Raw genomic sequence first — 284,082 nt, forward strand, 5'->3', positions numbered from 1 at the left:
GCACCACAAGCGAATTTCAATTTGAGATTTTTTAATGTTCTGGAGTTGCACCCCTATGATTCTGAGTGTCTGACGCAACGCAAGAATGACCACAGATGACAGACAAAGACAAAGGACCTGAGCATAGATTATCTACTATATACTAGAGATAGATGTGCGACTCTAGATTTCTTTTTCAAAGTTACGCGTGTGCTCACATCTAGAGGGCACTAAAAGCGCGCTAGGCGTGCGAGAGCGCGAAAATTTAAATGCTATTTAAATGTACTTTACTAGAATATTTTATATTTTTGAACATGTTTTAAAAAAATATCAATAATTCCATTAACGTTTGTTTAAAACATGTTTAAAAATATATATTACAAGACTGACTCTTTAAGATACTAAATTAAAAAAAAAACTATAGAAATAAAAAGGTTTTAAGGTTTTGTAAAATATTTTATTTTCATAAATTCGTAACTAGGTACATAAAATACATACCCAAATTCAAGACCCACGAGATTGTGAAATAGGTAACGCTCAAATCCAAAATTTTTGGTTATTTACTTTTCATAACTTTCATTTTACTACCACAACTGGTGTATTTCAACGATCTTCAAACTGGTGATTGCAAATTTGATAATTCGTAACTATATATTATTTCATTATCAGTCTTGCTTTCTAAATGTTGTCCTACTATATCTTTAGATTGTTTAAATGGTTTCAAAGAGAGGAGTAGCCAGGTTTTGGAAAGCCATGCAAACCTCTGAAAAAGTAATAACATAAAATATGCATTAGTCTATACTTACTTATTGTACTTAATTAGTTGATAGCTGATACCTATAATATAAAAATAACTTAGTCAATAAAGTTCAAAACAAATGTTGTAAGTACACTTTTACAAAACAAAAAATTTACAGAATTAGTAGTTAATAATCCATAGCAATATGATAAATGCATAAGTGTGTCAACCTGTCTGTATGCTAGCTTTTTACAATAAATTTGTGTAACCGTTTATGATGAAAGTTAGTACAGAGATAACTTGCATCCAGGTAAGGACATAGGCTTCTTTTGTCACGGAAAACTCAAACAGTTCCCATGGGATTCCCAAAAACCCTAAATCCACGTAGACAAAGTGGTGGTCATCATCTGTTTGGTACAGAGATAGCTTGCATCAGACGGTTGTAACTTGTAGGCCACATTTATCCCGGAAAATTGACTTCTCACGGGATTTCTAAAATAGTTTTTTCGAGCGGACGAAATCGCAGGAACTATATACCTAGTATCATGATAAAATACCTAATGTGCTAATGGTGCCTTAATGGTGCATAGAGTTTGACTCATTGAAGTAATTTTGAGTTAGATTACGAATAAGCTGATTTTATACTTACCGAATTAGTCACATCCAGACACACATCGAGATCTCATGTGGCATTTTTCTGCACAAATATATTCACAGAAAAATCATTTCACAAAGCAAAAACAAGTCCGTAATCCGTAGCCGTGGTCAATCGTTCAGGCATGAATCGAGTCACTAAATCAATCCTTAGAATATAGTTATCGAGGTGGTGAAAGGAAATACAGACTACAGAGTCCTGTTATTAAAGCAGGGTCAGATAAATTTAACAGAAATATAAATATTTACTACAGCACACGAAAACATGAAAACTTGGTTATAATTTATTAATGTCATTAAAATTACACCAATGTGCCCGCCAGGCGCCATCTATTCTCGACGTCTTTTGTAAACTGTTCTCTATTTGTTTAGCCGTGCTCGCGCTTAGATGGCACCACAAGCGATTTTCAATTTGCGATTTTTTAATGTTCTAGAGTTGCACCCCTATGGACCTGAGTGACCTATTACCACAGACCAATAACACCTGTGACAGACTAGGTATGATTGAAGTGAAGTACCTACCTACGCGATTTCGCGCGCTAAAATAATACCGAATCTTTTAAGGTTCGTACGCACCTGAGCGGCGCGGCGCGGCGCTTCAGTCCGACTGCAGAACGCTTCACCTCAGGCCGCTCGACGGTGCCTACCGCACTACAACTTCAGTACGCGGCAGCTCGCGTCACTTGCGCGTCACTTTTACACCCGTTCGCGTACGAGCAACAACGTCGCAAGATGAGCGACAGTGAAGAGGATTTGATTATTATTTCTTTGTTGTGCAGAAGAAGAACGAATTATCGAAGAGAAAAAACCGGCCAAGTGCGAGTCAGGCTCGCGCAATGAGGGTTCCGTACTACAGTCGTATGATTTCGAGAATTCAAAAACTATGATGCATAAAAATAAATAAAAATCTGTTTTAAAATGTACAGGTGAAGACCTTTCATATGATACCCCACTTGGTATAGTCACTCACTTCGAAAGTTGAAAATACTAATTATTAGTTCATGACCACAATTTAATTTTTTTTGTGTGATCTAACCCTAAATTCACGGTTTTCAGATTTTTCCCCAAATGTCAGCTATAAGATCTACCTACCTGCCAAATTTCATGATTCTAGGTCAACGGGAAGTACCCTGTAGGTTTCTTGACAGACAGACGGACAGACAGACAGACAGACAGACAGACAGACAGACAGACAGACAGACAGACAGACAGACAGACAGACAGACAGACAACAAAGTGATCCTATAAGAGTTCCGTTTTTCCTTTTGAGGTACGGAACCCTAAAAAAGAAGAAGAAATGGATTGCTGACATACCAAAGTCACGATATCAAGAAGGATATCACATTTTGTTTCCTCGCCTTCTTAATGACTCTGTACCATTTCACATTTACTTCAGAATGTCGAAGACAAAATTCTTTATGCTATTGCCTAATAGTTTTTGTGGAAATTACATTAGAAACAATAGGTATACCACACAGGTCGGTAATATAATCCTACAAGAAACCTATGTCCAGCAGTGGACATATCTATCGGTTGATGATGATGATGATGATGATAGTTTTTATGGAAATTATGGAAAAAATATTTATGCATATCCATACTTATATTATTATCAACGCAAAAGTGTATTTGTCTGTCTATCTACTAGCTTTTCACGGCTCAACAGCTTAACCGAATTTGATGAAATTTGGTACAAAGTTGAATTACATCCCGGGGAAGGACAGGCTACTTTTTATCCTGGAAAATGAAAGAATTTCCACAGGATTGTTAAAGGCCCATTTATATGAAGTTTGGACCAGAGGTAGCTTGCATTCCGGGAATTGACAGAGGTAGGCAACTTTTTATCCCGGAAAATCAAAGAGTTCACACGGGATTAAAAATCTAAAAAAAAATGCAACTAGATGATGCCTGCGACTTCGTCCGCGTGGATTTAGATTTTTCTATAGGTGAGCACATTTCCGGGAATTACCTACTAGTACCTATATATCTGAGATAGATTATACCCTGTAGGATAAAAGTAGCCTATGTGTACCTACACATAGGCTAGTTTTATCCCGAAAATCAAAAAGTTTCCACGGGATTTTTAAAAAACCTACATCTACGCGAACGAAGTGGCGGGCATCAGCTAGTCCCTTAGGTTCTGTGGAAATTACATTAAAAAAAGCATTTTCGCAAAATGTCTTTGTTTTATGTGCAATAGAATATATAAAATAGGCAGGTAAACACAGGTACATATTATATCTAAATACCTATATAAAAGAAAAAGGTGACTGACTGACTGATCTATCAACGCACAGCTCAAACTACTTGACGGATCGGGCTGAAATTTGGCATGCTGGCTAGCTAACTAGCTAATATGACGTAGACATCCGCTAAAAAGGGATTTATGAAAATTCAACCCCTAAGGGGGTAAAATAGAGGTTCGAGATTTGTGTAGTCCACGCGGACGACGTCGCGGGCATAAGCTAGTATAATATAAACACAAGTACAACAATAGGTAGGCATATTTCCGAAACTATTAATTCTACCTAGATGAAGTAGGTAGGTATAATATGTACATAATATATTATAGTTATTTAATCAGGATTATTTTTACCATTGATGTTTTCTCATAACGCTCGGAGAGACATTTATACATTTAGACACTGGGAAGGGGGGAAGCCGACATCCTAGGGGTTGGGACCTTTGAGGATATACTTCTAAGAGCATGAGGAACACGTCATGTGTCAAAAATTAAACCTACGTTATTTATTTTGAGGTCTATCTTGCCGATTCTTGTCTGTACTTTAAATACCTAACAAGATGCGCGTGTATCTTATTCGAGCGACGTACGCATACTGAAGCGCCGCGCCGCGCCGCTGGGTATGTCGCACTAGCGTCACTGCACTGCGCGTCGCTTCGGTGCGCTTCAAAATATTCTCTCCAGCCGTGCCGCGCGGCAACGCGCGGTGAAGCGCCGCGCCGCGCCGCTCTAGTGCGATATGCGCCATACAAAATGATAGAAATGATATTTTGAAGCTCTGTGCCGCGACGTGAAGCTCACTGAAGCGCCGCGCCGCGCCGCTCAGGTGCGTACGAACCTTTACTCTTTGCAGAAAGATCCGCAGCCCTACCGCGGTTGTTTGACAGCAACAATGTCACGATCGCAATCATCTCTGATTGGTTAATGCTCGCTCACTATTGGCCACAATGCATTGTTGCTCATTGTTGCAACAAGAATCGCACAAATTCAGCCAATCAGAACAATTGAGATTGTAATAATGATTGATGCAGGGTTTTAGACAATCGCCCCGCTGAACTAAACGTGAACTAAACTAACTGGACTTCACGACTCCGTGTTTGCCAATTAATGTCAAGCCTGAGGCCACGGAGGCCACGCATTGATACTTAGAAGCTTAACTGTTAGATTGTTGTTGTAAAACCGTGTGATACGCTTACGTTAAAGCGATTTATAGTTTGTCATTTTGGTAAAAAGTTAATTAAGTTAACCATGACTTCTAATGAGAGCCAAGCTCGGTCAAACTTGCATCAGCAAGATTTATCTAAACTGGTAAGTCTCGACCTAGCATTACTCAAAAAATATCGAAGCATGGTATTGGTACCTAATTTAGAGGCATAAATAATGTATTAGTTCTATATGCATAATATTCTAAGTGTTCAAAGTATAACCTATAATATTTGTAATGGAACTGTCATCATTCCACAAATCCTAACCATAATCATCGTCAGCCTGTGAAAGTCCACTGTTTCACACCTTTCCTAATGATTGATGTTGGTCCATTGTTCTGGAGGCCATACCACATTTAACAAAAACCTGATAATGTGGCTAATTCCTTTGTACACAATCTCTAAACTAAACTAAAATATCACGTCTAAATCTATTGCTATCCCTTTCATAATGTTGCTTGCGGAAAAGGAAAGCACTAGATTTAGACCTGTTAATTTAGTTTAGTTTAGAGATTGTGTACTAGAGAATCGGCCCCATTGGTAAATAAAAAATTTCTTAACCTTTTTATTTTAGGATGTCACTAAATTATCTGCCCTGTCGCCTGAAGTTATATCCAGACAGGCCACTATTAACATCGGAACCATAGGACATGTAGCTCACGGAAAATCTACAGTAGTCAAAGCAATTTCTGGAGTACAGACTGTTAGATTCAAGAATGAATTGGAAAGGAATATTACTATTAAATTGGGTGAGTGTGTTGTGATAACTTTATAAAATTACTAGATGATGTGTGTGACTTCATCCATGTCGATTTAGGTTATTAATAAATCCCATGGGAACTCTTTGATTTTCTGGGATAAAATGTAGCCTATGTGATTCTGCGGGATCTTCTTCTTCTTCGCTCTGGGCTGGTTTCCGCACTTAAACGTGTTCGTCTGTTGTGCGTGCATGGAGTGAGGTCGGGGAACCTAAATGGCGCTCGCGTTGTTCTGCTACGCCCGTGCACTTCAGGAGTACGTGCGTCGGTGTTTCATCGACCTCCATGCAGGCCCTGCACAGAGGACTGTCGGTAACACCTATAACGAAAAGGTGTTTGTTTAGTGGGCTATGCCCTGTTATGAGTCCCACCACCTAGTGTTAGTTCATGCAACCAGGTTTTATACTCACTGTAGGGTATGGGTACGATAGGTTCTGGCCCTGTCACCTTCAGTGTCGTAGCCTTTCGTGCTAGTGCGTCTGCCGCCTCGTTTCCTTGGTCTTCCGCGAGATGTAAGCTAACTCTGTACCAAATTTCATCACAACTGGTTAAACGGCTGGGCGGTGAAAAGCTACCAGACACACACTTTCGCATTTATAATATTAAGTATGGATTTTTATTAATTCACTTAGTACATAATATAATTAATTTTTTTAAAGTAAAAGAAGCATTTGGTAAATGGTACTCCTCAGTGATGTCACAAATAAACACTGATATATTGTAGGTATACTGTATATGGTTGATTTGTAAATATAATAACATCTACATCAGAAAATTAGCATTAATAACTAATAATAAAAAAAGCTGTTTTATGCCTTTTGTAATATAGAACCTACTATAATACAGAAGGATATAATATGGCATAAAGTGAATTGAAATAAATTCTATTTTTATAAGTTTTTGTGCTTAAATGTATTTCATAGTCGGTAATGGATACCAGTGATTTACAACAACAAATAACAACTATTATTAGCTATCTGTGATTGAGAAGTGATTTTAATTTGACTTTAATAGTTTTTATCTGAATAGGTACCTTTCTTAGAATTTGGATCCTGGTTTCTACAAAAACAAAATCTAACTGTTAAAACTATGTTTTTTTCATTAATTACATAGGAGAAAAACACACATGGAACCCATGCATAAAATTCGTGTTGATCCATGTAATTGGTCTATACTCTATTGTCTTATCCATTTGTTATTATAAATTATGGAACTACCACCAAGATTGTTATATTCAATTTATCAATACTAGAAAACTGGATCAGCTTCTTTGCAATGTACCATGTGGGCTAAATTAGAAAGTGGCATCAATCACTTGATTGATCATGATATATTTATGTAAATATTAAGTAGATAAAATTGAACAAAGTAATAATTTAAAACACATGGTATGTTGCAGAACGCCTGACCGACTCAGTGCTAAGAATGTACCGTCAGAGATCAGACGAAAGAGAAGAAAATACATTTCTTGAAAATATGAAAAGAGCCAAAAAAAGATCTTTGTTTCCTGCCATGGAGGAAACACCTGCAGCCAAAAAACAAAAAAAACAAGGACCAGTAGAGTATATTATAGAAAAAATAATAGATTTTAAGTATGAATCTGGTCAAGAAATGTTTTACATTAAATGGAAAGGCTGGGATGATAGTGCAAATACATGGGAACCAATTGAGAATCTTGATAACTGCCCTGATATACTTAAAGAATTTGCAGAGAATGAAGAGCTCAAACACTATGATAAAATGGAAAAATTGAAGGAGGAGATTTCTTTTGAGGATTTGCTAAGTGAAAAGAATCTTGTTGATAGAATGTATGAGGTTGAAGAAGCAGAACTTACAAAATTAAAAGCAAGCCTTATACTTAAATTGCTAACCATGATTAATTTACCAGAAAATGAGGAGCTTTATGTATCTGATCTGGTTCAGGAGACAAGATATACACTACAACTCTATGTTTCCACTCGCAGACGATGTAGACAAATGATGGCAATCAAAGACTGGGAAGACCATTTGAACCAAGTCGATAAGGCCAAAAGGCTGTCTGTGGAAAACGAAGTTGACCTTACTGGCCCACCAGAAAACTTTATTTACATAAATGAGTCAATACCTGGAGCTGGTGTTACTATTCCAAACGAACCACCTATAGGTTGTGATTGTGTCGCTTGCAACTGTAGAGCTAAATTATGTTGTGGTATGCAAGCAGGTCTGTTTGCCTACACAGTCCAAAAAAGACTCCGTGTAGCCCCAGGAACACCAATATATGAATGTAATAAGGCATGCAAATGTTCCTCAGAATGCAGCAACCGTGTAGTACAAAAAGGAAGGAATGTGAAACTCACCATATTTAGAACACCGAATGGTTGCGGATGGGGTGTCAGAGCTGAACAAAAAATCAAACAGGGCCAATTTGTATGCCAGTATGTGGGTGAAGTAATTACATTCGAAGAGGCGGAAAAACGAGGAAGAGAGTATGATGCCAATGGATTGACATATTTATTTGATCTGGATTTTAATTCTCATGAGAATCCTTATGTGGTAGATGCATGCAATTTGGGAAATGTGTCCCATTTTATAAACCATTCATGTGACCCAAACTTAGGGGTGTGGGCAGTATGGGCTGATTGTCTTGATCCAAACCTACCCATGCTAGCTTTGTTTGCTACAAGGGATATTGAAGCCGGGGAAGAAATATGCTTTGACTATTTGCAAAAGTGTAATGACAATGATGAAGAACTGAAGACTCCTGCTGTACCTAAGGACTGTGCTGAAGATGATAATGCCTGTGTTCCGAGTGATTCCGAAGCAAATACGGCCACATCTTCAGCATCTCCCATTAAGTCTCGCTTTGAAATACAGCAACAGAATATAACATCACTCAAAAACCGCACTGAATGTAAATGTGGAGCGATTAAGTGCAGAAAATTTTTATTTTAATGTTTAATCTAAATAAATAAATAAAATGTTTAATCTAATTGAGACATAATATTGAAAAGAGCAATTTTCTTATTTCTTGTTATGTTGAGAATAATTACATTTACAATTAGTAGTATTAAGACTATCCCAATGCCTGGTGCAAAAAACATTTAAATGGTGCAAATAAAACCAGCACTGACTGTGACACTGTTGCCTTCATAATGTAAACCTGCACTTAATATTTTTATAATTCTGTTACAGAAAAGAAATTTCTTTTCATGTTTGACCAAAACTAAACATTAAATTGTAAATCTCAATTCATAGACATCTTCATTTGAAAGGTACAATATTACAAGAAATTCAATTTTGGAAGAAAATGTAAAATATAAATTAAGGTGGTGATTTAAGTGCCTATTGTTGTTATATGAAATCTACATAATATGCTATATTTAAATAAAAGAAGGTTTTAATTACTAGATTCTCATCTAATAATTAAAACCTTTTATAGTTAGTAGTATAATATTATTTACTTTTTTGATGATACATTTTTTTTATTCAAGTATGACACATTAAGTTTGTAATAAATGTTAGGAGTTTATAAAAAGCATTAATTAGTATTATAATATTCATAGTTTTAAGTTTATCAGGTTAGGTTAGTTTTAGTGTTCTGTACCCTAAAAGGAAAAAAGGAATCCCTTATAAAATCACTTCATTAGCTGTCTGTCTGTCAATCAAAACCTATAGGGTACATGAAATTTGGTAGGTAAAAAATGCAAAACTGAATTTGTGGTTACATCACAAAAAAAATTAAAATGTGTTCATGAACAAAGAATTGATTTGCTTAAATCACATGTTGGGTGTCGTCATTCATTAACTTGCAGTGTTGCACATAAAAGTGTTATATTATCTTGTACGATGGTACGAAACCCTTCGTGTGCGAGTCCGACTCACTGGCTTGACTGGTTTTTATAGGTATTTTTTTATTCATTAGTTTTAAGATATAGTTTTACTATTTTTTCATATGCAGAATATGATAATTATTGTTTTTTTAAGATATAAGTATTATCTACGCTCATATGTTAAACTTATTATGAAATCCAAATATTGTGTCACATATTCACCTACTTTATTCTCATACATACATCTATAATATTAAAAAAAAAAACATTATAACACTGTTTCTTTAGGAAAATATTGCAAAATAATGCTGTAATAGTACATTATGGTACATGTGTGTAATTATAATATTCAACACACTTGTGAAGAAAATAATACTAAAAAATAATTTTCTTCATAATTAGTACTTGTAGACATTTTAAATAACTAACTGTAATTTCAACAGTGAAACCGAGGTGTGAAAAATGTTTCGCAATGGCGAGAAAAATTAAAAGAATGAGGTTTTTTTTTTGCCTTTTCGAGGATAGCGTTTTAACCACGTACAAAATGGGGATTTTTCAAGTTTTCTTTATTACATGAAAAACAAAAGTTATATTTGAGTGTAAGTTTTATTTATTTAACACGTACAAGTTGAATTAATTATCTATTTAAGTAGAAGTTGCATGAAATGAGCAAGCAATAGGTAGGTACATTAATTTATTTGTACTATGGAACACACTCTTTTTTGTAACTTTTTTTAAGAACAAAGCAACTCAACCAATAAAAAAAACTATAACACACTTGTGAATAATAGCAATGAAACAGTCACAGTTTGATTATAGGTGTCATTATGTGCCTAATTGCGGTGAAATTGGATCCACTTTATGAGTAAGTGTGTTGGAAAATATTTTTTCATCTCACTCGCTCGGAAACAATCTTTTTGCGTTGAAATCCGAGTGGAAAGTGGTAATTTTGCTCTCTAGGGCGCAAAGTACGAGTTGAAATTCGAACGTGACGAACTGTCGTCTATGCGTCTACGGTTGCGTACCTACTTACTTTTTTCTTTCAATGAGGAAGTTTCAGGGCGAACGTTCCATAAAATTTTCATAGACGGCGCTGTTTACTGCACCTACTAAAAACGAAAAATAATTTCCGAGCGAAGGTTTAAGCTATAACAATTTGTACGAAAAACATCCTGCAAAACAACAACGTCAATAAAACATACGGAGAGCCAGGCAGCTCTTTAAGCTCTGTCCTCTGAGGTTGTTAACTCAAGACTGGTTGAAAACTGCAGAGACACCCTGGCCCAATACCGAGTGGTTCTACGCTAGGTACCAGAGCATTCTGGAATAGTTGGCAACGAAAATGCTGAGATTCTGGCTAAATCATATAGATATAGGTATTATTTTTCGTTTTTAGTGGGTGCAGTACACAGCGCCATCTATGAAAATTTTATGGAACGTTCGTCCTGAAACTTCCTCATTAAAAATACTACGTGATAATGACACGTTTCGTCATTATTCGTCGCGCTCGAGTCTTTGAATTGCTAGCTACGCTCAGGATTCTATCTTTGCTTTCTATCTCGTGGTTCAACCTTAGAATTCCTTCGCTGGCTCGGAATTCAATACAAACTCTCGGGACAAAATAACATCTTTACACCCTTGCATAACAAATAACTATTATTATAATATGTACCCTCATAATATTCAAATTTCAGATTATGAATTATAAGAGTGAATAAAATAATAATGTCAATGAAATTATGTATTTTATTTATGCTCTAACATGAAAAAAAAATGTTTCAAGTATTGTTTAAAAAAATCAATCAACTAAAATCAAAATTGACAATGCGACGGCGCAGCGCGGTGGCGTGCGCGATGGATTGCTGCATTTCATCGCCATGCAATCAAGATGGATTAGATTTTATAGTGTGAGATCCAGTATTAGAAAATACCCTCATCTGTTATTTAATGATAGAGAATATATGCTGTGAAAAAATGAGTTCATGACTCAAGTTCTATTAAGTATACATTCGTATATCCACGGTATGAACCCACATATTATATAGAAATCAACACATACCTACTTGTAAATTAATCGTCATTTTCTTGAAATCATATGATAATGGCTTGGCACATTTTGGACCAACTCTGTCCAATTGTTGTATCGCCGCCTTGTTTGGTCCCGAGTCCAAAAAAAGTGCGAGTCTGACTCGCGCACAGAGGATTCCGTAGGTACTCGGGTATTTTTTCGACATTATGCACGATAAATCAAAAACTACTATGCATAAAAATACCTAAATAAAAATCTTGGTATAGTTATAATGAAAATACTAATTTATTTGTTCATGAACACATTTTTTTTGTGATGTAACCACAAATTCAAAGTTATCGGATTTTGCCCTTTACTTGTGCTATAAGACCTACCTATATATGTGCCAAATTTTATGATTCTAGGTAAACGGGAAGTACCCTATAGGTTTTGTTGACAAACACGACAGACGGACAGACAGACAACTAAGTGATCCTATAAGGGTTCATTTTACACTAAAAATAACTAATAAGTATTTTGTTCTTTTGCAATCTTATCTGCTAAGGTTACGCGAACGCTAAAATCTACAAATGCGACAACTCGAAATGCCCCCGACCCACTAGTTTCATCTCGGGCGGCTCGTCCAAAGACGACAACTTCCCGTGTCTGCGCCCTGCCTGCACCGGGCGCTTCCAGCTCGTGCGCCACGTCAGCTTCGTGGACTGCCCTGGCCACGACATCCTCATGGCTACCATGCTCAACGGCGCTGCGGTTATGGACGCCGCGTTACTTCTCATTGCTGGTAAGAAATCAAGCGATAATCTATAGTATAGAGTATGGAGTACTGCAACCATTTATGGGATGGGATGGCTCTGCCAGGCACTTGACGCATTAAATCGTCGCGCAAGAAGACCTATTTGGTCAATTCCAGGCTTCAAAGTTGAGAACATCGGCGCTTTTCTTGTCTATCGGTATTCTACTGGATAATGTTTCAAAGGGAGAGCTCAAGAACTTTTTGACCTGGTTTCTTCTTCGCCTTTCTATAACTATCATACCGCACTTAGTACCTACTACAAAGTCGCGAGCATAATTTGTGCTAGTGATATTTCGTTATTCTAAACGTTATTCTAAAGTGCTTATTCATGGAGCATTTCGCAATTATATTCCTCAGGAAACGAGTCGTGCCCTCAGCCACAAACGAGCGAGCACTTGGCCGCAATCGAGATTATGAAACTGAAACACATACTGATCCTGCAGAATAAAATAGACTTGGTGAAAGAAGGCCAAGCCAAGGAGCAACACGAACAGATCACTATGTTCGTCAAAGGCACGGTCGCGGAGGGAGCGCCAATCATACCTATCTCCGCGCAGCTTAAGTATAATATTGAGGTTGGTTTTTATAAAACTAATATTTTTTTCTTAATTTACTTAAAAAAGCCTGACGCGCTATACTTATTTGACGATGCTCACTGCTTTTTTATACGGAGAGCTAATAATGAAATTCTGCTAGACAAGATATTAAAATTTTTGACCTTGTATCCCACAAGGTCAAAAAATTTAATATCTTGCTAGACATAGTAGAAACGTGAAAGCGACGTAGTGTAGTTTTTGGGAGTAGAGCTTTTGGGATACCTTAATTAATGCAATGCTCAATGACTTCAGTAGAGTTTCTCAACAGGTGTTCCTAAAGATGAACACGAGTAAAACGAAAATCATGTCTAATGAGTAGGTAAAGCTCATGTTTCGCCCCACCCAGTAATCGTTGAGAGATCGAAAATGTAGGTACTTACACGAGTACGTACACCTGGGACACACAATCCAGCACATAGTACGATAAACTGGACATTAGACGCCCTCCTCATACAATTTGAAAATATCTCAAGTGACTAACAGTATACAGCAAATTAGTTATAGAAACTAGAAGATGTTATGTAAATAATAGATTACATCAATCAAATCTAAGATGAACCCAATCATACTAAAATTGGTAATTTAAGTTTAAATAAATTAAATTATAATTTTACAAATATTAAGAATGGCAATTTCGCACCGGAAATTGCAGCGTTGGAAGACGTCGCTTTATGTGGACAGACGAAATCAAACGTGTCGCATGGAGACACTGGATTCAGGCGGCCCCTGACCGTGATGTGTGGAAGTCCCTACAAGAGACCAATGTCCAGCAGAAGACGTCTATCGGTTGATGATGTTGGTGAAAACTTTTTGTAGTAAGATTACATGTCTGTGTATTTAACAAGAGCAAAGCGATACGTATTCACGTCTGTTTGTCAGGTTCTGTGCGAGTACATAACGAAGAAGATCCCCGTGCCGATGCGAGACTTCACGTCGCCGCCGCGCATGATCGTGATCCGCTCGTTCGACGTGAACAAGCCGGGCTGCGAGGTGGACGACCTCCGCGGCGGCGTGGCCGGCGGCTCCATCCTGCAGGGCGTGCTCACCGTCGGCATGGAGATCGAAGTGAGGGTTATTGCTTCTCTTGCGTGGGGGGTTTTTTGTTGTAGGAACCCACCTGATGTTTATATTTCAGGGTCCTTGAATATCGTGTATATTTTGATTAAATTTTTTTTAATGATATTTAACTATTTTATAATAATACTAGCCTTCATCGAAAACGTTTTATTAAGACTGTTGTACGATGCCAGGTGCGGCCGGGACTGGTCAGCAAGGACGCCGACGGCAAGCTGACATGTCGGCCGATCTTCTCGCGCATCGTGTCGCTGTTCGCGGAGCAGAACGAGCTGCAGTTCGCGGTGCCGGGCGGGCTCATCGGCGTGGGCACCAAGATCGAGCCCACGCTGTGTCGCGCCGACAGGCTCGTCGGGCAGGTGAGTAGCCACTCTAGCCTGGACGATCCACACCTGCGAGCTGGGCGACTCATGAGCCGACATGATAAATGTATAGTACGAAAGAACGCGCCGCACACCCGCACAGGCCCCGCGCTAACCTGGTGCGGGTGTGCGGGGCGTCCCCCCGCCTCATACCCCAATTGCCAAGGTTGAAGTTGCCGCTCGGTTTGAGCAGCGCCGAACATAAACCGCTCAGCTTGCAGGTGTGTGAGAGCGAGGCGTTCAACTATAGGTGGAGGTGTAGATTCTTCTTTACACATTTTGATGTAATATGATGAATCGCGACCTTTGATTTTGATTACGAATCAAGATCTGCTCACTGCTGGTCGATTGCAAAGAAGTTGAATCAATATTGCTACCTACACTCTCAATTGGCTTTGTTAATTTAAAATAGTAATATGATTGTTTCTGGTAGGTGTTGGGCGCCGTGGGAGCTCTGCCGGGCATCTTCGTGAAGCTGGAGGTGTCGTACTACCTGCTCAAGCGGCTGCTCGGCGTGCGCACGGAGGGCGACAAGAAGGCCGCTAAAGTGCAGAAGCTGACAAGGAACGAGGTAAGCCTCATCATCTTCTTCATCCAAAATGAAAATCCATTCAGTAGTTTCTGCGCGTGAACAGACACAAACTTGATAGAGGGACTTTCTCAAGTAACAATCAATCAATCAACCAATCATTTATTTGCTGTAAATGCAGGTTAACAAAGATGTTACAATTATTCATTTTGTACAACAATTAGTATAGTGTGTTGTTTTATCTTTTTCAGGCTCTGCTGGTAAACATCGGCTCCTTGAGCACGGGCGGCAAAGTGATTGCCACGAAGGCCGATTTGGCCAAGATCGCCCTCACCAGCCCCGTGTGCACCGAGATCGGAGAGAAAGTGGCACTCAGCAGACGAGTAGAAAACCATTGGCGGTACGTTACTTATCAACTGCCTCTTTGGTCTATACCCTATCCGCGGAATGAATTATGGCGCTCTGTCTGTTACGTAATCCCATACAAATGATAGAGCCAAACACAGAGAGAGAGCTATACTAACATCATTCCGCGGTATAATGTAAAGTGCTATGCGGCTATGCCGTTTTTAAAAACTGCAGACACGAGGTGGCATCACTGAGACGTATGTTATGACAGCGGTGTCCAAATATAATCTCTATTGGTCGGTAATCTCTTGCCTAAGTGGCGCCAAATGGTGGTGTAAATTGTATAGAAACCCTTATTATAAGTCCCGCAAATTGCTATTACGCTGGAAACATGTCTTATGAACATCGAAATGACATCATTTTGACGCCAGCCGAAATAAAAATATACCATCAGCTCGAAACTTCAGTCACTAAAATGGCGGCCACGCGCATTAGCAATATGCGGAAGTTATTTAACAGGTCATTAAGACGATCACGCTGGCTATGCAACGTTAACCACGGTCGATGACGGTAAAGGTTGGCCGTCTTTACAGGTTATAGTTTTTGAGGGTTTACGGACGGTCTTTAAGCGGAAGTTGTATGAAATAAAAATGCACCAATGTAAGTGTAACGCTGTGGGGACATGCCGCCACACACTGGTTTTATTTTATAAACGATACCTCGCGACGGCCGCCCGACCATGCACCGCGTAACTAATTTTGTCGTAGGTACTAATGACTATCGCAAAATGTAAAATTCAATCGTACGGTCAGCTTTGCTTTCGGTCGGCCGGCAAGTACATTTTGTATGGAAATAATATATGTGTATTTATTTAGATTTAAGGTTAAGATTAATATAAATATTTATAAGTATTAGCTATAAGTTTTAGTTATAAGTTATAATGATAAATTTTAGTAATAGGTTTTAATTATAACAATAAGTTACTTTAAATTAATTTGGATATTATTATAATATGTAGTTAGTTAGTAGTAGTTAGTAGAATATGTCGCCTACACCACCACCCCCCAGAGACCGTCAAGGGCGATAAAAATTTGTAAACTTGACTTGGCGGCCAGAACGAGTTTGATAGCCTTTAAGGTTGCATTTTCCTGTGGCTGATCATCTTCGTTTGTAGTGGAGTCGCTTTTATCGGTCAGTAAGTAAGCTGGTTTAAGACGGTCTATGGAGACCGTTACCTGCTTGCCATTGAACAACAAAGTGTAAACTTTTTCATTCCGAGATAATATTTTGTACGGCCCTGTGTAGGCAGGTTGTAACGAACCACGTGATGCGTCATCTCGAATGAAGGCATGATCCGTGGTCGCCAGGTCTTTAAAAACAAATATTTTGTTTCTGCCATGGCGTGAAGCTGGCACGGGCCGTAAATTCTCGGCAAAAGAACGTAGGCGGGCCGTAAAATCTGTAATGTCAGTTGTACCATCTACAGAAGGGTGAAAAAATTCTCCCGGCAGCCTCAAAGGTTCGCTATATAATAGCTCGGCCGAAGAAGCTTTCAGATCTTCCTTAAAAGCACTTCTTATTCCAAGAAGTACCCAAGGTAAAGACTCAGTCCACTTGTTGTTTGCATGACAGACAATAGATGCTTTGAGTTGTCTGTGAAAGCGTTCGACCAAGCCATTACAAGAAGGGTGGTATGCTGTTGTCCTTTTATGCTCGAATCCAGCTATCTTTGCCAGATAGCTGAACAGAGCTGACTCGAATTGGCGGCCGCAGTCTGTGACGACAGACTCTGGGCTGCCAAAGCGCGATATCCAACCCGATAGCAATGCCTTTGCCACTGTTTCAGCTGTAATATCCGTTATTGGTATGACTTCCGCCCATCTAGTGAAACGGTCTACTGCTGTCAGACAATAACGGTAACCTTCTGAAGGCGGTAAGGGCCCAACTATGTCTATGTGAATATTTTTGAAACGTGCGCGAGGCAAATTGTATGTGCCTAAAGGCGCGGACACGTGTCGGCTTATTTTTGCACGTTGGCAAGACAGACATGATTGCGGTAGCGTTTCTTTCATAGAACCCAGAAAGCCGGGCATGCTAGTCGGAACTCATACTAATCAATAATATCACACTATAAAAATTAATGAATATTCCATGAAGTTTGAATTCCGCGCGTCTTGGAATTAGTCAGATTTGCCGAAGGTCATTGCGCCCACCGGCAGGCGAACGCAGCGCTCGGCCGGGTCCGGCGTCGCCCGTCGCCGCTAGCCTGCCAGCGAGTTGCGAGTTTCCATCTCGCTCTAATCGAATGAATTTGTTCCTGGGTTTTTTTGTGCTCTTCTAACCTATTAGAAATGTTTGCTGTTTACGCTATATCTAAAAATAGTAGTATAGCGTTTTGTTCCCGTAAAAAAGCCAGGCATGCAAGAATTTGCGCATGCGTGAATTTTGAGAGTGCGCGGCTATTGGTTGATTTCTCCGAGTAAATAATTACTTGTTATTGTTTTGTTTGTTGTTGTTACTTGTATTTTTAGGATACCGTACTTAAAAAGGAATAAGGAACCCTTATGGCATCACTTTGTTGTCTGTCTGTCTGTCCGTCGTGTTTGTCAAGAAAACCTATAGGGGTACTTCCCGTTGACCTAGAATCATGAAATTTGTTAGGTATGTAGGTCTTGTAGCACAAGTAAAGGAATAAATACGAAAACCTTGAAGTTATGGGTACATCACAAAAAAAATGTGCAAAATGTCGAAAAAATACGACTGTATTACGGAACCCTCAGTGCACGAGTCTGACCTCTCAAGCAATCGGTTTTTTTCAAAGCCACCGTGTATGCCATTGCTGACATGTCTGTTCATTCCGTCTAGGAGTAGTATGCCTTCTGTGTGCTTTGTAGAACTCGCCAAGACTACATATTATGTAAAAGAAGACAGAAGGATAGGATGGATGGGTCATGGGCTTACGCTGGGAATGCAGTCAGTTAGTGGTCTCGGCACGCGCCTGCATGATTGTGCCCACAACCTGCAATCTCTCCTAATGCCCGGCCAGACGAAGCGCTCTGCTATTAATTTGGCAGTTGCATTGATGCCTGGGTGGCTAAGGGAGTGTAGGCTTTCAAAGACTTGTCTTCTTAGCTGGTTTGGTATAAATGGCCTGGGAGTCGATGTACTGACGTCGCAGTACACGAATGTCTGACTTCCAGGTAATTTTGTCCTTTGTAAACGCAGAGAAGACTTCTCTTTAAGGTAGTGCGCTAATTCCGGATCTGAAGCTTGACATTCTGCTAGAGACTCAAGACTGACGGGAGCATGAAGTTCATCCACTCGAGATAAGGTGTCGGCTACGACATTGTCCTTGCCAGAAATATGCCTTATGTCGGTGGTGAATTGTGCTATAAAATCGAGGTGTCTATACTGTCTAGGCGAACAGTTGGTTTTCCGTTCGTGAAAAGCAAAACTTATTGGCTTATGATCAGTATAGATCACGAAATGTCGAGCCTCTAGCATGTGTCTAAAATATTTAATCGCTTCATAAATCGCAAGCAATTCCCTATCGTATGGGAAATATTTCTGCTGTGAAGGAATTAGTTTTCTGGAGAAGTAACCTAAAGGTTCCCAATCCTCACCTTTTCTTTGTTGCAGAACTGCTCCGATAGCGACATCCGAGGCGTCTGTCACCAGTGCGAGCTCCGCTTGAAAGTTGGGATGTGCCAGCAATACTGCGTTGGCCAGACTATTTTTACAGTCCTGAAAGGCCTGAAGTGCATCGCCGGTCAGATCGATAGGTTGAGAACCCTTAGCCGCACCAACTAATAAATTATGCAAAGGGGCCTGCGTTTGGGCTGCTTTAGGCAAAAACCGCCTATAAAAATTAAGCATGCCCAAAAACCTGCGTAGTTGACGGATGTCTTTAGGCTGTGGGAAATCCTTGATCACTTGTACTTTTGCATCAAGTGGCTTAGTTCCGTTCTCGGAGATATGATGTCCTAAAAATGTTACCTCCGATACGCCAAAGACACATTTCGATGTATTGATAAGCATACCGAAATCCTGAAACCTACCAAATATCTGGCGAAGATGTTCTTGGTGCTCGACTTCATTTTTACTAAAAATTAAGAAGTCGTCCAGATAGCAGTAGCAGAAATCGAGTCCCCGGGTCATCTCGTCTACGAATCGCTGGAACGTTTGCGCAGCGTTACGGAGACCGAATGTCATAAACGGGAACTCGTACAACCCGAAGGGCGTAGTTATCGCGGTCTTCGGGATGTCTTCGGGGCTGACAGGTATCTGATTATAGGCCTTCACCAGGTCTATTGTACTGAAAATTTTACTACCAGCTATGCTGTGGGCAAAATCGTGGATGTGCCTGATCGGATACCTGTCAGGGATCGTCCTGGCATTCAGCCTCCGGTAATCACCACAAGGGCGCCATCCGTTGTTTTTATTGGGAGCCAAGTGTAGAGGGGATGACCAAGGGCTCCCCGACGGCCTAGCTGTTCCGATCTGCAACATTGTGTGGAACTCTTGCCGTGCGATTTTTAATTTGTCAGGCGCTAGGCGCCTTGGTTGGCAGGAGACAGGAGGTCCAGGGGTCGTGCAAATATGGTGTACAGTGCTGTGTGGTATGATGCGTAACGTACCTGCCGGATGAGTAATTTCCGGAAACTCTTCCAATATCTTATGATACGTTGACTGACCAGTTATTACCTTTACAGACGAAATGCAATTAGGTTGGGCGATTGACGCAGTTGATCTTACATTAGTAGTGCTATCGATTAAACATTGGTTTTGACAGTCTACCACTAACTTATAGAATACAAGAAAGTCAACACCGATAATTGGTCTTGTCACATCAGCGACCAAGAAACGCCACAAAAAATTACGACGGAGTCCGAGATCTAGGTTAAAGTTTACGTATCCGTAAGTCTCTATGGGCGTACCGTTGGCTGCACTTAATTGGTAATTCGCACGTTTAAAAGTACCTATAAGTAAGGACCGAGGGAAGACGCAGACGTCACTTCCTGTGTCTACCAAAAACTGAATCTTCGTTGTCCGGTCCGTGACAAATAGGCGACCCACAGCAGGGGGAGGGCAATCGTCGGTCGCCATTAGCGACTGCCCTTGCTGTTTTCCGTTGCTTTGTAGTCGCAAGGCTGGACACACTTGAATGCCTTGCTGCCAAATTTTGTGTGGTAGTAGCAGACTGGGTATTTCCGATAACTCGACTGTGATCGACCTCGTGAGTGGCTGCGCTGCGATTGGTGATTACGTGACCTACTCGAGCTACGGGATCTATTGCCGAATTTCATAGTCAGTGCTTCGACTTGCTTTCTTAGCTCTGATATTTCCTTTCGTAGGTCATCGTTACTCGCGGGTTGCACCGTAGCTGCAGTAGCATGGACTTGAACGGCTGGGGCTGCTATGTCCATTATGCGGTCCGCTAGTTCAGCTTGCTCCTCCAGTGATGCAGACTTTTGCGCGGCCAAGACTGTCTGGATATTTATAGGTAGTCTACTTATCCAAATTGTATGTAGGTACTCGTCCGGGAACTCGGCGCCAGCAAGGTCTCTTAAATGGCGGAAGAACTGGGATGGTTTTCGGTCCCCGAGTTCTTCGTGGCGAAGTAGTTGTTTCATTTTTGTCGCCCGGGACGCCGACAACCTATTTACCAACTCAGTTTTGAGTTTTTCATATTTATTTGTTGGCGGTGGATTTATCACTACGTCCTTTATTTCCTTGGCGTATTGGTGCTCCAAGTGACCCATAACATAATAAAATCGTGTGGTGTCACTGGTGATGTTTGCGAGCGCAAACTGCCCCTCTAGTTGCGCGAACCAGATTTCGGGCTCATTGGGGTAAAAAGGAGGCACTTTGATTCCTACCTTGAAAACTTCTGTAAGTGGTCCGTCCGTTGAAACGCGCCTTTCGCTCGCACTTTGCTGCCCGCTGGTACCGGCCGGCGCGGCATCGACGCGTTCGCCAAAACCGAACATATTGTTTCCTTTTTGCGTATTCTTCTGATTGTCCTTCAAAGGGCAATTATCCAAGGGTCACCAGTATAGTTTTTGAGGGTTTACGGACGGTCTTTAAGCGGAAGTTGTATGAAATAAAAATGCACCAATGTAAGTGTAACGCTGTGGGGACATGCCGCCACACACTGGTTTTATTTTATAAACGATACCTCGCGACGGCCGCCCGACCATGCACCGCGTAACTAGTTTTGTCGTAGGTACTAATGACTATCGCAAAATGTAAAATTCAATCGTACGGTCAGCTTTGCTTTCGGTCGGCCGGCAAGTACATTTTGTATGGAAATAATATATGTGTATTTATTTAGATTTAAGGTTTAGATTAATATAAATATTTATAAGTATTAGCTATAAGTTTAATGATAAGTTTTAGTTATAAGTTATAATGATAAATTTTAGTAATAGGTTTTAATTATAACAATAAGTTACTTTAAGTTAATTTGGATATTATTATTATATGTAGTTAGTTAGTAGTAGTTAGTAGAATATGTCGCCTACACAGGTGTTTTCATTCGGAATTCTGAAAACACGTTAAAGTGTCCGTCATTGTTATTTTATCATTAAAAGATAATGGGGCCGATTCTCTAGTACACAATCTCTAAACTAAACTAAATTAACAGGTCTAAATCTAGTGCCATCCTTTTCCGCAAGCAACATTATGAAAGGGATAGCAATAGGTTTAGGCGTGACATTTTAGTTTAGTTTAGAGATTGTGTACAATGGAATTAGCCACATTATCCATTAAAAGCGAAAAGTAAAAATCTTGTTCTCTTACTCGAGTTGTATGCGAAAGGATCTGAGAACCCTCTAAATTAGTTTCCCAAGAAAACTCCTGAGGCAGGTAATTCTGTTGTACACGATCTCTAAACTAAACCAATTTGATTTACAGGTCTAAATCTAGTGCTATCCTTTTCCACAGATAGGATAGCAATATAGTGGTTTTTTATACTGGGACAGTGGAAACTGTCTTAGGAACCGTTAGCTCTTTTTCTGAAATCAATTTTGGCATAGTCAAATTTTTTCACAAAAAGAGCTAGGATTCCCTCCCCGATTGCCATCTCAAACTGTCGCGTACTAAAACGTGTCAGTTTAGTATAGAGATTATGTATGATGGAATTAAACACATGTGTTCAGCAAAATTAGCAGCACCATTATCTAATTTTTTTCTTTAAGGTATTTTAAACTCTTTATATTGTTACAGATTAATTGGCTGGGGTCAGATTCAAGGTGGCGAAACTATTGAACCTGGGAAAAATTAAATTATATTATTGTTTATTAACTTTTATATTGTATCTGTCTTATGTATTTAAATAAAAACTATCGTAAAAATAGTAATCCATATTTTATTGTAAACAGATAATTAATGTACTTACATACTCATATTCAATGTTTCTAAAAAGTAAAATTTAACGCGTAAAATTTAACTCCTCACGCGCCATTTTAACTTTTTCTGTCAAATTTCATGTCAAAAGAACGATTTTAGTCCTTATTTTAAAGTTGACCCGTACTTTTGACATGACAGTTGACCACTAGTTAAAATGGCGCGTGAGGAGTCATTTTTTACGGACTATAATATATGTAGGGTCTGTTTGACAATCTCCTGATAAACTTTATCTACTGAATAAAGGCATTAAGACAGTTTCTAGGGTTCCAATGGGACCCTATTACTAAGACTGCTGTCTGTCTGTCTGTCAGCGGGGTGTATCTCGAGAGCCGTAACAGGTCGAGAGTTGAAATTTTCACAGAATGGGTATATAACAACAGATAAGAATTTCATTTGTTCCTTGTACGATCTTACGGAACCCTTCGTGTGTGAGTCCGACTCGCACTTGACCGATTTTTATACTGGGAATCTGTCTAAATGTCAAAGGTAAACGGGCAATTCAGTATGGAAACCATACCCGCGGCGGCAAACACAAGCGAAATTAACAGTATGTATTCAAATACGGCTCTGATCTACACGGATATAAGGTCGCATTATTGTACGTCATGGGAATCACGAAAAAATTTAAATAATTTTTGTACCATAAAAGGAAAACTATTGATTTATACTCTTCTCAATCCATACTAATATTATAAATGCGAAAGTGTGTCGGTCTGTCTGCCTGCCTGCTAGCTTTTCACGGCCCACCCGTTTAACCGATTTTGATGAAATTTGGTATAGAGATAGCTTGCATCCCGGGAAAGGACATAGGCTACTTTTGATCCCGGAAAATTAAAGAGTTCCCACGGGATTTTTAAAAACCTAAATCCACGCGGACGAAGTCGCGGGCATCATCTAGTGTTTAATAATTTTTTCCCACCATTGATTTTGAATCAAATATTTATAATTATACAGCAAGGTTACAATATTATCTTTGATTTAAAACTGTATTGGTTCATGTCTGCCAGGTTGGTTCGGGACAGTTATATGCCTAATTTTTAACCTTTATCTGTCAGATAAAGTTTATCTGGCAGTTGTGAAACCGACTCTAAAACTTTATTTAGATTTTAGACATATCATTTGAGAGGTTGTGTATAACAAAATTACCCACATATTTTGTATGTCATCTTCAGGCATCATCATTGGTTGTGTCTGTTTTCCTTGACTAAACAATTTTTCTTATTTTGAGTAAATAATAATAATAATATTTGATGTTAATGTACAGTTGAGGTTGCTAGGCCATGTATATAAATGTGTTGATGTCCTCGTCGTCGCGCCGCATGTACTTGTGCTCAATGAGCCATTCTAATTGTTCTTTTATCATCTTCTTTGATGGCAGGAACATATTCTTGAGAATTTCAACAAGTTCACTCTGCAATAAAGATGAGCAATGTAAAATTTTACTTAAATCTTCATTCTGAGGAGACCAGTGTTCAGTAGTGAACCGGCGATAGGTTGAAATGAACGAATCTATATCTATATAATATACTAGAAAATAAAATTGAAATGTCTGTCTGTAATTTCGAAGTAACTACCTCATATTAAGCTCATATGGTTATGTGAACTGTACCATAACTGAATCAAACGTTTTTTAAATTTTTGTCTGTCTGTCTGTTTGAACGGGCTGGCTGAACCTATTTTGATAGGACTTTCAGAGACAACTATCGTAAAATGATTGGTTAAAAACTCAATGTTTTTACAAATTTTGCTGACATCTAATAGTGCTAAAAGTGTTATTCAACCAAAATATCACAAATCGGGACAAATATCGACAAAAAAGTGATAAAATCAAGATAATACACAAAGTTAATTTATGGAATAATTTTACTTTCCAAGACGATTCTTTTGGTATGAAAATTAATGCCATCTTCAGGAGAATAGCTAAACTAAATTGCAAGACGCCAGCCTTTGAGTATCGGAACCATAATATCATAGTAATAAACTATCCCGTGAGATGTCACTAGGAGGTATATGAATAAATATTGAAGTTTTACGAAGTATTATTGATAAATAAGTATCTTTGTCATAAAAATTAATATGGCAGGAGACACTGAACAGCTTCTTATGGCTCTAGAAAAAATGGAAGAAAAAATTACTACAAAAATTAATACCTAACAATATTGATCAAAAATTTGAATGTCTGCAGAAAGAACTCCAAGATATAAAACTTAAAAATGAAGACCAGGAGAAGCGAATATCTTTAATAGAGAGAAAACTAAGAGGAAAGAACCTCATATTTTTTGGAGTACCTGAAGGAGAAAAAAATTATGAAGAGCTAGAAACCAAAATAGTGGATATTATTATTAAGAACATGGAAATAGAATGCAGCTATAGAGATATTGAAGCAGTTCAGAAAATTGGGAAGAAAGAAATAGACAAGACAAGGCCAGTTAAGATTACCTTTGTAAGACTAGGAACAAAAATAAAAATTTTAAAACTCAAAAAGTCCCTAGAGAGCTCCAGTATCTACATACAACACGATTACCCACAGAAAGTTTTGGAAATCAGGAAAACCTTAAAAGAGCAAGTAAAAATGGAAAGAGATCAAGGAAATAGAGCAGTCATTAAATATGACAAACTTTTTGTAATTAAAAATAAAGGAAGCTCTAAAACTAGACAGAAAAGACCATTGAACATCACTCCTCCACAGGCAAAAAATACGGCAGAAAATCAAAATGAGCGTACTCCTAACTATGATAATATTATCATAGTTAGGAGTACGCGTATCGTTTTATTCTTTTTATTTATTTGTATATACAAATAAATAAAAAGAATAAAACGATGTCCTATGGAATACGCCAATATATACAAAACAAAAATAAAGATAGCACGACACCAGAAAATCAATAGCAACTAATTCAAATACAAAAGCCGAAAAACACTAGCCGCATAGAAAAACAGAACATTATAAAAATAAAAATAAAAGTAGAGCAAATAAAAATTAAAAAAAAAAATCTCCCCCAGAACGGCTTGTCACCGCGGGGGCAGTAGACAAAAACCCTCCACCAAACAAAAAATTCTATAACGCCACTTTCAATGTTAGATCGTTGGCGACATGGAGTACTCTAGCTAGAGACAGGTGCATAATGCATATGGGGAGGAATGGAGGAGGCTTAAACCGCCACAGGCGGTCCTTACATATAAATAAAATATATACCTCACAAATAAGTAAAAAGCATGTTTATTATGATTTTATTATAAGGAAAATATTATAAATACCTACTACTTATAATGACGGAAATAGGATTAAAAAATTAACTAGATTATAAGCAAAATGTTGTTAGAGTAGTGTCATAGAATTAAGAATTAATGTAAGGAATCTAAATAAAGCTTTTATTATTATTATATTATATTTCAGAGACAAGTAGAGGATTTACCAAGGAGTAACATAAGCTACTTTTTAACAGACTTTCAAAAAAGGGGGAGTTGTGTTTTGCTACTTATGTACACTGAGATTTCTGGACCGATTCAGATAATTTTTTTTAATCGATAGAGAAACATTGTGACATTGTCCCATAAAAAAATTGGATTCCAAGTCCTCAATCCTGATGCTGCACGGGACCTGACTACCAAAACTGATGGAATTTGGAAACTGTTGGTTATAAATTAATTGATATTGAAATTACCTATAAAGTCAAGACTTTACCGTTGAACTTGAGGAGCCAAGTCCTCAATCCTGATTTCACTCTTCAGGTCTTCGACTATAACCATGCAAATATTCAGCATCTATTCATTGCAATGTTATTGAAGGACAAACAAACACTCGCATTTGTAAATGGCATCTTTATCTTTTAAAATCAATAAATAATAATTACCTGTAGCGCAGTGTTTGAGATCCGCTTTCGCATTTTTAAGATTTTAATTATAGCTTCTTGAGTTCTTAGAATTCGCAGCTGAACAATGGAATGATTATCTTCTATTTGTGAGCGTTCAGTACTAAGTTGCAGCCTTCCGATTAAATTAATCTTTCCCCGACGTTGTGGCTTTCCATTTTTAATTAGAGCAAACTCTTGATTGACCCAAAAAGTTGTGTTTTCTGAAAAATCTTTGGGATTTTGCACAATAGGCGCATAACATAACAGCTGACGTTTCAGTTTAGGGAAAGCAACTAGAGACCATAGAGTTCTTCTTAATTCAGGATCAGGCAATTCAGTGGCAAGCCTTAAGTTCTCATATGTTACTTTTTCCATAGGCCTTTGATTCCAAGCGAACAATACGGCCATTTGGAAGGTTGTTACATCCAAATCAAATCTGCCCACTGAATTGGCAAATGTTATGGTCCCATTACTCATATGATGATACCATTGCAATTTTCTGCCCGAGTGTTTCTTCTTGTAAAAGTCTTCTACTTCTGGAATATAGTCTTCTAATTCTAGAGGAAGACTAACAGTGACTCTCTCTGAACCCCGGGCCCATGCACCAGCATTGAGTATTTTAATATTTATAGCATCATGCCTGGTAGTTTCTCCTCTGAATTGAGTATTGAGATCCTCACTGACCTTGATATCTTGAAACATTCTGGCTAACTTGTTGACATAATCAGCAGGCATGCCTACTTCACGCAGCCATTCAACCATGTCTTCCTCTTTCTCCGAATCTGCACTGGAGTCCAATATTAATCTTCTAGTGAGGTGGGCTTTGTGATATCTCATGAAAACATCTTTGTTTTCAATGTATTTTAGCACTAATAGTACATCTCTTAGCCTAGACTCAATTTGCTCACTAGTCAATCTTTTACTCAAAGGGGTTTTACGTAGCAACATATCACAATAGTTAGCGAGTAGTTCAGGACATTTGCTTTCAGGTGCTGTCCCCTTGCTCCCTCGTAGGAGCGCTGAAGAGGGCAATTCCAATTTGAAAACAGTAGTATCATTCACAACACACTTGTATGCCTTATCTCTGGCTGTCAAGAATCTCGGATCATCCAAGAAAGCATCCTTTGCTAAGGAGCTGAATTTCTTAAACAGATCTAGCAGTCGCTCAACATACTTCTCAGAGTCTGACGTTATTATATCAGCAGAAGCCACCATATCTGCCAATCCAGCTGACACAATATGGGCTTCTAAATCTCGTAATATGGGTGTGACACCTTCCGGAACTCTATCAAGAAGACGAAACATCAACTGAAGCTTCTCTGTTTCTCCAGCTTTGATCAGAGGAGCACTCTCCGCTAGCAATGTTGGCTGATGCTCACCTATTAGTACTTTTTCACAACACTGAGTGAGCGCTGCTACGCTTCCACTTCCTGGTTCTAAGTACCGATGCGCCCGAGCTTCCTCCTCCTTAAGGCGTTGATCAGCATATTTCATGTAGGACTGAACACCATTTGTCAGTAAATGCTCACTAGCTTTCAACTTATAAAACTCCTCTGTTGCTTGCATGTAAGCAGCTTCAAAGTTCTCTCGATATATTTGAAGCTTGTCGATAGAATTTGAGCATAAATTAACTGGAAAAAATTTAAATTTAAAATTTCCTCTAATCTTTTAGTTTCGAAACACTTAAACTAAATACAAAAATCTGTTTATTCTTACCATATTACTTTCAATTAGAAACACTTAAACTAAATACAAAAAATCAGTTTATTCTTACCATACGACTCTCTAACGCCTATAACTAACTGGGAGTCAAATGATTCACCATTGCGTTCTGCTTGAACAAGCTTCATCGCAGAATCCTGCAGTCTTTGCTTGATATCCATAAAAATGCTTTGATTCCATGAATCTAACATCAGCTTTCTCACTAAACTTTCTTCTATATTATTGTTGTTATTCTTTTTTTGAGAACTTGAAGCATTGGAACTCGTTACTTTGCTAATATTATTAATGGAACTTTCTAACTGACGGAATGGTGTCGGCAAATAGTTGCACTGAGTGAAAAACCTCCCCCACTCAGCAATGTATGCCTTGAGGAGTGCCTGGTCTTCACGCTGCGCGAGAACTCGAGCCTGGGCCTGTTTGATATACATCATAATGTCCTGCTGTAGAGCCTCTCTAACTTTGTACGGTCCTCTTTCATCCCACAGGCAAACTGAATGCACCGCCCCGAAAAGATCTTGCCATTCGGTTTGAGTTACAGTTTCTTGTTTTAATAACTTTAAGACTATAGGACGCATTGATGGCCATTTATCTTCAAAAGTGACTTGTCCTTTATCCTAAAAGAAGATGAATTTATTTTAAAATTTTAAGTAGCGAAATATTTTTTATTTCTCATCAAATTTACTTAATTACCTTTAACATGATTGCCTATTATAATTACAAATATTCATTAACCGAAAACAAAACACTTTTATCATAATATCAATATTTTACTCAAAGAGTAGGTATTATAATATACAGGGAATAAGGGATTTTACTATTTTACGTATAGATTCTATTTAATATTCAACATTTACATCAAAGAGAATATAATCACTACCTACCATTTCTAAAAGATTACAGAAACCACAGATCACTAGTCTAGATTTTTTTTTTTAATTTTTTTTACGGCCCTGGATAACAGTCCTTTAAGGCCTTTCAAAAATTTACAAATACAAAAATACAAAATTGCTTATAACTAAATAAAAAATACAAAATTGCTTATTATTTTTATTAAATTAGTCTAACGTTTTTACACTTTATTTAGAGTATTGCATATATAATTAAAAATAGACTTAAAATATGACGTTTTACACTACAAGTCCTTTACATGGCGGGGAAAATCAATTTTTTGTTTTTGTTCCATATTTATAGTGTTTAGATCACTGGCTAATATAAGTCTTTGTATGCACTAGTCTTGAGAGTGACAGAAACCAAGCAGAAACCACAAAAAGTAACCCAAGAGTATATAACCACTACGAAAGTAACTTGCAAGTTGCAGTGATTGAATAATTACACTCCGTAGATGGAGTAAAAAATCTAGACAAAGGAACGTTTGCTTTCTCATTCGCATTAAAAAGAGAGCACAGATAAAGTTACTAATTCGATAAACAGAGACGCAGCTAACCTATTTTTGTCCCTTGTCGTGTAACAGATTTTTTTCAAGGAATACAACTTTAGTTGCAAAACAAACTTTGAGAATTCGTGGTATCATTGTATTTCTCATGAGTTATTTACTTGTTTTCACATAAAAAACAAAAGGGACAAAAAATAAGTTACGTGCGTCCCTGTTTATCACATTAGTAAATTTATCTGTGCTCTCTTTTTTCTTGCTTCTCTGTTTTTTCAAGAATACATGCAACTTCCATACAAGAAGTTATTGTATTTCTCATTAGTTATTTACTTGTTTTCACATTTAAAAAGTTTAATACAAATACTGTTGATTGGTTAATAGTTAATACAAATATTGACTACTAAACAATGGTAATAGTCGTGTTAATCATCGTTACGTCGTGCTATCGCTATCTCATACGCGGTTACACAGTACTTTAATCTAGCTGTTTTACTCAATCTACGCTTTGGATGAATCTTTTTTTTCTGGTCGGTGGAAAATTGGAATGATTTTGAGTTTTTGAAACCGTAGACTCACTGAATCAGACTGAATTTACCGCAGTGCATTACAAAACAAATCAAAGTTGCTTGAACTTTTTGCTTTTGAATCACATTATGTTAAATCCTATCCTATGGTAAAATCAAAGTACTCTGTGGGTAAAATCACCAAATCTAATCAGTAATTACCGTGGTAATCACTAATCGATGACATGAAAAGTGGAAGAAGCTAAAGGAAGCTCAGTGCTAAAGTAATAATATATTTTTGCAGTATAAAACATTGTAATTTGTTTTAATTCTTGAAGAGGTTGTTGTCTAGAAAGTAGCCTGCCTGAAATAGAATGGGCACATTTGGGGAAATTGTTGAACCAGTCAGTAGGTCTATCTGGGAAGACTGGGACGACGAATTCATTGGTGATAATTATACAGCGTAAGTAATTACTTATTTATTTTGTCCCAGAAAATATTATTTACCCTAGTCCATAAGATATTATTTTATATTAGAAATTCTTTTACAGATTGCAATGGCAAAATCCCTTGGATCTAGCCAATGGAATTGACACACTCGTTATTCTAGAAGGAAAGTTCATATCAGAATGTGTAAAAATGCATCCTCAAGCCCACTTACAATTAAAAAACTGTGCCACAGAAGTTAACTTGAATTTATTTGAATTGTCATCACTTAAATATGTTTGTACAATAAAGGATTACAATCTGCTTCAGAGCAGTGAGATTGTAGAGCTGCTGAAACCACTTCTATGTAAAAGTAAAGATGTTATAACAATACAGACCAAGCCGCTATTGGAGTATCAAACTGCAAATCAAGCATATTCACCATTGATAATCAGAAAGTTAACTACTTCAACACCTGCACAGAAGCCATTAGATTTTAAGTTTGAAAAACTAGAACAGCCAAATATTGTATCAGGGGTCGCTGCAGGAGGTAATAATCTTAGTTTTTAATTATTACACATTTATTTAAACATCTTTATTGCGAACTACAATAAGTATTACAAAGAATAAAAATATAGGAAAAAACAAAGGGTGACCTTATCACTTCATACTTACCCATACTTAAGACTTGAGATTTAAAAAATATGTAGTAGTAAAAAAGAAGGTAAAGTTTATCACTGCACAGAAAATAACAATGTTCATTAAATACATCATTACAAAAATTAATATTTTCAGCTATTACAATTTCAATTGAGCTGTTCTCATCTTTGTAATGATAGTCTATACCCTGCCACTGACCACAATCTAAAATAAAACCAGAATAAATTGGTATAATTATTATTGAAATTTAAAAATATAAAGTTTCCCTTTTTTTCAAACATTAGCAAATTCTACACCATGAAGTGAGTGAAGTTTCAAAATTAACTTTGTATTTTTAGTGTTCCGTAGTAAACAAAGAACCCTTATAGTTTCGCCATGTCCGTCCGTCCTCGGTTAATCTCAGAGACTATTAGTGCTAGAAATCTGTAATTTGGCATGGGTATAAATATTAATCACGCCGACAAAGTGGTGAAATAAAATTGTGATAAATGTTTTTTTATGGTAGCTCCCCTACATGTAAAGTGGGGATGAATATTTTTTCTTGTCTACCCGTGTGGGGTATCGTTGAAAAGGTCTTTTAAAAGTATTGTGGGTGTGGGAACATCATTTTTCAATTTCTAGATCCGTTTGTAAAATATGATGTTTTAAACTGCAAAATTTTATTACTTAATTGTGGTTATGAACTAAATTAGTATTTAGTTAAGTTAGATAACTATATCAAGTGCTGTATCATAATATGAAAGGGCTTTACTTGTGCATTCTAAAACAGATTTTTATGCATCATAATTTATGAATTATCGTGCAAAATGTCTAAAAAATACGACTGCAGTACGGAACCCTCGGTGCGCGAGTCTGACTCGCACTTGGCCGGTTTTTTCAATAAATGTTTGTATAAAAAAAGTAATTTGTATATTTTATTTGATTTTTTTCGGTGCAGTCACACACCTATTCTCCTATTATGCGGTACGTTTAGGGTAGGGAGAAGGTCACTCCATCGAGAAACTCTTCTCATAAACCTCTTTTGCTGGCTTTAGTGTCCAATATAATAACATTTTTATATTTTTTTTTGTTTCAGTAACATGTCTAAGAGAACATTTGGATTTACCAGCCACTACCATAGTGTGTTATATTGAACACACTGAAGAGTATCAAACAGACGAAATACAAAAAATATTAGAAAAACTTAAAATTATTGAAGGCATTTGTAATACAAAAATCGTCAATAAATCAAGCATACTTAATTCAAATTTGTATATTTGATAAATAAAACAATTTAATTATGTATTTCACTTTATTTATTTATAGTCATAAACAATCTAATTACTTAGTTTAAAAAATAACATTTACAATACACAACATAACACAAAGTTACTTTATTAAAATATTACACAAACTTCATTTAAGAAAACAACATAAAACTTAAGAGTTTTTACAAATAAGCACAGCCTGTTGGATCGCAGAACAGTTCAGTTTGGTTTCTACAGCAAAATAAGTGAAAAATTAAAAAGCTTTCAAAACATTATATCGGTTCTTTATGCTCATCACACATTATTACACAAGTCACAAATAGGTAATGTACAGCGACAGGTTGAGATGGCAGTCGCGGTAAGAGGCGGGGGGACGCCCCGTACACTCGCACCGGGTTAGCGCAGGGGCTGTGCCCTCCCCGATTGCCATCTCGACCTGTCGCCTACTATACATACTAGGTACTTTTATGTATTTTTCCATGTTGTCATAACGGCATCCACATTTCTAACACAAACAATAAAAACTGCATGTGGCTCAGAATGTGCGATCAGAGTAGAACCAATTCTGATCAAACATTAAACTAAGTGAGCCACATGCAGAATTTCACAATATTTAAAAATATATAAAATTACGGATTATATTAGGGCTACCATCTCCTTGCAATCTAAACCAGGACCGACGGGTAAGTCGGCACATTAACATAATTTAAAAACAAACATGGTAAATATGTAGACAACAAATACCTTGAGTACTTAGAGTACATAAGGCATAAGGCTTTTTAAAATATGTAAATAAAATTATAACATGCTAGGTTTTGTACGCGACTTTGTCCGCGGTACATAATATTATGTTATTAGACTATGTCACTACTGGATAAAGTAGCTTAGTAATGGTGAAAGAATTTTTTAAAATCGGTTCAGACTTCAGTACTTTCACAGTTTATCGACTACAAACAAATTTTTCGCCTTTATAATATTATTATTAGTATAGACTATAACTTCAAATGACTATAAACTATTATAGCAAAATATAATACATTAAAGAAGACACCTTATTATGTATGGATAAATTGGAACTTAAAATTAACAACCACATTATTGACTCCGATTCAGAAATTAAGATATTTAAGGACTTTTTCCAAAACATCCCAGTCACTACTACCAGTTCCCTTAACTCGTCGCCAATAGAAGCCTATAATCTCCTCAGGAGCAATGTTTCTGAGTGCAGTGTAGGTACTATTTAAGTTTGAACACGTTACCCCACATGATATTGTTAAAGTATTCAAGTCGATAAACTATCGATGCGGGCGCAATGCTTTTAAAGCATATATTCGATGCGTGGGAGAACTCACAGAATGCCATTGGAATTTTCTGTGATTTGTCTAAAGCGTTCGATTGCGTTGACCACGACTCTCTTAGCTAAATTGAGCTACTATGAAATCAAAAACACTGCGCTCAGCCTCAATGCGTCTTATCTGAGTGATCGTATACAAACCGTATGTCTAAATGACGTGAAGTCATCCGGATCAGCCTCACTAATGGGCGTTCAAAGCTCCATTCTAGGTCCCTTCATGTTCTTGGTATATATAAACGATTTACCATATTTCGTCCGTACTTGTGATATTGTGCTATTTGCAGAACTAGAATAATTAACAATAATAATCTCGATTTTGTATCTTGCTTGCATTTTCGAAAGCACGAGGTCGTAACTTAGGAAGGTCCGTAGCTACTAAGTAAGCCGGTGCTGACACTGAGCCGGTCTAAATCTCTGTCATCTGAATAAGATGAAGCGCTGTAAAGCAAGCATATATGGATAAACTTAAGAGCGTAAAATAGGGTTATGTAGCGTACAAGGAGTTTAAGCCCATTTTTGACCCCTTAAATTTTGTAAATCCCTGCATTTACTTAAAAACTTATTTGTACTACATTGTAGGAAATTTTCTGTTTTATTACCAAGTAAGACAACATTTTGCAATTTATTGATAGTTTGTTTCTTATTGCCTAAAATATCAAAAGACTATTATTCAATTATCGATTTCGTGCAATCTTTGACATTCACTACATCAAAAGTTACCTATTGAATTTACACAAAAAGATATATTTATTAAAGGAGAGGTCCTAAACTACTACAATAGAAGATAAAAGTTTTCTTTTTAGTATTTTTTACATTATAAAAATCCAAACCAAAAAATTATAATTTCACAAAATTACAGACATAGGAAGTGTCATTTTGGTGGATAATTTTTTATCATACGTAAATAAAATTAAGTACTCACAAAAATATAACATATTTGCAATATACAAAGAAGAAGAAAATCTAAAATTAATTATTTTTAGTTTTCAAAAAATAAGCTTGAAACCCACCACAAAACTGCGCGAACATGCAGTAGGAAATTGAACTAGGAAACTAGTACTGGCCGAGGCCTCTCCGAGAACGGACGTATCGCTTTTTTTCTTGGCGACTCTTATTGGATTATTTAGAATATACCTGAAATTGTAGTGCGATTATCACTCCTCAATACTAGGTATTTGTATATATTGTATATAATTATATATATAAATTAAATTGAAGTGTCTGTCTGTAATTTCGAAATAACTACCTCATATCAAGCTCATATGGTTATTTGTACTATACTATAACTGAATCACACGTTTCTAAAATTTTTGTGTCTGTCTGTCTGTTTGAACGGGCTAATTTCGGAACGGCTGAACCTATTTTGACGGGACTTTCACAGACAAGTAGAGGATTAATCAGGGAGTAACATAGGCTACTTTTTTAACCGACTTTCAAAAAAGGAGGAGTTGTGTTTTTCTACCTATGTACGCCGAAATCTCAGAGATTACTGAACCGATTTGCGTAGTTTCTTTTTTAATCGATAGAGAAACTATGCGTCATTAAAAAAAAAAAGCGGGAAATGGTGTGTGTTGAACATGTGGAACCTGATGTATAGTGTTAATATGTTACTTTGAGTAACACACTTATTTATGCCAAACATGTATTAGGTAAGTTTTTGTAAATAAATTGGACTTTGAATAAATCTGCATTTTTCTAAACTCTCTTGCCCTTACACGAGTATAAAAAAATCAATAACGGAAAGTTAAATTTTGTATTATTTCTTGACTCTCTTATTCTTACACAAGTATGTAGAAAATGGTATTAGGTATTGGTTACAATTATAATTTTTATGTACTCGTACTTAATCTATAATGTGTATATGATGTAAAAAAATTAAAACTCTAATAACTAACACCACACTCTCAAAAATATTAAAATAAATAATGCATTTCAAGATTACTTTAGGATCAAAACGGGTTTGTTAAACTACACTGCACTCGGTACATCCAGTCACGTAAACAAACAAAAAACCTCGGGTAAATACCTAAACATGCCAAGCGTGAGAATCTGTTAACGGTCTTAATTGTAACTATTTACCATATTCGCTTATTAATTTTTTTTTGAAAATATAGAGAGAGATTCGGAAACAACTTACTTATTATATTTAGCGTTATAAACTGAATTTTATATACATAATATTATAAAATATAAATACTATTTGATTTGATAAAAATAATCATGAATATCATAATTTACGCCTGAGGATTTACATTTATAGAAAACATCTAATTCCGTATTTCGTCAAGATATTTAATTAAATCTTAAGACTATTTCTTACTTAAATACTTGTACTTTACTAGCGCCATAGATAAATTTTTTTAATTAAAAAACCCTAGTTACTTAAAATAACTTAAATATAACAAGTTGATGCCCGTGACTTCGCGTAGATTTAGGTTTTTAATAATCCCAGGGAACTTTTTGATTTACCGGGATATCGAGTAGAAATGTCATTCTCATGTCTTTAACTAAATCCATGCAAAGTGCGAGTCAAACAAACTTTTGTTGGATTTCTCGTAAGAATGAGCAACGTCTGAATTTGACATCTCTAAAAGATTTTAACTTGAAAAGTTACACTCGGAGTACTTGAGAGACACAATTACTGTCACTAATTTGGAGTGAATCTGTCAAATTGTATGTGTAGTTGTTGGTGATATGACAACCCTATGCTTTGACCGATAACTCCAGTCCAGCGACGGATTTTTCAAAATAGTTATGTATATTTGTCATTAAAAAATGCTTTAGAATACGTAATTTAGACCCTGGGGGCACATAACTTGTTTTAAAATAAAATGAAATAAGATCTTGTAAAATGTGTATGTACATAAATAGCAAATGACTGTTAATAAATTTGTCACTCTGCACTCACTTTTGGTAGTTTTTAACAAATCGCAGCAAAGTTATTTCAATATATTGCAAAACTTGCTCCAGAAAAAGTAACTGCTGTGTAGAGGCATCTTTAGAGCGAAACGAAACATTAAAATTATGCTTAACAGGAAGGAGAAAATATTCAAATATATATTAGCCATATAATTCTTACGTTTACTTACACTTATAACAACTAACTCTATATTATCTATATTGTTTATTATATCTAATAATATACTCAAATGTTAATAAAATATTTTAACATACTTAACAAATAAAATACAAATACATTGCAATGGCAAATGCTTATTATATTTATAGTATAGTGATTGATAAACTACTGACATGAAAATACTTTTATTAAATCTATAGATATAAGTCACGCAAATTGCTATTGCGCTGGAACCATGTCTCATTAACATCGAAATGACGTCATTTTGACGTCAGCCGAAATAAAAATGACGTCACTAAAATGGCGGCCGCGCATTAGCAATTTGCGGGACTTATTACCTCATACAGTCTACAAGGTTTTCCTGCAAAGGTCCCAAAAGTTTAGACGGAAAGTACATTTTCGGTGTAAATAAAGTTCTGTACCTCAAAAGAAAAAAGGGAATCCTTACAGGATCACCTTGTTGTCCGTCTGTCTGTCTAGAGCCTTGTTCTCAAGTACGCGTGGAGGTATCAAGTTGAAATTATTTTGTAATTTTATCACAAACAAATTTACATATTTACAAACTTGCGTATGCGGTTGAAGATAATTCAGCAATAAAATAACTACACGTATCTTTCCAAGGTATGGAACCCTCAGTTCGCGAGTCCGACTTGGTCAGTATTTTTAATATCGTATCTAGAATAGTTAAATAATATCTTTTAAAACAAAGCTGCAAAAACTTTTAATACTTATATTTATTTTAATATTCAATTGATTTTCTTTACTATTGATATAATTTTAAAAACAATCACATCAAAAAGAAGAAAAGAAATTGGTCAATAAACAAAACCATTTAATTAAAAAGAATAGAGAACTTTGACTTCCTAAGTTGTCTAAAAGTATTGATTTTAGTAAAAGATAAAATTTTCTAAGCTGGATATACTATTAAAATCAATAATTGTATGAATTTATAGAGAATAAAAATAAATTAATAAATAATAATTTTTTTTTTGTGTAAAAATATTTATCTGAAAAAAATTGTACAATACTAAATAGGCTACTTGACAATTTTTTTAAGTTGGTCTTAAATGGTTAATATTTGTCCTATTATATCAAAAAAATTAACACTATATTTTTTTGCGCCCTAAAAACCGTAAAACTTTAATTTAAAAAAATATTTTTCTTAGACAGGTGAAAACACTGTCGGCCATGTTTGGCCGATAGATTATCTGTGCTCTGACGTCATGCATTTGTAAACAACAGTATAACCCTGTGGTTATACTGTTGTTTACAAATGCATTTTAACAACAGTATAACCCTGTGGTTATACTGTTGTTTACAAATGCATGACGTCAGAGCACAGATAATCTATCGGCCAAACATGGCCGACAGTGTTTTCACCTGTCTAAGAAAAATATTTTTTTAAATTAAAGTTTTACGGTTTTTAGGGCGCAAAAAAATATAGTGTTAATTTTTTTGATATAATAGGACAAATATTAACCATTTAAGACCAACTTAAAAAAATTGTCAAGTAGCCTATTATACCAGAACGCTAGCAAAAACGAAGACAGATGATAGTACTTATAATTACTGATAAGATACCACAGCAAAAAACGCATTTTTTTAATCCTGGATTTTTAAAAGTTCACAATATGAAACATCAAATAAAACATCTGATCACGCTAGAGGTCAAAGAACGTTAGGCCACTCGGAGTCAATGCTGCGTCGTAGGCGGAGCATTGACCCGAGCTTTGCACGCTATACATTGCGGGTTTGAAAAATACTAAAACTACAAAATGAGGCAAATGGTTATTGGTATTTGATTGGGTTTTGGTAGTATAACAATAACGCTAAGTATTTTCTAGCGTTCTGGTTACACCCTGTATATAGAAAAAATTAATGACATGCACATACTGACTAGTTTAAACTTGATAACTAATTACACAACAATAATATGCTACGCAGAATATTATATTGTAGTGATTGTCTTTAAAATGGTACGTTCTATAATATAATTATGTATTTCATTTTAATTAAAATTTCTCAATTACTTACTGAAAACAACGTTACCAACATCATTATTTACATTTATATAAATGAATTTAGAAGGTGTCAAAGCATGGCTGTTGACATTCGCTTATGGGGTTATACCTAAAATCTAGCACTTATTTCATCAAGTTACTACTAGTAATATTATCGTTTGGCTTACATTTCTTACTAACTTAAATTCTAGCAAGATGCTCTTAATATAAAGACACAAGTTTAATATGCTATTAAAAATAAAAACTAATGATTTCATGAGAATTGTTTTCGCCATTTACATTAGTTGCCTTGTAATATATCTATTTATTACATCTATTTTCGGTCCATATAAAAATATAATTGTCTTTGACAATTAAGCCTTCATATGAAAGACAAGATTTTTTTCTAAATAACTTTGGAGGTACATAAAACAGCCTTTCGTTTATAATATTCGTAAATGATACGGGTTACCTTTATATGTCGGTTAGACCGCCATTATTTTGTCCCGATTTCACATTGTCCAATATTTGATTAACGAACTCTGAAGTTTTGCCAGCTATTTTGACCTCTGAAATAGTTGGAATATTTTATTAAAGAACACATTTTCATAGGTGTGCGAAGTAACAAATTGTTTTCAAATTATATATACAGGGTTGTGTGGGACGCCCTAACAAAAACTGAAACCGGGGATTCAGTACATGACTCTGAGTCCCTCATTGTTGGAATATTTCATCAGGATTTTCATGATTTTGGCGATGTTTTTTTGTTTTTTTTTTTTACTAAAATACGGAATTTTCAATTTTAAAAAAAATTACGATATTTTTAAAACACAAAACAGCAATGTACACTTAAAACATAGTGCGCGATAAGCTGTTTATCAAAGTACACGGCAGGCCATTGCAGCCGGTATTGGCGTTCATTGATCGCAGAGCGTTTTGATCGCATTCATCGCGATGCATTGCGTCCTCAAAAATGACTACATTTCAATTATTACATCAGTTTACCCATGACTTCGAGAAGCTTTTGTGATTTCGTATAGGCATATACTGTACAAGGCTGATATTTAATTAATATTGTTTTTGTCAACATTTCTGTGTAGGTAATTACTTAAGTGATTATTTAATAAATTTCTAATTTCAAACTATATGAATATACTAGGACTATATATATACTAGGACTATATATATACTAGCTTATGCTCGCAACTTTGTCCGCGTGAAAAACTTCACAAATTTCAAACCCCCATTTAACCCACTTGGGGGTAGAATTTCGAAAAATCCTTTCTTAGTAGATACCTATTCTTTGTAAAGAACACACCTTCTAATTTTTATGTCCCTAGGACCAGCTGTTAAGGCTGTGCCTTGATATATAAGTCAGTCAGTTAGGACTTTGAACTTTTTATATCCATACCGGTACGTAGTCGAATTTCCAACGTACGAAGCGATTTGCCTCCACATTTCTGATTCGAACCGTTAAGATTTGGAACACTCTTCCAGCATCAGTTTTCCCCTCCAATTATTATATGGGTACCTTCAAGTCAAGAGTGAATAGGCATCTTCTAGGCAAGCGCGCTCCATCTTAGACTGCATCATCACTTGCCACCAAGTCTGATTGCAGCCAAGCGCTAGTCTATAAATTAAGAAAAAAAATACAGATATATGTACTGTCTGTTACAAAATAAACACGTACCTGTTGCAGTGTTAACTACATCATTGATGTGCGTTGACCAATCAACATTGTTTTCTGGGTTGGTGACTCTGCCGCTAGCAATTTGCTTTAATTGATTGATTCCATTCATCAAACGTCCTAGAAATTTAATAATTTTAATATAGACTATATCAAGTAAAGGCCTTTACCCAAAAACAGGACTACAGATAAAACTAAGAATGGCACATTATTATTATTATATTTGACCAACTCCTACTGTCCCTGCTAATAAGGATACTAAAGGAGCCCTTATAGGAACACTGTCTGTCTGTCTGTTTGTTGTGTCTGTCAAGATAAGGGGGATCAAAGTCAAAACCCATACTTTGATTACAACCCCATTGACTTTGATCCCCCTATGGAATTACCCTATGGCATAGGGTATCTAGATTCTAGGTCTCATTCATTCATTAGACCTAGTTATGAAATTTGGCAGGTAGCAATATATAGCACAAGCAAAGGAAAAAAATCCGAAAACCTGAGTTTGTAGTTACATCACAAAAAAAAATTAGTGTCCAAATAATCACACTAATATTATAAAGGCGAAAGTTTTTATGTGGAGTGCAAAGTGCGAGTCGGTTTTGTACACGAAGGATTCAGTAATCCGTACCATCATACGAGAAATGTAGAAGAAGACGGAAGACCCCCAACTAGGTGGACGGACGACATCAGACGAGTCGCAAGAAGCTGCTGGATTTCGGCAGCGCAAAACCGTGGCGTGTGGAAATCCCTACAAGAGGCCTATATCCAGCAGTGGATGTCTCTCGGTTGTTGATGATGATGATGATACAAGAAATATCACTTTTTTTTAATCGTCGTGGCGGCCATTTTAAATTCTTTATTGTTTCAGCAGCAATAGAAATACGCATTCTGTGAAAATTTCACCTCTCTACCTATTATGGTTCACAAGATATAGCCTGCTGACAGACAAACGGACGGACGGACAGACAGCGGAGGCTAAGTATAAAGTAATAGGGTCTTGTTAGCATTCTTCGAGTACAGAACCCTAAAAACCGACTATAAGAAAGACTTGACTTACTGTGTTCCTCTTGCAAGCCATAGAGTTTCAACTTGTTAGCTTCATGTTGTGCTTTCTTCTTCAACCTGCAAGCTCTTGAGGCAAGTTTATTTTTCTCTTTCCTTGTCTTTGGCCTAACATTGAATGGCAATTCACTGACTGGAGTCATATCATTTATAACTTTACCCAATTTATCTAGTTCTAAACCGATTAGATAAAGTTTTCTAGGGTTTGGCGTAAGGTCATTTCCATCTCCCTTTCGTGCTTTTCCACTGAAAATATAAAATAAAGAGAAAACATTACACTTATGGAATACCTCAGTGTCTGTATGTCTTTCTGTCAAAGAAAAAAAATATTCTACCTTAAGTAGGACTTAGTTGAATGAGTGATAATAATCGAAAACCCCTACATAGTCGAAATTTCACAAACTTTGGTTCACTCGAGCTATATAAGCTCTTAAATGGGAGTTTTAACTGAAATGAATATCTCTTATATTATGCAAAGTAATTTTCTTACAGTTCAGTATTATTTCAAAATATGCAAGAACAACTTGTGCTTGACCATTGGTTATTTAGTTATTAAACCATGTGACTATTATAATATAACATCAGTAAATTATTACTGATATAGGTTTATTTATTATTATAGGTACTCAGGACAGGAATTTACCTGTGTTTAATGCCTTTCACATTACAATTTGGGCTAAAGACTGGGTCTGTTACTGAGTTTAGGACATGTGGGTCCTCAGATTTCTTTTTTAGAATCAGCCTTTGCCCTTTAGGTCCTTTAGCTTGTACATTGTATTGCCAAAAGAATCTCTCCCTTTTTGCATTTTGTCTTGCTTCTTTCCTCTCTGGACAGTCGTCATTGGAATCTGAAATAAGCAACAATGTAATTAAAATTAATTAATTAAACATAGTTAATTAGTCATGTTCATTGTTACATAATATTGTGTAATGATCAACTTCTTTGATATAAGTATATCCACATAACCAGTTTGTAAATAGAAAGATTTTTTACTCTACTAAACTTTTACAATTGCTTTTGAATTGTCAAGTGAATCTGCCCCTGGTTTGAAATGCCCTTCTTACAGAGAAGAACCAGAAAGAAACTCGGCGGTTGCTGTTTTCAAAAATTATATTTACAATATGCAATTTAGTTTTACTTTAGAATGATTGGAATAATTTTTCTTAATGACTGCAATCAGTTTGAGGACTTAGCAAATTAGTTGAAGGTGTGATATTATGTAAAGACTGCTCTTCTTTAGCAGCCGACACTTTCATTTAATATCCTGAATATGGCCACTAAATGTGTCATATGGCATCAAAACGGACTCGTTCGACTTATGAACCGTCGAAATGTATTGTAAATAAATGTAATGTATTCCGAACAACTGCACCAAATTGGTTAATTATTCCGAACAACTGCACCAAATTGGTTAATTCTTTTTTTTTTTTGTAATTCAAAATGTTAGTCAGGACAAGGTTGCATGAACGAAACTTTTTGGAAAATCTACGAAAAAAAACAGTTCCCGCAGACAGGCAGTTGCCCGAAGTCGCGGGCAGCAGCTAGTAGATTAAAATGTTGAGTAATTATATTATTATAGTCTGCAGCAGTTTCATGCATAGGAAGGAAATTTATTTGTTGAATTGAACATTGGATTACTTATATTTTGTAAGCATGTCTTTTGCATGTGTTATGGACAAAATAAAATAAAAATATTTTTATTCCATTCTATCAAATATTTGTTACACACTGTGTTAATGTAGCATAGTTACCATCTGAAGAAAGATCCTCATATCTATCACTGTCTTCATCAGACTCAATGTCCCTGTCGTCTTCATCCTGTGAGAAGTCCCCAGTGCCAGGGCTGAGCAGTCCACCGGACAGAGAAGACACTGAACCAGCTTCGGCCAGCGAGCTGGTGGATAACAAGTGCTTGCGTGGCTCCCTCCGTTGCCATATCTAGTGATCATAGAACAGTTTATGATGATAAGTATGCCAGTAGTAGTACAGATGGACTGTATTTGAACTACAACAACTACAACCAACTGCAAAATTTTAGTGACAGTGATGTGGCTCTAGTTTATAGAAACTGCCAACTAGTCTGTTTTCAATTTTGTAGTTTGGCCAATATATTATATTAGTAAATGCCGTCTGACTGTGTAGAGGACTAGAAGCTAACTTTGATGGATGAACTAGGATGGGTTGTCTTTGTCCCAAATTTCATCAAAATCGGTTAAACAGGTGAGGCTTGAAAAGCTAGCAGCCAGACAAACTTTCGCATTTATAATATTAGCATGGATAACTTTTCTATTTATTTGTATATATCAATTTTTATTGAATAGATAGGCAGTACTTACGAAATAAAAATCCCCCTAATATTAAACATGTATGTATGTTTTGTAACTTTTTAAAACACAAAATGATTTTGCTTGATTATTATTTGAAAGAAGTGTACTGAGTAACTAAAGTCTTACCTGCTCCATTGTCAGATGTGTTGGGGCAGAGGAGGAGAGTTGCGCTTGTTGTGTTTTAACACTGCTGGGAAATGGTGGCAAGACTGAAGACGCAGGCACAGACTGCCCCAAAGCAATTTCACCACTGTACCCATCCATGCGCAGAAGCAGTTCTGGCAATTGGTTGATGGGAGGAGCAAAACTAGAAGATGCAGAGCTGTGTTGGCTGGACGGTGAAAATGCAAGCTGAGCATGTCCATACGGGCTGCTCGGGCTCTCAGTCATCATGTTAGCTGTCTGCAATGTATTCATGGTGCGCCTGGAACCGCTCATAGCACCCCCTATTTGTACATAGTAGCCACTCTCTTCTGGTAATAGTAAGTCATCAAAATTTAAATCGTCCAGTGAGGTATCTGGGTTTGCATTTAGTTCAGCGAGAGTAGGTCCCAATATTAAGTCGGCTTTGTCCACTTGGAATATATCATCATCTTCCATCTTGAAAGGTTCCATTTTTGAAGATTCAGTATCAAAGGAAAGTTTACTGTAGGACACTGTGGGTACACTGTGAAATGAGCCAACTTGAGAGTCTTGTAAGCACAGGTCTATGTCTGAGCTGAAGTCACAGATGTCAGTGCGTCTCTGCGGAATCGGAACGGATGCTGACATCGTCCCTAACTCGAAGGGAGACTCCTGTTTGATTTCTAAACTCGGTTCTAAAAGAAAGTCATGATTGTAAATAGAATCCGACATTGCACGTGTTTACGTGAAGTGACCTTGACGAAGAATCGCCTCGTTGATAGACTGGCGCACGCCGCCTTTTATCGATTTTAATTCACAGTGACCCACGTGTCGACTTACAATGTTTATTTATTTCACAGATTTATACAATACAATATTGGATGCGTGTTTATGTGATTGTTGTATTACGTGCGAGATTCGTCGATTTAATTCTTACATTACATAATACTATCCACAAGAACACCAAATAGAATTTTTAAGCAATTGAATATACAATGACTATTACCTATTCATATTATTAAAATTAGTAAATACCACTAATCATTTCACCCACTTTTACGACTTTTCTTACTGTTCAACGTCTTTGTATTTCCGATAGTCAATAAGAGATAACTCGCAAGAATCTTGTATTGTATTGATAATATTTTAATCACAGTCACAATAACAAAAATCAAAAGCACTCCCACAAGATACAAGTAGACTTGAGAAGTAAACAAAGATTTCACGATTATTATTATTCAGCATATTCAAAGGTCATTAGAAAGAGATAGCTATAGGAAAAAGATCTTATATCAAAGTGAGATAGCGTTATTGCTAAATAGGTTCGTGCCATAGTTCGTGCTAAATTATTCAGAAAGATGTGACTGAGGAAAGGACCCCGGGGAGGGGTGAGGAGTTCAATTTTTTCCTAGAAATAAAACACTTTTTGAAGAACTATGGAAAAACGAAAAATTCTACGATAAATTCGTTAAAGCTGAGCAAATTGCTTTGTTTCATTTTGATGTATATTTAGAAGGATGGGCCTTTCAATCTTGAATAATTAATAGGTAATTATCTATACACACAACCAAGATTTCATAAATTGGGACATGTGCACAGATTATAGGGATACTGGACATGTGTTTCAGCCTTAAATGTTTTATACTGGCAACGTGCTGGTAACCACAGCGGGCAACTTTAGCTCTCGGTTCAGTGATTGACACACCGGAAAAACCGCAAAACTCCACTGCACCCAAGTACGTAGTCTGTGATGAAAAAAAAAAAAAAAACAACAGGTAAAATATAAAATGTCAACATGTACCTATATTATTCAAAGAATTTCTAAGTACTAGTATTATACTCTTTGTCAACAGCAGGCCTAGCATGGGCCGGGAAATTTTCTCCCCGAGGAAAGGATAAAATTTTTATCCCCTCCGATAGTTATTTCCACTCTCCGAGCATGGGCACAGGGTTGGATATAATTATCCCCGGTGATAAGGCGGGGAAAGACTAGTCCCCGGCTAATGTCAAAGTGTTATTATTTTTTATCTGTGCTTTTGATTTTGCGCGTTTTCGTTACTCGTAACTCGTCTGTGGCTGCTTTTTATTTTAAAAGAGCTAGAACCCGGAGCCGTAAAATAGTTTAAAAAACATTCACAGTGTATAATGTATTGTTATTGTGTTTACTTAACCTAACTCCACTTTTAAATTAGGTATCTACTTATCCAAATTAAAAAATAATCGAATAGTTGAAATTCCTAGCTATCACAGTAAGTATCACAAAGACAATTTGTGTTAGTCAGTTAGTCAGTACACAAAATTGAAATGCATAAATAGCGACAAAGAAATGCATAAATTGTTGTTTTATTTGCAGACATGGAAATATGTACTTGAAGAAGGGCACTGGCCACTGACTGACAAGTATGATGAGGCAGCTCGGGATGTAGGACCACCGGGAAATGTCTCAATAGTGCCGTCGGTCACATATATGAGCACATAAGTGTTCAATATTAATTATCACTGTTGGGCATGAATGCTCAACAGGAATTGGACCTGAAGACTCCATAATGGGCCAGCCAGAGAGATGCGTGTATTAATTTAGTTCTATTAAATGTGTGTCTTGTATAACAAAATCAAAATAACTTTAGGTATAGGTACCTATTGGAATAGATAAGTTAGGTACCTATCTACACATCTTATCAACATAAAATATTTTCATTATTGTTTGAGATGATGATAAAACTAACAGTTCTGCACACTGCACTGAGAAGAGTTCATATCACTTAAAATTGGTTAAGCTAGTATGGTTTGAGCTATTAAACTAACCTAATTTCTTTATAACCGTATCAAGCCAATGTTTTTTATCTTATGGCAGGAAATCTTTGAAGTGTCGGTGAGACTGTTCTTTTACCCACTTTGTACACAGTGGGTACTTTATAAAACCAATAGCCCCGAGTTGTTTGCCTATAAATGCCAATAAATGAATAAAAGTAAGTAGAGGATATTATGTACATTTTTGTAATTTGTAAATAATTATGAATATAGGAAGTTATTCTATGGCAGTGTGGTTTGATTGAACATTAAACTTGTTACTTCCTTTTCTTAAGGATAATAGCACTACTTTTAGATCTGTTAAGTTAACATCTGAGATTTGTGTACATCCAAATAAGCATTGTTTTAATTGGTATTCCTAATATTATGCCTAAAAGTTTGTTTGTTACTCAAACACACAGAAAGAGTACTTAAAGCAAAATTTGTAGGGTTCATTTTGAAACTTATTTTTTGTTATAGCAGCAATAGAAATACAAAATTTCAACTTTAACCTGTTACGTTTCAGGAGAGACAGACAGACGGAGAGCTGAGACTGTAATAGGGTCCCATTGGTACCCTACAGAACCCTAGTAGTAGTAGTAGATATAAGGATGGGTTTGCACAAGGTGGTTTTAGGTAATAGGTACTTAAAGAAATATATTTTAATGCAAATATGTATTTATTATTCCATCCCTTTTTCCCTTTTATTGTCGGGCAACAGTTAGCAGTCTGGTTTGATCCATAGATATGTGAGATTTCTTTATTTGTTACATTTTCTAGTCTGTCCTTTGGTTGTTCCATTGGAATTCTGAAATATACAATTTATACATTAATGATTTTCAATAATAATAAATTAAGAGTAAGACGATATACTGAAATGGTCTATAAAGTATAATAGGCTAACATATTTACTCTTACAAAACACTTATGATGAACCATTATAATTTGTAGTGTTATTGTGTTTGTGTATCAATATGTATTTAACTATCATATAGGTGTGTAACTTGTTTCAGTTAATATGTTAGGTATTTTAATTTAAGAATTGTTTTGTTAAATTAGACTCCTGCCTATTTTGTTCAAATAAATGATTTTATTATAATGAGACATGTGTTATTTTATATTTCCAATAATCCATACTACACTAGCGGCACGCTATGATGGCCGGTTTGACACATTACAATAGTGATGTGGAATGTCAATTTATTCTCGAACAAAAAACAATTAAGTTTTGTTTTTGTACCTGATTAAATAGGTTTAATAAAACAAAAATGTATATGTTTATTTAATTTATTTGAACGAACTGAATATTTGAACGAAAATGAATATACATACTTTATATGCACACAAGAAACATATGAATACAAAAGATACCGAAAAAGGTGCCACAAAAGGCCATAATTAATCAGATTCGTCCATACTACTATTTTCACTGTCGTCACTGCTATCATCACATACATTAATAATTATATGTTCGTTTTCTATAATATTATCTATTTTCACATCTCTTTCATAATCTTCCCTTATTAATTTAACAGTTCTATTCACAACCTTTTCCCAGTCTCCTTTAGTCACATGTTCACAAGCTTCTTCTAATAATTTTAGCATTTTTTTTGTGGTAAATGGGGGTTCTGTATTGTGTCTTGCAGCATATCCCTTAATTTGAGCCCACACCAACTCAATCGCATTATACTCACAATGGTAAGGCGGTAACCGTATAACTCTGTGCCCATGTTCTAATGCTATTTCGTCAATGACGTATCGGATCTTGGTTGGTTTGTTTTCTTTTAAAAGACGTACTAATTCCGCTTTTAACATATTCATGTTTGCATCTACGCCATTTTTACGAAGCCATGCGACGATATCAGCTTTCTTTTGGGATTGGGCAGGTGGCTTGTCAATTTGCATCGAGTGGTATGGGGCGTTGTCCATAATTATAATAGATGGTTCAGGGAGGCTACACAACATTGAGGTAAACCATTCAGTAAACTTTTCTCCATTCATGTCTTCATGATAGTCTCCAGTGGTTTTTGACGCAAAAGCCATGAGAGAACCTTCGACAAACCCGTTGATGGTTCCGGCGTGACAAATTATAAGTCGCGATCCTTTTCCTACAGGAACTTTGGAAGTAGATGCTGCTGTGTCATCGTTCCAAGAACGGCCTACAGTATGGTTAGCATTAAGCCATGTTTCATCCAAGAACACAACATTTTGCCAATTTTTGATTTCTTTCACTTGCCGTAAAAAAGTATACCTTGCCATCGCTATATCAAATCTTTCCATCAATATTTTGCGTTTGTTACATTTTTTGTATCGAAATCCAATGGTCTTCAAAATCTTCGTTAAAGAACTTTCCCCACCGAAGAATAATCCAGCTTCCTTCAGTGAATGCACCAACTTTTTTCTTGTTGGATACTCCTTCTGTAAATAGTAGCCGTAAACATGTCTTCGGATAGCATCGGCATCAAAGCTATCGATGCCTACGACTGGTTTTGCTCGTTTTCTCTTTTTTGGTGTGTGAAGTTTATTTTCTTCTGTGCCAGTCTCGCCATATTTTTTTTTAGTTATCCGTCTAACAGTTCGTTGTCCAATATTAAGCGCATCAGCTACGCGTTCAACCACTGACGTTATAGGTAAAATTGGCCCTCCATTTTGAGCTTCACGATCGAAATAGTTACGAAGGCGTATTAGGAACTCACGTGTCTGACTATTTAGAACAGTTCTCTGCGTACGTTCGGTCATATCGACGAAATCCACAACAAAGGGCTTGAACAGAGTCCAAATTAACGAGCAAGGGTCAACAGTAATGCAGTATCAATATTTGAAATCCAAAGCCAGGTCAAAACTATATCACAATCGCATTGCACTGACAGTTTATACTTTTCGAAGCAACGTCAATTCGAAACTGCTTTGTTTTGCATTGAGCATTGACGCGAGTTTGCCGGAGGTAGTAGTTGTGCTAGCCAGCGATCCTATGTGACGATCGTATTAGATTCCATTTTTAAAAATTTATTGATATTTTTTTGCGATTTCAGAGGTTTGTCCACATAGTGAAAATTGTTCATATTCACAAGTACATTCACCCCTTAAATGGTGCAAACTGATTTTTCTACACTTGTATACATTTAAGAAATCAATTTAATAAATAAATTTTGAGTCCTAAACCTAAAACTACATTCGATAAAATTTATGAATCTCTGCACATCACTATCGTCAATAAAGTAATACAATTATTTCCTTCAAAGTCGTTATCAATTAATACGGAACTTCATGAGCGGACAAACGTCAAACCGGCCATCATAGCGTGCCGCTAGTTTAATATTATAAATGCGAAAGTGTGTCTGCCTGTCTGTCTGCTAGCTTTTCACAGCCCAACAGTCTAACCGATTTAGATGAAATTTAGTACCTACAGAGTTAGCTTACATCCCGAGGATGGACACAGGCTACTTTTTATTCTGGAAAATCAAATAGTTCTCACAGGATTTTCAAAACCTAAATCCACACAGATGAAGTCGCGGGCAATAGTCATCCCATGACCTTGACTTGTATCTCACTGGTAACTACCATCTGCCAAGAGTCTTATAGATGTGAGGACGTAGAATAAATAGATAATAGCCGCATGTAGGACCTATTTGTAGGTACCTACCTAAGTAGGTACCTATTCGTTTGCACAAGATGGTTTTAGGTAATAGGTAAGTACTTAGGTACTTACTTTTATGAATCCATCCACCGAATTAATCGGCTTTAGTGCTTCATTAAGCTGCTCGCACAAGTACAGCACATAATATTTGTCCATCCGAAACAAGTGTCGGAACTCAGCGTCGGGAAATTCAAAGGGATTACTTCCATCACTAATTACGTGCTCATGTTATTTTCGTTCTAAATTCTCTATTTCAAAACAATAAAGAAACCGCGAGACATGTTTTTTGATCTTTTAATAATTGAGTTAAAGTTCTATGAGCATTATACCCACCTCAAATCTCGAGGATAAAATTATCCCTCTCAAATGTCAAAAAAGGACAGTTTATCTTCTTTTATTTGGCCCCATGCTATAGACGGTGGATAAATAGTCCCCCGAGTCCCCGTGAAATGACAAACATGGATAAACTTCTCCTCTCCCCTGTTGCCGTGCTCTGAGGGGTGGAGAAGTTAATGTTATCTCCTGTCCGGTGGATAAAATCGGGGGATATAATTTTTATCTTCGGCCCATGCTAGCCGTGCAGGCTCTTAACAGATAGAACGAATGTTGTTTGGTGTAAAAAATCTCTATAATTTTTGTTTGTGCAATTAGAACTAGATGGCGTTTTATCAAAAAATAAATAACGGTGCGACTGGGTGCGACAAGGCTATCTTGGCGCTAATCACAGAGTACATTATATATACTGCAATAGAGATGTCAGCTAATCTTTCGTAGTGGCGCTATCTGTTTTAATTGCAGTAAGTAGGTATTGTATATAATTTATTTTTAAATTTTTCCGGCCTTGGATACTAGTTTTTTAGGTCAACTATATAGCTATACGTACAATACGTGTGCAGGTTTGATTCATATATATTATTTTTATAGGTAGTGACTTCAAAGAATATACGAATCAAAAATTATAATCCCGCTTAGGTACACGTCGCAATATGGCAGAAATTCAGTCTTATTCTTAGTTCGGCCGCATTGTTTATTATTTTATACATTGAAAGAAGTACTTTCAGTACCAAAAGTTGAGCTAATAAAACAAAACCTGTAATTTATTATTTAAAACTAAATTTTATTTTTTTCTTTACACACGATTTTTGTACTGCATCCTCTATATTATTATGTTGAATTTAGCATGAATTTATAAGTGAATATCCCAGCAGTACACTTCTACAAAGGTTGAATGGATGGATCACGAATGCAGTTACACTGCGTAATGGCGTAAACTAAAATGTAGCACAAACATGGATGTCAAGGTTGCTATAGTACCCTTATTATAAATGCGAAAGTGTGTTTGTTTGTTGGTTTGTCCTTCAATCAAGTCGCAACGTGCAACGGATTGACGTGATTTTTGCATGGGTATACTATAGACTATACGTACACTCTATGGGTATAGATATAGACCTGGAGAGTGAAATAGGCTACTTTTTATCCCGGAAAATCAAAGAATTCCCTCAGTATTTTTAAAATCCACGCGGACGAAGTCGCAGGCTTCAGCTAGTAGCATAGGAGTAATAGTGTTCTGTGGCTAGTTCTAGCACCTAGTAAACTTTTTGAAATCGTAGAGATACCAGCCAGACTACAGTGCGACAAGGCTCTCTTGCCAGTTGCCACTTGATTAAAATTGACAGGTGGTCTTATATAAGATGGAGCAGAGTATCAGCAGTGGATTACGAGTACATCAGTGCATTCTCTATTATTAAATACAAGAAACCAATTTTATAAATTAATTACGACTTTTTAATTTCGTGACAACCTAATAACATTAGTCAGTAGTCATAGTAACCAAAAGTCTAAATCTACTCATAAATCTATGACCTCTATGACACTCCCCCTCACGATGACCTTGGGGTCTGAGTGACTCCTATCATCTTGAGAAGCTTTAACAACTTTGGTTGTGGTAATGCCTTTGTAAAAAGGTCTGCCTCCATATTTTCTGTGTCCTTGTAACGGATGGTTACTAATTTCTTTTGAACACAATCCCGTATAAAATGTTCCTTTATACTGATATGTTTCGATCTCTTACCAGTCATTAGATTGTTGGCTAACATCTGTGCAGCCAAATTATCATTGTAGATCGGAACAGTTTGTTGAAAAACTCCAATATCTTCCAATAGATATTTCAAGTGTAAAGCTTCCTTAGTTGCTTCTGTCATCGCCATATATTCGGCTTCTGCTGTTGACAAAGCCACTACTCTTTGTTTCTTTGTTGCATAACTGATTAGGCCACCGCCATACTTAAAAATATAACCAGTATATGAACGACGGTCAACGGTACATGCCGCCCAGTCAGCGTCAGCCATGCCTGTTAATGCCATTCCTGATTTTTTATATTTGATACCTACACTCTTCGTTCCTTTTAAATAACGAATCACCCTTTTAGCAGCTTGCCAATGTGTATTATCAAAACATGTATTGTATTGGCTCAAATAACTAACAGCAAACATTATATCTGGTCTTGTGGCTACAGCGAGGTACATTAGAGATCCAATTAACATTTGGTATGGTATATTCTCCATCTCTGTTTCTCCTTTACCCTTCTCCAATTTCAGACCAGCCTCCATGGGCGTTGACACTGGCTTACATTCAGCCATGTTAAATTTATTTATTAAATTATCAATATAATTCTCCTGTGACAATGTCATTTCTCCCCCTACATGGGTGAATTGTATGCCCAGGCAATGATGGAGTGAACCCATATCTCTTAACTCAAAAACTTTTTGCAGTTTTGTTTTGACTTCTCGTAACAACATTTCTGATTTATATGCTAGTATTAAGTCATCCACATAAATGTTTGCAAATAGCTTTTCTCCTCCTTTTTCTAATATATACAAGCAAGGATCCGCTGAAGAATTCTTAAATCCGATTTCCAACAATTTCTCATGTAACTTTAAGAACCATTGTCTTCCTGCCTGTTTCAAACCATATATGGCTTTGTTTAGTTGACATATCCCATTATTTTTATATCTATCTATATCTAGCAGCATTTCTTTTGCTTTTCTAATCAACTCTTTGTCTTTTCCGTGTGTAACTATATTTTTTAAATATTTATCCAGATTTTTCGGCTTCTTCATATAAATTTGTTCATCTATATCGCCGTTTAAAAATGCAGTGCACACGTCTAGTTGGGATAATTTCATTTTATCTTCAATTGCATGTGCAATAAGTAGTCTAACAGTACTCATTTTCGCAACAGGTGCAAATGTTTCAGTGTAATCAATTCCTTCTTTCTGATTAAACCCACGCGCCACAAGTCGTGCTTTTCGTCTATCTATTTCTCCCATTGCATTGTACTTATATTTTAAAATCATTTTACTATCTATTAAGTTCTTGCTTTCGTTCCTGTGTACAACTTTCCAAGTATTATTTTTAAGATGAGATTCAATCTCGCTTATTATTGCATCTTCCCATTCATCATTGTTCTCATCTATTTCACAGAGGAATGATTGTTCAGCATCCATGTCACAATCTTGATGCCATGCTGGTGCGTTTCTCTGTCTTTTATCAGTAGAACTAGTCGGTTCGACTTCATTATCTGTACACATTTCATGATCTATTTCATCTACTTCTGTAGTTGCATCAACAAATATTTCATTATTATTCAATTCCGGTTCTGATTCATCAATTTCATGTTCTTTCAAACCTTCATTGTTTTGTACATTTTCTTTTTCAGGAAAAAATATAATTTCTATTTCATTTTTATCAACTACATCTTGTTTTCGTTCTTCTTTGTTCTCGTTTTCATAATACATTTTTTCTAGTACTTTGACATCTCTGCTAATCATTACATTGTCTGTTTTTGGGTTGAAAATCCGGTATGCCTTGTGATTTTCCGAATATCCTACAAAAATTCCAGGTGTCGCTCTGGCTTCAAATTTTCCGTTTTTCTTTCCTTTTTTAAGTACAAACGCCTTAGTTCCGAATATGTGAAAATGTCTCACAGACGGAACTCTCTTCACCCATTTTTCAAATGGAGTCGCGTTATCAATACTTGTGCAAGGACTACGGTTTGCCAAGTAGTTAGCTGTATTAATAGCTTCAGCCCAAAAAACTTCATTCATATTAGCGTCTATCAACATACATCTAGCTTTATCAAGCAATGTCCTATTTTTTCTTTCTGCTAAGCCATTCTGTTCTGGCGTGTATGGTGCGGAAAGTCTCCTTTTGATGCCATTATCTTTTAAATATTTGTCAAAATTATTGTTAATGTATTCCGTCCCATTGTCACTTTGTAAACATACTATCTTATTTTTTGTAAATCTTTCAGCCTCATTTTTGAATTCCTTAAATTTTGTTAGAGTTTCATCCTTAGTTTTCATTGTATATACTCTTGTATACCTTGAATAATCATCTGTAAATGTGATGAAGTATTTGGAACCCCCCTTCGATGGCTGTCTCATGGGACCACATACATCAGTATGCACAATTTGTAATCTTTCATTTGTTCGTTGCTCATTTTTAGATACATTAAACGGCAGTTTTGTTGCTTTGCCTTTAGCACAGACTTCACAGTCTTTAACTGTGTCACTTATATTGAATTTTAAGCCTTCCATAATTTTCTTATCAAGTGCTATTCGCATTTGTCCTTCACTAAGATGTGCTAACTTTCTATGCCATTGCTGCATATTACTTGCTTCACAGTAATTAGCTTTCTCTTCTAAGTTTTCTTTAACGTAGTATAAACCGTCTGTGTGCCTCTCTGCTTTTAACAGAATTTTATTATTTCGCATCACAGTAGCATTTTTTTGTTTAAATAAGACTGTTCCACCTTTATCAGTTATCTTTCCAACTGACATTAGGTTTGTGGTCAGCGACGGTACGTACAAGGCTTCAGTTAGTTTTAGATCTGGTATTTTATTAATGTAAAGTTTTGCTGGACCACGTCCTTCGATTTTTGCAAGACAGTTTTCTGATGCTAACCTTAACGTTTTGTTATCAGCTTTATCCATATTAATGAATCTTTCTGATTCATGACTCATATGTGACGTACAGCCGCTGTCAAGACACCACTTCTTCATTTTTTCTTTATTATCATACGTATTTAGGCATGTTTCTTCTGAGCAACATAGATTTGCATTATTTTTATTACCTTGGTCCACTTTTGACCAGCATTCATTAGCTTTATGCCCTTTCTTTTTGCATTTGAAACATTTAACAATATGTTTCTTATTTTTGCCACGTTGTCTACTATATAGCGCCTCTTGTTCAGAGTTTTGTTCACTCGTTCTAGCTATATTTTTTCTTGCTTCAGCTTCTTCTATTATCTTTATTTTCAAGTTGTCTGGATCTGGTAGATCATCCCTAGATTCTATTGCAATTCTAAAATTTTCAAAAGATTGAGGTAAGCTGTACAGCATCATTATGCTAAGTAGATCTTTGTTAATTGGTATGTCCATATCTGCTAGCTTATCGACGATATCCATAAATTTATTCAAGTGATCGACAATATTATCATCATCTTTCATCTTCCTCAATATTAACTCTTTTAATAGACTTGCTTTTCTTGCAGGACCTTTGCTATAATATATGCTTTCAAGCGTATTCCAAACATCTTTGCTTGTTTGACAATTTTTTACTTGCTTTAATTCGCTAGGTGATATTATTAGTAATAGCTCGGCTAAAGCTAATCCTTCTTTTTCTAAATATTTAGTTAACTCATCACCGTCTTGGGATGGTTTTACTATTTTATTGGAAACATATCTCCAAAGGCCAAGTTTCGACAATAGCGCTTTTGCATGGATCCTCCATGTATCGTAATTTTCACGTTTCAATGGCTCTATGTGCACGTGATGACTCATTTTTTCTCTTTTTAATCACGTTTATGGGTCCATAACCTCTTATATAAGATGGAGCAGAGTATCAGCAGTGGATTACGAGTACATCAGTGCATTCTCTATTATTAAATACAAGAAACCAATTTTATAAATTAATTACGACTTTTTAATTTCGTGACAACCTAATAACATTAGTCAGTAGTCATAGTAACCAAAAGTCTAAATCTACTCATAAATCTATGACCTCTATGACAGGTGGGCGCTGTTGGAGAACAAAGGCGAATAGGTAGGTACCTATTTAAACAAGAACAAAGGGGACACTTGATGGCACCGTTAGTTCCGAATTTCGCCACGCGCCAAGATAGCCTTGCCGCACCCAGTCGCACCGTAATTTATTTTTTGATAAACGCCATCTAGTTCTAATTGCACAAACTAAAATTATAGAGATTTTTTACACCAAACAACATTCGTTCTATCTGTTAAGAGCCTGTATATAATGTACTCTGTGTTTGACAACAGCTGACTGAGCGTCAAAAGCTCAGTCACTGTGACAAAAAATAATTATTTAAAAGATTATTTCTATTTTTAATATTATGGGTGACGAAAGTATAAAATCTCGTAAAAAATGTGAATCTAATAAATATGACGTAATAATTATTGGTGGTGGTATAGCTGGACTAGCCGCTGCCAATTTATTTGTGAAAAATGGTATTAAAAACTTCATAATATTAGAAGCTAGAAAACGTATCGGCGGAAGAATTATATCAGTACCGTTGAAAAATCACAATGTGGAATTAGGAGCTAATTATATACATGGCGTCTTAGGTAATCCAATATTCGAATTGGCGACAGCAAATGGACTCGTTAATATAATAAATATACCTAAGCCTCACAAGGTTATCGCAGCTACTGAAGATGGTAAGCAAGTGCCTTTTGGACTGCTACACGAGATACATGAAGCGTACGTCTGTTTCCTCAGGCGTTGCGAAGAATATTTCTTATGTCAATACCTTCCACCTCCTGATATTCATAGTGTTGGTGAACATATTAATCTAGAAGCCGCTATTTATCTAGAAAGATTACCGAATTCGGAGGAAAAAAAACTAAGACGATTGATATTTGATTGTCTACTAAAACGTGAGACATGTATATCTGGCTGTAACAGTATGGATGATATTGATTTATTGGAATTAGGTAGCTACACTGAACTACAGGGTGGTAATATTGTGATACCATCTGGATTCAGTTCTATATTGGAACCTGTTACAAAAAGTATATCACCCGATAACATATTAACAAACCATCCTGTTGCCAAAGTCATATGGGATTCAGAGCAACATGGTAGCTCCAAAAAGTTTGATGAGGTTGGCGAGGAATCTGAAGATTCAGATCAGACTGTGATAGAAGACATTTCAAAAGCATCCCCCGAGAAGGCAGGGGATTCCAGTGAAAGTCCTATAAATACTACTGAAAAAACCAGTAAAAAGTTGGCACACTGTGTGGAAGTTATGTGTGAAAACGGACAACATTTCTATGCCAATCATGTGATATGTACTATTCCCTTGGGTGTTTTAAAAGATAAAGTGGCCACTTTGTTTGAGCCTGCATTGCCACAGTATAAGTTAGAATCGATTGATAGACTTTTATTTAATGCAGTTGATAAAATTTTTTTAGAATATGAAAGACCATTTTTAAATCCTGACATAACTGAAATCATGCTGCTTTGGGATAGTCCTCACGCTCAGGAAGATGTTTCAAAGTCATGGTTTAAAAAGATTTATTCATTTGTTAAGGTAACAGAGACTCTGTTGTTAGGCTGGGTGTCTGGGAAGGAAGCAGAATATATGGAAACATTGTCAATGGATGAAGTTGGCTCCACATGCACTAAGATTTTGCGTAAATTTTTAAATGACCCATTTGTTCCAGAACCACAGACATGTGTGTGGTTAGTAAAATCTTATAATTACTTGTAAAACCTTGACAGTTTTATTTATAGAAATCTCATTGTTTCATAATGGGGCCGATTCTCTAGTACACAATCTCTAAACTAAACTAAATTAACAGGTCTAAATCTAGTGCTTTCCTTTTCCGCAAGCAACATTACGAAAGGGATAGCAATAGATTTAGACGTGATATTTTAGTTTAGTTAGAGATGTGTACAAAGGAATTAGCCACATTGTATTTCAATTATGTAATCAAACAATTTATCACAACAGATCTTTATGGCGTAGGTATTTTTATGGGAGTAATTTTATCATGATTCTTTCAAGAATCGAAAAAAATTGTTAAGTATCTCAATTCTCAGTAAAGTATACTTAAAAAATTTAATCTTTAATAATATGATAATATGCACAATATTGATGATAAAAGATTACTCCTTATTATAAATAGGTAGTTATAACATGGTGTTTTTATAAGACTGATATTATCAATGTTGATAATGGTGCTACCTTATATTAACCTTATACATAACATATTTTAACGTATGTAACGAACATATTTTATTTTAAAACTACCTACCTACATTTGTTCATAATAGTTACACATACCTACCTAGAATATTAGACTAAGTATTAACTACAGAGGAATGTGCAGTGCTCAGACAGGGCTTACGAGCATGAAGAAACCAATATTGTAAGCGTTTTTTCTTTTTGTGTGGAAATAAATAAAATAATAAATAAACTAAATTGACAGGACTACACTCTACAAGCTATCCTTCTCCCCAGGGATATGAAAAGAATAGCACTAACAATAATCAGTTTAGAGATGTATACAACCAAATACACGTACCTACAATCAAATAAGCACCAATGTGTATAATTAATATTATAATGCTATAAATGTGAAAGTTTGGATGTTTGTTGCTCCTTCATGCCACAATAACTGAACTGAACCAATTTGGCTGAAATTTGGAATGGAGATATCAGATAGCTGAATTAACACATAGGCTGGAAAACCACAGAGTTCCCGCAGATTAAAAAAAACCTATATCAATGTGGACAAAGTTGTGGGTAGTAGTGGAAAAAGAACCAGCAGTTGTAAATTCTATTACTTATGTTTGAACAGGTAAATAACAAGTTTTACTTACTTTTCCAGTACCAGTTGGAAAAAGCAGCCGTACACAAGAGGTGCATATACAGCTATTGCTGTTGGAGCCAGTCAAAGTGATATTGAAAGTTTAGCACAACCATTATTTAGAAATGTCCATGACAAAAAGGTAATTAATTTCTTAAGACTAACTACTAGTTAATTAATTTTGTTTTAAAATTTTAGAAAGAAATCTTACATTAAGGTATTTATTACAAATAATCTATTCTATACTAATAAATACAATTGAAGTGTCTGTCTGTAATTTCGAAATGATTATCTCATATGGTTATTTGAACTGTATCATATTTTTTTTAAGAATATTAGCCAAGTTAGTTGCTGACTGACTGACTGCTGTAAAGCTCGTGCTAGGAGTAGGTACGACAATAGTGCAACGGGTGGGATTTGAACAGGCGGCCTTTCAGTTTGAACAGGAGGCTCTAAATTTGAATCAAACGTCTTTAAAATATTTGTCTGTCTGTCTCTTTGTTTGAACGGGCTAAACCTTCGGAACAGCTAAACCTATTTTGACGGGACTTTCACAGACAAGTAGAGGATTAACCCAGAAGTAACATAGGCTACTTTTTTAACTGACTTTCAAAATGAAGGTGTTGTGTTTTTCTACCTATGTACACCGAAATCTCCGAGATTTCTGAATCGAGTTGCGTAATTTTTTATTTTAATATATAAAGAAACTTTGCGAACTGTCTCATAAAAAAATTGGGTTCAAACTCCTCAATTCTGATGCTGCAGGGGACCTGACCACCAAAACTGATGGAATTTAGAAACTGTTGGTTAATTAAATTGATATTGGATTGGAGGTATTACCAAGTAAAGACTTTATCGTTGAATTCGAGGACCCGACTCCTCAACCCTGCTGATGCTGTAAGGAATTGCTAAACTGCTTTTCTTACTAAATCATGGTGACTTAGAAACTGACCTACTAAATCGCTCAGAAAAAGGAACGACTAAACCGACGCGATGCAGCTTTCAAATCCTACTAACATTCCTATTTGCCTTTGAAAACTATGTTTTTTGCCAGCGGGACAGGAGTGGAGAAGGCGGGTAAACAGATGCGAGGGGTGCAACGGATCGATGTGATTTTTTGCATGGCTATAGGAGACATTACCTGGAGAGTGACAAAGGCTACTTTTATCTCGGAAAATCAAAGAGTTCCCACAGGATTTTTAAAAACTTAAAACAGTAAGAACAACTTTAGATTGGACACTTGTTTTGCAAGCACTATACCAATTCTCATGCCTTAGGAAAATATCACTTGGTTTCAGCCTGTGTTGCTCTTTGCGGGAGAGCACACACACAGCAGCTTTTATTCCACTGTACACGGCGCCTATCTGTCCGGTCAAGCAGCTTCCAGGCGCTTGCTGACTCCAGAAGTCGCCACCGAAAATGTATTGGATTGCCCCGGGTCCAGTGATCTAACTAACTGGATCCGAGGAGTACAGCTAGACGGCTAACAGAGAATGAAGTATGTGATTTAGTTATCCAAAATATAAACGCTACCATGACAGGCTTTTGCCGATAAAAAGACATGAATTTGATTAATCGCAAGTGTAGCTTAGTAGTATTATTTTTATGTTGTAATTGTTATTTTATTAAAAAAGAGGCTTATTCATTTCGGGTAGTATTATGGCGTTTTATAATGAACTATACACGATACGATTTGGTTTCGCAAGCAAAGGCAGCACGGCACACTGCTTGCGATCTTCACACGACATGGCAATCGCGCGCTTATAATGTAATAACATACGAAATAGCCAGAAAGTCGTTCGCAAAAATTGCAAGATGTTGTGCTGTGTTGTAGCAAACTATTGTTCGAAAATAATATAGAAAAATTGTAGGCTTTGAATCGTTACCGCATTTAGTCGTATCGTGCGGTGGTCCGTGGATTAACGCCCTTAAAATAGCGTAATGCAATATAATTTACTGCAAGTTAACATAAAACTATTATTAAGGAGAAATTATTCCTACTGATTTTCTTCGAAACTATGATATTCATAATTCATTTATTTATTTAGCAAATATGTATAAAAAACACAAATTACTTTGTTCATAATCATACAATAACTGATAATACCTATAGCTAGCGACAGGTCGAGATGGTAATCAGGGAGGGAATAGTCCCTGCGCTAACCTGGTGCCAGCGAGCGCGGGGTCTCCCCCCGGGCCCCGCCTCATTCCCCGATTGCCATCTCGACCTGTCGCGGACTGTATATTTAGATTTTTCATTGAAAAATATAGATTTATGAATTAATATTGTAATGAAATAGTTAAAGGTCTTTACACATTATACAGACTCGACGCTGACTCCACTTAGACTCGATTCTCAGTATAGTATGGAAATGTGCACTTTATATCGTAGTCTTTAAGGTAGAGTTTTCATCATTGAAATATGTTATTGAAATATACGACGCGTGTTTCACGAGCGGTATGCGTTTCAATTAAATTAAATATTGGAAGTTCCATCGAAAGAAACACAATATCAAGCTCACATTAACTGTGAATCAAGTCTAAGGGTGAGATCTATAGAGCGCACTCTGACTTTGCTTTAGACTTAAGACAGAGTTAAAATGAGACAGAGCTATATCTCTCACATAAATCTGTATCGTTTTAACTCAATCTTAAGTCTGAGCAAAGTCAAAGTGCGCTCTACATATAGATCTCAGCCTAAGTGTTCGAGTCGATGCCGAATCTGTATAGTTAATGTACGAAGACGTTAATTCTTTGTTTGTTTTGATTCACAATTTTTTTGTCTTATCAATGATTTCCATTACAATATCTTATTGTTTAGATACAAATAATTAATTCATGACATTGTTATGTACAAATTGTATATAATAATTATATAAAATTATTTTAAATTAAGATGTGTTACCACATAAAAGTCTTTCACACAAATGCATTTTTTAGATTAGCAGTATTAGACTAGGTTAAGTAAGATTGTCTATTCCAGTATGATTGAGATTCCAGCCTTTATTTTCCATATTTCACGATTCTGTAGGTGCCTTTTGGATCACTGTTGTCCGTCTTACTATGGTTAAACATCTGATATTATGAGGATCTATCGTTTTTTCCCCTCGTTATTTATCGTTCAGTTGATTTCTATTCCGTTACATTCCTGTTTGTCTTCTGTTATAAAATAGAGAGGCAAAAGGAGGGCCACTCAGTACAACCAGTGAAAAAAGCGCTCACGCGCACATATTTGCTCAATGCCTTTAGAGTGGAGTGGAGCCGAGGCGCAGCATATTTTTTGATAACAGCTCAGCTTTTAGTAACTTTAAAATATGGTCTTGAAATTGGAAAAATCAAAACAAAAACAAAGAGACTGGAAGGGTTGCTTTTAAAACGCCGCTGCCGCTGAAATTTCTGCGCTATGTCATGTCAAATTACGACCGTACTAAATCCTAAAAAAATACTCATTATATATCAAATATTGTAATGTGGCCTACCTACCTAAATTCGATCATCATCATCATCAACTTATCGCAGGCTCACGACTGGGAACGAGTCTCCTTTCATGAGAACGGCTTGGCCGTCGTAGTCTACCACGCCGACAAAATGCGGATTGGTAGACTTCATACTCCTTTGAGAACATTACGAAGAACTCAGGCATGCAGGTTTCTTCACGATGTTTTCCTTCACTTATGAAGGAAGGAAGTGATATTGCATTAAAGTATACCTATTCGAAATTCCCAAATCCAATTATATTTTTTAATTATAAAGGTATTGTGTATAATATTAACTGATTAAATAATGCAGGACGGCTGAAGATGGCCTTCCGTACTCCTCTATTTTGGGTGAAAGAGTGATTGATTTATTTTTATATAAACTAGCGACAAAGAACCAATTTTTATTCTCACATTGAAAAAATTAAATTGTCTTACGATACCTTCAGTTTAGTATAGACTGTACAAAATGATTTTTCACACGCCATTTTAACTCAATGGGTCAACTATCGTGTCAAAAGAAGGTACCTACGGTTCACCCTTAAAATAGGACTAAAATCTTGGATGAATCTTGGAATGATTATGATCAATTGGAATCTCTATGACTAAAATCGTACCTAATTTTAACATGAAATTTGACTCATAAAGTTAAAATGGCGCGTGAGAAGTCATTTTTTACGCATTATAAGTACACGCATATGCAAATCAACAGATTTTTATTTCGAATGTATATTTAGGTAGATACCTAGAGAGCTTCCGAGACAGTCAAGCGGCTTGACGTCAATCACGTAGATTTTTGCTTGAGTCAAGAATTTTGACCGTTTACAATGTTTGCTTGATTTGCATTTACGTGCTTGACGCGTGATTGATGCGATTTTATATTTTTACTTGATGCGACGTTTGACAGTGTTCGATGTATGAGAGCAGCGCGCATCAAGCAAAACAAATCTACCTTCAGTCAGTACGATTCAAACTTAAACGCGTCTGCGTGAAGTTGCGAGACGTGCGCTGTTACCCTCCCCGCTACCCCGGACACCCAAAATGTGTGTGGTGCCGGGTGCGCAACGTCGTGCGCAAACTTTAGGGGCGCATTTATGTTTGAATCGTACTGTACGTAGGTACTTACTTCACGTCAAGTCGCTTGACCATGTCGCAAGTCCTTAATGATAATGTTTTATACAACTGTTAAAATGAAGTCGCATTTTTACGCGCACAGTCAAACGAGCCGTAGGCAAAGAATTTTCTTAAGGCCTCACAAGAATTTTGAAATTCGACTCTTTCGTTTCGTTTGTGCGCATTTGTTCAATGTATCTTTACGTAGAAAATTTCATCGTAATGAAGCGATGTAAAAGAATTTACCATGTATAATTTAAATGTTTTCTATTTAAATGTTTAGGGAGTTTTATTAGATAGGTTTACTTGCCTATTTTTGTTTTTCTAGTCAGTGCAATTTGTATCGCTTAATTAAATCAACGAAAAATTTTGTTGGTTTTTTACCTATCTATTTCTAACTTACCTATCTCTACATTAAACTTGCAGAACTGTCTAGTTTTTATACTGCGCCGCCACGCTTCATCAAAATCGGTTAAGAAGAAGCTGCCACAGCTTAAGACACAGTATCTCAGAGCAGAGATGTGTTTAGCAGATCAATCAGATTTTTGTTAAATGACGTGATGATTTTACCGCATCATGTATCAGATGTGATCGGTCTGTTAAACACATCGCCGCCCACTTGAAAAGAGCAACTACCTACTTAGTTTCTTGCTGGAATGGCATTCCGAACCAGTGGTAAATTATTTTGACGATATTGACTTGTAAAAGTTTATTTAATTAAAAATATAGGTAGGTACGTAGGTATTCTATTCATCTCCACTTAGTTGGATACCAGGTCTGAACCATCATTTCACATGGGCGAAGTCATATCAAGACTACTAATATGTAGCGCTTCAAGTGGCCATTTTTAAAGTTAACAGACCCATAAAAAATTGGCATATTGCGTTTTTGGCGTTACCCTACCAGCCACTATCCGCATCATATACACTGCTTTATGTAATTACTAGCTGATGCCCGCGACTTCACCCGCGTGGAATTAGGTTTTTAAAAAATCTCGTGGGAACTCTTTGACTTTGCGGGATAATTTAAATAATTAATAAAAATCATAAAAGTAGCCTATATGCCCCAGGTACATCTATAGGTACCTACCCATGCAAAAAATCACGTCAATCCGTTGCACCGTTGGGACGTGATTGAAGGGCAAATCAATAAAAAAACACAATTTCGCATTTATAATAAGGGTACTGATATCTAATAGATCCGTTTCGTAAAAAAATATGAAGTAGGTAGGTACCTACGTACAATAATTGGTAGCATTAGGTACCCAGGTAAGCAACCAACCAACAAATGTTAACGAGTTATGGGGCAACGACGACTGACGTCATCATTGTGGTATGCAGCCTTGGTAGTTTAAAGGTGTGGTAGGTAATTTGCTAAACTAAAAGTGCATTAGCAATAAGCTTGGGCTCGAGATATACATGTACCTATCTACCTCATCAATGCTATGCGCATTTTCCTATTTGTTTTAAAGTTAAATGAGCTAGGTATCTATAATAATCTACGCCAAGATAATGTATGTTTTACTAGATGATGCTCGCGACTTCGTCCGCGTGGATTTAGGTTTTTAAAAAATCCTGTGGGAACTCTTTGATTTTCCGGGATAAAAAGTAACCTATGTCACAGAATAATTAATAGTACCTATGTCCTTCCCCGGGATATAAACTACCTATTTACCAAATTTCATCAAAATCGGTTAAACCGTTGGGCCATAAAAAGCTAGCAGACAGACAGACACACTTTCGCATTTATAATATTAGTATGGATGTTTATTAGCAATACTCAGCAATTCGTGTACCTACTATATTAGTTGGTAAATGGTAGGTAAGTAGGCTTAGTAGTAGCTCGATGAATTTCGTTTGCAGAAAAGATACGCGTTTCGCTGCTCGGCTGTCGCAATGTACAAGACTTAGTATTCATTTGTCGTATTAAAATCGAGTAAAATATCTAAGTATAATATGTATAGGCTAGTGGGGCAAAATAGTGTGGTAATAAAAGCAAAAACATATTAGCTGTTTAGGTAATTATGTTACCTAATTTATTACATTAAATCCCATGATTATAATTATGAAGATAAAAAAATAACTCGTGTATAAATCTAATAAAAAAATTAATAATATTATATTTTAAACTAGCCCAACTAAAGAAAGTTAAACAAATTGTGACATTGATTTGATCAAATAATATTTCTATGGATTTGGTATTAAATATTAATAAAAAGTTTATAGTTTGTATTGGAATTTTGTGCTTTTAGTATAGGTATTATGTAAAATTACTTTTATTCCAACAAAACACAAAGCTACCAACTTGAAATTCTAAGGACTACTTACTTTTATAACATCATAAGATCTTTAACAGCATTACCCACTATAACATAAAATATAACATTTGGCAAGCCAATTAAATAGGTACCTAATAGTCAGATCTTTCAGTTATAAGTATTCACCTTCACCAGACATACACATTATAAAATGTATATGTCAATTATTATTTATTATGACAGGAATGTTAATTTATTCATTCTATAAAATAAGAATAACAACATTATTATAAAGACTACATGATTATGGACGGTTATTGCCTTATCACAATTAATGAGTTTTAAATCTAATGTTAAATTAAGTTAGTACTAGATGAGTAGAAATATTTTGTAGAACACTACAATAAAATTGTGAGCTATAACTTGTTAGCGCACAACATGTAACTCCACTGTTGAATTTTTTGATGAAACAAGTGGAACCAGTTGTTTTTCCACATCCTGTGACAATTCATGCCACGCACATTTACCTATCAAAGGTACTTCTTCCATTGGTGGTCTAAACACAACGAGTAAAGTTAAACAGCATCCATCTGCGGACGGATCTGCCTCTACGTTGAGCAGTCCCAAGGGCCTGTGTTGGGCGACGTCAGCTCCAAACATTTCCACCATAAATCTTCTCAATGTTGAATGCACACTCTTTGCAGGATTAATTTCACATGTTGGAAAATGTAATGTTGTTTTTTCACTCAGCAGGACATGCAATCTATTTGTACTTCTTTTTTTGATTAAAATGATTAATCTCATCAGATCTTTTACATGTGCTATAGGTGCTGGTAGAATGTTGCTGTGCCATGTTTCTCCTGGTCGGCTTTGCTTGTACTGTTTTGCTTTTTCTATGAGGTGCAAGATATCATTCGATCTCAATGTTATTTCTTGTAAGTTTTGTATCCATTTAGCTTGTAGAGATTCTTTGTCAGCTCTAGCAGGAGTTTTCAGCTCACCACCAGTAACAGCTCCTGTTAAGACAAATCGGAACCAGGTTCCTCCTGCTGTTTCAACAACTAACAAAGTGTCAGGCTTACAGTGCAGACCTGTTTCCTCAAGTACTTCCCTTGTAGCTGCTTCCACTATGGTTTCACCTTTTTCCATTCGCCCTGCTGGAAGATACCACTTACCAGCGCAACTCTCTTTTGCTTCTTGCATCATTAGTAACTCATTTCTTTCGTTTAAAATAACACATGCAACGACATAAGTTACGTTGGCACCGAGTACCGGTTTGAAATTAGATGGCGTCGTAGGAGTTATTCCTTGAGATTCGGTAACAGAGTTTTGATCTGCTATAGTGAAGTCACAGAAGTCATTCTCTTCCCCATCGAGTCCTGAGCCAACCAAAAGTTTTGTAATATTTAAGTCGACTTGGCGCGACATAGTTACCCACTTACAGTTATTTCTTCTAATGGAAATCGTACTCTTACAGAAATTGATATGATTTAACCATGATATGAAAGTAACAATAAGACAATTTATTATTATAACATTTAGATTTTTTATGTTGTTTGTGGAATTAAAACATTTTAATTCACTACCTATGTTGTAATCACTAGAATCACTTATTTTATAGTAAATAGTAATTTAGTAAATAATAAATATGTCAAACCACAGACAAACACTCCATAAACACCATAGAGTAAAGTAATACACTGGAAATAGAGAGCCTTCTCATAAGTTTTTAATGTCACCCAAATTCCTAATGCAAACCTAGCACCATCTATTAGTCGGTCACCTACAACTGTAACTGTATACATACCTATAGGTACCTACATACATATATACCTACTATACCTATAAATAAATAGGTGGTACCTACTACGTGCATTATATAGGTAAACCAAAACCACAATAGACCTTTTACTTTATAGTGTTTTATTGAGTTTCAAAACTATGATTTTACAATAATACTCAATTTATTAGTGACTTGAAAACAACAAAACACTGAAAAGTCAAAGTTCCATGTGGTTTTGGTTTATCTATTCAATGCACGCAGTGTAACAGGACCACCTTTTTATTGGCACCTTAGTTATAGGTTCATTGGAATAACAACACTGATTGTGATTTACTTTTTTATTTTTATTATGTCTCACAGATCACTAAATGTTAATTTCATGAGAAGACGAAGATGAAACCACTCCACACAACGTACTAGTAACGGAATTTACCTTTCGCCAAAACAGAAAACACAAAACACCATGCCGATTCAAAACACAAATGGCCGCCATTTGCAATCTCTGACCAAAGAGTAAAGTAAATCAAGCAATAATTTAGTTCAGGTGACCAACCAATAGATGTCGCTAATAAAAACTACATAGGTGATAATAAGCGACTTTCCGGCCCCAGATAAACACTCAAACACGACTATGGACTTCATAGTCCGAGAGTGTGTAATAAAGTAATAAATGACTTTCACGCGCCATTTTAACTCTATGAGTCAACTGTCATGTCAAAAGTAGGTTAAGTTAAGTAAGTACGATTATGATTACACTAGCGGCACGCTATGATGGCCGGTTTGACACATTACAATAGTGATGTGGAATGTCAATTTATTCTCGAACAAAAAACAATTAAGTTTTGTTTTTGTACCTGATTAAATAGGTTTAATAAAACAAAAATGTATATGTTTATTTAATTTATTTGAACGAACTGAATATTTGAACGAAAATGAATATACATACTTTATATGCACACAAGAAACATATGAATACAAAAGATACCGAAAAAGGTGCCACAAAAGGCCATAATTAATCAGATTCGTCCATACTACTATTTCACTGTCGTCACTGCTATCATCACATACATTAATAATTATATGTTCGTTTTCTATAATATTATCTATTTTCACATCTCTTTCATAATCTTCCCTTATTAATTTAACAGTTCTATTCACAACCTTTTCCCAGTCTCCTTTAGTCACATGTTCACAAGCTTCTTCTAATAATTTTAGCATTTTTTTTGTGGTAAATGGGGGTTCTGTATTGTGTCTTGCAGCATATCCCTTAATTTGAGCCCACACCAACTCAATCGCATTATACTCACAATGGTAAGGCGGTAACCGTATAACTCTGTGCCCATGTTCTAATGCTATTTCGTCAATGACGTATCGGATCTTGGTTGGTTTGTTTTCTTTTAAAAGACGTACTAATTCCGCTTTTAACATATTCATGTTTGCATCTACGCCATTTTTACGAAGCCATGCGACGATATCAGCTTTCTTTTGGGATTGGGCAGGTGGCTTGTCAATTTGCATCGAGTGGTATGGGGCGTTGTCCATAATTATAATAGATGGTTCAGGGAGGCTACACAACATTGAGGTAAACCATTCAGTAAACTTTTCTCCATTCATGTCTTCATGATAGTCTCCAGTGGTTTTTGACGCAAAAGCCATGAGAGAACCTTCGACAAACCCGTTGATGGTTCCGGCGTGACAAATTATAAGTCGCGATCCTTTTCCTACAGGAACTTTGGAAGTAGATGCTGCTGTGTCATCGTTCCAAGAACGGCCTACAGTATGGTTAGCATTAAGCCATGTTTCATCCAAGAACACAACATTTTGCCAATTTTTGATTTCTTTCACTTGCCGTAAAAAAGTATACCTTGCCATCGCTATATCAAATCTTTCCATCAATATTTTGCGTTTGTTACATTTTTTGTATCGAAATCCAATGGTCTTCAAAATCTTCGTTAAAGAACTTTCCCCACCGAAGAATAATCCAGCTTCCTTCAGTGAATGCACCAACTTTTTTCTTGTTGGATACTCCTTCTGTAAATAGTAGCCGTAAACATGTCTTCGGATAGCATCGGCATCAAAGCTATCGATGCCTACGACTGGTTTTGCTCGTTTTCTCTTTTTTGGTGTGTGAAGTTTATTTTCTTCTGTGCCAGTCTCGCCATATTTTTTTTTAGTTATCCGTCTAACAGTTCGTTGTCCAATATTAAGCGCATCAGCTACGCGTTCAACCACTGACGTTATAGGTAAAATTGGCCCTCCATTTTGAGCTTCACGATCGAAATAGTTACGAAGGCGTATTAGGAACTCACGTGTCTGACTATTTAGAACAGTTCTCTGCGTACGTTCGGTCATATCGACGAAATCCACAACAAAGGGCTTGAACAGAGTCCAAATTAACGAGCAAGGGTCAACAGTAATGCAGTATCAATATTTGAAATCCAAAGCCAGGTCAAAACTATATCACAATCGCATTGCACTGACAGTTTATACTTTTCGAAGCAACGTCAATTCGAAACTGCTTTGTTTTGCATTGAGCATTGACGCGAGTTTGCCGGAGGTAGTAGTTGTGCTAGCCAGCGATCCTATGTGACGATCGTATTAGATTCCATTTTTAAAAATTTATTGATATTTTTTTGCGATTTCAGAGGTTTGTCCACATAGTGAAAATTGTTCATATTCACAAGTACATTCACCCCTTAAATGGTGCAAACTGATTTTTCTACACTTGTATACATTTAAGAAATCAATTTAATAAATAAATTTTGAGTCCTAAACCTAAAACTACATTCGATAAAATTTATGAATCTCTGCACATCACTATCGTCAATAAAGTAATACAATTATTTCCTTCAAAGTCGTTATCAATTAATACGGAACTTCATGAGCGGACAAACGTCAAACCGGCCATCATAGCGTGCCGCTAGTTTAAAAACTATGAACTAAAATCGGACTTTTGATATGAAATTAATTGGACACAACTCGGACACAAAAAGTTAAAATGGCGCGTGAGGAGTTAAATTTTACGTGTTACCTATATGCCGCTAAAAACCGCTACCGGCAATTTAGTATAACGCTAACTAGAAGAACCGCTGTTGGCAAAATAATATAATATTATGACCTCGAGTCAGGCGCAAACCAAACAAATCGGCCTGGCCGATTCAGAACACTTCGATAACATAATTATCGATCGATTCGGTAAGTTGTCGTACGATAAGATGTATTTTCTATTCAGAATAACGGTATCGATAGTAAAATTGTCGAAACCGAAACCGAATCGAACATACGTAGATATCGTACGATTACGACTATCAAACGCTATTCACAACAACTTAATCGAATAAAATTATCCGAACGTCCGATAATTTTGGATGATTACCTACTTATCGAAAGCTACAGGGCATCGGATATCCTGTTGTTCACCTACGTACCGCGTTAGATACTGTTATTTCGTAAAAAAATGTTCGGGGCCACAATTTTAAGGAGTCTAAGAAGATGAAATGAAGACTATACAAGTCTTCTGAGACTTTAATAATTAAGCAAAAATAAAAAAATCGGTCAAGTGCTCGTGAGACTCGCACACGAAGGGTTCCGTGGAATGGTACGGAACTTCCGTCCCATCGTACAAGAGTTTTTATTTATTTTTAACTAGATGATACCCGCGACTTCGTACGCGTGGATTTACTCTTTAACTCTTTAATTTTCCGGGATCAAAAGTAGACTATGTCCTTCCCCGGGATGCAAGCTATCCCTATACCAAATTTCATCAAAATCGGTCAAACGCATGGGCCGTGAAAAGCTAGCAGACAGACAAACAGACAGACGGACAGACAGACAGACAGACAGACACACACACTTTCGCATTTATAATATTAGTACCTATGGATTTTCATAGCGACCATTTTGAAATTTTTATTATTTGTTGTGTAGTGGCAATAGAAATACACATCCATGAAAAATTCAACTCTCTACATATTATAGTTCACGAGATACAGACCGCTGACAGATAGACGGACGGACGGACGGACTATGGAGTAATAAAATCCCGTTGGCACCCTTCGGGTACCTACGGAACTCTATAAACCACCCGAAAAAATTTACAATTCAAACTGAAATTGATTGACAGATGTTTGACATCTGTGTGGTATTTACGGGGATAGCTTTAATAAAAGCTTAAACTTTAGTAGTAGGTAAATATATTTCGATTCTTCTTTTGAAATCAATAATTTATTAGGTTATCATTTTAAATAATGACTTTAGTTACCTTCAAGATGATTAAAAGTAATTTATTTATGCTTTACATGAATTTAAAAACAAGTAAAATTTTGGTAAAATAGCATACTTTGTAAATGCTCATGTAATCGCAATGTATTTTATCGATAACGGTACCGTAATCGACATCGAATCGTATCCTTCTATCGAACGTTCTGAATTGCACGACAAAAAAAATTCGATACGAGATCGATACCAAATCGTATCGACACGGTATGTTATCGAAGGGTTCTGAATCGGCCCGCGGGGTTAGCGCTTGACTCGAGTTGATTGAACCGAACTCGTAGGTAGGAACTTGAGTTTGGTTTGAAAAAGTTAGAATCCAGACCCGTAAACCCGGTAAAAAAATTAAACTTGTCCCTTAAAAATAGTTAGAATCCAGAGCCGGAAAACTAATTGGAAAAAACTATCTGAAAAAGGCTAGAATCCGGAGTCGTAAAGTCAGTTGAAAAAAACTTTTTATTAGACAGTTGACATCTCTATGGTAATTATTGTTGCCACAGACAATTTTTTTTGGAAGTGAAGTCAAACAACAAAAATAAATATTTTCGGTTTTTTACTAAAAACTAGTCTTCTGTTATATGATATAACCAAACAGAAATCTGGAAATGTTACCTATTTCTTAGATTAACAAAGTCTATCATGACGTTAAAAAATGAAGATTTGCAAGAGCATACTAAGAGGTTACGATTTAAGAGTTTGACTAACGTCCAACACTGCTCCGGCGATATCATTGATAAAAGTAGTAGAGAAACCCGTAACAAAGGTATTTTGTAAAAATTAATGTTCTCTTTGTTGACCTAAGTATGGTAGTTTAATAAGATTTTATTTTATTCCTTTATAGATGGAGCTAAATCAGCCTCTCTATTTGCATTTCTTCATGTCGAACTTACGCGAGGCTATCTGCTGGAACACGATGAGGAGAGATTTTCAGCAAGAAGGGAGAAAGTTTATTCCTTTTTCAAAATTCCTCAAGAACTTGAAAAGTTTATGGTTTACGGCTTCTTTCAGTGTGCTGATTCAATGCTATTTGTTTATACATTTCTACCATTAAGATTTATTATGGCCTTCTGGTCTTTCTTTGATAGATTATTTAGACAATGTTTTGGGTAAGTTTTAGTTATCTACATTTGGTTATACAATGAATTAAGCAGAGTGCATACCAAAACTATCATGTTGTGTGCATGTCTAACTGAGTGTGTACTGTCGAATATCATAAATAAGAATTAGTGCAGATTAGACATCAGTTTTAATGTTGGGTTTTAAGGTGGCTGTAAGAGTAAATTAAAACAATTCAACTATTTTCTTATATTGCAGGTTCAACGCACGTCCAAAAAAAAGTATACTCAAGCCAGCTGAAACATGTGACGTACTTAAAGGATTTATTTTATTAATATGTAGTATTCTAATGTGCTATATTGACACTAACATGATGTACCATTTAGTGAAGAGTCAGAGTGTGATGAAATTATATATTTTCTATAATATGCTGGAGGTTGGGGACAGATTGTTTTCTGCTTTCGGCCAAGATACAATAGATGCACTGTTCTGGACAGCTACAGAGCCTCGTGACAGAAAGAGGGAACACCTTGGTTTACTTCCACATTTAATATTTGCTATGGTTTATGTCTGTATCCTTTTTACATTGACTATAGTGGCCGGCAAACAACTTGGGCCTGCAGCAGCGTACTGGGAGAAAGGTGGCAAATCCGGGAAGCGAAAGTGGACGTATCAACCAATCGCGTGCACCCGCCATTCGCCAGCCAATCGTGTCACAACTCAAGTTGTTTGCCGGGCACTGTACTAACTTTTACCTGTAACTTTGGACTATCCAACCAATAATTCATTAATGTAGGCAAAGTCACATCAGATTTAAGTTTTCAAACTACTGTCCTGGAATAAAAAGCAACCCTTAGGAGGTCTTTGTCGCGAGGCACTCTGGAGGAATTTTTTATCATGCAAATTGAATTAATTATTGTGGACTCTGCAGTTAAAGCCTATTTTCATATTTATTTATGCTTCTAGGATGTGAGCAATTTTCCTGCAAAATTGTATTGAAATAGAGTATTTAAGAAATAAGTATGTAAGAACTAAGAAGTAACAAGCAGATATAAGTTTTGGCTCTTATAAGCTATATAATATTGTTCTTTTGTGAATTTAATTCCTCTATGTCTTTCTTAATGTGTTGATAATAATAATAATAATTATTTACTTACTTTATATTTTGATAACTCAGTACAGTTCATTTATCTGGAATCCTGACCCCTAAACTAGGAAAACCTGTGTCTTAGGGAATAAAAATCCAATTGAATTGAATTGGGTTATAAAATTTATAAAAGCAAATAATTTTCGTTACATTTCCTTAATGTCATCATCAGTTCTTCACAGCTTATTAATACTGTTCCAAGCTACTACGCTCAATGTAGCTTTTAATTCCAATAATAAAAGTCTTCTTATAATAATGATGTCAAATAATGTGAGTATATAGAATTATGTTAACTACTAGCCTGTGCCTCATGCCTAGTTGTGACTTCATCCCCATGAATTTAGGGTTCTTAAAATCCAGTGGGATCTCTTTAATTTCCTGATATGAAACACATTTTTCTACTAGTCTGTGTGTGGTATGAGTGCGTGTGCGTGCATGCGTGCGTGTGTGCGTGCGTGCGTTCGTGCGTGCGTTCGTGCGTGCGTGCGTGCGTTTGTGCGTGTGTTTGTGCCCCAAATTTCGTCAAAATAGATTAAGGCCAGTTAGGACAATCAACACTCTCACAGCCTTTCATATTTATAACTAGCTGCCCTGGCGAACTTCGTTCCGCCTAACAGTCGATTTAAATTTTTAAAAATTTTCTCTCCGTAAGAACCATCCTCGTACTTCAAGGAATATTATAAAAAAAGAATTAGCGAAATCGGTTCAGCTGTTCTCGAGATTTGCGATGACCAACACATTTTTTTTTTAAATATTTCTTAAATATATTAAAGATTGCAGATATCTTTAATATTTATTAAAGCTATCTGCAATCAGTCATTGGATGGACTTTAATCAGATTTTTATCTCATGGGTGTGAGATATATATTATGTGAGGTATTTTAGTTGTTCAAAAATAAATTTAATAAACTAGACCTGATGATGATTTATTTCAGTTTTTAACATTAATTTCAGTTTGTAGAACTTAAGGGAAGTGTATTCAAAAAATTTGACAAAAACAATCTCTTCCAAGTATCATGCAGTGACGTTAGAGAACGTCTACATCTGTCGGTGCTACTCTTCATAGTGGTACTTCAAACTATGAAAGAGTACATGTGGAAGGAGGAAAGGTTCTGGATCCTGGCACCGGACTGTGTGCTCGTTCTCACGTTTGAGGTTATTATAGACTGGGTGAAGCATGCCTTTATTACAAGGTAAGTAGTAACTATTTTTTTTTTTTTTTTTTTTTAAATTTATAAATAGATCTTTTCAGATTCTATTTAGCGGCGGCTTCTCCCCTGACATAATGTCAGAGACCTTTTTGAATATTTATAGTTTTGTCAAACTTTGTGCGAATTTCGCGACTGTTTGAAGGGAACAGAACAGTTTAATTTGGACCCATGTTAATCGTGGTATTCTATAATACTGGACAACATTGGGTCCTTGTCACCCTGTTCTGTTCCTCTTTATAGCTATTTCTGCTATTTTAGAGCAAAATAGCAGGAATAAGCTTCGACTTGCGTCGCACTCTAGAATGGCGGGGACGGAGTCCCTACACAGTTCCACCCTGATTTGTTGGTGGAGGTCCTCTCGAATTCGGCTGTGCTGTGGACAATCGATGAGCAAATGCAATATTGACTCATCGACCGTTTCGTCACAGACACAGCCAGGACTGTCTTTACACTTAAATCTGTGTAGGTACTCCGAAAACCCGCCATGTCCGCTGAAGATTTGGACCAAAAGGGGTGTGAGCTTAATTTTCTTCAGAGTTTTGTGTGCCTTTTCCACTGAAGGCAGGAAGGTCTTAGTCACGGACGCTGTCACACCCTCCCTGTAACGCTCAGACCATTTCATGACAGTGTCCTCCCTTATGCATCTCTTTATATATGAAATTGGATAACTGTCATAAGCCGGCCTGGTCTTGAGCTTTGTGACAGCCTCCCTGGCCAAGAAGTCAGCCCTTTCATTCCCGGCCACCCCTACATGAGCTCGCACCCAGAAGAGGCTGACCCTCTTATTTTTTGCCCTCAGAAGAGCCAAATTTCTCCTAATGTCAAAAGCCAAGGGGTGGAAGGTTCCAGAGCTCAGTATTTCTAAGGAGGACCTGGAGTCACTGAGGATATTCACCGAGCAGTCCTTGGCTTTTAAAGCCAGTTCTGTTGCTTTAAGGATTGCGTACAGCTCTGCCTGGAACACTGTGCAGTAAGGCTCGAGACGAAACTTCCTACTCAGAGTTTCCTCTCCATCCCTCCAGCACGAGAGAGCTGCACCCACTCCGGCGTCCATTTTACTGCCGTCTGTGAATATCCTCAGACCGGTCATGTCATTGTCTGCGATGGTGGCCTCCTCCTTGTCCTCTAAGCACCGGAACCCCACGACAGCCTCCTCTGCGGGATGCGGGGCGTTCAGGAAACATACTCTCTCTTCGACCTCCCTGCCATGCAGTATGGGCTGTGGTCGGCCCCTTTTGGCCTCGTAAAGCTGAGCCGCCTCTTGTATACGTAAATCAAGTGGTATGAGACCGGCCAGCAGAAGTGCTGCGTTCAGTGACACGGTTCGGTACGATTTACAGATTTTCTGGGCAAAGCCCCGCTGAACCGTGTTTAGCCGCTTTTGTGTCATCAACTTCCGTGTGGCCGGTGCCCATACACTGGACGCGTACATGATAATGGGCTCAATCACGGCCACATAAATAGTTCTGATAGTCTCAGAGTTCAGTCCCCAGTTAATTTTTGCTGCCCTTGCCAATGGCAGTAGTAACTATTAGCCGAAGTTATCATCATCATCATCATCATCATCAACACATTACCGGCCCAGTACTGAGCACAGGTTTCCGAATGAGAAGGGTTTAGGCTATAGTCCGCTATGCTGGCCCAGTAAGGAATGGCAGACTTCACACGCCTTTGAGAACACTTTCAGGCATGCAACAATGTTATGCTTTACAGCACAGTTAAAGCAAGTGATATTTAATTGCTTAAAATACACAACATGAAAAGTTAGAGGTCTGTGGTGTGTACCCGGGATCAAACCCCCGACCTCCCGAAAAGAAAACGGACGTCTTAGCTACGTAGTTGTGTTTATCTTTTTTACTGTACATATCTTTTAAACAATATAGAAGGTTTACATAAGCAGATTTGTGAATTAGGAGAAGGTTGTAAAACTTAGGGTTTTAGCAGGCTTTTAGTGTCGGGAAGTAGTTCATTAGTTGTGGAGCTTTTTAAACTTTTCATTATGCTCCATTATATTATGGTCAGTGACACTAAAGATTCCAAGACTGATTTTCGCCTTTATTTTTCTTACATGCCCTGTACCTTATAACTAACATCTGGTAAAAATAGTTAAAAACCTGAGTTGAAATTTGAATTCTTGGATCTAAATCGGTGATGCCTGTGACTTCGTCCACGTAGATTTAAGTTTTTTGAAAATCTCGTGGGAATACTTTGCTTTTCTGGTTACAAAAAGTAGGGACTATTTCCGTTCCTAAGTTGCAAGCTATCTCTGCAAAATACTCGTCAAAATCAACGGATGGGCCGTGAAAAGGTAGCAGACTGATAAACAGACAGACACACTTTCGCATTTATATAATACTAGCTTATGCCCGCGACTTCGTACGCGTGGACTATTACAAATTTCAAATCCTTAGACATTTTACCCCCTTAGGGCTTGAATTTTCAAAAATCTTTTCTTAGCGGATGTCTACGTTATAAATTATAATAGCTATCTGCATGCCAAATTTCAGCCCAATCCGTCCAGTAGTTTGAGCTGTGCGTTGATAGATCAGTCAGTCAGTCAGTCAGCTTTTCCTTATAAATATCTAGATTAGTAAGTATGCATTTGTTAACAGGTTCAATGAAATACCATACGGCGTGTACAGAGAGTACACAGTGAGCTTGGCGTACGACGTGGCGCAAACTCGGCAGAAGTACGCGTTCAGCGATCACTCGGACCTCGTGGCGCGCCGGATGGGCTTCATACCGCTCCCGCTGGCTGTAGTCATCACGAGGGTGCTGGTTCATGCTGTCAAAGTGGATGGGTAAGTCAATTCATTCTGCCTCATTGACAGAGGTGGATCAAAGGTCGAGAGCGCCATAGGCAAGCACCTCATAGGCGCCCCTCTAGCAGTCATATTGAAAATTTTACTAACTAACTTTGAAATAATGAGGCATAGCTGGTAGTTGCTATTTGCCATAGCAAAATTCTTTTGAATGAGATAAGTAGAGTGAGATGATTTGTTTTATCATAAATCAACAAAATTATAACATTCTTCGCGCGCACCATTTCGTCACCTCGCGCCCCTAGGCGTGTGCCTAGTTTGCCTTAGGGATAATCCGCCTCTGCTCATTGAGCCTCTGGATTCAGGGGGCGTAAGACCGTGGTGTGTGGAAATCCCTACAAGAGACTATGTCCAGCAGTTGACGTCTATCGCTTGATGATGTTGATGATGATAATAAATACTTATTATAGCAGCTGCACTAATAATAATAAAAAAATGTATGGCGACCTTAAACGTGGACAGACTACATTTAACGAGTCACAGGGAGCCGCTGCAACCAGGCGGCGCAAGACCGTGGCGTGTGCAAACTGCAAACCCCTACAACTCAAGAGACCTGCGTCCACGCCCATCTGTGGACATCTATCGGTTGACGATGATGGTGAAAAAATCGCCTATCTTTTAACTTCAACTTGATATTACCTATGAAAGGTATATTATGGAAATAGCTACATTGGCGCCGATTCTGTTGTCTTTCTCTGAACTAAATTTAGAGTATTTACTTTTTAATATTGCTAAAAAAGGACAGAACATGAATTTTACATTTAAAGACACAGAAAGAATTTTAGTGCACGCTACAAATCTAAACAATAGGCTCGCGACTGTGCGCTAAAGTCACGGTATTTAACAGCTAAAAAATTTAAAACTGTCGAACTGTTTCTGTCCTTTTCATATTACATTAGTAAGAAGAGGATGTGAATACTCTAAAATTTGATTGTGCTCGGAATTGTTATGCGAAAAAACTTTTTAAAGTGCTTTTGAATTGTCACTGAATCTAACATTGGTTTAGAAGGTTCGTCCTACCGAGAAGAACCAGCAACACAGTCGGCGGTTGCACTTTTCAAATATTCAGTTTACTGTCCCGTACAGTACGCGGCGGAAAGTAATGTACATCGACCTTTAGAAGGAGATAGCAAATTTGTAGAGCACTGTCTCTGCCGTTGAGATCGCCAAAATGTCATATAGGGCATAAGTGACAGAGACAGCGCTCTACAAAGCCAAAATGTCATTCTAAAGGCCAGTAAGTACATTACTTTCGGCCGCGTACTGTAATCGTTGCAGTGAGCTGCAAGTCAACTCCATGCTCTTTTATCATTTACATAATCATCGACTGTGTAAATTATGGTTTTTTTAGAAGCATCCTTTTAATAAATTGAATTTATGTAATGAGTTTTGTAATTATATTATTTTTGTAGGTTGGTGGCAGTGCTTCTGATACTTATAGCGTATTTATGTCTAATATCAATAAGGGTGCTAGTATCTATCGTGATTCTTGGCAAAGCCTGCGATCTGATCTCGCAACATCAAAATGAAAAATGTGACAGCCACCATGCAACACCCAAAAAGTAATTATAATTTTACAACCTTACTAGATTATGCCAGCGACTGTGGATTTAGGTTGTTTAAAAATCCCGTGGGAACTCTTTAATTTCGGGGATTAAAAGTATCCTATATTCGTCTTCTGAATGCAATCTTTGTGCCAAATATATGCCACCCGTGACTTTATCCACGTGGCTTAAGAATACTGTGGGAACTCTTTGATTTTCCAAGATGAAAAATAGCCTATGCACTTCCCGGGATAAAAGCTACTTCTGTACCAAAATCGGGCGCAAAACGTGTTTTACAAAATTAAAATTGCATTACACACTTATTGCAATTTTTAAATTAATAATTACCTCATTATTTTCAGAGAGCAAAAAGATTGTAAAGATTTATCATCCCCACATAAAATATGCGAAGTTGAACTGATGGAGAAAAAGCCAGCTCAGCTCAAGTTTCTCATCCCGGAAAATGTTGCCATGGTAAGTAAGCATGCCATCAAATAATAACCCTTCCTTTTGGCTCGATCGATTTAACTAAAAAAGTATGTCAAATTACGTCAAATCCTTAGGACGTCAGTCGTCACATCTATGTATTTCATACAAGCTCCCATACTAAGCGAGCGTTTTGACATTCAATAAAAGATGCGTAGGCACCATCCCTATTGCGAACTCGTGTTATAGGTTGTGAGGTATATATCAAACAGTTCTTTTGAAGTGAGCCCCTCCTCCCCCCAAATTGTAATCGGCACAATAGCAAATAAATTGTAAATTACACTTTTAGCTATTCTAAAGTTAGTAATTTAGCACATTGCATGAAATTAAAATATTCTGTCGGTATTTCAGAGTGAACCATTGGTTGATGCATCGGTCGGCGCTGCGGCTATTTTCTCTAATAGCGCCATCGACCTGAACGGCGTCTGCTATCTCAACGACAAGATGAACGCGCAAGTTAAACAGGAGCCCGCCGATTATATCGAACCTGATTCGGTAAGTTGCGGATATCTTCTCAACAGCGCCATCGACCTGATCGGCAACTGCTATCTTAACGACAAAATAAACGCGCAAGTTAAATAGGAGCCCGCCGATTAAATCGAATCTTACTCGGTAAGTTGTGGCTATCTTCCCAACAGCGCTATCGCCTGAACGGCATCTGCTATCTCAACGACAAGATGAACGCGCTAGTCAAACAGGAGCCCGCCGATTATATCGAACCTGATTCGGTAAGTTGCGGCTATCTTCCCAACAGCGCCATCGACCTGATCGGCGTCTGCTATCTTAACGACAAAATGAACGCGCAAGTTAAATAGGAGCCTGCCGATTAAATCTAATCTTACTCGGTAAGTTGTGGCTAACTTCCCAACAGCGCCATCGCCTGAACGGCATCTGCTATCTCAACGACAAAATATGAACGCGCAAGTTAAACAGAAGCCCGCCGATTAAATTGAATCTTACTCGGTAAGTTGCGGCTATCTTCCCAACAGCGTCTGCTATCTCGACGACAAGATGAACGCGCAAGTTATATCGAACCTGACTCAAAAATAAATTCTTTGAGTTTTCTTTTGCCTGTCTGATTGTCTGGTATTAACAAAGAACATTGTCCGATCAGGACGTCAGTCGCAGCGCACCTGATATAAAAGCAGCTGCGTCGGCCACCGAAGAGTCAGTGGAGCGGCCACACTCACCTGACGCGGACGGCCTCAAGCGCCGCGCCGAGTCCGAGCCCAACCTCGCCAAGAATGACGAACAAGAGACCACGTAATGTGTAATAAGGAATGAGATCCCATGAAAGAGAAACGGCGTTGCGAATGTGCCTAGAACTTGAACGGAGAAATTATATTCCAGTGTTAATCGATGATTAAAAAGTCCATAGATAAAAAATAATAATCTCTTATGTGTTAAGGATAAAACTGACAGATAATCTTGAAACTCTAACAGAAACAATAAATAATCAAAATTTACATGCAAATGAATTCATATACAAAATCAATGCTGACACCGTTACAATTTCTCAAAAGATTTTTCTGGGGCAGTTAAGAGACACGTCGTCGTTGTCAACCGATAAACTTACTGCTTGACATATTTCTCTCATAAGAACTTCATTACATGTATCGGTTCGTTGAACTATGTGCCCTGCCATTGCCACTTCAATATCTGAACTCGTTAAGCTATTGTCATGTGCTCTGGTTCTACAGATCTCCTCATTTCTGATTCGATTATTGATCCGTAGAGATAATCCGAGCATTGCTCTCCTCATTGCTCGCAAAGTAACTGAGCTTTCTTAGTTTCTTACGAGGCTCACAGCTCTATTGATCATGTATGAAATTTAATTCACGAATGTAGAATGTGTTTTCTTAATAGTGCTCGACCTGAAGTTTGGCTCAATAGCTCAAGTTTAAACTTTTAAATCTAAAGGTAGGTAAAGCTCTATCCTCTAGGTATCAAAGATCAGCTGGTCGATACCGGAAAAGCTGCATCAATCATTATTACACTCTCAATGTTGGGATTGGCTGAATTTATGGTATTTTTGTTGCAACAATACATTGCAGCCAATAGTGAGAGAGTGTTGGTCAATGAGAGAAATGCGATCGTCACACTGTAGCTGTCAACCTGCCGTGGTAGGGGAGGCGCCACCTATTAAACTATCTAAGGTGGCGTCTAGACTGATAAGTGTAAGAGTTGATATTATAAGTACGACTAATAATTCCATTACCTTGTGTTCTTTGTTTAGGAATTGTTAGAACAAGTGTTGTGTAAACAATGTGGCTAATTCTATTGTTCACAATCTCTAGGCTAAACTAAATTGAAAGACCTAAGTCTATAGCTATCCTTTTCGGCAGGAATCGTTATTATGAAAGGGGTAGCAATTTATTTAGACCTGTCGTTTGAGTTTAGGATTGTGACCAACATTATTAGCCACAGTATTGCTCCTTAACCTAATATTTATAGTGATATCAAATGTTTATTACAGAATATTAAATGTTATTTTCTATGATTATATTATAAATTATTTATTTATACGCTTTCTATTTTTTGTTTTATTAATGACTATATGATGATGCCCGCGACTTCGTCCGCGTGGATTTAGGTTTTAAAAAATCCCATGGGAACTCTTTTATTTTCCGGGATAAAAAGTAAAAGCCTATCTCCTTCCCCGGGATGCAAGCTATCTCTGTACCAAATTTCGTCAAAATTGGCTGAACGGCTGGGCCGTGAAAGGCTAGCAGACAGACAGACAGACACACTTTCGCATTTATAATACTAGTATACATAGTATGGATTAAGTAAATAACGAATGAAACTGGTAAACAATACGATAGGATACTATAAAAAGAAATATTGGCATAAAATTACCTTGTTTCACTTTTGATGATTTTTTAATGTGAAATGTTCCTATGGAAATAAAAATTATTGTGTATTTATGTGTTTTAATTTTCAAAGCTACTTAGTTAAAAGTTCTTCGTATCTTGTCGTTTACGGTGAATATGGAGAAGAGACAATTAAATTTTGTAATACAACCAGCTTAGGATGGAATTTGCCGGGAGGATCCTGCACCAGTAATTGAGTATCCTCAGGATTACTTCTGAATACCTTCAATATTATTAGAATTTACAGCATAACAATATTAAGCAGTAATCCAGCACAGTGAGTACTAAGGTATTATAAAGTAGGATTATGCTATGTGGTTTTTAAACAATTTCATGGTTCTTGCTATGAAGCTCAGATTTTTATGTGCCTTATTATATTTTATTTTACTATTATTACATAGTCGTTATTGCAGAGAATCTGGAAGACCAATAAAATGCTCAATGACCTTAGCAGAGCTTCTCAGCAGGTGGGCCAAAAAATGAACATGAGTAAGACGAAAATCAGTAATTAATTGTTGGGAGCTCTGCACTCGGAATTGTAGACGAGTATTTATACCTCGGACACATGAGTAGTTGTAGGAGTAGTAGGAGTAAGAGGGTAGGTCCAATTTCGAGAAAGAGGTCAGCTGCCGAATCCAACTCGGCTGGGCAGCATTCAGGAAGCTTCGAGGTGTCTTCTTGTCCAAAATTCGTTAGTGCTTGAAGAACAAAGTCTTCGAACAGTGCGTGTTGCCATCACTATGACAGATGGATCCGAGACATGGTCAGCGGGCGATGGAGAGAGATATGCTTGGAGTTTCTCTATGTGATCAAATAAGAAATGAGGAGATCCGTAGGAGAACTAGAGTAACTGACATAGCTCAACTGGTTGCGAAGCTGAAGTGGCAATGGGCAGGGCACATAGTTTGAAAAACCGATAGGAATGGCGTCCTGGCACCGAAAGACGCAGAGTTGGAAGAGCCCCACTAGGACGACATCGGACGAGTCGCAGGGAGCCGCTGGATTCAGGCAGCGAGACCTTGGCGTGTGGAAGTCCCTATAAGAGACCTATGTTCAGCAGTTGTTAGAGCGATTTTTTTTTATTAAATACTGATTTGAGATTTCTTGTACGATGGTACGGAACCCTTCGTGTGCAAGTCTGATTCGCACTTGACCGGTTTTTTTAACTATCTGCCTTGCCCTTTGCCACTTCAGATCTTACTTATCTAAATGATAAAAGAGCGTAGATTTGACCAGCAGCTCGTTCCAGCAACGCACAAGACTGCAAATACTTTTTTATACATGGCATAATCTTGTACCTATATCAAATATTTGAAAAGAGCAACCGCCGAGTTTCTTGCTGGTTCTTCTCGGTAGGAAAGGCATTCCGAACCAGTGGTAGATGCATCCGACTATTCGAAAGTAAGTACTTGTAAAAGTGTATTTGAATAAAAAAGATTTTTATTTTTATTTTATCAGCTTCGCAACTCGTTATGCTATGCCGGTTATTCTGGTTCTCCTACGGATCTCCTCATTTATTAATTTAGTAATCAACTTTTAGTAATTAAGTAATTAATTGATAGAATTATTTTTTTCAACAGCCTGTGTTACCTACTTCACAGCATGGACATCTACCATCATCTACAATCCCATCTGAGATCGTGGACATTTGTTTATCACTCCATCGAGAAAGAAGCTTTTTGAGAAACGGGTATGTATAGTACGCGACAGGTTGAAATGGCAATCGGAGAGGGAACGCGCCGCACACCCGCACAGCCCTCGCCTCATACCCCGATTGGCATCTCAACCTGTCGAGGACTGTAATAATAAACTAATTAACTAATAAACTATACATAGGCTAGCTAAAATAGAAAACCCGTGTGTAATTTTCTAGCTGCCCAAGCAATTTTCATGTACTTATTTTTTGGAGATTGCCCATTTTCTTAGGAGCTTTGGGCCCCCCTTAATATAATTGTTATGTCACCATGGTTTTAATTTTTTTTGTATACAAATAACTACCTTTGTATATTCTGCAAACGATTTCCATTTATTCACCCTGGTTATAAAGAAATCTTATTTTTTATGCTGCTGATATTGAGGTTATATTTAATTAAGTAATACTTCTTCAAAATAAATGGATGTTTACGATTCTGACTTTAATTGTAGATATTTTCAATAATAGAGTGAAAGAAAAGTCGTAGTAAAACTTATAATCGTAAAAAATAACACATTTTTTAAAAATTAATTTAAGTTTTGACACGACGCCACAAAAGAGGGCCCGTTCACGGGCGATCTCCAAAAAATAAGTAAAGGTATGTATCTAGACTATGGAGGTATAAACTATGAAGCGTGATATTGCGAAGTACTTACAACGTCGGCCTCCTATTCAGGGGGTCAGGGGGTCAGGTCAGGCGGGCACGCCCCTCTGACTTTCGAAGTTATGTGCGTTTTAAGAAATTAAATAACACTTCCTTTAGTAATGAAGGAAAACATCGTAAGGAAACGTGCATGTCTGGAGTTTCAGTAATGTTCTCAAAGGCGTGTGAAGTCTGCCAATCCGCAATTGGCCAGCGTGGTGGACTTTGGCTTAAACTCTTCTCATTCTGATACCCGTGCTCAGTAGTGGCTGGCGGTTGGTTGATGATGATGGTGATGATGATAAAGGTATTTGGGAATTCTTCAGAATTGTAGGAAACTATGTTTCTAAAAAAGAACTGGGCAAGTCTGTCGTCGCTATAGTTTAATTTTAACGGATTCGTGTTAAAATACGAGTAGGTAAACACTCCAGTGTGCCAATAGTCACCACTTGTCACACTAAATTTAACACTCTATAAATGTTGCTTATATCGTTGCCAACTACTTACATGATTTTTTCAAGAAATATTCGAAATATAGAGTCGAAATATTCAAGAGTGGAATTTCACGTGTTGGAGATTTGTTTCGTTTAATAGATATCCCGCTGTCAGGTAGTTGTTACTTATATTAATAACTAGCTTATCCCCGCGACTTCGTCCGCGTGTACTAAATACATTTCTAACCCTTATTTTAAGGCTAAGGGGGCTTAGGGGTTGAATTTCAAAAATGCTTCCTTACCGGATGTCTACGTCATAATAGCTATCTGAATGCAAAATTTCTGCCCAATCCGGGTCAGTAGTAAGAGCTGTGCGTTGATAGATCAGTCAGTCAGTCAGCGTTTCCTTTTATATTAAAAAAAACCGGTCAAATGCGAGGAGAGCTCGCACACGTGCCATCGTACAAGATAATATAACACTTTTTAATGTTTTAGTGCCTATTTTAGCGTTTAAACTAGTTTTAGTGCCTAATACTATGAATATACTTATTATAATAGTGTTTGGGCTAGGGTTGTCGAAGTATTTAATAAAATAGCATAAATCAAGTTTTCAACAATTTGTATTTTTCGCACCTTAGGTGAATTTTCATATTAAATAAAAATTTCATTTTTCTCTTATATACACATTAAATTCAAATTTAGTCAGAGTGTATTTACAAAATATATTAAATAGAATTTAGTAAAAATTAGTGAGATTTAACAATACCTAATTAGAGCTTACATCTATTTAAATTTAGAACATCAACAACATCTTTCACGCTGGTGAAACAAAAAAATAGTACACAAAATTCGTACTTATTATTTAAGGTGAACACCATGAAACTCTTAAATACTTTGTACCTAAAACAGTAATTTTATAGGTAAAGGTAAAAGGTATAATAATGAGTTCCGCAACAAAGGTGTTAATATAACAGAGGTATCAACAAATTTTGTCTCACAGACGCGGCACACCATGCTAGATTCGACACAAGACGTGTCCCCTAATGGTTCTGCAAATGCGCGGCCACTGCAATCGCCGCAAATCTCCTTGGACTAGAGGCTTCAAACGTCACAAACCTACACAGTACGCACTACGCATTACTTTATACTACTACGCAGGTTTGTCACGTAAGTGTGGCTGGTCACGCTGGCGGTAGTCATCCCTGTTGTCGACGAAGTGCCACTCATATTACGTAAGAACACTGACTCCTCAGGCCCCAAAAAAAAATTCGACGATTGTTTGAGACTTAATTACGTATTCCTTATATTATTACAAATCGTATATTAATAACATCAACGCGATGCAACATTACATAAATGTATGAATTTAGTCTTCTCCGTTTCAATTGTCACTCGTTTAACTAACATGAATACACTTTATTAAAACCTATCTACGCTAGCCTTGCCTAACTGAGACCACGTCTCTTCTAAACAGTAGTAAAACATTATAAACTTGCACACCACATTCTCATCAGGTATATTGTTTAAAGGAGCGTGCATCTCGTGCGTTCGTTGCATTCGCGATAGACTTCATTTTAGAGCTTTTTATTAAAATTTTCTCTTACTAATGTAGGTTAGGTATGTGCAACGGAAAGCAGACCATTCGTAGAGCTCTGAAAAGCATGTTTCTACGTTAAATAAACGGAAACGAAACTAATTTAGAGATACACTTAAAACATATAAAATAAATTTACAATAATAACACTAGGTAAATCGTTAAATAAAGCTCCGAACTTGCAAGAAGCAACAAGCTACCAGGTATTTTGTAAACCCAAACTTTGATTTGTTTTAATGCAGAGCAATGATTCGCACATGTGTTTTATATCGTGAATAAATTTTTATATATCATCAACAGAGCAACAGTAACATCAGTGGGAAGGGTTACGCACTTTTTCCATATGAAGTAGCCCCCATTCCCCTTAGTGTTCAGTTAGAAATATAGACGCAAGAGTTAGTTATATTATTGTCAGATATCCTAAATTCATAACAATCGTACATTACCCGAAAGGCCCACCCTGTTGCAATTCTATCACTTTTGTTCTGTTTGTTGAAGTGAGTAGTAGATATCCCTTATATTTTCAACTTTAGTTTGTATTTATTTAACCAGCTATCTACGAGTAAGTTAACATTTTATTTATTTAATAAATAACGTTCTATTGAACTATATGAACAACCGTGTTCTTAAATTGAAGGCATTTTTGTTATACTTAGATTATTTTCGTAGATTAACTGACAACTCGTAAATCATTTGTGCTTTCCTACTCATTTCTATTAAGTAAGAGACACTAAAATGATGAGTGACCTGTGACTGCTCAAGCGCTCACCGACCTACCAATATTACAAAAATTAGTTGCACCAAAAGGCGATTGGCAAGTTTCTGGGGGAAATTGGGCCACAATTAAAGTATCAGAGCGGACATACCTACATAGGTATATAAGCCCAATGAAATCGAAAGATTACCTAATAATGCCAAACAAATGATTTGCTTTTACAATTCAGACTTTCTGAATATAAGTATTTAAAGTCTAATGGAACTCGACAATAGTAGGTATTATTTTAAATATTTATTATGAGAATATAAAAGATTCTGAGAAATCAGTGATTTTGATATCAAATTATCATGCACAAATGCTCTTTGTTTGTACAACTGATATAGTTGTTCGTTCTTGCCAAGATTTTGTGGTCCAAACTTGCCAATCTCCTTTAGATAATAATAGTACCTAGCCGTAATTCAAACTTAAGCTGCAATGTACTTATCTACGCGATATTTATAATCTATACAGAAACCTATGAGTATTATAAATAAGGGGCCTTCGCTATAATTGCAAATAATTAATAATGATTAAGAGATCATAATTTAAACCCTACAAGCTATTTTTACTAAATTAGTCTAATTACAAAAATATTAAAATTAGGTGTTTTATTTATACCACTGGGAAACATATGAAGTGAAGTAAGAGATAACGAGTGCGAAAGAGAACAAGGTCGGAGAGCGTTAATGTTAGAAGTGTGAACCGACAGTCAGTCCGTAGAAATAGAGAAGAGATAGACTTGAGCAAATTTTGTTCAATAAACGTTTGAGCAAGAAGATCATGACATCAGCTGTCGAAAGTTAGAGAAATGGGGTCCAGGCTGGTGGATGAGGGCAAACGGTAGTCGACATTCTCACACCCATATCTTCGACTAGAAATATTAAAACAAAATATTTATAATAATTATCACTTAATCAGCAGTCGTGTTACACTTAGTATTAAATAAAATTGCCGTGGCACATCGTAAAGTTAAATGAATGGCACAGTTTCACGTTAGTTTCGTCAAGTATAAAGAACATTAAATACGTCCCTGATAAATATACCTACCTACAAGAAGGTAATCTCATTCGGATAATGTTTGCCACGGTTACGTTTAACACCAATAGAAGGTAAACATTTTAATATTATAAACAATAGGTACCTATCTACGCTCGTTAATCTAAAACTCTACTATAATAGCGGATGGCAAACACTTTCCAAACATACCTAGGTACATTCTCAGCAAATAGGCCTAGTACATATCACTTCATAACGATCACCTCTATGCACACACATGAACTTGACCTTACGGTCGATAACAATCTGAGAAACGTATGAATTCTTACAAGACTATCGTCAGACAAAGATATGTGTCAGCGCCGCGTCGAGAGGCAGGCGCCTCATCTTCCGTCGCGCTGGACGCTTTAGGCCACATCGCTTCGTATTTATATTTGTTCCCAGTCTAGTTCATTCGATTATTCTATCTAATTTAAAATAAATACATCAAGTCAATCGTTTCTATCATAATACTTACAAATATGTATAAAAAGATATATAAATTTCGGTGAATTTACAAATGTAGAGTTAATAAAGCTTCGTTAAAGACAATTTTTTTACAACTATGCGATGAAATTATTTGATAACTTCAACGTGAAAATTATAGAGTTCATTTATCCGCCGGTGCGGAGTTCGCGGGCTCGTCGCCACTGGAATGTGCGGGCGAGGGCGCGGCGGGGGCCGCGGGCTAGAGCGAGTGTGGCTCGTGCGGGTGCGCCGGGCCGCCCCCGCGCTCGCGCTTCAGCCGCTGCTTCAAATGCACCTTCGCGTGCCGCTTCTTCTCGTCCGAGCGCGCGAACTTGCGCCCGCACACGTCGCAGGCGAACGGCTTCTCGCCCGTGTGCGTCCGCACGTGCGTCGTCAGGTGGTCCGACCGACTGAACGATCGCATGCAGATGCGGCACTGGAACGGCTTCTGGCCCGTGTGGATGCGGATGTGCCTGGTCAGCTCGTCCGACCTCGAAAACCTGCGGTCGCAACCCTCCACCGGGCACGCGTACGGTCGCTCGTGGACCGGCGTCTTGCTCGGCCGATTGGGATATTTGCGCGGCTTGACCGCAACCAGGCGAAGGGGCTGCGCGCTCTGCTGGTACACTTGGGACAGGATCTCGTGCCCCTTGCTCGTGGACGGGTTGTACTCGGCGAGCTGCACGGGCCTGTTGTCGCCAGCGGGGCTGGGGTACGGCTCTCGCTTGGGCACGCCCGAGGGGCCGGGGGCCGGCTGCGGCACGGTGTACTCCTGCGTGTCCCACGAGTGCTGCGGCGGCGGCGGCTGCTGCTGCCGGTACTCGCAGTGCTGCGGAGGGCATGCCTGCGGCGGCGGGCAGTACACGGACTGGCACTCGGGCGGCAGCAGCTCGACGCGTTCCTCGTACTCCTGCTGGAAATACTTGTCGACGCTGCCCGGGCCGGGGCCGGACGGCAGCAGCCACTGCAGCGGTGGCGAGGGCGCGCGCTTGCTGCCCAGCGGCGGCCCGTACAGCGACGCGCTTGCGCTGGACGCGTTGCTCGCATCCTCGGCGCGCGCGCCCGGCGACAGGGACGCCTCGTGCTTGTGTCGTCGCGGCGAACATCCTAGCGACAACTCATCGCCTGGCAAAGTACCTGTAACAAACAGATAAAATTTTGTCAGTTATAGCACGGAATACACGAGTACCTTACCTACAGGTTATAGGATCTTTTAGAAGTTATTTATTTAATTTTCTACTAAATAAAACTTATTATAGTGTTAATGACTTTTTTAATGACAAATTTTAAATAATGCATGCATAGAAATAGATATTTGAATTATTAAAAACATTTACATGATGAGTATGAGTACATGATGACATAACAATATTAATGAAATTAGATAATTTAGAAATAATTTTGCACGCCATGCTTGGCAGGATATGTAACTGATTACCTAACTTTTAAGACCCCATGTAAATAATATACATGTACCTACCATATCTGAGCAAAATAAATAAATGATTATGATTATTAGGTAGATGCAATCTACACAGTCAGTAGACCCCAGTTTCTATACCGTGATTAAAAAAAACCGGCCAAATGCGAGGCAGGCTCGCGCACCGAGAGTCGTATTTTTTGTCATTTTGCACGATAAGTAATTCAAAAACTATGATTTATAAAAATAAATTAAAATATGTTTTAGAATGCGAAGGTAAAGCCCTTTCATATGATAACCCACTTGATATAAGTAGTTATCTTACTTCCAAAATTGAAAATACTAATTATTAGTTCATAAAGACAATTTTGTTGTATGTGATTGATGTAACCCTAAATTCACGGTTTTCAGATTTTCCCCTTATGTCTGCTATAAGATCTACCTACCTGCCAAACATGATTCTAGTCAACGGGAAGTAGGTGCCTACCCTGTAGGTTTTCTGACATACCGACAGACAGACAGAAAGACAGGCAGACAACAAAGTCATCCTATAAGGGTTCCGTTTTTCCTTTTGAGGTACGGAACCCTAAAAAAAAACTTCGACAGAAAGGTAAAATGTAGGCCTGTAAAATTTCAAATCACTTAGTATGTCTGAATGTCTATCTATCTATTACATATAAGTAGGTTTCGATTTTAAGTACCTATATTCTATCCTACTTCCAAAAACTACTAAGGTAGATATAGAAATAATATAGGTACATATTGAATCTAAGTAGAGTTTAAGTCCTGTCTTATAATTAGTGTAGTGGTAGTGTTTTGTGTAGGTAGGTAGTCTATTACCCAACCAGTTGATTTTACATTATAATAATTATTGATCAATATAAAAATGCAAGGTAAAAATTAAAATCGTGAACTGAAGTGAAGTAGGAAAAAGTTGAGCAAAAAATCCATAAAATCGTTTTGCTTACTTAGAATCAAATGTTTAGGTACATGACCTAAGTACGAGCTGTAGGTAGGTATCGCGGTACAAAGGAATATTTAATTGTTAGGTAGGTAGATATTATTAATTGGAGTTATCGCATATTTTGCGTGTTTTGTAACAGGCGCGCAGCGGATGTGGTGATAAGCGGCGGAAGTCGATATGCTCGTCTATCAATGCTCTAACTGCTGGACGTTCACCGTGACCAGTCCTAACGTTACCTATATCCTATCATTTTATTATAGACCCTGGAAAAACAAAAGAATATTTAGGTACTAGTTGATGCCCGCGACTTCGTACGCGTGGATTTAGGTTTTTAAAAATCCCGTGGGAACTATTTGATTTTCCGGGATAAAAAGTAGCCTATGTCACTCTCTAGGTCTTAACTTAAACTATACCCGTGCAAAAAATCACGTCAATCTGTTGCTCCGTTGTGACGTGATTGAAGGACAAACCGACAAACCAATAAACCAACAAACAAACACACTTTCGCATTTATAATAGGGGTCGTGATGGTGTATATTGGATTCCTTCTGAAAAATCTTTAACTGGACCACACACAACGTCTGCCTGAGGTTGCCTGGTAGAGATTGCTCTGAGCAATAAGGCCGCCTTTGCATACAATTGTTTATGTCTTGTTTATCTCATATTTTGTGTTCATTTAGGTAAGTATTTCTATCTATCTATCTGGTTCGTACTAAGTAGGTACAACTTCCACTTAATAAGCCGAGAAGTTTAAGAATCCTAACATTAATTTATTCCAAAGGATTTTTTTGTGTTTTTGTAGATTCTACATTTCATTAAAAAAGACTAATTATTATAGGTACGTAAATATTATTTTTGTATTCAACATTTTATTAAAGAGAAAATTTTAATTTTTGTAATCATCATGTTTTATAAAAAAGGAAATTTTTATTTTTTTAGTCAATATGTTTTATGAAAAAGAAAATTTTAATTTTTGTAGTCAACATGTTTTATGAAAAAATTTTTTAAATTGTGAACATTTTTATGAAAAAGGTAGGTAAGTAATTTAAATATTTCTAGTGTCATTTTTTTATCAAGATTAAGGTAAACTTTTGTAACAACATCAACAATTTGAGTCAACATTTATTTCAAAGATATTTTCTCAAGAGTTTATTACCAAGATGATTAAAACTTTTATAATGTCACAAAATGTTACCTACTACCTAAGTACTTACCTTCTTAATAAAAAAGGAAACAGTCTATTTTTTATAGATAATAAAGTAATTTAAAAGAAAGTTTGCTTGCAGAACATTTACTAAGAATAAGTACGTGATTGCTAAGTATTCAATTAAAATTTTAACAATAAAATTTAAACTTTTATCTATAATATTATGTAAAATTATAAACTATTTTTTAAATATTTTGGTAAGAAGGTAGTTATATTTACCGCAGGCAGGACAAGTTGGTAACACAAATAATTGATTTGTGAACTATCACATAAAACACTACGGAGCTATCACTGCTGAAAAGCACACCGAACCGGCGCTAAATGACAATGAAAACTTTTCCATTCAAGATTTCCCCGCACCAGTACCTATCGACCCGTTCCTTTAGCGCGGGTTAGCGAACTTTCCTTTTCACTACGTTCATCATGTTAAACCACTGAGTTTAATTAAACTGCAGCTGAAGAAATGATCGATCAATTTATTATATTCACTCATGTGACTTGGATCCTCGAATAACACTTTATTTATGATAAATATTAGGTATTTGCAACACTACGCAGGGCAGCAGTAAAAGATTGCGTGTTCGCACCGAGTGAAGGAAAATGCAGTGTTTATTTACAACGTTATCGGTCGGAAACCGACGGGGGCGAGTTCCGCCTACGGGTGCCGGTGGCGTGCGTATTCGGCTGCAGTGATACGGCGCGTGATTTGCAAGTCGGGCGCACCTGATATAGGAGGAGGTTCGAGCAGACTCGGGAAGAAGGCCGGCAGATCCGATGTGGTCACGGGTGTGTTGAGGTCTGCGGGTGCGCCGCCGGCGTACGGCGCCGGCGCCGGTTTGAGCGCGCAGTCGAAGCCGAGCGTGCCTACGTCCGCCAGCGAGAGAAGGTGCGGGCCGGTCGGGGGCTCCGTGTCGGTGCCCATCCCGTCCGGCACCACCTGCTCCTCAGCCCACGGGCCGAGCGGTATTACGAACAACGCCAGCGTGAAAACGGCCTCTCACGCGGCCGGTGCGAAAGGGACTGGTGCCGCGCGACCCCGCGCCGCAGTTTTATCAATGGAGCCGCGGTCCCATATTCGGTAGCGGCGCGCGCATCTCCACCAATCGCGCGGCTGTGTGTGCCCCCCCTTGGCTGACGTCACCGCCCGACACCGCCCACCGCCCGCGCCGCCCCCCTCAGCGCCAGCCACCCTCAACCCGCTTTAACTCGCTCGTCGCTTATCGCTACCCGCTCCCGCTTAAACCTCCATTCTAGAGCTAGGTAGGTAGGTACTTTTCGTAACTATTTTTTAAATTGATGATTTTTATTTAGAGTAGGTATAATTTGAAATTCATTTTCTCAAACATGCATGGAAATATTGTCATTATTTTGCGAAAAAAGAACGCGAAGTATCCAATTTTCGGACAAAGAAAATCAAATCCATTGCAGGAGCGTTTTTTGAATTTGGAACATTACAACGCTCCTGCAATGTTGTATGAAACGGCGTGCTGGGGTTATTATAAATACTTACCTACTTACTCTTTGATCGAATCTCTTTGGTCATTATTTTGTCTCTTTTGGCATAGGTACCATAGTCTCTTTGCTTAGTACAAATTGCATGATATTGCGTTTACGTGGCTCTCATAAATGCGTATGCCTGTCGGCACAGATGATATAAAAAAAATTGGCAGCAAAGCTGAAAATTCGTCTTGATTTGATTTGAGACATACCTTAATTAATAAATATACCTAAATTGAATAATAATTAAAATGAGTTCAAACGGTGCAGAGAGTGAAATCGAGAGTGATTGTACTTACTCCACCAGATTTACCTAAGATCAGAAGCCAAATTGGCAATGAAAAACCTGCTTCCAGCGAAGTCTAAAGAAAAATACTTACATGAAAGTAGGTAGGTACCTACCTAATATATGAAAATTTTATGAGTTGGAAAAACGAGAAAAAAGTGAACATTTTCTCCGAAACAGTATTTTTGGCGTATTTTAATGAGATTGCTAAAACTAAAAAGCCATCTACATTATGGGCAATTTATTCCATGCTGAAATGTAAGTAAGTAGGTACGTCTATTTATTTCCCCGCATTCTTTTGAGAAAAGCACTATATACCTACCTATGCCTCGGCGGGAACTGGCAATTGCCTGTCTCGTAGACTTATTTAGTGAAATCCTCGTCTGCGGCTCGGCCTTCAAACTCATGCTCGACCTGCAATTGCTTATTTCCCGGTCTTTGCAAAAATGTATCTACTATTACGTCCTTTTTGAAAAAGATAGCTACTCTAAATTTGCTTTAGAGAAAAACTTCAGAATCAACGCCATTAGCCACATTTACCTATAGGTATAGGTACAAAGTGCAGATAAGTAGCTAGTCAGTTACATTTATCTAAAAAAAATGTATCAAATCTACTTGCGTCTAAAGTTCTAATCCGCTGAATAAAAATACACAAGCCAATGGTAGGTAGGTACCTACTTACTATAATTCTGACTGCACTTCGCTAAATTTCCTAATTTGAAAGTTAGAGAGATGAGTTACCTACTATTCTAAAAACACTTACTTACCTACTTCCTAATAAAAACTAATTAAGCCTAGCTTAAATTAAATTTGAAAAATAAACTATTCAATTTAAATTTGAGAGAGCAAAAGCTATTCTGTTCTACGCACTAAAATAACGTCAAAATTAAGAAACATCAACCTAAAATTCTCAAAAATTAGAGAGGACTTTTTATTTGAGTTTAGATTTTTTCATTTCAAATGAAAAAGTGTCATTTTTAAGGAACATTAGAATGGAAACAGGTAAGTGAGTAGGTATACCTACCTACGTTTTTATTTCCTTGATAAAAATAATGTAGTCACTCTTGTTTGTTGCATGAGTCAATGCAGAATGCATTTCTATACAAATATTAAGTACCTATAAGTATATCACTTCGACTCTTATTGCTGCCAACTAGTTTGCTATTCTCAGAAAACTCTCTGTGACGAAGAAAATCGATCTATCATTCTCTTTGCCCTTGATCTTGGTAGGTTCCTACCTAGGTAGGTTATTGGTTCGTACTAATTAGATTAGGTAGGTATAATATATGCCTATTGGGTAGATATTGTCATTGGTTAAAATATAAAACGTGGCTCATAGATATCTACAATTTAGGCATATTTTATTCAACTTATTAAACCTAAACACGAATAATAGGTAGATAAATAATTTGTAAGTATAGATTGTTACGGCTATACCTACTCACGTATTAAGTCGATGTAAGCCCGACTAGTTTCGAACCTATCCAGCATCTGGGGTCCTTTTACATAAGGACTCAGCTCGCTGTGCGTCGTGATTGAGACTGCGAGCCACAAAATAACCACGCACCTATTTAAACTTAAATTATAAATAATTATGTTTCGCCCGTGGGAAAAAGCAAATGAAAACAGTTTTAATTGTGTTCGGATTCATTTAAATCCTCAGTCTAAACTAATAAGTAAAAAAAAATTTACAAAAAAAATAAAAACCGACTACGTTACACAAACACTAAAAATTGAAAAATAATTTAATTTATTACCGAATATATTATGTATACAAGAGTTAATATAGTTCCATAATGTTGGGATATTTTGATTTTATAGGAAAAATATCAGTAAAAAGAAAAACTTGGACGTCCTGTTTGAGATATATATTTGAAGTAAGTGAATATGTCATCGAATGTAAAAACAAAAAACTCTTAGAGAATAAGAATAAGAACATATTTAAATATAAACAATTTAGTTTACAGCCAGTTCCAACATCCCCCTTTAAACTAAATTGTCTTACAAAAAAAACTTAACATAAAATATTAACACACAGGAACAAGAAAAAAAAAATTTACATGACAAAATAAACTAAGACCTAAACTACCTGATGATTCTTCAAGTTCAATTAATTCATGCCTATGCGACATAAGTGTCCTAACCATATGCCAGAGCTGATACTTGCTCAGACGGTCAGAATGCACCTCGTACGCAATATCTTCACTATTCATTTTAGGTGGAATATTAACAGTACAATCAACTATGTACACTGTACAGTCCACCACAGGGCGAAAGCATGACGAACAGAATCACCTTCATTGATGCAGCGGTCGTATTTCTACTCGTGCGGTCGTATCTCCTTCTGGATACCCATCAACACAAACCACAGGTCGTCATGTAGGAAATAATTCCGCATTTTAAAGTAGGAAAGAATATTTTTTTCTTGTTCACAACCAATCTTGTACGCAACAAATACAGCAATAATGGACAATTAATACCACTTTTCCACTTTTATTTTTCCACCTAGAGCCCTTCGTGCTGATAACGTGTTGGGATATTTAGAATTTATAAGAAAAATATCAGTAAAAAGAAAAACTTGGACGTCCTGTTTGAGATATATATTTGAAGTAAGTGAATATGTCATCGAATGTAAAAACAAAAAACTCTTAGAAAATAAGAATAAGAACATATTTAAATATAAACAATTTAGTTTACAGCCAGTTCCAACACATAATAATACTTTTTGGTGCCGGTGCCAATTAGCTTTAGCTGCGCGAATCGTCTAGACTTCATATTTTTATGGGACTCCACAATGGCACCTCATTGGCACCGACCCCAAAAATATTATTATGGAACTATATTAACTCTTGTATACATAATATATTCGGTAATAAATTAAATTATTTTTCAATTTTTAGTGTTTGTGTAACGAAGTCGGTTTTTATTTTTTTTGTAAAATTTTTTTATTTCACAATTTTTAGTGGCCCCATGGAATTATGCTATGACTGGTTAAAAGTCTACTGTTTACTAAGCTATTACACTGATCGCGAGCAATTTACTCTTATCCGTTGAGGAGTTCCAGTATCTATCTTCGAAGATGTTCATCAGATCTTCACCAAATTGAAATGGGACCAACTTTGAAGTACCTATACCCTTTCAAACAAAAAAATAATTTTCAAAATCGGTCTAGGCGTTTTCGAGTTATCGGGGAACATACATAAAAAAAAAAAAAAAAAGATTCCGACGAATTGAGAACCTCCTCCTTTTTTTTGAAGTCGGTTAAAAAATGTGTACAGTGAACTTTTTAGAGAAATAGGACCCAGTGCATTAAAAAAGACTGCTGGACTTGTAGGAAAAATTCCGAATGGTAAGGAAGTATTTGGAGTGCTTGTTTTAGACATTTAGAGAGCATTGAAGCCACTTATATTACCCGAGACCAACAACAGTTCATCATTAATGTGAGAGACAGTCCGGAAAGTGAAGTTGATGATATTGATTCAGATGTTTCGATGTAAGAGTCATAGATTTTTTTTAAAATACATTTTATCATCATTATTATTTCTTTGTTTTATTTAACTTGTTATTTGAGTTATATGTTTCATTATTAACCTTATTATTATAAGTATTTATCTTCTATGCAGTTATGATATTGCCCATTTAAAAATACCTATACATACTTAGGTAGGTAGGTACATATTTTATTTGACAACCCTATATGCAGGCGTAGAATCTCTTTGTTTGCGGGAAATAATGATAAATTTTTAGCTTTAAGCTAGTAGTTTTAGGTTGAATTTTACTCGCACGCATTAGGACTTATGACCGTTCAAAAGACAAAACACTATTGTTAAAAAGTTTTATTGCATCTAGCTCTTATCCGGCCGGCTTAGCTATGGATACATAGGTCGAAAAACACAACTCTTCCTTTTTTGAAAGTCGGTTAAAAAAGTAGCCTATGTTACTCCCTGGCTAATCCTCTACTTGTCTGTGAAAGTCCCGTCAAAATAGGTTCAGCCGTTCCGAAGATTAGGCCGTTCAAACAGACAGACAGAAAGGAGATCGCCCGCGAATGGGCCCTCTTTTGTGGCGTCGCTCGTGTCAAAACTTAAATAATTTTTATAAAAAATGTGCTAATTACGATTATAATAAGTATGTTTTATTACGACTTTTCTTTCACCCTATCATTGAAAATATCCACAATTACAGTTAGAATTGGAAACATCCATTTATTTTGAAGAAGTATTAATAAAATACCAGCAATATCACCAACATAAAAAATAAGATTTCTTTATAACCAGGGTGAATAAATGGAAATCGTTTGCAGAATATAAAAAGGTAATTATTTGTGTACAAAATAAAATTAAAACCATGGTGACATAACAATTATATTGGGGGGGCCCAAAGCTCCTAAGAAAATGGGCAATCTCCTTTAGAAACGGGTGATTTAGTTATGGTACAGTTCAAATAACCATATGAGTTTAATATGAGGTAGTTTTTTCGAAATTACAGACAGACACTTCAGTTTTATTTATTAGTAGGTACCTACCTAATAATGTAGGAGTCCGTAGTCGGTACCATTGCGTTGTATGTAAACTTTTTGGCTGAGTATGAGACGATGATGCACTCTCAATGGGGTAGGTAGATACGGCAGTTTATTGAACCCTAATCGGTTTGTACGCGGCATCGTACCGGCTTTACCGGCAGAGTGGTAAGTAACTATAGTAGAAACAGCTAAACCATTCCACCAGACCAAATTGTCCGTGCCTGGAATCAAACCCGTGACCTCCCATTGAAAATCACAGAGCTCTATGCGCTTACCACTGCGCCAGGGAATTCTTCTAAAATAACTTGTTATTCAAGGTATTCTTGGTACCTCGTCTTAACTTTACACCAGCTTTTGAAATGTCAGTAGGTGGGCTTCAAACTACCTGTATTTCTTTAAATGGATGTACAATACAAATGTAATGTAGATACCTACAGGTGGGCATGAGCAAGGTAATGATTGTATCCATTACTAATTGGCGGATTGTGACTGCTCACAGTTACTGCATTGCAAATCTACTTGCTTCAAGCGAGTGGGCGGTATCAATACCTATTTACCTAATGCTCCTTCTTTATTGTGGTGATTTTGGTATTAATTTAATTGCGTAGTAGGGTGTTGATCCTAAATCTAACGGTATTTTGTTTTAAATTCGTTTTTAACCCTTGTCCTAACTTTTGGGTGCGTATAGTTCCACGCCGCGCCATCCCATACGATTACAGTTAACTTTGAACGTGGAGAACTGAACTGCAGAATTCCTCTATGATGGTCTATTATAGAAGCTGTGATAGCCTAGTAGGTAAGTAGTTAAGACGTCCACCTCCTAATCGGACGTCAGGGGTCGATCCCGGGCACGCACCTCTAACTTTTCGGAGTTATGTGCATTTTAAATAATTAATTAGGTATCGCTTTAACGGTGAAGGAAAACATTGTTGCATACCTGTAAGTGTTCCATAATGTTCTCAAAGGTGTGTGAGTGTGTTGGTGTAGACTATGACCAAAACCCGTCTCATTCTATGAGGAGACCCGAATCACGATGGTGATGATGGTCTATTATTTTAAATAATAATATAAATTTTTTCATATAAAGTTCTTGTGAGATAGATTATCACAAAAACTGAGTTCAGAGGCTCTATACCTAGTAGTGTCTAGTGGTCTGTGCCTAATCTGTCATTTTATACTTACTTAAAAATGTTCACTTCTTACCATACTAAATGAAAGATTTAACGCACAGTTAACTTTAAGAGGGATCTCTTCGTCATTCGCGCCATACAAAGGTAGTTTGGCTGTCATTTCAATAACCAGTCAAACTCAATGATATTTAGTAGAATACTTTCCAGGAACTATAATGTGTCTACCTATACTTAGTTTTCCCGACTTTCATTTTAAAATATTAAGTTTCAAAGTTAGGTACACAGTTTCAACAATTTAATTAAAAATCTTTAAAGCCGGTGACTTTAAAACTATCTAAGTAAGTACTTAGTTATTTTTACGGAAATTTGGCAAACCACAGACAGATATCTATTAATTTCTAGTAGGTAGGTGTTGCTGCATGCTTTCTATAGCAGGCTATTTACTACACATAGGCTACTTTTATCCCAGAAAATCAAAGAGTTCCCACGGGATCTTTAAAAACCTAAATCCAAACCATTTTTTACCAATTTAATCGACAATAGAGCTGAAACTTGCAAACTTAGGTACTATTCATAGGCGAAAATCGATTGAAAATTTTAAATTCCTAAAGCAGTTTTGAAATTAGGTACGCGCACAGACTCACAAGCTTGGTGGAAGGACTTTGTTTTATTTACAATAGGTACCTACTTGTGTTGTGGATGAACGACGTGGAAGTGTCGTGGTATATGCTTATGTATAGACTGCAGAGCGAGGAGGAGGCGTAAGGACAATGGCCGGGTGGCCGCCGCAGCCGAGACTCGCCGACGCCGGCGGGCCCACATGCAACCGCTAACCCAATTATCGCGTAACGGACACGATAAAGAAAAATAACAAACCCACGATTTCACCGGCGTCTAATTATAGCGCGCTATTTGTGGGTGCGCGGGCGCAGCGGCATAGCGTGGCCGCGATGTCAGGGCTATTCCTGGCCGTCAGCTGACGCTCCCGCGCAGCGCCGCGCTCGTAAACACCACGCAACCGATTGACGTAGAATGCGAACAATCGAGTTTTCAGCAGGTGAATCACGAGATGAAAACGTCCTGCGGGATCGCTCTATAATTAACTTGACTACTTTTGGTTCGGACTTCAGAGGCGGGGTTCTATTTCTGCGCGTTATCCTAATGCCCGTTGTCTATTTTCGTGGCTTGACTGTTTCATCGCATATTTTCGTTTCTTGATCTCTTACAAACTACAGACGTCATAGATTTCTGAGATGGTGTCTAATTAATGTTTTACTGTTGACGCATTGAAGATTATTTTATCCTATACCTAGTTTTCTAGTGCGGTGATAGCCTAGTAGTTAAGACGTCGGCCTCCTATTCGGAGTCGGGGGTTCGAGCCCGGGCACGCACCTCTTACTTTACGGAGCTAGGTACGTTTTAAACAATTAAATATCATTTGCTATAACGGTAAAGGAAAACATCGTGGGTAAACCTGCACGCCTGAGAGTTGTCCATAATGTTCTTAAAGTGTGTGAAGTCTGCCAACCCGCATGGGCCAGCCAGCGTGGCGGACTATGGCCTAAACCCTTCTCCTTTCTAAGTATGGATTAAGTATTATTTAGGGCTGTTGTGGTGTCTTCTCGACAGGCTGAAGTCTGTCAGGACACGGGCCTCGACTCGAGGCCGCTGGACGGATGACGTGAAGAAGGTGGCGGGAAGTGGGTGAACCGTGTTCGATGGCGGGATGGAAAAGCACGGTCCAGCCGTGGAGGCATACAGGCTGATGAGTTTGATTAGATGCTTTGACCGGAATAGCTCTATCGTCGTTTAGGTCGTGTGTACAATAATATGTAACCCGAGGCAATCGTGGGATGTCAACAACAACAAACAGTTTTGTATTGGCTAGCGGCTCCCACGGGCGGTAGTCGGCGCCATTGGTGGGTGTATGGCTAGTGTAATCGGAGTACGAGAGCTCGTGGCTTTGAAAATTTGGTTTACTTGCCACTGTCGCTCGCGCCTTCGGCCGCGTAGATTCGGACTTTTGAAAGAGCTATTTCTGTCGGTTTAGCGATTGAACTGTGAAATGGTAACAGACAGACAGAGTTATAGTACTTATCAGTACCATTTCAGTACCCTTATTATAAATGCGAGAGTGTGTTTGTTTGCTGGTTTGTTGGTTTGTCCGTCAATCATGTCGCAACGGTGCAACGGATTGACGTAATTTTTTGATAGGCACAGATAAATACCTGGAGAGTGACATAGGCTAATTTTTATCCCGGAAAATTAAAGAGTTCTAACGGGATTCTTAAAAAACCTAATTCCACGCGGACGAAGTCGCGGGCATCAGCTAGTTATTAATAATAAACGTAGGGTATTATCTTTATACGTCAGGTAAAGTAAATATGTTAAGGGTGGACTCAAACCAGAGGGTCGTAGGTTCAAATCTCACTTGTTGATCTACTCGTAGGTATAACCACAGCCAAAAAATTGTCTTCACCTATCTTGTGTACCATTGATCTTATACGTTTTGGAAGGAAAATGTGTTTAACATGGCTGCTAGATAACTATTCATAGTAAAGAAAAAAATTAGGTAGGTACAAGTTCAACAAATTGACCTACTCTCCTAAGAGTTAGGAATACTTTTCTTTTCTGCGCTTTTTCCACTCAGTTTTTATTTGAGTGGCTTCACTTCGTAAAGTCTGTTCCTACTAGGTAGGTATCTACTAGGTGTAATTGGAACGCTAGCAAAAACTTAGCGCCACCCAAATACAATCTAATACCAATAACCATTTGCCGTAATCTTGTAGTTTTAGATTTAGTATTTTTCAAACCCGCAATTTAAAGCGTAAGTATACAAGACTCGCGTAGATGCCCCGCCTGCGACGTGGCATTGACCCTGTGGCACCTATCTACGTAACGTTCGTTGACCTCTAGTGGCGGTCTGATGTTTTATTTGCAATACATTGCGAACTTTTAAAAATACTGGATTTTTATTTGTCCGCGTTTTTTGTGGCATCTTATCAGTTAAAATCATCAATAGATAGGGACTATAACCTGTTTTCATTTTTGCTAGCAATCTAATAACACCCTGTAGGCTGCTATGTAGGTATAATAATATACTTAGTATCCAATTACCTACTCGTAAAATTGATTAATTAGGACTATCTAGAAGACATGGAGAACTTGGAAGATAATCTTGTGACGGATGCCGACGTATAGAAAGTCACAACTAAGTATCTTTAGCATGTCTCGTCGTTGTTTTGGCAAGCTCGTACTTTGTAAGTAGGTATTAATAACTATTTGAAATGTAATTCTAGATTTTAATGACGCGTTTATTGATGCTACGAATAATCAGTATATTATCGTTTATTTCAAATGACAATTTTTATTAACCTCTAATCATGGTCTGTCACTGATTGATTTCCATAGTCACCGGAAACAATGCATAAGTCAGCTCTAAAAATCTTGATATTGCAACATATCATTTGTAGGCAATATTATCGAGATCAGAACTTATGTAAGAAAATGATTGAAAATAAACGTTTCTTTTACTACAGTAAACCAAAAGTTTAATTTGGCATAATCCTAAAATATATACCTACTTATATAAATTAAGTAATCTACCTATCTTTAGTAAATTTATACTCTATCTATCTTTAGTATCTACCTACCTATTCTAAAAATATTAGATGAATTAGTAGAATAGAATGCATAATTACCTAGTAGGTAACTAAGGTCTCCTAAGATTGAGGCAGGAATAATGGGAGCTTTCTAATAAGTGCCTAGGTAAACCGAAATTATTACCCTCACATCATACCGAAAAAACGTACCTATACCTATAGGTATACTAATAGAAGACAATATGTGGAAAGTGCTAGTCAAATGGTGACCGATAACACGAACGAAAATAACGTGACGCGCGCGCGACCGTGCGAACTGGCTGATGCGAAATTATATTGGTGCTCATTAAATAAAGTTGGCTTCGCATATGTATCTAATCTAGGTACGTCAGTCGCGCGTCACACCATCATGTCACCTTTACAATTACGCCGCCACTCGAAAAATGTAATTTTACAGAGATTCATCAGCGCTGACGTATGCCTTGTCTATCTCATTTCAGCCATAAATTTTAGCTAATCGATGCTTTAACGTTACCTACGCACGATTCTGTGTCGTGTGACGATATCACTCGCGTTAGTGATTAGAATGTAGGTAATATAAAAAAAGCTTACTCACGTACTTACGTATAAGTAGGTACTTACGTATGTAGCTATAAATATGAATGAAACTGTCTAGAGATATGCGTTGTTAGGTATGAATTTGCTGGTCGGCAAATATAACATAGCTAAAAAACTGGACTAAACGTAGGTACAAAATGTACCTACCTACTTACCTAACAAATCTACACAGAACAATGTAGCGAAAGGGATATTAGGTATCTCCTACCAGGCCATCTCAAATAACGGTTATAGATAAATAAGATGACATAGGTATTATGGATTTATGGATAGACGTGGTTGCTAACTATGGGCCTCGTAAGAAAGCTCGGAGTCACTCAGCGGGCGATGGAGAGAGCTATGCTTGGACTTTGCGTGACCAAATCAGAAATTAGGAGAACCAGAGTACTTAACGTAGGTACAGCTCAACGGGTTGCGAAGTGACAGTTTTATTGTTCGATAAACCGATAGACGTTGGAGCCCCAGTCCCAAGGTGAAGAATGACGACCTCGCATTAGAACCATTAAATTAACCATTGAAAATTGTAAACATAATATAACTAGGTAGGTATATCTACTTATTAATGTGACCTAAATAAAAAAAACAGCTGTTTATCAATATAGTAACGACGTAATGTTTTAAAATTGATGATAAATGTAGCAATAATATTTGTAACTTGGCTGTGCTTAGGCAGAAAGCCTATTTACTGGTGTAGGGTGGTAGAGATCATGACGTCACCCCTCCCTTTCGCGGCAACCCCCTGAAGGTTCGCGTGACGCACGATTCTGTTAACTTTTTCCTGATATTTCAGAAATATACCTTGCGTTCAAGTCAAGGTGATAAGGATTTACGGAAATAATTAAATTAGATATTCACTACTGCTAGATGAGTATGATGAAGTCTTATCTTTTTTAAAATCTAAGTAAGTAAGTACCTAGATTACATTCCTATTTTCTCCGATGTGATAGCCAATGAGTATAGGTAGGGACCTATAGTTAAGGGAAATCACGAGACGTGAGTAATTTGCACAAAGTCGCATTGAAACGAGTTTGCATCAGAACTATTAATATATCTAATACTAGCTGATGCCCGCGACTTTGTCTGCGTGGAATTAGGTTTTTAAAAATCCCGTGGGAACTCTTTGATTTTCCGCGATAAAAAGTAGCCTATGTCACTCTCCGTCTTTATCTATAGGTACCCATGCAAAAAATCACGTCAATCCGTTGCACCGTTGCGACGTGCTTGAACGAGAAACCAACAAACATACACACTTTCGCAGTTATATAGCTAATGTAGGTACTAGTAATAGATAATTATCACGAGAGACTGACAGATTGGTATTTTTGGTTAGTCTTCATTTTGGTTAGTGCAGCCATATCTACTTATGCATTTGATAGGCCTAAACAACGATTCCCATACCCGCCTGTCTTTGACTACTGCATTCCACTCTTTTATGGTCTGCTTCAATAGACCTCCGGTGTTGGTTAGTCGACGTTTTCTTCTACAGACGCTATTTCCTTGTATCCTAACCGAGAGTTGCTGGGATGTTTCCCACAAGTCTTCATTCTTGATTTGTGTATGCCAGAAAAATCCCAATAGCACTTATTAAACCTGAATTATGTGGATTACTTATTGATTAGTTGTTGATGGAAAACCACTACCTACTTATTGTAGATTTAAAGCCCTATGTTCCTATGGGAATGAAAGGACTATGAAATTATTATCATCATAAAACCATAGTACCTACGTTGCAGATAGGTATATTTTCATACCTCTGGTGAGACAAGTTTATAATAATAATAAAAAATTAAGTAGGTAAGTATAGATACTTAACTAGCGATTTTCTTTTCGGAGTAGGTTTTAGAGTGTTGCTTTTTCATACGTCAAAAATTATATGTTATTCGCTTCGCGTAAAGCTTACGTAATCATCGACGCTCGTAGCTTTTATTGCATTGTGAAGCTCATGATAAGGTGCGTTGATAAATAATCATAATAATATGATATAGCGTTATCACTTATCCAGGAATGACGTGAGTATTGTGAAGTGATCACGAAACACCTACTTAGGTAGTACGCAGAAAAGCCGAACCTTGCATCAGTGAGATTAAGTACTTATTTATATAATTGGAGGAGCAACTTCAAACAAACCATGGCCAAAAAGGCCAAGTGCGAGTTGAACTGCACCGAAGGTTCCGTTCCTTGAAAGGATACTTAAGTGTAATTATTTTGTTGCTTAAATTTTCTCCAACTGCAAAATATAAGTTTGCATTGTAATTAGGTAATATTTTTTATGTGATATTATAACTACATGTTCCTATACCGTTAAAGCAAGTGATATTCAACTGCTTAAGGCATGATTTATGCCAACACGTGGCGGGCACGAGCCGTGCTACGCAGGTACGAGGCGCGGACGAGGCACGTATTCAAAACATCACGAACATTTTATATGAAGCAGTTTATGCTTTACCGTGCCGTGTCCGTGCACGGACGCCATTCTATCCCCTATATAATCATCCCTAAAACGCACATAACTCCAAAAACCTATAGGTGCGTGCCCGGGATCGAAGCCCCCGACTCCCCGACTAAGGCATAGAGATATCATTGACAGACAAAAAGCAAGTTCAGTGTCAATTTACTGAATGATGAAACATCGGTCAAGTGCGAGTCGGACTCGCACACGAAGGGTTCCGTACCCTCGTACAAGAAAAATCACTTTAATTTTTTAAATGTTTATGGCGGTAAATTTTACATTTTTTATTATTTGCTGTTAAACCGGCAATAGTAATACATAATAATATCTATTCTGTGAAAATTTCAACTCTCTAGCTATATTCTATATTCACGAGCCTATACTCTACAGCCCACTGCAAGACAGACGGACGCGTGGATGGACGGATGGACGGACGGGTGGATGGACGGACAAAGACTTAGTAATAGGGTCCCGTTGGCATCCTTCCGACGGAACCCTAAAAAGTGCGAGTGGTGTCTCTTGCTTCCAGCATGATGAGGGAATTTTACGTGACATTGAACGATCAAGTACCTAATAGCTAGGCTGGGCAGGTGGTAGGTATATCATTTCACTGGCTTGCGTTTAGTAACCACCTGTTGAACGACCGGCGATGCCCCTGGTGTGGTAACCTCAAACAGGGCCGCGCAGCGATCGATATCAATGACGTGTGGCCCCATTCATAAACGGGGAGGCTCTCCACCCCTTTACCGCTGCCCCCCAGCTCTCATCCCAACTCCGCGGTTCAGAGAATGGGTGGGAAATTCATGAATGGCGAGCTCACCAACAATTTAACTTTTCTATTGCTTTTAAAATGGCACTGATTATTTATTTTTACCATAGCTTAAAGACTTTAAGGCACAGGTAGGTATGTGAATGAAAATATTTTAGCACTTTTTGAATTATTTTGTCAATGTACAATTATTATTGTAATTCACCCTCAAAATTCCTGAATCCCCATGACTGAGGAGTTCAGTACCTTGCAGCACCAGGATTGAGGAGTTGGGACTTGGAGCTAAATGACGTAGTCTATGCTCGATATTTTAAATATTATTTCACCAGGAACAGAATCCCTATGGTTTAATCCCTGTCGCCCGTCTGAACAAATGAAAGTTTGATAAAATCTATATTAAATTGGCTAGGAGATCTTCTAGGGTTAGCAGTCGTAAAAAATAAAGATTTGTACAAGTTACACAAGTAAAAGGGGTTACAAAATGAGCCCCTATCGACATAATAAGGCAGTCACGACGTTGTGTACGCGCGCGCAGCCGTGTGGGCGACGCAATTTGACACGCGCGATACTTGGTTCGCAATCAGTGTAGGTACTAACTACACTTGAATAGAGTTGATATATTTTTTATACTTAATAAATTTTCATGGTCATTTTTGACATTATGCAATAATTTTTCATTTCATTTCAACTTATATAACAAGTAATACTTAATAGTAAAACATTAATTAAATCGACTACTCTGCCATATTGAATTAAAAAAATAAAATTATACCTAGTAGGTACCTACTTAGGTATCACTTGGTATGCATAAGGATTCCAAGAAGCTCGCAGACATGAACCCTGAAAACATTAAGTACACTCCTTTTTTGGGTAAGTAGTAAGTATACCTAGTAGGTACGTGACAGGTCGAGATGCCGTCGCGTCAGGGGGACGATCCGCCTGGGATAACTGGGATAGTATGGGGTAATCCAAAACCATAGAAAATACAGGGGAACTGTCTTAGGAACCCTTAGGTTTTTTTGTGAAAACAATTTTGGCATTATTGGCAGAAATTGCTAATTTTTTTAATGCTGATTGACTCAATCTCAGGTAAGGATAATTTCATTGTATTGAAAGAAACAAAACGGGACAGTAGAAGTTGGTCAAATTTAAGTAAATGTTTTTTCGACGCTTGACCAAAAAATTGACTATGCATGGTTCCTAAGACAGTTCCTCTAGTCTGTATCTCCTATGGTTTTGGATTACCCCATACTGTCCCAGTAAAAACAAATTGTATTATACCTACTACCATTTGCAACAATAATTTATAAACGATAATATTATTTAAGTCGTTTTATTTGATTTATAAGTATTTCCACCAATTTAAAACAAAACATTTACAAAAAGAGTCATCAAAATCACCGAAAACTACTCTTGTTGAAATAGTTTTCGGTGATTTTGAAGTCAATAATAAGATATTATTACAGAATGTTTTAGGCAATTTTACAAATAGATACATATATTCCGTTTAGGTCAACTTATTAGGGCTCTTATTATGTGAAATATATTGTCATATTTTTTTTTGTTCAGATTTATCAATAATATTGAGTTATCTCTTTATTTCTTTATTTTGACTATTGGAAAAACAATAACATTGTAATAAGTCTACGAGTATTCATTACAATATTGTTAATTTAGCTTTATTATTTAAGTAAACACATTAAGGATTTTTTTTTAATAATTTTTCATGCCACTCCACAGTCGGCGCTGTTCCTGCTTCATAGTAATGTAATCAGAGGCGCACGCGTTGCTTATTTACGGGCCACGGCGGATTACGCGACCAATCAAGCCTATTTACAACAAAAAATATCTATAGGTACACGCATACTAAAAGGGATACCAGAAGTGAATTTAATGTCAAGACAGAAAAGCAGGGCATTATAAGCTATTTTTGGATTAGTCACACGCGTATAGAGGCTTATCGAGAGGTTCACTTCTTTATACCAACCTAACTACAATATTGAACCGATTAGGGACCAATAATTACTATTACAACCACTTGATTGGAATAGCGACCTAAACAAAAAAGTATTTACTAGTCGTCGAGTCTCGAGTAAGAGCGAGACTAGCTTAAAATTCATCAACCACCCGTAGGTATTTATACAATCGACTCAAGATAGACGCAACGTGGACGCAACAGATCTTCCGTCAGAGATAATTTATTTCAAGTGCGATACTTAATGCTTTTATTTTGTTTGTTTTATAATTACTTAGTAGGTACGTTTAAGAAGGAATACTAAATTGTCCGTAGGCAACTGAATAACTAAACTATAGGCTTTTATTATATGTCTAGTCTAAATTACTCGGACTGAAAACCTAAAACTAAAACTGGTGAATGGACCGGTACACGATTTTTGCTCATAATCATCATCATGAGCAACCGATCGCCGGCTTACTACAGAGCACGGGTCTCCTCTCAGAGTGAGAAGGGTTTTCGACATAGTCTGCCACGCTGGCCAAGTGCGCATTGGCAGACTTCACACGCCTTTGAGAAGATGGAGAATTCCCAGGCATGCAGGTTTCCTCACGATGTTTTCCTTTATCGTTAAAGAAAGTGTTATTTAATTACTTAAAACCTACATAACTCCGAAAAGTTAGAGGTGCGTGCCCAGGGTTGAACCCCCGACCTCCGATTAGGAGGTGGACGTCCTAATCACTAGGCTATCACAGCTTATTTTTGTTATGACTGCAAAATACATCAACAGCCGCGTTCGACGTCCGTCCGTGGCAGTGGCATTGGCTAGCATTGATTCCGTGTGTGACCGTGGCAGCGACCACCAGGCCACTGCCGATCGATGCTACGTCCTTGAACCTTGACGCCCAGTGCGCACGCGCCCTAACTAAACGGACGTCATCCCGTGGCCATGGCCACGAAAAGCATGCCACATGCCTCCCCACCCCACCCTTTACCCGGCCCTCCTCACTACAATATCTCATTCATACTGCGGCATGAGTCGGTGGCGGAGAGCGTTTTACCATTTACCTCTCAACTTTGCCATTTCACTATCGATTCTGACCTTTAAACGGCAACCTGTGGAGTGTAGGATCTAAGCTGGACCAATTTTATTTTGGATAAATTACCTTGATTGTTTAAATACTCTACCATTTTAGTCTATAGATGGTGGGCCCACAAAATATGCGAAGCCGTGACGAGTCAGCCAGTGGTATAAAAGTGCGAGTCGGACTCTCACATGAAGTGTTCCGTACCATCGTACAAGAAATAAGTAACACTTTTTTACGTTACCAAAAACTCACGATTTTCGGATTTTTTCCCTTACTTGTGCTAACTATAAGATAAGTATATCTAATGTATTGCTAACTGCCAAATTTCATGATTCTGGGTCAACGGGAAGTATCCTATAGATTTTGATTCCATCTCTCTTGACAGACAACGTAGTGATCTTACAATAGGGTTTCTTTTTTTTCTCTGGAGATACGGAACCCTAAAAAGATATATATTTTTTCTTTATTCTGTTACAAGTTAGCGATTGACTGCGATCTCACCTGGTGGTAGGGTAAATAATGACTGATGACGCAGTCTACGATGGATGCGGGCTAACTTGGAAGGGATAGGTATAATATGGCATTATATTAATAAACCTATACGGAACGATAAATTGCTTTATATATTACTATTGACTATTTTATTGTAGAGTTGTTGTCAAGATTGAGCGAAGCGGCTACCTATCATATACACACAAGTACAGATATAGATGCAATCGATACAGGTAGGTATAGCACAAAGATTGTATAACATAAATTTGAATCGCCTTCTTCTTATGTCGTAGTAGGTCGCCATTGAGGTTGCTCACGACCACGCAGGGCCCTGTATGAATGAAGATGCCGTGGGCGTCTGCGTGGCCCGTTCATTCATTAGCTTGGAGGCCATTCCTCATGAATAATAACGTAACGAAATCTGGTACACTAATTATAATACATCTGCTTGAGACAACGCCGTCTTATCTAACAAGTGACATAGGTACCTATTTGTTTTATACTTAACGTTCCAAAACCTTATTCTATCCTAAATACTTACTTATATTAGAATTATCGTAGTAAAATATAACTAGAGAATTGAGTAAAAGTTCTTTACATTTTTGATTTTTGATTTTGCCACATGAAAGTGAAAAGTTGCCATGGCTATGCGTAGGTTAGTATAGAAAGTAATTCGTTTGGCGGGTTTTAGTGACTTAGTATACGGAGCAGTGATGCGTAGGAGTCAAGGTAAGGCCTGCGAGATTTGAGCGACACGGATTAGAGGCATTGTCTCCGCCAACACACTAAGCAATTGCCGTTGCCATCTGCCGCGAAATGTTGATTCTGGAGTCTTGACTCATCTTGATATATTGTTTTTTGTTGACATAACGGTATAAGATAAGTGTACAAAGTTATATATAACGGTTGCATTTAGTTCATTGCAGCTATAAACAATATTATTCTAATATTTGGCGTCTTTGAGTTTGAAATAAGTATTATTTGTAATTTTGTATCAATCGGTTCTGATTTACAACAGTATCGTATGAGATATGGTCGGACTGCTTGTCTGAGCTGTCTCGGTTGATATACAACTTGAATCAAAGTCAAATTATTCAAGTCTTGGAGCACTGCGTGTCAGTAGGTACCTACCTATAACTCAAGTTGCATTCAGCTGGTTCTTTTGACTGTTTTATCTTTCTGTGTTGAATTTCTGAAACGGACACAATCTGTTTCAGAAATAAGATTCCCAAACCTACCTAAGTATTTCTTGTAGCTGTACTGTACAAATAAAGATTTTAGATACACTTAGGGCCTGTTTCACAACCGGTAGATGAACTTTATCTATCGAATTAATTTGACATTTTGACAGATTCCCAAAAAAAAACTATCATAATGTCAAACTTATACGTTAATTTATCCGTCCTGCCTGGTGGTTGTGAAACAGGCCCTTAACCTTACAATAATAGGCTCAGATATAAATAATAGGAAAGTAGGTATTGATGGAGAAAAAAAATTGTTTAGATGTCAAAAATATTATGTAAGTACCTACTTAAGTAAAATGTTTAGGTATTTACCTACTGAAATAAATCGCATTCTTGCAATGCAACAATGAAAATGTAAAACATATATTTTCTTCTTACCTAGTAGGTATATTATGTTTCTTGCTTATATATAAGACAATGGTTAAATAATAAAACCCGTGGGAACTCTTTAATTTAGCGGAATAAAAAGTAGCCCTAGCCCCTATGTCTAAGGGATGCAAGATCTGTACCTACCTACCCGTCAAAATCATCTGATTGAACGGTTAGGTCGTGAAACGGTAACCAACAGACAGACATACAGACTTTCGCATTTATAATATTAAATAAGGACGAGCTGTTCATCTTGAAGATATTTGGTGACCGATATTCTGCGTGAGTCAGTAGTGGCGTCCCATATCGTTGATTATTTATGGGGAGCAGCCGGAGTAGTGCATTTAGTAATTGCGGTCGGGACCTCTCCACACGGCTCGTTTATCTAATTATTGCGCCTGCGCCGGCCGGTGCGATCGTCTGCGCGTACGTCTAACGAATCCTCACTGAATAAATGAGCATATTATTGTAGTTACATACCTACTGTTTAAATTTTGTTGTACATACCTACTGTTTAAACTGAGTTTGTTGTGGGCTCTTCTCAGACCTGGGCGCATTTGGAACCCTCGTAGCTTTAGTTTTAAGTTTGCGTAATAATTATCACCACTATATCTTACAAATCCAACATCTGACCATCAAAAAGAGTAATTTATTACATATTTTGAATAAATCATTTGACTTTGACTTTGACTTTGAATTATGTAGATTCAAGTTTATTACAGTACCTACTTATGGATTTATGGATGGTTGCATTGCGACTCCCCGTCTTAAGCTGCCTGTCCACAGGTGTGGAGCTAGGTAGCGGAGCGGAGCGAGATAGTAATGCGGAGCGGAGTTGCGGACTGTGTTTTTGTTTATTCCATACGCAGAGCCTAGCCCCGCTCCGCTTCCCCGCTCCGCATTAAAATTTATGATTTTTTTAAGTCCTAGTCCGCAAATCCTTGTCTACTGGAGTGGGAGCGGGAGTTTTATGCAATTCAATTGGTTAGTATTTGCACAGCTCCACTCCGCTCCTCTTTTCTCCGCACCAGTGGACAGGCAGCTTTAGAGTTCTATAAGTTCTTCGTTTGGTGAGAGGCTTCAGCCGTGGCTAATTACCACCATACCGCCAAAGCCGTGCCGTCAAAACCGTGCCGCGAAGCGATTTAGCGTTCCGGTACGATGCCGTGTAGAAACCAAAAGGGTTTAAAAAACTGTCATACCCCTTCCAGGTTAGCCCACTTCCATCTGAGACTGCACCATCACTTACCACCAGATGAAATTGCAGTCAAGGGGCTCTGAATAAAAAAAGTTAGGTATGTTTTGTTTGTTATAAATAAAATTGTATCCAGTGATAATTTAAGAAGTAATTATTATTCAGTCCGATTTTGGACGCCTTAAAATTTGAAACATCGTGTAGACTAATTTGTCCAGTAATCATTCACGGGCCTTGTCCACGTTCATCAATTAGAGTATCCGCTTTTTTTCTATTGCGCTGCTTATTACATTAGTCTTCCTCGGTCAATTATGTGGTAGGTTTGCCATAAACAAGATATTTTTTACGGGACCAGTCTTTAAATATTTTATTCTTTCGTTTAGTATCCAAAATTATGCATGTAGGTAAGTAGTGTTTACGGTGAAAATAAAAAGGAGAAGAAATGAATCCGAAGATCAAAAGTGAGGAAAAAAGGTTTTGCAAAAATATGTGAGATTGCAAATCAGTATTGACAAAGCAAAATTGAAAAAGTGGTAGATACATTATGTACTCTAGGTACATGGTCATCATCATTCGTCAACAGATCTACGACGTCTTCCTTCGTCACGACAGACTTCCACACGCCACGGTCTTGCGCCGCCTAAAGTCTGCTGCTCCCTGCGACTCGTTTGATTTCGTTCGTCCATCCACCTAGTAGAGTATCTACCAACGCTGCGCTTTACGGTGCAAGGTCGCCATTCCATCTTGGGATCCCGAATAAAATGTTGTGAATTTGGATCAACATGTTGAGGGTGTCACGTCACTTTAAAGATAAGAAAGTGTATTTTTTAAATTGAGATCCACTGTATATTAACATATTGATGTGGCAAGCACGGGACGAAGCCTCAAATACTCGAATATCTGGGCAACCTTATTGATGAGTCAAAGTCGAGGGCACGCGACCGAGATGACGTTAATTAATTTTAATGCATAATGGACACTTGTGTCTTATATGTACAGTTAGGCACGAATTGGCCAATTAATAAAATCTGTTCAGTTCTGTTTTCAAATTATTGATACCGCGTGTGATAAATGCATGATTAATATTAGCATTCAATACTCCAACTCGGGTGGACTGTCTTCAGCAAACTATTCGACGTCCTAAAGAACAAGAAGATCTCCAGCTATCTCAAGTGGCGTATGTTCGAACAATGTGTGCTGCCAGTCTTGACTTACGATTCGGGAACATAATATAGATATTGACAAATCAAATAACATCCAAACTGCAAGTGGCACAACGAGCAATGGAGCCGATCATGTTGGATAGTGGGTATATCGCTCATTGACGCGTGTGCCGAACACCACAATCCTTATGAGAACGGGCTAACTGATATTATTGTTTTGAAAGTATTTAGGTAGGTCGAAATGGAGATAGGCAAGGTATGTCTGTAGGACGACAATGACCGATGAAACCGTTTGCTACTTGAATGGAGACCATGTATCGGAAAAAGCTTGTTTTCGCATTGACGTTGAACCAACGACATCACCGAGCTTCTGGGAAAAACTTGGAGAAGGCTTACCCAACACTAGGAAAAATGGCGTGCACATGGAGGCTTTATCCAAAAAGCGGCCAAGTGCGTGTCAGACTCGCGCACCGAAAGTTCCGTACTACAGTAGTATTTTTTCGACATTTTGGACGATAAATTAAAAACTATTATGCATAAAAATAAATAAAAATCTGTTTTAGATATCCTGGGAATAATATATAAGAGTTATTTAAGTATTTGGATCACGATCCGGTCAGAGAGAGATGTATCTGGTGTCGCGTGCAACTAATATAGTTTAAAAAAATAGGGCGATTGCATAAAACTTGTAAATGAGTCAAACATTGGCTCATATCCAAGTTTACAACAGATTCTTTTGAAAGTGTCCTCTACTCGAGTGATGTTATTAACTGGGTTGTTTATGAAATCTGTAACAAAAGAGTAGATACAATTTTAGGGTTCCGTACCTCAAAAGGAAAAACGGAACCCTTCTGTCTGTCGGTCTGTCGGTCTGTCAAGAAACTTACAGGGTACTTCCCGTTGACCTACAATCATGAAATTTACCAGATAGGTAGTAGCTGACGTCTGAGGAAAAATCTGAAAACCGTGAATTTGTGGTTACATCACACAAAAAAAAATTAAATTGTGGTCATGAACTAATAATTAGTATTTTCAACTTTCGAAGTGAGATAACTGTATCAAGTGGGGTATCATATGAAAGGTTTTCACCTGTACTTACTTACATTCTAAAACAGATTTTTATTTATTTTTATGCGTCATAGTTTTTGAATTATCGTGTAAAATGTCTAAAAAATACGACTGTTCCGTACTACAGTAGTACGGAACCCTCGTTGCGCGAGTCTGTTTCGCACTTGGCCGGTTTTTAAGACTCTACCTCTCCACTCTACTCCGGTAAAACTCTACTGCTGATACCATCACACCTATAATATACTTTAGAGGATGATGAAGGACGATACCTAACATAATCTACTCTAAGTATACCTACTCCACACATCTATGGTAAAACATTAAGAAGACTCAAACTAAAACTCAAAGCATTTATTAAAAATAGGTACCTGCCATTGTACTTATATCACACTTTTTGATTGTCATTATTATTGTTGAATTGAAATTGAATTGTAAGATAATGATGTAGGTACCTAAAATGATAATAATTAATTACGTAAACCTATTCCTTATCTCACTTCGATTGCTCAAATAAAATCCCATGAAGCTAATGTATTCTACCTTATATATCTTCTCTATATATAAAAATGAATCACTGAATGTGTTGCTGAACGCAAATCTCGAGAACAGCTGTTATAATATTCCTTACGAAGTACGAGGATGGTTCTTACGGAGAGAATTTAAAAAAAAATCCTGAAAAAGAATCGACTGTTAGGCGGTACGAAGTATTTTTATATTTTTACTTTGATCTATATTAGAATAGGTAGATAGAAGCGAAGGGATCGAGTAGGTATTTACCCCGCGTCCGCAATTCCGCCATCGTCTCCTACTTACAAAAGCTTACTATTATATTTAGAAATGTAGTAATTATTCAGTCAAGTCAATTGGAAATATAGAAAAACTTAATAAAGGATGATTGGTTTAAAAGCATCCATAACTAGTAGGTTTAGTTTTTCGTCGTTTGATTTGTACATAATTTTGTTATGGTTATTCATCTATTAAATGGTAACATCTGTCTTAATAAGGTTTTTAATGAAGACGAAAATAGAAGTCATGCATAATAAGCTTGCGGACCGCTTGGCTGATGTCATCGCTAAAGACGGTTATTCAAAGCGACGGAAAAAAATTTAAAGGGGCTTTCTCATAATTTCCATCACAGTAGGTATGCCTACTGGCTGGACGCCTATTACTTCTATCGCCAGAGCAGTTCTTCTTTTTAACAACTAAGTGCCTAATCTTTGGGCTTCCATCGAGACATTCAGGGGGCAGCTCAAGATTCTGAATGGAAGCATTTGGCTTACGTAGAAAAAGTTTTGCTGCTTTCTTAGACGGTTGCTAGATATTCAGGTGAGGCACTCAGTTTTATTATGTTTTGGCTTATCTATATCTATATCTATAGGTACTTCTATACTATACTAATAAATAAAATTGAAGTGTCTGAAATTTCCAAATAACTACCTCAAAATAAGCTCATATGGTTATTTGAACTGTACCATAACTGAATCACGCGTTTTTTAAATTTTTGTCTGACTGACTGTCTGTCTGTCGGTCTGTCTGTCTGTTTGAACGGACTAATCTTCGGAACGGCTGAACCTATTTTGACGGGACTTTCACAGGCAAGTAGGGAATTAATCAGGGAGTAACATAGGCTCCTTTTTTAACCGACTTTTTTTCAAAAAAGGAGGAGTTGTGTTTTTCTACCTATATACAGCGAAATCTCCGAGATTTCTGAACCGATTTGCGTAATTTTTTTTTATCGTTAGAGAAGCTTTGCAACATTGTCCCATAAAAATTTGGATTCCAACTCCTGAATCCTGATGGTGTACGGCACCTGACCACAAAAAATTGATGGGATTTAGAAACTGTCGGTTATAAATTGATATTGGAGGGACCTACCAAGTACCTATCTAAAGACTTTTCGAACTCGAGGACCTTACTCTAAGGATGCTGTTTAGGAATTGCATTTTGAAATCGTGGTCCCACGGAATTTCTAAAGAACCATAAGCATTTAAATGTTTTTACGAAATTTGGTACTGAGATATCCTGCATCTCTGGGACGGGCTACTACAGATAGGCTACTTTTAGTCCTGGAAATCAAAAGTTCTCACGGGTTTTTAAAAACCTAAATCCACGCGGGCGAAGCCGCGGCCATCAGCTAGTTTGCAATATAATTGAGGCATCATCATAGAGTATGTGGGGTAAGGGGGGTTCTAACTTTTTTGATAGATTTGTCGACATCGACAAGTCGCATAGAGTTTGCAGGGGATCCGAATATGGATGGTCCTCCGTCTACCAAACAGTATTGTCTCAAAGTAATGCTGTCAACACGTCATAATCTGCCTGACAAAGCTACATAGCTGTTTTGAAGATTATTCATGTGCGTTAGCAAGGGGTTTCAGCCATATTATTTTTAAATGGACAGACTTACGGGCTGTACCTATCCAGTATCAAGTTTCAAGTAGGTAATGTGATGGTATAGCTAGAAGCCATTTGTCTGATGTCGTCACGTATTCGGGACGCAGGATTCTCGCGCTCAGTGGAATGCCACCGGAGATTATCATCACGCGCGTTGTACTTACGAGTTACGCTGTACGTATTTCCTCATACTGTTGCGCTTTATTATATTTTAAACAACATCACTACTTCCTCTACGTTGAAAATTGACAATCATATCATATCCCTTTGAGAATGTAATAACATATTGGCATGTCAGTCAGGTGCACTTTTTATATTAAGCTCTAACAAGAATGATCTTTGAGAATATTTTCGCTGAATGTACTCGTATACCTGTCTACCTGATGTCAAACGGTATCACTGAGCCAAGATCTTCCGGTCTAAGAGATACTAAGATTGCAAACTGACATGAATACTTTATGCCGTTTTTGGTTTCCAGGAGCTGTTTAGTCGGACGTTACTTGAATTGTATATATGGTGAGTCAGTGATAAACAAGATACGGACATACAAGCTTAAATGCGATGTACCACTGTTCCCTACAAGGCTAATCTTGTTTTAACAAAACACTAATTACGGTTAGTAAAAACAACGTTTTATAGTGCAGTCAATCGTTTTGTTCGGAGTGGACTGAGTCAGCTGTAATCGATAGTGTAATTGCAGAGCATGTACTCGTATCGGGTGAGACAATAACTGGCCGGAGCCAAGCCGCCTTGGCCGTAGATCGTATCTTTTGCAGTTACATGCGTTTAAGTAATTGCGGGAACTGCCATTGTTAGCCGGTCGACGCAAATTGGGCATTAGCGATAATTTATTGACTTTTAAATCAACTCGCATTGTCATTGCGACAATTTGAATATTTAGCGTGTGGGCTCGATAGGCTCTAATGATGGCAATTGTTCCCCATCACTGAGTCCGCCGTGCAGGTGCGCCGCGCCGCGCCGGCCGGGCTTCTTTAGGGAAATCTCGATATTATACCATGGGAAACAGTCATTGTCTAAAGAAATAACATCAATAAATTGATGTATAAAATATGCTTTCTTTACAATCGATGTATTCCATCGCGAGGAATGTGAATGGGCAGAGAATTTGAAGAATTACCACTTTTCGTTTATCATTTTTACTTTTGTGAAAAAGGGTAGGTAAGTACATAACATTCAAAAATTCCAAACTTGCATTTATCAAAGCATTAGAGGCTTAATTATTTGTCAAAGAATAATAGAAAGTCAGTATTAAAGTTACAGGTACACTACCAGCAAAACTTTTCGAAGTCAACTTACCTACAATGTACCTACTACCTACCTCGTTTCTAATAGGTAAGTATCTACGCACTGCTTAGAATGACCTTACGGCTAGGGTTTTGCTTGCTAGTTATACTTAGGTATCAATATCTAATGGTAACTTCAACACCTTCTAGGCTGGCGCGCTCCTCCAGGCTGCAAGTGCATCATCTCCTGCTATTTGGTGTGATTGCACTCAAGCGTAAGTCTATAAACTAAAAGTCCTAACTCACTGACCAGTGACCGATTCATCAAAGCTTTTTAACCTAGAAAGCTGAAATTTTGCACCGAAGTTCCTTCAAAGAATAAGATCATATTTTTTGAAATTCCCTCGGGATAAAATATAAAGAGTACTTAAGTAGTAGTGGGTAGGTACAAGGTGTATAATTATAAAAAAATTAAAACAAGACCCGCCCTCATAAAAACTAATTTTTCTTCGTCGTCCTGACCTTACCCACGCTACGTGGAGAAAAACACGTGCCAAAAAACTAATTTAAAAATTAAATAACAACATTTGAAAATGTTCAAATGTTGTTGTTTACTTTATATAATTTATTTAATAATAATTCATAAAGGTGCCATAGAGGCACCATATTGTTTTTTTTTTTCAAAAAATTGATGGCCACTGTCACTCGGAATGATGTAAGGATTAGAACGATAGTAGGTACAGTCCGTTCACTATAACTTTTCCCCTGACGTTATATTTGGCACCATTGCAAATCACACAATCATAAACCCTAAGCTCTAAGGAATAAAGCAAACAAAGCAATGGTGCCATGACGTCAGGGGAAAAGTTATAGTGAACGGACTGTAGTCGTGTAGAAAGTATGATTTATATGTTGTAAATGTAATTTAGCGAAAAATAGTTGGCATGTCCGGTAAGGAGTGGATAGTCAATTTATAATAGTGACGTGAGACGGCGCGGGCCGTCACAAAGGCACGTGCGTGCCCCCGAGAGCCACCGCGGGCTGTTCAAAGCTGGCGCAGCTATCAGCCATCTGGGAACATCTAGCGAGGTGTAATGGCTTCTCGTGGGCACCTCAGATGAGCCGACGTTCCCAATGTGACGCGTACAGCGTGGGTTGCACCTTTTTTAACACACAGTGCATATACCTACCTAGCTTCCAGAAGCTCACTTGTTTACGTGACTTTTTCATTGTTATATCTTGACGTCACGTTTGGGTGCTTTATTGCGAAACTTTGTTCATACTCATCATCTACCCATTACCCGCCCACTACTGAGAACGGAACTACGTTTCCTCTCAGCATGAATGAGGAAGGCTTCGGCCAAAATTCACTATGCTGGCCAAGTGTGAATGGGCCTTTACATACCTTTGAGAACATTATGGAGAACTCTCATCAGGTGACCCGCCTGCTCGTTTGCTCACTATTTCTATTTAAAAAGAAAGCTAATATTTGGGAGTATTAGTTATATTGCTATCACACTGAACCTGAAGCTGTCAAACAATAGTTAGTAGAAGATAAGCCTACGTTTTGTGAGTTTCTATTGAATGATGATTTGATGAACGACAACGTAATCAAAGCTAATACGAAGGATAAAGTTCGGGGTTTAGTGCCAACATCAACGAAGAAAATACCAGTGAACTTGCTATTTACGTCCGAAATCATATTCATTCTATCTTTTATGCTGGCCAACCTTAGCTGTTCTTCCAGACGAGTGGGCCTCGGGACGAACGTGGACAAAACGAAAGTCATGTTTAATGAGTACGTCATCCCGAGATCCGTCTCCGTCGAAAATGTCAGTATCGAAGTTGTTCAAGAATACAACTAAAGTACCTAGAACAGATAATACAACGTAGTAGGAACAACTTCGACAAGGAAGCTGACAGAACAATACAGCTGGGCAGTATTTGGAAATTGCGTCAAGTCTTCAATTCGTCGATACCCCAAAACCTAAAGACGAAAGTCTTTAGTGAGTGTGTCCTACCTGTGATGACTTATGGCGCTGAGACGTGAACACTGACGGTTGGCCTTGTCCACAAGTTCAAAGTCGCTCAGCGTGCTATGGAGCGAGCTAAGTTGGGTGTGGAAAGTGACTGACATAGCTCAACGAATTAGCCAGCTGAAGTGGCAGTGGGCAGGCCACGTCTGCCGCAGAACCGATGGCCGCTGGGGCAGACGTGTTCTGGAGTGGAGACCGCGTATCGGCAAGCGCAGTGTGGGACGACCTCCAACCCGCTGGACTGACGACCTTAAGAAGGTAGCGGGAAGTGGGTGGATGAGGAAGGCAAAGGATCGTGTGTGGTGGCGCGCTCTAGGGAAGGCCTATGTCCAGCAGTGGACGCAAACAGGCTATACGTCTTAGTGGGTCATCGTAAAGATATAGGTAATCATTTATCCAAGATGGTCATTTTTCTCAGATCTTTTTGAAAAATAATAATGTTGCCAAATAACTTAGATGACAGATTGCAAATAGATTAAATTATTACTAATTTTAGCCGTAAACATCGCAATTTATTGCAATATTTTGAAATTGTTTTTTAAAATTTTAAATTCATACTGCAAAATAGAAGGTATTTTGCCAAAGTTTTTTGAAACGAAATTGTAGACATAAGTGGGTAGTTCATTAACTAAATAATGAATCAAAATAACGTTAGAGCTTAGTTTATTTGTAGTTAAATCATTATTAGTAAATTATTCAGAGGTGGCTAACTAGAGAAAAAACAATTTCACCGCTATTTCGCTAGTCTGCAATGTCCAATCATCACGAAGGAAACTTTATTGGCTCCGCCTCTTGAAAACAGTTTCTATACTAATCAAATCACATTATTGTACAATGCTCATCAAGGGGTGTGTACGTCTCGAATCTCGATATAGAAGAGACGATGTGGGTGTGTTCGTAAAATTATTATAATACTAGCTGACTCGCCCCGGCTTTGATTTGCAAAGCAATTGCACTTTGCAATTGTGCATTGTAAGGTCTACATCTCCTGAGGATGCTCCGGTGTCGGGGCGAAACGTGCGTCGAGTGTGTTTTAGGATTTGTGTGGTGCTGCGTGGTGGTGGTGCGTATTGCTTGCCGAGTGGCTGCTTTTCCTGCATGGTTAGCAGGGCGGGCGGTGCATTTCGCATGCTGCATGTTGCATCATACAGATTCGACCTGTTTCAGCGGATTACAGCAAATTAAGTTTTTGGTTCATTGCATATCATGGACTTCCGCAAAGTAACGCCTGCTTCTATACATCATTCTTAGTAGGGGTTTATAGCAACGCACGTTGACCCAAGTTGGTAAATGGACTCAACCATTTATCGACTGACTTTGGATAGAAACATCCAAACTCCTTTCCAAGGAAGGGAGTTTGGTATCCGCCGGTACCGGTTACTTACCATCATTTACATCTAATATCTAATAATCGTGAAATGAAATATCTGAATAAATTTAGATTTTTTTCCATTTCAAGTTCCGTTCTCTATCTCCGTTAGATCAGCAAATTTTCCCAAAATTTGAATAAAACTAACCTGATAGCCACCTGATAATACAACTTTTCCAATAAAAAAAGAATTGTCTAATTAGATTTCACGGAGTTATGAAAAAATAGACTCCTAAGTATCCCGAAGGAACCATATTGTTTTGGGTTAAAATCTATAAATAAATAAATAAATACACGTTATTAAATTTTTCGTCTGTCTGTCTGTCTGTCTGTTTGAACGGGCTAATCTTCGGAACGGCTGAACCTATTTTGACGGGAGTTTCACAGTCAAGTAGAGGATTAAACAAAGAGGAACAAAGGCTACTTTTCTAACCGACTTTCGAAAAAGAAGGAGTTATGTTTTTCTACCTAGTACACCGAAATCTCCGAGATTTCTGAATCGATTTGAGTGTTTTTTATATAGAAACTTTGCGAAATTGTCCCATAAAAAAATTGGATTCTAACTCTTCAATCCTGATGCTGTACAGAACCTGACCACAAAAATGATGGGATTTAGAAACTCTCGCTTATAAAATATGGATATTTGAGGCAAGTACCTACCAAGAAAAGACTTTTTAACGCAAGGACCTAAAATATGAACTAAAATAAGAACTGTGACTCGATAGTAAAACAGCCGAAAACTAAAACAAAGAGCGCCCCAAACGCTGTCACTGTTTTTTAGGGTTCCGTACCTCAAAAGGAAAAACGGAACCCTTATAGGATCACTTTGTTGTCTATCCGTGAAGAAACCGTGAATTTAGGGTTAGATCACATAAAAAAATTGAATAGGCTAGTTGACACTTTTTTTAAGTAGGTCTTAAATGGTTAATATTTGTCTTATTAGATCAAAAAAATTAACATTATATTTTTTGCGCCCTAAAACCGTAAAAATTTTAATTTCAAAATATATTTTTCTTAGACAGGTGAAAACACTGTCGGCCATGTTTGGCCGATAGATTATCTGTGCTCTGACGTCATGCATTTGTAAACAACAGCATAACCTACCAAAGTTTAATAAACATGACTTCTATACTAGTTTACATGAAAAATATAGTAATTATCGTTATTGTATCATCCGAGAATGTTAAAACGCATCGATAAAGACCACAGGAAAGTTGTGGATTAGAGTGCCCAGTGAAATAAATATACGTAACACGCGAAGACTTGCTTAAAGGGATCCTATATGACTAACGACTGCAACCCAAATTTATTTTTGCAAAGATCACTTTGTTGTAAGTCTTACTTAATAACTTATTCAATTTATAAAGAGAAAACGATAATTTTTTACGTTTACTATGAGTTTTTAGAAATATATAAAAACTAGCTTATGCTCGTGACTTCGCCCGCATGGACTTAATAAATTTCTAACCCCCATTTAACCCACTCAGGGGTGGAATTTCAAAAAATCCTTTCCTAGTCGATACCTTCTCTTTACCACAGAACACACCCACCAAATTTCATGTATCTAGGACCAGCTGATGTTTAGGCTGTGCGTTGATATATAAGTTAGTCAGTCAGGACTTTAAATTTTATATATATGGTTACTACGTTAGTCCACGCGTGACATAGGGATGACATTTCTTTGTTTATATATTGAATGACGTCACATCATGGCTGACAGCGTTTTCTGCGTTTCAAATAAAAATAAAAACTGTATTTTTTTAAATTGAATTTATATATCCATCCTGCGTTTTTAATAATTGTTATTGATATATTTCGTTGTCTTAAGCAAAATACTATAATAAATAATCACTTATTGGACGAAATTAGATATGAGTCAAGTAGCCTATTGTGGTCATGAACTAATAATTTGTATTTTCAATTTTCTAAGTAAGATATCTATATCAAGTGGGGTATCATATGAAAGGTTTTCACCTGTGCATTCTAAAACAGATTTTTATTTATTTTTATGTATTTTTATGTTTTTGAAGTATCCTGCAAAATGTCGAAAAAATACAACTGTAGTAAGGAACCCTCATTGCGCGAGCCTGACTCGCGCTTGGCCGGTTTTTTTTGTATGGAAAAACTGTGGACAAAATCTTACTATAATATCAGACAATATTAATAAATAAAAATAAAATAAAATAAAATATCTTTATTTAACAAAAACAAGTTATTTTGGCGTCGGTTACTAGTGGTCTCCACACTAGGTTAAACCTGTGACGTGGAGACCATATAATATGAGTTCGTAGTGGGTTTTACTGAGGACTAAGTAGTGAAAGTTTGGCGGTTAGAATATTTTATATAATATTACTAATTACAGTTACGAATATACAAACAAATATATAATATGATGATGAATGAAAGGAACAATAAGTAAATAAATAAATATTTATAATATTATAATGTATACATATATATTTATTGCACATTAGGTATTTAGGTAGGTTACAAAGCATAAGTAGTATAGTTTTAAATAACATATTATATTATAGCTTGTTTGCCGAAATTATTACTTGCGTTTAAAGATGTTCCGAGAATTAAGTTCTTCTACAGTAGGTATACCCACTCAGAAATATCTTAGATATCCTATGACGGTGTTTAACTATAACATTAATTATTTTCTTTGAATAGAACTAGAATCAATTTTTGATGGATTGTACAAGATTTAGCCCAATTTGAAATATCTTTCAAATCAAATCAAATCAAATATTCTTTATTGCACATGTGGGTATGTATTAGACAAATGTTACAGTTATTAAAGTTTCACCACAAATAGCCATATTGTGGCATGCAAAAAAATAAAAACTAAAACCAACTTACTGACTTAAATTATAATTGAATTATCTATTATTACTTATCTTTATACAGTTAATAATTATATTTTATACATACCTACTAGATTTAACAATAGAATTTAAAGCTAATAATGACTGCTAATAAAAAAAATGCTACAACTTATTATAAATTTGTGTCTGTTAAATACTCTTTAATGGAATAGTATTTTTTCTGTAGTAAAAATTCTTTTATTTTATATTTAAAAGTTTTAATGTTTAGATTTCGGTCAGCCAATGATGCTGGTAGTTTATTGTACAACTGAGGTGCCATATTAAAGATACTATTACCAAAAAATGCTGTTGTATGCTGCAGAGAACACAGTTTATTCTGTCTACGCTCATTCTCAGAATATCTAAACAATTTAACATTTGTTTTAATGAATACAAGTACTTCATAAATGTATAAACTTGGACATGTACTTAAGTAACTTTTTATGAAAATATGGTTTACACGAATCTGTGGAGCTCAAATGACATATGGCTCTTATATACACTTCTTTTGACTTTTAAAAACCCTTTCTTTGTCAGTCAAGTTTCCCCAAAATATGATACCGTATCGAATATTTGCTGTTACGTATGCATTGAAAGCTATTAACACTGCTGTCTGGTTTACAACTTTAGAGAGCATGTGTAGTGCAAAAGAAAATCTATTTAACTCCATACACAAATTATCAATATGGATTTTCCAATTTAAACCGTCGTCGATATGTAACCCTAAAAATTTTGTGTGTGTTATTTCTGATATTTTTTTACCTAATTAATAATTGATGTCCAATGATATTTTTTTTATTTTATTATCTTTAATTTCAGGAGTTTTTTCCTATTGGAATATGCCACTCCGTAAGGCCTCACATATATTAATTACTTACTTACGTAATGCCTTCTTGTACAACTGTAACAGAGCCCCAGCCTGATCCGACAGAGTTTGTGATAGGGTGCTATTACAGCCGCCAATCTGGCGAAGCATAGGAAATCGAGTAAATGTCTCCCATCTCTCCGCCTCGTTACGAACACATTCCATTAATAAGTGGTGTACGTCCTCCGGTCAATGATATTTTATTACGTCTATTTACAAAAGTAATTATTTTAGATTTGTTCAGATTTATGATTAAACTAGCTTATGCTCGCGACTTCATCAACTTCGAATCGACAAATTTCAAACCCCTATTTCACCCCCTTAGGGGTTGGATTTTCGAAAATCCTTCCTTAGCGGATGCTGACGACATAATAGCCATCTGCATGCCAAATTTGAGCCCGATCCGTCTAGTAATTTGAGCTGTGCGTTGATAGATCAGTCAGTCAGTCACCTTTTTTTTCCTTTTATACATTTAGATTGTTACATGTTAGCCAGTTTATACTATTTTCTATTGGATTATTAATATCATCTTCAAAAGTATTTAACTTTTCACCTACAAATATCACTGTGCTGGCTGTCGTCAGCAAATAAAATCATCTGATGGTTAGTTACCTTGGGGAAATCATTTATATATGTTATGAACAGCAATGGACCCAATATACTTCCCTGCGGTACTCCAGTGGTTACGCTTTTTGACTCCGATATATATGCTGTTTCTGTTTTATTACTGCATACTAATCTTGTTATTTGGTTCATTTGTTGCCTACCCATCAAGTACGAATTAATAAATGATAAACTGTTGCCTCTAATCTCATATACACTCAGGTTTTCAATCAATACTTGATGGTTCTTGTATCCTATGATCTTTGTATCCTAAGTATCGCTTTTTACGTAAACTAGCTGATCTTTTCCGGAAAAGTTGCATCAATCATTATTACAATCCCAATGATTAAAATACTAGCTGATGCCCGCGACTTTGATTTACATTTATCAAAATCCCACGGGATCTCTTTGATTTTCCGCGGTAAAAAGTAGCCTATGTGTTAATCCAGGGTATAATCTATCGCTATTCCAAATTTCATCCAAATTCGTTCAACCGTTTTTGCGTGATTGTATTGTATTGTATTGAGTAACAAACATCCAAACATCCACACTTTTATATTTATAATATTATATTAGGAATTAGGAATATTAGGAATTAGGATTATGATTGACTGAATTTATGGTAATTTTGCTGAAACAATGCATTTTAGCCAATAGCGGAAGAGTGTCTGACAATCAGAAGTGATTGCGGTCGTCACTGTATCTGTCAGTTTGACAGTATGAAGCTGTCAAATCACGACGTTTTCCGTCCCTTTCCAATATAAATTTTCATTATTACAATACTTAACTCAATTTAAATCTGAGAATTGGATGGAATCGTGTTCTTTTACATTGGTCGATGGTGGCGCTTTGCATACAAATCAGAATGGCAATGTATGGTAATAGCGCGCCAACCTGATAGCGTTTTGTCGCACACAGCCGATTAGCTGCGTCCGGTCCAGATAACGATGGACGGAACGCTGACCAAAATTTTATAAACATGTCTAGCGCTGACAAGAAATATTTCTGTTTGTTTAATTTTGACTACGGGTTACCCCTTACCCGTTATGCTGTCTGTGGCGTTCAATTAAAAGTGTGAATGAGTAGGTATGTTACAAGTAACTTGTATTAAATGTTACCTTTTTATTTTTTCGACATATGGACACCTTGTCATGTAATATAATTGGAATACCTTTTTTCTAACCCTTCCTAAGTAGCTCTTCATCTTAAGTGCCAAGAAATTCCTCTACTGCAGCGACTACTTCTTTATCATCTTCAAATAAACTTTCTTGTAATCTTGGAAATTGAAAAAGTAATTTAAAGCAAAGATTAGTGAATTTCTTTCTAGTGAAATTCTCTGTAGTCCCTGTTTCAAAGACATCATCCCGAATTGTAGCCACTTGTGAGGCAGGGTGAACAATACAATTTTTACAAATTTTTTGCCCCTACCGAACCGTAGCTCCATGATACCTATAGGTATTCAACATAATATACCACTACCCCTTTGACAACCCCAGAAAAAGTTCATGATCTTACTGGCTGAAGGAGTCACCTTGAAATTCTTACGAGTTGAAGATCATAAACTGTAGTTTCTTTACGGGGTGGTAATGGTGAAGCCACGCTTCGTGCCAAAAATTATTAGAATCTTGTTGCAACAACTTTAAAGAGAGTCGGAAAATATTCATTCTGATTTATTTTGAGTATCGGTAAGCATTCTAGGCACCCAACTCGCGGTAACTTTTTCATGTCCAGGCGTTCATACAAAATGTCACACTACTTGTAAAAATCTCTATTCCTTCAGCGATAAAATGTGCTATGGCAAGACGGCTAATTTTTCGGTAGGTACTGCTGTTCCTACTATTTCTTAGGTAACTTCTGTAGCAGAGCATCCCGAGCGAGGGTCATCTTTTTTGGTATCTAACAGTCAATCCAGCTTTGCTAGCCAGTATTTATTTACTTTTTTTAGCTTCCAAGAGTTTGTACCCCATTTTAATTTTTTATTGAACGCTTCTAAAATGTTAGATGTTAATGGTCAAACTACTCACTATGACCTCATGGGCCGTACTCGTATGGTGCCATGACAAATTCAATATGGTACACTTATATGACAAGTGGTCCCACTTTTTAATATAGAAAATCTTTAGCTGAAAAAGCTTAGTGTTGTCTATCAGATTTACAGGCTATGAGAATCTCTGCTTAGTACCGAAAAGATTTACCAAGAAAAACATTCTCAATTTTGGACATCGAGACAACGTTACACACTTTACGATACCTAGTATTTAAACGAGCGACGATAAATTAAACAAATCTTGAATAGCATTACAGTAGTATGTTATTACCGCAGCACAAAAAATATCTTAAAAGGTTTTTGAAGCATTTCAAGTATTAAGTAACTCAAATCGGTTATGTATCTAGTTACTAATTATTATACTTGTGTGTATGAAATTCGCCCATTTAGTTTTTTGTTTTTTTTCACGCGCTTTAACATTTAATTCGATCATATGAAATTTGAAAATATTAGGTAGTTTAATTATATCCCAGTTTCAGCAGCTCATTTTACATATTTTTAGTGATTCGTAATGATCGCCAGTTAAGTAAACTTTTTGCAAATATTTAATTATTTTTTTAATTATAATATTTATAATATATTCCATTTTAAATTCTTGACTTCTTTATGGCTGAAATTGATAATAATCAATCTATCTATAATCTGCCGATAGTTAACAGCGCTGTTATTCGTCAAAAAAGACATGTTTGGCAAACATCAACATTGCTTAATAACTTATCGACATTTGTAAGGACATTTTTGACCAACAACAACATTGCTATGCTAGTTATCGACACTTGTAATGTGTCGATAAGTTACTTAGTTTGTCCTTGTAAAATGTCCTTTTCGACGAATAACAACGTTGGTAAGTAATTTATCGGCAGATTATGGATAGATTGATTATGAATTACGCAAGGCAATCGCATCGTAATTCGTAACACAATTCTCTAAATGATGGGGATCACTGCAAGGATGTTTACTGTAGGCAGCGTTGCTACCAGAGTAGCTACATAATATTAGGAGCATATACGTAAGTATGAGGAGAATTTGGGTAAACGAACTGGATAGACGACCCGACTTTTTTCGGTAGCGAAGTTTTTATACGACCCTAAGTTCAAGGTCAGCAAAAGTACTTTGATGTGAAATTCTTACCATGAATGGTTGGTGTAAAATAGAGGGCAAATAAGTCGTCGACGGAGGCGGTGGCGGTGGCGGAGGTGGCCGTGGCACTTTGCGCGGGCGGCTGCGCGTAGGGCTGGTGCTGCGCGAGCGGCGGCGGCGGGCCGGGGTAGTGCAGGCCGCTCGGGCCCGCCTCCACCAGCAGCTGCATGTGCGAGATGTCCACGAACTCGTCGCCCGCACCGTCGCCGCGCCCGCCCAGCTCCTCGTCCTCCGGCCGACGCATCGCGAGCACCGAGAGCATCGCACGAGCGCATCCCCGCACCGCGCGCTACCACCACTGGCACTCGCACACACTCGCCGGCACTCGGCCGCACGCACACCGTCGCGCCGCTGAACGCGCGCCACTTACTAGCTTATTTACTTAAGGTCCTAGGGAAATTGACGTGATCACAGAACATTACTTGTGGGGAACTAGCAGTACGCGGCACGGTAATCACACGGATGGGTCACGAATGTCTACTGATAAATGAACACAGATTTGGCACGCGCAGAGTGTCGTCGCGCCGAGAGCGCCACATCCTCGACTGAGGCGAGCGCGGAGCGGCGAGGGCGTGCAGCACGCCGCCCCCGTGCGATGAGGCGCGGAGCCGCGATCGTGGACCGCCGCGCGCCCTATCAATGGACGCCAGCCACCCGGTCGAGGTCGGTGTTCATTCACGACGGTCGCGTTAATGGTGTTCGAGCCGGGCGTCCTCGTTTGGCTGCCGTCGCCCACGTGCGCGAGAAAATGGCGCGGCGTCGCGACGGCGACTGGAGGCGCGCGAAAACTACGGGGCGCACAAGTGTAGTGACTGCTGGAAGCGTGCGGCGCGCGAGCACGCGTGGGCACGGAGGCTCGCCGCCTGCTCGCGCGTCACCGAGATTCCGTTCCTGCTGCCACTACTTTCTCCGCGCTGAATCACGCTCCGCATTCGGAGCGCTCGCCTCGGCTCCCGGAGACCGTTTTGGTTATGCCACAATTAGCCGCGTGCCACGCGCTCCCGTGACGTTGGCGGCCCGGATGAGATAGCCGAGAAGTTACGTAGATCGGATAAATCATTGCCGTCGACTAAAAATACGGTTCTGGTCATCCTAAAGGCATCGTAAATCTGTGAGACGAACAACGATGAAGATGGCACAGTATCATAATCACTTGCTATTTTGACATCGTACTCATAATGACGGGGCTCAGCAAGTACCTAACACTGTAACGTGTTGTAAACATGTTTATTTCAAACGATGTAGGTATACTTAGTTTGAATACCTACATCGATGTTTTGAAAGCTTCTCATGAGTATGATCATTGTTCAAGTGGCAAAAAGTATAAGATATTTTTAAAGATCTCAACAGTTTTTTAATGAAAATAAGTGAAGATAAAAATCTATGTTTCGAAATAGGTATCTCCTCAAAATAATCAAATATAAAAAAATCGAATAAAAGTTACCAAATTTTCCGACTAAGACAGAAAATAACACCTACACCGGAAGAAGAACCTTTCCGAAGGTCGTGGACTGTTGAGGCGTTGTCATGACAACCATCTGTTGATCCGAGCGAGGCGAAATGTCAAAGATCACCGAGTGGGCGCATCAGGGATTCCGAAGGGCTCGAACCGAACACCTGTAGAGTGTAGATGCGGCTAATGCTCTATTTCTCTAATATTCTCGTAGTGTAAATAGTATATAAAACGCAATCTATGTACTTATGTACTTCATAGTTTAGCATGACTTTAGCTTATAGGTAGTTACTTATAAACTTCTAAGTGGATTTCATAAAAAGTTTGCTGTTTCACAAAAATTGAATTAGATATTTAAGTATATAATAATAATAAGTAACATAGGTGTTTCTTTATTATTTGTTGGTTCGTTTTTTCTATTTTTATTTGGTGTCAATAATTTAGATATTCGACCGAAGTTGATTTATGGTCGAAGCCGAAGCTGATCAATCGGTTTAAAATACTTGGTATGTGGTAACTATGCCTGGTAATCATAGGCACAGCCAAAACTCTCTTTTATGTTATACAATCACATATTTAGTTTAAAAATATAGGTAGGCCCGTATAAGCAGGTCCACCCTAGTAAGGTAGCGATGTATTTTGCAAGTCAAGCCAAGGAATAAATAATAAATATTGATATAGTTAGTATATACCCATTTATTATTTGTGTAACGAAAATAGAAATTACGTAGGGTTGACTTACTTTCGTTTGCAAAGAGGCGTCTCCTGTCAAATCAACTATGGAAATGTATGATGTACTTACTTCTAGAGTCTTCTTGTGGTGCGGGAGCCCGTAGGAAATTTTAAGAAGTTGTAAGTATTTAAGGAGTGGATTTTTGTTTGATATAACTGCTAAATTGTGTAGTCCTTTAGAAAGCAGAGAGTTACTGCGGTGCGTAGGTGTTGTGGTTATTCTGCGTTGCCGATTAGGTATGACCGTCTGTGGGTATGACGAATTCAATCAGCTAAAATGGAAAAATGGTTACATTTGGGTTATCTTTAAAATACGTTGTGGTTGATTTTTGTGGTGATTCTATAGTAAGTAGGTATATAATAATGTTAAATACAGCGACACTGCTTTCGTTTTCCTCGATTTTTAGGGTTCCGTACCTTAAAGGAAAAACGGAACCCTTATAGGATCACTTTGTTGTCTGTCTGTCTGTCGGTCTGTGAAGAAACCTACAGGGTACTTCCCGTTGACCTAGAATCATGAAATTTGGCAGGTAGGTAGGTCTTATAGCAAACATTATAGGAAAAATCTGAAAACCGTGAATTTGTGGTTACATCACACGAAAAAAATTAAATTGTGGTCATAAACTAAAAATTATTATTTTAAATTTTCGAAGTAAGATAACTATATCAAGTGGGGTATCATATGAAAGGGCTCGTGCATTCTAAAACAGTTTTATTTATTTTTATGCATCATAGTTTTGAATTATCGTGCAATATGTTGAAAAAATATGACTGTAGTACGGAACCCTCGTTGTGCGAGCCTGACTCGCACTTGGCCGGTTTTTTCTAAGATAATAAGTAACCCTCATCTCTCTTACTCTACAAACCTAACTGCAAAAGTCTAGTCAAAATCTATTCGGTAATCAAGGACACCAAGGATCTAATCTTTGAAACACGGATGTCTTTGGACCAACAAAGTCAGTCACCCATCCAAATATGTACCAACTTGGGTCAACGTAGCTTAACCAACACAATTAGCAAGTGTGCACTATTGCAACTAGATCACATCATACTCCAAAATCACAGCATATCATAATTTTATTTACTGCTATTTATTTATATCTATAGAATTGATAAAAGCCAAATTCTGCAAAAATTTAAATCCACATAGCGAAAGTCGCAGGCATCATTCTATTTGGTACAGAAATATCTTGCATTCCGGAGATGGATAGGTATCAAAGGCTATTTTTATCGCAAAAAATAAAAGAGTTCCCACGAAATTAAAAAAAAAAAACGCAAATACACGCGGACGAAGTCACGGGCGTCATCTAGTAGATATTATGTAATATTGAAACGTATTTATTTTTATGCAATAAGTATAAAATGTTTCAGTATTTGGCATGATAATCTTGTTACAAGGTTACGAGCGAGGTATACCTAGTTATTATAGGTCCTCATCATGATCAACCCATCGCCGGCCTACAGAGCACAGAATAAACACACAGATTACTCCTTTCAGAATGAGAAGGGTTTTGGCCATAGTCAGCCACGCTAGGTTGTGCAGGTTTCTTCACAATGTTGTCCTTTACCGTAAGCTTAAAACGCACATAGCTCCGAAAAGTTAGAGGTGCATGTCCGGGATTGAATCCCCGACCTCTCGAATAGGAGGCAGACATTAGTTGACAATAATGATTGCAATGTTAACTTTAGTTGATGCATACAATATTTTGCAACGCCGCCGCCCGCCTTGTTATGGGGGGCGGGCGGCGTATACCGTCGGGAACTAAAAACATAATTCATGATTGAATCTTATGGAAAGTTCCTTCCTCACCTTTGCACGTCGTAGATGCGTCGTAACTCGTAAAGGTCTACACCCATACACAGTCGACATCCTGCGTTCTCCTTCAATCAACTCTTTCCTCGTTTTTTTTTAAATTTAATTAATTTATTCATTTTTATGGAAACAACCAGTTACAATTACATGAATAATTAGTAGATACCTATATAAAACACTTAAACCTAAACAGTCTCCAATGAAAAATTAATACTTATTACAAAATTGTGTCTACAACTAAATAGTTAATTGGGTTATAGCACGCGCATGAAAACAAGAAGGTAGGCTACAACTTATAGAACAAAAAAACCGGCCAAGTGCGAGTCAGGCTCGCGCAATGGTGGTTCCGTACTACAGTCGTAGTTTTTCGACATTTTGCACGACAATTCAAAAACTATGATTCATAAAAATAAATAAAAATCTGTTTTAGAATGTACAGGCGAAGACCTTTCATATGATACCCCACTTGATATAGTTATCTCACTTCGAAAGTTGAAAATACTAATTATTAGTTCATGACCACAATTTAATTTCTTTTGTGTGATCTAACCCTAAATTTACGGTTTTCAGATTTTGCCCCAAATGTCAGCTATAAAAGATCTACCTACCTGCCAAATTTCATGATTCTAGGTCAACGGGAAGTATAGGTTCCCTGTAGGTTTCTTGACAGACAGACGGACAGACAGACAACAAATTGATCCTATAAGGGTTCAGTTTTCCTTTTGAGGTACGGAACCCTAAAAAACAAACCAAAAGTTGCTAATTTATATTTATGGAGAGACAGATGAAAAATATCTTTTTCCTGAAATCTTCTATAATATAAAAATGAATCACTAAATGTGTTGCTCATCGCAAATCTCGAGAACAGCTGAACCGATTTCGCTGATTCATTTTTTATAATATTCCTTGAAGTACGAGGATGGTACTTACGGAGAGGAAAATTTTGAAAATTTGAATCGACTGTTAGACGGAACGAAGTTCGCCAGGGCAGCTAGTAAACAAATAAATAAGTAAAAAGCTTGTACTAGGAGTAGGTACGACAACAGTGCAACGGGCAGGGCAGTGCATTTCAAAGATATGTCATTATTTACCATCAGGTGTAATTATTGCAGTCAAGCCCAATCCTATATTTAAAATGTCTCAAAAGAGATTTTTTGTTTTCTAGAATAACGTGTATTAATTGCAAGATTCCTCCAAAACTAATATGGCTGTGTGAATCGTTAGTTTTGGTTACGCAACTGTTTGGATCTATTTAGGGCGTGCGTTTCAGCGTTCTGGTAACAGCTTACTCCACACGTAATGAGCATACGTAAATTGACACTTACACAATACACGCACATGGGTGTCAGTGGCATCATTGTTCGGGGGCGGAGTGACGCACTAGTTTCCACTTTCGTCAGCATTCTGTCACTGATAATGACGTCTGCCTGTTTAATAACTTCCTATTTAGATAATAAGGCCTGATAATAAATATCGTGCACCAATTTAGGGCGTCATCAAAACTGCCCTCTAAGGCGCCATCCGCACGGACGAGATAATCGCGGCGATAGTCTCACTGTGCTACCAAGTTCGATACAACTCTTTTAGACCTATCTCCACAGGGTCATACGTGATACTATCACCGACGATAGTAGGTAGGACTCGTTGCGATTCCCTCGCCCGGCGCCCGTGGATATGGCGCCTTACAAATACTTACTTCAGTTAGTTAACACCAATTGAATTCGGTAGCAGTAGGAAAATATGTCTTATACTTTAATTTAGAATAGCTGATCTACCCGGCTTTGCTTGAGGGAAATTTTACATTTGAGTTTACATAATACTTAATAATATATTTTAGCTTATGGCCATCTGGAAAAATGTACCTTTCAAATGGTGAAAGAATTTTAGAAATCGGATGAGTAGTTTCGGAGATTAGAAGAAAGTATGTATTTGCAAACTTATAAACTTACTAGTGTAGATAATGCCTGCGACTTTATTCGCGTGACATTAGATAAATATCTCGTAATGGAATTTTCCAAAACCCATTGTTAGTGGGCGTAGGTACCCTACGTTAAAGAGAAAACCTACGTTTATGTCTTTCATGTTTCTAGACCCTACGCTTTGACATGTTTGTCGATAGGTCATGTCAGTTATAGTTTTTCGTTTTATTAATAACTAGATGATGCCCGCGACTTCATCTGCGTGGTTTTGGGTTTCAAAAATCTCATGGGAACTCTTTGAATTTCCGGGATAAAAAGTAGCCTATGTCCTTCTCCGGGATGTAAGCTAACTCTGTACCAAATTTCATCAAAATCGGTTAAACTGTTGAGCCGTGAAAAGCTAGCAGACAAAAAGACAGACAGACAGACACACTTTCGCACTTAAAATATTAGATAATACAAGCTTATGATCGCGACGTCGCGTCGTCCGCATGGACTACACTTTTACCCTCTTAGAGGTGCTGAATTTTCAAAAATACTTTAATAGCGGATGTCTACGTCGTAAAAGCTATCTGCATGCCAAATTTCAGCCTGATCCGTCCAATGGTTTGAGCTGTGTGTTGATATATCCTTCAGTCAGTCAGTCAGCCAGACAGTAAGCCAGTCAGTCAGTCAGTCAGCTTTTTCTTTTATATATAGACATGTTATAGCTGACCCGGCCCGTCATTGCTTATGGAATTTTTTAAAATCTCTTCTTAGTAGAGACCATAATATTATGTACCTACATTGTAGAGATAACCTCATGCAAAATCTCAAGTTTCTAGACCCAGCGCTTTGAGGTGTAGGTACGCTGATTTATCTAAAGCCTTGCTATTGGGACGCGTAGTCCGCATACCAGACCAAGATTGTTTTATATTATTACCTATTAATTGTTTTTTATTATTCTACCTTAGGCTATGTTTATTTTTGGAGCACTTTTTTGTTCGTTCTGAGAACTACTACTTAGCTAATAGCTAAAAGCTAAATCATTATCGAAAACATGTAGGTACAGTTTTAGGTACCTAATAGTATAACAATCTACTAAAAAATAAAGTAAAGTAACTGTTATTCAACATTATATTTTAATTAGATAGAAAAATGTCGTGGTAAAATTTGCAATTTGTTATTAAAATTATATAACTTGTACGCATTCAACCAACGCACAGACCTTTCACAGAGAAAAACATGAACCTAGTGGGTTTACCTAAGCTTCTCGGGTTGGATCCTATATGTAGGTATCTAATAGGTCACGTACATCGCTATTTATTAAAAATGAAAAAGAATGTGGTAAGAACGGGGATAATGTAATAACAATGGAGTCTTACGTCATGGGCGCGCCGGGATAAATCCCAAGCGTAATGAGGGGTTTTAGAGTTACCCCCCAGCATAGCGAGGGTGTTGCATCTAGAAAGTAGAATCCTTACTGAAGCGCGGGGTTTACGGGCGCCCAAGACTATACTACTATTATACAATACTACTATGTAATACTACTATACAATTACTATAAAAAAAATATATATATATGTGTGTATGTGCATGTGTGTATGCATATATGTGTGTTTATACATATATGTGTATGTATATGTATTGTCTGTTCTTTGTTTTTCTTTTTTTTAATATTTAGTTAGTATATTATAATATAGTAATATTATTTATTTATAATCTTTTTTTAATGATATAAGTAGGCATGATGTAATGCGCAGACGTACGCATTGAGGGTCAAACCTCTGTGGTTTTTACAATGCGTGCTACCTATTATGTGTAATTTTCTCTTGTATGTTAATAATAAATTAAAAAAAAAAAAAGACTACGACAGTATTACCCTCTAGTTCAATACTCTAATTTTCACACCTCGCAAGACAATACAATCAAAATCTTCGTATGCAATAGGTACAGTAGAAAATAATGTACATCGACCATTGTCTCTGTCGTTGAGACCGACAAAACTTTACATATCCCACGCACTCCTTCGAAGATTGATTCCATTCTAAACTTATTCGCCTGTGAGACAGGACTGGAGCAAGCGGATAGAGAGACGCGAGAGGTGCAATGGATCGACGTGATTTTTTGCGTGGAGTGAGACAGGAGTGGAGGAAGCGGATAGGGAGGCGCGAGGGGTGCAATGGATCGACGTGATTTTTTGCGTGGAGTGAGACAGGAGTGGAGGAAGCGGATAGGGAGGCGCGAGGGGTGCAATGGATCGACGTGATTTTTTGCGTGGAGTGAGACAGGAGTGGAGGAAGCGGATAGGGAGGCGCGAGGGGTGCAATGGATCGACGTGATTTTTTGCGTGGAGTGAGACAGGAGTGGAGGAAGCGGATAGGGAGGCGCGAGGGGTGCAATGGATCGACGTGATTTTTTGCGTGGAGTGAGACAGGAGTGGAGGAAGCGGATAGGGAGGCGCGAGGGGTGCAATGGATCGACGTGATTTTTACATGGATATAGACTGGAGAGAGAGTAGCCTGGACACAGGCTACTTTTATTCCGGAAAATCAAAGAACCTGTGACCCACGGGCTTTCAAAAACCTACATCCACGCGAACGAAGTCGCGGGCATCAGCTAGTAATCAATAATGGTAGGATTTTATTATTCTACTAGCTTATGCCCGCACTTGGTCCGCGTGGACTACACAAATTTCAAACGCCTGTTTTACTCCTTTAGGGATAGTATTTTCTTAGCGGATGTCTGTGTCATAATAGCTATCTGCATGCCAAATACCAAATTTCAGCCCGATTCGTCCAGTAGTTTTAGCTGTGCGTTGATAGACCAGTCAGTCAGTCAGTTAGGCAGCTTATACTTTTATTATAGACTAGCTTATGGCCGCGACTTCGTCCGCGTGGACTACAAAAATTTCAAACCCCTATTTTACCCCCTTACGGGTTTCATTTTCAAAAATACTTTCTTAGCGGATGTCTACGTCATAATAGCTATCTGCATGCCAAATTTCATCAGCCCGATCCGTGTAGCAGTTTGAGCTGTGCGTTGATAGATAAGTCAGTCATAGTCAGTCAGTCACCTTTTCGTTTTATATTTAGATATACATAGATTGGGCTGAAATCTTTTTGAATCAATCATGAACACCTGGCACTTTTATCACAAAGATTAGGATCAGGATAGGAACCAAGGAAACTGTTGTCATTAAATACTGCGGCCTGCGTGCCATTTTCAATTTTCCGCCCGCCCGCATCCATTTGTACTGCATTATGATAAGTTATTATTTAGGTATAATAAGTTTAGCAGTCAATGGTTAAGTTGACATCGAACTAAAAATAACATAGGTAGGTACGTAAAATACAGTCATTTTATTCCGAAATTGGTAGGTACATATCACCTACAGATAGACGTTGAAGAGTGATAGTAGGTAGGTATTATAAAAATATGATAATAATAGTTATTACTTTATTAATTATAATTACTATATAAAAATAGTTCTTTGTTTGGCAACAGAATTCTAAAAATTATAAACAGTTTTTTATTAATATGTTGTCATCGATCGTTTAAAATATTGATCAGACATAGTAAAATGGTTCGAACGGAGATTCTGGTAGCGAGTTAGTAGTTAGGACCGTGCGGGGGCGAATAGGAAGATTGACTTATAAGGCTGCGGACCGCGCCGCTAGCGTCACCGCCCGATTAACTCTACCCAACAACTTTTGTCTTACTTTTGGACAAAAAACATTCGCTCCACACATGAACTTGTATAGGCATAAAACCAGGACCAGCATTGCCTAATTGGATTAACGAAAATCAATTCAGTGACGCAGCTGTAAAGGTCACAACAATATTCTTAAAAGATCTTTCGAATCTTCTAAATAGTTTCCGAGACGGTCAAGCGGATGGAAGTCAAACACGTAGACTTGTTTTGCTTGATCAAGCAAACGGCACTTTTCTCATATCTCGAACACTGTCCGAATGTCGCGTCAAGCAAAAATATTAAATCGCATCGATCACGGTCACAATGCATGACTCAAGCAAAAATCTACGGACGTAAAGCCGCTTGACCGTCTCGGAAGCTCTTTACGAGTTACGCTTACTTGTAAGTATATTTTTTTATTACAAAAACAATAAACACTAAGTAATATTATAAATGCGAGTGTGTTTATGCTACTTTTATCCCATTAAATCAATAAGTTCCTACGGAATTTTGAAAAACCTAAATCCACGCGGATGATGTTGCGGGTATCATCTGGTTTCTAATAAGACAAGCTGTAGTACTTGAGCATACTACATTTGAATATACTACACTAATAATGGCGATGGTATTAAAATAAGTAAGTTAAGAATTAAAACCAGATTTGATTTTCCTTCTGTACCTAAAGAATAATAACCTATGATAAAATTATTAATAAACTATCAAAATAATTAGATAAATGTAGGTAGAGCTACTCATGCAGACTCCAATTAACTTATTATACTTACTAGGAACATTATATTTTGTCCAGAACTAAAATTAAATATTTGATACCTCCTATACTTACATGAATATTTATTTTATTTTTAATAGGAGTTTGATTGACATTGTTAGAGTCGTCATGAGACAATATAATGTGACTATTTAATTTGTGTGTGCGAGTAATTAACAACCAGCCGACAGAATGATTATTCTCTACTAAGTCCGCAAATTCGAACATCAGTTACTATGGCAGTATACACGTGCAGTTCGTACTCTTTCTCATATTAATGGTTCGGGATAGGACAGATATGAATGGCTCAGTTTTGTTGCAATAGTAGGAACAGGTAACATGACTGTGAATAGACATAAACAATTCTCTATGTACTCTTAACAAAACTAAATATTAAAGTCCATTGAAGAAAGACTTACTTAAAATAACTACCTAATAAGTATAGGTACATAAATCAATATAAATATTAAAATAATAATAACATACAATTCTATTAAATAAACTTAAATCTAAATTAAAAGTAAGTAAAAATATTAAAATAAAACATACAAACTTAAATAAACCTTACCAACTTAAAATTAAACGTCGTCAAAAAGTCCGCCCCTGGTTGCCCCTGGGCCAAAGGTGCCCATTAAGCTGGCACTATTGTGCTATTGCCACGCTGAATGGCGATGGACAACCTTTGGACCAGGTAGGCCCCAGAGCGCGGATCGCAACCTCTTTCCCTTAGACGACGCGCGGCCGATGTCACGCACGAAACCCTTCGCTTCCTCACCCCAGCAACCCAACGTCAATACATAAATACATAAATTATATTATATATAATTTTAAGTATTTTGAGCGACTTACGAAGTTTATGTGAGTAAATAAGAATATTTTATTTAAAAATTTGAAGGATGTAACGTGGGTGTAGGTACATAACACTCTACTCAGGACCTAACTTGTACTTATTCTAATAAAAGTATTTAATAATGTATTTACTTATTTCACATGATAATAATTATATTATTTAGCTAATAGAGAGAGAGAGCCAGCGCGTGCCAGACCTTCCTTATTTTATAAAAGCTAAAGTTTTCTCTGTGTATTGTCCCCAACACTGGGAGGAACGTTTGTTTGGATGTTTGTTTGCATCATGGTGGCTTTGGGAGATAGATAATCTTACGTCAAAGTATAAAGTCTAATTTTTTTATATTTTTTTCGGAGTAGCGTTAGAAATCACGTCATGCATTGCCAGACACTTGGTGTCGTTGGAACCTCCGCCAGACACCCTTAAACGTTAATAATTTATTAAACTTTAAATGTGTCTGGCAGGGGGTTGCCACCATATCTACTAAATATCTGGCAATGCATGACGTAATTTCTAATACTATTCTGAAGAAACTTACTACTTTATACTTTGACGTAAGGCTATTTACACCTTTATTACCAGTTTTCTCCCAAAGCTACTATGATCCAAACGTTCCTCCTAATTTTGGAAACAAAGTGACTGAAGATACCCGTATCTTAAAGGTAGCGTAGGTATTTTTTGGAAAAATGACAGAAAACGTAATTTATTATGTTGGAAGCTTGACAGTGCCAGCGGGTGTTGCTTCGATGATCAAAACTTTGTAGTTTTAAAAATTACTGATCTAGTTTGCGACACTCTGTATTTAAAAGAACCATCGCATCGCTCCAAATTTTAGCATTTATCAAATACCTCCAAATTTCCTATAAGCTCTTTGACCAAAAGAAAATACACAAATCTCTTTTATAGACACAGGTAAACAAAACAGTAATAGACAATCTGCATTCACTGCCGTTTGTAAAAGCAATTTGGTGTCATGCAAGGCAACAGGAAATGTTGCAATTGCTCGCGAGGCTGGGGTTCGATTCTTGGCTGAGATAATGTGTTCACTGTCGATGAATCGCGCTCCGTATTAGAACGTGCGTATTGAATACAAATAGGGACGCGTGCGGCTTGCAGAAACAACTATAGGCACGTGCTTACAACACACTGTATGTAAAACTTTCTGATACTGCAATATGGATGTTTAATTCAAAACTTGAAGCAAAATTTTTGATTTCTTCTAATAAGAGTAGGTTTATTATTATAGAATGCGATGATAAGTAATCCAACATAATTCACACTCCGGATTCCTGAATCCTGATGCGACTGGGGTGCTGCCCTCCTAAACAGTGGAATGTAAAAGGATCTCATCATCAACCAATAGACGTCCACTGCTGGACATAGGTCTCTTGTAGGGACTTCCACACGCCACGGTCTTGCGCCGCCTGGATCCAGCGGCTCCCAGCGACTCGTCTGATGTCGTCCGTCTACCTAGTGGGGGGTCTTCCAACGCTGCGTCTTCCGGTGCGAGGTCGCCATTCCAGCACCTTGGGACCCCAACGTCTATCGGTTATACGAACTATGTGCCCTGCCCATTGCCACTTCAGCTTCTTAACCCGTTGAGCTATGTCGGTTACTCTAGTTCTCCTACGGATCTCCTCATTCATGATTTGATCACGTAGAGAAACTCCAAGCATAGCTCTCTCCATCGCCCGCTGAGTGACTCTTTCAGCTTTCTTATGAGGCCCATCTAAGGATCTGCTAAATATAAATTGAAATAGTGGGTAAGTACCTTATCATTGAACTTCTGGTTTTAATTCATGGTCCTATTAATATCCTTGTAAACCGTAATGATAGAGGATCTACCTATTAATTATATTATTCGTTCATGCGAATCATCTATTAAATAGATGATTCGCATGAACGAAGTCACGGGACCAGATCCACATGGATTTAGGATTTTTAAAAATCCCTTGTAAATTCTGATTTTCTGGGATAAAAAGTAGCCTATGTCCGCCCTCGGGAATCTCTCTACCAAACTTCGTCAAGGTCGGTTAAATGGATGGGCCGTGAAGCAGACAGACCTTAGATTAATAGTAATTCATCTGAGCAGACATACATACTTTCACATAAATAATATTAGTATGGACAATAGCTAATTCCCGGCATGCATTGCAATGTGTATGACCGACTTGCGCACTATTCCAGCAAGTCCCAAAAGTGAAAAAATAAACGTTGATACAAAGTTTCATCACAATCGGATAAATGGTATAGAATTCACTCTGAGATTGATTTTAAAAATCGACTGAATCGCTACAATTAAACTTGATTGCTACTAGTAATAAAGAACACCTATAACAAGCGCGTTATTACTAGCTTCCTAATAAAAACCATGGCTTGAGTAATAAATAAAAGAGAGAAGCATTCAGATAGTCGCTACCGCGGCTCGAGCTGGCCATGACGTTGATTTATTGCCTTAAATTGTGGATTTTTCATCATCAATGATCTCTCACCGTTTTGGCGTCGATAAGTGCCATTTAACACTTGATATAGTGTCGGTAATTTGTGTCTGGGTTCCGCTTTTCTTTTTTCAATTAGCTCCAAACTGGTGCGTGATGTAAGAAAGGTAATCGGTTAAGAATCGATTTATTTTATACGAAAACCTTCAAATATATTTTCTGTACAGTACTTACACTTTAAATTAATGGGCAAGTGGTTTTTGGTGAATTAATAGATACGTGGATTAAGGATCAAGATTTTTAAGGATCCTGCAGAAATTACTAGGTTTATTATTATTAATTTCGGATGTAAAACGTACGTCGGGTATGTGTCTCACGAGCAGAATCTGACTGCCTGTCTTTTGCAGGTATGTTTTGAGGAACTTGCTGAATTATTCTGTAAAATATACTGACGAATGGCTTTTTGTTGAAGCGTAAAGAAGTAACAAACAAGCAACAGACCCATTTCGGACTCTGATATTACGAGGTAATTAGTACGGATTCTCATAATCTGAAGTCATAATCATATAGGCAGAGATAAAAATAATACATATCATTTCCTCGACGCATTTTGAAATTTTGTTCAGAGATTTATGCATGATATTTTCGTATCATAAGATTTATTCGGTTCCATGGTGCGTGGGTCAAGGGCTAAGAGGTGTAAGGGCGCGTAAAGAGCACAGCCTCAGGCCAAATTAAAATTGCGGCGCTCTGTCTCTAGGTAGAGATGAGGTAGAGTTATTTATTCATAGAGGGAGTTACAACATTTATACCAACGTAGATACAATGTACACTTTATAAAAGTCAATGATTCTATTTTAAAAGTTAAAGGAAGTGAGGTGGGCAATGCCTAATGGTCGTAGTTAAAAAAGGTTCTAACAACACCTTGGTATGTAAAAAGCCCATTACGATCTCTAAAAGATTTTGGGATGCCACTTTTTAATGTGAGCCTTGCAAACTTCTAGGATTCGGATCATTGGTTCGGTACAAGGAAAACAAGTTGCGTTTCATGGATGTACTTTATAAATAATAATCAGCCAGTCTGATTGCAGCTAAGCGCTAGTTTATAAATTAAAAAAAAATCTATGTTGCGTTTTTATCAATCACGTAAATTAGCGCTGTATCTGATCTTACTGCTTATCTTTCTATCTTACCTATAGTGTTAATTCTTTCCGATAGTCTAAGACACAGTCTATGTCTGTCTTCCATTTTCGTCTGAGGAGTTGATAAACAAAGTCTGAGTTAGACTAAAACCTAATAAATAGTACCTACCTATATTAATAAATCATCCTGAGTTTATGGTTGATGATAATAATTAATACGTGATATTACGCAACTATTAGGTACAACGATGTTATAACAGTAAAATAGATAGAAATATGTAAATTTATTTTTTAAAAGTTCCTGGATAATATTCAAATCATTAGTTGGAGGAGCCTTTTTTGAACTTACGTATGAAGTTACCTCCTTCAATTATTTGATATCTCCGAGGTTTTTTACACATTACTTAGTTACCTTTTTAGCTAGCGATAAGTAATATCGCTAACTAAACCATTAGATAAGTATCTACTTAATTATATTTTTAAAACCGTGATTTTTTCTACCAGTTACTGACTACAATCTAATTTACTATTCGGTCAAAGTGTTGTAGATACCCACCTATAAGTTTAAGTTTATGCATAGCTCACTGCATGTATGCACATTATCACAAGTAATAAAATACACGAGGTGATCATGATATCAAAAAGAAACTCAGCATGATTATATTGCTATGGTTACTTAAATGTAAACGATATCTTAAGTTGTTTTCTAATGTGTCGCCTCGCACTGGGCGATAGCACTAATATACATTCTAATCATCATAATAAGCAACGCCTGTTCTGACCTCTCTTTGGTTTTGGTATCGATTTCCAATTTTAATAATGGAGAATTTCCTTATATAATTTATTCAATTTTTATCCAGAGATTTTAATGAAATTTTTATTTCATTATGAATTCACTTCGTCGAATAAGAAACGATTGGTCTATTTGATCTTTAACCATAAACGCACATTACTTTTTAATGTAGAGAAAAAGAAGGTTAGGTATATATATGTGACGTGTGAGTTGCATGCATATTGTAAAAGTGTACCTAATAAATGAATCTTACTTATCTGTTATATACAATATCTAGGTAGATGTAAGTACAATAAAATTATACTTGTTATACACAGATGTAAGTCTCTCTAAAGGTTTATTATATTCAAAAGAATATTTGATGTTCTCTGAAACTTTATGCATTACGTATACGTCGTTCCTTATTACAAAGATTATATTTGTTATTATTATACATTATAGTTATGCACCATGAATAGTGAAAACGAACTAAGTAGAGGAGAGCGTTGGACGAGGCGCGATGACGCTCGTTCTTTATAGCCCGCGATGCTGTCCGCGCAGCTTGACTTTGTTTTTACGACACCATAACCTCAGCTATTTATGGAGTGTATTTAGCATAGGTCCGCATCACAATTCCTTCCGAGGGGCGCAATACTTGTAGCAGTCGGAGGCGCGCGCCCGCGATCATTGTGTAGGGCGCGCGCGCCGCGTGGGACGCACCTACTGGTTATCGAACACGGTATCAATAAATTGCACTTGCGTCCGTTGTGTTGTGCAAATAAAAGAATCAGAGTACTACGTGTTATCGACGAAAGGTCTAAATAAATTCGAATATATACTTATTTGTTGTCCTCTTTCGTCGATATCATCATCAACCCTGAATCGGGCACGGAGAATAAACTTTGTTTTGATTTATTTCAATATCGTTATTGCGATTCAATTGGACGAAGGTTGAAGTTCGTTTAAAATAATATCAGCACGTGAGTCGATCGTTTAGCGAGGAACCTTTAAAATTCATCGCACAATGTTTGCCTGTCGTTCTTTATTTTCATTATCGAGTAACAATCGAGTATCGAGGCTTAACGAGCAATTACGATTTGTCTGTACGTGAGGTTGTCTGCGATGCAGACCGGGTATCAATTAAATCACGTGGAATCGAAACCTTTGCTGTGTTATGACTTATGAATATCCACATGCATCGGGTCTATAGTCACGCCCTCTCGCGGACTCGTCGAAGATAAAAGATGTCCAGGTGGCGGATTCAATAGCACCCATTAGAAGCCATTATGTGCCAATAAATAATGTGAGAGACGCTCGTAGTATCGGTCCCTAGAGTGTGTCGTAATTCAACTTAATGTAATAGGTCCCTGTAATAGAACAATTTCTATATCTACCTACATTGTAGAATCGCTGATGCGAGCTATTCAAGCTTGTAATAAAACCACTCGTACATATTTACAAATTGTAACGTTATGCACAATAATATTTAACGGGTAGGTAGGTATGTAATGATATATAATAGATTAAACTTAGTTTTATATCACAGATTGTGCAGACAATAATGATATGTAAATCATTCATGTGCAATACGATAAATGCGAAAGTTTGTCTGTCTGTCTATCTGCAGGCTTTTCACAGCTCATCCGTTAAACCGATTTTGGCTACAGATAAAGTCTGAATTTCAAAGAAGAACATAGGCTGCTTTTTTATCCCAGAAAATCAAACAGTAAAATCAAAAGGAATTTTTAAGTGGGCGCTTCATTTAGCCTTCTATAGGTACGATTATCAACCTATCATGTTTTTAAACATTCGTTTTTACAAAGTGCTTATTTCGATCAGAAATCGGTGAAGTCGATATAAAACCTCGTTTTCATTGAGATAATCGAGGTAAGGACAAGGCATTTCACCGTGTGAGGATTAGATTATTATATCGTGATTGCGTTGTTAATATTATGTTTCTTGTGCCGGCCGGGTCCCACGGACCGGTGTCGGTTTCCATTAATGTGACCATTACCGCGGCTGGTGCATAAATTGCCCCAGGCTGACCACCGCGAGGACTCAAACCTTCAGACGTTAAGAAAACTGTTTATCATTGCACCTGCAAATCTAAATATATAAAACGAAAAGATGACTGACTGACTGACTGACTGACTGATCTATCAACGCACAGCTCAAACTACTAGACGGATCGGGCTGAAATTTGGCATGCAGATAGCTATTATGACGTAGGCATCCGCTAAGAAAGGATTTTTGGAAATTCAACTCCTAAGGGGGTGAAATAGGGGTTTGAAATTTATGCAGTCCACGCGGACGAAGTCGCGAGCAAGCTAGTCTATATACAAAAGTTGATTGACTGACTGTTAAGTATATCAAAGCGCAGCTCAAACTACTGGACCGGGCATACAATAGCTATTATGACGTAGATATCCGCTATGAAATGATTTTTGAAAATTCAACCCCTGAGGCAGTAAAATAGGGGTTTGAAATTGGTGTAGTCCATGCAGACGAAGTCGCGAGCATATGATAATATATTGTATACGAAAATATCACTGTTTTGTCTAAGCATGAGGTATAGCTATATGCCTATATACTTCAGTTTTCCGTAGTTTACTTAAAAGGTGAGAGGTGCACTATACGCGTTCCATACGACCTTGTTACCGCGAGCAGACAGTGAAATCATGATACATAAGAAAAACCGGCCAAGTGCGAGTCAGGCTCGTGCAATGAGGGTTCCGTACCTACTACAGTCGTATTTTTTCGACATTTTGCACGATAATTAAAAAACTATGATGCATAAAAATAAATAAAAATCTGTTTTGAGAATGTACAGGTGAAGACCTTTCATATGATACCCCACTTGATATAGTCACTCACTTCGAAAGTTGAAAATACTAATTATTAGTTCATGACCACAATTTAATTTTTTTTGTGTGATCTAACCCTAAATTCACGGTTTTCAGAATTTTCCCCAAATGTCAGCTATAAGATCTACCTACCGGCCAAATTTGATGATTCTAGGTCAACGGGAAGTACCCTGTAGGTTTCTTGACAGACAGACGGACAGACAGACAGACAGATAGACAGACAACAAAGTGAACTTAACTCCAGAAGGGAGAAGGCCTAAAGCGCCGGGCAAATCGCGTCGCTTATCTTTGCGTTTATACGAGAAGAATAACTGCAATTTGTTAATTAATCTTTTAAACAACTAACGAGAACTGAAGATGTTCGATAAAAAGGCAACAATAATACAATACAATACAATATTATATTCGTTTCGGATAAATGGCGGGAGAAAAATGCGAAAGAAGCTCGAATAAAGCCGCTTGGTTTTGCCGATCGTATGAACCGAACGTCCGTCTGTCTGTCTGTCTGTCCGTCCGTCCGTCTGTCTGTGCGTCCGCCCGTCTGTCTGTCAATAAATCTATAGGATATTTTGCGTTGATCTAGAATCACGAAATTTGGTAGGTAGGTACTAGGTAGGTATTATAGCACACTTAAGGTGAAAAATCTGAAAACCGTGAATTTTTGGTTACGTCACGAAAAAAATTAAAATGTGTTCATGTAAAAGTAATTAGTATTTTCAACTTTCAAAGTAAGATTACTATACTAAGTGGGATATCATATGAAAGGGCTTTACCTGTACATTCTAAAACAGATTTTTATTTATTTTTATGCATTATAGTTTGTGATTTATAGTGCAAAATATTGAAAAAATACGATTTCAGTACAGAATCTTCGGTGCGCGAGTCTGACTCGCACTTGACCGGTTTTTTCTTCAAGGTAAGTAATATCTATGAAAATCGCTACCCGAGTGTGTTTTCATTTAGCAAGCTTTACCTTACACTTTAAAACAATATACCTACCTAAGTATCTACCGACTTACTAAAATCTTCAGGTATGCAAGCAATGAAAAGATTTCAATTAACGACGAATGGGACAACGAATTCAATCTTGTGTCAACAAAAGTGCAATCATATAATAAATAATTGCCCTACGTAAGCACCCACGTTGTCTTGTCAAGTAGTACCTCCAAATATTATAAGAAAAGTTGAGCTTAATATCTTCTAATTAATTTGTTTCTTTGGCATTCAGTCTGATTTTTAGTAGCCCCTAAACTTTCCATACAATGTGGGATTTTGTGGAAAAGTTTGCCTTTTTAAGTCGTCTTTTCACACAGGTGCACAACAAATGGACCATTTTTGCGAGCTTCAGGGCTTTTCATCCTACTTAGTAGATACACATTTATTTTTGTTCTTTTTGAGCTCGAACTCCTCAGAAAATTGCTGCGTAGTTTGGCGAGATTTATCAGGTAATTGAATTTGTTTGTAAATTTTTAATAAATCAATATTTTAAAAAAAAGTTCAAAACTAAAATCCGACTACGATCCTCTTAATCAACGCTGAAATATAGAATATATATATTATATATGAATGTAACATCCGTCAGATCAATAATTTTGTTCGTATAAAATGTAGCCTTTGTCACCAACCATAACAATTAATCAATTGACACCTCATTTATCAAAATCGGCCCAGTAGTTAAGCCGCTATACCTAGTGGAACATACATAAAAACCTAAATACATACATACATACATAGACTGCCAAAATCATAACCCTACCTTTTGGCTTTGCCGTAGTCGGGTAAAAAAGGTAAACTGCGGATAGGTCGTAACGTGCCTGCAATGATGCAGGAATGTGAAGTTACGCCAGTCACACACTTGTTACGATACGAGAGACAGTATATACCTATATATTTTCGGTGCTTTTCCACGAAGGTTTCCACTGATATGATAGTCAATAATCTGAGATTTTATTCTCAAAGTGTACTATCACATAAACCGCAGAGCCGGTGCGTATAAATTATGGAGTGCACTCGGAGATATTGTGTTTCACGTCCGGAGTTTAGACATGGGCCGAGGATATCTGCGTGAAAAGGGCGAAATATTGCAGAAATTTCAAACTCGACAGGACAGCATTCGATTCGTCGTGGTGTAGGATTTCATTGGGCTATATCGCGTCCACTTCGAGAGCGATACAAGGCTCATGAGCCTTTACAGTCATGCTTCGCTAGACCAGACGTTTATTGATAGTACTTATTTTATTAATTTAACACATAATATAAAACCAGCCATACCTTGCCTTTTGATGTAGACAAGTATCTATAAAATATGTAAGACCATGAATGAATAAAATATACCTATTAGGGCATTAAGGATACTTAATTAGCCTGCTGGGCCTGGAAGCCTACTACAGTAGGTTCGCGACAGAAAATAATGAACATCGACCTTTAGAAAGAGATAGCGGTTTTGTAGAGCGTTGTCTCTGTCGTTGAGACCGACAAAACGTCACATAGGTATGACTGACAGAGACAACGCTCTACAAAGCCGAAATCTTTCTAAAGATCTAAGATATCTAAAGGTCGATGTACATTATTTTCTGCCTCGTACTCTACTGTAGTTTGACAGCTACAGAGGGACACCTCTGGCAGACACTTTTTCACTATTGGCTGAAGTCAATTGTTGCCGGAAGAATACTAAAAATTCCCAACAAGTAAGATTAAAACAATGATTGATGCAGCTTCTTCGTAATCGACTTGCACGTGTAATTTACGGTATTTCATCATAATCAAGGGTTTGGTTAGTAGTCATAGTCTGCCACACTGGCCAAGTGCGGATTGGCAGACTTCACACACCTTTAAGAAAATTATGGAGAAGCTCTCAGGCATGCAGGTTTTCTCACGATGTTTTCCTTCGCCGTTAAAGCAAGTTATATTTAATGGCTTAGAACGCACATAACTCCGAAAAGTTAGAGGTGCGCGCCCGGGATCGAACCCCAGACGATTAGGAAACGGACGTCCGAAGCATATCACAGCTAGTTATTTACCGTCTTCCAAAAAGAGGAGGTTCTAAAATCATTGCGTTTTTTTAATGGTGGTCTTTAAGGTAATAAACAAGCCTATGATAAAGTAATGGTGGAAGCGCATATTTTGTAGCTCATATTATAGGCACCATAACTTAGTAGGTATCGGAAGGAGATGTTATCCACTATATTGTTAATCCGGTAATTTGAATTTATTGCGCCGTGAATAAATGGTGCGCCCGCTATCAGGAAACGTATCGAGGCAGCACCCGTGTACTTAGTTTGTGCTTGCCTTCAGACCATCCCAGTAGACCGCTACCTTCTGACGTACCAATGCTCGCAACTAACGGATCGCCGCTTCTCTATGATGGTACGGCTGCGCTATCGGGAGCAAAATGATTCGTGATATCGCAAATTGTGTGGCCGGTGGCAATCGTATCGTTCCACACATTCGCGCTAACTTCAATGGTTGCGGTTCAATGTTTTCCGAAATATACTTACTTGTCTTATATACCACAGGGAGGACTATACCTACGTTGGCTGTAACAGGATGTCGCGTCTGTCGACCGCCTGATTTGCTAACTTATTAAAAACGATTCCCGATAGTGGAATTCATCATGATCATCAATCATGATAAAGTATACCTTCTCAAATTCTGGAGTTTATGCCGATAAGTGTCTACTTTCATACACAGATTTGTAGGTCCATAACTAAAAATAAACATTGAAAGAAATAGAATCAGGACCAAATATGGAGCTTATTTATCTGTACGTGGTATAAAAATAGCCTATAGCCTCCGCAGGCTGTCCTAATTAATTAAGAATTAATTTAGCCCATTTCTAAAACCATTTCTAAGTTTAGATAGACTAAGAAAAACATGCTCATTTTATTTAAACAATGGCCGCTTCTTGCCTAATCAAACACACCATTTACAAGTCTGAGTACTAGTCTGGGAAGTAGCTAATCTCGCGTATTCCTTGTTGGAGATGTGATTGTTTCTCCTTAACGGGCGAGCCGCTCTAATCGGAACATCCTCGGAGCCGGCCGTGTTTGAGCATCGGCGTTAATTAGACTCCTATTGCATTCTACTGGATTAAAGACATGAGCAGTGAGGTCAGATCGCGCCGTTCCCGGACAAAACCCAGGAAGACTCCTATTATCTACATTTAAAAGTTCCTAAAGCAGGTCGTGATGGTATAGCTAGTGGAAAGAGCCAAAGGTTTAAAAAAATATATGAACAAGCTTACTTACTAAATATCACTTACTTTAACGATGAAGGGAAACATCGTTGCGCAAGAGCGCTTTGGTCTTAATAGGAGGAAAAGAGGAGACCCGTGCTCTGTAGTGAGCCAGCGATGGGTTGATCATGATGATGATGATAACATTGCACTACCTTTTTTTGGGCAGTTCCGGGCGGGTGTAGCGCTGCAGTGGTGCGTTTTTATTTATATGGATTTACAAAGAAGCGCGACTGTAGCGCTGCTTTGTATTAAATCCATGCCGTGTCATGCCGCCTCCGCGCAGCACTTTGCAGCTAATTTGAAAACGTTCTTAGTGATGAAAACTTACAACTTTAGAAAAACAGTCCGTTAGTTTATCCGTCACTCGAATAACCTCACTGCAGTTGGGAGTTGCAAAGGTTTTTAGATAAATACATGAGTTATAAAAGCCTTTGGTCAAAGAAAATATCGTTTGCGAACTTGTCTGGTATTTAATGCAGGCAATCTAGAATTTTTGAGGCCTTTGTCAGCAGCGGGATGACAATACTAAAACCTTCCCAGAGATGCAACGGTACAATGTTTCGTTCGGTCCGCGACCCGTTGAAGTGTGGACCAGCAATCAGGAATCATTATTTACGGACAGCTATTATCACCTCGTGGCTTTTCTGGTTTATTATCGGCATTGCTCGTTATGTTGTCCTGCGACGGATAAATTATGCCATTAAGTTAGCAGATTGACAAAGTTATTTATGACGTTAAGTGCGAGCTTGAGTGGTGGCTGGTGACCACGTGAGCGCATGTTAAGTTGAACATTACTTAAAAAGAAACTAAATTTCTTAAAACAGGATAACATCCTTTCCATGTGAATGATGATTCGAGCAGTAAAGTTTGATTGGAAAGAAAAACTGATCAGGGTTCTGAATTAGGTAACTCAACCGAGATCGGTGTCTCAAATTTGGATTACCATAATATAAAATCAAATTAAAGAATATTAAACAGTAACTTGATTAATTGCGACACTGGGCTGTTCGTAGTGGATTATCGCCACTTAAAAATACAACCTCGGAGTACTTACCGTTTATTTTTTAAAACGCCGCGTTCCGTACTACAAAATGTTGACACCGCCGCACGCGCACAGTTCCATCTGATAAATAGGTACATGTAAATAATTATTAAATATTATCGAATGTCAGATATGGTCGTTTAGGTGGCCGTTTCGTTATCTGTGTTATTTGTTGTTAACAGTTCCGCGGGGCGCTAGACATGTTATCGTCTTGAGTTATGGCAACAAGAGGTGCGACAGCTCAGGGTTGCCAACCTGGCAACCGTTGAGAACATCCAAGCTACATTACACCAAGCGCTGCAATTAGGGCGTCGGTTGAGATAAATCTTTACGCACAGAAATAGTTTGGATAGTACAGGTATGGTTTGGAAAGCACAGATAATATAGTTAAAGTTCAGATTTACATGCTTGATCTTTCTCCGGGCGTGTCGGATTGCCGTACTATTATACTATGAAAGAAAGAGAAGTGCACCTGTGATTGTGCTAATACTTTTGCACTTTAATATCTCCCGCGCAGATGCTTAATATTTGAGGAGATAAACTTCCGTGGTTGATATTCGGTCAAGAGGACATTATTATTAACGAAGTCGGTGATCTTGCCAGCCCTGGTACATTGTGTCTGGTTTCAGCGCTGTCACTAGATAAGGCAGCTGCTGACTGCACATCACGCACGTAATGCCTCCCGATATCATCTAAAAATCTTTCGGGTGCCCTCTCTTAATGGGAGCGAAGAAAAAAATTTGAATTCAAGAATATCAAGTTATAATATTTTGTGAATGATATTCATCTTCTGTAAGATTTAAATATTTATAAAATTTAAGTATATCCTACACTGGTTAGCTGTTTATACACAACATTGTATGAAACAACATTTGCTTGCTCGCAGATACTACATAGGTATACAGTTGACGAACTTCTAAATGACAAGGTTGCATGGAAACGGTTGGCTTTGCATCCAGCAGCCCACAAGGTAGTGTAATAGTTACATAGCTTATGTATTGCATTTTCGATTAGGTACATATTGTAATATTAAAAAAGGGCAACTACCTACTGAGTTTCTTGCCGGCTCTTCTCAGTAGAATCTCTATTCCGAACCGGCGGTGGTAGAGTCTTGACTTATTATAAGTGGCACCATTATGTCCTATATGAAATAAATTAATTTCTTTTCATTTCATTTCAGTTACCATTATATAATGGTACTTTATGGTAGCGGAGAAAAATCATTTGTACCTTTTTCCCGTGCCTTCGTTTGCGTAATTTACAGCCTACCAGCACTTGGACATCGTAATAAAAAAAATATTTCTGAATCGGTTCCGTAGATTACCTATTCCCTACATTATTAACACTACAATATTACCTTTCTTTATGGATTTTAAATTTAAAATATTTCAATACTTTGTTTATACTGGCACTAGATGATACTCGCGATTTGGTTCGCTAGGATGTGGACCTTCAAAATGCTGCGGGTATTCTTTCCGGGATAAAAAGTAGCCTATATTGTGTTAAGTTAGCTCCGCTCACCGCTGAGATAAGGGAAATAAAATCTGCTGATATTATCATCACTATTCCTTTAGAGCCTCAATAGCTCAACCGGTAAACGAGTGGACTGAAAACTGAAAGGTCGCCGGTTCAAACCCCGCCCGTTGCACTATTGTCGTACCTACTCCTAGCACAAGCCTGACGCTTAGTTGGAGAGGAAAGGGGAATATTAGTCATTTACCATGGTTAATATTCTTTAAAAAAAAAAACATCTAATAGTTTGTCATTTTAATAATATAGGCGGATACTTGTAGAGATTATAGGTACCTAAATATTACATAGTACATACGTATAGCGTTAACTTGGTGGTCTACTCTTGGTCCGATCGAAAGACCATCAATAAATTCGATTCAATTTCAGTTTAGGTAAACTAACGGAATAATAATTAAGTCGATGCCTTTAACAGTTCGTATTAAGTTTATTACCCAGTTTAAAATACAACTTGAATGCAATAAAATAAATCATTTTACCTTCAAGATAAGCTTTCCTTCATTGTGCTGTTGAAATTGAAAATGGATAAGGAATTGTTACAATCGAAATAGTTAAGATACAGCCTAGTTAATTTAAGCTGAAATTGTAAGATTTATACTGAAATCCATCCAATACTGTTATTGTATTGGGAAATAGACTCGCTATTTCTAGAGCAGTACGGATTCTTATTCTTCTCACCTACTTAGTAAGTGTACCGTACCTACCTATTACATGAAATATATTTATTTAAACAACTTTATTGTTAACAAAATTACAAAGAGTAAGAATACAGGATACATTAAAAAAATTACCTATTTACCGAATTTTAAAATAATTACAAAGTATAAAATACAAAGAGCCAAATGAAATTATTAATATAAGTTTTACTAATAAGTAGAGTCTGTCAAGGAATTTTTTACATAGGTGCCTATTCTGTACTTCGTGGTGCCTAGCTATTATATATACTTAGGTATACAAGGGTCCCTTTTGAATGCATCCGCGGGGAAGAGCAGTATTCAGGCCGGTGCACCCCGGTAACATGGCTAATAATTTCTCTTCGGGGATATTGTTGGCCATGGCTAATGATCTGGCAGGGGGGGGGAGGTATCTCCACGTATCCCTCTGAGTAGCAGAGGGCACAGTGGACGAGGCGAAGGGCGGGCGTGACGCGGGCGACGTGCGCGGGATCGCGGTATCGGTGGGTATACTTTCTTGTAGGTGTTAAATAATTCATAAGACACATTTTGTAATGTATAAATTATTTGTCGGCAGTATAAGTCTAGAAATGTTCCGACGACAAAGTACAAACAACTCTGTGTTGTTGCAGTAGATAGCGAACGGGGACGGCGCGGCGGCAGGACATCGCACCGAAACAATTATTTTTAGCAGACTGGTTTAGCATCCAGAGTCCAGGGTAACGTGAATTATGACGCCAGATATAACGGCTCAACGTTGATACGGGCATACGAAATGGCAACGGTAATTCGGATACCTACCACTAACAGAGTTATGAAGACGAATAATAATAAATTACCAGCAGTGGTATTCCTGACAAATTTTTCGATTGTGGTATTCGAAATCGAAACTTGGAACAATTTAAAAATACCGAATATATAATATCTATTATATGAAATGATTTTAATTTTTGTAGTTCACAATTTATTCTTCCGCGAACGATCCACCCCAACTTCGCCTGGTTTGAACTTTTTTTATTTTCCAAAATTTTCTTTCATACAACTTTTTTCCTACTGACATTTCTTACGAACACGACAAAAAAACCGCCAAATAGGTCGATCGAGCCGCCTCCCGTCCTAAAGAGGTGGCCGGAGGCTTTATAGATATTTATAGTTAGCGACAACTACCTATTTTCTCCAAAAAAAATAATACTTATCTCATGGGTCCATTTGAAACCAGGAATAAAACCTTAGGGACCATATTTATGAGAATTTAGATACTATGCCCACCACTTGGTCCGCGTCGATTTACGTTTTTAAAAATCCCGTAGGAACTTTTTGATTATTCGGGATGAAAAGTAGCCCATGCCTGTTTCCGGGATACAGGCTCTCGGTACCAAATTTCATAATAAATCGGTTAAACGGATGAGCCTTTAAGCCTTTAATTGATTAAACAGATGGGCCGTGCAAAGCGGACGACAGACAGACATACCCAACTTTCACATTTATAATATTAGATTACTTAGTATGGATTATTTAGCAATCATGAAGTTGGATCTCGGACTATGCTGAAGGATATAAGTGGACAACAAACGCTTGCGATTTGCGTGTTCTCGATCAATGGCTCATTCTTGTTTGACAAGCCGCGGGCGCAATTGCCATCTGACCCGCACTTTCATACTGATTGCGTTGATGGTTATTCTTGCAATGTGTCCATTCTGAAACAACGATATTAATAAAGCAATATGCAAAATGTAAAAGTAAAAATTTTAATTCCATAACGCGAACTCCTAAAATATTTACCTACTATTATTACTTGAAGATGTCCGCGACTTTATGGTTTTATAGAAATTCCATGTAACTCTTTGATTTTTCGGGATAAAATATAGCCTATGTGTAAATTCAGGGTATAACCTGTGTCGATTCCAAATTTCTGGAAAATCGACAAGCTGTAATTGTAACTTTAGTTCATTCACGTGAAACTCGGTTACTTATAGTTATTTCTGCAGTAACTTTTGAATTTTCCAGGATAAAATTAGCCTTTCCATTTATTCAGGGTATAAGCTATTTAAGTACATTTCTTTCAGTCATTGTGGTACGAAGGGGTAACAAACATCCTAACATTCAAACTTTCACATTTATAATAGGTATTAGTGAGACTGACGACTATGAATCTTTAGACAAATTCTAGGTACTTAAAGAGTAAATTAGTTTAACGTGGAATTTACATAATAATTAATTAATAACAAATGAAAAGAAATCGTTTTAACCTGCTGTCTTGATAAAATGATACCGAAGGTAAAATAATGACGGTATATAAATTTGAATAGAACGCAATACTAAACTTGTTCTGTTTGATTTGTAATAGCGGGCAATATTCTTACCGGGGTGTTATTAGCCACTTGCTGCCTGCGGCTTTACTCGATAGGAGTCTGTTTTCTTTTACTCGTAAAACAGAAAACACTGTTGCATTGGTCGTCTACCGTAGCGAAAACACTTGCAAAATACGAGTTGGTGAATTAGCTTTAGATAAGTATCGGTGCAAAGTGGAGCACGTTATACCGGAAAGCTATCAGTCATCTAGTTGTAGTGATAGGTGCAGCTGATAGCTAGCGAGCGTTGTTTCAACTCAGAGTGTACGGCGGGACAGCGGCGTCGCCTGACCGGCTGTCATCCGTACAAAGTTATCACTTCTATAACGTCTCCGATATGGCACTTTTAGTGCAGCAACAAATGAAGCGGTTGCATTAAAACTTGTCCGGTGCATATCTAAGCGTAATTAATAGCGGGAGATAAGTCGCGGAGAGCCTCGCGATACCTCCGTAAGGTCGGACGTAATCGAGGCTGTCGGGAGCGCCGCCACCGGCGACCGGCCCCCGCTATATTAATAACAGTCAGCCGATATCGGTGGCCGAACCAAATGGGAAATTAAAAGGCTTTCAGAGGATCCGTTCATTAGACTGATTTGTGGTGCGCAGCTTAGCGGCGCCGCGCAAGAATCTATTAAGTGAGCATTGTAATCGTCTTTGCCGGACGTAAGAATCATTTATGCCTTCATTTATCGAATTTGATGTTGTTAATTTGACAGTATATACCTACTAGCAGGAAGGTGCGGTATGGTTGTTGATGTTTAATCTCTTGAACGACTGCTTAGAAAGGAATGATACCTATTAAACGAGCTTTTAGTTAAGAACACGTTTGTCTCCGTGTCATTTTGTCATTGTACACTATTAGGACATAAACTGGTGTTACGGTTTTGTCGTTGTCTAACAAGCATTACAATATTGTAAGCTTGTATGACAAGATTACGGAATGTATGAACGCTACAGCCAAGTCGGTACGGTATCAGAATTGAATTAAGATATTGTAAATAATGCTAGCGGTCTACACAAAGACAAGTGTTTGGAACAAGTTTGTAGATTACAATTAGATTTATGTCACAACATTTACACGCCTATACCTAGTTAAAAAACTAGTGTTTCAATTTACATACTATTAATGAGACATGTAAGATATATTTTGGATCGAGTAATGAGATTATGCGACTCATTTGATATCGTCTGTCCATCTATTGTGAGTCTTCCAACGCTGCGCCTTCCAGATGCGAGCTCGCCATTGCAGCACTTTGTGACCCAAACGTCTATCAGTTTCCATTGCCACTTCAGCTAAATAACCCGCTGAGCTATGTCGGTTACTCTGGTTCTCCTGTGGATGCTGTTATTTCTGAATAGATCACGTAGAGAAACTCCAAGCATAGCTCTCTCTATCGCCCGCTGAGTGACTCTGAGCTTTCTTATGAGGATTCAGGCTGGCGCCGTGACGCGTGTAAATTCCTACAAGAGACTTATATTATTTTGTATAAGAACTAGCTTATGCTCGCGATTTCGTCCACATTGACTACAAAAATTTCAAACCCCTATTTCACCACCTTAGGGGTTGAATTTCGAAAATCCTTTCTTAGCGGATGCCTACGTCATAATAGCTATCTGCATGCCAAATTTCAGCCCGATCCGTTCAGTAGTTTGAGCTGTGCGTTGATAGATCAGTCAGTCAGTCAGTCACCTTTTCCTTTTATATATTTAGATTTAGATTAAGATTCGTTTTAGCTTTTGTTGACCACCAGTTAGGGTACCTACATAGAGATCAGAGATCATTCCAGTTTTTACGTCCTGCACACGAGGAACAGAGCTGGAGGCCTGTGATATTTCCTTTGATTCAGCAGAAATAATTTTGATATGATCATTTTTTATTTAGCAAATAAAAAATGCGTTGTGATACATTATTTCCGTCATGTAAACCCCGACGTCCGGCGTGGCAGATACCGTTGTGTCTCTCGGGGCGGTTCTAAAGCACGTAATCGCGCAATTTGTGCCGTTATTGTTCTAAAGTAGCGTCGGCCGTATATCAGGCGGCAGACGGGGGCAATTGATACAAACGAGCGCGTGTCACGTCTAAATATAATATTAGGAATCACGGCGCGAGCCAGGATATATTAATTTAGAGTCCTGTTCCATGATGTAGCGTATTGTTGAGGTATGCGCCGGTTAAAGCGTGTCCGAGTCGGATAGCCAAGCTAAACAACATATTGCTTGGCGGTCTATCTGTTCCTAACATTATAAAGAGGAGAAACTTTGTTGGTTTGTAATAATGTAGTCCTGAAACTACGGATCCAATTTTAACAATCCTTTCTTTAATATCTTTTACACCTTATTTATCAGCCTAGGTCACAAAACCCTAAAAAATGCAAATAGATTCGAAGATAATAATCTAACGTACCTACTATAATACTGGTACAAGATGAGCTGTTTACGATCTTTGACACATTCTTCTGTAAAATTATAATTTTGCAGATAACTTATCTACCTTAGCACCTACTATACCTAGGAGCCACAATCGGTATATCAGTCAGTCTGTTTCACTTTTTATGCACAGAAAAAGAGATAGGTGCCTACCTATGTAACTCAATTTTAATATGATGTAAAAGATTTTACAAATGAATTATATATATACTTATAATTTATTATGTAGATATTCCATGTTTCAATATTAAGTACTTCTTCAAATTCAAAACGTTGTACATAATTTAAAGTTCTGATAATGTTCAATTAAAAAAAACAAAAAAGATTTATTTTCCTCTCTTTCGACAAAATTGATTATTATTTAATACATCTAAAACAAATATTCGTAAATCACTTTTAAATATCTTCATCAACAGTAACGTCTGCGGTGGATATCATATCTTACGTCAGTTAAATTTTATAGCTTGCGGTGGGCTCCTGCTCTTTAGAAATGAGATTAAATGATTTACGAATGAGGTCAGAGAGGCAGCGAGGTCGGCCAACTCTGCATCAATCGCCACGCGCGTGGCACACGACGACACTTGCCTGCCGCCTGCGCGCGCGCACTCCACCGGCAACAGAGAAATCATTTCCTCTTTCACAACTTCACAAGACGTGTTCTATGCCGTTTCATTTAAAAATCCATACTAATTCTTAATTAATAAGTGTGTCTGTCTGACTGATTATTACGTTTCAAAGCTCATTAATTTAACCGATTTTGCCAAAATTTGGTAAATAAGTAGGTATGCATATAACCTAAATCCTGGAAACTAATATAGGCTAGACTTTTCATCCCGGAAAATCAAATAGTTCCCACGGGGTTTTTGAAGAATTTTAATCCACGCGAACGAAGTCGCGGATATCATCTATAGTAACATAAACATATAGGTAGTTAATGTATAACAATTTGTCGTATTTTTTTTCGAAATAAACCAGTCTTTCATTAATTAATATATACCCACATCTCACAGGCACTCAGTTTTAATATACGAGAATTTTAAGCTAAAAATTCTAAGAGCAAAATGAATATTTATGAATATAGGTACCTACCTACCTAAGTACCTAGTTCTACTAAAACAACTTTTTCGAGCTACTGGGCAAAATATCATCTCTTCAGTTTTCCCTGTTTGTTTTATTACAAGTTGCCGGGGTCTGTCATCATTCTTATTACATGTACAGGTTTTTTTGAAATAATACATTCCATTGTAGTTTGGTTGGTCAGCTTGGTATTGTTCATAGCACACATAACTTCATTACGAGCTCAATTGAATAAACTGTGATAGGAACGTCGAGGCGCTCTGCAAGTTGATTGCTCAAATTTCCTCTTCAACTATCACAAAGATATGGTGAATTTCTAATTGGATAAACGTGTCGTTTCCTATTTAAAGGCGACGGCGGGTGTAACGTTTCCATTTAAACGTGACCTCTAATGGGTTCTCGGAGTCCCCTTGTGACCTCGGGAGATGTTGAGTTGAGCGGGGAAGGAGAGCTCAAGTTACGCAGGTGGTGGGGTATACGCGGCACGCGCGCCGTCATCCAGAGTAATGGTCCATCGGGGCCCGACGCTTCTCGCATACCGACTCAATGACGGCCTAATGAAATAGCTTAGTTCAGTAGTTCCTGGGTGATATCACCTTTTTGTATTAGGTATATCCTACTTAATTTCATAAAAATATTGTCTACGGTGACAGCCTATTGGTTGATACATTCGGGGCATCTGGGGTTCGATCCCAGGCATATCATCCAATCCGCACTTAGCCTGCCTTTTCCTTCTTAGAGGAGACCTGTTCTCAGTAGTGAAGCGGCGATGGGTTGATCATGATGATAATAATGATGATTGTCTATGGACAATGTTATCAAAAATCGGAGATAACTGCCGTTATGTCATTTCGACATGACGCGGATGTCTTGATTTTTGTTTGTTTTATTTTAAATTTTACGTCGTCTTAGAAATGTGTAGTGAGATGGCGTGCCATAAATCACGCGCGATGGTCGAGCGATAGTGCTCCCGTGCATGCGCGCGCGCCGCGCACCGCCTCGCTCCGCGCTCGGAAGCCCCGTGCCCATACGCACACGCACAACACATTACACACACTTTTCCTTGAACTGAAGTTTTATTCCTCTTCAACGTTATTAATCACACAGGCTTAGCTCGAGCGGCTCTATCATTAAACTCAAAATTGACTAAATCTGACATTTGATTAAGAGAATATTCAGCGTCATTGGCTTTCCTTATTGTGTATTTTTGTAATAAATACGTTCAAATTACATATCTTGAATCCAAATCATAAAAAAGAGTGGCTTCTCCTATTAACTAATCGAATGAATGATCTTGTATGTAATGGTTCGGGAGCCTATATTCGATTATAAACAGAATATTTAATTTGACATGCTTCTTAGAGCGGAGTCGTGAGTGGTCGTGAGGCAAAATCAATTTTTTGATTATGGAATTTAATTTAACTCTGATTATTTTGTTGGTGTAGTTTCGGTCAAAGAAATTCGTATCTTTAAAAACTATCCCATTTTTGATTCTGAGCCACGACATACTTTTTTTATACAGCCGCCTTCTCTTTCCCTAAATTTTGCCGATCATGATAGTCTTTTTTTATTCAGAGTCAAGAGATTGCAGTCAAGTTAGCCCTAGACTGCAATCTCACTTGGTGGTAAGTGATCATGATGCAGTCTAAGATTAAAGCGGGCTAACTTGGAAGGGGTATGGCAATTTTTATTAAACCCACACCCCTTCGGTTTCTACATGGCATCGTACCGGAACGCTTAATCACTTGGCGGCACGGTTTCGCCAGATGGGTGGTAAATAGCCACGGCCGAAGCCGACCAGACCAGAAATTTAAAAATTATAAAAATTCCATACCCCTGCCGGGAATCGAACTCGGGACCTCTCACTAATAAGACAACAGCGCTTACCACTGCGCCAGGGAGGTCGTCGTAGTCTGAAGCGCGGTCATGTCTGACTACATGTCTCAAATAACGCAGATAGCTGACCTTTCTGAATTTGATGGTCATAATTAGGTCTCTTTTTTAACGGTGTGTCTTCGTCTTAGTTTTTAAATCCAACTAAAAAAATACTATTTACTTACCTACTAAATATTATTTACTATATCTAAAGTGTCGATCACCTGTGCTTTTGGGCGATCGTTATGTATGTCGTCTTCTTGGTCGTCTTTAAATAACTTTGGCTGATGGACCTACCATTAGTGTCACACACAAAATAGAGCTATGAATATTATGATGCATAACAAACACAAGTGCCAAAAAAATAAGCAATTAGGTAAGTTTCATAATACCTACCATTACCAATAAGTACTTGCAAAATAATCCCGAAATTGTATTTTTAGTTACATACCTAATAACGAAACATGAAAGCCCACCGAACTCGAAGATTGAACGGAACATAATATTTACGTTTTTGCTAAACCAAGTAAATAAATAAATAAACATTAAGATTTTTCCCGAAAAAGAAGATTTATTTTACCGGTAATTATGTAAGTGTTATGAAAGATCCTACTAAAGAACTTCCTGTACACAATACCATATTAAATATGCCATTGGTGCCTAACTAAACGGTACAAGGACTGACGTTACTATAGGTTATCATGACTCTCCATCATCACTATTGTAGTATCGGTCTTATTATTTTTAATACTTGTTTGATTGATATTATTCAAATTGAGATTTGACTATCAGTTTTTAGACAAAGCGATCGCCATCTGATCTGGCCTCTACTACCAATTAAAGATGTACCTATCAGTTCCATATGATCACAACGCCTTTGTCCAGAGCTTCAGTTAACAAAATTGATAGCCAGCACCGAACTTGATTATGAGATGTTACTTGTAGAACAGGAACTACCTGAATTAGTGTAAGCTCTACGAAAACGTTCAAACTTTCATGTTACTAAGTTTCTCTGACACAAAGACCTCCCTAACGCAGTGGTGAGTGCTGTGGTCTTTTAAGTAGAAGATCCCGGGTTCGATTTCCGACAGAGTCATTTTGGGTATTTATAATTACTCAATTGTCTCTAGTCTGGTCTGGTGGGAGGCTACGGCCATTAGTTAACACCCTACCAGCAAAGCCACCGCCAAGTGATTTAGCATCCCAACACGATAGGGTATAGACGGGATATGGGTTTAATAAAGTGCCTTACCCCTTCCAATCTTCCAATTTAGCCAGCTTTCATCTTAGACTGCATCATCAAGAGAGATGGCAGTGAAAGGCTAACTTGTAACAGACTAAAAAAATAGAAAAAACGGAACTGCAAGATTGTAAGGTAACTTGTCTACGCTCGTGGTTAAGTCAATTCAGGACACAAAATTAATGGATTATAAATCTGACAAGTGGTCAAGAACTTCTTGTCTTATAATTATAACTACGTAGGGAGATGTGACCAAGTGAATTTGTATCCCAAAGCGTAAAAATGTGTAGTGCATAGGATGAAGACGAAAAGCGCTTCACACGAACTACAAGCAGTTGGAATATAAATTGGGATACAAGATGAAAATCTGTGCGCTACGATACTAAAAGGGTGAATAGGGACCTAAAAATTCTCGACCTTGAGCACACTCACCGAAATAAGCACCTAGTCAACCGCAAAAACCTGTAATAATTAAAAAATAACTGTGATCTCTGATACCAAAAGGTATATATATCTACAAATACGATGTTCTGTTATCTCAGATAGATATATGAGGTAATATATTACTAGCTGTACTTTCGGCTTATCACTGATATCTTCTGTGGCGTCCAAATCGACACCATCCACTAATTAAAAAACAAATTAAATACTTTGTGTCCCAGGCTATTAATTTTTACGATCACAGGTAAGGATTACTTATCACGTATCCTACCATATCATTCACTATTCCAGTTAAAAGATAAGACACAAAACTTGAAGAACTATCTACATAAATAAATATAACGTCGGCAATTAGTAAATCTAAAAGTTACTTAATACATTAATGACCTCTTATTAAAATATTCTGTCTACTTAGTCCAAGATTGGTTTTATCACAGAATGACCGATTAATTTTAAGCCGTAGCGGGTTTCTTAGACATGGATGAGTGACAAGAATTCTCGCGGCAATAAGGTCGTGTGAGTCCATACTAATATTATAAATGCGAAAGTGTGTCTGTATGTCTGCCTGTCTGCTAGCATTTCACGGCCCATCCGTTTAACCAATTTTGACGAAGATTGGTACAGTGCTAGCTTGCATCCCGGGAAAGGACATAGGCTACTAAGAGTTCCCACGAGATTTCTAAAAAAAGTGTAAATACACTAAACTGTAAATACACTAAAGTGTAAACAAAATGATGCCCGCAACTTCACCCATGTGGTGAAGTTTCGGGCATCATTTTGTTGGTAAAGAGATAGCTTCCATCCTGGAGACAGCCAGACATAAACGACTTTTTATCCCGGAAAAATCAAAGAATTCCAACGGGATTTTTAAAAACCTAAATCCACGTGGATGAAGTCGCGGGCATCATCTAGTTTATAATATTATATATCACCTATTTCAAAGATCATAAAAAAATTAGATTAACCTAATAAGTTCAGAATAGTTTTGTTTTGAACTCATTTTGGTAAAGTCTACCAGGCTGTTTGTGTAATTATTTATTAAAATTTTAAACCACTAGTCGATGATGTAGAGGCACGAAAGCGAATTTATATTTCACGATACTAATATGATACGCAAACAAATTAATTTCAGCCCGCAATGGAGATGAAATGTTGTCTCGAGTCGTACGCACAGGGCGAGCGAGCGCGTGGCAAATAGTTGGGACCACCGGCGCGGTGCAGTGCTTTACTTACAACGATTTATTGTTATAAAAATAATGTATCATCGGCCGACGGCGGCCGACACCGCACAATGGCCGTAACAAGCCCGTTCGTGTGCTGCATTAACGGATTGAGAACATACAGCCATGCTGTAGCCTGTTGGACTGCTATGCTTTTATTCGCGGAACATAAAATCAAAGTCGATTGAGACAGTTTGGCTGGATTTTTAAATGATCAGATACATATTTGTATTGTACTTGACAAATTTAAAAACTTGGAAGAAGAATGTAAAGAACAGAAATAAGTCAATGCCGAATTGATACCTATCCGTGATAGTACCTAGTAGGTACCTACCTTAATATCAGATTGTATATGTTCGTCTTATATTTTGTAATAAGATGCGTAAAAGTTGTGAATTAACGAGGTTGTAATATCATCACGTAAATTATATAAAAATAAAAGTTCAGACTCACTGCCTGACTCATCAACGCCCCGCCTAAACCCAACCCAACTTAGAATGCTGAAATTTCGCACAAAGGTTCCCTTTATAATGTAGGATAGTGAATATAGAGGACTTATAACGAGTCGCAGGCAATCGCTAGTCTACACTAATATTATAAAGAGGAAAACTTTGTTTGTTTGTTTGTTTGTTTGTTTGTTTGTTTGTTTGTTTGTTTGTTTGGTTGTACTGAATAGGCTCAAAAACTACTGGACCGATTTTAAAAATTCTTTCACCATTCGAAAGCTACATTATCCACGAGTAACATAGGCTATATTTTATTTTGGAAAAAAATAGGGTTCCGTAAGATATTTGGGTTTTTCGGACACAAGGTGTAAAAAATCAACCAGAAAAGTTACTTATTTTGCGTACGCTGCCTAAACTATAAAAGATAGAACCATAAAATGTTCTAATTAATTGTAGATCTTATAAATATCTTCAAAAAAGTCCGCGACACACTATACCCATCTATGTCGAGTGAGGCACAGCAACCATTTTTTTATTTAAAAATCTTGAATTTTTTTTGGACTACATTTAAACGCGTTTATTTTACTCATGCTATTAATCCTTATCAAAATAAATGATTTCATCACTAAGAACAGTTTATGGAGATAATATTTGGTCTTTGAATGATTAAAATTGGACGTTTGGTTTTGAAGTTATGGCGAAATTAAAATATTACGATTTCTGCTGCACGGCCCGTTGCGAAGTGGGCGTCACCAAGGCGGGGGTGCGCGTGCGGGAGGGGAGTTTAGATCTATGAGTAAGGTACCCGCGCGGCTCCCGTAAATGACGCGGTTCGAAAATTCCACCCGAGCGAAGCCGGGGCGGGTCATCTACACTAATCTACACTAATATTATAAAGAGGAAAACTTTGTTTGTTTGTTTGTTTGTTTGTTTGTTTGTTTGTTTGTTTGTTTGTACTGAATAGGCTCAAAAACTACTGGACCGATTTTAAAAATTCTTTCACCATTCGAAAGCTACATTATCCACGAGTAACATAGGCTATATTTTATTTTGGAAAAAAAATAGGGTTCCGTAAGATATTTGGGTTTTTCGGACACAAGGTGTAAAAAATCAACCAGAAAAGTTACTTATTTTGCGTACGCTGCCTAAACTATAAAAGATAGAACCATAAAATGTTCTAATTAATTGTAGATCTTATAAATATCTACAAAAAAGTCCGCGACACACTATACCCATCTATGTCGAGTGAGGCACAGCAACCATTTTTTTATTTAAAAATCTTGAATTTTTTTTGGACTACATTTAAACGCGTTTATTTTACTCATGCTATTAATCCTTATCAAAATAAATGATTTCATCACTAAGAACAGTTTATGGAGATAATATTTGGTCTTTGAATGATTAAAATTGGACGTTTGGTTTTGAAGTTATGGCGAAATTAAAATATTACGATTTCTGCTGCACGGCCCGTTGTATTATATAAAGAGGTAATGTCGTTAAGTTTGTTTGTAGGGGGTAATCTTTAGAACTACTGAACCGATTTTAAAAATTCTTTCACCAGTAGAAAGCTACATTATTCCTGAGTGACATAGGCTATACGGGATCTTTAAAAACCTAAATCTACGCGGGCGAAGCCGCGGGGATCATATTATATAAAGAGGTAATGTCGTTAAGTTTGTTTGTAGGGGGTAATCTTTAGAACTACTGAACCGATTTTAAAAATTCTTTCACCAGTAGAAAGCTACATTATTCCTGAGTGACATAGGCTATACGGGATCTTTAAAAACCTAAATCTACGCGGGCGAAGCCGCGGGGATCAGCTAGTATTCGAATAAAGCTGTCTGTTCACTTGAGATGCATAAAAAAGTAGCATAGCGTGAAATACGACGCCGGGTTTAAAAAGGCAATATATTATTTGAACTTAATAAAATTGATTGATGTTCTAACTCAGCAGTTTTTGATCTAAATGTAAGCTCAGTAGCATTAGATGATCAAGATGCCAGACATGTAGTTTAACCTTTTTTATTCGAATTTCTGGTCAATGAGCAAACAGGTTCCCTGACTGTATGCGATAAGGATACATGTGTAGAGAAACCGCCAAGCGCCTCATAAGTTATCCAAAACTACGTAGCGCATCTTTGTTGCATTATGACTGAAGAATGTTTTTCGTGAACGAACAACAAAAAAGCTTAGAGTCGTCACCGGACGGTGGTGACAATGGATGGAAAGAGACTATACTTGAAGTATCTCGTTGTGATCAACTCAGAAATGAGGACATCCGAAGTCTTCTTCAGGGTTACCATCACAGCTTTACGACTCGCGAAGTTGTAGTTGGCAGTTGCCACATGCCTACCTGGTATACCTAATCCAAGGCGGTTGGAAATCCCCAATAGGCAGACGGATGATCTCAAGCGAGTTGCTAAGACACGCTGGACACAAGCGCCATAACACTGTGTTCTCCAAAAACCATGCGGTAACCAAACCTATATATCTAGCTGCGGACGTCTTATCTACCTCAGGTGACAATTTATTACGTTTGTGGAAACGTTAAAGATTCTAAATACCTACATTTAGCACGCGCAATGCAGCATGAACTACTACTACATAATATTTCCGGGACTAACCTTTATAGGCATTTTATTGCATTTAAAAAGTTGCATTTTAATTATGTATGTTAAGATATATTCGTATTTTATGAGCCTTTACATATTCATATTTCCATGCTGATTTATATGCTGTTAAATTGCTCATAATCTCGGACTCGCTTTGAGAATTGCCAATCTGATACGAAACTGCAATTAAATTCTATTAACAGTTCCCCGGCAACATGTAATTAAGCGACAACGTAGGCCTGAAATATCTCTTATTCTTATTTGAAGGGGCAGAACCGGAGTGAAGTTATGAAGTTTTGTTGCAATAATTATACAGCGCAAACCATTCAGGTTGGTTTGCTGCCGCTTTCCTATCAGATAGCGTGGCGACACTATTAAAAGAATAGGTACCTATAGCTCGCAAGCATTTTTTGCATAAGAACGATGGAATACGGAAGCTCTAGAAGTTGTGGGGGTTAATGATATTGATACAATTGATAAACTGATTTCGATAGCCGATTTATTGATATTGATAATTACTATGATATGATAATGATATTGATAATGAGTGCGGTTCGCGTGGCGGCCCGTGGTGCACTGGTCTGCATAAAGTGCTGACGCCGCGCCGCACAGGTCAATGTTCGGTACACGCAGTGTCCCGAACAGAAGTAGCTTCAGCTCCTAATGTTATTTTTTAAAATATACTTACCAAGTAGGTAAATGTGTGTTTCTGATTTCGAAATAAGGCATTTTGTAATTTAGGGTTCATATCTTGGTCACTCGGCACCAAAACTCAAATATACATTTCTTTTTGTGACAAACTTTTATGTTGGACTTATTTTTGAAACGCCTATATCTACTTATTTCCACTGAACTTTCACAAGGCCACTAAAGTTATACATGTGTCACACCCGGTTTTACTCACTTAACTTACGCCACTAAAGTTATTGCGGAAAAACAAAGGGTTACTACGGGATTTCAAAAAACCCTGAACCTGATTTAGTCATGCGGACAGAAATTATTTTTTATTTCAAAAACTTATCTTGTGGCTAGATGTTTATTCTGAAATGAGGCTATGCACCTAGTTAATTATGTTACATAATATTTCACAGAGGTACCTATAGGATGCGTAGAAGACAAAATGAGATCTTTACCAAGAATTAATCTGTACTAAAAGAACCCAAAATATAAATCTATCTACCGGTTTCTTAACATATTAACCGCAAGTAATCTTGATTGCATGTGCCCGTCTTGCTGTTTATTACACGTTTCTTACGAGACATCTAGATTATGTACATGCTACATGTGAAGAAACTGAGACTCTGAGGCTACAGTAATTACACAACTTGTCAAAGGTAGATTGATAAGTGATATTATACGAGAGACCGGTTACAAATTAATTCATGTTAAAAATAAAGGATGAGGTTTCAAGTTTGTGTAAAGGTAACCGGTATGACGAATGGTGTTCAAACCGTGATGTCAGTCGACCAGTGTCGGCTAGCGTCAGCGGTCCAGGGCGATAAGGCGGCGGTTAATCAAGCTACCGCGGCGATTTGATTGTAAATGATAAATAGAAGTTTACAGAGTTGGTACACGATACATTTTGCTGTACATGATGATGTAGTGTTTATGCTTTGCTATGCAAAACTAGACGGATATAAAAATTTGATGATGCTACGAAATGTGTCTACCTACTGCGTTGTTGATAGTTGAATTGTAGTTACGAATTTCTTTACTGATAACAATAAGTAGGTACTAACTATTAGGTGGAATTTGTTGATAGTCTGTGCCCGGCCTAGCACCCTCTGACATTCTCCAAGAGTCGATGGTTTGGGTAGACTCTATACACTCTCTGGTAACGTTTAGAAGATGGATAGTTCTTTTGTACTCACTTGTAAGTTAATTTAATGAGCAAACAGTACATCAAACATTAACAGTAGGTACGGTACCCATATCAAAGTGATTTTACATTTAATAGTAGGTTACTTACAATAATACCTATCGTATTATCGTGCATGCGCGTTTGGGCATAAGTATTACGTAGCCATAGACCGGTCACGGCACAGCCTGGCGTAGTGGTAGCGTCTTGCCTATTACCAAGTCAATCAGAAGAATCATATTATATCAGCAGGAAGAAGAAGAGTGAGCATTCACTTCTTCGTCGTGAGGTACATAGTATAGGTACCTATCTAGTTCAAATCAATCAATCAATCAATCAGCCTGTTTGCGTCCACTGCTGGACATAGGCCTTCCCTAGAGCGCGCCACCACACACGATCCTCTGCCTTCCTCATCCACCCACTTCCACCTTATTAAGGTCGTCAGTCCAGCGCGGCGGGTTGGAGGTCGTCCCACACTGCGCTTGCCGATACGCGGTCTCCACTCCAGAACACGTCTGCCCCAGCGGCCATCGGTTCTGCGGTAGACGTGGCCTGCCCACTGCCACTTCAGTTGGCTCTTCGTTGAGCTATGTCAGTCACTTTGGTTCTCCGACGGTGCGGATTTTGTCCCTCAGAGAGACACCCAACATAGCTCGCTCCATAGCACGCTGCAGCGAAGCAGCGACTTTGAACTTGTGGACAAGGCCAACTGTCAGTGTCTACGTCTCAGCGCCATACGTCATCTAGCTCAAATGCATCAAAATAATATGATGGTTAAGTAAGATCTTCTTCTTCTTTAGGGCTGTGCACTTGTGCAGGCCTTTGAATTCCCCGTATAACTTCGACCGTCTCCGATCCATTGTGATCGCCACCAATTAACGTTCCGTGCCAATACTTGTGGCCGCCAGTTAGGTACAGCAGCCATTGATTTATTAGTTAATAAATCAATGACAGCAGCACTATCCTAACTAGAATGAGAATAGCTTCCTCAGGGTGTACGATGTGTTTCCTTAGGTGGATGCTACGTTTATACATTAGAGATCTCTTAGATCGAGAGGCTGCAGATAGCTGTGCACTGGAGCTTAAGGTTGTACATGTGTCTATCTAGTCCACTCTCTAAATGACTCTTTAAAAGTTGAATTGTTAGGTAAGATCAAGTCAAGATTGATAAGATGAAGAATAAAAACAACTCGTACTCTAAAGTCTAAATTATTTACTTACCTCAAGTACCTGTAGGTACTATAGTAGGTACAAAGTACTCATTATTACAGCACGCGGTGAAATTGTTTTATTATTGAACCGCGATCGTGCCGGCTCCATTGATGTCGCTAATTAATTGGGAACACTACCGACTATGTCGGTATAACACACTGATTTATAGTGGATGAAATGTTTCTGGATCTATGAGGGGCTCTTGTCATTAATTTTGTTAATTATTGCCCGCTGACGTTCGAACTAGTGTTGCGCTGTACGTTACAAAAGCAGCAAATGAGAAATAGTTGAACGACATCTATCTTGTATTCGTAATACGTTGAAGTTACAATAATACGTTTGGGTCACGGGCTATTGAAAATTAAATGAATTCAATTTGCACGCTTGTCTTTTGTAGCTAAATGTTAATAAATAATAATAATAATAAATAATCTTTATTTCACAGACATCAAGGCCCACAATATTATGTTAGTAACCATCTTAATCTATGTTAGTAACTATATTATAATATAATGTATGTTAGTAAGAAACTTATTCTATGTTAGTTAATATAATTAATATACTTATTAACTAATGCAGACATCCAGTGCGCCTTGAGAGCGCTGTCCTGTCTGTCTGCTATCACCTTCAGGATAATGTTAGGACTTCTCTCCAACCTACTTTTAATTGAGGCGATCCTTTTCCGTATGATTGCGAAGAAGCCGTCTACACAGTTATCCGCAAACATACCGGACGCGCTACAGTACCGAGGCAGTCCCAACATTATTCTGAAGATGTTATTATACTGGACTCGGAGGGCGTTTATAGATTTTTGGGTATAGTCAACCCACAGACTGCACGTGTAGAAGCTCTGACAAAAGGACTTGAACAAAGTGACCTTAACTTCTTTTGTGCAACGAGCAAATCTGCGAGCTATCATATTCCCTCTAACCGCCAACGCCCTCCGTTCCCTATCAATGTCACAATTATCTTTCATGTCTGCTGTAACCACATGACCCAGGTATGTGAACTTGGGCACCCTAACCAACTCTGCACCGTACAGTCTCACTGGAGGTACATAGCTGGGAGAAATGCTACCCGCCGCAAAGACCATGAGCATGCTTTTTTTTACATTATATTTAAGTCCATGCTTTTCAGCATAGTCTTCGCACACCCGCAGCAAATCTCTCAGCGCGCAGACCGATGGGCTCAGCAGCACCATATCATCCGCGTAACTGATGTTATTAATCATCTGATTATCAATCGAACATCCCGCATGCATGCTGCTGAGCCCCTCGATCAGCTCATTCACGTACAGGCTGAAAAGCTTCGGTGAGCTCCTCCCACCTTGCCTGACTCCGCATTCCAGCCTATACGTGTCCGAGTATACCCCCGCCCACCTTACCTGGTTATCCTGCCTTGCATACCAGTGCCTAAAGATGCTGATGAGTTCCTGAGGCATGCCAGTGCGTCTGAGCTTGTCCCAGAGTATCGGGTAAGAAACCAGATCAAACGCTTTTGAGAGATCCAAGAAGCAGGCGTACACTGGTGTTTTCCTGCTCGTATAATACTTGACGGTCTCCTTTAGGGTCAACACGGCACTCTCCGTGGAAAGCCCTGCCCTGAACCCAAACTGTGCATCATGTAGGTCTAGGTATTGATCCAGTTTTCTATCCAGAAGTCCGTCAAGTACCTTGGCTGTTATGGTAGCTAATGAAATCGGCCTATAGTTTTTGATATCTGTAACGTCCCCCGTTCTGTCCTTCACAACTGGCACCACCACAACTTACTTAATGTAAAACAAGATTAGAATATTAAGTCCTGTAAATTAACGTTTCCAATTATTCCAATTATAACGTTTCAAAGTAGGATCATTAAGGATTTTTGAAATAAGATTATAACATAATATTAAAAGCTTTCACTTGATGACAATCATGCGTGATGGAAAGCAATGATCAAATGTATAATGTACCTATAGGTTGGAGTAGCAGAGACTGACTAGGGTATCTAAGCCTGCAGTGCGAATTTTTTCCGCGCGGTTTTTCACGTAGAATCTAGAAATTGTATGGAGTAATATACACGCGGACGGCTTCATACAATTTCCATGTCACAGAATTCGGCGGAAAAAATCACGCACTGAAATTGCTCAGTACGGGCTTACCCTTAGAAAATGCCTTTTCACCCTTGCCATGGAATTACAAGTAGCAGGAAACACGGACCTTGAAAGAGCATTTCATACTGAAACTTTGAACAAAATACGCTTCGAGCGAATTGATTGGATGTCAGCCACAAAAGAATATCAACTCGCGCGGTTTCTGGGTACTCTGGTAGATCATTGAAGAAGGAACAAAGTTGTAAAGGTGGCTAGTGTAGGTAAGTACTCAGGAACTTCTTAACTACTTTACAAAGCTCTATATATGGATAAAGATCCAATAGAAAAGGTCGGTCGACGGAATCTAACAAACTAAAATCGAACGAATTATTTATTAGTTGTGTTCGGTTTTTCCGCCTTACATAAATAGTTTTCTCAATAAAAGGTTTTTATAGGCTACTATGAAATATGAGCTTCGATAAAGCACACGGGCGTCGGGCGTCCGTATGCACGGTGCAGCCTATATTACAATACAATACAGTTATGTAATGATCGTGTGTATGGAGTATAATGGAATTTAAATAAAAAATGTTTTCTTTATATCAGTGGTGCATTGTTGCGGGACAGTAACGGTGGCCACACGCGCGCCACTGCCACTTCACGGCGTCCACTATAGACCGCTCTTTATACTTCACGACTCACGACCTATAATTTTTATACCTATGGTACGCGACAGGTTGAGATGACAATCGGGGAGGAAACGCTCCGCACATAGGTACCTACGTACAGCTTCGAGCTAACCCGGTGCGGGCGAGCGCGGGTCGCGGGTGACAGACGAGTGTATGGGGCGTTTCCCCGCCTCATACCCCGATCGCCATCTCGACCTGTCGCAAACTATAGGTATATTTTTAAACTAGCTGATTCCCACAATTTAGGTTTTTGAAATCCCGTAGGAACTTTTTGTTGAACTGATTTACCAGGATAAAAAGTAGCCTATGTCACTGTCCAGACTGTATGTATTGTCTTTAACTATATCCATGCAAAAAATCAAACCAATTCCTTACTCCGTTGCGGTGTGATTGAAAGACAATAAACCAATAAACCAACAAACAAATACACTTTCGCATTTGTATAATAAGTATATTTCTATTTTGCTATACCAGATTATTGTAATTTAAATAACCTGTGATAATTACATAAAACCATTTCCAAGGAAGTCATTGTGATTTGTGACGTAAAGGAGTAGGTAACAAATATTCAAACTTTCACATTTATAATGTTATTAGGATTGTAGGGCTAGGGCCTAAACAAACTGAACATAATAAGGATATTATACCTAAGTCTAAAATAGTAATACTCAGTAGGATATTCATTCATTCTAGTAAATCCAAAACGTAAGCTGTAAAGCGGCTTCGATACGATAGGATATAAGTACATATAACGTATACTAGATCATTGTTTGCTCTTAAATTTGTTTTCATTTGATAAGAGTTCCAGCTTGCTTCTACTAAAACGTATGAATTGTATCGTATCATTTTGTTTTGTGCATCGCCCGCCTCAACTTTGTTAAAAGATTTGATTGTTTTATTTGAAAAAACATTTATCATTTATTATATCGAGTCATAAGTGCATTGTGTTAAACCTGAAACAAACACAACGAGGGGCGGCAGAGTCGCGCTACGGTAACTGCACGGGATATCATCACAGTGTACAATATAGAAATATTTTTAAGTATTTAAATATTTTTTTACAATTGGGTATTTGACTCCAATTTTTTTATTACTTTATTATAAACTAGGATAAAAATAATGACGGAAACTGAAAAACTAATTAAATCAATCCAACAACAAAAAAGTTATAAGCATTTAAACATTTCTGATTAGACAGAGATAGCGATATAGCATTTTGACGTCACACCTTACTAATGCCATAGTAGCTTCGTGCGGTTTCATACAAATTGTCGTTTTGCGAGAAAGGGATAGAAGACCCTCCCACTCCAAAATTGAAATACCTGTAACTTTGTAAATCTTTGTTGGATTTTAATATTTTTTTCAGCGTGCGTCATTATTTTTATCCTAGTTTATACTAAAGTAATAATATTTATCAAATTCAAAAGTAGGAAAATACCCAATTAGGTACCTACTTTTGAATCGTCAAATGCATCTACCACTGCCATTGGTTCGGAATGCCGAGAAGACAACATACGACAAGAAACAACGAGGCTAGTAGAGTAGAAGCGCAGCTTCCGATTTCATACACTTCCTTGTATTTATAAATATTATAGACATATACTAGTAAGCTGGATAAGGTGTGGGATAGAAAATGACGGCTATTTATTGTGTCGATTCATAGCGCCCCATCGAGAGTACCGGGAATTAAAATTGATACTTTGTGTCAAAAGGTCTTAGGATAGTTGCCGTGGTGATAAATGTTATATCACTAACATTTCGTTCCGAGTACGCCTAGTTGACGCTTACTGTTGCAATCAGCGTCAAAATGGCGATAATAAAGTTGCTTAAAGCACAGGTCGACAATAGCAAGTCCAGCGTACTTGTTGTTGTACAGCGTAGAAGTCAGTGCTTTGTATTAGAACTTGTAGGAGAAGGATTTGTTCAATCCTTCGCCGTCGCGCCGCACTGCCGTTACGCGGTCTGTTTGTTTCGGCCTCATAGTCAAAGATTGCCGTGCCCATAGGTGATCTAGGTCAATAGCTGACTAAAATGGAAACACCATTATCTCGAGCACGCCATAGGACAATGACGTAAGTCCGGAGCACAGAGCACTAGTAAACCATTGACGACCATCATTACGTTCTTTGTTCGATAGTTGTTATCAATAACGGTTATTTTAATGATGCATAGACATGTCCTTAGTAAAGATATATTGCAAACACAATTTGCCATTTTTCATCTCAGTGTCGATTAAATTGTGTCTATTTTTAATATTATTTATAACCACAGCTCCAATAATATAATTTTAATATAGGTAGATTATTCAAAACATTTTGCTTTTTAAAACTGTGTGATTAAAATATATCAGTTGAAACATGAAATATTAGATGACGCGTCCGACTTCATCTGCGTAGATTTAGGTGGGAACTCTTTGATTTTCCGGGGCAAAAAGTAGGCAGCCTATGTCCGTTCCCGGAATGCAAGTTATCTTTGTACCTTTTGTCAAAATGTGTTAGATGTAGGTAGGTACGGTATGATTCGGGCGTGAAAAGCATGCAGACAGATGAATAGACATACTTTCGCTATCATCATCATCATCATCATCATCATCAAAGCTCTAACGGTTTCAAGCGACACCTTTCCAACTTTAAACTTCCAAAACCCCGTGCCTCTCTTTTTATTTTATCAATCTAGGTACTGATTTGATTGAACGAATTCACCTGATCGGAAACCAATTAAGTAAAGTTTTTCTTTTATTTTTGCTGTGTACATGAAAAATAATACATATTATTTCCATATTTATTTACACTAAATAAATTAAAATAATAAGCTTGTAACGAATGAATAACCTTAACAGCCATACTCAGAGTAGCTTAATCGTTACTTAAGTTTAGTTAAAACGAGACAGAGCTATATCTCTCACATAAATCTGTCTCGTTTTAACTTAATCTTTAATAGCCTCAATAGCTCAACCGGTAAAGGAGTGGACTGAAAACCGAAAGGTCGACGGTTCAAACCCCGTCCGTTGCACTATTGTCGTACCTACTCCTAGCACAAGCCTGACGCTTAGTTGGAGAGGAATATTAGTTATTATTATGGTTGGAATATTAGTCATTTAACATGGCTAATTTTCTTTAAAAAAAAAAAAAAACTTAAGTAACCATTAGCGACTCTGAGTACCGCGGTAAGAGCTCTAGAGACAAGACGGGGAACGCGCCGGTCAAGCGCGGTGTTCCATACTAAAGCAATATTGCCGCGCGCACTCACGACCCGCCATTACCCAATAAAATTAATTTTACTTAATAATCGATTATCGATTATTGGATGCAGTCGTATGGTTTCGGCGCCCGTGATGGATCGGCGGTGCGGACCCCCCGCGCTGCTCGCCGCACGCTTCGTTCGCGAACACGATCTGTCGGCGGCGTAGCGCTCACTGACCACAGTAGGCTTCTAATATATCTTTAATTACACTGCTAGATAGACAATGTAGAATCTATATCGTTACAACTGTTTTTTTACGGGACGGATAGATTAATAGCTTAAAAGTTAGGTAGGTACAATCACGAGTAACTTTTATACACGTCTTATAATTTAAAAAAATATTACAAAAAATTATAGGCAATATCACTCGGGATGATGTTAACGATCGCACACATCCAAATCAGTTTAGGCATTTAGAAGTTCTGGTGGAATAAAGAAACGAACATAACACTGCTTTTTTGAGTAGGTAGTCGAATAAAAATATAGCTAGCTGTTGCTTGCGAAATCAACTATCCACAAAAAGCCACGTTTTTCAACATTATTTTACATGATAAAATATCTCTTTACTTTCCGATTCAGTGGATGAGCCGTAAAAAAGTAACAGAGACAGACGCATTTTCTGATTTTCTTAGTATGGATATTGTACTGAAATTGATGGTGGTTTAACAAAGGTCTCTCCGTCACTTACTCCACATAATCGTAGTTTGATTCTCATTTGAATATAAAGCAACCAAAGTTTATGAAATTTTACAGACACATTCTAGAAACTAATAATATCTGTCTATAGTTTTCTATATTTCTCTAAAGATATGTAGTTTTAGCTGCTACACTACATGTTACATACATATTGTATTTACCGATTTAAGTTTTAGATCAGATAACTGCTGTTGTTATAAGTTGGGGATTGAATTATTTGGGTTCTATGTAATAATCTAAAGCAATAACTTAAAGTAGCTATTTACCTAAAACCTGTACATTCGCAATCCGTCAGTTTGGTAATAAGCTGCATGCGTAGGTGCTTTAGTAGTAAGAAGTATTTTACACAGTACACTGTATATCATTAAGACGCTAGTAGTTGTCATATTAAAATATATAGCAACTTAATAAAGTGCTCTAATTTAAGACGTTTACGACTTTCTGAAATGGCGGTTCATCCTCATAAAGCAGGTATTTATGACGACAGTTTGCCAGACAGGCTACATACATCAAAGGCAATAAATGATTACCATACACAACTAGCTAGCTTGTAGACAACATGCATACAATATGAGTTCCAGCAAGCATTGGAGCCTGGTAGCGTTGTTTGACGATGCATCGGCTGATCGGGCGGTAATAGCCAGCCTTGTAGCCCATCTATAACGAATTTCTTATTCATCGATATTAATATGAGTACATGACAACCGTCCGCTGCGTACAAATGAGTGGAGCCGTTCACAACGGATTATATTTATGTGAACATCTCCTGATCCGCAATTAGCGTTGCCACTACCTATAGCAAGACACGCGTACAAAGCTCATAATATGATTAATTATCCGTAATTTATAAACATAGAAATATACAATATAGTCTTTAATCTTAATCTAGGGTGTCGTTTAGGCTGAAGCGGTGCTAGCCTGGTGGCACAGTTTTACGGTAGCCTCCTATCCGGTATCAAGGGTTCGTTTCTGGGCACGCAACTTTAACTTTTCGGAGGTATGTGCGTTTTAAACAATTAAATTATCACTTGTTTTAACGGCGAAGGAAAAAATTGTAAGGAAACCGGCATGCTTGAGAGTTCTCCATAAGGTTCTCAAAGGTGTCTGAACTCTGAAGTCTGCTAATCCGCACTTGGTCAGTATGGTGGACTATAGCCCAACTCTTCTTATTCTGACAGGACACCCGTCCTCGGTAGTCAGCCGGCGATGGGTTGATAATGTTGATGAGGGTATCTTTTAACCAGCAATAATGTCATTAGCCTACATTAGTATTATTTTAGTAAAAACAGCGTTAACTCTGTGTAAAGTTTTAATTTTTATCTCAGTTAGGTATTTGGGTCCCAAGAAAGCTCCTGGATATGATTTAATTACGAGAGAAATTTTATTAAACCTTCCAAGGAAAGCCATAGTTAAGCTCACCACAATAATAAACGCTGCATTTAGGCTCAGGTACGTGCCTAATGTGTGGAAAGTGGCCGAGGTCATTATGATAGCTAAGCCAGGAAAACCACCTCATGAAGCAACATCATATAGGCCTATCTCTTTGTTGCCTATTATGTCAAAACTATTTGAAAAGCTCCTACTGAAGAGGATGAAACCAATATTAGAAAACAAAAACCTGATACCAGATCATCAGTTTGGATTCAGAGAGAAACATTCAACTATTGATCAAGTACATAGAATTGTTAACACCATAGAAAAAACAATTGAAGAAAAGAAAGTTTGTTCCACGGTATTTCTTGATATTGAAAAGGCTTTTGATAAAGTTTGGCATGAAGGTCTTATTCATAAAATTAGAAACGAGCTACCCAAATCATTCGCAGATATCCTGGAATCATACATAACAGATAGAGCATTTAGAGTAAGACAAGAAGATGCCTACTCTGAGCTTAAATGTATAAAAGCTGGAGTTCCGCAAGGGAGTGTTTTAGGGCCGGTCCTGTACCTATTATATACCTGCGATATTCCAGACCTTGAAAACAATACGATTGCCACTTTTGCTGATGATACTGCCATTATGGCCGTAGGAGGCACACATGAAGAGGCAGTGGGTAACGTACAAATAGCGCTAAATAAATGGACTAAAAAGTGGAGAATAAAGCTAAATGAATCAAAGTCAGTTCATATAGATTTCACAAATAAAACAAAAAAGTATCACGCTGTCTTCATAAACGACCAAAAAATCTCCTACGTGGATACAGCTAAATACCTTGGTATGACACTTGATGTGAAGTTGCGCTGGAAAGCTCATGTCAAGAAAAAAAGGAAAGAACTTGATATAAAGTATAAACAGATGTATTGGCTACTTGGTAGATATTCCTCGCTGTCAATACACAACAAGATTCTTTTGTACAGACAAGTCCTGATGCCCATTTGGACTTATGGCATACAGCTGTGGGGCTGTACCAAAAAAAGTAACATCCAAATCATCCAACGGTTCCAAAACAAAGTACTCAGGAATATTGTAAATGCACCCTGGTACATCAGAAATGATGATATTCATAGGGACCTTCAAATTGAATACGTCCATAAAGTTATCACCAAATCTGCCAAAGCCCACGACTATAGGCTTCACCACCACGTTAACGTTGAAGCAATCCAGCTGCTTGACGTAACGGAGACAGTGAGACGACTAAAAAGGACCAAACCTTTTGAGTTAGTGTATAGTGATTAGTGATAGTGTACATAGTGTAAGTGCTGAAAGAACACGTGAACAAAGTGTCATATCTCAAATCAAGAAAGACTAAGATGCGTCAGTGGACAATTTCTTAGTATATAAGATAATTTATAAGTTTAGGTTAAAATAAAATTACTTATTAGTCATACATTAGGCTAGATCGTAATATAATTGAGTAGCTAATTGGCACTCAACAATAAGGAAAAAAAAAAAAAAAAAAAAAGTTAGGTATTTCTAGTCATTTCGGACGCTAAAACATACATTTGAATTTTGATTAATTATGTGCAATAACAATAAAAACTTCATTAATAACCATTAGTAGAACGCAGGGCGTTGTCTGTTAGGGCGAACATGATTGTCCGCAGGTTTGCTCGTTGTTCTGTAGCCGTCAAAATCACTCTTTTCAGAGCATATTGCACCTCCTTCTACACGAGCAGCCTGTGGATCGATTACACGCAAAAGCAGTACAATGCCCTGCGTGTACAATATAATAATGCATTCAGGATGCTGATGGGGCTGCCCAGATTCTGCAGCGCGTCAGGGATGTTCGCCGAGGCGCATGTAGACTGTTTTTATACTACTATGCGAAAGCGGTGCACATCCCTGTTGCGTAGAGTCCGGTCCAGCCCCAATGGCCTCCTGAAGGTATTTTCTGACAGGATCGACTGCCAGTACTTGAATCACTGTTGTATGATTCACGTGCTGGCAAATCGATCCTGTCCTAATTTAAATAGTTATAGATTTTTTACTAACAAATAGGTTTAAGTTTCGTGTAATTACTAACACTAATATGATCCTCGTTGGTCGAAATAAAAACATTTTATTTTTTATTTTTTTATTTTTATTAGTAGGAGGTATATACATATTAATTTTGTGTGTTTACTGATTTTATTTTTATGATCGATTGATAAACTTTTTTTTTAAATGAATCTCTTTGTTGCTGACCATCAAATATTGCGTACGCTTGGGTATTATGTACATTGCGCTTAATTGAGTAGGCTTGTAAATTAATAATTTAATGACTTTGACCTCTCGTTTGATCTCATAATGCACACGGGAAGACGTATCGACCTCATTAAGAAGACGACACGGTTTCTTAATGGACAGTGGACTGTTTACATTTTCGTTCTGTTTCGTCTTGTTGCCTCACTTTATCGCGATCACCTCTTAATCTATTTATTGTAACTGATTTTAATTTTGATACATAACTTAGCCACACACTGCGTTTTATTTTTACGGCTTTAGTAACAGAACAAGGGGATATACTAGGTGATAAAATGTTAACCATTATCAAAAGTGCTACGTTACCTATATGCCTCATACCTGAAGAGAGCTTCTTTTGGCGGTAATAACTGCAAAGTGCTCTTTTTAAATCTTTTTTAACTTATACTTCTTTAAATCCATGAGAACAATTTGATTGTGACATTTATTTTTAATAATAAAGCTTATTTAACACTACGGGATACAAAATATATTATAGTCCGGTCAATTTTGGTGTTCCTAGCATTCATACCAATTTTTACTCTAAAAATGTGTACGAATGTTGGGAACGGCAATATTGACCGGACTATAATATAATTTATACCCCGTAGTCTGAAAAAAGCTTAATACCTTGTCAGTTGTCAAAAGAGGGGCGGCTCTTCCAACATTAATGGTCAAAACTTATCTATTTTAGTTTTATTGGCACTGGAAAATTTTGATTATTTATACTAGATTTCGTTCTTCCCAATATAGTATTTTTCTGGGAAATATTATGAATATTCTATTTTATAATCATTTAAAAAGGTGGCTCTTGTCATAACTATTATATACTTACCTAATCATACTGTTAATTAATTTTCTTGGCACTTTTAATTTATTTAGTTACCTATAAACTCCGAGGGATTAAGTTTCACGATGTGGCTATAATACTCTTCACTATTCGTAAGCTAGTAAGGAACCCAATTTAGGGTCACTTTCACCAGTTCATGACTATCTGACTATTTAAAACGTGGTTAAATATTCTTTTAATGACCACCCTAAATGTATTTTATTAGACACGAGAAGCTGAGAGTTCGGGATCGGCTTCGCCTCTAAATGGTACAGATTAAAAATTGTACACATTACGTTCTCTTTTATAGCCTTTTAAATTTTTTGTTTTACATTTAAATTAATTGAGCGCAAACAAGACCCAGTTTATGAGGTAAAAATACAAGCCTCATCACATATTCAATTGTGACTACTAATAGACTACGAGACAGGTAGGTTCAGCATTCGAAGCGTTTAAAGTGCATTAACGATGAAAGCCGTTTTTCATCAGTTTTATTGCCATGATTGCTCGTAAACTACCCAAGGCTACGTTTTAATTATTAGAACAAGTGAAGTATTAAATGTCCCTCCGTTATTAGAAGCTATTGCTAAATCCCTTTTATTTATTTCGCTGTTTACGCGTGACATTTTATTGTTTCTGGGCCGAGCTGCGTACATTACGGTTAATAGCCCGGTGCGATATCGCCGTTTTGAAATATCGTTAATCCAATCGAGCCGGATAAGTAATTCCTCGCCTGCAGCGAGCTACATACATTTAGAGTCTTTTCGAAGCGGTTAATAGCATCCCTAATGCGCTTATTAGATCGGCCGTCTCATTTTATTTACAAAAAATAAAATAATTACACAGTAATATTCAGAGTTAATGGTCTTCGTGATATATTTATTGCTTTAATATGCGCGCATGTACGAGAGCGCGGACGACATTATATATTAATACGAACATATTTTTTTCGATAAATATTCATGAGCGATAGAGGCATTGCGATACATTACAAGGGCCATAAGTCAACGAAACGTAGCTCGGCCGGCGCGCTGCGGCGCTGGCGCCTCAGTCGGTCGTCGCCCGTGCTGTGCTTGCTCGCTCTACATCATTCACGGTACCACGTATGCTTCGCTGCGTCTCGTCTAGCGGCATGTCGACACAGTGCGACTTCATATTTTTATGACGTTTTTATTCGTTTACACTGTCCACACATAGTTTAACTGTTGGAGACATTAAAATAAAAAAATATACATTGTTTTAGTTGTGTATACGTTTTTAATGTGATTACGACTCTCGGGTACTTAAAATATGTTTTTATTACTTTAAACGATGTATTGATACCTTCCTACGTTTGTCCCTTATATTATAGGAAAAGGCTTACAAAGAAATCGAATGAGGTTTTAATACAACCCACGTCAATATGAAGCTCGTTCGTGGCACGAGCGGCACGCGCCCTCCACCCACTTACACTTTTGTAGTAAAAGTGATTTAGTACTATTTAACAGAATTAGATTTTTTCCTTATCCAAGAAACATTTATGCACTATCCTTATGTGCATCTTTTGGTTAATTTTTCAATAAAATCTTTTCTTTCTAGTAAAAACTAAGCGTAATTTACTCGTGGTGTTTTTCTTTCTTCAGCCGCGAAAGCGTCCGCCTCCTATTCGGGAGTTTGGGGGTTTGATCAGCTAGCTACTGAGCACGGGTTTCCTCTCATACTGAGAAGGGTCTGACACGCTGGCCCAATGCGGATTGCCAGATTTCACACACCTTTGAAAACATGAAGAACTTTCAGGCATGCAGGTTTCCTCACGATGTTGTCGTTCATCGTTAAATCAAGTGATATTTAATTGTTTTTAAAAACTCACATGAGTAACTCCGAAAAGTAAGAGGTGCGTGCTTGGGATCGAACCCCTGATCTCTCGAAAAGAAGGCGGACGCTATCACCGCTTTTTCAAAAACACACAAAACTCTGAAAAGTTAGAGGTGCGTGATCAAACCACTAGGCTATCATAAATAATAATGGCGTAGCAAAGCACAATCATAGAAGCTACGAGAGTATCATCAGTGGCTATCATCCCACACGCGCATTCGTTCCGGCTGTCGGCTGTACGGTGCTCCTCTACATTCGCTACCGTGTCAAGCCTTACATTCAAGCCTTTGCCGACGTCCAATTTATTAAAACCTACATAGTAGTATACCTATCACCCTATAGTACGCGACAGGTGCCAATGGGATCCCATTACCCACTAAGCTTCCGCTGTTCGTCGAGTTTCATTTTATGAATATACCTAATACAAATTTTGGGCTTTAGATTGTAACAGTAACTGCGGTATTTGATTACATATAATACGCAATTAACCTTCTTTATGACGCTACTTCTCAAATTTTATTACATTTTGATAATATCGGTAATAAAGTGAAAATTATCCCTAACCATAATATTTAGAGCATGCGATGTCAACCTTTATTATGCGATGAAATCTATTCTGCTTAATTTTATTACATAGACATAACATAAACTATCTATTTTGTGGGTAGGTAATATGAAGCCTTTTTATATTCAGTTCGATTTTCAAATAATATTTCCGTGCTACCTAATGAGGAGGTTTCCAGGCAATGTCCGAGAAAATTTTCATAGATGGCGCTGAATACTACCACCACTAAAGATGAAAAATAATATCTAAATCTATTATGATCTACGCAAATGTTTATGGGCTGCGGAAATCTCTAGTCTCAACATGAGGTGACTCGTTTGCTCGCTATTTTTGTATTAAAAAACCGGCCAAGTGCGTGTCAGGCTCGCACAACGAGGGTTCCGTATATAAACAACTTAACCTCCAATCCGGGTTTATTAGTCTTGGGATGACCCTAATATGAATCAAACGCAGTTCCGATGTCCACAGTCTTATATTCAGGTACACTTGTAACATCCACTTAGTTTATATCTAGCTTAATTAATCACCTAGTACTTATATCTCGCTTAATTACTTTTATCTCGTCCATCTTTTTCTCTCACTGCGTCCGTCCGACGCCGCTACCACTGTCACACCTCCACTCACGGGTGACAGATGGCAGGTTTTCTGTGTTGCCTACAGTCGTCCATCCTGCTCCAGATATGTCCTCATATCTGACCACTCGGCCTTCCAACCGAGGGTAATGCCCTCATACCCATAACTCAATAGGAGCAACATAGAATACCTTAACAGTCCTATATTATAATTAATATGATTAGTATAATAATTCCTCTAACAGATCAAAGCTAACATTGTTAGATTTAACAAGTGCACAAAACAAGTGCCAATGAGACCTACAAAATACTGGTATCAATAATCATTATGTACATTGCAATCAACATCTTTAAGTCTAATTCTTATAAATACACAACAAATCACACTGAGATAAGTAAATAGTAAATACTATAAGTCATTCTGATTTAAGCTTGATATTAAGAAAATTGTATGATCTAGTTATTGTTAGTGATATACGTATACAACCCATTCACAATAGTATAATCAAATATTGAAATCAACACAATTTATGTTAATACTTAATACAAGGAAATTATAGTGAAATCAATAATTTTATTTTTAAATATTATTATGAACTACATATTCTTCAAGTTTGTATTTGTATTTAGTAATACGTGAATAAATATTTGCATGGCAAATGTGGCAATACTAATTATGAGAATTATAAAACATCTTTGGTAATTTGCATTTAAAGCGAATAAAATATAATCAACCTTAAACAAAACAACAACGAGGAAAGAAAAGAAGGATAGTGAATTATCACCAACTTGAATTCTGAGTGCTAAGTACTCTATGATTTTAAACAATGTCACTATCAGTTTTCAATTAAAGTAAGTTTGTTTGCCCTTTCCTTCTTACCACTGTAATGACATGAATTCTAATCCTACATAATGCTCTAATGCAACACAAATTACAATATTTTCACTAGTATATACATTTTAAGAGATATGGTAAGAGTTGTTGGATCCCATTGACCATTACTAACACTTTATACAAAATTAATCACAAAGTTTTACAATATACTAATGAACCTAACTACTTCTGTAGACTTCATAATTTCTTTAAACTTAAAAATAAATTAAAAGAATATCTTATAATCCAATGTTCTCATACAATTGATGAATATTTGATATGAGTTGACCTTGATTATAATGTCTTTGTAGTGTTTCATGCATTACCAATTTGACTATCGTGAATTGACATTTAATTATTCTCAAGTGGTACCTACTGATTGACACCGTTGAAAAAAAAAATAAAAAATATATATATATATATTACAATATAAGTATGTAACGTAAAACAAATAATAAGAAAACAATATGCCAATCTTTAATTGCATATATGTAGTATTATACTAAGCAATATCGGTAAGTATATGAATAATGATTGTAAAATAATTTTGCAGACCAGAAAGGCAGAGATGTCGGCACAGATATTATGTGACCATATTTTGTACTCTACTTGAATAACAATAAAAGATAATTACCTATCAAATTGAGTTATTGAATATTGAACCTATGTCTACGAAGTCAAGATAAATAATATGGTTAAATGTAGTTGTTATTATTAATAAGTACTAAGATCGAAACAAACCACAATGTATTCTAAGGAGACCCCAATAATCATATTATTCCAGAAATTTAAAGAAACATGAATCCACTAATTGATAATGATACACACAGTACAGATCACTATGAGATCTACAATGTGTAAAATGTAATTCTATATTTTCAAATAACTGAGACGACTGCCTCTGACTGTATCTCGATTGTAGCACAACAAATACTATTATTAATATAACAAAATAAGTCACAATGATGTTAGCCAAGGTATTATTGTATTATTATAAACTCGTTACCTGTGATGCCCCATATCATCCTTGCACTAGGGGCAGATGCATGCATAACTGTGTCTACCATAAGCCCCGTAAGTGCGATAGAGAGCGCAACAGACGGCGTTTTGTTGCCCCATTTTATTGTCTCGCAAGCAACGAGTCCTTCATGGCACTATAGACTTAATTGATGTAACATACAATAAAATCTGATTTCTGGAAACTTCCATTCTTGTACATTCTTGAGCGCGTAAGGACGAACGATGCCAGAGACCCTCGTCCTCTTATGATAATATGGTTAACTTGAACACGGTGATTGAGGACAAACAGCACCAAACGCTGCACCAACCCAGCGTCATGCTGAGCCGTGAATTGCCGCATCGGTCACCGTTGCTTGTCTCGTGTCAGTGTGTAACAAATGAATGACAAAGATGTAGGAAATTATTTCGTGATACATTGGTGTACTTATACGCTTTAATAACATATCAGCGATCCATACATTAATACCTAGCGAGTGAAGTAAGCAAGCCTTCGTGCGCGAACTGCTTATATAGTCTATTGGAATAGATGTTACTTGAAATAGTATTTAAGAATTTGCTCTTTACTGTGCTGTTTCCACCAAACATCAACGTAATACAATGAGTGACTGCGAAGATGTACATTAACATGAACCGATATTTAGCATTTACAATCAGCATGTCATTTTAGATCTACTTTAAAGGGTCTATACAACTTCTAGCTACTACGTACCGAATTCAGCAAGACATAATTAATATATCATTACGGAATACGTCAATTATAAGAACTTTAATTTGAATTTAAGTAACCCTTGAACATTAGTGAGTATCTGCTAGAACAGGTAAAGTGATTTCCAACCATGATATCTACTTCTGTACCTCTATTCTGTAGATAAATCTATTATTATTAATAAAAAGGATACACCCTTTCCACTTGCCGACCCCGAATTAGTCTGCTTGTTTTCCATCAAATTAACTAGACTCCCTCTTGTCACCATCGCGACCCGATCAGTTGCTGAAGTTCATACTGAAGATCACCGTCCACTCGCATCGGGATTATCGAATCAGGTTTTACCAGACTATTATTGTTCGTCATTTTTCAGACGCTTCGTCAGCCGTTTTCCAATTCGTTTGTTGGTTCTTACTAGGACCAGCTTTTGTCACCGGAATACGATCCATTGTTTACGTCAGTATTGCCACCTTCCATTTGTCATTCTTGATTCCTTATTCTTAGGTCTATATTATAGTCAATGCTGCCCTCCTTTGGCACGATTGCTACAAAATCAAAAATTTCCACTTGCTGTATGTCACAATTGGGACATGAATTAAATTTTCCAATAACAATATGTCTCATTTGGAACATATAAAATAGACAACCTTTGACACAATTGGGACAAGTTATATTACATAAACTATTCTCAGTAATTACCGCTTATCACACCAGGAATAAGTCCATACATAAGTCGGTATTCTTTTCTCCCATTTGCCACTTGGTTCATCATAAAATATTCTCAGGAATCACCGCTTATCACACGAGGAATAAGTCCATACATAAGTCGGTATTCGTTTTTCCTATTTGCTTGTTGGCTTATCATAAACTATTCTCAAGAATCACCGCTTATCTCACCAGGAATAAGTCCATACATAAGTCGGTATTCTTTTCTCTCATTTGCCGGTTGGTTCATCATAAAATATTCTCAGGAATCACCGCTTATCACACCAGGAATAAATCCATACATAAGTCGGTATTCTTTTCAACTATTCTCAGGAATCACCGCTTATCGCACCAGGAATAAGTCCATACATAAGTCGGTATTCGTTTCCCTTATTTGCTTGTTAGGTTATCATAAAATACTCTCAAGAATCGCCGCTTATCACACCAGGAATAAGTCCATACATAAGTCGGTATTCTTTTCAGATATTCTCAGGAATCACCGCTTATCGCACCAGGAGTAAGTCCATACATAAGTCGGTATTCGTTTCTAATATTCTCAGGGATCACCGCTTATCGCACCAGGACTAAGTCCATACATAAGTCGGTATCCTTTTCTCTTATTCACTGGTTGTCAGTTCGTTTAGAGTCTAAAAATAATAATCACATTCATAACAATGACACGTTATATCATAACAATATTAAACACCATTTTTTTTTTTTATTAGCTTCCCCAAGACAGCCACCAGAAGCGATTATTTGTGTACAGTCAATAGAATGAATATTATAGTGTCAACGTTTATGGCAAACCCGCTAAGTGTTTGCTCCCTTAATATCTCATTTGATTAATCTTCTTCTTAATTTGCTTTATGGCTTTCAGTAATTTGATTAATGATTTGAAAGACTAGTTATCGAGACTATTGAACTCAACACTCAAATCGATATTCTCAACTATTTGTGGAGTATCTACAGTAGTAAACATCTTTAGTTCACCGTGGGCTCTACCGCGGTTGTTTGACAGCTACAATGTCACGATCGCAATCATCTCTGATTGGTTAATGCCCGCCCACTACTGGCCACAATGCATTGCTGCAACAAGAATCGCACAAATTCAGCCAATCAGAACAATAATGATTGATGCAGGTTTTAGACAATCGCCCTACGTGTAATGTCTGCAGGTGATAATAATTGTGCAACTCGTTTGAAATTTTAATATAATTTAAGGGCACACACACAAGAGACAAATCCGTCTTTTGTTTATAATAATTATATTAATAATTTATTTATTTAGTAAAAATATGCATCTCATAAGCTCCTTTTTCCAAAGTCAAATGGCTAGTCAAAATTTGGGCAGTAAAGGTAGGGAATCCGTTTCTCCACTATTTATCCGATGGGGCTTGCAAGGTTAAGATTTACACTTCTCTGTATACTGACAATTTCATTTCTTATTTCAGATCTAAACCTAAGTCAGAGATCGAATTATTCGTGCATTATTTATACCCGAGAAACAACGATATGATAAAATTATGTGTTAGTAGGCTATATAAAGAAATACAACAATCCAGACCCTGTTATACATAACATTGCCACAGTCATTGCCGCTTCATTTAATAACACCTTCGTAACTCTCTTTTGTTATTAGAGACACATGTTTTAAAGTTTCCTTTACTCGTACATAAAAATTGAACTTCGTAACTTAGTATTTCTTTCTAATTTCTATTATTACAGCAGATAGTATCATCTATTAAGTTGGTAAGCCAATCCAATAATAACAACAGTAAATATGATGTACTTGGTAGTTAACCTGTTGTTCAGTGTGTGTTTTTCCGAGGTAGTAAGTACCTAAAGGCTTTGATTTATGAAAGCAGATTGTACAACAAGGGCACCAAACAAGCCACTTGAGCCGAGTTATAAACACTGATTTTCACTTCGATTGCGAGGAAATGTAACAATATAATATTACTATAAGTACATATCTATAGATTGACCGAAAAGAGTAGGGATTAAATGAGGGTGCTGTAATGAGTTTGTAGGTAGGTATAGGTCGCAACCTCAATACAAGTGCAAAAGTTCACTGGCACCATAGAAATTACATAAATTCTTTCTCATCCATATGTCATTCAGAGAGACTGTTGTTTACCTCTAAATACCTTGTGTATAACAGCATGAAACGCACTTTAGTCCTCTTATAGCCTGCGTAAAATAGAACCTTACGAGCATGAGAAGTGGAAACGTGTTTTTATTTTATTATTATTTTTATTTTCCAAATTCTAAAAATCACGAATGCATGTCATCTATTAGTATAAGAGGATGTCAGCTACTAGTGACTTTATATGAATGTGATAGCTCACATAATTTTACCTTTTTTAATTATAAAACTCTAAGAACATTTGAAAGAACCACTGTTATGCTGATAAATAAATATTTTAATTCAAGTCCATTTATTTATTTTCATCTGATCTGATCAGTTAAATTCACTTTAGGTTAATATAATAATGATTCAATTCATTTTCCTTTCATAACCTCACCTCTCCTTAAATGGTGGTTGCAGCAAATGTAATTTATAATTTCCACAAGGGTGAGCAAACGGAACAAAAGTACATACTAGCACTTAATATAAATTTTATTGGTATAAGAATCAAATAAAATTCCAACATCCACATGGCTACTTTCGTGAGCATGAGTGTTGTATGTCTTTCTGTTTCTGGTATGTACATAGTTAGATTAATTCAAACCTGATATTTCATACCCTATACTTACTAGGTATTCAAAGTAATCTAATAACTCTAATTTGGTCGAATAAGTAAACCTACAGATTCAAAATAGGTTCAATGTTACCTACTTTATCTAGTGGACCAATTAATTATTTATTAGCTGATCCACCCCAGGTCTAATTTTCCAAAATCTTTTCTTTATGTCCAGTAGTAGCTTAGTAGAGAACTCAAATCATATTTGATTATGCAGGGCCTGCGGGTTGATCTATGTCTGTCAGTACATAATACAGACTATTCAGTCGGTAGATAGGTATTCAATGGGTGCATCTGGCAATCGACTCTATTAGTCTCCCTATCACTGTCTATCATTCTCACAACCATACCATGCCTACCATAGACCCAAATCCAAAAATCTTACATTAAATGGTAGGTAATGAAAACACATGCACCTGACACATATTTCAGGCATTCTATCCTTAAATTGTACTAAAATATTACTATGTGTATAGTTAAGTATGTAATTATTTAATTAAAGAAGAATAACTACTCATATTGAGACTATTCAATTCAAAGTTTTAAGACTTTATTTTAGTTACTAGGTAAACTAGATTTGCCTCAATTAACCATAGTAGTATTCAGATGTTTCTTACCTTCTTATTACTGTATTACATAACAATACCTTGAGGTTACAGCCTCCATCATAATGAGGCAGGCCGGGATGGCTTTTTTTTCTTTTGTATCATTACAACAGGCCTCACACCAAGAGTTACTGTGTTCTTATCCGATCCATGCAGGTACATGACTGCTTCCAATCACAACTTGAAGGTTATGTGCACTTCTCCACCACAGATGCAGGCCAAAACCACTTGTTCATCTCACATTCGTCGACCTCATCGTCAAGTCGGGGTCACAGGGTCGTGGACATCATCAGAAAAGTTGTCAAAACATGAAAAAAATGGTAACAGTTGAATAATCTCGGAAATATTTCATTTAAGTGACACCAGTATCAAGTACATACCTACTTGATTATATCAGACCCCTGTATATAACCCAAATTTTGCACTAAAACCATTGATTGACCCATTGATGTAGATATGACCGTTGTTATTGTAAGATTATTATTTCTATTTTTAACTAAAGCACATGTACATATTTCTTTTTTTAAAATGATTGTTGAATGATTTAAATTAAGACTTGAATAAAATTATATTGTTAACATTACTTCCTAGATAGATAAAGTTAAGTAGATATTCATTCTAAATTTTCACATTTTATTATGCTATGATAATGTACTATAGGTAATAATTTACACACTCAGTTATTGGTTGAATGTGTTAGATCAAAACAGATTTAAGACCAAATTGTACCACATTCTAGCAAATAAACTCTATTTTTTATATTTCTACACTAGCTCATGTATCAAGTACTTACCTACATAATAATCTAATTGTTTTCTTGATTCTACTTTAATATAGGTAGGTGCCTATTTGGTTTAAAGTATTTCATATCACTTATTACCTTATTTCGATTTTAAAATACAAGGTGTTAGTACTACTCTACTATAACTTCATAGATCAAATCTTGGGCTAGGTATGTCCCTACATAATAATCCATTAAAGCGGTCAGAACAAAACTATAATCCCTTACTTTGAACTCTCAAATAAGTCATAATGCTGATATCTACTTACTATTAATAATTATAGCCTTCACTTACTCTGTTCTAAAAGTATCAATTGGTAATATTGTAACTTATCAAATACCTACTTAGGTATTTTGATGCAGTAATCTAACATTAGGCACTCTTAATATTCACCCATGCTTTAATGAACATCCACTGTAAGAAGGTAAGCACACAGATTCACCGTTTCAATACAACCTATGGATGCATTGGACCCATCGACCTACGTACTTCTGCTTGTTCCAGACAGTGCAAGGTGCTTTCCTCAAACCAATCTCTTGAGTAGTTGCGTTGGAGACAAGTCCTCCAACTCGATACAGGTCTACTCAAGTACTCCCAAAGTAATAGTGTAGCACCATTGTAGTTTGTATATATTTCATATTCACTTTGTTATTCGTTCAGGTAGGTTTCTTCATATAATTTCCGATATAAGTACCTAATAAATATGTTGCTATGCGTCTTGTACAGGCACTTTTAACATCTTCCAGGATAGACCCGCATTTTTGGGCATGAATCACATCCAATCTTCTGATATAAACAACTTAACCTCCAATCCGGGTTTATTAGTCTTGGGATGACCCTAATATGAATCAAACGCAGTTCCGATGTCCACAGTCTTATATTCAGGTACACTTGTAACATCCACTTAGTTTATATCTAGCTTAATTAATCACCTAGTACTTATATCTCGCTTAATTACTTTTATCTCGTCCATCTTTTTCTCTCACTGCGTCCGTCCGACGCCGCTACCACTGTCACACCTCCACTCACGGGTGACAGATGGCAGGTTTTCTGTGTTGCCTACACGTACAACAGTCGTATTTTTTCGACATTTTGCACGATAATTCAAAAACTATGATGCATAAAAATAAATAAAAATCTGTTTTAGAATGTGCAGGTGAAGACCTTTCATATGGTATCCCACTTGATATAGACACTCACTTCGAAAGTTGAAAATACTAATTATTAATTTATGACCACAATTTTTTTTTTGTGTAATGTAACCACAAATTCACGGTCTTCAGATTTTTCCTCTAATGCCAGCTATAAGACCTACCTACCTGCCAAATTTCATAATTCTAGGTCAACGGGAAGTACCCTGTAGGTTTTTTGACAGACAGACGGACAGACAGACAGACAGACAGACAGACAAACAGACAGATAGACAGACAGACAACAAAGTGATCCTATAAGGGTTACGTTTTTCCTTTTGAGGTACGGAACCCTAAAAATGTTAATTAATATCTTTAGTAAGATAAATAACGAGCTATATACTACTTGGTGTCACACTATTATTTTATCTCGCTGTACTTTTGTAACCGAATATTCTGTCCGGGAATTAATAAGATGCATTACTATCAAACGAACGCTTGACCCGTCCGACGTGCTCCGAACTCATGAATATTTAATATTTACAAATTATTAATCCAACACTTTATCCCGCTTGGATCCATTGAGCTATAGATGATGTAGAGATGTCATTCAAAGTATAACCAATGTTCAAAGGAATTCAAAGGATGTTCCAACTTATCATACAAGCTAAGATAAAGCGCAAACGAAGCCCAGGTCAAGACGAATATCCAAATTAGTTAGTTGTTCAACATGAGCTCAAGGGCACTGTTTAGGGCGCGGCGTGGTGAAGTCCAATTATTAATCTAAGCTTCAGGGTTGCCGACCTCTGATAGGAGATGGCACTAGGGAAAAGACGCAGACCACATGCATTAGCATCAAAAAAGCGCCCCCAGTTAATTATACAAGTATATCTATGTATGTAATGGATCTCTAAATACCTACTCGTATTTTGAACCAAACATAACATAATATGTTCTTGTTATATCTTTTTACACCTGATACTATAACTGTGACGCCATTAATACAGATCATCAAAACTCATATTTTACTGAATGACGAAAAGAACATCCACTTCCTCCTGTGTGGTTCACCAGTCAGGTTGGCTGTTTTGCTGGACATCAGCGCCTCTAGTAAATGACATCTCTGCTCTGTACTATAGGACGCATTCCAACGTGGTGTGAGCTATCGGACCATCGAAGTGTGATTCGGATATTTTTTGATATCACCGTCATAGCTTTTGAAGGCTTTATGAAGATTAGGAAATAGAGTGCTCTCTCCGAATTATTTTCACTGTACTACGTTTTAACTTTTAACGTTTATTAGTTTTTTAAAAATCTTTGTTAGCAGTAAAGTTACATTATAAATAATATTATGTATGAAACTGGATATCGTAAAATTAGAGAAAACATCTATAAAATTATATAAATAATTGCATTTTTAACTTTTTGGATCATACTTGGCCTTGTATGATGAAACAGATGATTTTATTTGGTAGTATTTTTGAAATAAGTATTAAGTTTATAAAATAGTGACTCATTTTAGATATTCCGGTAATTCTTGTGATTGCAACATCCAATTAAATTATCTATATCGAGCTTTTGTAGAGCGATATAGCTGATATACTTATTATATTTGTGAAATATAAACTTGAGTCTATCCTACGGTAGAAGCGGGTTTTCTTATACATTCTTATATCTACTTGATCAAATTAGAATTTTAATACGGAAATGCGGCTTGGGGAGATAAACCGAAATTACAATTTACTTACATATATTGACTCGGCGTGTAACTTACTCGCATAGTCAGAAAATAGGTAGGAACTACTTAATTTCGAAAAAAAAACCTGCGAAAATATAAAAAAAATATGGAAACCATAACAGTGGTCTTTTTTTGATTTTCAAATTCGTTGTAGGTAGTATCTATCTAACATTACTATTTCATAAAATTACTAAATTAAAACTATTATAGTTATATAATAAAGTAATGTTTACTTTAGTTTTTACATCTATCGGTAGCGGTACTCTGAGCTTTAGTAACATTAGCATGTCGATGACGCGACTCGAAGTTTTTATCCATTGCATCCGAAAATTGCTCAACCCGCCTAAAGAAGTTTTCACTTCAAAAACTGTAACGTAATCATTGAGCACATAATCTAAAGACCCTCATTACCATATTGACGCCGAGAATATTTCTATAATGAACTCAGTCACGCGTACATAAAATTTAAATATATAAGCAGCTACTGTATTAAAATATTGATAACACATATTTTGAGACGTCTTTAATTGCTACTAATAATTCAATCCTATGCATTTCAGATAAGTTAAGTCGTTCGGACGGCTCAGGCAGAGGCACTTTAAAAGGGTATGACTTAATTGCCCCATCTTATAGAGGCAAATAAATCCGACGCGGAATGTTTACGACTGCCGGTGTCAGCGCGTGCGCCACTTATTAATTATGCTCAAATGGCAATTATCCAAACCTAACACGATTTTTACAACCATACGGAACTTATTAAAGGTAGGTATACATTTATCAGGACAGTTAAACTATTTTTTTGTCAACATTAGGTAGGTTTACCGTTCAGTGCGACACAACTTAGGTACAACTTGTAATTCAGCTGGAACATCAATGTTACTTGCGGCGCAGAATAATATAATAGTACTACTTGCGGCTTTAGCAGGGTATGACTTGATTGCCCCATCTTATAGAATATAGAGGCAAATAAATCCGATGCGGAATGTTTACGACTACCGGTGTCAGCGCGTGCGCCACTTCTTAATTATGCCCAACTGGCAATTATCCAAAGCTAACATGATTTTTACAATCATACGAAACTCATTAAGAGGTATACACTTATAAGAACAGTTAAAGTTGTTTATTTTATCAACATTAGGATCAGTACGACACAACTTGTAACTTTATCCGGAAGATAGATGTTAGTAGTACCTACCTAAGTTATAGGTATGAGTTAGTAATTGATGTACTATAATTGATGTAAGTAGGTACAAGCTGATTTTGTATCCACTGATCTTGCGAAAATAAGCGATAAGTTATTGCTTATTTTCACGCCTTTCAGGCTTCACTGACGCTATTCACGCAGAGTGATTTGCAATGGATTTGCACGTAAATGAATTATGACATAATTTAATAATTCTACAATTTATAGCGCCTGCGTCAAGGTAATTTTTGATACTAATCATCAGCATCTAATTGACAGAACTAAGCATCTGTTTGGAATTGATAGTTTTTTTATTCTATTATTCTGTCTTATTGTGCCTAATTACTAACAAAAAGATAATAAGCCTATAATAAAATATTTAACTAAGTAACCTAAGTGATATGATACTTATAAGGGACGAACATAATTGTTACCTACATATTATCGGCTACAGCTGGCCAGTCAAAATAGGTAATTTCCAATGAAAAAGATTGATTGCAGAGTTTGTATACGTACAACATCCGACACCATAAATACTTTTTATTTACAGACCCGGATAGCACCAAAAAAGGTCCTGTGTTTCTCTGACTACTTAGTTTGGCATTATTTCCTTATTGATAAAGCGGGTTATAATATTAAAAATAGTTAATTGCTCATTGGTTCTTAACAAATGTATATGGCTATCCAAGTTGGCTTTAAACTTGGAATAATTTATGTAAAAAATTGATATGTAAACCGACTATATAAAAATTGTGTGACAGCAAGTTGTCCATATTAGGACATGGTTTGATGCTTAATAAGGACATCAATAGGCTAACATAACAGTCTGCAACGTATGACGTATTATGTTTAAACACGTCTTTGTGTCGCGAGAGACGTAAAATAGTCTGATCGGACACCGAGCGGTCCTTTTGATTCTCTGAAGAAGCGTACGCGAAGCCTATATCTCCGACTTGACGGCCCGATTGTTCCATCGACTTAACATATCAATTATGTCGAACACAAAGACAGATAAGAAGTTGAGCGACGTGAATAAAATAATTAACTGATTGGTGTTTGTATAATTCATCAAGCGATCGGACGTAGCGAGCGCCCGGCCACTTAGTGCCATGTTATCAGATAGCTTACTGTTGAACCTTACAATGAAGCTGTAAATGCACTTCGCCACTCCGCGTTGTTTAGAACGTTTTATCTGCTTACATTCAGATCATTATAGCCCTTTGAGATAGCGTCGGTGAGCGGCAGACGGTAGCGGTTCCCTTTAGTGTCGATGTCTTTTGTCAAACGGCTTGAGATGAACACTTCTAAGTTCTACTAAATGATATCGATTGTATATTGTACTAACTCGGTTTTATTAAGATGACGTGATGTTTAACAGCTATTTAATAAAAAACAAAATAGAATATTATCGAGATAGAACAGCAAAGTTTTTAATGTTCTACATGTTTTATAGAGTAGTTATTACGAGTAAATCGGCAAAGACAACATTTATTATCTGTACATTCTAAAACAGATTTTTATTTATTTTTATGCATAATAGTTTTTGATGTATCGTGCAAAATGTCGAAAATATAGGACTGTAGTACGGAACTCTCAGTGCGCAAGTCGGACTCGCACTTGGCCGGTTTTTAGTCTATGACATTTACGGTATGCCTATGACTTCAGCGTCCCTGCGGCGCTGCCGCAGTACTAGCGCCATCATTTATGTCCACTGACGGAAATTAAAGAGAGAGGAATAAAAATGTCCCGGCTAATGACGGGCATGGACCTCTTGCGGTGAATATGTAATAATTCGCCTCGGGGACACGATGAAAATGGCTTGTTCTGCTATGCGCCATTAGTGAACATGGTGTTTTACTGGGTAGGACTTGAGGCCGCGATTACATCTGTAAGTTTTACTCTTAAAAGTAGCTTGTAAATTTGTAAGTTTAACTCACGTAAGTAGCTTACAATGATTAACTTATGACAAATTTACTAATGTAACACAGACTCCCACTGTAAACATTTATAAGAACATTTACATAAAAAAAAATCTTCTAAAATAATTACGTAAGTAGAACTTACAGGTATAACGCAAACTGGCCATCCTCACATAAACTTTTAAAGTTTGTAGAGGATGGCGGTCTATGTAGTTTATTGTATGTATTTTAATATTCTGTGAACAATAAAACAAAACAAGAAAGGTGTAATCGCGGCTTAACTCGCAACTTTGGCTGCGTAGAGCTAATTTACTTCATGTCTGCGTAAGTAAAGTAGGTAACTTGCGTACCTTTCTTTGTCCTTGCTGGTGTCTGATGGAACTGCATTATTTATTAGGCAGTAGTGTTCAATCATAAATTACCAACTGATCCGCCTCGGCTTTGCTCGGCCTGTGGCATTTCTGAAAAAACTTTTATTAGATGTTAGAAAAACCTAAAACTCCAAGAATCGTGGTTTAACGTCTGTTTATCCTTTCTACATAAAATCAAATCAAAATAGTTTTAAGTATAGGTAGGAATACCTACTGCACTCTTTTTGAATGTCAATAGTTTTTTACAAGTTAATAGAAATGAGGTGTCAGGTGATAGATAGGTACCTACCTACGTCACCTTAATTTTAATATTTAACAATTTTAGGATCCAACCATACCTCTACTTACTTTATTTTTCAATAAATAAAATCGATCGCTTGGTCCTACTCTTTCAGATCGTAAAAGAACAAATCTTAAATTGATGGTCCGCCTAAATAATTTTAATTATATGTTATTGATAAATTCTATCTCCCGGAGCGCTCCGATATGTCGATAACACCGCGCAATTAGGCGGTGACCTTTGACTTCGTGATTTATTGTGAGAACTGTGAAATTGACATCAGCTTTAGAAATTTGTTGTGTAAACTAAACTATATAAAAAAAACCGGCGAAGTTAGGTTCGCGCAACGAGGGTTCCGTACTACAGTCGTATTTTTCGACATTTTGCACGATAATTCAAAACTATAAAAATAAATAAAAATCTGTTTCAGAATATACAAGTAAAGATCTTTCATATGATACCCCACTTGATATAGTTATCTTACTTCGAAAATTTGAAATAATTATTAATTTACGATCATAATTTAATTTTTTTATGTGATGTAACCACAAACTCACGAAACCCTAACAATAATATCTTTACCATCGCTGTAGAAAATTTTAAAAAGAAAAGAAGTGCAACCATCAAGTTACTTGCTGGTTTTTCTCCAGGAAAGAAGGCCATAAAAGTTTAATTTAAAAAAAAATTTGCCTAATTCTATTTTAATAATAGGCACTGTGAACTTTTTTAAATTTTAATAAACCTAGCACACGAAGAATTTGGCACAAGATTATGTACTTATTTTCTATTTTTCTTTCATTTACATGGCGGCCATTTTAATTTTTTTATTACATGTTGTTATAGCGGCAATTGAAATACACACTCTGTTTTCAATTTTCAAAACTCAAATTTCTATTCTGCCTATTACGGTTCACGAGATACTACATTTACATAATCGAGCTCCGTTGGCACTCTTCGGGTAGGGAACCCTAAAAAACATTAGGTATGCAGTAACAAGTGTGGGAACGTGATAATAACACGCATACATAACACGTAATAACTGCATTGAATAAAATTATTGGGCAAAATAAAGCCAACCTGGTTAAGATCCAATGAAGACGGTATAACCACAGACTCATGAATATCCCCGACTTGGTCGCCGCTGTCGCACAATAATCATGATTCGCCCAGCACGACTTTATAAGTTACCGAGCGAAAGAGTGAAAGAAAATTGTGTCCCAGAATAGAGTCGTAAAACTGAGTTTCATTACTGTCTACTTGATGAATGAGTAATATATGTTTGGGAACAAAATACCGTTTCATTACGAGTAGGTTTAGAGGGAAAAGAATTTCGTCATTTTCATAATATTATACCTATAAGAACCTACCTATTTGTTCAAAATGTCAGTAAATTCAAAAATCAACGTTGCTGTATTTAAAAAAAAACAAGCAAAGGAGCAGGCGGATTAGATATAGATACAGAGCTAAAACATACAAAACGCAACGGCGCGGCGGTAGTGCGCTTATGGTCCGACAACGTGCCAAACGCTGTGGCGTTGTATTAGCTAGTGCACAATTATAGCTTCTACGCTACGTCTGTACAGTAGACCATTAAAAAACTTCGCTTACAGACTACTCGTAGATTTATACAAGAGGATGTACCGCTGCGCGTCGTGTCCGGGACCATAGACCATAACTCGCACGTCGGGTGGCCGTATCAGGACCGATGAAAAGCGTTTTGTCGCCACCATGAATATTTAAGAGTCTGTTTCCGAACACGCCCCGTCCCGGACGAGTTTGTCTGACACTTAACCCGAAATCGAACGACATATTATTCACTACTCATTTTACAATGACTGGACATTTTTCAATATACTTTGAAAGAGGGTTACACAATTCATCGTGTATATTTAGGTTTACTTTAAGTGCTTAGTAACAGGCACTTCTATAAAGATTTTGATAACATCAAAAATTTTTTTTTTTTTTTTTAATAATAAAATAATAATTGTATGTAGGTACTTATACCTACAACTTACTATTGAGAGCACAAGCTCAAAAAACTCTAAAGTTCAATAAATTGCTTACGTAAAAGTGCTCAAACATACAATTTTATTGGCTTTTGAATTGGATGTGCACTTTTCGATTCTAAATAATAATATGTATTTATTTTATTCTTGAAGGCAAGCTAAGTAGGCCTTTAAACTTTTCGAATAATTTCTATAGTTTTTCGCAATTTTCTTAAAAATAAAGCCGCGAAAGATATTTTCACGATACGGTAGGTAAGTACTTCCCTACTTGGTTTAATTAAGAAAACGGTAGTGAGTAAATAATTATGTACCTACACAGTCCGTAAGTACTATAATATTATTGTAAATGCGAAAGCGTGTCTATCTGTAACTTTTCTCGGCTCATCCGCTTAACTTTTTACATTACGATTTTGACAAAATTTGGTATAGAGAGGTAGCTTGCATAACGAAGACGGATATAGACCACTTTTTATCCCGAAAGAGTTCCCATGGGAAGGCGCGGGCACCATCTAGTCTTTACATACTTAGTATACAAGTAAAATAAAGTCGCTTCCCGCTGTCTGTATGTATGTATGTATGAACGCGTAGATCTTTTAAACTACGCAACGGATTTTAATGCGGTTTTCACCAATAGATAGAGTGATTTAAGAGGAAGGTTTATAGGTATAGTTTAAGTCTATAAAATTAGAGATCTCTAGGAAAATTTAAATCTCACTGACACCACATTAGTATCTACAATGCACCCATGCGAAGCCGGGGCGGGTCGCTAGTTAATAATAAAATGACTCACTTGAACGTACCATAATTTGCAATGTAAACTGAATTATTTTTGTAAATACATACCTACCAACTTTATATGCAATACATTGACAAACCGATAGTAATTGGATGAGAAGATTGTGAAGAGCGCAATCGAAGCGTATGAACTTTTGTTAAGTGACTTGTTGTTATTTGATTTAAGAGGCCTTCTTTTTGTGATACGAAATCGAGATTATCATAAGCCTCTGTGAATTAGGACAGTCTAGTGAAGACGGTAGATTATAGAGATGGGTATTATTACTACTCTTAAATCATGTTCAATTCGTAAAATAATTATTTTTCTTCAGTTATTTCCATGGAAAGTTTTCGCACTTACCTATAATCGTTTGCTATAGGAATTATGATCAGCTTTGGGGGTTCCCAGGTGGATTTTCATGGAAAGTGAATTTTCATACATAAGAGTGCAAGTGCCAAAATTCTGTTTCCGGAAAACATAGCAAACGATTGTTTGGTACATTAATTTAAATAGGGGTTTTTCGATTTCTAACACGCGGCGATGCGAGTGTTCTCACACGCATGCCCTTTAGTGTCTTAGTTCTGGTTGAAATTTAAACAATAAAGAGGGATTAATTCAGTGTAATGGTTTTCATATTTTTTTGAGATTTTGCTTCCTGATTTTTACAAGCTACTTAGCAAGTGTTAAATAATATGAAAAAGGTTTTCACGTTCACGTGATTTTTCACGTGCTACTTGTAAAAAGGTCCACCTCTAGTAGGTTATATTATATTGTGATATATCGAGTGGCTTAAAATGTCAGGGCCCACCTTTGATCCGATATGAAAGTTCATCACACTGTTCATTACTGGATGTAATAACGATGCGGATGACTACATCATTCTTATAGACTGGTTTCCATTATGATACGATATGAATATTAATATTGAACCGATTTCGAAAATACGACCAACTTAACTAGTTGGATAGAGCAGGTTCAATGTCTCCAATAAGGGTTAACTGATCTGGTTAAAAATAGTATATTGCATACCTTCGGAATTTGAAATTAGAGTTGGAGTTTAGATTTCAAGTCAAAAAATGTGAAACGTGACATCAGAGTTACGTAACTCTGTTGTCACGTTTTTTAATTTGGAAACCTACTATAAAGGAGTCAGATTGGTTTAGTTTGAAAATTCAAAGTAATAAATATAAGTAGCTCAGAGTACAATGAATTAAAAGCTTAATTTGCTATAATCTGCTGAAACAACGCTACGTTTCAGCGGATTATAGCAAATTAAGCTTTTAGTTCATTGTATATCATAGACTTCCGCAAAACAACGCCTGCTTTTATACAACATTTAGCTCAGAGTAAGCAAAAAGCTGTGGTAGCCTAGTGGTTAGGACGTCCGCCTTCCAATCAGAGGTCGGGAGTTCGATCCCGGGCACGCACCTCTAACTTTTCGGAATTATGTGCGTTTTTAAGTAATTAAAATATCACTATCTTTAACGGTGAAGGAAAACATTGTGAGGAAACCTGCATGCCTGAGAGTTCTCCATAATGTTCTCAAAGGTGTGTGAAGTCTGCCAATCCGCACTTGGACAGCGTGGTAGAATGGCCAAAACCCTTCTCACTCTGGGAGGAGACCCGTGCTCTGTAGTGAGCCGGCCATGGGTTGATCATGATGATAATGAAGCAATATTTACTCTGAGCTAAGTATAGATAGTATTTTTTATACCTATGAATACCATTTCAGGGCAGTTACGCACTCATCCGATCTGAGTCCTTGAAAACACGTTCTGAAGTAGTCCTAGAACTATTTGTGTCATAGAACATTGTAGCTTATGACATAATATAACGTTTTTTATATCCGTATTTTCACGGATTCAGATCGGATGAGTGCGTGATCGTAAGGTTAAATGAAATGGTGTAAATTCAAACGAAATAATGACAATAATAGTGGAGGTAAACAGTGAACTGAATGTATCATAGTAATAGCCTAGTGGTAAAGACGTCAGCTTCCTATTCGGAAATTCCTGGGTTCGATCCTCTTCGACTCTAATGTGTACTTTAGGTAAGCTACTAAAGAAAAACTCTTGGGGGAATCTGTACCTATGCCAGAGAGTTCTCCATAAAGTTCTCAAAACTGTGTGAAGTCTGTCAACCCATACTTGGCCAGCGCAGTCAAACCATTCCCATTCTGAGAATAGATCCGTCCTCAGTAGTGAGCCGACTATGGGTTGGTGATGAGGATGCTTGTAGCATCTGAGTGCGACGGTAAAGCTTATCTATAGGTACAAAGCATTTGTTAGTTAAGTGTCCAACCGAAACGTTATTTGTCAGGAATTCATTTTAAGTGTTTGTGTATGGATAAAGGTATTAGTATTTAGTACCGAAGTATACCTAATCATAGAAATATTATGAGTTATAATTTACTAGCTGATGCCCGCGACTTCAACGTCAACGTTTCAACTGTTTGGTTTGAAAATCATTGTTTATACTACAAAAAAAGTCAAAAGTATGTTTTTTAGACTTCTCAAAAGTAACAATCACTTTTGCAAACTACTCGACGTCTGTCTGTCTGATTGGCTTTGGTCTTGTAGGATGTAGAGCCTAATCGTAAGTTCGTAACCGTTTAGTAAGGTGTTATATGAACAAGACAGATAGAGATTTTTAATTCGTTATAACTACGACATTCCAGGCCATATCGTGGTATAGAAAAGCTCATCTTAAATTTACGTTGAAACAAAAATAGATGTCAATGAAAAATAATAAAAAGCAGCTTTAAAATTCTAGTGATAAGTATATTATTTACAACGCGTAGATGTCCAATCAAAACGTAATTTGTCATGTTTATGTTCATTATTCTGTACTTTTATATCACGAAATCGTAAAAAGTTTACAAAACATTGATAAACTACAATAAAATGAAGTGCTGCCCCTGTGCGTTATCGAGAAGCTTACGAAGCATTTGCTAGATGAGTGCCCAATCAAAACGTTATTTGTCATATATCCGAGTCATTGTATGGCCCTTCTTCACGTTGGCCCTTGCGTTGGTATCAGTGGCCCTTACATTGGTGACACTGGTGTATAGTCACTGGTTTATGTCGGCTGTGGTAAGTATGAGATCCAGTTTCCGTCTTGTCGGCTGTCGGGTCCGGATCTCTCAATGTGTGGTCCACAAACTCTTAGGTCAAATAGACACTTGAACCATTATCTAAATAAAAATAGAAAGATTTTTTATATAAATAAGTTTTTACAAAGTACGTAAGCTGTGATAGCCTAGTGGTTAGGACGTCCGCCTTCTAATCGGAGGTCAGGGGTTCGATCCCAGGCACGCACCTCTAACATTTCGGAGTTATGAGCGTTTTAAGTAATTAAATATCACTTGCTTTAACGGTGAAGGAAAACATCGCGAGGAAACCTGCATGCCTGAAAGTTATCCACAATGTTCTCAAAGGTGTGTGAAGTCTACCAATCCACACATAGCCAGCGTGGTAGACTATGGCTAAACCCTTTTCACTCTGAGACTGAGAGGAGACCAGTGCTTTGCAATGAGCCGGCGATGGGTTGATCACGATGATGAAGTTTTTACAAGTGCTTTAGAGGCGTCAAGTGAATCTATCTCTGGTTCGGAATGAATTTTCTACTGAGAACAACCAGCAAGAGACTTGGTGATTGAATAATATACCTATGGGCCAAACGTGTAGTGGCCTTATAAAGTGTTTGTTGGCGTAGCGTGCACGCAGGGAATTAAAGCCGCATCGGCTTCTGAATGTCGATTTAATTGCTTGATAAGTCGCGCTGCGCAACTCTATTGAAAGATAATAGTTCAAGATGTTATGGAGCTTATTGTGGTTTCATACTGCCTCTCACGATATTTACTTCCTCGAATTTAATAAGCTGTGTGTTAGGTAGACGGTGATTACAAATACCAGTTCATCAGTTCCTGGATGGAAGATCTTATTTTCTAAAAGTTTGGGATAATAGCTTGTTTTCTATTTTATACCTACAATACTAACTAGATGATGCCTGCGACTTCGTCCGCGTGGATTTAGGGTTTTAAAAATCCCGTGGGAACTGTTTAATTTTCAGGGATAAAAAGTAGCTTATGGGTTTCCCCTAGATGTAAACTAACTCAATACGAAATTTCATCAAAATCGGCTGAACGGCTGGGCCGTTAAAGCTAGCAGACCGACAGACTGACACACTTTCGCATTTATAATAAGTATTAGTATGGAAGTATGGATTTAAAACAGTCGGCTGACTCACATGCAACGCATGTTAGACCTAGAGGATTTTTCTATGCGTGTAAGTTTGCTTTGGAGGATTGTAAGTATTTTGAGAAATTCGATCGGTATCGTCCCAAAATCTAAATCCACACGGCCAAAGTCGCGAGAATCAGCTTGTTTATTCAATTGACTGATGATAATGATTTAGTACTCGACAGGTTGAGATGGCAATCGGGGTATGCCATCTCATGAGGCGGGGGGGGGGGGGGGGGGGGGGACGCCCTGCATGCGCCCCGCACACCCCCGCGCTATCCCGCACCGGGTTAGCGAAGCGGCTGTGTCGTGTTCTTCTCTATAATCATCATATTGAGTAACTCTCCTGGAAATGTAAAAAAATTAAAGGGGTAGAAAAATATTCACTTATTGATTTTATTACATTCGAGAATCCACCCTAAATAAAAAAGGCTGTTATTCGTTTTTCAAACGATATAGTATGAGGTCGCAAATCATTTTCGCGATTATCTTAACACACTGGACGCAATATGAACCAATAAGCAATAATCCGTGGTAGTGATAAATTTATATGGTTACTGAATGGCTGAGTGGGCGCCTAAATACTATGGATGCTCATAAACAAAGCTGATCGCACATATTTTATGCGTAACGAACGCAGGCAACGAATTTGTTCAAATCCTTGTGAATTTTTTGTTAATTCATGGACTAGCGATTGGCTGCAATCAGACCTTCTGGCATACGTAATGATGCAGCCTATAAGATGGAGCGCGCTCACTCAGAAGATGCATATTCACTTTATTGCCTTGAAGGTACCCATATTAAAATTAGAGGAAAACTGATGCTGGAAGGGCGTTTTATATTCTAGCGGTTCGAATTAAAAACAAAGAGACAAATCGCTTCGTACGTGTCCGTGGGATTTCGACTAGGTACGTACAGGTGCACGGGTGTACCTTGCCTTGGCGATGCCTTGCGGTACGATAGTAGAAAGATGAAGGAGGAACCAGGTCAAAAAGTTTTGGGCACACTCTCCGAAATTATATCCTGTAGAATATCATTTTTCAACACAGTACGCGTCGTCACTATCACGTTGAATCAATGAAATGCACTCCTAAGAATTTGACTACCACTAAATCCTCTAGGTTAGGCGTCATATTATAGTGCAGCTGGTTGAGTTTCCTAAGAATTTTCAAGTGAAAAACTGAAAAATAATAACATAACTCCTACCCTACTACTACTCCTTATTGCAGCTAAGAAAAAAGTCTTTAAGAAGTTGGTTAAGATGATACTTTTATAAAATAGATTAATCGTAATAGACATAAACTGACATAAATAATATAAACTCTTACCTCAAAAACATTTCTACTGGAAAATAATACAGTAACATTTCATGGTAAGAACTGTCTCTGCAAATGAAAAAAAATTGAATTATGATTTTTTTACTTAATTTCTGATATGGGCAAAAAAAATTATGCGGCACGGCGGGTTAGTGTATAATGTGCGATCATTATAAAGCAACGGGTATGGTAATGTCAGGACTCAGGAGCTTACCGTAGTTTTATTTCCGCGGGCTGACAAGAGTATGAGCTGGAGGAAAGCTGCAAAGCTGGTGTTGCGATATTAGCCTTGCTTGCGATTTATGCGCATTGTTATTCGACTTGCAATCAGATGGTAAGCATTGTGCTTTTTGCTGGTGGATTTTATAAGGCGTCCATACACTGTACAAGTAAGTATAGTACCTACTGTTATTAGCCGACTTCAAAAACTTTACGTTAACGTAAAGAAAGCTAGAGGTTAACTCTCCTATTGTGGTAGTAAATGCCCCCACCAGTGGCGTAGCTAGGTAACTAGGGGCCCTGGGGCAAATCAAAGAATGGGGGCCCCTTTATTGACGTAACGGACATCAATGCGTGGTATTAAAATCAAATAAAATTGAACCACTATAATGTGCCAGTACTAAAAAGTCAATTGACATTAACTTACTTACACCTGATATAGCATTAATTTATAACCGTTCTCAAAAAAAAAATCTTGACTCGAACTCACAATAAAACGCACATCGATGAATAATAAAACGCACATATCGCTGTCCGTCAAATTGAAAACACTGCCAACCCACATAAAGAATTTAGGGGAATTCCCTAGGTATAATTTTCGAATAAAGTCGGGCTACAACCTGTCACATTTATTTTGAAAATAGGAGCAATTTTCAAAAATTAGTTCGATTGAAATCTTCTGGAAAGGATTCGAGGGCCCCTTGAGCTTGAGGGCCCCGGGGCACTGCCCCGCCTAGCCCCTGGGTAGCTACGCCACTGGCCCCCACAGCTATTTTGATGACAGTGGCTAGGTAAAGAGCTGTTTGCGGTTCACTTGGAACGTTTTCTGTTGCCATAACAACAATCAGTTTCATTAAGGAAAGCTTTTACAATGTACGTCCGCGTATTATCAAATACTTACTTACAGTAACATACTGACGTGTTTAAATGAAGATTTTAAAGATAAATACTAAAGATGAAGAATATTTAAAAAATATGTCTGAACTCAATTTCCATACATACCTTCATTACCTATTATAGGCACACATTTTTTATTTAACTTTTCTTTCTAAATAAAGTTGTCGTGTTGAACTTTCATTAAAAGTTGGACCATAATTATTAGTTGACAAAAATTTATTGAAGATCATATTATTATACTTAAGGCGCATAAAATCAATAATAAATTATTCGGTGTCGCATCATAAATAATTAATCTTTCTTCTCTCTTAAATTTGTTTCATCAACGAAATTAAATCATTAACACTATAGTTCAAGTTTCATATATAGTATAGTAGGTAATCCTACTTCTATGGATATGCTTTGAATAGTCCAGGCATATCAATATAAGTAGGTAGTAAGTAACTTTGCTATTTAGGTATTCTAACTTAACCATAGGATTTGGAATCACAATATTATCTACGATAACATTTTTGTTTTATTTCAAGCCGCCGCGCCGGGGCAGAGCCGAGAAGGTGTGAGAGATTATAAGCTTTCAATGCTTCTCTTCTGAGAACATACCCGTGCTCAGTAGCGGGCTGGCGATGAGTTGATCATGATGAAACTTGCATGTGTAGCCCCGGTTTGTAAATGATAGTTTTCAGTCGACAGTGGGATGATGTGACTACCCGACTGTGGCGAAGCCAAAAGGAGGGTTATGTATTTGACCTGTGTTTATATATGTATGTATGTATGGCCGTTCCTATCTGCGCTTGTAACTACTGACTGGCTCAACCGATTTACGAGTAGATAAATGACACGTCATTCTTCGCAAATTAATTAAAGATTTTTTTGCGGGCGATTACGTGCACATGGATATAGGTTTTTAGAATGCCTTAGAATTTATTTATTGTACGGAATTAAAGTCTGTATAGAATTTTACCATTTCATTAGAAATGAGACGGCTTAAAAATCATAAAATTCATAACGTATGAATCGTTTCAGCAAATTCAGCTTAACAAAAGACTACCTAGACTACTAAGACAAAACAGACAAGATTGTATAGAATAATGTTCTTAGCTCCAAGTCAATAATAATAGATTTTAAACTAACTTATTCGTTTTATAAGGCACTTAACAGACGCCATTGCGTTTGTATTTAGACAAATTAGTGGTGAATTCCAACAGGCGTTGAGTAGTTTATGCGACGGAATGGAAGCAAATTTCGTCACGGATCTACAGATATTTCAACGGGTAGTAAATCGCGCGGACGCGGTGGAGCGATCGGATAAATCACACGAGTGGGCGGCGCGGGCTCCCGGCTCGCTCCGTGTAGCCGCTACCGTTTACCGACCACTGATCATCTGATACTTAATTTAATGCTCCCAGCGAACAAGCCGTGATTTTACGCGACTTGTAATTTGAAAAATTGATTCAAATCTGCATAAAAACATCTTATGCGACAGTCGGATGTACTGTTACAATATCTCTTAGCAATGCATTATTCCCTTATATGTAGAGGGAGAGCCAGCGACCGCCAGACCTTGGTTATTTTTAAAAACTGTAGAATAGAATAGAATAGAATGTTTTTATTATTCATGTAAACTTTTTACAAGTACTTATGAATAGTCAGGTAGTTTGAATTTACCACTGGTTCGGAATGCCGTTCCTACCGAGAAGAAGCAGCAAGAAACTCGGCGGTTGCTCTTTTTAATTTAGTAGTCTGTAAGTTTAGATGTCTGCGTATTGTCCCCAACACTAGTTGGAACGATCAGTGACTATGAAGTTCGGATCATGGTGGCTTTGGGAGCAGGTAACAAACGTGTAAAAAATCTTACGTCAAAGTATGAAGTGTAATTATTTTATTTTCTTCGGAATAGTATTAAAAATAACGGCATGCATTGCCAGACACTTAGTATGGTGGCAACCCCCCCGCCAGACACCAGCTTAAGGGTGTAATTCTTTTGCAATAGACTTTCAGGTTCATTTTATATCCGCTACCGTTTACCGACCACTGATCGTCTGATACTTAATTTAATGCTCCCAGCGAACAAGCCCTAAGGTAAAGGAGATTTTACGCGACTTGTAATCTGAAAATTGATTTAAATCTGCATAAAAAATATTATGGGACAGCTGGACAGACTGGTGCGGTTCAAGTGTTACTTGCCCGCGGGGATGAAGACGGCTATTTTTGAGTCATTATAAATTATTATCGAAATATGGCTCATAACGGTTGTAAAATTTACAGTAAGTAGGTATCATCATCATCATGATCAACCCATCGCCGGCTCACTACAGAGCACGGGTCTCCTCTCAGAGTGAGAAGGGTTTTGGCCATAGTCTACCACGCTGGCCATGTGCGGATTGGTATTGGTAGACTTCGCACACCTTTGGGAACATTATATGGAGAACTCTCAAGCATGCAGGTTTCCTCACGATGTTTTCCTTCACCGTTAAAGCAAGTGGTATTATTTTAATTACTTAAAACGCACATAACTCCGAAAAGTTAGAGGTGCGTGCCCGGGATCGAACCTCCGACCTTCGATTAGAAGGCGGATGTCCTAACCGCTAGGCTATCACCGCTTCAGTAGGTATAAAGTGCATAATTTACTTATAAATGATTTTTCTTACGTGTGACTATTTCACGATATAAGTCCCGCAAATTGCTATTGCGCTGGAACCATGTCTCACTAACATCGAAATGACGTCATTTTGATGTCAGCCGAAATAATAATATACGAGTACCATCAAGCTCGAAACAGTCTAGTGCTGACGTCACTAAAATGATGGCCACGCGCATTAGCAATTTGCGAGACTTGTACTCATTACGTACGGTTTATTCGCTCTTTAGTCTTTACCCAGGCACAGAGTTTGAAGGACTTAAGTAAAATTGTGTGCTCACTCTTGGCAACACATGACCTTAGGTATAAAAGGGGAGGATCAAGTTCGTTGTTCCAAGTTTGGACGGTTATGTTGGATACTATCCAACTTATTTAATTAATTTGTAATAACTGATCTCTATAAAATTATCAAAAATACCTTTTACTAATATTAAAGTATGATTTTATTTTAGAAGTTCATGACCTAGAGGGTATAGGTCTGTAAAGTACCTAGTACCTACCATAGTATCTACTACCATTTTTTTGCTCTAAAAGAAGGGGTGAAGAACACAAATAACAAATAGGCAGTGGTTTTGACCGAGATCAATTTTCAATTATTTATGATGGGGCTTGAGATAAAAAGGTATTTAAATAGGTCCAGTCAGTGTATAGGTAAGGTAGCATTAAAATATTATTATGGCTCGTAAAAGTATCTTTTCTTCTACTGAAAGTGCTAAATCTTTCTTATTAAGTCATCCATAAACATAATATTATAACAGCAGTATGACTGATTAACTTATTTTCTCACCCATAATTTTCCGTTCATAAAGTCAAAATTATATGGCAATGGCATTATGAACCTACTATTTTGTATGATTAAAGTAATGGCAAGTAGATAACTTTTATGAGTTTTTAATTGGTAGATAACTTTTATGAGGTGCATTATTTTAGTCAATGCTTTTGTTAGCATCATATTTACTACTGGAACAATTATTATGATATCTTAAAATCTGTTGCCCGCAACTTCTTCCGCGTGGATTTAGATCTTAGAAATCTATGTGGCTAATTTTTTTCCCTTTATAAGAAACATATTATCTAAACCGATTTCTTTTATTTAATTACGCTTATGCAGTTATTTCAAAAATAGTAACTATTCATACATTCAGTAAATATGGCCATATCTATGGGCATATTAACCTACCCCATTAGAAATATGGCCATTTTTCGAATAAAAAAAAAGTAATGAATATCTGTAACTATTTAATGTTTTTCAATATTAAGAAAGTTTAATAGGTACTCTATGAAATAAATACCCTGACTCGCCCGCTATAGTCTTAAAAAACATGAAAAATATATAGGAACACATAACCTTAAGATGGCCATATTCGACCCAGGTACGTCATTTACACCGTGAAGGTATAGAAACTCCATGAAAATACTGAAGTACATCTGATATAGGAAAAATATTGCTTTCTAGTATAGACACTTTATAATAAGTGTTGGTATGATTTTCACAGTTCGACACCTGTTAAGGGATTTGGAAAATTCATGATGAGGGACTATAATTTGGTTTTACGCTTCACGCGTTGATATCTACGATCATAGTTCTTATCTCATTTTTTACATTAATGTGACATTCCATAATGTTTTGCTCCTACAGCGGGATGATTCGCTAACTCAGTGTTCAGCACTGAATGATAGCCACCGAGGTAATTTGACATTTGCTGCTTCATTGAGTTAGGTACATATTAAAATATTTTACTTGTACATATCCTTCAAGGGATTAAAATACTTATATGTCAAATTAGCTCGGTGGCTAGTGAGTTAGCGAATCACTCCGCATGCGCGTACCCTTCAAACACGCACGTCTGAAGTGTCACACTGCACCGTAGTGGTATGTAACAGAAACGTTGAAAAATTCATTTGCAATAGACTATAGGTTCACGTAATGATGTATTATACATATTAAGGCTATCTCGGCGTAGCGTGCGCAGTGTTGGCGCGGTCGGGTGCTCGTTCTCTATAAATCAGAGGCGCCGGCGCACGCCGCTGCTCGATTAATCGCACACAAGCCGCACACAAATCAAAATGTAAATGGATATACTATGTTAAGTGCGCTCTGCCTAGTAATAATGATGTTAGCATTAGGCATATTAATTGGCTGGATAGCCACTATCTCTGGTTGCCGGCCGACCGTGCACGCCACACGGTCTCCTGAAGCTATATCCTATCTCTCATCGTTAGAGCGAGGATCGCATTTACGCACGTATCGCCCGTATTTATTCAATAATGGTTCCTTTAAAATCTCATATCCTACCGCAAATAATTTTATCGTGCATCATCAAGAGATGTAACCCTAGGGTTAACCCTAGGTTATTGCTCCGAAGTGTTCGGTACCCATACAAACTTAGTTTGGTTATTAACCAATCAAACTTAATGAAATTATGTAAAAAATTATGGACAGATTTCCGTAAAAATGAGCAGCCTCAAAATTACTTGGGCTAAAAGGTTTATGTAGGTATATTATGTAAATCTTTGAGCTCGTGTAACTTTAACCACATATTTTTACAGATATCTGGAATACCACAAACATAGACTGATATTTGTTTCAAGAACATAATATCTAAGTAGTTACATCATTTAGAATAGAACAGAATAGAAATATATTTATTGGTTGATCCAACACACGTTAAACACAAACATTTACAAATAAAATCATTCCTTAAAAGCTAATCCAACAAACAGTGTCTACAATGTGTCGTGCCAACGAAAAGGATTTTTTGATTGCCAATTCATTGAGTTAATATTTAAATAAGAATCAAACTACGTTAGTTTGGAGTGCACTACGAATAAAATCCTCTTAATGATACGAAGTAAGACAGGTTCGAATTCAACATCCCGAGCTAATGTCTCGCCAATATCAAAAGCGCCGCTTCCTAAATACAGAAACTTCCTTTGAACAGAATAAAAGCGTTGTTGCCGCGGAATCATTAAGGATCAAAAGCATATTGAAATGAAAAACCAGACCGCTAATGAAGGCAAAATCAAATGGACATTGATTTCAGCCGATACAATGTTTATATGCATTTTAGTGTTGTGGCCGACATCGACAGCGGCGCGCGGCGGGTGCGTCCGTCGGATTCGGCATACCTATTTAAATACGCAGCAATAACGAACGAAGCTGTTACTTTTTGTCATAAGTTCATAACCCATTAGAGCGGCACGTCGCGTGTGACCTATCGTGGATCGTCGCGCGCGTTTTTCAAAATCAAAATCAAAAATCAAATTATTTATTCAAAATACTTAGGTAAAATTTACACTTTTTGATAGTCAGTTGTTGGATTTGTATCACATAGTGGTGATAATTAATTATGTAAACTTAAAACTAAAGCTACGAGGGTTTCAAACGCGCCCAGGCGCGTTCTGAAACGAACCCACTACAAACTCAGCCGGGTATTCTTTTTATTATCACCACTTCACAAAACCACTTAAACTTATTAGAACATTATCGCGGCAAGGTCGCGTCGTCGCGCGCGAGTTTATCACTTCAAACTGGCGCAAGCCTTATTACAGCATGTTGAATGCACCTTTTGCAGGACATTCTAAGTATACAGGATGTACCCAGTATCTAAGAACTAGTGCACTGATCTTTTCGACCTCCATTTTGGGACTGACTGTTTTTTTCCCCGCATCCTGTCGCGCCTTGTAAAAAACGCACGCGACCTGCAGCACGCGAAGCGTCGCGCTAGTGGATTGGCACTTAATTGAATTATTGGCCTACTCGAACTATTGACACACATCGATAATTCCACTCAACTTTTGGGCACATATTCTGTGTTTTGGGTTTTACGAGAAAATATTTTTGGCAAACCTAATGAAACTACACGTTGGCCCAACTGCACTCGGCAAACGCTCTCGGCGAATGCACCTACTACACTACAGACCTTCAGAGCTACTTGCTATATGATGTTTTCCACGTGCGACTTGACGGCTTTTATGGGTTGGTTATACAAACATTTAAATTGGCCGGCAATTGCCATACATATTTCGTTAATGTGTACTAGAGTCATAACGTTTAAAGTTAATATTATAAAGAGTAGATAATATGAATTACAATTATCGAAAATGATAGTAACCGATGGAGGTCCATGAGCTGATTTATGGGAAAAACTTAAATATAATTACACATCTAGCTATTTATTTGATCATAATGAAAGGGATTATGACCAGATACGTAATTGACGTAATTACTTTTTAGAGCAGATAATTTATATCAGTTATTCATTAAAACAAAATGTATAGAGAACATGGTTACCAATTCAATCTATTAAGTATGCTCATGTCGGCAATTTTGTAAGATCGTTGGCAAGATGCCGTGATTTGTTGCCAAGCTATTGATTATATTATTTTGTAAAACTTATTTGCATGTAACATATATTTACCGGCTCTCGTCTTATCATTAGTTTTTTAGCAGCCAAGCTTTTGATTTTTAGCTGCTCGAAGACCATTGATTTTGAGAAGTTGCTGTAGACAAGCTTGAGAGATGTGTGGCATAGTTGTGACAACGCTTATCAATCGATTGCGATTTTTAAGCAACATTGACCTAAGTCGGCCTCTGGATGAGACTTTGGATGTCTTTCCTCCGTGGCTTGGAGAGCACTTTAAGCCGTCGGTCCCGGTTATTTACGTCTATAAGTACTTCATATTTTCTTTAGACTCCGCAATGGCACCTCATTGGCACCGACCCCAAAAAATATTGTTATAGAACTATATTAACTCTTGTACACATCAATTATACCTATTCAGTAATAAATTAAATTATTTTAAAATTTTAGTGTAAAAACACGGCTAGGTATTGAAATCGGTTTTTTTTTTTGGAAAAAAAATATTTCACAATTTTTAGTGGCCCCCATGTATTAAAATATACTATGCCTGGGTAAAACTCTCAACTGTTTAGTACTAAGCTATTACACTGATCGGTAGCAATTAACTCTTATCCGTTGAGGAATTCCATTATCTATCTTTGAAGATGTTCATCAGATCTTCACCAAATTTACATGGAATCAACTTGGAAGTACGTATACCCTTTCAAACAAAAAAAAAATTCAAAATCGGTCCAGAACCTCCATTTTTTTTAAAGTCGGTTAAAAACTATAGTGCGTGACAGGTCGAGATGGCTAACTCCGTGCGAGATAGCGCGGGTGACGTGTGGGTGTGCGGGGTGTCCCCCCGCTTCATACCCTTATTGTCATCTCGACCTGTCGCGTACTATAGACGCTCAGGTGATAGTATCCAATGTGTACTCAGCCTTAGCGTATATTTTTTTACGCGTACCAATCAGAGCACTCAGTCAATAATGTTGTTCACAAATATTTCTCTTGTCACCTGTGCCTGGAGTTAATGAAGTGGTTGACCTCGGAACTTTTATATTCGTTCAATATTTATGACAACAAAAGAAAGCTTTAAAGGCAATAGGCACGAGTTGTTGAGTGAGATCGCAGTAGGTTGACAAACATCAATACATTTAATCTAGGACAATCACAAAATAAAATGCAGAGACCAACATAGGGCAAATTTAAATAAAGTAAGTTCTGCATTCACAGAAATAAATATTTTTATTCAAATTTTTAAAAATGTAAAAAGCTTAAAAACCGGACAAGTGCGAGTTGAATTTTGCGTTGTTATAGATTTTCTTGTAATTTAAATAAGTATTAAAAAAGAATTTATTAGTATAGTACGCGACAGGTTTAATTTAAAAAATCAGACAAGTGCGAGTCAGACTCGCGCACCGAGGGTTCTGTACTCGGGTATTTTTTCGACATTTTGCACGATGAAACAAAAACTATTGTGCATAAATAAATAAATATATGTTTTAGAATATACAAGTAAAGCCCTTTCATATAATACTCTACTTAGTAATATCTTACTTTGAACAAATAAAATACTAATTTTATTTGTTAAGTTTATGTCTTCATTTAGTTTGTTCAAGTAAGGCATGGTTAACTTTTCAAAAATATATAAATCAGTACGTTTAACATTTATCGCAGGCACATCACTTATTGTGTTTGTGTAATCGAATTTGGTTTTTTAAATTTTTGAATATTTTTACTTCTAAAAACTATAATATTCTTTAACTGCTTTAACTGTTTTGATGTGGAGCTAACCTCTAAACGTAGCACTGAATTAAGTGTGATTATATTGCATTAATCTAATTACTATTATAAGGTAGGTACTTACTAAAATCCACTAGTATAAAAATCCTGGAAAATTCGGAAGTCTGGCCATCTTAACGTAAAGACAAGGTACACCAGGCGCGAGCGCCGTCACCAACCAGCGGGTTTCGATAGTCAACGATTAAACTAATCACAGTGATAACTCAACAATCGTGTGTACGCATCGTATAATTTCAGCGATTTTTATGATGACCATGGGTGGTTTAATGTAACCATCGAGTTTGATGTCTTCATTTAACTTAAAGCAATGCTTGCTGAGTAGATGCTATCGCTGCACATAATTAGCTGCCACTTAGTTTCGTAATGAAAATATTATACGTGACAATTCATGTATGGTAATAAAATTTGGATAATTTAATTTAATATGGTGTTTATTGAGGATGGAAAACGTTTACAAATTATAGTATAAACACCGTTCTGTATTTTGAATATTATTACACAGATGATGCCCGCGACTTCGTCGGCGTGGATTTAGACTTTGCGTTTTTAAAAATCCTGTAGAAACTTCTTGATTTTCTTGGATAAAACGTATCCTATACCGTCTCCAGGGTGGAAGCTATTTCTGTATCAAATAGATACTGCCCGCAACTTTATCTACGTAGATTAAAGGTAAAGAACCTTTAATCTAGAAGAAGAAGAATTCTGTGAAATCTATTTCATTTTCATGATAAAAAAATACCAATGTCCATCCCCGGGATACAAGCTAACCCCGTACCAAATTTCGTAAAAATCGGACAGACACACTTTGCATTTATAATATCAGTATTGATTCATAACATTCAAACGAAATCGTAGGTTTAGTTTACAGAATTACGAATAATGACATTGATAAATAGTAGATAATAGAGAATATTAATTATTGGTGTTTATTTATATTTTGTTTAACTACTGGAAACTTGAATTTAGTCTAATAACACAAATATATTCCACAATTAAGAAGATTAATAAGATAAAGATATTAATAAGATGTATAAAATTTTTAATTCTCTAGGTAGGGCCCAAAACGAAACTAGGTCCTTTCCTATTTCTATTGCAGTATAAAAAGGGTCACAGAGTTAACGCACAAATTTCCATCAGTTAGATTTCTTGGGAGATATTTAGGGTGTAATTGCCCAGGAAACTTGGGTCGGCGTCAATACAAGACTTTATAGATAGGACCGTACATTTCCGCCGCTAAATGGCCAGACGCATTTAATTGATCACTTAATTATTTTGCCATCCCCTCACATTTCAATTAAAACGTTCTATTATATAAATGGACAATTAAGAAATAGTCGTCTAATTGATCGTATACATGTTTTCAAACACAAAACGTAATTTTCTTTATTCAAATGAGCCCTAAAGTGGTCTCGGTTGTGCTATTATTATTTTCTCGTGTGCTTTATTGGAATTTCGTGTTCATTAAACGGCGGTGTGTTGATAGCTTATTTGAATAAACTTTAAAGGGATTTCGTATTTGACCAATGGCAGCCATACTTTACGGTTGATTTATATCTGAGCGTTAGGAGGGACATGAAGGCTTGATGCTATCGGTAGATTTTGTCGCCAGGAAATGATCGCGAGCGAGGCTGCGCGTGGTTTTATTGTTGTTTGTTGAGAGTTGAGACCCAAGCAGCGCCTGCGCGTCCGTGTTCTATCGCCATGCGCCGTGCGATGCGCGCAACCACACGAGGTAAGCTTCGAAACGCGATATTTTAGCGACAGCGTACATGATTAATTTATGGCTTCGAAACAATATTCCTGAACGGAGCCGACTTAGATCCGATTTAATGTGCAGATAAAATGATTTATAGGATAGCCATTTCATATGTATAAGGCAATATGACGAATATTGGGTATTGCACTGCATTTACACTTTATAGATATTTTTCTTTGATATCATAGATTTGCAAGAAAATACCTAAAGTACGATCTTGTATCGAAGTGTGTTGGATCGAAGAGTTTAGAAGAAATTGTTTCCAAAATTGACTTGCAGTCCATAAGCCTTACATGCATCCTCCGCTGGACATACTTAGGCCTTTTCAAGAGCGCGACACCAAACATGTTCTGTGCTTTCCTCGACCACTCGCTTTATGCCAAGTTTTTCAGGTCATATCGGTCCGATGATGGTTGAAAGTCATCCTACAGTGTGCTTACCGGTAGGTAGGTACTTATAGGCGGTCTCCACGCTAGAACACATCGGTCCCTTCAGCCGTCGGTTCTGCAGCAGTCATGATCTGTCTACTGCCACTCCAGCTTGGTAATAGTTTGAGTTATGTCGGTCAGTTTTGTTCTTCTATGAATTTCCTATTTTACAAATCTGTTGGTAGATGGGAACATAGCGAAACTTTATTACCCAGGAAACGGCTAGAAAATATATAAATTAGACACTTTATCTTCAATCCACTTATAACAAATATTATTAAAGAAGATAAGCTAATACTACCTAATTATAATATTTTGTTAGGCATACACTATTACGCAATGTTTATTAACATAATTGGTTCTTCGTTTTAAATTATCATAAAGTTCTGTGTTTATAAGCATCTTTGTATAAGCATTGGTGTTCTCTTTACAAGCCCTTTGCTTCACATTTTAATTGCAATAAAGTAGCCAATAGACGTATCTGGCTCCCCTCTGTGATCAATGTTTTATAAGTAGTCTACTAAAGACCTAAAAATAAAAAAATATCTTCCATGCACGTACTTACTCACTTGCTTATGTTTTTCAATATTTTTTCATTCATAATCTTTTCTTCATTTTTACTTTGTTAATCGTAATAGATTTTGTACGGGTTCACAAAGAAATTTATAACATAAAGTTTAAAGAAAAATAATATTGAAAAAATACATTGAAAATTAAAAAGGTGGCCGTCAAGCTACGATATACCTATGTCAAAATACGGCCTTTCATTGTCACATTACGGCCGCTAAGTAAGTAGCGGCACCGCTCTTATAGGAAACCGTAGCACCCTTAGCTTCAGTGGCAATAACAATATATCCACACAAACACTTTAGTTGTATTCCCCGCTACAATTAATCAGTGTGATAGAAACTGCACAGCTGCTATTTTATGTGTGAAGTATTTTTCTTCTTTTTCGTCAAAAATAAGATGATAGTACCTACCCAGATCTGCTAGAACTAAATAAGAATATTATGCATACTTTCCAACACACCTGTCTCTCCTCTTACCAAAGGTTGCCTGGTGAGATTGCTTAAGCACTAAGGCCGCCTTTGCATACAATTGTTTTTAGTTTTTAGTATCCTTGTGTTTTTCAATGAAGACTTTCTATCTGCATAATATTTTTAACTGTCCCATTAATTTTTGTTTATTTTGTAATTTTCCCAGTAATTAAGTGCAGTCTCCTCTGTTCTATGTAAATGAGCCAACTCTCGATCATTAGTCTCAACACGTTTAGTAACGTTACTTTTCGTTAATTAATCCAGAGCTCTAAATACAGGATGTGTTCGAGTTAATTATTCACACTAAATTAACGTGTCAATATAAACGCTTAGAATTTAATATCAATAAATTACAGACGCTTAATGAGATTTATTACTTACCTACTACCAGTTTTTAACATTATCTATGTGGCGCTAAGGCTCCAGATTTCGTTTCAGTTTGTTGTGTTAAAAATGATTTTTTATTTAATAACTAGATGAGTAGGTAGATGATGCCCACTAGTTCATTCGTTTGGATTTAGATTTTTTAAAATCCGGTGGGAACACTTTGATTTAGTCTATGCCCGTTTTCAGGATGCAAGTTATCTCTGTACCAAGTAGACGGTGCCCGCAAATTTTTCCACGAGGTTTTTCATAAATCCCGTGGGAACTCTTTGATTTTCCCGGATAAAAAGTCACCATTGTCCTTTCCCGAAATGCAAATTAACCTTTCATCGGTCAAACGGATGGGCCGTGAAAAGCTAGCACACTTGTGTAACCAGTGGCGTGCACAGGGTTTGAAGTCAGGGTAGGCATTAGTTAGGTAGGAACCTGTTTACTGGCAGGTCATCATGAAAAATATGCATTGAGCTTGGATACAACTGGGGTAAGCAGTGCATTTATACCTCTATGACCTGCACGCCACTGTGTGTAACTACGTACTTATAATATTAGTATGGTTGCATTAAAAATTGCTGTTTTGCTTTCAACGAATATATTTAAAGTGACAGACGCGTTTATAAATAATAAATAAGAATTTGTATACGAGAAGTAATAGCGCTATTGGTTATTACTTATTATCCAAATAAAAACCAAACTACGTTTGTATGGAAAGCGTTGGGGAGCGCGCTAGGGTTACTTCTCTTAACTACCTATGTAATCTGTAAAGGTAGTTGGCGTTTGGCGTTCACATAATTTGATTACAGAGACAAAGTCGAAGTACTCGTCTAGTGATCGAACGATCCTTTTGAATGAACGCGGCACGCACCCTAAGTCATCGTTATCAATAAAAAGTTTCAATTCAATTTATCTTATCGCACGGTAGTATCGTGAGTAGTTTTCACAATGAACGACGTGCCGATATCTTCCAATTTCTAATCTGAAAGATCCACCTAGTTAATTAAACCGTACACAGAGAGATATAGGCCTTATAAGTACTTGTACAAAGACGATTGTCGAGTAATAGCTACTAGAGTTTTATTTTTAATTTAATAACTTAATACGGCGATAGGTATAGGAAGTCATTGATGCGCGCGTTATCAGCCGGCGATAAGTGTGTCTCCGTCCATGTGCGCCCATTCAAAGTACTTCATTAAAATCTTATCGTGGCTAGATAAATCACCCAACGACTGCGATCGATTATTCAGATAATTAATACTTAGTGGTTTTTCAAATATGTCGAACTCTCGATTTCTTACACATCTACTTCAATACATTAATTGTAATGAACAATTTAATGAATGAAGCGTCACCGACCTGCTTATGTTGATACTAGATTTTTTCAAAGTTCCTGCCTTTGAAATCCATTTGAAGTAGGTATTGCAAGTATTTTTTTAGCAATTTTAAAATACGTTGAGTTATTTTCTAACCACACTATTCTAGAAAGAAAGAAATAAGCGAATGACCCTTTCTGAAAAAAGGTCTCAGCTCAGCATTGCTGTATGTACCTACCCTTGCACAAGAACTTCAGCGCTGTTTTCAGCTGTGACCTTCAGGTGGCGCCACGAAGTTCCACGAATACAGCTACGTCTTCAACTAATTCAAGAATTCAGCTTTTCCTTATCCCGGGGATTGACATAGGTTACTTTTAGTCCCAGAAAACCAGGGTTCATATAGGATTTTTTTGGTAGTTTGCATCCAGGAAACGTATATAGGCTACTTTTTATCCCGGAAAATCCAAGAGTTCCCACGGGAATTCTAAGTAACCCGAAACCACGCGGGTGAAATCGTGGGCATCGTCTAGTCTAGGACACTAAAAGATTTAAGCACAAATATAACGCGTCCAAACTAAGAAAGGTAAATAGTGTCCGCCATATTGAGACGTCCTAGCTAGACATATTTTCATTCAACATATTTTTCCATGATTTTTCCGTTGAAGTTCTACAAAATTCATTGGAAAGATATTAAGAATACATTGAATCAAAATATATTTCTAGCTGGGGTGTCACAATATGGCAGACACGATTTCCCTCTCGTAGTTTAAACGCATTACAGTTGAAGTGAAACTCAACCGCTGCAGAGTTGGCAAGGAGCGTGTTGCTGGTCGCGTGCAGCGGCCGGCCACTACGGCTCCCAAGATCTCCATCAGTCCCGGAATAAATGCTATCCAACGATGGTATCGCCGGCGCCCGCGCCACCCCATTAATCTACATCAGCACGCGCTCGCTACCAGATTAATGAACCAGATAAACTTTAAATACGACTACAGATGTCCACTTCTCTAACTGCATCCGAACTTCATACGCGTTTCCGACAATAATTGATGAATTAAACGGATTCGACGCATTATGAATGTTAATGATAATGGTCGATCCACATCTCGATATCCACTCGATAATTGGAATGAATGGTCCGTGTGTTTCGAATGAAATTGATCGAGTCGTTGAATCAGGCAGGTTGTTGATATCCTTACCTTGATTTTTTATGTAGCTGCGCTGATACTAACTGAACCTACATAATATAAAAGGAGAAAAGACATCTAATAATATATAATCGAACTTACAGTTCTAATAGCTGGGTCTAAAAACTTGAGATTTTGCAAGCAAGTTATCGCTACAGCATATACTTACCTCCAAGGAATAATCTTGAGAAAGACCGACTAGATCTTTAATAAATAAATTAATTTAAAATCAATGCGGATGAAGTCGCGGCAAAGCCAAGTCCTAACATAATCTGTATAATTTGATCACCATGAACACTTTAAAATAAATGGGTGGATACTTAAAAATAAATTTTGGTCAATTAGCTGCCCCGCTCGACTTTGATCAGGTGGAATTCTAGGAAATCTTTTCTTTGAGTAAAATCATCGTTATAAAGAAAACTTGCAAAGAAAATTTCAAGTTTCTTGATCCCGCGGTTTGAGTTGTACCTAACGTTAATGTGTCAGTCACTCAATTTCTTTTTACAAGATTCTTCTATTTAATAGTTTCCCCATTGCTGAGGGTCGTGACTCCATTCCATTAATCACATAATGGTATAGGCATTCTCTTGGGATAATAATAATGTGGTGGATTCTCAGATCCTCTCGCATACAACTCGACTAAGGGAATGACATATCAACTCTTAGGTTTTGCAGTTATTATCAGATGTTAGTGATAATATCGGGGACATGGTACAGGGCAACGAAAAGACTGAATTCGGAACTCCAAAGAGCCATCCAGTTACTTAACAATAGCAAACGATCGATTAGGTCACACGTCCCTCCTTTTCCTCGCTTAATCTTTGAAAACTTGATATCAATAGTAAGTTTTCTCCAGGACTTCACCTTATTTAGTAGTTTAACATTTTGCGTTTTTAAAAAATCAATGTTCTAAAGTTTTATTACTTCTTTCTTGTCTTCATTATGGCTCCGAATCACTCGCCTCGAGCGATAGGTCACGGTGACTTATGTCGCTACATGCCTCTACATTAGTGTACATTTGTTTTCAACTTTCTAAATTAAAGATCTGATTTGTGGACGAAAATTATTCCCTTCCATTTGGATTCCGTTTACGTGATATCAAAGAGCGTGATACTATCTTGAAACATGCGTGCGTACAATGTAATCATAAATTATAAGTGCGCAGCTATGTTTATTATGTATTTTGAAATCAGATTAAAATGATGGCTTCTTGGTAACTAAACTAGATTATCATCGTCATACTTACCTCTTTCATATTAGACTTTATCATCACTTAGTTACTAATAATCTAACTACTGTTTTTTTGAATTTGGTTGCGGTTATCGATACCGAACCTAAGTATGTTTGTTTAAGTAAGTTTGTTTGATTTGCGAAATGAATTTCAGCAACAAGTACAAATACGCGGCAGAAAATAATGTACATCGACCTTTAGAAGGAGATAGCAGATTTGTAGAGCGTTGTCTCTGTCGTTGAGACCAACGAAACGTCATATAGGTATGAGTGACAGAGACAACGCTCTACAAAGCCGAAATGTCATTCTAAAAGCCGATGTACATTACTTTCGGTCGCGTACTGTATCTAGGTGTAAGTATTGACTATTACAATAAGGTTCCTAGAGTGATTGTTGTCTATGCCTAGTCTTGTAACTATCTTCAAATGATGTATAATTTAGTTGTTATAGTGAGAAGCTTCAGTTGGTCTAACTAGACTGTGCTCTAAAAACCTTAATTGTTTCAATTGAAAAAACGTCGTAACTCGGTTTAAAGTAATCATTCAATGATTCCGCAGATGTTTGTTTTATTTACTTCAATAATAAAATTAATACGTAAATCTGAGTTTTAGAAATCCCAATCTTCATTGTCATAATCATTATCAAACGACAGAGGTCTCCACTATGGCCATATTTTACATATTATACATACTTACACCTTTTTCAGGGTTCCGTACCTCGAAAGGAAAAGGAACCCTTATCGGTTCACTTTGTTGTCTGTCTGTCTGTCCGTCGTGTCTGTCAAGAAAAAACTTATAGGGTACTTTCCGTTGACCTAGACTCATGAAATTTGGTAGGTAGGTAGGTCTAATAGCACAAGTAAAGGAACGTTAGCGGCATTGCTTTGCCTAGGGTTGAATTTAAAAAAAGAAGTGTGAGCAGATGTAATAAATCCGAAAACCGTGAATTTGTGGTTACATCACAAAAAAAATTAAAATGTGATCATGAACAAATATTTAGTATTTTCAATTTTCAAAATGAGATAATTATACTAAGTGGGATATCATATAAAAGGGCGTTACCTGTACATTCTGAAACAGGTTTTTATTTATTTTTATGCATGGTAGTTTTTGATTTATCGTGCAAAATGTCGAAAAAATACGTCTGTAGTACGGAATGCTCGGTCGCAAGTCTGACTCGCACTTGGCTGGTTTTTTTTCCTATTCAGGTGCCTACTAACTAAATACTAAATAGTAGTTGTAGTTTATCAGCCAGCTCTTTATATATTTGTATTCGTTCTTCTTGAAATTCTTCACTCACCTTCTATTATTTTACGTATATTTTATTATATTTTATAACTTAAGTATACAAAGTAAAGTTTTCCCAAGATAGATAAATAATTTACGTAGCAAAAGTTCTTTCTTCAAGGTAAATGCTACTGATCACTATGTGTCTGATAACTAGATGATAATGATGACTAGTAGATGAAGCGTGGAGCGTTCTCCCGCGTGGATATTGATTTTTAAAAAAACTCGATGGAACTCTTTGTTTGTCTCCAAGATACAAGCTATCTCTGCACCCCAAATAGATGATGCCAGCGAATTCAAGTGGATTTAGGTTTTACTTTTTAACTATAGCTACTTTCCGGGATAAAAATTACCTACTTACCTCTTTACCTTGTTAAAAACAAAAACACATAGACTATAAAAAGCTAGCAGACAAACAGACACAATTGCGCATAATATTGGTGAGATATTAATATAGAATGTGTCCTTAAATATGAGTTTGCTTATATTCTGTTTGATTCGCAACGATAGAAATCATACTGTCATACGGCAGTTTCTTAATAAGGATAATAAAATCGATCGATAAGAATCGTCGTGTGAGTAATTACGGCAGTGTCACACTGCAGGCAGTTAATCTTTGAGATCGCTATCTATCGATGATCGCGTGTAGCCTCCTCGCCCTCCGCGCATTGCACGCTGCGCTCGCGCATTCAAAACTTGACGGCTAAAGTTGACCATTCGTATTGTTGCAGTCACTTACAGAAACTCCGAAAACAATGTCGTCATATCTTACACTAATACCGATGCGTAATGGTCTTTCGTTGTAAGTTTCATTTGATAATTTTTCAAATATGATTAATGTAAAACAGTGACATCTTCGCGTTAATAACTTATTACTGTCAGTCCGAACAATCGACTGCGCAAACTGCAGATGGAATTCTTTAAAAATCTTTTAAAAATGAAAACCACGTTTTCATATCAGCGTGCTATATTTAACACATTACTAAACACAAACGTCGGCGATCTTTACGGACGAAGTAAACCAATACAGCGTTTAAGTAGCTTTTAAATTCCTCAAAGTGAAACAAAATGTCGCAAAATAGTGTCTTCCCTGGCTATTTCTGGCCCTATATTTACTTTTCAAGCACATTTGAAGATAAAAGTGTCATAATATTCTGTATACTATAAGCTGGTTTTCTTATGACCCGGGCGTCATAAACTTGAGCGCGCTTTCTACTTCGTTATTTTAGTTAACAAATATGAAACTAAGTGCTTTGGGTTAAGGTCTCAAATTAGGAACGATGAATCATCAAGAGGAACATAAGTATCGAGAGCACATTGCAGTCGTCATTCGATAATGTCTCTAGTTAGTTCGCAATAAATATGAGAGTCCGGCTGAGAACCACGTCCGATGATGTTCGCTCGGTGAAGGTATGGCCTATCTAATTTTATTACCAATATATTGTCATTAAGTCGATACTGATCTTGTTATACGCACAATGAGAGGTACACGGGCTCACGCCACAGCTCACCGTCTGATACAATTTATATTCAAATGACATTCGCTTAGGGCTCTTTCGCTTTCGCTAGGGAAATTTCTCACTCGTCGGATTTCCACATAATCTTGAGTTAATGGTGTCAAGTGTAAGCGACTTGTCACCATCCGACTTCTTGAACCAACTCTTTCGGATCTTTGTTATCGTATGCAAATCCCTATTTATAGATATGCGTTTCAATAATATATATTTATATGTCACATAGTGAATAATATAAGATCTTGTGTTGTGATGTTTTAGGATAAACCTCAAAAATATTTTCATAAAAGAACCTATGCCCGGATAGATTTAACTTTATCATTTTATAATAGTTTATTACATAATATACGCAATCCATACTAACATTATAAATGCGAAGTTGCGAAATTTGGACGAAAAAGGAATAGCTTGCATGCCGGGCAATGTCCTGGAAAATCAAACAGTTCCTAGGGGTTTTTATTAAATCTAAATCTATATGGACTAAGCGTGCATCTACTTGCTACAGCGATAATTTTCATCCTGGAGATAGACATAGATTACTTTTTATCCTGAAAAATTAAAAAGTTCCTACAAGATTTTTAACAACCTAAATCCATGCGCACGAAGTCGCGGGCATTACCTATCTAGTTTTCTATAAAAAAGAGTTAACAATGAAAATAGATTCTAGCAAGAGTTCATTTATTAACCAAACATGGGTTGACTTCGAGTCCACAAAACATGCGACACAAACAGTTGACCTGTTAACAATGCGCCGATTGGTTCTTGAAGTGTGAGATGTCATTCATGATTACAGTGGCGTTTCCGAGTCCCACCGCTTTGGGAGGCACGCATCTTCTCACGGGTATTTGAGCCAGAACTAGCAACTAAACAAATAAAAAAATCACCTTGTGTACAGTTCACGTCGTTCTGTTTGCCGGTCATATAAACTGACCGTATTTACTGTGTAACCGCTCATCCTCCGTTTAACATTGAGCTACTTTGGAAACATCTAAATTAGTGAAGTGAGAAAAGCTAACGCTCGTAACCGTTTTCGATCGGCGGTAAATCGGCTCGATAACATCTTTTTTGAATGTTCGACCGGCGTCACTTATTGTGTGTTGATTCAGACGCTGCATGCCGTAATGGGAAACTTGGCATCTACTTTACGACACCCGACGCTACTCCTCTCTAAATACGATATTATTTATACTTGAATAGACTTACTTTTCCATATTTACTCATTTATTATTATCGTTGTAACAATTTATTATTCTCAGTTTGCTTTTCCATCACAAAGGCATCGTAAGTTGTATGCTTTCTTCCATAACCGTACCTAAGTATTTCGAAAGTACACTCGTAAATGGTAGTAAAACCAGAGTTAGGAAATTTCATGTTCTAATTCTCTTGGGGATTAAATCAGCTTCGATCACGCACGGAGATAGATATAAAAATCATTAACGAATTACATCAACACCTCTCAGAGAACATCGAAGATCGATCACTGCGGGTGAAATTTCCCACCGACGGATTAACCAAGCGAGCGAGCTTTAATCCCTTCTCACGTGAAATCTTATGAAAAGACTTGGTGCAATTACTGTTAACATTAATACAGGCGTGTCAGGCGGGTGAGCGAGCAAGAATAGAGCCGAGGTGTGTGGCGGTCGAACCCAGCGGTCGTGTGGTCTGAGCACCGCGTATCGCGATCGATGGGTTCGCTTCATCATATTAATCACTTTGCTCTTAAGTCTTACCCACTCGGCTTACGCGTACCTTGTATCAACAAGGCCTTCATTATTACTTTTCTCTAGGCTAAATATTAATTGAGACATTTGGAACTACTGTCTTGAAATCGATAGACTTGTACAAATGGAAACGAATCAATTATTCATGGGCTGGTAATATTTCTGCTTGACAATGTAGCTCGGAGGCAACGGCGATCATTATTCTGATTGTGGATTTTTGGTGAACCGCATAAGGATCCGTGCAATCAGTCGGATCGCCATTCTTTCTGTTAATCGCATTATAAATTGACTTAGCGGTCTCCGCATCGAGCCTTTGTCGGTATCATAACGGATGGCTTGGAAATATATTATTTAAAAGTAACTACCATTTTAAATTGAATCCCTGTAATTAGTCTAGTGCTTAAATGCAATAATCTCCTGATGTATCAAATTTTTAAAGAGCTCTGGTTATTCGGTTTAACATAATGCGTAAAATTGGTATGATTTCAATTTGTTTAATGTTGTCTCGACATATTGTAATGAGAAGGGCTTGAATTGTGAGTCGCCTGGTTCATTAGGACTTGAAGCCTATTTACTGCATACGTCTATTTGCTTTAATTTAAACAGGCTGAGGGGAAATGAGTATAAATGTTGCGTAGAGGGCTTTGACAATAATGCTTTGCACCACGCAAGGCTTTCGTGTGCTCGCAGCATTACTCAAACCTCATTTAGACCTAACTACGTTGCATTGAAAGGAGCAATTTTATTGTACTCTATTGATTCTATTGACAGCCCCAGAAGGAATGCACCTCCTTCTACAACTAGTTTATTTATTCTGTCATTGTTGCTCATTAACATAGTGTTCCTGTTCAGTAGGTACACAAAACTTATCATATTTTGATTATGCTATGTATTTAACTGATATAATATTTTTTAAAATATTAAAACAACTTCGGTCGCTGTTTTGTCTTTCTTTCAGTTTAGTTGATGATATAGATTCTTTAATTCCGCGAGAACTTTTTGATTTTCTGGGATTAAAACAGTTAAGTTGTTATGGCGTTAAGGAGTAACAAACATTCAAACATCCAAACTTCTACATTTATACAGCACTAGCTGATGCCCGCGACTTTGTACGCGTATATTTAGGTTTTAAATATCCCGTTTGAACTCTTTGATTTTCCGGGATAAAAAGTAGCCTATGTTACTTTCCAGACTTTTAACTAAGCCCAAGAAAAAAAATCGTGTCGATCCGTTGCTCCGCTACGTTGCATTGAAAGACAAACCAACAAACCATTAAACCAACAAACACACTTTCGCATTTATTTCGCAATGTATTATGGAACATTACAACTTACCTATTACATTATTTTTACAATAAATTGCAATATGCTGTAAATAATTAAGAAAGGATAGCTAACAACTAACAAGATTAAGTATGAAAGGACGTTACCATTTCAAGAGCTCAGAAAGGTAGACTCGGCGGGTCTGGCCGCATTTGATGCGACTATTCATATCTCATTTGCAACTACCCTCATTCAAATGACATCATTAGATGCGAGTGTCCGCTGCTCTGACATCGGGCAGGAATGCTGCTTACTTCTCCAATAATAATGCTACTTTATTTATACTTTACTTCTATTTGTACATAAAATTTTATGATGAGCAAGCTGTTTGCTTATTTGAACGGACGGGCCATAAAATAATAATTTACTTTTACTGTTCGGATATGCGTACATTGATATGTTATGGATATAAATTGAAATCGTTCTTTTGGACAAAGACATTTATAATCTCACCGCATGGCTTCCGCGGTTACATTAGGCACCTACTATAAAATTATAGTAGAAACCATTCAAATATTTCACTTTCAAATAGGTACTAACCTGTTTTGTTTTATTTGGTTTATTCATCTTTCTTTTTATTATTATTTGACTACACTAAAACAAACATACTTCGCAACACATATGTACTTATAGGCATCACTTGCTGAGGCTTGCAATTTCGTTCAAGTGGATTTAGATTTTTGAAAATATAGATGGCTTATTAGTTATTACCCACTTATTCATCTTATTATCCATTATCCATCCATAAATTCATTCATCCATGTAAAATGAAATGAAAGAACTTGAAATCACCTTTGATCTTTGTTAGACAGAACTATAGAATTACCACCCATTTGGAAAGCAGATTTTACACAGAAGATCCGGCACGAAACTTATCAGTTTAACTTTTAACTTTTTAAAACGCAAACTAATAAATTATGAGCGGCAATATTTTTATCTCCCAAGTATGATAAAAGTCTACTTTATAGTTATAATAGCGGTAAAGCTACCCTTACAAGTTTACAAGTCTGTTGAAAATCAATAAGCAATATTCTTACTCAACTCAATAATGACTTGCGTAAAACCTTTAAGCATGACAATCACTTGAACAGCTTGAAATGGGTTAAACCGTAAAACAAATTTTCCTAATGATACTTGAAATATCTGCATTTTTGTATGAACTTAAATATGTTTCTCATTATGTACTACTAATACATAATGAGAATACTACTACTAATATCCTACACAAAATTATCCCATACGTATGTAGGTAGTTGAAATTCCACTTACACATACGAAGTGATTTGCCTCCTTGTTTCTAATTAGAACCGCTAGGATATGGAACGCCCTTCCGGCTTCAGTTTTCTCCTCCAATTCTAATATTGGGTACCTTCAAGTCAAGAGTGAATAAGCATTTTCTAGGCAAGCACGCCCATCCCATCATCACTTGCCAGCAAGTCTGATTGGAGCACTAGTCTACAAATTTAAAAAAATCTAAGTTTCACATAAACTCTTTTTATAAATAAACTGTGGTTTCGTTTATTGTAATATTCCTGCAACAATACTATGGCGTGAATAAGCACGCTTTGATATTCGTTTCTTTATGTAGAAAATTGTCCATTCTCATTCTTAACCTGGTCCTTCTAAAGTCGATATTCTACAGACGCGAGTGCAGTCGTGCTTCATCAGGAGTAGCACGAAAAAGGCATGAGTTACGATTTGAGTTATTTATATGGTCCAGTTTGTGCAGTGAGTACATAGTCTGTAGCTTCATTGGGCTCACGAATGATCTTAATTAGAAGTATTGTGGTGAGAAGTAAATTATGTTCGTTGCGGCTTTTGTAGGTCCAGCCGCTTGCTTTGGCCGTCTCGAGCCCTGTTGTAAATCAAATACCTATCGCCGCTGAGGCGCACGCCGTGCCCCTGAGCGTGGATTCGGAAATTAATGATGCCCTAATGGAAGTAATTTTGGAGTCGTTTAATTTCTATGTCTCGATAACGATTACATGAATTTTAATATGCGATTGCTATAAAATCGGTTAATCCTCTGATTAAATTTCTAGTTCGGACTTTAATAATGAACTGGTGATTAACCTACAATAATTCCGTTCATTATCTTTACTCCGGTAATACATTTGAATTAACGACGAATTGGTCGCAGATAGAGATATCGAAACACGCCTCATTGGAGTCAATTAAGTTGAAATCGTATTAATTATTACATCGTTGATTGGTAAATAGTGGTGCTGGTTGGTAATAGATACTCACCACTGTCGAGTATGTACATAATAAATGGCCGTAATGGTTTGCGAAGTTATCTAAATTGGCATTAGATCATGCATTATTTAAGTTGAATTCATGGTTATTATCTTCTACTTATATATATTTACTAGCTTATGCCTACGACTTCATGCGCGTGGAACTAGCTTTTTAAAAATCCCGTGGGAACTCTTTGATTTTCTTCTCCACTTCTCTTCTTCCTCACCTTATCCCACGCTACGTGGGGTCGGCACAACATGCACAACGCATTTATAATAAGGGTACTGATTGATGACTCAGGAATAATGATTTTAAAAGACAATAAAATACCTGAATGTCAAAGATATAAAATTCCACACACATTCCAAAACTTAAAAAACTTTAAAAAGTGAAGACAAATTCGTATGCGTATGTGTACACACAATGCTTAAATAGCGACACAGAACTATTGCTTGGACTATTGGCATTTTGACACCTTCAAGCGTGCTTCAAAAATGGCGACCCGTATTCAAGGTTACTGGATGTAAGCAAAAATAGTCAAAGTCAAAGTCAAAGTCAAATGATTTATTCAAAATAGGTAATAAATTACTCTTATTGATTGTCTGGTATAGTGTTAGATTTGTAAGATAATATAGTGGTGATAATTATAACGCAAACTTAAAACTAAAGCTACGAGGGTTCCAAACGCGCCCAGGTCTGAGAAGAGCCCACAACAAACTCAGCCGGGTATTCTTTTTATTATCACCACTTTACAAAATTATTGATATTATGATTGCTCATGTTATTTTTAATGAAAATAATACAATAAAACTGAAAGCTAGCCTTATCTAATTACTATACAAACCATACCCGCGATGGACTGGTGCGAATAATACGAGCTGCATTTCTGCGCTGGACAGCTAGGCAGATCCGTTGCACAAAAAATGAGCTAGCCCTTCTGTCACCAGATGCGGGGGTGATATAGCACTAAGACTTGTTCTTGTTAGGAATTTCACGCTTCTAAGATATGTATTTCAGGAATTCTTAATTTATGTAATTAAAACGTAATTAAACTTTGTAGTAAAGAACGTGCTAGTGAAAGTTTTAATACAAAGTAATAAGTCAATGAACAGAAAAACGACTGCTTTTAAATATTTATTCTTGCATCGAAAATTTATTACATTTAAAAGCCAATTATCTAAATAGTAAAAAAAAACTAGAATACAATTATCAACGACTTGTAGCTATCCAAGACAGCTATAAAAAGTGGAATGCGATGGAGTTATATAAAACTGTAATTGACTGAGTGTGACACTAAATAAGGAGAGCCTTGAGCGGCATCGCAGTAAAAAGCGCATTGCGAGGATCGACGACAACTCGCAGCTGACGTGCGATTCCATATCGACACGCGACTTGACGCATGGCGTCCTCTCAATGCCTCCATTAGCATTCTCCCGCTTTATTTATGTGCACTCGTAATTAAACAATCCATTCCGAGGCTCTTTGTTGACGCGTAAACATTTCCGGCATTCCCGAGTGCATTGCATTAATAACTACTCATAATACCTCCGGCGGCGTTTATCTCATTTTTTGGGTAATAGAATACGAGGAATATTTTATCGAGGCACGACCGAGTAATTTAATATAAAGCGTATCACTAAATGATCTCGATGACTATCGCCAGGTTAATAACGGTGTTGGAGGTTCCTCAGACACGCGTCGCGATATTATCGCCTCCGAAACATTATTGATGAGCGTCCGCTATAATCAAATAGCCCGAGGATCACGTTTGTTTACTTATCTAGCGTTTGATAAAAGGTATTTTTGTAGCTAATTGAAATCTGGAGTCGGTGACCCCGCGCGTTTATGACAGGTGCAGCTCGGAATTGTGTTTTCGTGAGATTGTGCGGAGATACGCGACTACCGGCCCGCGATAAGGACGACGTGGAGTCAGTTCGGGTTGTCTAATTGCCGAACAGAAGCTGCCTGCCCCTTAACGACCGCTTCAATGGCCGAGTCATTTATGGAAGAGAAACCGTATAAATAACATTTACTGCTCCCGAGATTGCTTCATTCATTCTTGTCTAGCCATTGAGTAAGCCAGTTACCAGTGAACGGTGCGCAAATTGCAAACAATGCGTGCGGGGGAAATATACTAAGCGCTTTACTATATCTATTGACATTTCATTTTCCAATGCCATCTAAGGAGTTTCGAATGATTACAAACAGATCTTACTAAGTTGTAGCGACCACATTACTGATTGATGCAGTTACATAATAATACTACAACATTGAGGTACCTAGTTAGTATTGAAAACTAGGTGATGCCCGCGATATCTTCCATGTAAGTTTAGGTTTTTAAAAATCCCGTGGGAACTTTTCGATTTTCCGGGATAAAAAGAAGTCTACGTCCTTCCCCGCAATGCAAGCTATCTCTGTACCAAATTTCGTCAAAGTCGGTTACACGGTTAAGCCGTGAAAACCTAGCAGACAGGCAGACAGACAGACACACTTTCACATTTATAATATTAGTATAAGTATATTGGTATGGAAGTATGGATATGGTTGTTTTGACAACTTTGGTTTAGTGTTCAACAACACCACACTGCGCGCTGGCCAAGTTTGGATTAGCAGACTTCACACACTTTTGAGAACATTGTAGAGAACTCTCAGGTGAGGTTTCCTCATGAATCATGATGTTGTCCTTTACCATAAAATCAAGTGACATTAGATTTTAATTACTTAAAACGTACATAACTCTGAAAAAATAGAGGTGCGTGCCTGGAATCGAACTCCGGACCCCCCAACTAGGAGACTTTTTATCAGCATGGTAGAGTATGGCCAATCCCTTATCATTCTGAGAGGAGACATTTTTTAAGTATACACCTATCCTTATATACCAGAAAAATAAAAACTCTAACGTTCTCAAGTTTATTGTGTTACTATCCATGTTATAATCAAAACTTTAGCTTGTTTAAATCGGTAAATTACTGATTTTATACGTAGGTACAGATCGTGAGTGCTCCGCATATAAAAGACTTCAACGATCGCACATGCCTCTACATACTATTCCTTTCAAGATTTTGTGGCACCATGTATGCTATCATAGACCTATACATAAGTCCCGCAAATTACTATTGCGCTGGAACCATGTCTTATTAACATCGAAATGACGACATTTTGACGTCAGCCGAAGCATAAATATACCATGAGCACGAAACTTCAGTCTAGTGCGGACGTCACTAAAATGGTGGCCACAACCATTAGCAATTTGCGGGACTTATTCCAGTGTGAACTAGTGCCTATACGGTTATGTCTAACGTATTTTTCCTCTATAAAAACATGTTTTGATATGGTATTTTATGATAATACATATTATTCCGCATACCAAACAATATATCCATACATAATATTATTATAATACTCAATACATATTATAATACTTATGAATGCATCATTGTAGACGGTAATCTCTCTATGCAAGTCGAGACTTAGGCATTACATGATCAACAGCCACTAAGTACAGCTTAAGAGGATGTTTACACTGCATACAATTATTATTGAAACTTTATTCAAATGAATCCATGCTAATATGTGTGTCCGTCTAGTCTATCTGCTAGCCTTTCATGGCCCATCCGTTTAACCGATTTTGACGAAATTTACAGAGATAGCTTGCGTCCCGGGGAAGAACATATTCTACTTTTTATCGCGGAAAATGAAAGAGTTCCCACGAGATTTTTAAAAACCTAATTCCAAGACGAGAAATATACGACTTAACCGGTGGTGATACAACAATTTTCTTTCATAAGTATACCTATACAAATCTAATAGATTTTATGTTTTATCTTTAAGTAGGTAAGTAGGTATATTTTATTCCTTGGCAAAACTTTGTACTTAGTTTGTAAGCACTCACAGTTAATTGAGTCGTAATGCACAAATCACGCGCGCGCATAGAACACTTAACCCTTAAATAATGCGACACGGGCCTTGACATTTTAGTCCTCGTGATAGTCGGAGCCGTTGACCCGCGAGTCGCCGCACAATCCACACATGTGGGCCAAGCACAGGGCCGAGCCCGAGCGGCCGGCATTAGTGTCCTCTCATACAATACTCCATTATTTACGACAATGAACCTCCGCTCAACTAAACGACATTGAGTGTTCTTGCGTTGTGATTAGACGAACAATGAAACCTGAGATTCGATACATAAAACACTGATTTATGCTGAGCGCCGCGATATTTAAAGCAAACATTTTTTATGACCGTTATTTGTTTATGCCGGGGGCAATGTTACAATGGATTCGTGCGGCACAATCTATATGAGGTAATTGATTACAAAATATATTTTACCTGGTGTAAAATGAGTAATGACATTGTTTTTTACGTGTAAGTATACTAACTAGCTGATGCCTGCGACTTCGCCCGCGTGGATTTAGGTTTTTAAAATGGCATGGCAACTCCGGAATAAAAAGTAGCCTATGTCACTCTCCAGGTCTTTAGGTATGCACAAAATCACACCGATTTGATGCCCGCGCCTTTATCCGCGTGGGTTTAGGTTTTTAAAATCCCCTGGGAACTCTTTGATTTTCCGGGATAAAAAGTAGCCTATGTTACTCTCCAGATTTTCAACTATATTCATGCAAAAAATCACACCGATCCGTTGCTTTGTGGTGGTGTGATTGGAGGACCAACAACCCAACAAACTAACAAACAAACACATTTTCATATTTACAATATGGGTCGTGATACGAGCATAGTGATTTCCTTTTTGTTGTAGAGTGGAGATTTTCTTTCGGTTAAAAGGAAACAATTGAATTTCTCACTCAAATTCGAATTCTGACGACTTCTGAAAAAATAATCTCTAAAAATACTAAGTATAACAAAACTACAATGCCTTCGGGCTTGTACTTGCATACTTTTATGCTCGGTACTGTAATTTAAACTGTATTTTAAACAGTTATAAATCCGTTGTTGGCTATCACTAAACCCTATTTAAATTACTTGTAAATAAGTTAAGCCGATGGTTAAGAGGTAACCGAAGGCGAGCCTACTTAACTGGAATGCTAATAATATGTAAAGGAAATGTATTGGTTCTTATAGAGATGCAAATGCGGATAGCTGCTTCTATAAAATTCTGAATTTTATTGCTTCGCAGCGCGTCAAGCGTTCGACATTGGGCACATCGGCGTTTATTTTTATCGGAGGGATCGATTGTAAAGATAAGTTGATCGTAAGACAAGTAGCGGCCACCCAGGGGCGCGGGACGGCCGCGTGCTGGCCAGTGGCCCGGACATGGGCGCATTTTATTACATCTTGATACCGCCTAATTCGCATATACATCAAATAATTGAAAAGCCCGGCCGGGCCGGTGTTAAAGGGAAGTGATCGGAATGTTCAAATATCTTTTTTGAAGACATGTTAGTCATGACTAACATTCCCCTTTCCCCTTCAACTAGCGTTGAGTTGTAGTCCACGTGGACGGAGTCGCGAGCATAAGCTAGTTTATTAATAAAAACCCGGCCAATTGCGAGTCAGACTCGCGCACCGAGGGTTCCGTTCTCGGGTATTTTTTTCGACATTTTGCACGATAAAACAAAATCGATAAATAAATTTAAAAAAAAAACTGTTTTAGAATGTACAGGTAAAGCCCTTTCATAATAATATATTATACCCCACTTGGTATAGTTATCTTACTTTGAAAATTTAAAATACTATTTTTTTAAATAAAAATGGCGAGCAAACGAGCAGGCAGCTTAATTACTTGTTCGTTAACACATTTTAATATTTTTTGTGTGATGTAACCACAAATCCAGGTTTTTCCGATTTATTCCTTTACTTGTGCCGTACTCCTACTCTACCGCCTAAATTTCATGATTCTAGGTCATCGGGAAGTATACTATAGGTTTTCTTGACAGACTCGACAGACAGACAACGAAGTGATCCACAAGGGTTATTTATTCCTTTATTCCTTTTGAGGTACGGAACCCTAATTAAATGGGAAAAAATATTTAGTACCTACCCTGAATCATTCGTAAATATCTTAAACATTAAAGTTTAAAATGTCGATAAAAATTTGATCGCCGCAATAGTTTAGTGCCGCGTACGTAAAATTTCGAGATAAGTGTGTTTACATCGATATAACAATATATTAAATCATTCATTTTAAAACGTTTTATTGTCAATTCGAAGTGAAAACAATATAAATGTATTTTATGTCACGATTGATTTATGTTTTATAGGTGAGATGTGATTTATATTGGTATAGCCATGACAGGTCCCCATTTGGGGAGGGAACGCCTCGCACACCTGCACAGCCCCCGCGCTAACCCGGTGCGGGTGAGCGCGGGGGACGTGCGGGTGTGCAGGGCATCCTCCAACCTTATACCCCGATTGCCATCTCAACCAGTCATGTACTAGGTATAGGTGCGTACAATCTTGGTGCAAGACTTGTCATAATATTATTACTAGAGCAGCAAAGAATCGCAAAGTGGGCTCTAGGTGTAACCCACTCGATAGGATAACTCGATTTTTCGTGACTTTCATCGTCAAAGCGTTACTAGCTACACTAACTATAGGTACTCTAGGTAGGTACTTTAAAACACCTCGTAAAGCGATGGCCGGCTCAAAACAGCTGTTCTGTTTAGCACTCATTTTAAATAGGTACCCACGGTCGCAAGAAACATGAACGTGGACGCTAGGTACTTCTGTACAATAATTATTTGAATTAGATACTCACAAGTTGCGCTTATTAAAGTTTTACTTCAGGAAGTGAAGGTAAAATACAAAATTATGTTTTGATTATTATCTTCTAAATATATGAAAGGAAAAGCAACGCACAGCATATAGCCTAGGGGGTAAAATAGGGGTTGTAGTTCACGCGGACGAAGTCGGCGACATAAAAGTTAGTAATCTCTATACAAGCTGACTGACTGACTGACCTATCAACGCACAGCTCAAACTACTGGACGGTTTGGGCTGAAATTTGGCATGCAGATAGCTGTTATGACGTAGACTTTCGATAAGAAAGTATTTTTGAAAATTTGACCCCTCAGGGGATCAAATAGGGGTTTGAAATTTGCGTAGTTTACGCGGACGAAGCCATGGGAATAAGCTAGTTAAGTAATAAGAAGGTTATGTACTTATCAAAAGGTGTGGGGGCGCTTATTTGACGCCTGACGTATAAAGTTTGCTGCTCTATGACCCAACTCGATGGGTGCAAGACTCGCCGCCGCGCTGGTGCATCTCTGCGTTTTCGAAACAGCCTTTTGACGTTCAGAATGCCACGGGCGCCGTCATATATAATGTTAATACGACATTTGAAAAATAAAATACCATGTAATATTCCTTCATTTATTCTTAACGAGCTATTACTTAGCCTCTCGTATGGAAAGCTAGTTATGCTAAAACTTATAAAGAATCATCTTATTAATGGTTTACCGCGGGGCAGAATGTTTCCCCTTCTAATATTTAATCAAGAGAGCAATAGAAACTTTACGTACCTAAGTACTACGTTATTTTAAGCAGATACATATATTTTGTCTTTTTAAGAAGATAGAATTGCATTGTTCATCTACCTATCTAATTTTGCATGAGGTTCAAATGAATATTTATAAGACCGGTATAACTGCCACTCTATGGTAGAGTGATAATAGTATCTGAAGTCTCCCACCAAAATATCTGAGGGGTGCTAAACGTGCTAAACACATATTCAAGTCAGCACGTTAGATATGACATGGTTTTTTAAACTACAAAACGGATTCTAGGTACGCCCATGAAAGAGCACTTTATTCTTGAACATTAATGGTTAAAATAAGTAAACATTTATGTTTTTCCAAAGTAGGATGACGGATAGTTAACTCTGTAAAATAAAAAAGTGGCAATATTGTATTTTTAATTTATAATTAATTGTTAAATAAATATGTAAATAATATGTCGCGATGAATTCAAAAATATTGCTCACTCTCAAAATGTTGACAAGAGAAATGTACGCATACATAAAGTGAAGCAATTATACTTTGTAATGTAATGTTACTTATTCAGAGCGTATTGTTTTTATTCATGTCCACATATGACGGAGGTGTAACTCTGGTACAGTTCGAGTGCTGTTATTCAAATAAGTAGGTACATAACACACGTCACAGCGCGTACTTTATTCGCTAAGGTAAATGTGAATAAGACGAAAACTCATTATGTTTAGCTCATTCGTAAACATTTGTAAGTTTATTTACAACTAATGTTATCAATCAATTTTTTGGGGGGATAACTTATCATAAAAATCTCAACCTTAGTTTAACTTTAAGATTTTAGAATTCTTTTTTCATAGTCTGTTGCTACGTAATTTTTTTGGTAAAAAAATATTTAATCTAAATATATAACAGGAAAAGGTGACTGACTGACTGACTGATCTATCAACGCACACCTCAAATTACTGGATGGATCGATATTTATGTATAATAATGTCCTTAAAGTACCTTAGAGTCACCAAAGGACTGGTATTGGCCCCAATATAACAAAGGTTATAAGGCCTGTGACACTGGATACGGTAACTGCAGTCTATTGTAGATACATTAAATAAAGTTTCGTGAATGTGTAAAGTAATTAAAAGGCGGTCTACAGAAACACGCAAAGAGTTATGTTCTGGTGTGAAGCAGTTTCCTCACCTCGAACTATTTCGTTGCGTCCAGCTCTCTTAACTATTGACGTCATCTTGATTTACTAGTATTATTAACATTTTATTACAACTATCGAACAAGTTTTATTGTAAATTGTTACCTACCAACCAATGTTGACCAAGTTTTTAATCTAGCTTGAAAGTCTTTCAATCTTCTTAATCTATATATATAAAAGGAAAAACTGACTGACTGACTGATCTATCAACGCACAGGTCAAACTAAGTACTGGGCGTGCGGGCTGACATTTGGCATGCAGATAGGTATTATGACGTAGACATCCGCTAAGAAAGGATTTATGAAAATTCAACGCCTCAGGGGGTAAAATAGGGGTCTGTTGTCGCGAGCATAAGCTGGTGTTAAATAATTAACACATACAATTAATTTAAGGTATTATATTTAATTTAATAAAAGGTAGGGTGATTCTCATTTAGTTAAATATACGGAAGCTATCCTTAGCTATTTAGCTATCATTGAATTATATCGTCTTACGCTTATGTTACTTTACTTGCTACGAGTAGGTAAGTAAACTAAGTTTTTATAGTTTAGAGGATGCCACAATACTTAATTAGCATAATGGGTTAGTGGCTACCTATACCTACCTGATGTGATATTATCAAAGATGTGATCGGCTTCAAAATTGATTTTTTTAGTAGTAGGTACATATACACAAATAAGTAGGTACATGATTTAGGAATTTTAAGAAGAGATAAAAATTACAAGATTAATTTCTTATTATAGTGTAACGGCACAAAACGTAAATAAGTTATTAAAATCAAATTGGAATTTATGACTTCATAAAATAAAGATTAGTCCACTCCATCGAACTGTATATTTCGGTGATTTAGTGCATTGATATAAAATTCTTACAATACATCTGAATCGTAACATTCTTGTACAATATTTATGCTACTAGTCAATGAAAATTGTGACATAGTACTAACAATATAAATTAGTTAAGCCAGAATCGAGTCTTATACAAAATGTTTTGTTACACAAAATGTGTGTGTTTTGTAAAGTGTTGGTGTTTTACAGATTAAGTTCGTATCTGAAATGAGTTTTTATTGGAATTTTTTAACGTAAAATAGACTAGTTTTGTTGAAATAAATAAATATTCCTACAATACCTATAATAGTCAGTACTTACAATTATTTTTACGAAACGGATTCATCCTTATTTAAACCAAATTAAACATTTTTTCCGATATCACCGTGGTATGGCTGGATAGTGCCTCAACAGTTTTAAACATTGAGATACGGAATTCTAAAAGTTCAACAATGAATAGTACAGGCCACGTGACGGGACCCCCCATACGCCGTCCGACTCAAATAAATGCGTTTATGATCTATGATCTGAAACTGATACTTATAATGGCTTCTGTATAAAGAAGCTGCTCACCGGAACCGAGATGGGAGTCCGCTGCTGGACTATTCGACATACGGTGGCCAGCCATCTCGATATTTCAGGATATTCTTAATTCATATTTAATACACAGTGTAACTAGTAACTAGTGTAATACATCAAAGCCGCTAATCGTATACTGATCGCCGACCAAGCAACATGTAGGGCTTATATTGATATACAGGTAACTATGATGACCAAATTAGCTGTTGTGTGCTCCGGCACATTACAATGGCGAGGAGGATGTGATGCGACTATATTATTAGCGATCGGTATTTATGTGCTGTACGTTTTACCTACTGCCCTCTCATACACTACACTATTTAGGTTGAAAATTATATACCTAAATACATACAAATAACAAATAATGATATAATATTATATAAAATACGGTGGTAGCGATATGGTGTTAGATTAGTTGAACTTTTAATTTTTCATGGCGTAACTTTATATTTCTTAGCGCCTCGGAGCACTTGATAAAGAGAATTTATAAAAAATAAATAAAATGCTATCCTTATTGAATGTCTGCTTTCTATCCAAATTTATGAAGGTCTACTTAAATCAAACCAATAATAACCCTTTTTTGATCTATAGTTAGTTACAGATATCCCGGATTTCATTTGGGGCTGGTCACACTAAGGCAACATGATAAATAACCTCAAATTGCTTGTAAAAGGTGAAACTTTTATCTATCTCCTTTTGTACACATGTAAATATTTGAGTTTAATCTGACATCGACTTATGCGGTTTGAATAGTCCTCAAGTAGATATATAGTAGGTACTATACGAAGATTTGGTCAAAGTTTTTATGTATTTTGGGTAGACAAGCTTCCAGGACTATTGTAACTTGTGTGATAGTATTTTATGTACCTACTGATTTCGAAATTGACAAGATTTCAAAGTCAAAATCAAATAATTTATTCAAGTATTTTAAGTATTCTTTATGATTGTCATTTGTTGGATTTGTAAGATGTAGTGGTGATAATTATTAATTACGTAAACTTAAAACTAAAACTACGAGAGTTCGAAACGCGCCCAGCAGGGTTATGCTGTATCTCAGTGGCACACTAATTTCGTGAAAATTTCTAATAATTAAATGTCAAACTCAAATTTTCTATTCGCTAACGTCAGTTTTTAACGAAGATGACGTCATAGACAATGACTCTCGATCATAGCCATTAATGGGATGTAATAGAAACCGGAAACAGCTTTTTCACGTATGTTTTCGTATCGATAATTTTTAAAACTCTATTCACTAAGCAAAAATGACAGTTTGTAATTGGAAACTTTATTAGGTGGCAACGATCGTTTTAACAACTAGTCGGGACCAGTGTTTTGAAACTCTCCACTATAATCCGTCCGTTTTATAGAGGTAATAATTTTTTAGCAATCTCAACGAATGTAGAGATGTTTTAATTTCGAAGGATTATTACAACATCGACTCAATTCAGCCCGTTTTTTGTTAATAAATAATTGATAAAAAATATTAGTAAATACCTATTAAAAAAGTAATACTTAGGTACCTATTAGTAGTAAATAGGTAATAAATATGATAATTCAGTGTTGTGAGTTCAATTATTATTTATATTTTGTGGTTATGTTAATGTTGTAGATAATACCTAGGTATCTAATTAAAATATGGGTCGTGAAGTTTTGATGGGGCAAGACGAGGAGCAGCGCCAGCAAATTACAAAACGCGCTACAGATACACAGGCGCAGGCTGCGCGATATGACACAATGGAGCTGCCAGAGAAGAGTTCATTGTGAACTTTTGTCTGAGCAATTATTGGAAGAACTCAAGCCTTACCTCCAAGCCGTTCGACAGCTGTTCGCAATGAACTAAAAGTAAGTCTCATGTACTAGGTACTTAACTCTAGTCCTAGTCAAAACCATGTCATAGCTTAATAAATAGGTAAGTACTAAGTACCTAGGTATTTATTTAATATAATTACTTATGATCTTTTGTAAGACAATGATTAGCTTTTGCTTCCAATTAAGTACCTACCTATCACATTCATAACAACCAACAAAACAGAAAATTACTTACCTTTACCTACCTACTTAGAATAGGTACTTTTTGTTGTACCTATTCTACTCTGTTTACAACCTCTCACACTGCCAAGAGTCACTGGTCAAAATCTCTAATAGAAATAAGCGCTTCCCTGTCCACTTTTACTGTCTTTTTCTCTTTATTGTTACAACTTTCTGGGGTACAAAATCCATACTTCCATACTAATATTGATTAGATGATTGATTTTGATGAAATTTGGTACCTACAGAGTTAGCTTGCACATCCCGGGGAAGAACATAGGCTACTCTTTATCTCGGAACATCAAAGAGTTCCCACGGGATTAGTTAAAAACCTAAATCCACCATCTAGTAACAAATAAACATAAAATTCTGCAATTTAGTATATTGAGGAGTTAGGAAAATATTAAAATTAATAATTTAACATGAAAATTTACTAATATTTGTTGTAGATCCTGGCAGCTCTGCATGTTTATGCAACGGGAACATACCAGCGCCCAATGGGGGCATCTATTTTAAATAAAATGTCCCAAACCACCTTTAGCCGAAGTCTGAGGTAACCGATGCACTCAAACCTCAATGCTTGGGAAGTACTCACTAAGTACTTAGTTTCCTGCATCCCAAAGGGAAAGGAAAATAGTTATGCAAAAGTAAGTTAATAACATGAAACTAATTAGCATATTATCTTCTATATATAGAAAGAAAAGCTGTCTGACTAACTGCTTAGCTGTATCATCGCACAGCTAAAGCTACTGGAAGCTACAGCTAAGAATGGAGCTTTATTAATGTCATTCTGCTATCGGTCTGTCTGTCAGTTTGTTTGTACGTATGTCACAGGTGTCCTTAGCTCGTGGCACATTATTCTATTACATCATCATGATCAACCCATCGCCGGCTCACTACAGAGCACGGGTCTCTTCTCAGAGTGAAAAGGGTTAGCCCATAGTCTACCACGCTGGCCATGTGCGGATATGGAGAACTCTCAGGCCTGCAGGTTTCCTCACGATGTTTTTCTTCACCGTTAAAGCAAGTGATATTTAATTGCTTAAAAAGCACATAACTCTGAAAGGTTTAGGTGTGTGCCCAGAATCGAATCCCCGACCTCCTGAGTAGGAGGCAGACGTCTTAACCACTAAGCTATCACATACTTCCAGTATGTACCTACTATAGCAGCTACTAGCTGACCCACCCCGGCTTCGCGCGAGTTTTAAAAATCAGCGAGGGGTGGAGTTTCCAAAAATCTGTGTACCTACATCATAAAAGGAACCTAACCCAGTGGTTTAGTGTGTCCTAGGACTTAGTCTTTTTATATGTATAAGTTTATTATTATTGATAAAAATATCCCTTATCCTATGGCACACCCTATGTACAGAAATTGTCATTATATAGATTAGCATGGAAGCTTTTTTCAGGTATGTAATATATTGATTATTTCAGGGATGAAGATCAGAGTAACCAACATAGTTTAGCAAATGGTGAAGCAAAAGTGGTAATGCCACTCTCTGTGAGACACTCTCGGTGTCTCTATGTGATCAAATCGGAATCAAGGAGATCTTTTGAAGAAGCAGAGTAACCAACGTAGTAGACTCTGCCATAGAAGGCCTAGTAGAAATTAATAATTCTTAACTGTACATGATGTCTACTATCTTTGCTGTTTAAATTCAGTATATAATATACCGAAATTTCACATTCCTAACTTTTGTTTGGTTTTTGAGATAGACGCTGCCATAAAAATGCTCTAAGGCTCAAATCTATAGTGTGTACTTTGACTATGTTGACTCAAGTTAGACAGATAATATATGCTAGTGATATAGCGGTGCCTCGTTTTAACAGTGTCTTTAGTCTGAGCAAAGTCAACGTGCGCTCTATAGATCTCATCCTTAAACTGATAACTTTGATGGTGCTGCATTTCTTTATTTTTTAAGATAAAAAATTAATCCATATTAACATTATTAATGCGAATGTGCCTGTCTGTCTGTCTGTTTGCTAGCTTTTCACGGCCTATCTGCTCAATCGATTTTGACGTAATTTGGTACAGAGATAGCTTACATCCCTGGGAAGGACATAGGCTACATTATACCCTGGAAAATCAGAGTTCCCACAGGATTTTTATAATATATTTGTAGTCTACTCAGTGAGTTCTAGATAACGATACCACACATGCTAGGGTATGGAAAAATTCCATGCCGCTTTTTCATATGTGTAAACCCCTGGTAAATAATTTAATTGAATTTCAAATTCAATATTCGATTTAGTTAATGTTCAACACCAAATACCAAAATTTCAGGTTTGTAATATGCGGACGGACAAACGGACGTACAGACATAGCAGAATGACATCAATAGAGCTCCGTTTTTATCTTTTGAGTACTGAACCCTAAAAATAAATTTTTATTGTACAAAAACAAATTTGTCATTTCTTGAATACAACCCTATTATTAAGGAGTGTTTTTTTATTCAAAAAGCAAGAAATAAACAATTAAATTTTTTTATTTAAAAAATCTTGTAACAATCATAACAATAATTAATATTCTAACTTTGATAATTTATAGTTATAAATTTTGACATAGGTAACAGTATTTAATAAGTCATAAGTATGTAATAGGATAATGTAATATATAACCTTATGGTATTATAGAAGGCACCACCCGTACCAGTTAAACAAGGAGTAAATTGTGACCTTAAGCCCCAGGTTCGATTCTTAAGCAAATGCTGATTGCTTTAACTGAAGTCCCAGGTTTGATTTCTAAACAAATGCCGATTGAATTCCAAATCTAAAGTCTACACGCATTGTCTTTGATTTGGGATAGGTACCCCATCAGCCACTCGTTCAGCTTCAGTTTGCTGCTCTAGACTAGAGCTGCAGTTTGCTTGCAGTTAGCAATTCTATTGAGAGCCGCCGCATGCCGCTCCTCGATGGCTAGCCGCCATGTCTCCAACTGGTATGCTCAGTTGGGCATGGTTCACATCCTGCTGAACTGAAATGAAAATGGTGAACTTTACGTAACATGAGATTTTGCAATCGCAAAAGTAAAAAAAATGATAATGTAAGTATAATATGACAACTAGATGAAGCCTGCTACTTTGTCCACTTGGAGTTAGACTTTTAAAATCCTGTTGGGACTCTTATTTTCCGAGGCCAAAAGTAGCCACAAACTACCTCTGTACAAATTTTCGTTAAAATCAGTTAAACGGGTGGGCAGTGAACAGCTAGCAGACAGACTGACAGGCGCTTTTATGTTTATATTAAGTAAGGATTTAATAAAGTAAAAAAAATTACAATAATCTTAATATTATAAACTTATTAAAAGTAAAAGTTGTTTTTTTTCACTAACTAAAGGAAACTTAACCTGTATGCCATGTCTCCATAATGTTCTTTGTGGTGTGTGAAGTCTGCCAATCAACACTTGGCCAAGGTCATCTCACACTGAGAATCTTACTCAGAAGTAATGAAGGTGCTATCTATATGAAGGGATGTATGATGATAAATTAAATACTTACTTTGTCTTTTAAACTTCTTGTTGTTGGTCTCGAGCATTAAGTATGTCCTGAAAATAATAAAACTAGTTAGTCTTTATAATTAACTAGCTTATGCCTGCGACTTCGTCCGCGTGGACTACACAAATTATAAACCCCTAGTTCACCCCCGTAGGGATTGAATTTTCCAACATCTTAGCGGATGTCTACATCACACTAGCCATCTGCATGCCAAATTTCAGCCCAATCCGTCCAGTAGTTTAAGCTGAGCATTAATAGATCAGTCAGTCAGCTTTTTTTTCATATATTTATATCAAAGGTTAATTAAGTAGCTTATGCTTATCTGCATGTGTGCATCAAAATCACACACCATCCGTACATTGATATTGATATTCAAAAAATTTATATTTCACAATAGACAGGTTACTTGTGGTTAATTTTTGGATCTAATGTTATAGGTAAGGTGACATAACATAAACTGCAGCATGCGATGTAAGTATGACATCCAGTATTATAATGTGAAACCTACCTATGAAATGACTAGCATGTTTTTTAAATAGGTACTAATAGGTAAAAATAACTCACTCTTTGCCAATGTTCGGCAGTTTTGTCCTTGGACACACCTCCAACAGCGATTAGCTGGAGGGCAACGGTTTGTCGAGTAGTGGTTCTCCAGAGGCCCTCAAGCACGTATGGACAAGTCCCGTTGGGTCTGCGAACTCTACTAAGAGTTCGAACTGTCGGACCGACACCCTTCTAGTTGTATGTAGCCATCTATAAAGGCAAGAAGTCAGTTAAAATGGGCAATTCATGACTCACATTCAAGTTCTATGCTGAAGAACTAATATTAAGCTACTGTACACAACAAAATCACTCACGAATACCGGTATTCTACAGTATAGTCATAGTTATTCTACATTAATATGTTTTTCACTTACTTTTCAAAACAAAACCGTGGATCAAATTAAGAAAACATCAGCTAAAAATTAAAATAAGTCTGTTTATCAAAACAAACATTAGGTCGTAACTCGTAATGTCAATGTCAAATGTCCATAGATAATAATTGAAAACTAGTGTAAGTCGTACAAATTAAAAAGTCTTACATTTCTACTACGCTTCCTGTCAGGCAGAGATATTTAATTTAGCCATATAAAGTCGATAAAATACGCTAGTATGTTAATGTTGGCCAACTGCCAAATGTTAGATATTCGTAACTAGTTATCCACGCATGCGATACGGAATACAAAATCACGTGACCTAAATTTCATGGATTTCCAACTGGACTCAAAGTCTAACGAAAACTTTCAAAGATACAGCATAGCCCTGCAGGTCTGAGAAGTAGTAGGATTTTTCAATAAGTTTACATTTTATGAAAACTTTGAACTTGTTCAGAGACATCTCCAATAACATGTCTGGTCAAACTCAATTTATTTATTTGAGGCTAGAAAGTGGTAAATAGAAAAGGTAGGTACAGTAGATATACATTGTCTAAGCTAAGTTAGAATCTGTGTTTTTCAATGTGCGCTTGTTAGAACCTCTTATTGAGATTGCAAAGTTAGTTACCAGAATCAAATTTTTACTTAATATAACTTCTAGAAATCTACTTTTAAGACAAACATAACACTAGACGAATGCTACTAGTGGGTTTTTAGTTTTTAAAAATCCAGTGGGTTACTCTGTAGTTTTCCGGGATAAAAAATAGCTTAGGTAGGTATGTCCATTCTCGGGATGCAAGCTATCTCTGTACCAAAATTCGTCAAAATCGGTTAAGTGGATGGGCCGTGCACAACTAGCAGACAGACAGGCAGACTGAGCAAAACACTTTCGCATTTTATAATATTAGGTAGTATGAATTTAAAAAATCATATTAGAAAGCTATTTGTAAGTCTTTAACATACCTACATAATACTTACTATAGGAAAACAATTGTTTAAAAATTTTAAGGCTTTGATAAGCATTAAATATTTGAAAATCACTAACGAAAAGTGTCGAAACTTTTAAAAAATCCAAACACTTTTCATAAACTTTATATCGAATGTGTGCGCAATGTGCATGCGCAATATTAATGTAGACTATATCTGTCTCACTTTCATAAACGCATTCAAGAAATGTATTGATAAGTCTATTCAAGTAAATAAACGAGAATGTTTATGCGAATTAATTAAAACTATTTAATATTCAAACAGAAAGTACGCGGAGCGGTCAGTCGTCGGTTCATTTAGTGAGGCAGGCCGGTCGGACGGGAGGACGGGAGGACCATTACTTTACCTCCCAATTGATATATTCCTCTCCGACATGCGATCGCGACACGTCACTCCGCGCCTAGCTGCTACTGCTTTCTAGTGATGGGCAATGTTTAATTTAATTTAACGCATACTCTAGTTTCCCTTAGCTGAAGATAAACAAATCGCATAATCCTTCTCGGAAAAACGCGTAAGCAACGCGATTTGCCCGGCGCTTTTGACTTTCTGGAGTTACGTTTTGTCACTCGTAGTCGTATCACGATTTCTTTGTCAGTGCGTGGCAACAAGGTTCTACGAGCCGCGTATAGTGCGCCTCTTTACGCGTTTCAGCGAGAAGCCACTTGGTTACATTTTACTAAGTCAGTTAAGAAAAAATTGATATTAGGTACTTAATAGAAAAGGCTCTCTCTATGTGACCCTAGGCTTTTTTAGAGCTTTTTATTAGTTTGAGTTATTGGTATATTATCATTTCCGACTAATTTTTCGGCTACTTCCAGCTGTCTGATTAAGTTGAAATTATGCATACACGTGTGGTTTGGATGACAATAAATGATTATGGTAAGTAGTATGGAAAAAAGTCGTTTAACAAAATAATCTACACTTGGTGGAGCTTATCGATTAGTTGGCTAACACGTAGCGCATCACTATGTCTCGCTATATAGAATACAAAATAAACAAACAAATAACACCAATAAACGTCGCATCTACATTAACACGGCAGCCTACCATAAATTGGAAATTCCTTTTATTGCGACGACTTCGGTAGGAAATACCTCGTAATTAAGTATTATTAAATTAATAAACATTAATTAACTTAATTAAGGGCCATGTGTAAACTATTATTTAAGAGAGTTTTCATAACCTGAAACAATTTGTAACAGTATTTAACTATCTACTTTTAAACTTAAGTCAAATATCGTCTAATTTTATCATCATCGTGGTCAGCCATCGTCAATGTAAATAATATAATAATATCGCATTCGCATGTCTACCGCACTAATGTAGTATACATTAGTGCAAAGTAACTAAAGAAAAACATTCCAGTCTATATTGAATACAACTAAGTACGCCAGTGTGTTCGTGGCGTAATGCTCTCTCGGCAGACGTGTATTCGTTGCTACATTTTGCATCTTAATTATGCAGAGACGATTGATGGAAAGCATTATACGATAATGATTCTCGTGAGTTTTCATGAAATAATCTGTGGTACGCTTCGAATCATGTTTTTACGTTATCTACTCTTTACATACAGCTTCACATTAATTCTTTAGACTGGTGTTGTGATTCTTATGCAAAATGCATAAGAATGTATTGAAATATTGTATTAGGTAAAGCTTAAGGGCTAGTTTAGACATATGATAATCAGGATACGCACGGGCCAATCCAAGCCGCCCCATCTGAACTGAGCTAGAAGGTATTTTATTCAGACAAGCGAGCGTAATAATATTATACAGGAAAGAGACGAATTTACCTACACCTCATTTTAGATTCAAAACGCTTGGTCTTTGCAAAAAATTTGACACCGTCTAGGCTGGCCATAGCCATATGTGGACGCACACGATTTTATTTTCAGACATTCTTTGACTGCTGCCATGCGGTGTAGGCTTGCGTAATAAGGCTAAGGTATGAATAAGGTATGAATCTAATCGGAGGTCGGGGGTTTGATCCCGTGCAAGCACCTCTAACTTCTCGGAGTTATGTGCGTTTTAATTAATTAAATATAGCTTGCTTTAACGGTGAAGGAACACATCGTGAGGAAACCTGCATAGAGTTCTCCATAATGTTCTCAAAGGTATGTGAAGTCTACCAATCCGCACATGGCCAGCGTGGTAGCCTCTGGCCAAAACCCTTCTCACTCTGAGAGGAGACCCGTGCTCAGTAGTGAGTCGGTGATGGGTTGATCATGATGATGATGATAAAAATGATATAATGGAAATAAGATCCTGGAAGTTTCTCTGGGTAAATTCTGCCGTATCTGAACTTGCGCTTAGTACTGTGCTTATTGTGGCTTCAGGCTATTAGAATGCAATGATGCGCATTCGTCAGTTCGTTCTAGTTAACGCAACCGCTTAGTTTCAACAATATATTTTTCCCTAATCAACTAAATCATTCTATTTTAAGATAGTGCCGCGTCGAGTTTGTATAGAGTAGAATTATTTTAATGTGTGCTTAGGCGTTTTACATTAAAATAAAGGTGAATGTTACCTATAGAAACAATTTATTTTCTTGATATAGTGTACCTATCCATAGTCCGTGACAGGTCGAGATGGCAATCGGGGTATGAAGCGGGGGGTCGCCACGCACACCCGCACGTCGCCCGCGCTATCCCGCACCGGGTTAGCGCGGGGGCTGTGCGGGCGTGCGGGGTCATCTCGACCTATTGCGTACCAAGCTTAGATAGACAATTTCTATGGTTTACTTTTTGCATAGGCCTCTATCACCATGGTCAAATCCCGTGAAAATTGGTTCAACTGTTTTGAAAATTACCCTGGGCAAACAGATATGCAAACAAATATTTAAAAAAAACTAGTTTGAATTTTGATAACATAATATACCCTCTCATGTTAATTTGCAACACTGTCTGTTTTGAATTTGAATTTTATTTATTTATATAGATATTTTAAGTTGAACTAATAACCATACTACCATAATATTATCTACCACACAAGTAATTCGAGAGATAAACGCAATATTTTCATGATATCATTTATTAAATAAGATCAAGTAAACTAAAACTATAACTTCCGTTGCAATGTTATAAGATACCGATCAATTTGTTGGGTGTCATAGGAAAGCGATACGGCCCATAATATCGTGTGGACCGAGCCGAGAAATTATATAATTGAGCTTACAGGGAAGTGCGATAGCACCGCATAAATTGATTAAGTAGAATTTCACTTGCAATCAGATTTTATTGAAGATGGTTAGGGAAAGTTCTCATAAACTCAGAAATTACGATCTGTAGGCACGTCAATATATTTTATTGATTTTAAAATCGATTTGATTAAAATTGTACTTATATACAGGATGTAAGTAGAACGCTAGCAAAAACGAAGACAGGTGAAATTATTACTGATAAGACACCACAAAAAAACGTTTTTAGGGTTCCGTACCACAAAAGGAAAACGGAACCCCTATAGGATCGCTTTGTTGTCTGTCTGTCAAGAAACCTACAGGGTATCTACTTCCCGTTGACCTAGAATAATGAAATTTGGCGGGTAGGTAAGTAGCATATAGACATATGGGGAAAAATCTAAAAACCGTGAATTTGTGGTTACAACACACATAAAAAAATTTAATTGTGGTCATGAACTAACAATAATTAGTGTTTTCAATTTAAAAAAAAAGATAACTATATCTAATGGGGTATCATATGAAAGGACTTCACTTGTGCATTCTAAAACAGATTTTTGTTTATTTTTATGCATCATAGTTTTTGATTTATCATGCAAAATGACGAAAAAATACGACTGTAGTACGGAACCCACGGTGCGCGAGCCTGACTCGCACTTGGCCGGTTTTTTTATTTTTTAACCTGTATTATTAAAAGTTTGCAATGTATTGTAAACAAAACATCTGACTGGCGCCAGATCAACGAGCGTTGCGTAGTTAAGTGCCGTCGGGTCAATACCACGTCGTAGGCGGGGCATTAGTTTTGCACGCTATGCATTGCGAGTTTGAAATATACTAAATCACTAAAACTACAAGTATAAGGCAAATCATTATTGGTATTGGATTGTACATTTCAGGTAGTATAACAATAGCGCTAAGTTTTTGCTAGCGTTCTAATTACACACTGTATAACTTATAATAATTTTGATTGCATATTATATAAGTATGTCTATAAACATGCCACAGCGTGTGTATCAATCGATCGTGCTGAATTAAGCAACAATAACCTAAGTTGATAACTGGACGGATAATTGAATGAGAGGGGTTTGCATTTGGCCTTTACTTTTCATCCGTGCTGCGGAAAGCAATAAGCTCTGGTTATTTTAACTCACATCTGATAAAAATAGTTAAATCTAAAAGTCGAAATCATTCTCTCGAGAACTCGAGACGTATGCGAAAGGATTTCAGACCTCATAGCATTATTATTCCAAGAAAACCTCCACCGTCGTATATTTGATGAAAAGTGTTTTTCAATTTATTTATCGTGATGTTGTAGAAAGATACAAAAGAAAAGTAAAAACAAAATCGGAGTTAAGATAAGCAAATACACATGTTATAGAATTTAGTACCTTTATCTACCTACCCATAGTAAATAGTTATTTGTTGCTGTTAACGTTGTTTAGGTATATAATTTACACCTGCTTACAAGTGTGAACAAGATCTATTTTAAATGTATCGATATCACATTTTTATCTTTAAGTGCGTTCTTCCACAGTCTATCACACGACACGATTTGCGGTCACGATACGCAGTACCCAAAAACGAACTGTCATTCGTTCATTTTTTTACATTCCAGCAGAGAAACTGCAGTCACGGTTTGTACCTTCATCAGAGAAAGTACTGACTAGACGTAACTTTACGTACGAGTCGTGTGGTACGCTGATAGGAAACTCATAGGCACCCACTTGATTCGTATAGTATTTATTGTTACTGCAAAAACTTCGTAAGCAACCACTTAGGCACCGGTCTAAAAATCGTAAGCAAAGTATAATGTAATGTAATTTTTTTTTAAATTTTATTAAGTGTTAATAATTTAGTATTTTAATTTTATTTTCTCAACTTGAACACAGCAAAATTATAAGTAACGACTCCTATAGCGTTTCCAATCATCTACATTCGTCGTGTCGTACGGTGGTCTGTGGAGTCAGTTAACGAAGTGAAGGCGATTCCTTCAGCTCTAGATTCAAATAAGCGGCGATATCAAATGATAGCATCATAAAAATTTACAGTGACAGGCCGAAGTACTCAGATTACCGTATAAGGCATTAATTTTATGATTCCGTTGAATAATTTACTTTCTCTGAATGCGAGGAGCATCGAGATATACCCCATACCTATGGAGAAGCAAATCTTATCAATTAGACGTTAAAAAGAGGTCCCACCTAATGATTACGTAGTTTGGAACTAATTAAAGTTAATTAATTAATTAATTAAATTTAATTATGTATATATTTTTCTTTTTTAACGTGGGCCATTTAATAAAGATAGCGATAGTATTGACAGAAAGAGCACAAACTGGTCCAGCGCCAGTCTTTATTTAAAACACAACTAGTGTCCTTGTATACCAGTCAGCAGTCAGTTTGTATGTACCTATGTGTGTATATTGCTCATTCTAATTACAGAGAGATATCTCTCTGGCAAGAATAAATGGCAATAAAGTGTTTTACGTGTAGGTATAGTAGCTTCAGTGCGTCATGCGATATAGCTAAGAAAGCATATAAGTATAGTAGATAAATATGGTGGGGAAGAATTTGGAACCCACCGTATTATAAATCATTGGAAAGGGTCACGACCCTCAGTAACAAAGGATATGATGTAAAGTAGAGCAAAATTTGATTTAGGTATACGCTACATTTTTATGAGACCACTAATAAAGTTTACATGATCATTAATTTTAATTTTACTATCCGCGACACGGGGCCCGCGGCTGTTGCGTATATTAGCGATAAATCAATTGCCCCGATCCCCTTAAGCCTTTTTTACTGTCCTTGTTAACTTTCAATTAGAGCAATTTTGCCTTGCAATAATAATTATGGTGGTTGACGCAGTATTTATTGACCATTTTTCAAGTGCATTGAAGAGATGCGGAAAGATAAATCAAGTTTGTTCTAGGAAGCATTACCTATTTAATAAATGCGGATTTTAGTACCGATTTCAAGGAACAATCTACCTATAAAGCTATAAAATTATGTGGCTTTCTATTTTTGTAGGCTTTATCAAATATTATAATAATATCAGCGTTTAAACTATCGTGAGTGATTTCCATTATATATAATATCTCACACCCGGCTTTACTCACGTGTTTAGTCGACGTTAGCCCGACTAGTTTCGAACCGCGACGCGTGTGCGAACTGACTCCCTTTGAAAAAGGACCCCGGATGGGTCGTAAACGTCGACTAAACACGTAAGCAAAGCCGGGTGTGAGGTATTATAGATTAGTATCACTTTTATTGCGATTAGGTAAAGGGTTAAATGAAGGATTTTGTTTGATAATACATCCATGAATATTTGGTAGACAAGCCCAAAACACTATTACTAAATAACTTTAATGAAGTCTATTTGAATGAGAGCCAACCTGATAAGGAATATTATATTATTATCTAACAAGAGCGCAAAAATGTACCCAAAAGGTTTAGATAAATAAGTTGAAATAATTTTAAATACGCACAGACTGACTTATCTTCTGATAAGATTTAATAATTCATAAATAATCCACTCGAGCGTAGAGAAATGAGATAAAATCACAAATGAATGTTAATTTCAATATTTAAGTTGTATACAATCGACAAATCACCGCGATTGTATCTCGTGTGATCGAAAGAACCGTCTATTATCTAATGCAGGGTTGGCTAACCTTTGTTTGTGCCATTTTTCTATTTAAAAAATGTTGGCGCCACGTGCCAGCAAAAATCTAAAATATTTTTGACTAGCTGATGCCCGCGACTTCGTACGCGTGGATTTAGGTTTTTGAAAATCCCGTGGGAAATTTTCCGGGATGAAAAGTAGCCTATTGTCCTTCCCCGGGATATAAGCTAACTCTGTACTAAATTTTACCAAAATCGGTTGAACGGTTGGGCCGTGAAAAGCTAGCAGACAGACAGACAGACACACTTTCGCATTTATAATATTAGTATGGATTATTTACAGTTATAAAAAGCGCTACAAAATATGCTAAAAAACAAACCAAATATTGGCATGAGCTTACCCAAAATACAAGCGATGCGAACGCGAAATATTTGGTTACTCTACAGAATATATTTTATGGTTGTTAACAAAATATTTTAGCGCAGCAATAAACCAGTGCAGATGAGAAAAATAGGTTATTTGTATTAGGTAGGTAGGTACCATTGATGTTGGAAAGGTACCCATAGTACGTGACAGGTCGAGATGCTAATCATGGTGGGGACGCCCCGCACTCTCGCACAGCCTCCGCGCTAACCTGATGCGGGCGAGCCATCTTGACCTATCGCGCATTATAATACATAATGTACTTACAAGAAGCCTTTGTAGCCTGTACTTAAGTCCTAACCTAGATATTAGTCCTATGCCACTGTTGGCACATGCTATTGAAGCTATAGGTTTGCCAGCCCTGATCTGTGGATTTGAGTGACCTCTAACATAGGGGCGATATTTAGTAGGTACGCATTGTTCGACACAATGATAATTGTAGGTGGTTGTTTGAGTTTGTTTAAAATTGATTTCGGCGATGAACTCGGGTTAGATGGCTCTTTATTATAGGTTGTCGGCTGCGCTTGCCTACGGGACAGAGATTCTGGTTCTCAACGTTGAAACATCATACCATTGTGCTGTGGTGAAACATTTTTATTAAAAATCTTCATCTGCACTAACAACTCATACTAAGTACCTAATACATTTTGTTTATCTTTTCTTTACTAAGTAGACAGACAACATCAAATGAGTTGCAGGAAGCCGCTGGATTTAGGCGGAAAGATCACGGAGTCTCTATTGAGACCTATGTCCAGCATTGGACTCCATCGTTTGACGACGGCGACAGCGACGACATTCTTTCTCGTAGCGATAGACTCTAAACATAAAGTAACGAATCTACGTAATTCAGTTTTAAAACTTTTCCCATGCAAAAAAGAACGTCAATAACATGGCTAATATTCTTTAAAAAAAATAGACTAAATTTTTTTCTATCCCAGCACAATTAAAGCTATATCTACTTAGTTCTTTATATCTGATAATAATAGATATTATTTTTTCTTTTGTTTGCAGGTTCCAGCTGGGTGAAGTCACAGGTTGCAGAGGCAGAGCAGTGAAGTTAAATTGCCTACAAACCCTTAAATTCACGGATGATGTACGGATGACTCGGAAGTACGGATTTGAATCGTATTATGAAATAAGTTGTAGATATTATCTATACCCTCACTACAGCGAAAGCTCTGTACTTTAATTAAGAGATTGCTAACTTGAAATAATACGGGGTGTATCCGGAATGCTGGCTAAAACGAAGACAGGTGAAAGTACTGATGATTACTAATCTGGTACCACAAAAAAACGCGAAAAAAACTATTAAAAAATCTAATAATTTTGTAAAAGTTTACGATAAATTGCAAATAAAACATCTGACTGACGCTACAGGTCAACGCACGTTGGGAAAGTAGGTCACTCGGAGTCAATGCCGCGTCGTAGGCGGGGCATTGGCCCAAGTTTTGCACGCTATACATTGCGGGTTTCAAAAAATTCTAAATTTCTAAAAGTACAAAACGAGGCAAATGGTTATTGGTATTGGATTGTGTTTAGGTAGTGTAACAATAACGCTAAGTTTTTGCTAGCGTTCTGGTTACACCCTGTATGTTTCATTTCATTCGCATAAGTATTATGATTTCATTCGTTATCCATAATGACTATCAATGGTTTCAGGTCAGAGAGCATTTAATCATCTTAAAGTGACCATACAAAAGGAACTCTCGTGCAAAAATGTAACCAAAATATTTTTATAATGGAACGCTGATTGTTTCCTTTGTAATTTTTATACGTCAGATTTTTTATCAGACATAATATTATACTCGGATCGGGTGACAAACGTACAACTTGGTTTTATCAATACAACATATTAAGAATTATGTAAATATTTCACGTTGATGTGTGATTTTCGGAATAAAAATTACAGTTTTTAAAGATAAAAATACTATGTACGAGTATGTATGTATGAAATGAACATCTTTTTACTACTATCGTTGTTCTGTATGAACTAAGCACAGCTGAATAACGCCACATTTTCACTTTTTCAGTTAAGTAATTACTAGCCAGAACAATGAGATGCATTTTTTACATACTAGGTGCCCGCGACTTCGTCCGCGTTGATCTAGGTTTTTTAAAAACTCCGTGGGAATTCTTTCATTTTCCGGAATAAAAAGTAGCGTATGCCCTGCCCCGGGATGTAATCTTACACTGTACCAAGTTTCATCAAAATCGTTTTAACTGTTGGGCCGTGAAAAATCTAGCAAACAGACAGACACACTGTCGCATTTATAATATTAGTGTGGATATGGATTATAATGTTTTCAGGGTTCATGTACCTATATGGATTCATGTTTGTATACTATGTGAGTTTTTTTATTAAACCACATCTTTAAATGCCTGCACAGATTTGGATGGACGGGATATCGTTAAGAATCTAACATCATCCCAAGTGACACTGGCTATACTATACCTACCTACTTTTTTGAAAAAAAATCAATATGGTAGTTTTATGGCCCGGCCCATTTTGTTTATTACTTCTTAGTTCGTTTTTTGACAGGATAGTCGTGTTTTTCATTTTTTTATTATACAACTTGTTACTTTAATGCTACACCCAAATGCAATGTTTCGAACAACTTATCGGTCATCACTCATCAGTCATCACGCATAAACTGAACTGACACGCATCACACGCAGCTTTACACATGGACAACAAGCTCTATCCAGCATAATAAATAATCGACCCGAGTGTTGTTACTTTAAATATTTGGATATTTATTTGACACTTGTATAAATAATATTCATATTTTTCTGAGCTTATTATTCTTCTACGGAGCGGTGGTGTTAATATCTTTGATGGTAATCTGACATATCTTATTTTGCTTGTAAAAGCATTGTAAAAGTGAAGGTTTTTTGGCATGTTTAGGTACATGATAATTTGTGTAAAAATATGCAAATGGATTAAGATACGATCTTTATACTAATTTAGCATTTTAAATTCATACCACGTTGACACTAATTATTTATTATTATTATCATTCTCATGACAAAATGACTGTCAAGATTTTGGCTTTTGATAGCTTTTGATTATAATCATTAAATCACTACCCATATTATAAATGCGAAAGTATGTTTGTTTGTTGGTTTTTCCTTTAATCTTGTTTCAATTGAGCAACGAATCGACGTGGCTTTTTGCCTGGGTATCTGGAGAGTTATACAGGCTACTTTTATCCCGGAAAATCAGAGAGTTCCCACGGGTTTATTAAATGCCTAAATTCACGCGGACGAAGTAGCGAGCATCAGCTAGTTTTGTTATAAATTGCCATGAAATTTGGCTTAACGTGCTCATCTAGCATAGTTTCAGCTATAATAACTATTAGGTAGAAAAAAAAAACCATCGAAAACCTTTGATAAATCAACAATAAGGATTACAATAAAGTACTTGTAGCTTCGCATTCCAACGTCTCGATGAATTTAAAAGCTCATTGTTTTGGTGTGAAATACTGGGTAGGCGAGGAGCTAGAATGCAGGCGTTGACAGTGCTGCGATGGTGGATAAAGCCTGTCATAAGTCCTCCTTGCGTAAAATGGCGACAAATCGCAGCTCGATCATGCCTCGGCGTCACTATACAATGCTGATGGCCCGATCGACGCTCCTCGGCGCGACCACGGTGTTTATGTTTACTTTTCTACAATAATTTACTGGAGAGAGATATAACAATATGGGAAGGTTTTTTGCTATTAACACGGTTTTATATTACTACAATCATGTAGTGTTAAGTGTACCTATGATTGTAGTAATATAAAACCGCCTACAAGAAAAAATAAAAATTGTGACTTGTGAGTCCCTTCACATTACCTATTTATCAAAATTGGGTTTATGCTTACTTTTCTACATACGCGTATTTTTTGTAATACCTACTTTATTAGTGAGATAATATATCTAATATGGAAAGGTTTTCCTATTAAACGCAGCGTAAGACCTGGTAGGTACATTTATAAGTCCACGACAGGTCGAGATGGCAATCGGGGTATAATCCGCACACCTGTAGGTACGTCACTCGCGCTCGCCCGTACCGGGTTAGCGCTGGGGCTGTGCGGCTGTGCGGGGCGTTCCCTCCCCGATTGCCATTTTGACCTGTCGCGTACCATTGTGGTGTTATAAGCTTGCAAGAAAGAATAAAAATAATAGGTAAATTATTTCACTACCTACTAATCAAAATTTGTTTGTGAACTTTCGAGGTGAGTGACTGTCGCCGCGACAGAGCGGCAGAGTACCTATAGATAAAGTTATTCAAGCGCAGCGACAATAAAAGCTGCGTCACTGTCGCTGCAGTCGAATGACGTTCCCTTTATTATTTGCATAGTACATTAAGTCTGACAGACACTCTCTCAAAAGTCCACCTTAAGGTTTAAATTTTTAGCATTTACACTTGAAATGCCATACAGAAAGCCCTTAAATGAAAATGTACTACGATGTATACAAAATTATTCATAACAAATAAACTTACCTATTCAATATTCCCATATTTATGGCCTGTAACAGCCTATAATGAATTAGCAATTTGTTCGCCAGTTTAGACTAAAGGTTACTCTCAAGATGGGTGTTAAGTGCATGCGGAAGAGGCCGCATTCCGGTCCATAACTTACGCTAACAATATGGCTTACAATTACAAGGCTTGGACGATGATAAATAGTTTTCCCTGGCTGAGAGACATGAGTATTGTGCGTACATTTTCACGCTTGTTCGCACGATTGTAATTAGAGCCATTTTGTCGTCTGTGTTTTGATGAAAATTAGATTACGCAAACGTCCTAGAATGGGAATTTGAGGCATACATATCCATACTAATATTACAAATGCGAAAGTGTATCAGTCTGTCTGCTAACTTCAACCTTTTGACGGAATTTGGTACAGAGGCTTGCATCCCGGAGACGGATATACTTAGGCTACTTTTTATCCCGAAAAATCAAAGAGTTCCCATGGGATTTTTATTCAAATATGTGTATTTAAATAATTGTTTTTGCTTTGAAAAACCTTGAAAATCCTGTCTTATAAATTAAAGTCATTCCGAGTCAGCAGTGGTCACTATTTGACGATTCTAAAGGTTAATTTGAATAAAAATCTTTGTATTTCTATTTCTACAGTTTGGCAAGGATATGTGAGGGTCACATGACACGGCAATAAAGTCCCGCAACATTTTCCTGCATGACAAATGAGTATATGTTTGGGTACATTGTTCTACGAGCAGTCGTGACGGAAACGCAGCGGTGGGTTGCTGCATTACTTATACATTCGACGCACTTTAGCAATCAGCATTAATCAACACAATGTGCCTGCGTGTCTCCCTTGTCCGAGCCACATTGATTTGTTTATTTTCGCACTGAAAATATGGTTTGACGTTGAGTTAAACGAGCCGTGTATTGAAATTGTATGCGTTCATCAGAGATAAGTAGACAGGCTATATGGTAAACATGAACAATAAGTTGACACCAATAGACGACTAGTTAAGTCTAATTCTAACAAATGGTGTGGTAAGCGAGAAAGTGCAAATTCAATATTCAATTTGTTGTCAGATTGTCGAACCCATGTCGAACCACTTTAAACGTTTGCACCCGATATAGGTACGAGTAATGGTACGATTGCACCTAACGAGTACAGTGGCGACTCAGTGTCCTCGGCCGAGTACTCGGTTGGTAGGTATAAACACTTATGGGCGGATTACACCTACCGAGTACAGTGGCGAGTCAGTGTCCTCGGCCGAGTACTCGGTTGGTATAAACACTTTAACGAGTGCAATTTCGCCGCAATTTCTCAGCCACACCACTGTCTCGGCCGAGTGACATTTAACTGTCTCGCTTAACTACTCGGTAGGCGTAATCTGCCCATTACGAGTGCTTGGCGCAATTTCGAAATACGTATAAATGGCCACCACAGCACTGTCTCGGCCGAGTGGCATTTTACTGTCTCGTTCACTACTCGGTAGGTGTAATCAGCCCATAAGAGTTATAAATAAATGTAACACGTCACTTTTCGATTCGGTTTAATATTGATACTAGCTAATGATTGCGACTTCGTCCGCATGGATTTTTAAAAATCCCGTGGGAACTCTTTGATTTCACGGGATAAAAAGTAGCCTTTGTCACTCTCCAGGTCTTTAACTATTCCCATGCAATCACGTCGATCCGTTGCTCTTTGCGTCGTGATTGAAGGACAAACCAACAAACCAACAAACAAACACACTTTCATATTAAATAATATGGGTACTGATTATTTCATAACAAGAATAGTCCAAGTCGCTCACTGAATGGGTTGCATCACTAGTATATTTTGGCCTTTAGTGGTTATTGAATTTTTTTGATATATAAGTCATCATCATCATGATCAACCCATCACCGGCTCACTACAGAGCGCGGGTCTCCTCTCAGAGTGAGAAGAGTTTTGGCCATAGTCTACCACGCTGGCCGTGTGCGGATTGGTAGATTTCACACACCTTTGAGAACATTATGGAGAACTCTCAGGCATGCAGGTTAATTCCGAAAAGTTAGAGGTGCGCATAGAGTTATGCGTGCCCGGGATCGAACCCCCGACCTCCGATTAGAAGGCGGACGTCCTAACCACTAGGCTATCACTGCTGCTTGGTATACATATTGTATACCTATCAAATGTCGTGATACCAGCATGGATTGAACCTGCATCCCTCGGATTATCACAGCCTTGGTCCGTTCACCAATACGTTAGTACGTTTATACATTTAGTCCGTTTAGACCACGGTGACAAAATTTATGCTAGGATGATTTTTTTATAGCAGCAGGGACCGAACCTAATCCTATAGCAGAATGTAAGTTCAGTCCAGTCCATTTTCGGAATTTCTTTGAAGTGTAGGTAAACAATTTAGTAAAATTACATTATGAGATTGTCATTTATCTCCACAATTCAATAGAAAAAAAAACACTTGGTCTTAATCTTAAAAAGAACTGTTTTTAAGGCAGTAAAATAAAAATAAATAGGTCCAATAAAGACACTTTGTCACGATAAACAGAGTCACAGATGGAGGGCAATAAGGAGATGGTTTACAATAATTATAAAAACGCCTATCATTCTTTGTTTAGAAGTGGAGTTGTGACTGTTGTGAGGGTGAGGTGTGAAGGGGGACAGAGGGGGGAGGAGGAACTAGCATGCATCCATTGTCCGCGAGTCGACATGAACACGGCATGATGTCTTATCGTCCAAAACTCGAGGCCCATGTAAACCACCTCTGTTTATCTGTCGGCCGTGTGTACCATAGCATCTTGTCTCTCGCGTAAACCCGCCATGTTTTATTCTCTCGCGTTCAGCGCCGATACCTTAATAAAACCGAACAAGATTGAGCAATAAAAAGTAATTTATTTGATTGTAATTTCAAAACACAAAGTGGGTCTCATTTTGTAATATATTTTTATCATCGTGGTTTTGTGTTTCTCTCGCACGTCCTGCTCGACCGCCGTTGATGCTTTACGCACCAAACCACCTCTTTGGTTTTATTTCAATCTCTACTAGATTTCTAACTATATATTAAGTCGGTAAAATAAGATGTTATCCATTTTGTAAACCACAAATAAGTCTTCATTTTACTTTCAAAACTCAGTATTGCCTACGGCAATGCCCGCCAGAGACACGTAATTTACGGAGAGACTTCTAAATTACCGAGGTAGAAAGGCCTATGTTTATCTCTGTGATACAGGCAAATATTTAAAAATAAACGTACCTACTTATTATATATAGAGCCTCATCGGGGTACGATTGCCATCTCAACCTGTCGCGGACTATACATAATATGTATATCTATGGTGCAGCAGTTCAAGGACCCGTATCCGGATTCTATTTGACATCGAATGATGCTCTTGGAGTTAAAGGTGCGAGATGTACTGCGGAGAGAGGCTCAGGGCATTCGCTGCTAAGACGGCGAGTACAATAAGCGACATCGATATTATCGCTGAACCAATCAATTTGATCCCTCATAAAAAGTTCTCGGGAGGCAGCTAGCCCGTATAAAGCGGCTGTGTATCGGCGCGTCGATCCGTGGCTCTGGTAGCCGGACTTTCCATATATTTTATGTGAAAAGGATATGGCCATTGTTGTTGGGCGTCCTGCTGGGCGCACACCGGGTAAACACTTGAAATTACAAGTCAGCCGGACAGCCACTTGCGTGCCTTCGAGGAGTTCGCTTCCAATCTTACGCCATAATAAAAATATCAGAGCTACATCGTTTCGTGGAACAAATTCACTATTCAAAGACTCTTTATGTACAACCACGCTGCCGGGAATGGTGCAAATTACATTAAACAAGACCCTCTGAATACATTGATTTACATAGAACACTATTTATGACAAGAGTATTATTCTATTTGAATGTAAATGCGTAGAAACCAACGGATTACCATTTTTAGTACTTTTAGAAGTTATTCTCATTTATAAAATATGTTCACTTTAGGAAACATACCTCATATTAATCGTAGCCAATTACCGATATTTGGGCAAAACACATAATTTACTTATGACGCTATAAAATACTGTATTTTTTATTTATTTACGAGCATAGCCCAATGTTTTTATATAGCAATTATTTTCTCGTAAGAGTGAAATATATGTTCAAATAAAATATATTTTACAATCATTACCGTATGTTTAGTGATTTAAGAGTATTGTTATCTTCTACAGTTCTCTTTTAACATTACAAGTTTTATCGAAACACTTTAATATACCTATACGTGAACACAAGAGAAACGTTGAGCAAGCGCGCTTCAACGAATCAAATTAACTTTGGACATCTTTGTGTCCAATATATTACGGCTATTTTTTTAAAGTATGTAGTTAAGACTTAAGACTCGGCTGCAGCAGCCGAGTCTGCTCGAGAGCTAAGCGCCGTAAATACTCAGTCATTAGTAAGGACTATGTATTCGCGGCGCTTGCGTTTGAGACTCAGGGCCTATGGTCATTTTTTTGTGTGTGTTGTTTCGGATTGACTATGCTGCGTAGGCCCTACTGGCCGCTACAGCGTCACCGGGGGGGTTGGCGAGCGCGAAGCTCCGCCTGGGGGTGAGCCCTATAGGGCTCGAAGAAATAATTCGAGAGGTCGGGGGGCAACGTCCTCCTAAGGGCGCCTCCTGTGAGGCTCGGACCACGGCTTAGGATGACGTTGGGATGGGTGGAGTTGTTGGACTACTGGTTAGTCCGTACGCCCCCGAGGCCGTGGCGTGAGTCCACGTCCGGGTGACGTTAGAAATCGGGACCTCGTCTTCGCCAGCGAAGACGCTGTGATGAGGTTGTATTGTGTAGCCCTACAAGATAGGGAGCATTGTCGGTCATGATTTGAACGTCGGGATCGTTAAGGACGTGCTTAGGGCGTCTTTTGTCGGGGGGGTCATCGGACACGAAAGCTTTTATAAACGTCTTGTCCCAAAAGCTGATCCACGCGTCTGGTGACCAAAGAGCTGGTGCTTATTTCGCTCAACGGTTGAGCCTTGCCGTTCAGCGAGGTAATAGCGCCAGTGTTTTGGGCACAATGCCCATAAATGACCATTTGGACGGCGTATATTTTTTGTAAATATAAAATTTTTAGTGATAAGTTTTTTTTTAGTTTTTTCTGTATGTATAATACTATATATAAAAAAAAAACCTAGTATGTAGTTTAAAAAATAACTTGAGCAATATATTATACCTACAGTAAATTTTTCAGTTAAAGCTAAATTAATACCACAAAGAAAAACGCAAAAAAAATGAAAATACCTTATGTTTTGTAAAAGTTTACGATATAACGAGCAGATAAAACATCTGACTGACGCTAGAAGTCAACGAACATTGCGTAAGTAGGCCATTCGGAGTCAATGCCTTGTCGTAGGTGGGGCATTGACACCAGTTTTTACCGTTAAGTATACATTGTGGGGTTGAAAAATACTATATCACTAAAACTACATCATTATCATCATGATCAACCCATCGCCGGCTCACTACAGAGCACGGGTCTCCTCTCGGCTCTCAGGGTGAGAAGGGTTTTGGCCATAGTCTACCACGCTGGCCAAGTGCGGATTGGTACACTTCACTGCCACTAAAACTCAAAATGAGGCAAATAGTTATTGGTATTGGATTGTGTTTAGATACTTATTATAACAATAACGCTAAGTTTTAGCTAGCGTTCTGGCTTCACCTTGTATTTGCCATATATTAAAATGAACAGAAAACAAGTTTTTCCACCCAAAAGGTACACAATTCACCGCACTATAAAACAGTCACAAATAGATGTGAAAATTGGTAAAGCTTATACTTTAAAGTTTTGAGTAGATCTGACTTGAAAGAGATTTGAAAGCGAGGTGCGAGGTTCTACTCGAAGGATATAAATAAAAGAAGATTGTCCCCGAGAAGCTCGAGCTGTAACATTCAATCACTTCCACTTGTGACCAACCAGGACCAACCATCAAGTCCAAAAGTTAATAATAATAAAACATTTATTTTCAGATATTTCATCCATAAAGTGTTAGCAACAGTAGACCTTATTAACTATATTCGTAATTAAATTAGATTGCTGTTATTATTGAAGTAAACTATAGTCTACACTCTAAGGGCCGGTTGTTTCAAACCATTGGTCTTCGTAAGATACGTTCGTTAAAATTTAACAGACGTAGACGAATTTTAACATCTGTTAATTTAAGAGCGTTGCTTCATTGTACAAAAAACTGTTCGTCATTGTTATTCTGGTTACGAAACTAACCCTAAAAATTAACTTACTTTTCCGTATCCTTTTTTATTTCATTTTATATTAAATTATATAGTTATTGATATTGCTATTTCGCATTTTAAACACTTTTTCTTTTTTTTAAATTCTCTTTCATCTTCAAAAAAACTATAATTAAAAGCATTGAATTCAATTGATTCCATTATAATTTGTAAATAAAATATTCCGTTTGTAAGAAGTATGAAGTTACGAACTGATTTGACGATCACCAATGGTGTCAGCACTGGTTAACGTAAACGTAACTTTTTAACGAACGTTAGCGCTAATAGATGCCGAATCAACGCTTTTTCTTTTCTTACGTTCGTTAGCGCCATATTTAAAGGTTACGTGTCCGTCAAAATTTGTTGAAACAACCGGCCCTAAGTAGGTCAATAATAATTTATTTCTCAAAATCTCTGAAATGTTTTACGAAGACAATTTAAAAGTTTAGTGACAGAAACTGAATATACAATTATTTTATTTTCAGCGAAATATGGTTAAAAGAAAGAAAAGAAAAAGAAGAAAAAAAGTCCTGACTCAATGACTCAACAAGGGGTCCTGGGGTTCGATATCGGGCACGCGCCTCTAACTTGTCCATGACTTGCTTTTACGGTGAAGGAAAGCATCGTGAGGAAACCTGCATGCCTGAGAGTTCTGCATAATGTTCTCAAAAGGGTGTCAAGTCTACCAATCCGCAATTGATCAACGTGGTAGACTATGGCTAAACCCTTCTCATTCTGAGAGGAGACCCGTGCTCTGTGAGCCGGCGATGGGTTATTCATGATGATAATGATGTTGATGCAGTAAGAAATAATATAAGAATCGTAAGTACAAAGTGGAACCCAACAAAGCTCGCACGATTAGGTGTCCCTCGGCCGCCACACGCGCGCCCTCCAAATAAAAGTGCTGTGTTGTCGCGCGCCAGAATTACGACGCAAGCCTCCTTTTATTATCTCTTTTTTAATTTCGTTTCTCGATAGCGTCGCATGCACACTGACTGATGCCTCTTGAGTCACGCGCGGGAATTTATACATTTCATTTTAAACCATTTTTATTGTTGATACCACACGGGTACTTATTTTTTTAATATTTTTAAAATTTTATAAATTATACGTGACAAAGTTTATTTATGTTGTATAAGTGCTATTGAATTAATTATAGTTATTTTTACTTACTAAATAATAATGATGTTTAATTAATAAGTGTAGGTACGATTTCGTATTTTCGGGAGGTGCAATATACTTAAATGGCACAAGACTGCTTTTTGTATATTCCTCCTACAGCAATGGTAGAAATTATCAGTTAAGGCAACAATGACAACGACGTTTTAACTAATCTACCTATCTACTTGTGATTTTAGTATGAGTCTCTTTTTATCCGACTTAAAAGAGTTTGATAGTGTCTTACCTACTTAGCTTATACGCCCGGCTTCATTCCTTACCTACTTATATTACACTAGCTGAGCTCCCCGCGGCTTCGCCCGCGTGTATATAATATAGCCCTCACTCACTCACTCACTCACTCACTCAGGAATAATGTAGCTATTGGTAAAAGAATTTTCAAAATCGGTTCAGTAGTTCCAGAGATTACCCAAACAAACAAACTTAAGGACATTACCTCTTTATAATATTAGTATAGACTAGCCGATGCCCGCGACTTCGTACGCGAGTATTTAGGTTTTAAAAAATCCCGTGGAAACTCTTTGATTTTCCGGGATAAAAAGTTGCCTAGATATCACTCTCCAGGTCTTTATGGACGTCAGGACGTGATTTTATGCACATGCAAAAAATCACGTCAATCCGTTGCACCGTTGCGACGTGATTAAAGGACAAACCAACAAACCAATAAACTAACAAACCAACAAACAAACACTTTCGCATTTATAATAAGGGTACTGATGGTATATAGCCTATGTTACTTCCGTATAGAATTGCTTTCTAATGGCGAAAGAATTAATAAAATTGGTTCAGTAGGTAGTTTCAGAGTTTATCAATTACTAGAGGATGCCCGCGACTTCGTCCGCGTGGATTTAGGCTTTTAAAATCCCGTGGGAACTCTTTGATTTTCCGGGATAAAAAGTCTATGTCCTTCCCCGGGATGCATCCCGGGGAAGGACATAGACTTTTTTTAGCTATCGCTGTACCAAGTTTCGTCAAAATCGGTTGAACGGATAGGCTGTGAAAGGCTAGCAGACAGACAGACAGACAGACAGACATACAGACACACTTTCGCATTTATAATATTTAAAACAAACAATCAAATCTATAATTAAGTATAGAATAGATGAAACGTATTTTTCTGGCAACGTCATTCTTCGTGATGTTAGTTTCACCGTTTAACAGTATAGGTCCCGCAAATTGCTAATGCGCGTGGCCGCCATTTTAGTGACGTAAGACGTAGACTTAAGTTTCGAGCTGATGGTATATTTTTACTTAAATATACGTCAAATTAGATGTTAATGAGACATGGTTCCAGCGCAATAGCAATTTGCGGTACTTATACCTATCTTTTATTCAAATTTAAGGCTCATTACGTAATCAATCTGATCGGTAATACTTACAAACGGGTTTCAAGAGCAAATTAGTTTTGGTTTAGTGAATGATTATGACGACTATTTCCGCTTTACCGTATTTATGAGTTAGTGATGCTAATAAATTACTGGTGACCACATTTACATTTTATATGGCCTGTTAAAATAAACTAAATTGATCTCCGAATCCATAATTAATTAATAAGCGACACTTCAAAGGGAAAACACCTTATTTTAAATAATAGCCCCAAGACTCTAATTCAGGAAGTAGGTACCTACCTGTCTAGGAAATTCTCAGTTTGTTTGAAGTTGTTTACTTTTTCTCTTTCAGAAATAATTTAGTTTATGTTACCTTAGTTTAGTAGTAAGTATAGGTTCGGAGTTCGATCCCGGGCCTTCAACTTTTCAGAGTTGTGTGCATTTTGAGCAATTAAATATCATTTCCTTGCGAACTTATTTTGATTTTAGTGTCGACGAAAATGGAGACAGGCCCGTTAACGGTAAAGGAAAAACATCGTAAAGAAAACTACCTACGTGCCTGAGAGTTCTCCATAATGTTCTCAAAGTCTGTCAATCCGTTCTTGGCCGGCCGCGGCGGGGTGGACTATAACCTAAACCCTTTTCATGCTGCTCCTGATCTCAGAAGTGAGCTGGCGATGGGTTGTGATGATCTTCTTCCTATCCTTCATCACACGCCATATTGTAGAGTCGGCACAACATGTATTTTTCTTCCAATCACTTCTGTCATTTATGTCAACGCATTGTACACCGTTGTGATGATGATGAACTATTTTAGTAAGTAATTATAACTCAATATGCTAGTTATCTTTCCGCATCGACTGTTAAATCGATTTATTTGCATTAATAAATTACTAGAATACCTGATCGTGGACACTCAGCCTAACTCGTTCAGCGGCCTTACCCCTCGTTTGCATACAAGCTACGATTTGTGTATTGTTAATTAGAGCAACTCAAACAGGTTCCAATAATGTGCCTCGCGCCGAGGAGACAGGTTTGCTACACTTTCTTGTTGTGCCATTATCATTCGATATGTTATTTTTAATAGATTTCGCCGTCGACTTAAATTCTTGTGCATATAATAAAAGAGAAGAGGAATCTTTTTTTATATACTAATAATGGTTGGGTTGATTACAAAAAAAAAAGCTCAAGATCTTCTTCTGCAAATTGGTAAATCTATTCTATTTAATACTTTGTAATAATGATTTTTGATGTTTTAAATGTTGTTTTGTTGACTTAGTAATCCTATTAGTAGGTAGTATATGTATTTGAACTTTATTTACTATACACTAGTGATTACTGTGACTTTGCCCGCGTAGATTTAAATCTTTCTTCGTATTCCAAGGGAACTTTTCCATTTTCTGGGATAAAAAGTAGTCTATATCCTCATACGGGATGCAAGCTATCTCTGTACCAAATATAGATGCCCGCGACTTCTCCACGAGAATTAGGTTTTTATAAAATCCCGCAGGAACTCTTTGATTTTCCGGGACATTGTAGTAGCCGCCGCCGGGACATATAGGTAGCAGCCACCGCCGCGCCGGGATGAAAACTAGCTCTGTACCAAATTTTTGTTAAAAGCGACTAAACAGTGGCCCATGGCTAGCAGACAGACAGACATATTTTTCGAACTTATAATATTAGTAAGAATGGATATAAGCCATCATCATCATCATGATCAACCCATCGCCTTCTCTCTACTCGCACAGGTCTCTTAGAATGAAAAGCGTCTTGACCATGGTCTATCACGCTGGCCAAGTGCAGATTGGCAGAGATTGCAGTAATTTATACCTACGTATCCTTCTCACTCTGAGAGGAGACCCGTGCTCGGTAGTGGGCCGGTAATGGGTTGGTCATGATGATGGTACGTACATAGTCGTAAAGTAGCTACTATTTCTATTTGTCGTGGCTGCAAGACAAGGCATGGCTGGCTAAATACCTGTGACATTTAGTTGTACGTAGCTGTAGCGCATAGGTAGTGTAGTGCCTACATGGATAAGATGAAAGATATAGATTATACAGGCTCGGCGTGCACTGATACAATCGAATCGAATAATTAACTTTGTATGTTAATTGTGTGTGCGTTGATAAATGTCTCAATAGATTTATTCCAGCAACAATAGAATTAGAACTACAGAGGTACGCGACATTGATTTGTTATCTATATCGTGGCGCGTACAAAAGACTTCAACGCGTTTCTTGCTCTTTTTCATCGAGCTCGTAATTGTAACGTCATTTAGCTCAACTAAACTATAATGATTTATGGGATCTTCTAGAGATTTACCACGCCTGTATCTGCATTATATCCGAATGTGCTAGTTAGATACATACAGGTACCGGTGTAAATATTGCACATCGAACTTTAAAAAGAGGATTTATGTTACGTTTCGTCGATCTCAAAGACAGAGGCAACACTCTACGAAACCGTTATCTCTTTCTAAAGTTTGATGTGCAGTTTACTTTATTCGATTGAGATAATATTTTAAATTCTCGCAAATATTTTTTTAAAGTAAATATATCCTCATTTTATTTCCTGTCTTGCGATTGAAAACAGCGTTAAATCTTTTTACCACAATATCATATTATAACTTTATAAGCTAGATACAACGATAAACACAGAATATAGTTTATTTTGATTGGCGCTGTTGCCTTAGGAGACATTTTGTTATCTAACTCAAAGTCAACGCAAGTAATGTGCAAATTTACGCAGCGCTTTGAATGAAAGCCTATCAACGCAAGAGTGAAATAAGACTTGAGATAGAGTCTAAAATTGACACAAAGAAAAGTTTATGCAAACCTTAATTATTGAAGTTTTATTAACGCCGTTTTGGCATTTTTCAAGTTTTTTTTCACATTTTATTTAAGTACCTTCTCATGTCAGAGTTTGGTTGCTTAGATTTTTGCTAACCTTTTAACGCTCTTTAGCACAGCTTTTTTATATCTTATCTTACTTCTTACTTAATGATGTATAAATGTGAAAGTTTTCATCGATTTTTGTTATAATCCTTCATGCCACAATGACTAAACTGATTTGACTGAAAGGAATGAAAATAGCTTATTGTACGTACACTTTTTGATTGTAAATTTTTGAATTTATAAAATAAGTGATGTATGTAATAGTGATCATTAATTACATAAGCTTAAAAGTAAAGCTCCGAGGGTTCTGGTCTGAGGAGAAACCCACATCAAACTCATATAGTGTATAGCACGTATGCATTCTTTGAAGAAAATAGAGAGTACAATGTTTTTTAAAGTTTCACAGGCACAGATATCGATAGTGCCTTGAATAAAGTCTACACTCGCGCGATACGTGGCCCGTCGTAAATTCATCCAATACCTACCGCGCGGCGGGTCGGGCTCCATGCTCTCCACGACACATTTTATTGTCAAAACCCATACCAAGAGGCCTTTCCTGATAACTTTATTGTTATTTACATCACTGAATTATCATTCCGATATCCGTTGTTTTACATTCGTATAATGTCGTGTTAGCCCGGCTTTGTATCTAAATTGCTTAATTGGAAAGCCACGGAGAGGGAACGAGATATGAATATGTACTATCGAGGTTACAATTGAATTTCCTTCATTTGTATGAATTTATAATGCAGAGATACAAGGAAAGGCAATTAAGATGCAACCATTACTTTTATTTATTGTATGACGACGGTTCACTCTTTGAGATGTGTCACTACCATTGTTAAATCCTACATTCTTAAAATACTATAAACGCGAAAGTGTCTGTCTATTAGCTTTTTAGAGCCCATCTGTTTCAAATTTAATTGCGTTTATCATCTAAATGGTGCAGAGATAGCTTACAGCTTACTTTTATCCCAGAAAATCAAAAAGTTCCCACGGGATTTTAAAGAACCTAAATCCACGCAGACGAAAGTCGCGGTCATCATCTACTTTAACAATAAAATAAGTAGATGTGTACAGTATAAAGCTGTTATTTACAAGCAGTAAAGTAAATATCGTTATATACTTGTATATTATATTCACAATGGTAATGATTCTGAGCACAACTAAATTTTAGAGTAGGTATTCGCATCGTCTTACTAATGCAATATGAAAAGGACACACACAGCTTGACAGTTTTAAATTTAATTTAGAGCTGTCAAACCTCGAGACTTTAGCTGCCAGACGCGAGCCTATTGTCACTATAATTTACGTAAAATTCATGTTCCGTCCCTTTTTAGCAATATTAAAAAGAAAAAGATGCAGATCCTCTAAACTTAGTTTAGAGAAAGACAACAGAATCGGCGCCATTATACATCCAAAATTCAAATAGCTTTCGTTCACGGACCGACCTGTGGCTCTTATGATTGTCATAGGACTTTACCATATCGGTTCAACCATCATATAAAAAATTATCAATTACAATGTGATTGTGCACGTGCGAGTGTACCTACGTGATTCCACGTAGCTTCGCGACACGAGCGAGCTCAATATAAATATATGGACACTATCAAATAGCGATAAAAGATGAGTCGATTACCGGCTTAGGCCGACTATTGGGGTGAATGGCGCAGAGCACGGACGGTGGGTGTCCAGCCGCGCCTTTTAAGGCAACAGCTCGCGTCAATCTGCTCGCTTAATACAATACTTTATTCAACAAATAATAAAGGCCCGCGACTTTACTTCACACAACACCAAGACACAATCTTTCCATACTTTGTGCTATTTTACCTAGCTAATTTCGAAGGGTCGGGGGTCCGACCCCGGGCATGCACCTCTAACTTTTCGAAATTATCCATCCATAATGTTCTCAAGGGTATGTGATTGTGAAGTCTGCTAATCTGCACTTGGCCAGCGTGGTAGACTATAGCCAAACTCTTTCATATTATGTCATTCTGACAGGAAAAACTGACTTATTGAAATATCTCTAGTGTTTATCTAAGTAGGTAGTTATGCTGTTTTGTACATACAAACATACACAAATATAAAAGTTACGTATGCACAAAAGGATTTAACTTTATAACCAATGCACAAGCATGACCGCCTTATCTCTTTTATTATATTATATTAAAATATTCAACAATGACCGGATTGTGTCGTGAAAGAAGATATGCTGTGCCGTGTTCGCCTTTTGCACACATTCCCATTTAGGTTTCATTGCTGTGCCTCAGACCGCAGTAACTTTGTAATTTTAAAACCCAAATTCTCACTTGCACTCAAGCAAATGGGCAAAAGCCCGGCGTTGAATAAGACTTTACGAATTTTTAAATGCAAATAAAGTCTTAATAAACCCTGTTTATGGTAGTCTTGTAATTTTATTTGCACGCACGATAAGGTCCATGGCGCACGATTAGCTAATAAGGAACCGATGCTCGCTCCTAACGATCTATATATTGGCAATAATATTCGGCGTCAGATGGAAGAATAGAATCACGTAAAGCCTGTTTCACATGGGGGCAGGGCAGGAAGCCCTTGCACTTCATACGCGCTTTACATTACAAATGTATTACTCGGATTACTCTATTATATATTTATTGTTCTCGATCTAAAACTAAGCCAATTATCGATTTATTTTTTCATTATTTATGCTCGACATTAATAAATATTAAGTTATAATAATATTTATTAAGTGAAATTATATTTATTTTGCAGGGTTATAAGTTTATGGCCTCAACTTCGTGCGTAAATAAACCATGTAAAAAAACCGGCCAAGTGCGAGTCAGGCTCGCGCAACGAGGGTTCTGCAATACAGTCGTATTTTTTTGACATTTTGCATGATAATTCATAAACTATGATGCATAAAAATAAATAAAAGTCTGTTTTAGAATGCATAGGTGAAGACCTTTCATATGATACCCCACTTGATATAGTTATCTTACTTCTAAAATTTAGATTGTAAAAGAAGCATAGTGATATACCTAGGTACCTACCTATGTTTTCCTTTTTCCTGGGACAACACTTTTACAATAGTTATTTCTTAACTTTACAGCGGATTAATGTCAATAAAGAGTCTTAAAGTGTAAAATATAATATACATTCCAATGTGATTATGTAAAATCTTTATTAAATGAAAATGTTAAATATATTTCAGATAATTGGAGGTAAATTCAATAAAAACTGCACTTAATTGATTTGATTTCAGGACGATAAAAACATGCAAATTAAATCCTTTTGCGGCTTTGTTCCCTTAATTAGGTTAATTACCTAAATAATATTCATAATCTTATCATAGTTCATTAACGATTATTTATATTTCGTATTCAAAGCTTTTGAAATTACTGACTAGCTCAGCTGAGAATAAATAGTGGTTACGACGTTCGCCTCCTATTCGGAGGTCGGGGGTTCGATCCCGGGCACGCACCTCTAACTTTTTGGAGTTACTTATGTGTGTTTTAAGTATTTAAATATCACTTGATTTAAACGGTGAAGGAAAATATCGTGAGGACACCAATATGCCTGATAGTTCTCCATAATGTTCTCAAAGGTGTGTGAAGTCTGCCAATCCGCACTTGGCCAGCGTGGTAGGCTATGGCCAAAACCCTTCTCATTCTGAGAAGAGACCCGTGCTCTGTAGTGACCTGGTAATGGGTTGATCATGATGATGACTAGCTGATACTCACAACTTCGTCCGTGTGGATTTTTAGGCCTCTGTTACTCTCCAGGTTTTTAACTATACCCTTACAAAAAATCATAATTATTGATCTGTTGCTACTGAGCGCCACAAACGGTGCGGCGTGATTGAAGCACAAACCAACCAACAATCAGACTCGCATTTCTATAATATAAAAATGAATCACTAAATGTGTTGGTCATCGCAAATCTCGAGAACAGCTAAACCGATTTCGCTAATTCTTTTTTTATAATATTCCTTGAAGTACGAGGATGGTTCTTACGGAGAGAAAAATTTTAAAAATTTGAATCGACTGTTAGGCGGAACGAAGTTCGCCAGGGCAGCTAGTATAATATAGATAAAGTGATTTAGGTACACTATAAGTGTTAGTAACTCTTTTTTCTTAAAAAAATACAAAAAAACCAACTTCATTTTGATTCTAAAATTCGCAGTCTTTAGAAGTTTTGTGTCCGAAGAATGCGCCTACGTCACTATACGAGTCTTTGTAAATGCGATCTATTTAGACTTGGATATCGTCGCAACGAGAATAATGTTATCCCGGCGCACCTTAGCCCGTGTCACTCACAAGGGCGTGTCGGAGATAAAGTTTACATATTCTGTATGCATTATGCAAATTGAAGTTTTATGTTAAGCAAGTTGGGGAGGGACGGGTAGTGCATTCGTACGACATTTCGCTTGGCCACTGAGGTTCTTTGTCCATGACTTTGGAAAACTAAGGAAATGCCTTTAACTTCTTACAAGATTTTTAACCATAATATACAAATAAAAAATGTTGAAAGATCATTGTTGAACAAGGACATATAGGTTTCAAGTGTGGGTTTCCGTATTTCTCAGTCATGTGCAGCTTATATCCAATGATTGGCATCCTGCCATAGATCAAGCTTGCGCTCAAGTGGCAAAGTTACCATACTATAGCCAAGATGGTCCCAAGGCACCAAGATTAGCATTCGAAGGGATAATCCAAACATTTATTTTTGACTCTCACTTTTCATATTCAGGATATTTTTTAAATCTTTAAATGCCTAAGAACAGTCTCTGCTACTCGTTTTATACCGTCAGTCCTATGTGTCGAAAAAAATATACCAATAAGTAAGTATTTAGACAAAAAGCCAGTGTGAGCTTCTCTAATAGTTTTCCAATGCAAATGCCAAATTAAATGTAAAACCTTATATTTTTAGCTAATCTTAAAACTGTTAAATATCGTGAAATAATTTGTTACATAATAAAATTGATCGCTTTGGAGAAATAGCGTTAGCGAACGCAATTACGCATAATTCAGGAACAAGTCGGCCTTTCAAATTGTCATAAATAGTCTGAGGTGTCAAACATAATTTTATAACAGGTACGGAATGAGCTTGTTGGTCGGTAAGCCGTCGGCGACTGGCCAACGTGCCACTTTATGGTTCAAAATGACCCCAGGTCGCGGAAATTCATTTGCATTGATCGACAAAAGGGTAACTGACGTTAAATTACTTCTCGATGGCATTATAAAATTAATCTTGTTTGAAAATAAAAAACTTAGTATAGATACTTGTTCATGACATTGTCCCAGTATTTCTTATCGATGAAGATAAGCGTGTATAGTTCGTTTGTTCTTTATGTGGTGATAAAGTTCAAGGTTGATAAAGTACATATTATAATATCTTATTTAACCTAAGCTTTCAAATTCATGGGTGGGTAATTGGATATAGTTTTGTTATGTAATATTCGTGTTAGTATTTTATTCGATTAGGAACGTATTAAAAACACTGCAGCTTTGATTATGACATCGTCATAACTCATAACCTATCATCGGTACCTACACTACTGAGCACGGGTCTCTCTTCAGAATGAGAAGGGTTTAGAGTTTGGACCATAATATAGTCCACAACGATGGCCAAGTGTGGATTGGTAGACTTCACACACCTTTTTGAGAGCATATGGACACAGAATATATATGGATAACTCACAGGCATATAGGTATTGTCACAATGTTTGCCTTCACCGTTATAAGCTAGTGATATAGAGAGAGAGAGCCAGCGCGTGCTAGACCTTCGTTATTTTATAAAAGCTGAAAGTTTCTCTGCGTTTGTTTGGATCTTGGTGGCTTTGGGAGATAACAGGTAATAAAGGTGTAAAAAATCTTACGTCAAAGTATAAAGTAATTTTTTTTATATTTTCTTCTGAATAGTATTAGAAAGCAAGTCGTGCTCTCCCTCTACCAGAAACCCTTAAACTTTAAGAGTGTCTGGAAGGGGTTTGCCCTGATACTAAGTGTCTGGCAATGCATGACGTGATGTCTAATAATATTCTAAATATAATATAAAAAATTAGACTTTAACATTGACTTAAGATTTTTTACGCCTTTATTACCTTTTATCTCCCAAAGCCACCATGATCCAAACAAACATCCAAACAAACGTTCCTCCCAGTGTTGGGGACAATACGCAGAGAAACTTTCAGCTTCTTTAAAATAACGAAGGTCTGGCACGCGCTGGCTCTTAGTCCAATATTTGATTGTTTTACTTTCTAAACGCACATAACTCCAAAAAGTTATGGATGCATTACCCGGGATCGTACCCCAATCCTGCCTAATAGGAGGCCGACGCCGATTTCTAGGCTTTGTATTATTATTTTAGCAAGTACAATAGAATTAGGCAAGATTTAGAGGAGAAAATTTACAATTAAACACATCATTTCTTATCCTTAGTATTTACAATGAGGGTGACTGGTCTCATTAATTTGAGCTATGAATCAGTTCAGCGACACGGGGCGAAAAGCCAACTAATAAGTACCTACCTAAGTAAGTACCTATTCTTATCACAAATCTAAGCGTGATTTGTTTAATAAATTACTCGTAATTTAATCTTAAGCTAAACTAAGATAGAAATGAATGTTATTGCAAGATAAAATAACGTCGCAAATAAAACTATTTCTATTTCTGTTGTTATCTTTGCCTTATTACGGTAACAATCTGCTTACCTAATCAATAGCTAGTTAGTGCATGTCTAGACTCTAGACTCCCAATTTATAGACGTAATAGACGAATAGGGTAGCAAATAATTTACTTTAAATATTAACAAGTACGAATATCTTCGTGTACAAAGGGCCAAGCAGAAAGTAATGTACATCGGCCTTTAGAATACCATTTCGACTTTGTAGAACGTTGTCTCTGTCACTCATACCTATAAGACGTTTTGTCGGTGTCAATGACAGAGACAATGCTCTACAAATACGCTATCTCCTTCTTATGATCAATGTACATTATTTTCTGCCGCGTACTGTACGATAGTTTTAACACCGGGCGATCAATGATTTTTCGACTACATCGATAATATGCTAAACCTAATTTAGATTTTTTATTTTGACGGCTAAATTAGGATTCAAACTCATTATCGGCTACTTTATTGAACACCGTCAAATTAAATTTACCTATTATTTAT

General features: G+C 37.1%; 9 protein-coding genes and 1 long non-coding RNA gene across 15 annotated transcripts; 4 read left to right on the plus strand and 6 right to left on the minus strand.

Moving 5' to 3' along the window:
* The first annotated feature begins 4,652 nt into the window (after positions 1 to 4,652).
* LOC117986436 (eukaryotic translation initiation factor 2 subunit 3-like) lies at positions 4,653 to 22,474 on the plus strand. Of its 3 annotated transcripts, none has more exons than XM_069501824.1 (9): positions 4,691 to 4,922; positions 5,394 to 5,568; positions 11,960 to 12,196; positions 12,566 to 12,783; positions 13,684 to 13,869; positions 14,055 to 14,237; positions 14,674 to 14,811; positions 15,021 to 15,169; positions 18,757 to 18,861. In XM_069501824.1, the coding sequence occupies exons 1-9, from the start codon at positions 4,863 to 4,865 to the stop codon at positions 18,809 to 18,811; spliced, it is 1,401 nt and encodes a 466-aa protein (XP_069357925.1). In that variant the 5' UTR covers positions 4,691 to 4,862; the 3' UTR covers positions 18,812 to 18,861. The 3 variants fall into 3 exon arrangements, with proteins under 3 accessions (XP_034829156.1, XP_069357925.1, XP_034829157.1); XM_034973266.2 differs by lacking the exon at positions 18,757 to 18,861 and adding an exon at positions 22,345 to 22,474 and having other exon boundaries at positions 4,694 to 4,922; XM_034973265.2 differs by lacking the exons at positions 11,960 to 12,196; positions 12,566 to 12,783; positions 13,684 to 13,869; ... (2 more) ...; positions 15,021 to 15,169; positions 18,757 to 18,861 and adding an exon at positions 6,977 to 10,281 and having other exon boundaries at positions 4,653 to 4,922.
* On the minus strand, positions 18,681 to 21,128 carry LOC138403012 (uncharacterized). Its single transcript, XM_069501858.1, has one exon. The coding sequence runs from the start codon at positions 21,105 to 21,107 to the stop codon at positions 20,223 to 20,225; it is 885 nt and encodes a 294-aa protein (XP_069357959.1). The 5' UTR covers positions 21,108 to 21,128; the 3' UTR covers positions 18,681 to 20,222.
* A 68-nt stretch (positions 22,475 to 22,542) lies between the features above and the next one.
* Cul5 (cullin 5) lies at positions 22,543 to 214,564 on the minus strand. 2 transcript variants are annotated; one of them, XM_069501822.1, is made up of 5 exons: positions 214,553 to 214,564; positions 28,794 to 28,870; positions 28,156 to 28,717; positions 26,382 to 28,012; positions 22,543 to 23,938 (listed from the first exon to the last, which is right to left on the minus strand). In XM_069501822.1, the coding sequence occupies exons 2-5, from the start codon at positions 28,800 to 28,802 to the stop codon at positions 23,801 to 23,803; spliced, it is 2,340 nt and encodes a 779-aa protein (XP_069357923.1). In that variant the 5' UTR covers positions 28,803 to 28,870; positions 214,553 to 214,564; the 3' UTR covers positions 22,543 to 23,800. The 2 variants fall into 2 exon arrangements, with proteins under 2 accessions (XP_069357923.1, XP_034829154.1); XM_034973263.2 differs by lacking the exon at positions 214,553 to 214,564 and having other exon boundaries at positions 28,794 to 28,989.
* PSMG1 (Proteasome assembly chaperone 1) lies at positions 30,002 to 32,364 on the plus strand. The gene is made up of 3 exons (XM_034973270.2): positions 30,002 to 30,459; positions 30,548 to 30,972; positions 32,158 to 32,364. Exons 1-3 carry the CDS (start codon positions 30,371 to 30,373, stop codon positions 32,340 to 32,342), a joined length of 699 nt encoding a protein of 232 aa, XP_034829161.1. The 5' UTR covers positions 30,002 to 30,370; the 3' UTR covers positions 32,343 to 32,364.
* On the minus strand, positions 32,355 to 45,224 carry REPTOR (repressed by TOR). Of its 2 annotated transcripts, XM_034973269.2 has the most exons (7): positions 44,969 to 45,223; positions 43,966 to 44,657; positions 43,264 to 43,450; positions 42,155 to 42,359; positions 41,507 to 41,757; positions 40,453 to 40,569; positions 32,355 to 39,331 (listed from the first exon to the last, which is right to left on the minus strand). In XM_034973269.2, the coding sequence occupies exons 2-7, from the start codon at positions 44,608 to 44,610 to the stop codon at positions 39,237 to 39,239; spliced, it is 1,500 nt and encodes a 499-aa protein (XP_034829160.1). In that variant the 5' UTR covers positions 44,611 to 44,657; positions 44,969 to 45,223; the 3' UTR covers positions 32,355 to 39,236. The 2 variants fall into 2 exon arrangements, with proteins under 2 accessions (XP_034829160.1, XP_034829159.1); XM_034973268.2 differs by having other exon boundaries at positions 43,966 to 45,224.
* Positions 56,725 to 64,242, plus strand: LOC117986419 (peroxisomal N(1)-acetyl-spermine/spermidine oxidase). Its single transcript, XM_034973252.2, has 3 exons — positions 56,725 to 58,153; positions 59,305 to 59,425; positions 60,582 to 64,242. Exons 1-3 carry the CDS (start codon positions 56,802 to 56,804, stop codon positions 60,768 to 60,770), a joined length of 1,662 nt encoding a protein of 553 aa, XP_034829143.1. The 5' UTR covers positions 56,725 to 56,801; the 3' UTR covers positions 60,771 to 64,242.
* On the minus strand, positions 65,878 to 67,783 carry LOC117986417 (8-oxo-dGDP phosphatase NUDT18). The gene has a single exon (XM_034973250.2). It carries the CDS (start codon positions 67,555 to 67,557, stop codon positions 66,556 to 66,558), a length of 1,002 nt encoding a protein of 333 aa, XP_034829141.1. The 5' UTR covers positions 67,558 to 67,783; the 3' UTR covers positions 65,878 to 66,555.
* LOC117986674 (protein TAPT1 homolog) lies at positions 72,687 to 83,373 on the plus strand. Its single transcript, XM_034973547.2, has 10 exons — positions 72,687 to 72,947; positions 73,026 to 73,290; positions 73,499 to 73,812; positions 74,560 to 74,657; positions 75,342 to 75,580; positions 78,211 to 78,399; positions 79,833 to 79,982; positions 80,327 to 80,438; positions 80,802 to 80,945; positions 81,565 to 83,373. The coding sequence occupies exons 1-10, from the start codon at positions 72,824 to 72,826 to the stop codon at positions 81,715 to 81,717; spliced, it is 1,788 nt and encodes a 595-aa protein (XP_034829438.1). The 5' UTR covers positions 72,687 to 72,823; the 3' UTR covers positions 81,718 to 83,373.
* sr (stripe) lies at positions 86,698 to 132,559 on the minus strand. 2 transcript variants are annotated; one of them, XM_034973548.2, is made up of 2 exons: positions 131,541 to 132,559; positions 86,698 to 91,084 (listed from the first exon to the last, which is right to left on the minus strand). In XM_034973548.2, the coding sequence occupies exons 1-2, from the start codon at positions 131,809 to 131,811 to the stop codon at positions 90,168 to 90,170; spliced, it is 1,188 nt and encodes a 395-aa protein (XP_034829439.1). In that variant the 5' UTR covers positions 131,812 to 132,559; the 3' UTR covers positions 86,698 to 90,167. The 2 variants fall into 2 exon arrangements, with proteins under 2 accessions (XP_034829439.1, XP_034829440.1); XM_034973549.2 differs by lacking the exon at positions 131,541 to 132,559 and adding an exon at positions 94,262 to 94,638.
* Positions 214,565 to 250,686: 36,122 nt separating the features above from the next.
* Positions 250,687 to 252,982, minus strand: LOC138402969 (uncharacterized). Its single transcript, XR_011237278.1, has 4 exons — positions 252,594 to 252,982; positions 252,241 to 252,429; positions 251,680 to 251,726; positions 250,687 to 251,156 (listed from the first exon to the last, which is right to left on the minus strand). It is a non-coding gene; the product is annotated as an uncharacterized lncRNA (long non-coding RNA).
* Between the last annotated feature and the right edge of the window lie 31,100 nt (positions 252,983 to 284,082).

Source organism: Maniola hyperantus, chromosome 11 (assembly GCF_902806685.2).
Source record: "Maniola hyperantus chromosome 11, iAphHyp1.2, whole genome shotgun sequence".
NCBI lineage: Eukaryota > Metazoa > Arthropoda > Insecta > Lepidoptera > Nymphalidae > Maniola > Maniola hyperantus.

Excerpts from the sequence above, each read along its gene's own strand:
- LOC117986436 (XM_034973265.2), top strand. The coding sequence starts at position 4,863 with ATGACTTCTAATGAGAGCCAAGCTCGGTCAAACTTGCATCAGCAAGAT. Across the intron at positions 4,923-5,393 it reads AGCAAGATTTATCTAAACTG|GATGTCACTAAATTATCTGC; the intron begins GTAAGTCTCGAC and ends TTTTTATTTTAG. Across the intron at positions 5,569-6,976 it reads GAATATTACTATTAAATTGG|AACGCCTGACCGACTCAGTG; the intron begins GTGAGTGTGTTG and ends GGTATGTTGCAG.
- LOC138403012 (XM_069501858.1), bottom strand. The coding sequence starts at position 21,107 with ATGTTCGGTTTTGGCGAACGCGTCGATGCCGCGCCGGCCGGTACCAGC.
- Cul5 (XM_069501822.1), bottom strand. Across the intron at positions 28,013-28,155 it reads AGGCGTTAGAGAGTCGTATG|TTAATTTATGCTCAAATTCT; the intron begins GTAAGAATAAAC and ends AATTTTTTCCAG. Across the intron at positions 23,939-26,381 it reads TCTCAAACACTGCGCTACAG|AGTGAACTTGTTGAAATTCT; the intron begins GTAATTATTATT and ends TCTTTATTGCAG.
- PSMG1 (XM_034973270.2), top strand. The coding sequence starts at position 30,371 with ATGGGCACATTTGGGGAAATTGTTGAACCAGTCAGTAGGTCTATCTGG. Across the intron at positions 30,460-30,547 it reads ATTGGTGATAATTATACAGC|ATTGCAATGGCAAAATCCCT; the intron begins GTAAGTAATTAC and ends ATTCTTTTACAG. Across the intron at positions 30,973-32,157 it reads ATCAGGGGTCGCTGCAGGAG|TAACATGTCTAAGAGAACAT; the intron begins GTAATAATCTTA and ends TTTTTGTTTCAG.
- REPTOR (XM_034973268.2), bottom strand. The coding sequence starts at position 44,694 with ATGTCGGATTCTATTTACAATCATGACTTTCTTTTAGAACCGAGTTTA. Across the intron at positions 43,451-43,965 it reads CACATCTGACAATGGAGCAG|ATATGGCAACGGAGGGAGCC; the intron begins GTAAGACTTTAG and ends TATGATCACTAG. Across the intron at positions 41,758-42,154 it reads GTGAAAGGCATTAAACACAG|TGGAAAAGCACGAAAGGGAG; the intron begins GTAAATTCCTGT and ends TTATATTTTCAG.
- LOC117986419 (XM_034973252.2), top strand. The coding sequence starts at position 56,802 with ATGGGTGACGAAAGTATAAAATCTCGTAAAAAATGTGAATCTAATAAA. Across the intron at positions 58,154-59,304 it reads GAACCACAGACATGTGTGTG|TACCAGTTGGAAAAAGCAGC; the intron begins GTTAGTAAAATC and ends TTACTTTTCCAG. Across the intron at positions 59,426-60,581 it reads GAAATGTCCATGACAAAAAG|CCTGTGTTGCTCTTTGCGGG; the intron begins GTAATTAATTTC and ends ACTTGGTTTCAG.
- LOC117986417 (XM_034973250.2), bottom strand. The coding sequence starts at position 67,557 with ATGTCGCGCCAAGTCGACTTAAATATTACAAAACTTTTGGTTGGCTCA.
- LOC117986674 (XM_034973547.2), top strand. The coding sequence starts at position 72,824 with ATGACGTTAAAAAATGAAGATTTGCAAGAGCATACTAAGAGGTTACGA. Across the intron at positions 72,948-73,025 it reads TAGAGAAACCCGTAACAAAG|ATGGAGCTAAATCAGCCTCT; the intron begins GTATTTTGTAAA and ends ATTCCTTTATAG. Across the intron at positions 79,983-80,326 it reads CACCATGCAACACCCAAAAA|AGAGCAAAAAGATTGTAAAG; the intron begins GTAATTATAATT and ends CATTATTTTCAG.
- sr (XM_034973548.2), bottom strand. The coding sequence starts at position 131,811 with ATGCTCTCGGTGCTCGCGATGCGTCGGCCGGAGGACGAGGAGCTGGGC. Across the intron at positions 91,085-131,540 it reads TTTTACACCAACCATTCATG|GTACTTTGCCAGGCGATGAG; the intron begins GTAAGAATTTCA and ends TGTTTGTTACAG.